We start from the raw sequence: 288,358 nt of genomic DNA, 5'->3' as shown, positions 1-288,358 counted from the left end.
ATGTATGCCACCCTCTCTGGCACCGGCATCTGAAGGAAGCGGGTACATCGAAGCACCGGGTGATTCTCCTTCATACAGAGATCACAGGATTTTGGTTTGGTGGCCACCTTGGCTTCAAGTGACTGGAAGTGGAACCGATATAACCATTGCAGTTGTGTTTTCAACCGCTTCAAACCGCTCGGTGAGGAAACCGTTCATCGTTTGCCACTCTGGAATGTCAGTCTTATCTCCAAGAGATTGTTCTCACAGTGAAAGGGTGTTCTTTGGCAATTTGATGGAATAGAAAAATACGAACACTTGGGGTAGTGTTTACTGGCAGGCCACCGTGCGAATGGATGCCTGCAGAGCATTCTGATGATCTTGTATGGAAAATTTGAGGTAGGCCAAGAAGTATCGGATTTGGCTGCTCACGATAAGTCGCTTATTTTCGAAACGCTGTTTGGGTGCATTCCATGACGTTTCAAAACGATCATTTGTAAACGGGAATTTTGCTACAATGAGGTTGGCTTCACCCCTCGTTTTCGCTAGGAGATGGTACAGCTTTTCAACGGGGGAAATTCGCGAATCGCTTATGTAGATGGCTGTGAACAAGTCACGGAACGTAGGTCATTTTAAGTAATCTCCCGTAAAGACTTCTGTATCAATGGGTGGCAATCGACAGCCTCGTTCTGGTGGTGCAGAGGTAGACCATGACGGTTCGGAGGAGTAAGAGCAGACGCTTCGTGGATAAGCTCGTTTAATCGAGCCGTGCATCGCTCGTAAACTTGATAGCATTTGTCATATTTAGCTTGGACGGCTAAATCTTCAGAGCTATCGTCTTTACCATCTGGGAGTGCCTCGCATTTCTCATATTCCTGCTCGACTTGGAGCGTAAACACGCTGACCTCAGACAATGAAGTGACGTGGGTGTCGCCTTCAAACTGAATTAGTTTATCGGTAATGGAGACAAACTTCTTTAAAGCCATGGTGGAAGCAACTAAAACCCTTTTGGTTTCGGACCGAGTGACTCTTGGGGCGGTTACCAAAATCTGTGGAAGTGGTACCAATGATTTGACCTCTTTTTGGCTTGCTCGTCGTGGCTTGCTGAAAGGTCGTGCTTGATGGTGCAGACGTGAGAGCTAATGGACTAGAGAGGGTCTGAAATGTTTGGGAAGAAGGACGGGTAGTAGGGCTGGTACTCCTCTGCCGCTGACTTGGAGCAGCAATTGAGGCTCGTGGCCGCAGTGTTCTCAACTTCTTTCTCGTCTTTTGACGGGCTCGTGCTCATAATCCCAGAGAATGTCGGTTATAGAGTAGTGAGCTGGTTTGGCACGGCTTGAAAATTAGCGAAATAGACAAACTGGAACGTTTGGGAAAACCTGAAACAGTACCAAACCACCCAAAAAACGGCTTTGAAACGCCTTGAAATTGATTAAAAACCCACAAAACGAGTTGGCAATTTTGGGTAATTTAGAACGCTGCCAAAAAACCCTAGGAACGTCTTGGAACGCCTTGGAAATGAAATATAAAGCCCAAAGATACGACTTGGGACACTTGGAACACCTTGGAATTCAAATATAAAGCCCAAAGATACGACTTGGGACACTTGGAACACCTTGGAATTCAAATATAAACCCAAATATAAGACTTGGAACGCGTGGAAACGCTTTCGATTTGAAATCTAATTCTAATAATCCGACTTGGAAAGCGTAGAACACTCTGGAACTGAATAAAACCCCAAAGATACGACATGGAACGCGTGGAACACTTTGGAGTACAAATATAACCCCAAAGATACGACTTGGAACGCGTGGAAACACTTTGGAATAGAAATATAAACCCAAAGATACGACTTGGAACGCGTGGAAACACTTTGGAATTGAAATATAACCCCAAAGATACGACTTGGTACGCGTGAAAACACTTTGGAATTGACATATAATCAAAGATACGACTTGGAACTTTTTGGAATCGGAAAAAAATAACCAGTCACGACTAGGAAACGATTGGAAAATTTGGGAATTCAATATGAAAAAAAAAACCAAGATACGACTTTGGAAACGATTGGAAAATTTGGAAATTTAATATTAAAAAAAACCCAAGATACGACTTTGGAAACGATTGGAGTCAGAATGGAAAAAACGCGGAACACAAATTTTTAATAATTAAATGTTATTCGATTTTTTTCCCTCAACGTGACCCTTCAGCATATATACCCCACAAAGTGCCTGCCAACCTAGGGTATACAGCACAGCTACTATTGGTCGTTTGCTTTGTGCCGGTCTTTGGCAATATAATTACAAATATCAGATACATATATCATAATTACAATTAACATATACATATATCAGGTTACACAAGGGAACAAACATACGAAGTCGGGTACAAAGAATACAAGGATTACGGTTACTGCGGGACGACTTGTCGGTATTGCATCGCAGACCGTGTACTTCTTTAATTCGCCGACCTTTCCCTCTCCAACTGCCTAAGCTTCTTCATCACGTGTGCGGCAAAGGCGGCGGCCGCCTGCCACACGTTGGAGTTTGCGACCATCATCCCGGCGAGGTTACACTACGTCACCGGCTCGCCCATGACCTTCTCCAACCGGTGTCTTTCCTCGTCAAATCTTGGGCAGTGTTGCAGCACATGACTCGCACTTCTATGATGCCAGCGCCGCACCATGTGCACTCGTCGGAGACATCGTGGTGAAACCTCTTCAGGTAACTCCTGAAGCACACGTGGCCGCTCATGAGCTGAGTAAGGTAATAGTCAACCTCACCATGCTTTCTCGACACCCATTGTGTGATGTTCGGGATTAGTGCATGAGTCAACCTTCCCTTGGGTGAGGAGTCCCACCTCTCCTGCCATCTGCGCATGGAGTGCTGCCATGCCATGAGCCGCGCCTGTCCTTTTGGTTGGGTTATGTTGCTGCCACTTTTTTTTTTTTTTTTATATAGACGTAGTCGTACAACGCTCAGTACGAACAAGTGGCCCATATGACACCAGGCCCGGGCCTGTTACGAATGACCCTAAGTAAAGTTAATGTTACAACCTCTACCCACTCCGACCTAAGGGCATAGGCGTATTACATATATAAACATAAATTAAAGTAAAGAAATAGAAAATATTAAATGTAATGAGATAATAGGTTACATATAAAAAGAAAACAGGATAGGTTAAAATAAAGATGATTACAACTAATTACGAGCGAGGAAGGACAAGATCGCAGTTTTTATACCCGGAAGCGATGTTTCGGAACCGATAACGTGCCAAAGTCTGTTGTAGTCACTACAAAGTATACGAAAAGGTTCATGCAGAGAAAAGTTAGTTGTGCAAGTGGGAAGTATAAGCGGTGTGAAATTGCGGGTCCTTCTAGATGGAACAGAAATGTTAATTTGGCTCAACAGCTCGGAAGAGTCAATCTCACCATTCAAAAGTTTGTAAAGAAAAGTTACACCAAGCATTGTTCTACAATCAGTTAAAGAAGGAAGGTTAATTAACTGAAGTCGACTAGAATAAGATGGAAGTTGTACAGTTGGATCCCAGCGCAAATTACGAATGGCAAAGAGTAGTAACTGTTTTTGTACAGATTCTAATTTGTTTTGATAAAACTCATATTGAGGAGACCAAACACAAGATCCATATTCTAATATGTGGCGGACTAAAGAAGTAAAAAGTATTTTGGTAGTATATGGATCCTTGAACTCCTTCGACAAGAGCTTAATAAAGCTAAGAACACTCTTAGTCCTACTAACAGTAGTCGATATATGCTGATTAAATTAAGTTTGTGGTCGCTTAAGATCCCTAAATCTTTTACAACCAAGGAAGTATTATTAATTTTTTCTAACGGGAAATGATTTAAAAAGTAACTCGTTAATTGGGGAGAACCTCTATAAAAAGACACAACTTTGCAATTACAACAGTTTAGAGATAAAAGCTTCTGCTCTCTGACGTGACGCTCGTGTTTTTGCGTAGCTCCTGAGTTTTTATTAATATTTATTGTTTTCTCTCAGTTTTTAATTGTGCTAGTTTGTTTACGCTTTCAATGGTGTTGTTTGCTTGACACCCTTGTGTTTTATTTCCATAATTCGCCAAATAGTGCATTTAATTTTTTTTCTTTTTATTTATTTTTTTTCTCTCTCGTCATTGCTTCTGCAGTTGCTCCCCTCATCGCCCCCATCATACCATCAGTGCTAGTGGCTTTGTTGTTCTCTCTGCTTTGTGCTTGTGCTTAGCTTCTCTCCCGCGTAATCACTTTTGTAAGGCCGCCTCTCAAAGCTCGGCTTATAACTGTTCTTGCACTCTCTCTTGTGCTGTGCACTCTAGCTGTTCTCTTTGTTTTATTTGTAATTATTGATTTCTTATCGATAATTGCCTTTGTGCTGTGTATCTAAATTTTTCTATTTATTCTTATATATATAAATTTTTTTTTTTTTTTGCCTTGTGTTTCTTTTGGCTTAATAATGGCTTGTTGTCTACCTACTTGCAAGCATTCTGACGGTTTTGATGATCAGTATAGAGCAATATCTTGTTGGCTTTGCGATAATCTTATTCACTTAAAATGTGCTGGCCTCAATGGCCGCGATTACGACAAATTTTCTGGTTTCTCTGTGTCTAAGCCTGAGCTTGGCTTAATGCGCTGGACTTGCCCATCTTGTGCCAGCCAGCAGCTTGATTTTAGACGTATGTATAGGGATCTTCGTTTAAAGTTTCTTTCTTTAAACAAACTGGCCAAACTGCTGTCTAACGAGTGTGACTCTAGCGTACATTTATTGTCGCAATTCAAGTTTGTTCCACCTTCTGAGAAGTCGCCCAAGAAATGTACCCTTGAGTTGCCTCGCAAGCAGTCGCCAGCACTCTCTATTACATCGTCTCCCATTTTACTTTCGCCTACACCATCTTCTTGTCCGTCTTTATGCTCTTCTTTTCAGATTGAAGTACCCATTACAAGCCCTGGTGTACCTCATTCTATCCCTCACGGGAACTCTGATCAATCACAGGATCATGCTAGCTCTCAATCACTTGCGGATCCCAATGCTCCTCCGCCTCCACTAACTGTAGTGCCTCATTGCAAACAATTATTTATCTCTAGGCTTGCTCCTGATACTTCTGAGTCGTCTGTGGCAGCTTACATTAGTAATATATGCCCTGCTAAAGTTTTAATTCAAAAGTTTAAGTTTTCTAGGCCTCGCGAAATCTCCTCTTTTAAAATTACAGCACCTAATGAGTATTTCTCAGCTATGGTTGACACTAATTTCTGGCCAGAGGGCCTAGTTGTACACGAGTTTGCGCCCAATAAGCGCTCCCGTCGTTGCCTGTCCACCTTCCTAATTTATCTTCTGCTTCAAAAAACTAATAACGTCTAGTCTTTGCATTCATTATCAAAATGTAAGAGGACTTCATACCAAGCTCTCGAACCTGTTCTGTGATAGCCAAACCTTTTCAGCTGACATATTAGCTTTCTCTGAAACTTGGCTTAACTCCTCTGTTTTGGATAATGAAATTCTTTCTAAAAACTTTATTTCTTATAGGCTTGATCGCGTTGGTCGTCGTGGCGGTGAAGTACTCATTACTGTTGACTCGAATCTGTGTTCAAGTGTTGTGCCGATTGATCTGCCCTTAGGTGTTGAGTTTATTTGCGTCGAAATTACATGTTCCAACTTTAGCTTATATATTTCTTGTTCATATATTCCTCCAGCTTCTGATATAACGACCTATATGCACCATGCTGATACTTTGCAATTTATTTTTAATCGTCTTTAAAGATTGAGATTTCCTTATAGTTTTAGGTGATTTCAACTTGCCTAATATTTCTTGGCCTATTGATGATAATCTATCTTTCTTAATTCCTTCATCTCAACATGTTTTTCTTGATAGCCTACTTGAATGTCCGCTATATCAGTTGAATTCTTTCCTTAACTCTTCTAAAAGAATCCTTCATCTTGTTTTTGTCTCTGATCCCACTGTTAGTGCTGTATCCCGAACACAGCCCGTAGTGAAACCTAAAGATCCTTATCACCCTACCATTGAACTTACTATTTCTTACAATTCCGTTACTAATTCATTTAATAACATCGCAAATTCTCGTCGTAGATGTTTTCGTAAAACAAATTTCAATCTTCTTAATAGACTTATTTTCTCTTTTGATTGGTCATTTCTATTTGAGTGCTGCGATATAGATGGTGCAGTGAAGTTTTTCTACTCTGCTCTTAATTCTCTAATTGATAAATGCGTTCCTTATGTGAATGTCTCTACCGTCTCCAGCGCTCCAGTCTGGTTCACACGTAGGCTCTCTAATCTCCGTAAAATTAAATCGAGATATTTTAAAGGATTGAAAAAACCTGGTTCTCTACTTGACTATGCAAATTACTGTATAGCCAAATCTCAATTTTGTCGTTTAAACACTCAATGCTGCAATAATTATATCGTTCGCTGTAAGGTTGAATTTTATAAGAACCCCAAAAGATTTTATAACTTTGTTAATTCCAAAAGACGCTCTAATGTACTACCCTCCACCTTCAGACTTAATGACCAGACTGCTAATAATGATTCAGATATTGCAGATCTGTTTGCTAAATTCTTTCAATCGACATATTCTACTCCTGTTTCGGAACCCACACCCTATCCCTTTTCAATCGCACATTTAAATTGCATGTTTTTTCCTAGTATTACTGAAGACTGTATTATCTCTAGCTTGTCATCTATGACGTCTTTTTTCGTTCCCGGTCCTGATAATATACCTAGTTGCATCCTTAAAATGTGTTCGAATTCCCTATCTAAGCCTTTATCTCGGTTATTCTTTATATCGAGTGAGACTTGTACCTTTCCCGATATTTGGAAGGAGTCTTTTATTATTCCGCTTTTTAAAAAGGGTAGCAAATCGGATGTTTCTAACTACCGTGGCATTGCCAAACTTTCGGCAATACCAAAGCTGTTTGAGAAAATTATTACGTCTTCCCTTCAACACCTATCCAGATCCACTATTTCTCCTTGTCAGCATGGATTCATGAAAGGTCGTTCGTCGCTTACTAACCTTTTAGAATTGACTACCCTTGTACACCATGGCTTCCGTAAAAAGTGTCAAACTGATGTTATTTATACTGACTTTAGTAAGGCTTTCGATACGGTTGATCATTCTATGCTTCTCGCCAAACTTAACATAACTTTTCGTTCCTCGATATCTAAAACTGTTCGAGTTACGTCAGGTGTACCCCAAGGCAGTCATCTGGGCCCACTGTTATTTACACTGCTTATGAATGATTTGCCTTTGGCCTTGGCTCATTCACGCGTGCTCATGTTTGCGGATGACGTCAAGATTTGTTATTCCTATAATGATCCTTCTTTTCAACAGTACTTTCAATCAGATCTCGATGCGTTCTGTGATTGGTGCCACGTTAATAAATTACACCTTAATGCCTCTAAGTGTTCTTTTATGACTTTCAGATGTTTGTCTCCGTTCCTAGCTCATTACTCTGTTAAGTCTGTTCTGTTAGATTGTGTACCATCGTTCAAAGACTTAGGCGTTAAGTTTGACCCAAAACTTTCATTTAATGTTCATATTTCTTCTATTGTCTATTGAGCATGCAGCCTTCTTGGCTTCATTAAACGTTGGGCCAAAGAATTTGATGATCCCTATGTAACAAAGGTTTTATACACTTCGTTAGTTCGCCCTACACTAGAATATTGCTCGCCAGTGTGGAATCCGCAATATGATGTTCACCAGCGTAGTATTGAATCGGTACAGAAGCAATTCCTTAAGTTTGCGTTACGCGGTCTTAATTGGGACCCGAGTCTTTGCCTAATTTCTTATTCTAGCAGACTTCTTATTAATCTTCCTTCACTTTACAACCGTAGGCTCGTTTTTGGCATTCTCTTTCTCCATAAACTAGTCAACGGCGAAGTCATTTCTACTAATTTACTAGATACGCTATATTTTTGGGTTCCCTCACGTCGGACCAGAAACTTTTTTCCTATTCAACTTAGTAGATGTCTGACTAACTACTCTCTTCACGAACCTCTTCGTGTTCTTTGCCAATCTTTTAACAGCCTTTCTCACCTAATTTCTCCTCATCTTTCTGTCACTTCTCTTCGTGCTTTACTTTTTAATCATCTACAGCGAAACCAATAATATTCTGGACTTGGATTGGCTGCAACTCATCCCTGACCATATTGGCTGTGACTCGGGGCATAGCTGGCACCTTATGCAAATAAAACACCTCCACCGGGTCGGGGATGTTTAGTTGTGTATATAGCTAAGCTATCTTTTTCAATTAATTACTATCTGTCTTTAGCTTAAGCTTTTTCGTCGACTGCTGTGTAAGTTGACGTAAATAAATAAATAAATAAATAACAAGTTAGTCCTACACCACCTGAAAAGCATTCAGGTCAGCTTGCAAGGTATGACGTGAGAGAGAGTCTACTATGCGATTAGCGATTTTTACATCATCGGCATACATAAGAACTCTGGATTTTAAAAGAACGGTGGGGAGATCAATAATAAAAATGGTAAATAATAATGTGCCAAGGTGACTGCCCTGTGGGACTCCCGATTCAACACAAATGATCTCAGAAAGAGAGGACCTAAAAAGAACCCTCTGCCTCCTATTGCTTAGATATTTTGAAATCCAAGCAAGCAGAGCATCTGGAAAGCCAACTAAATTCAGCTTATGTAATAGTAAGGCATGGTTTATCGTATCGAAAGCCTTACTGAAATCCGTATATATAACATAAGTTTGCTTTTGTTTCTTAAAACCTTGGATTACAAAAGATGTAAACTGCAAAAGGTTAGTTGTGGTAGACCTATTCTTGACAAACCCATGCTGGTATGGCGAAAAAATAGATTTACATAAATGCTGTATTTGAGACGTCATAATTTTCTCAAACAGTTTAGGTATCGCTGACACTTGATTGCCTTGATGCTATAAACGTGGTCGACGCAATTGCCGCACATTCAACGATGGGAATCATTCCAGCGATCACCAGAGCTGCGTCATCGAATATGGTGCGGAAAGCGCTACACACTCTAATCGCACTTAGACGATGAGTCGACTCGAGGCTCCTCCTGTAGCTCCTAACCTCCACACCTTTAATCCACGAAGGAACTGCGTACAGGGCAGTGGATTTTACGACGCTCGATAGTAGCAGGCGCCGTCCTTGCTTCGGGCCACGCGTATTCAGCAATATACGGGCTAGGGACCGGGCCGACGCAGCTGCCTTGCTACTGCAGAATTCTATGTGCTCCTTGAAGGTCAATCTAATGTCAAGCATGACACCTAGATATTTAATGGTACGCTTGGATACCACGAGGGAGTCACCTACTCTGATTCTTGCGGTTTCGTCGCGCTTCCGGCTGCTAATAAGCACCGCCTCGGTCTTTTGCGCTGCCAATTTAAGCCCTGCGGCCGATAGCCAGTGGCCAACTTTGGCTATCGCCACGCTTGGCCGAAACCACCAGTGCGACATCGTCAGCAAACCCGACAATGTGTGTGTGCGGCTCGAACTCAAGGCGCAGGACTCCGTCATACATGGTGTTCCACAACAAGGGGCCCAAGACGGATCCTTGTGGAACACTAGCCGATACCCCTTTTTCTTCCAGGCCATCAACCGTTGAGTATCGGATTCTCCTGTCACAAAAGTAGCTCCGCACGAAGTTAATCAAATAGCTTGGGATATTGAATGTTGCCAGCGCGTCCAGTATGCGATCCCACCTTGCTGAATTAAGCGCGTTCTTCACGTCGAGCGTCACCACGATACAGTATTCTTTACTGCCGCCTTTCCATCTAGAGCCGTCGATTGCCTCAGCTGCCAGGTGAACCACACGGTTTATTGTCGATTGTGGATCTGGCCTTTCTGAATCCGAACTAGTGCTCGGATAAGCCCCCGCCTGCTAATATCGCCGACTCCAGTCTCGAGCAAAGCATCGACTCCAGCACCTTGCCAGCTGTATCCAACAGGCAAATGGGCCTATATGAGGATGCCTCGTCTGGTGGTTTTCAGGGCTTGGGCAACCACACAAGGTTTTGCAACTTCCACCTGGTGGGAAAGACTCCTTCTCTTGTGCATTTTGTGTACAACTCCGTGAATACATGAGGGTGTATCGTTACTGCCAGTTTAAGTGCGGTGTTGGGGATAGAGTCGGGACCCGGGGCTTTATTTGGCTTTTGACGCCTCACCGTCTCGATGACCTCAGCGAGCGAGCAGTCTTCCACTTGTAGGTGTGTCCCCAAGGGAGACACATGCGATAACTCCGGGGCAACGGGAAATAGGCTGCTAACGATGGAGCGTACAGTGGTTGTGTCTGATGGGGGTAACTGCCTGTTTCCGTGTACTCGTTTGACCAACGTCTGGTAGGCTTTGCCCCAAGAGTCTTGTTCTGCCGAATCACATAGCTCGAGGAAACATTCTCGCTTGCTATCCCTGATCGCCACCTTAAGGGCTTTCCTCCGCCTTCTGTACTCGAGACCGAGTGCCTAGAAGTTGAGCGAATGTCTTGCCCGCTGATATAGCCGTCTCGCTCGAAGACAAGCCCTTCTGGCATCAGCGATGGCCTCGTTACACCAGCAGACTGGGGTGTGGTGGCGCGAAAATGACCCACGCTGGGCCATGCTGGCAACACACGCTACATCGAGTCTCGACATGATCAGGTTCGCAGCCTTTTCTGCATTTGTGTTGGGGCACACCATGAGTCCTTCCAGGCTTTCAGCGAACAAAAGCGGGTTAAGAGTATCCAGCTTGAAGGATTTCCGAAGCGGTAACGTTCGCGCTGGTGGGTGCCTGTTTCTGCCTATGGAGAATGTCACAATTTCATGGTCGCTGGCAGAGTATGCCACGCCTACGCTCCAAACAGCCGAAGCAGCAATACAGTCGCTGGCGTAGGAAAGATCAACCACCGATCCTGCGATGGCCCTTCGGAAGGTGTGTGGTGTGCCGACGTTAAGCAGAGATATGCTTAAGTTGGCAAAACCTTCAAGAAGAATACGGCCGCGGGCATCAGTGCGGGTGCTGCTCGATGGCTCAGGCATTGAAATCCCCACCGATGATGAGACCTTGGCGTCCTTTTGCGTCGTTCGAGATGCTGTCTACAATGCTTCCGAAACGCTCCAGTGACAGGCTGGGTGCAAGGTAGCAACTGTACACCCAGTTTCTCCTACTCTATAGGGCTCACTCAGTAGAGCTATATCCGCCGACAACTCCCGCACAGTCTGCTGAAGCAAGTCCTGAGCCTCTATGCAGTGATTCAGGTTCAACTGCAAGAACTTCAAATGGGGTTGAATCATTTGGCGTCCTTCTGCATCCTCTGGGCACCACTGGATGGGCACGCGCGGCTACCCGCTATGTGGTTTAAGGGACTCAGGCCCATATTGGCACATAAAAATCACTTGACGGCGGCCGAGCAGTCTGCAGACTTGTGTCCAGGATTGCCACACCTGAAGCAGCAATTTGACCTTTCTGTGTCACTTGGGCTCTTCCGGCGATGTGGCCAACACATAGGCAACGAAAACAGCGCGCAGGTTGCGCTTCTAGTTCCTTTATTCGGCAACTATCCCAACCAATTCGAACTCTGCCCACCTCTAGGAGTTTCAACACCACTCCCTCGGGAGCACAAACCACGGCTGACATCGTATTGCGAAAACTAGACCGGAAGCTTTTTACTCTAATCGACGTCTCCTCGACCTTGGTTTGGTCAGCCAGCTTAGCCACTAATTCCTGGGGCGTCGCTTTCTCGTCCATGTCGTGAATGGCTACAGCCTTATGGCGGGTTAGAGCTTTCACGCCTGCCTCCTCGCCAAGTTGTGTCCGCTGTGCATTTCCGGAGTTCCTTAAGAAGCCCATCTTTAGCGGTGCGTCGAACTCGCATTACGTGCTCACGGACGTGATCCAGATGCCCGTCAGTGCGCCTCGTCTTGGCTATAACTCAAGCCTTCGTTCGCCTGAATTAGTACGGCCTCCGGGCGGGATTTTGTAGTTTCCCACTGATTTTCGAGTTAGGCTTGCGGGAGGACCTCGAAGGACCCACCTTTACCCATTCTTGGCTGCTGTGGGCATTTTGCTGTGCCCTAGGCTGCTGCACATAAGTCGGATGTAGCTGCTGCTGCTTCATGGCTGGGATCTAAGTTGACTGGATTGGCTCTGCTGATGAAGCTGTTGCTGCCCATGCTGGTACTGTGCCGTCTGAAGCCGTGTAGACGACTTCTGTGGATGTTGGCGATTTTTCTGTTGCGCCTTCTGCTGGTGTGGCCTCGCTTGGTGACGACCTGAGTCATCGACTGTTGACGTTTGACAGGGCTTATCCCGCTTAGACGGTGAATTCCCCAGTTCGATTTGCTGTTGCCCAGTGTTTAAATTGCTGTAGTCGAATTAGCAAAAGTCATAAATTTTGTGCTATTCATTGCTGTGACTGTTTAGCAAATATGAAAACAAATACTTTGTGTTGCTTTTGCTTCCGAAAAAAAACCGAAATCGGAAAATCTGACAGCAAAAGCAGCAGCAAATAACCGAAATAGAAAATTTTGACAGCAGCAGCAAACAGCAAAAATCCGAAAGCACAAAACCCGACAGCAGCAGCAATAGCAAAAACCCGAAACAAATTGCTTTGATAGCAACAGCAAAGTTATACATTTTAATACTAGGAACTGTTCCGACTGTTGCTATTGGCCAAATTCGGAAGTCGACGAAAGCAGCAGTCGGAAAAATGGTCGCAGCAGACTACTTGATTCTTGATTTTTGGCCTACTTTGATTTTACCTATACATACAATTTACATATATTGAAAGAGTATTAAGTATGTGCACTTGTGCGGGACTTTTGTATGCACGTATGTATGTATACAGGCTGCAAGGGGTAGCGGGATTTTGTTCGCGGTGATGGAAAAATATATTTGTGTATATGTATATGGATATGAATATCAATATGTAAAATTTTATGTATGGACAAATATATATACATACATATACATATATGTATGTGTATGGATATGTAAAATGTTGTCCCCGGGGACAATCTAGCGACGCTCCCATTAAAATTACGGCGACATTTAACATTGCATGTCCTACCTTTTAATGATGAAACATCAAAATTTATTACAAATACAACAAATGTCTCATAGAAAAATCGAAACCCTTCAGTACCGGTCGCCGGAGAATCACCGGGATTCTCCGGAGACATATCGCTTGTCCCCGGGGACAAACTGGCGACACTCCCATTAAAAATGTGGCAACATTTTACATTGCATGTCCTAGCTTTCAAGACCGGAACGACAACCTAGCGACAGTTGTCGGTCCAGTCGCCAAGACAAATGTCCAAATGTCTTGCCGAACGCCGGGACAAACAAGCATTGTGTCGCCGCTTTGTCGCTTTTTTTCCCAAATGTCGCTCAATGGTCTTTTGCACAGGACCAGAGCGACTAATAGACAGCCTGGCGACAATTGAGCAACAGTTGTCCCTCTAGTCGCCGGTACTGTGAAATTTTTCGCTCTGGTCGCCGGCGACTGGAGGGACAATATCGCTAGTTTGTCAGAGGGACCAGAGGGACAATTTTCAAAGTTTGTTTTAGAGACTAGAGCGACAATATCGCTAGATTATCCTAGGGACGAGAGCGACAATATCGCTAGATTGTCCTAGGGACTAGAAGGACAATTTCCCTATTTTGTCCTAAGGACTAGAAGGATTCAAAATACATAAAAAAATATAAAATTGAATTTATTTTATTTTATTTATTTTTTATTAAGCTTATTTAACAGCTGCTGCTTCAATTTTTTGTTTTGTTGTCCGTATTTTTGGATCAGGTCATCGCATTCTGAGCCCCATCTTCCGGTTACTGCCCCGGGGAAGTGTTTTGAACTGTTTCTGTAATAAAAAATTTGAGATATTATTAGAAATGAAATGAATTATAATTTCAAAACTAACGTTTTTGCTATCAGTTATTAATATACTTACCGAGTAAAATGTTTAAAACCTTAAGATAGGTTCTAAGGCTCAACTTGTTGAGCTGTTTCCAGACACTTGAGGGGTCTGCAAATATAAAAAGAATTAAAATTTTGTGCTTTTCATATAACAGCTGTATACTTACATGGCTTTTTAGACTTTCCGACGTAAAGCTGTTCTTGAAGTCAATTATTTCTAAATCAGTTGCTAATGTCTTTTTTTTTAAGAAAAAAAATTAAGTTATTACCAAAAAGTAAAAAAAATTATTCTTTTGGCACAGCCCGGGGTCGAACTCGCATTTAATTTTGTTGGCAAAATATTTTGTTTTCCTTTCACTCTGTGTTCTTATCTTTTCTCACTCTTTTGATTTGCATTCAATTATAAATGATGCTATTAATTTTTGCTTATTTATTAAACAGTAATAACACATAGTGTTGGATTTCAAAGTAAAAAAAATACTTTGCCAACAAAATTACTATTCACTATTTGTGTATATTATAGATAATATTTAAATAGCACTTACCTTTATCTATATCAAAAAACCATTAGAAAACACTAATACAATACATTTTCACTGCGTGCTCAGAAAAACGAAAAGTACACAGCAACGCAAACAGAAATACAAAAGAAAGTAAAAAACAACAACACAGCCTCGAATGAGAAATATTCATTTTTTCCGGCAATTTAACGAAATTTGTTCGTTCGGGTGCCGCCAACATGAGAAGCGCTGGCAGAATTTTATTCTGCCGACGTCGGTTGCTCGGACAATGCGGCGACATTGTCGGCGGCGACAATTTGGTACTGAAGGGATGTGTATATATGTATATGTGTATTGATAGGTATATATGTTTTTAATTTGTTTTTATTTTTTTTTTTAATATGAAACTATGGAATGGAAATATGCAGAGGTGTGAATGGATATGATTTCTATATACAAATTAATAATTGTTTTTTGTAAATTTCTTTTTTTGTGTCAAGCTAATATGCCCCAACTTTATAGGATGTCGCGGGACACAAGAAATATGTAAGTGTGGCCTTCATAAGTGAGAGGGTGGTTCACTTTTTTTGTTTAAAAATCTTTATTAATTTGTATTGAAAATTTTTTCCTATCCGTTGGAACCACATTTCACTTCGCGCACACACTTTTCCAAGGAGTGGACTGTATTTGCACATAAAACCTTTTTTTAGGATTTAATTTAGCACTGGATAAATTTTTGTGATTTATGTTATATCACATTCACAAACTCTGCTTGCATTTACATATGTAGGAGATCACTTTGAATTTCGTAGGTTTGTTTCAATAGATACATACATATGTGTTAATATTTTGGAAATTGCGAAAAATATGTATTGGAAATAGGCAAATAAATATGGCGCCTTATATACTTGCCCTATATATATATGCTAAATTGCGAGAAAATATCTTGAAGTGGGCGAACAAATATGGCGCCTTATATACTGAACACATATATATGTTTAAAAAAAAAATTGGGGACCAAAATTTCTCTCCCTTGAGGAGAAAAAACGAATTAGAATGAGGGAATTTGCGCGAAAGTAATTTTAAATTGATTTGGAAAATCAAGGGAAACAATTATATGTATGTGAGTAAGGGTACGGATGCTGGAGGCATGTACATGTACTCATATACATATAATTTGAAGAATAAATGAATCTTCCTAAAAAACGCAACTGAATTCAAACAACGCATAAATAACACATACATTTGTGACGATGAACAATTAATTTCGTTTGACGTGGTATCATTATTTCCAAGCATACCAAGGGATTTAGCATTGGACACAATCAGGAACAACGGGACTAAAATACAGGAACACACAAAGATACCAAAAGCTTTATTTATGGAAATCGTAAAATTCTGCATCGAAGAGAATAGATATTTTACCTATAAGGACCAAACATTTATACAATTAAAAGGAATGCCGATGGGATCTCCGGCCTCACCTGTCATTGCGGACATCGTTATGGAAAATCTTTTGGACACTACAATGGATAAACTAACCAGATCACCAAGATTATTGACGAAATATGTAGATGATATTTTTTCAATTATACACCAAGATGACATCGATAAAACACTGGACACCCTTAATTCATTTGACTAAAATGGTACAGGAAGCCAACAGCATCAGGACGAATCATCAATTTCAACTCAAAACACCCTAAGACGATGATAATAAATACAGCAAGAGCTGTATCCAACGGATGCTGAACATTTCGGATAAAATATACCATGAAGAAACGAAGATGGAAATAATAAATATTTTAAAGTACAACGATTTCCCGGATAACGTAATCAGGACATTGTTCAAAAAACAAAAATCCCCCATTGACAAAACTAAGAATGAGAAAACCTACATCGGTCACTTATGTACCCAAAGTATCAGAAAGACTATCACATTCGGATTGTTATGACAAAGATAGAATAAAAATAGCACATAAACCTGACAATACCCTCATACATATATTCAACAAAACAAAATCCAAGATAGAGATGACAAATAGAAGCAATGTAATATACAAAATTCCATGCAATGGACAAGGAAACATACCGTGCAATAAGATATACATAGGGACGACCAAATCCCAACACAAATCTGACTATAAAATAAGACATTATTCAGATACACCAAAAACAGTACTAATGACACACTGTGCAACTAGTGGCCATGCACCGAATTTCGAAGAGACAACAATATTAGATGAACAGCGGCACTACAACAAAAGGTTTACCAGATGCTACATATCATCAATACCCCGAGCGCCACACGACTTAACTTTAAGACTGATACCGACAACTGCGCTCACATATACAGGCATTTACTTGACAAGAATTAGTTCTTAACTCCACGTCGAACGCTGCTGTCGTGTCAAATAATGTAAGTTAGCACACTCATCCTCATGCGAGGCCTCCTCCCATACAACCAGCGCCCCTGGAACGCCTTGTCCTTCAGTCACCAGACCATGCCCCACACCTCGGCATCTGCTATCACAACAGGACTCGACCGACACTTTCTACCAAAAACGTCTGAACGAGCATCGGGCAAAATACCCTCTATCGATTTAAGCCTTGACCTTACACTCACATTTCATGCACTCACATTTCACACATGTTAGGGACATTAACAGACCACACAACACGCGTGCATCGCGACCCACACTAGCAATCTAAGTGACACCAGCCCACTCACATTTCATACACTCACACTTCATACACTCACATTTCACACACTCACATGTCACACACCAACGGACCACACACAGCACGCGTGTATCTTTTAGCCGACTAAGCTACCTACGTCTTCTATTTCCTGTAAACACACTTAGCCAAGTAAGCGACTTATGTCCCCTAGTATTTATGCGACCCTAGCAAAACGCGACCCTTGTCGTTCACACTAGGCACTTCACTTCCCTTTCTAGTATAAGCACTTTGAATATTGCCGATAAGCAGAATTCGCCGGAAGAGGCGACCCACTTCTGACACGATCCCAACGCCGCTGCCAGCGACACAACGCCGCAGCCAGCGCCCCTTGGGCATCTTGGAGTATATTTAAAGGATCACGCTCGACAGGGCAGGCAGTCTTAGTTTAGACGTAGAACTAGTTATGTCAAGTACAACTAAATAAAATCTTATAACGTTGTAAATCAAGTGTTGTGTTGTGTCTCACTGTAAGAATCCCGAGTTTCCCAAGTCCAATCCTTGTATCTAAGGAAGGAAATGGTAAGAATTCCCCTATATGGGAAATGGAAACTCATAACTGGCGCCCGAGCAGGGACCCGTAATTTTTCTAGAAGCCACGATAGTGCTAACCGCCCTTCGGGGGGAATCTAGAAACATTACGGGTCTAGACAATAACAGGAAGAGCTCCACAGTTGAATGCAAGCCATGTCAGTAAAGCGCATATTAAAGAAAAATAATTAATTGCTCAGGCACAAACCTGACCTATCCCAAATATCAAAAAAAAAAACAAAACACGAAAATAATAATATTGGCCACTAGGCCAACGGGAAATGCTTCACCTGATTATGGTGATATTTGAAACCAACGCGTGCCTCGGCTTGCATAAAGCTGCTGACTCTTCAAGTAACCATCCCGAACGCGTTTTGCTAAGACCGCATTCTCACGCCAGCAGAGTCAGGCAAGGTGGAATTAGCAAAACGAAGGGAAATTTTTGCGCCTCTTGCATTTTTGGCGTTAACACGTAAATAAAAGAAACCGGAAGGGGAACGACACGCTCCCGTGTCTGGCAACGCGCCTTAAAAAAAAAAAAAAAAAAGAGAAAAAAAAATATATATTAAAAAGAAAGAAAGATAACCACATGCAGTGGCAAGGTTCAATGATCCCTATGTGTGGATATGTCATCTAACTCCCCCTTCCGGTGTCTTGCAAAAGTGAATGACTGGTTGAAAGACCAAGTCCTCCTTCAGAGAGGGCGGAAAGAATTCATTCTTGATTGCTGAATGACTGGTTGAAAGACCAAGTCCTCTTTCAATGAGGGCGGAAAGAGTTCATTCTTGATTGCTGAATGACTGGTTGAAAGGCCAAGTCCTCTTTCAATGAGGGCGGAAAGAGTTCATTCTTGATTGCTGAATGACTGGTTGAAAGGCCAAGTCCTCTTTCAATGAGGGCGGAAAGAGTTCATTCTTGGTTGCTGAATGACTGGTTGAAAAGCCAAGTCCTCCTTCAAGGAGCGGCGGAAAGAGTTCATTCTTCGAATGACTGGTTGAAAAACCAAGTCCTCATTCAAGGAGGGCGGAAAAAGTTCATTCTTGGTTGAAAGGCCAAACTTTCCTTCTGAGCAAGGAACTGCTGAAAGTAGAAGCATACGAATGGTTGAAAACCCAGGCCCTCATAAGGAGCTGCGAAAATACGAGCTAGTACCCCAACTAATAAAAATATCAACAAACTCTTGCTCTTTGATTCTGTCATTTAGTTTATTAATCAGGTTATCTTGGAATAGTGGAAAACGACTCCTCATATGGATAATCCAGATATTCCTGAATGATCAACTCAGGAACGTTAATCGGCTTCGGGAACGGAAAGGGGATTGTTTCCTCATCTTCATCCGGAACAGGCACAGTAATTCCTGAGCTGGCAAAATCATCCTCCCATAAATTGTAACTCTGATCAAAGCTGGGGGACCCTCCTCTGATGACCCGAGGGAACAATTCAGAACTCGAATACGCAACTATGATTTCCTCCTCCATGCTCTCGTCATCAGAAGGGGAATCGCAATAAATTATTCCCGTTTGCACAGTTGGGTTGAAATTTCCGTCCGATCGCTTCATATTCTTGGCTGATACTAAATTAAACCTTACACCAGCACTGACCACTATGGTCTTTGAAGACGAGAATATGCTTAGTCAGACGGTTGAGGTAAAAGAAACAAAAATTCCTAAAAAACAACAATGCAGGACAGAATCAACGCATAAAAGGGGTGAAAGGAGAAATATGAAACACATGCACAAGCGCATTTTCAATTATGCACGCTCAGCATAAATAACGCGAAAACCGAAAATTGTTACCCCTTCCAAGAGTTTGAGGAATGGTGACAGCATAAATGAGCTACTAGATTGATGGCTGTCTAGCATATGGTATCCTAATGTGTATTTTTCATTCTTACAGATAATATTGTGAGTATCACGAATTGTAAAATTTGCTACCCAACGGGTGAGATTCAAATCCAGGTATACACATACACACTTTAGGAGTCACCCACTCATAAAAAACAAGTATCGCGACCTACAATAGGGACTATTTAAAAATAGAAAACAGTTGCTGTAAAAAAAACTGAAATGAGTGACAACGAAAACTTGAGCAATTGGCAGCCGCAGGAGATGCCGCGTACGTCACATTGGACAGTGATACCATGGTGAATACGCCACCAGTAGTCACACCTGTGACCCATAGCGAACCTAGATCCCGAGTCGAGTCAACCGGTCAAGCCGGAATACTCAATTTAAAAACCTACGTTCCCAATTTGAATGCCAACGCAGCATTTTAGAGATGGAAGAAAAAGTAATATTTAAGTATCATGATGAAATGGGGCATGTAGGAGTAGACAAAGTAGCCGACTTGATAGGTAAAAATTATTGGTTTCCCAGCATGAGAAAGGAAATTGATAAGCTTGTAAAAAAATTGTCTCAAATGTATAACGTTTTCAAACAAACAGAAGGATTTCTTCACTCCATACCCAAAGGAGATAACCCGTTTCAATATTTACATATACATAGATCACTATGGACCGATACATAGTAAAGATAGCAAAATGAAACACATATTAGTCGTAATAGATGCATGTAAGTTATCATATAAAGCTTTGAGACTCCAAAGCTTGCGCAGATCGCAGGTGATATCCAGCTCTACAGTTATCACTCGAGGCTTTGGTCCCACAAAGCTTGTATATTGCAGCTGATAGCAGCTTGAGCTCGATAGGCTTGAAGCCCGCACCCACGTGTGCGGAAAGCAGTATCAAAAAGAACTCAAAAGGCACTACACGCAATGCTAAAGCGGTAGATGTCTAATACTTATAAATTAACCTAACTAAATAAATAACCTAAATAAATTGGAAAGCAACGAAATTATTAACTTGTACTAAATTTGTGCGGTTATTTGCTACAAAGAGTACGAAATCAAGTGAAGCAATCGAAGCACTGGAAGAATACTTCAAAGTATATAGTAGACCCAAGAATATAATATCAGATAGAGGCAGTTGCTTCACCTCCAAAGGTTTCGATGATTTTATTAAGGAATGTAATGTTAATCATATAAAAAAAGCGACAGCATCACCACAGGCTAATGGACAAGTTGAGAGAGTCAATAAAGACCTAGGACCCATGATTGCCAAGTTAGTTGACAGTGAAAACAATAAGCAATGGCATACAGTATTGGATAAGGTAGAGTTTACAATGAATAACACAAGAAACAGATGCACCAATGAATATCCAAGTATAATGCTATTTGGTATAAAACAAGAGGTAGCATGATAGACAGCTTAAAGGAAAATGTAATAGAAGTGAATCAAGTTTAAGAAAATCGAAACTTAACAGAAATAAGGGAAAATGCAGTCATTAAGTAACAAAAATCACAAAAGCTAACAAAAAGGAAAAGAATAAAAATAATTATGTTCCGAGTAATATTATAACACGGAAGAAGCTACACAAGTCACACATTAAGTAAAAACACACTTATACACATAGCACTTAAGCAACAAGAAGCTAAGTTAAAATTAATATCACACTAAAAAACACCCTTCTACTTCCGATACAATACAATACAAGCCCCCTCATTTTGTGTCTCTCATCGGTGGAGAGCTACAAGGTCTTTAAATATGAGTCCCCAATCGTGACGTTGCAACAAGGAAAGGGATGGAGAATTGAAGGACACTCAAATCTGGTACATGTAATCCCTCTCGATTCACTCGCGGGCTTTGCCGAAAACTTGTCATCAGCCCTGGATCAATACCCTTCTGGGGACTTGAAGACATTGGCCACCCTGAAAATTAAGGATCTAAACATAAAAATCGAGGAACTCACGGCCTCCCACAGGAGGACTAGACGAGCAATCAGATGGCTAGGCTCAGCTTGGAAATGGGTAGCAGGATCACCGGACGCTGCTGACTGGGACCAGATCTTACAATCCCAGGACTCTCTGATTAGAGAGAATAACCAACAATTCACCATCAATAAACAATTCCTGTCCGGCATTCAAGAAGCATTCGACAAAATAAACGAACTTGCAGGAACCCTGAACGCAATTAACAGGGATAACGACTCCGAACTATCCATCCTGTTGAACAAAATCTTGCTACTTGAACGGAAGCTGGATGAGATCGTGCGAGCATGCCAACTCGCAAAAGTTGGGGTGATCAACTCAAACCTATTGGATATAGACGAGTTGGAGGACATTATCAACACCACACCAAGCTTGCCTTATAACAACATCATTGAGGCCATCGAATTTGCCCAACCCACTATCTTCGTAAACGGGACCCTACTCCTTTACAACATAGCGATGCCACGGGTACTACAACAGGAGTACTCGGTGCAGATCATCAGGCCAACCATAACAAACAATCAACAAATCGACATTCCTTCAGGAAAGATACTGGTTGGACCACGAGACACCTACATGATATCCAAGAGCTGCCAGACCATGGGTAACATCACCATTTGTAAGGAGTCAGACCTCACTCACCTGGATGAAGAGTCTTGCCTGCCAAGACTAATAAAAGGCGGAACCGCAAAATGCCACTCGATAACCAACACGGCAAGCCCCATCGAGTTGTTAGAAGATGGTACCTTATTCACGACCAACTTTAGAGGGAAGTTGACAAACGGCGTTGTAGAATCGAAACTAAACGGGACCTTTGTTATTCAATTCTCCAACGAATCGGTGACCATCGGTAACAAAACTTTCAGAAGCCAGACGGTTACAAGGATGGTGGCTATACCATCCACTTTGTCCGAAATCGTAAACGAAGGACACCGACTAAACGTGGAATACATTCACGACTTGCACATAAACAATCTACGACGCCTCAACACTCTAACGAAAGGAACCACCATCACGGCCGGCTGCACCATCCTCGTATTTCTCGCCATCTTCATAGGTTGGATTCTGAAGAAGACGCTCCAGAAACCAGAAACAACACCCGAAATTAAGGGATCTCCGAGACGTCGATTTTTAAGGGGGGAGGAGTTAGCACACTCATCCTCATGCGAGGCCTCCTCCCATACAACCAGCGCCCCTGGAACGCCTTGTCCTTCAGTCACCAGACCATGCCCCACACCTCGGCATCTGCTATCACAACAGGACTCGACCGACACTTTCTACCAAAAACGTCTGAACGAGCATCGGGCAAAATACCCTCTATCGATTTAAGCCTTGACCTTACACTCACATTTCATGCACTCACATTTCACACATGTTAGGGACATTAACAGACCACACAACACGCGTGCATCGCGACCCACACTAGCAATCTAAGTGACACCAGCCCACTCACATTTCATACACTCACACTTCATACACTCACATTTCACACACTCACATGTCACACACCAACGGACCACACACAGCACGCGTGTATCTTTTAGCCGACTAAGCTACCTACGTCTTCTATTTCCTGTAAACACACTTAGCCAAGTAAGCGACTTATGTCCCCTAGTATTTATGCGACCCTAGCAAAACGCGACCCTTGTCGTTCACACTAGGCACTTCACTTCCCTTTCTAGTATAAGCACTTTGAATATTGCCGATAAGCAGAATTCGCCGGAAGAGGCGACCCACTTCTGACACGATCCCAACGCCGCTGCCAGCGACACAACGCCGCAGCCAGCGCCCCTTGGGCATCTTGGAGTATATTTAAAGGATCACGCTCGACAGGGCAGGCAGTCTTAGTTTAGACGTAGAACTAGTTATGTCAAGTACAACTAAATAAAATCTTATAACGTTGTAAATCAAGTGTTGTGTTGTGTCTCACTGTAAGAATCCCGAGTTTCCCAAGTCCAATCCTTGTATCTAAGGAAGGAAATGGTAAGAATTCCCCTATATGGGAAATGGAAACTCATAACTTGTATGTTAAAAGGTTGTTAAATATCACATAATTGTTAAATGTTCTTGTATTTTATTGTAATTGTCCTGAAGACGGTTGCCGCTGCGCAACCGAAATATATCGGAAAAGAAATAAATTAAAAACTACGTTTTATTTTATTTGAAACAAATGACCTGAAGCCTGATAGGATATTAAGATAATAAATAAATAAATAAAAAAATAAATGTACAGATACTTCAAACATATTTTAAATATCAGGAATCGGTGAAGGTTCACTTATTTCCAAAGGTCTAACCCTTATAGAACCCCAGCAAAATAAATTCATAATTCCACACAACTTCCACATAGTTAATGAAAATTTTCCGATACCATTCGATGGAATTTTAGGACTAGATTTCTTCGAAGCTTTTAATTGACATCTAGATTTCAGTGATCCAAACGATTCATTAATATTACGACCAAATAATTTAGATTTTGCAATAAACATCCCAATATTACACACCTGTGACAGAAAGTCAAGTCCGAATCAAACATTTGTCCAAAAGTGTCATAATTTTAAATTTGAAAAAAATCAAATATGAACCATTTCCATTATGAAATAGTACAGAAAACTGAAGACTAAAGAAGTCAATCAGTAATGCAAAATCTGAATCCAAACATCCCACCTACATATGTTCAAAAACTTATAAGAAGAGCTCTGTACCAACTATACAGATATATTTTCGGTATAGAAACCGAACCAATTACAACAAATAATTTTTACATAAATACATAAAAAATTACAGATCATAAGGAAGAAATAACAAGACAAGTCGATAAACTCATTTAAGACAAAATAGTTGAACCCTCAGTGTCCGAGTATAATAGTCCGTTACTACTGGTACCGAAAAAGGGTTTACCAGGATCAGAAAAGAAACGATGGCGATTGGTAATAGACTATCGTCAAATAAACAAAAAATTGTTGTCCGATAAATTCCCATTACCAAGAATAGACGATTTTCTCGATCAACTAGGCAGAGCCACATATTTTTCATGTCTAGATTTAATGTCCGGTTTCCGCCAAATAGAATTAGTAGAAAAATCGCAAAGCATATACTACAACGTCATTTTCCACTGGCAATGGATCTTATCAGTTTACTAGACTACCATATGGTCTGAAAATAGCACAAAATTCCATTCAAAGAATGATGGCAATTGCTTTCTCTATATTAAACCAGTCAAAAGCATTCCTTTACAAGGATGACTTAATAGTCATCGGTTGTTCTGAGAAACACATGCTCAAAAACCTAAGGGATATTTTGGAAATATGCAGAAAACACAACCTAAAACTGCATCCACAAAAGTGTTCATTCTTCATGCACGAAGTGACATTCTTCTCACAAGTGTACCGACAAAGGAATATTGCCAGACGACACCAAATATGACGTCATTGAAAAATACCCAGTACCAACAGATGCTGATAGCGCTACAAGCCTTTTGCAACTATTACAGACGTTTTATTAAAAACTTCGCAGAACATGCACGTGTAAAAAAAATGTAGAATTTGTTTGGTCTGAAGAATGCCAAAAAGGATTTGAATATCTGAAAAAAGCCTTAATAGAACCCACACTGGTGCAGTATCCAGATTTTAGCAAAGAATTTTGCATAATAACAGATGCTAGCAAATATGCATGTGGAACAGCACTAACTCAAACTTATGGCGATAAGCAGTTGCCAGTAGCATACGCATTCCGTTCGTTCAGTAAAGGTGAAAGTAATAAAAGTACTACTGAGCAGGAACTAGCTGCGATACACTGGGCTATGACACACTTCCGCACATATATATATGTCAAACCTTTCAGAGTCAAAATAGACCATAGACCCCTAACGTATTTATTTTCTATGATAAATCCGAGTTGAAAATTAACAAGAATGAGACTTGATCTAGAGGAATATGAATTTACAGTAGAATATCTGAAGGGAAAAGATAATTTTGTTGCGGATGCATTATCCCGCATTACAATACAAGAACTAAAAAACACAAAAGCACATGTCCTGAAAGTCACTACCAGGCAGCAAAGTAGACAAAATAATCTCTGGCCAGATGATAAAAGTGAAAATACAATTAGGCAAGTACCTAATGATGCTTCTAAGCCCAAAATACATGAAGTACTCTACAATGATGTTGTACGAAAAGTAGTGACCTTGCGCATAACACACGATTTATGTTTCCTCAAACAAGGGTGGCCATACAGGCATTACAAAAGCTTTGGCCAAAGTAAAAAAAACATTATTATTGGAAAAACATGACACGTCATGTAAAAGACTACATTAATAAATGTGAAAAATGCCTAAAGTCAAAAACGACAAAGCACATAAAAACACCCTTAGTTATTACAGAAACCACCATACATGCTTTTGATAGGGTAATAGTAGACACCATTGGTCCATTACCAAAATCCGAAAATGGTAACGAATATGCAGTCACTCTAATATGTGACTTGACGAAATACCTAGTAGCAATACCAGTTCCCAATAAAAGCGCTACAACAATTGCGAAAGCTATTTTTGAATCCTTCATTCTGAAGTACGGTCCAATGAAGACGTTCATTACGGACATGGGAACAGAATACAAAAATTCAATAATAAATGACTTGTGCAAATATTTAAAAATAGACAACATTACGTCTACTGCACACCACCACCAGACCTTGGGTACCGTTGAAAGAAGTCATAGGACATTCAATGAGTACATTCGATCATATGTATATATCAGTAGATAAAACTGATTGGGATATATGGTTACAATATTTTGTGTACTGTTTTAACACAACCCCATCAGTAACACACAAATTGTGTCCCTATGAACTTGTATTTGGTAAACAAAATAATTTACCAAACCATTTTAATAGCATAACCACCATTATATAACGTAGATCTGCTAAAGAAGTTAAGAGTTAGATTACAACTAGCATACAGTAGAGATAGAATAATGTTAGAGAAACGTAAGGAAAACCAGAAAAATTTGTATGACAATAAGTCAGCAGATTTTAAAATAGGAATAGTAGATAAGGTTTTCTTAAAAAACGAAGCTGGTCATAAACTTGACTCAGCCTATATAGGACCCTTCGAAGTGGTAGAAATATCTAAAAACAACAACATAAAAATTAGGAACAATAAAAATAAGATACAAACAGTACATAAGGATAGTTTAAAAATTTGCAAAAATAATTAAAAAAAAAAAAAAAACCAAAAGAAATATATAAAATTTTTTTATGGATTCAACTACTAAAACTACTTCATTCTATTACGAATATAAAAAAAAAAAAACGAAATTTTTTTGAGAAAGAAAATTTGTCTGCCAACAAACAAAACAATTTTTCTAACAAACATACATACATTACTATTAATCAATCATTAATTATCATTAGTAGTAATTAATAAAGAACTCCATAATATTATGTTATTTTCTAAAAAGGGGAGGTGTAGTATATCCATACCAAAAATCATTCAACACAAACTTGTAACACTTTGTTGCAAGTATAAACAATCAAATATATACGCAATAAAACATAAGTGTGCACTTGAATATGTTTATGTGTATACATTAATATATATATTCACATAAACATATTCACATAAATATACAGCTAAACATGTTCATATGTACATTTATATATGCACATACATATATTCATATGAGCAGCAATGCACAGGCGTAATATATGCTAGGGCCAAGCCAGCTTGTGAACGCTGACCATGCACTTTGATGCAAGCGCCCCAAATAATATGTATGTACTGCCACTCTCCCCCTCTTTTGTAGCTGTCGCCTAAGTCTCAGCATAAGAATATCTATGCAACAATAGGTTAAGCAAAAGAATATCATTGGAATAAAAATCAATCTGAATATTACCACCAACCAACACTGACGTGCTAGTTCTTCATTAATTAAATCGAAGTGGAACCCGGTCATTACAGTACTTCTCTTGATAATCATCGGCGAGTTGCTTTAATGCTCGTACAGCTAGAAATGGCAATGGGACTAATACATAAGTTACTGTTAACATACGATAATGTTAAAATGGTTCGTCTTCTTCCTTTCGCCATACAATTCTTTGATAATTAGTGTGCTCGGATGACACTAAAATCCTGCGAAACATCCTCTCTATATCAGCGCAAAATACATGGCGATGCTGTCGAAAACGTAGACATACTCCCAATAAACTCCGTTGTATAGATGGTCCTATTTGAAGCCGGTCATTTAGCGAGAAACTCTTCTCATCCTTTCCAGATCCGTCAAATACAACGCGACATTTTGTAGGCGAGCTGTCTGGTTTAAGTACAGAGTGATGAGCTAAATATACACAAGTATCGGGGTTTTCTTCTATTTGCATCTGTGATAGAAGTTCCATGTGTCCTTGTTTTTCGTAGTCGTTTATAAATTTTACATATTGCTGCTTAAGTTGAGGATCATTACGAAATTGTCGTTCCAATGAACTAAATCGTTGCTTAGCTTGAGACAATGTTGAACAGTAGCCGAAAGAGTAGGTAGAATTGCTTGCTTAGCTTCCGCAGGAATAGTTTCCAACAGTCGGACCAAAATGCGCCAATCCAGAGTTATGTGACTCTGCGTTACGATTTGCCCGCTGTGTTGACTCTCCTTGTACATTAGAGGCGTCTGAATGCTCTACATGTATAAATGTGATGATCTTTACTAAGGCAGTTGTAACATAATCTGGTTTTATAGGCAAACATGCGACGGGAATTCAAATCAGTACTTTAAATTTCATTAAATTTTAAATAAAATGAGAATGAGAGGAGTAATCTCAATGGTTCAATTGTGAGGTTTCCGTAGCGCGGTAGTAGCTTCTGTGAGTACATCATATGCCTTGTTGTACTTCTCTTCACACTCTTCAATCTCCTCATTGGGGTCGACGTAGTTTTCTCCCTCTTGAAATCGGTAATAATCCTCGCTAAAATCCATCAAATGATCGTAAGTGGTTTTGAGTCTCAGTAAGCGATGGTCCAATGCATCGACTGATTCCCCTGAATCAACTGCCTGATATGCGTTGTTGCACGCAGGTGTGAGTTGCGTAATAATAAACTCACGTTGATGAGAAATGCGATTCATCGTTTGACAGTGATGGTTTCACTACTATTTAATTACACTCTAATTAGGCTGATCGAACTATCAACTTCAGAAATAGTTATCCATTATCGTTAATCCCAATCCGATCCCTATCCTTATTCGGCTCGAAGGACCAGAAAATTTGTATGTTTCGAAATGAGTGGACCGTATTAATCTTTATTAGGTAAGTTAATAATGATGTATAATGTATGCATTCATTTGATGCTGAACATTGCGTTTTCTTCATGACTGGCTCTTTTCTGCTTTTGACTATGCTCTCGTGATATATATGTATATTCATTATGTGGATGCAGAAGTATGTATATATCCTAACTTATCACTTATTTTATGTTATCATTTACCTTATTATACCCTTGCAAAAAGAGTATATTAATTTTGGCCAGAAGTGTGCAACGCATAGAAGGAAGCATCTCCGACCATAGAAGGAAGCATCTCCGACCGAGGCGAGTTCAAATAGCCATGTCCGTCCGTCCGTCCGCCCGTCCGCCCGTCCGCCCGTCCGTACGTCCGTCTGGATCGACGCGAACTCCTCCTAGACCGTAAGAGCTAAAGAGCTGAAATTTCGCATATAGGTTTGTATATACTGCACAGTTTGTATATATCGGATTCAGCCGGATCGGATCATCATATAGCTCCCATACAAACGTCAAAGTCACCAACAGTGACTTTTCACAATAACTTCGTTTTTTTTTTTAGCTATTTATTACACTAACAAGCGACTGTGCCAAATTTGATCAAGATCGGGAGACTTTATCATATAGCTCCCATAGGACCGATCGGTTGAAAACAGTGGCTTTGGTCAATAACTTCGTTACTTTTAAAGCAATTGCCATAAAAATTTATATTTCTCAGTTTAGCATAACTATTTATGAGTGTGAAAAATTGGATTAAGATCGGGTGACTATATTATATAGCACCCATAGGAACAATCTGTGGTGAACAGTGACTTTGATCAATATCTTCGTTATATCCTAAGCCGTTTTTTCGCAAACATTGGACCTTTTACACAAAAAACTTGCAAGGGTATACAAACTTCGACGCGGTCAAAGTTAGCCCCGGCCCTCTGGTTTTTATATTCAAACACCTAAATCTATACTTCTTCATTCGAATCTTCTATATATATCGATACGTCTTTTCTTGAAGTGGATTTAGCAAGTAGTCTACTAAAAGCTACCATTATGGGTTTTTCCATAAGATCAACAAAATTTCTTTTAAAATTGTAGTTGTTGGATATTCAATACTTAATTTCCTTGTATTTGATATTAGTTTCTCAAGAGTGTATCAGGAGATCAAGGAAAGGTATGAATATTTTTAGGTTTTTGGTTTCTATCTTATCCATATCAAACACTAGCTAGTTAAGTCTATTAAATTGTGTAAATGTTTTTTTTTTTTTACTATTATTATTTTTCTTTTTGATGTGTTTCATCCATTAAGTAATTCTACTTACCGTATGTTACGGTACCTGTTGCATTCGTAAAACAGCATACATATGTAGGATCGCGGTATGGTAGAGGTGACTTCGAGTGGGAATCGGTATCGACGTAATATACAAAACAATAAGTCCGAAATACGTGACACATGAAAAAGAAACATAAGCAAGATGCAAGAAGAAAACCGTAAATCGTTTAATAAAGGTCGAAAATCTGCAAGTGAATATGAGGTTGACGAGCTGGTGGCTGTCAAGCGGACGCAGTTTGGTTCTGGCCTTAAGCTTAAAAGAAAACATTTAGGACCCTATCGGATTGTTCGGAAAATGAGGCAAGGTCGCTATGCGGTTGAGAAAGTAGGAAATGGAGAAGGTCCGAAATGTACTACCACCGTGGCAGAGTATATGAAAAAATGGTGTATATCATTCGGGGCGAATGTGGAGGTCGGATGGCTGAATGTAGGATCGCGGTATGGTAGAGGTGACTTCGAGTGAGAATCGGTATCGACGTAATATCGATAAAAACGATATACAATGGTGAGAAGTTGTCAGTCAGTTCGAAGGGAGAGTCAGTGGAATAGCGTGAGCCGGTAAAGTTGTGTCTCGAAGTGTGAGCAGTGCATTCGGAGTGAATTCGAAAAATAAAGAGAAATATTGTGAAGTAATTAATAATTTTATCAATAAGCTAATAAACTAACAAAATACAATAAAGCTGAAAAAATTAAAACCCAGTGTGTGCGAATCGAATCTCTTCAACTTGGGGACTCATCCAGGTAAAGGTTGAAGGTCCACAACTTGGAGGCTCGTCCGGGATAAAGCTGAATCTCCACAACTTGGGGGCTCGTCCGGGATACGTTTGACGGTAGGATTATCCATCAATCATTAAATTGTTGCAGTCTAAGATCCGTTATTGTACATCAGTCATCAAATTGTTGTACAAAAAACGTTAAATCCATGGGAAAAATTGTGAAATTCAGTCAATTCTTGGAATAAGTCGCACACAAGAGAGAGTGAGACAGCAGCAGAGATTCTTGGCAAACGAAAAAAAAAGCACACCGAACGTCCACTGAAAATTTATGGCGCCATGTCGTAATAAGAAAAGGGAAATCCACAAAAAAGACAGAGACGGCAACACGGCAACGAACCAGAGAGACAACGACATGATCGTGCGAAGCTGAACGAGGCAGCAACAAGACGAAGACCTAAGAGAGTAGGCAACGAGGCACTGAGTGTGCAAACAACGAGTCACAAAGAGTGTGCGAACGAGACGAGAGAGCAACATTCACACCGACGGCGGCATCATCCCCAGAAGTGTGTGTGACGTGATGAGAAGAGCAGGAAAACGAAGAAGCAACTAGAGAAAGACCTAAGAGAGGAGGCAGCGAGGCACAGAGAGTGTGAACTACGAGGTACAGACTGTGCGAACGACGAGGCATAAAGAGTGCAAAACCGAGACGAGATAGCAACGCTCACACCGACGGCGGCATCAACCCCTAGAGTGTGTGTGACGCGACGATCAAAAGCAGAGCAGTGACGAGGCAGCAAGACACAAAGAGTGTTCAAGAGAGCAACATTCACACAGACGACGGCATCAACCATCGCAAGTGGAAGTAGTAAAACGTAGAGTGCGTTATTGAGGCCGACAAGAGACAAAGAGTATCCAGAGAGCAGCATTCATACAAACGACGACAAAGAGTATCCAGAGAGCAGCATTCACACAAACGACGACAAAGAGTTTCCAGAGTGCAACGCTCACACCGACGGCGGCATCAACCCCAAAAGTGTGTGTGACGCGACGATCGAGGACAGAGGCGTACGCAGCGATTTTGCCTTACGAGAGGGACGGCAACAGAGCAAGAAAGGGCCATAACCGAAGAGTAAAACATTTGTATAACATTATAGATTGATATCAATTAACTTAACCTACTAACGTTAGCTTAAGATACATATTCAAAATTTGTTATATAATTTGTTTGAATTTAAATTATGCCACACGACGAAATCTTGCAACTTACGGTATCTGAGCTTAAAGAAAAGTTGAAAGAAAATAACTTGAGTATTAAGGGAAACAAGGCAGAGTTACAAGGAAGACTAATATCTTTTTTCGAGTCAGGAGTTGAAGAAGCATCCTTCTACGAGGACTGACTAGAGCGTAGCTTACAAGTAGTAAACGATCAACAAGAGGTACAGAGTAAAATGGCGTTTACACTAAGAGATATCCAAGATTCGTTAACTGTATTCGATGGCAGCCAGCAGCAAGATGTCGACAATTGGCTTGCAGATTTTGAGAACTGTGCAGACACAGTCAAATGGAACGATTTACAGTAATTCATTTATAGTAGACAATTGTTAAAAGGGGCTGCGAAATTGTTTGTCAGTAGCGAAGACGGTCTTACCGATTGAATTAGTCTAAAGTCAGCTTTAGAGAGAGAATTTACGGAGAAGTTGTCAGCAAAACTAGTACATAAGCTACTCGAGAATAGAAAGAAAAAACAGAGTGAAAGTTTTATCGAATATTTTTATGAAATGAAAAGTTTGGCGAAAAAGGACACATGTAATGAAGAAAGTGTTATAGAGTATATAATAGAGGGTATACCAGATTCGAAACCGAACAAGACTGTGTTGTATCAGACCAAGAATTTTAGAGAATCACGAGAAAACAAAATGTACGAGAAAATATCTACTGAGAAAGAGTCAGAATGGTCCAGAGCATCAAAATTTGAGAAGAAGCAGCAGGATATTGCTATAAATGAGCCAAGATGCTACAAGTGCGGAGGAAGAAATCACATAGCGAAAAACTGTAAAGAGAGCGAGTTTAAGTGTTTTAAATGTAACCAGCCAGGTCATAAGGCGAATCAGTGTAGCATGCAGGGAAAAATGTTCGAAAAAGATAGTCATAAAGTGCAGCAACTTACTCAGAAATTATATAATCGTGTCTTTAAAGATGTTCGTTTTGGCAATGAGGTTATATCAGCGTTTTTCGATTCAGGTAGTGATATCTCGACTATAAGTGAGAGCGCGTACAAACGAGTTTACCCAGTTCCCTAGAGTTCGGATTTGAAAGAGTTATTGGGAATAGGAAGTAAGAAAATCTACACTAAAGGTGTTCCTATTAAGATGTGTTTCTATGTAGTGAGAGATAGAGATACATTTTATGATGGTGTAATCGGAAATGACGTATTTGAGGTCGTAAATGCTACAATGGGAAAGCAAGGATTAGTGTTTTACGGGAATAATCAATCGATTGGGGGAAATCATTTCGGATTATAGTGCGGTCAAACCAGCTAACTGTCCAGTGGAAGTGAAGATTATACTTACTGATGAAATATCGATATATCAGAAACCAAGACGCTTATCGTACGAAGATCAGAAAAGAGTCGATCAACAGGTCAAAGAGTGGCTAGAAGAAGGAATAATTCGCCATAGTGTATCAGAGTATTCTTCTGCAATTGTATTAGTACAGAAGAAAGATGGAGAAAAGAGATTATGTTGCTATTATAGAAGGGTAAATCAGAAAATTATAAGAGCTAATTTTCCGACGGCAGTGATTGATGATGCATTACATAGGCTACAAGAAGGAAGAGTGTTTACAACTCTTGATTTGTGTAATGGCTATTTCCATGTGCCAGTTGAAGGAAACTCAAAGAAACTTACTTCGTTCGTTACTCAAAATGGGCAATTTGAATTCAATTTTGTACCGTTCGGCATTAATAATTCAGAAGCTGTGTTTACTAGATATATTTTTGCAATGTTGAGCCCAATGATTAATGAAGGCATATTGATGTTGTATATGGATGATATTATTATTCCAGCAAAAAATGAGTTTGAGGGTATCGAGAGATTGAAAAGAGTTATAAGTTTAGCAGAAGAGTCGGGATTAAAGATAAAATGGAAAAAATGTCAACTTCTTCAGCGCAAGGTAAATTTTTTGGGATACATCATAGAAAATGGCACCATCAAACCAGAATTTTCCAGTTCCTCGGGATGTGAAAGGAGTCCAACGTTATTTGGGTCTTACTTCATATTTTCGTAGGTTTATGAAGGACTTACGAAAGCTAGGCCGTTGACAAATTTGTTGAGAGCTGACGTACCTTTTAAAATGGGCGTAGAAGAGCTAGCTTCTTTTGAACAGTTAAAAGCGGGATTGAGTAATCCACCCGTTTTGCGTCTTTTTAATCCTAGAAGTGTGACAGAAGTTCATTGTGACGCGAGTATGTATGGGTACTGCGCGATTTTACTTCAAAAAGATTTGGAGGATCAACAATACCATCCGGTAGAGTAATTGAGCAGACGAACTACCCCGGCTGAGGAAAAATATCACTCGTACGAGTTAGAGGTACTGGCTATAATTCAAGCATTAAAGAAGTGGAGAATATACGTGATGGGCATAAAGATAAAGATAGTAACCGATTGTAATGCTTTTGCGATGACGATAAAGGAACGTGACGTTCCGCTGAGGGTGGCCCGATGGGCTGTATTCTTGCAAGATTTTGATTTCGAAATTGAGCATAGATCAGGGGTAAAGATGAAACATGTCGACGCATTAAGTAGTGTATATTGCTTACTGTCAGGAGATTCTTTGAAGAGTTAAATACAATTTGCACAGAGAAAAGACGAATGGATCAGCACGATTCTGAAAGTGTTAGAAAAGGGAGCTCACGCCGACTACTACGTGCAGTACGGAATATTGTATAAAGATCCCGTTAAGGAGCTTATTGTAATACCTACTAGCATGGAGCAAGAGATAATATTGGTTGCTCATCGACAAGGGCACTTTGGAGTTAAAAAAACGATTGATCTAGTGGAAAGAGAGTATTATATATCTGGTCTGTTGAGCAAAGTAGAGGTAGTAGGGAGGTCGTGCATGGAATGTATCGTGAGCGAGTCGAAACAGGGTCGAAAGGAAGGTTTCTTGAATGTTATTGATAAAGGAGATGAGCCTTTGGTAACTTTTCACGTAGACCATGTCGGGCCCATGGAGAAACTAAGAAACGATATAACCACATATTGGTAGTAGTCGATGCTTTTTCGAACTACGTATGGTTATATCCGACGAAAAGTACAGGTTCGGAAAAGGTTGTTGAGAGACTGCAGAAACAGTCTGAGTTGTTCGGAAATCCAAAGAGGATCGTTAGTGATCGAGGTTGCGCTTTTACGTCTCACATTTTTGAAGAGTACTGCGAGTCGCAAAAGATACAACATTTAGTGATTGCGACAGGAGTTCCGAGAGGAAACGGGCAAGTAGAGCGAGTTAGTCGGATTGTTATAGCATTGTTGACGAAACTGTGTGCCAATGATCCCGGAGAATGGTATAAGCACGTAGGTAGGGTGCAACAGTTTATAAACTCGTCACCACCTAGAAGCACGAAGATTTCACCCTTTAAGATATTAACTGGTACTGAGATGAGGACTAGCTACGATTTAGAACTAAAGGGTATGTTGGAAGAAGAGTTATTTATCGAGTTACAAAACAATAAGTCCGAAATACGTGACACATCGAAAAGAAACATAAGCAAGATGCAAGAAGAAAACCGTAAATCGTTTAATAAAGGTCGAAAATCTGCAAGTGAATATGAGGTTGACGAGCTGGTGGCTGTCAAGCGGACGCAGTTTGGTTCTGGCCTTAAGCTTAAAAGAAAACATTTAGGACCTTATCGGATTGTTCGGAAAATGAGGCAAGGTCGCTATGCGGTTGAGAAAGTAGGAAATGGAGAAGGTCCGAAATGTACTACCACCGTGGCAGAGTATATGAAAAAATGGTGTCCATCATTCGGGGCGAATGTGGAGGTCGGATGGCCGAATATAGGATCGCGGTATGGTAGAGATGACTTCGAGTGAGAATCGGTATCGACGTAATATCGATAAAAACGATATACAATGGTGAGAAGTAATCAATCAGTTCGAAGAGAGAGTCAGTGGAATAGCGTGAGCCGGTAAAGTTGTGTCTCGAAGTGTGAGCAGTGCATTCGGCTTAAATTAAAATATTTTCCGTAAGGACTTGAAATTTGGTACACGTGATTGTATTTGTATATAGAAAAATTGGAAATAGTTTGAAACGTATCAGGCCACGCCCACTCATACCGCTCATATAACTCACATAAAAAAATTTAGTTTTTTACTTAAAATATCGATTTTATTTAATATTCTTCTTCTTCGAGCTCATATGAATATGCATCTAAGTTTATAATCCAAATATGAATCTGATTCATATTCGATATCTACTAAGGCGAGATTCTCGTCGAAAGGTTTTCACACTAGGTTAAGCGAGAAGTTCGAGTACTTTTGACGGAAATTTTTTATAATTGTGGTTGTTGTATACATCCAAAAAATATTTACTTGAAAGTAGGGGATCTGATGAATCAATTGCTTGGTGAAACACATCTACTAAAGTATTGCCGCTTCCGTTTTGTTTTGGTCACTCTTCGTTTAGTCCCATTTGATTCCATAGCTTTTCTTGAATATTTTATGTTCGAGATGCCATAAAAGCTTTATCATTTAGATCTCTGATTTAAGACTTATTTATTCCTATTCGACACGAAATATGCAAAGAAAATTCAAGAAACCTTATCCATTCGCGTAATGGGCTTGCAGAGCAAAAGGCTTTGGCTTAAATACTTCAGCATTTGTATCCGTGGTCATCAAAATGGTTTTAGGAGTAGCACCACATATTGGATATGATTGGGTCGAGTTCGTTCCTGTTAAGGCATTTAAAATATTTCTATCGATAAGTGTCATATTTAGATCAAACGAAACAGAGACAGTTCTCCCAGACCAATTATTGAATAAGTACGGTTTCAAGCTTTCAATCTCGTCCTTCAATCTATTTCTGCTAAAATTCATCCATAAAACTTTCCCCAAAGAATCTAATAACTTTATAGGTATTATTGATGTTACAAATAGAGATCAGTCAAGCGTGTCCTGTACCTATTCTTAAAATTTTTGTTTGTATAAACTATGTCCAGTCGATCCATCAAAGCCATAGGTGTCGATTAACTTCACATTGGTTACGCTTTCAAATTGAGCGAAAACGTCTTTTTGAAAAATAATTATTCTTTTTGCAGTATGGTTCAGCATATTTTGTAACGAAACTTGTGCTGAAGCTTCTGTTGCTTTTATTCCGACGGGTCAACATTCAGATTTCGCTTTAAAAACGTTGTCGTAGCATGTGAATATGTCGCAACCATGCTTCTGGTTTATGGTTCGAATGGCGTTATACTGCTTGCTAATGCTTCATCTGCAGTCATCAGAACTGGTTTTTGATTGCAATCGCTTTTCCTCTTGACATTGATAACATTTTCTTTTAAAGAACAATCAATACAGTCAGTACATTCATTACATTTTGATTTTTTGGCGCATATGGTAGCTGCATGAAAAAGCATTGCTGTATTGTGCCCTTGACTAGTCGCGATATCTGAAGCTATCTTTCGTTTTAGATGACTACTGCCTTCATCATAAGTCAGCCGTAGACGACCAACGGAACACTCCTTCATAGCAGGCTCTTTCAATATGTATTGTCATTTTTGAATCAAGGAACTGTTGGTGGTTTTCTTTGAATCTTTCTTTTTTTCTTTGGCATTTTGGCATGTACTTGCATATTAAGCAACAAATTTCGAAATGTTTTTCTTTATTTTAAGTTTATTAGCTGCCTTAAGATTTTCAAACACCCACTTAGAAAGCGCTTCGCTTGTGCGCCCATTATCAATCCCAATTTGAAGCAACTCCGTGTGACTGAATTCTACCTTGTCTGCAATATCAGCAAATATTTTAAAAAGGCGCAAAAAAGCGCAAGCAAAATTATTGGCGTCATCTTAAGAAGATTTAATGGAAAATAATTGCATTCTTACTTGCAAGTAGCAGCGAAAAGCAGGTAACATTTAATCCACAAATCACAGAACGCTGAGGTTAGGTTTCTTCTATAAACGAAACGAAAGACAAAACACACAAGTACAAATTCTTTGACATTAACCATTAATGATCATTAATGATCAACATACCTTGAACTATGTTTTCCATATTTAGCAATACCTCTAGCTATTTTATTAAGCGAATTATAGAGCATTAAAAGTTAAACAAGCTTTTGAGCAAAATCAACACAAAAGCCACGTGCCACAAACAGCTGATTTTGCAGGGTTGCCAGAAATTCAGGGCTGCATGAATAAGGAAAATGTTTTTATTTTCAAATAGATAAAACACTTATACTATATATAATATTAATTTAATAGCAATGTTAAAATTTTTATGCCGCTATTTTCTTCAAATCTGCCACTGTGCATGGGTTCCAATGTAGACCTAGAATTGTTACAATTGTTAATGTTTCATTCGAAGGGTGATGTTCACAGATTTCCTTTGGGATTGTTTGCAGAAGTGCGTCACAATTTGAACTCTATTTGTGAAGTTGCAAATTCGTTTCTTTCAGTAACGAAATAGGTCATCTTTAAGTGCGATAAGCTCTTTCAATATACCGCATCCAGTGGTAATATCATCAACATATACGTCTCTTGCCAATACGATTGATGCTAAAGGGTACTGTAGTATATCCATACCAAAAAGCATTCAACACAAAGAGCTCAACTTGTAACACTTTGTTGCAAGTATAAACAATCAAATATGTACGCAATAAAACATAAGTGTGCACTTGAATATGTTTATGTGTATACATTAATATATTCACATAAACATACATAAATATACAGCTAAACATGTGTACATGTACATTTATATATGCACATACATATATTCATATGAGCAGAAATGCACAGGCGCAACATGAGCTAGGGCCAAGCCAGCGTGTGAACGCTGACCAAGCACTTTGATGCAAACGCCCTAAATAATATGTATGTATGTACTGACACTCTCCCTCTCTTTTGTAGCTGTCGCCTAAGTCGCAGCATAAGAATATCTATGCAACAATAGGTTAAGCAAAAGAATATTATTGGAATAAAATTCAATCTGAATATTACCACCAACCAACACTGACGTGTTAGTTCTTCATTAATTAAATCAAACCGGAACCCGATCATTACATGGCGACCGTGACAATAGGCCAAGACAAGGCCTAAGGACATCGAAGGACCAAGGAAAAAGGACATCGAGGACCAAAGAGAAAATTTTGTGTACGCATGTGTGTGTGTTAGAAACAAAGAAAAAAAAATATATAAGCACGAAAATGAGAAACGGTAACGATGGATAACTACTTTCAAAGAGTTACCAGACGGAACCCGAGTTTAAGAGAAAACATAATTGAGGTGTTTAGAAGTGAACACAGTCACTCCCCTCAAAGCTCGCTAACTCTAGTGCAAAGAAGAATTATCTACTCAGAACAAACTGAAGAAAGATTCCCAGTAAAAGGAGACACAAGAATGCAAATGCGCTTCTTACTGAGTGTACCAAATATATGCTGCTACACAAATGCAGCCGGTACTTTCCATTTCTACTTGATGGAATAAAAAAAAAAAAAAAAAACCCACACACATACACACAACAATGTAAATTAACAATTGAAGAAAAAAGCCAGCGCTGATGACTAGCACCGAACCTTCACATCCAGAGGACTTGGATTTCCTGACGGCTGTACCTACCGTACAAAGGGACGCACCCCTCCTCGAAGAGGTATTAGAGGTGTGTCCAAACGAGGGACCACTCCCACTCACGATAGCTGAGCACCGGGCTCGCCACGAGAAACAGAAGGAAGCCCCCAAAAAGAAGTCTAGAGGTGGAAAATACGCCAGGCTAAGGCGTGAAAGGAAGCTCCTCCAGGACCTCCTCCACACAGGACTGGATGACAAGGACCGACAGCACTACACAGAGTGCCTCATGAACAATACAGTTCAACTTCGCCAAAGAGCGAAGACACGCAATGAGTAAATAATTCTCTTGCCCCAATTTTAATTGAAATTTTATATAAATATTAAGAACAAACACGTACGAGTTTGCACTTGTTGCACAGTACACTTACTAACCAACCATTGATAGGCTATTACTAAAAACATGCGTAGGCATAGATTTAATCAAAACATTGTTCAAGCTGTAAGCCTACGCATGTATACTCTTCTATCTTTCCACGTCTCTGGCTCACTGTGCAAGACACAGTTGAAATAATTTTTCTTTTTCAAAAAAAAAATGTTTTTTCAAGTTACATATAAATAAAAGAAAAACAAATGAATCCATAAAGATTTTTTAAACATTTTTCTCAATAATCGAAAACAGGTCTAAACGATCAAGAAAAATAAATTTTTTTTGCTAGAAAGATGGGTTCTCAAGAATCCAAAATAGACCACCCAACGGCTGGTATCGGCTGATAACGTCAATAGCGTTACAATAGTAGATCACAGGGAAAATTTAGAATATATAGGGATATTGTTGTCAGCCATTCTAATATTAGTAGCTTTAGTAGCTAAATAATCAAGAAAAAATATCAGAGTAAAGCAGACGGCCTAAATACAGTATAAAAATGGGTCGAGTAGAACTTAAATATTTGAACAAATACGTTCCATTCTTAGACTTCCTCTTTAACAGAGGCGAAACCAATCCAAAATATAAGGAAATTAAATACTGGATTGTGAATAATAGGAAATTCAAATCAGGGATAGCCCACTTGATAGAAAGATCCATACTAGAAGCATATAACCGCCTAAAGCGAAAAAATAGAATTTTACCCACCTGGGTACATAAACTATTTGAAGAACCCATAGAGACAATCGATCTCTCAGGGAATTAATTAAAAAAAAAAGAGATTTTATTTTTAGAAAAGATAATTTTTTTTTTTAACAAAATATGATTAATTGGGATGATATAATAAGAGAAGCTAGAATACATGCACAAGAATTAAATAAATCTTGTAAGTGCCTCTCGCAGAATAGGGAAACATCCCAAAGTACAATAAAAAAACACTCGAAAATAATAATAGAGAGCCTGAAAAATATCAGAGCAGTGTTAAGAGAACACTATAATAAACTATCTGCGGGACGAAAAACAGCCGCAAATGCATTCTATAATGACTGCAAACAAAAGGCACAATCCGTATTGAAAAGATATAATATTGAATATAGGAATAAGAGATGGATGAAGAAGAACCATCAGTGAGTTTAGATAACACAAAAATAACTCTTAATAAGCCAGCCATTTCGCCAGGAAACGCAAAAATGACTCAAACAGTCACTGATTTTTTAAAGCTGGCCTCAAGCCTTATTCCACAGTTTGATGGTAGAAGAGAAAATCTTCAGAGCTTCATGAACGCATTGAATTTGATAAATACACTAAAAGGCGACCATGAGGAAGCAGCAGTGTGTCTGATAAAAACAAAACTAAAAGGTCACACAAGAAATTTGATAACCTCTGAACAAATAAAAGAGATTATCAACAGTATAGCATCAAACGTAAAAACGGAATCGGTAGCGTCAATAACAGCAAAAATTAAAAACCTACCCCAGAGAAACAAAACAGCAAGTCAATATGCTCAAGAAATTGAAAATCTTACTGAATCTCTGGAAGGTGCCTTTATACACGACGGCACAACTGTCGAACTAGCCAAAAAGTATACACTTTCAGTCGCTACAGAGGCAATAACAAAGAACTGCATAAACAACCAAGTACGTAATGTACTAAAAGCAGGTATTTTCCGTGACACGAACGAACTAACAACAAACTTCGTAGACAGTAGTACAGCGAACTCTGTCATGCACTACCGTCAATACAATAGAAATGGACAAAATAATTACCGAGGTAGAGGTAATTATAGGAATAATAATAATACCGGTGGATATCGTGGTAACTCACGGTACAACAAACGAGAAAGAAATAATTCCAACCGAAACAGCTCGACCCGAGGTAATTCCAACCGAGGTTGTTTTAACAACGCAAATGGTAATGTACGACTTACTCGAAGTAATTCGGAAAACCAATAGAGCCCTGCAGATATTCAGAAGAAACTGTAAATGTATACACTTTCAATCTTAGCCTAAGTATTTTCATCAAAGTTAAAAACGAAAATACAAACAACACATATACCTTCTTGTTAGATACAGGTGCAGACGTATCAATAATAAAAAAAAAAACAGATCCTTTTGAACATATAGATACTTCAAACACAATTGAAATATCAGGAATTGGTGAAGATTCAATTACTTCCAAAGGTCTAACCCTTATAGAACAAAGACAAAATGAATTCATAATACCACACAACTTCCATATAGTAGGCGAAAGTTTTCCAATTCCATTTGATGGAATTTTAGGACTAGATTTCTTCAAAACATTCAATTGTCAATTAGATTTCAGTGAACCAAACGATTCACTATTATTAAGACCAAATAATTTAAATTTTGCAATAAATATCCCAATATTACACACTTGTGACAGCAATGCCACAATCCTCCCATCGAGATCTGAAGTAATCCGGCAAATAAATATTCCAAATGAAAAATCAAATATCGTCATCTTAAATCAAGTGGTCGAAAATTGAATATTTATTCGAAATTCAATTTGCAGTCCGAACAAAACATTTGTCCGAATTTTAAACACAACAAAAACAGTAAAAATTTTAAATTTAAAAACCATAAAATATGAATCATTAAAGAATTATGAAATTGTACAGACAACTGATGACCCAAGAAGTCAATCAGTAATACAAAAACTAAAACCAAACTTCCCACCTATGTTCAAAAATGTACTAGAAGAACTCTGCACCAAGTATACAGATGTATTTGGTTTAGAAAACGAAACAATTATTACAAACAACTTTTATAAACTAAAAGAACTAAGATTGAATGACAATCAGCCAGTATACACAAAAAACTACAGAATACCACACATGCATAAAGAAGAAATAACTAGACAAGTCGATAGACTCATTAAAGAAAAAATAGTTGAACCATCAGTGTCCGAGTATAATAGTCCGTTATTACTGGTACCGAAAAAGGGTTTACCAGGATCAGAAAAGAAACGATGGCGATTGGTAATAGACTATCGTCAAATAAACAAAAAATTGTTGTCCGATAAATTCCAATTACCAATAATAGACGATATTCTTGATCAACTAGGCAGAGCCAAATATTTTTTATGCCTAGATTTAATTTCCGGTTTTCACCAAATAGAACTAAAAGATAAATCGCGGAGCATTACGTCATTTTCCACCAGCAATGGATCTTGTCAGTTTACTAGACTACCGTATGGTCTGAAAATAGCACCAAATTCCTTTCAAAGAATGATGACAATTGCTTTCTCTGGATTAAATCCGTCACAAGCATTCCTTTCCATGGATGACTTAATAGTCATCGGCTGTTCTGAGAAACACATGCTCAAAAACCTAAAGGATATTTTTGACATATGCAGAAAACACAACCTAAAACTGTATCCAGAGAAATGTTAATTCTTCATGCACGAAGTGACATTCTTAGGTCACAAGTGTACCGACAAAGGAATACTGCCAGATGACACCAAATATGACGTCATTAAAAAATACCCAGTACCAACAGATGCTGATAGTGAACTATTACAGACGTTTTATTAAAAACTTCGCAGAACATGCACGTCCGATAACACAACTATGTAAGAAAAACGTAGATTTTGTTTGGTCTGAAGAATGCCAAAAAGGATTTGAATATCTGAAAAAAGCCTTAATAGAACCCACACTGCTGCAGTATCCAAATTTTAGCAAAGACTTTTGCATAATAACAGATGCTAGCAAATATGCATGTGGAGCAGCACTAACTCAAACTTTTGGCGATAAGCAGTTGCCAGTAGCATACGCATCCCGTTCGTTCACTAAAGGTGAAAGTAATAAAAGTACTACTGAGCAGGAACTAGCTGCGATACACTGGGCTATGACACACTTCCGCACATATATATATGTCAAACCTTTCAGAGTCAAAGCAGACGATAGACTGCCAACATATTTATTCTCAATGGTAAATCCAAGTACAAAATTAGCTACAATGAGACTTCATCTAGAAGAAAATAAGTTCACAGTAGAATATCTGAAGGGAAAAGATAATTTTGTTGCGGATGCATTATCCCGCATTACGCTAGGAGTTACGGCAGGAATGCGTGGTAAAAATTGATGAATCTCAAGAATGCTTGTAATTGTTATCTTATCTTTTGGAACCAGAGCGCATTTGATAGCTTCGACCTTACTAGCACACGGTCTTGAACCCAGTGCATAGATTTAAAAACCTAAGAATTCTACTGATGGAACTCCAAATTGTCAGTTTGCCATTACACTCCAGTAGGCTTCTTTTAATCAATCTTTCTTCATTAATGTAATAATGGAATGATTGGTGGTCTTTACTCACAAACTTATAATAGGTGAAATAGACTCTCTTGAGCTATTAAACCAGTTAAACCTATTTGTACCCGGTAGACCTACTAAAAATTTTATTCCTCTATCCTTAAAACACAGTATTTGTATTTATTCTTTGCATGAACCTTTTCGAGTCTTATGCTCTGATTACAATTTTGTTTGAGTAATAGTGGACACCATTGGTCCAATGAAGACGTTCATTACGGACAAGGGAACAGAATACAAAAATTCAATAAGAAATGTCTTTTGCAAATATTAAAAAACAGACAACATTACGTCTACTGCACACCACCACCAGACCTTGGGTACCGTTGAAACAAGTCATAGGACATTCAATGAGTACATTCGATCATATATATCAGTAGATGAAACTGATTGCGACATATGGTTACAATATTTTGAGTACTGTTTTAACACAACCCCGTCAGTAACACACAAATACTGTCCCTATGAACTTGTATTTGGTAAACAAAATAATTTATCAATCCATTTTAATAGCATAAATAGAAAAGAACCTTTATAATGTAGATTATTATATTATATAATGTAGACTATAATGCTTATAATGTTACAAGAAAATAAGGAAAAATATAAAAAATTTTATAATAATAAATCAGTAGAATTTAATTTAGAAATAGGAGACAACGTTTTCTTAAAAAACGAAACTGGTCATAAGCTTGATAGAAATAGCTACAAATAACAATAAATTAGAAACGATAAAAAATAAGATGAAAACAGTACATGAGGATAGATTAAAAATCATTCATAATAAAAAAAAAATTAAAAAAAAAAAAAAAATATATATAAACATTTTTATGGATTCAACTACTATTATCATAACCATTAACCAATAACCACGCAGCGATCTATATTTGTATATCTCAACACACAATTCATTCATACTATCTATTTCAACAGCTTAAGTACCGTCTCTTTCAACGGTTTCCATACTGTCTATTTCAACCGCTTCCATACCGTCTCTTTCAACGGTTTCTCTAGACAGACTCATCGATCTCAAACTCGCTTGGTATCTGTCCATCTGGCAATCTTCTAATGCTTTCTTGTCTCTTGTTCTTTTTTATTAGATTTTTTGAACAAATACCATACTCTTATGCATCACACGCCATGATCAAAACATTTGTTTTGCACTTGTGCTTGCATTATGACAAGGCCATTCTGACAAACTACACGTCCTCATGTAGGTAAAGATATTGGCACCATATTAATCATCTTTTTACTGGTCTTAACTTTACTATCTAAATCAATCGTCTCTCATAGACGGATAACCATCGTCTCTCATAGACAGATAACCATGGTCTCTCATAGACGGATAACCATCGTCTCTCCTAGACGGATAACCATCGTCTATCCTAGACGGAAAACAAACCATCGTCTTTCCTAGACCATCGTGTTTTACCCTTTTTTTTTGTATTTTGCGAATCAACATCCCTTTTCTTAAATCATATGTTTTAACTATATCGTCTGGCAGCTCGTTGGATTTCAGCTTATTTACAACGTCAACAATATCTGGGTCCCGTTGCTGTTCGGCCAACAGCCAATTTTTTGATATTTCCGCTATACTAACTCGCTTTTCAGGTATTTTATCCAAAACCAACGATGGTGTTGGAGGCACTGGGTTTCTAGATAGAAAATCTACATTTGCCATACGTTTTCCTTCTCTATATTGTATTGTGAAACTAAATGATTGTAAATAGGACCACCAACGATGAACTCTAGGAGTTAGGTCTATTTTAGTGCGTGATGCCTTCAATGAGTTGCAATCAGTGTAAACCACAAATTCTCTACCAAGCAAATAGTGACGGAAATGTTTGACGGATGCAAACACGGCCAAAGTTTCGAGCTCATATGAGTGGTATCTAGACTAGGCGGCGGAAGTTGTTTTGCTGAAATATTCTACAACGTGAAGTTGATTGTTGATACGATGTAAAAGCATGGCACCAAATCCGATCGAGCTAGCATCAGTGTGTAATTCTATAGGGTGTTGTGTGTCAAATATTACTAGAACCGGCTCATTGGTAAGGATGGTGACTATTTTTTTTACGAATACCTTCGAGCTCAGGATCCCAAGTGAAGCTGTCTTTTCTCGACGTTAGAGTGTATAATGGTTTCATTATTTGTGAGAAGCCGGGTATAAACTTACGGAAATAGGATGCTAACCCGATGAACTGCCGTACACTAAAAACTGTCTGTGGCGGTGGCAATGAAATCAAAGCAGAAATTTTTAAGATGTTTGGTCGAATTTCTCCGGCCTTTATCTCATATCCCAGACACTGGACGACTGTTTTCAGAAAACTACATTTGCTAATATTAAAAATAAGTCCAGCTCCTGAGAGAACGTCTAGCACTGTTTTTAACCTTTCTAAGCCTATCTCAATCGTAGGTGACACAATCATTATGTCGTCCATATAAACAATCACGTACGAAAAGGCCAAGTCACCCAGAGCTCGCATAACCGCCCGTTGGAACACAGATGGCGCATTTTTCAGTCCGAACTGCATAGTTAAAAATTCATATTGGCCATCCGGAGTAACAAATGCAGTATATTCTATGGAATCGGGGTGGATTGGAATCTGGTAAAAGCCACTTGCCATATCAAGACAAGTAAAGTAATTCGCACCTCGCAACCTAGCAATCTGGTCATTAATTAACGGCAAAGGATATCTGTCTGCTACCGTATTAGAATTTAGCTTTCTGTAATCGACTCAAAGGCGATCTGTCCCATTTTTCTTTTTGACGAGCAATATGGGACTTGCGAAGGGAGAACAACTGGGTCGAATAATATTACATTTTTGCAGCTCACTCAACTTTTTCTAACAATATCTCTTTCTTCAGGGCTAATTCTATAGGGCCGGCGTTAGACAGTTTTAGTATGGTCAATCAACCGAATTTTCATTTCACCTTTCTTTCCTTTGAAATTGGGTAGATCTCACCTCGTTGAATCATAGTTCCTGTTGGTTCTGGCACGTAACACTGGTTCACGGTCTTCTGTTGAAACAATCCATGTTTGATGCATCTTTTGAACATTGATTTGCAAAGTGCCCAGGTTGGCCACACCTAAAACAGGTAACTAACGGCTTATCTCACTGCGGCTTCGCATCGGGTTTTTGTTGCATTTTTTTTTTCAGTCAACGATTTTGTGTCCTGGTTTCTCACAGAAATAACACACTACCGCTGACATTTGTCTTTTGAGGTCCAGAATCGTCGTCACGGTCAACACGATGTTTTTGAAACGTGAATGCATAGAGTTCAGATTGTAGATCGCTTCTAGTTTCTAACTTGGATGTAAAAACAATGCGTTGCAGGCGGTTATCCACACTTGCCAAATGTGCGAGCACAACTGAAACGGCTATTTCTTCTATGTTTTTGTTTTGCCAATTAGCGGTTAAAGTTGTCACCAAACGACTGGCATAGACCGCAAGGCATTCACCATGTGTTGGTCGCCTATTCAGCAAATTTAAAAACATCGCTGACGGCGTTTCGTTGTTTTTATAACGGTGAAGAAAGAGTTCCTTGAACTCGTGCCACTTACACCGAGATATGAAATTTGGGTTAGCCACTGGGGAAGCACTGCGTTCCATAGCCTCGCTTAACGCCATGATTAATTTGCTTCCTTCAAGGGGCTGCTCCGTTAATATTATATCTGCGGTGATGCACCATTTCGAAGCATCGGCGTCAGCATTATCAGGAAAAATGTTGGCAAAGTGACGCCACGTATCTGCTGCTGTTCACGTGTTGACGCTTGCATAGTTTTTACAAGCTCCACTAGGTCTTGGTTTTGCATCTGTAGGATTATGCGCGATTGTTCCTCTGAAAATGCAGGATGTGATGCCGATCCCACTTCTGATGTCGGGGCGCCAAGACTTTTGTTTATTTCACTCATGTTTTAATTTATAATGTTCACTTTAGACTTTTTAATTTCACTTGTACTATTTGCTGTATGGCTAGTTACCGGGGAGGTTGTTGACTGAGCTCTCTAGCCCGAAGCCGCCCTTTATATAGGACCTGACCTGAAGACAGCTCTCAACATTAGTTGCTAAGGTTGCTTAGATGCTCAACCAGGACTACAATTGACGCACCTGTCAATCTATTGAAACTAACTAGTAGGCTTTGACTTATTAGTCATTTAATCAACACTATCCGACAAATATAACAGTTATAAGGAACAGTTTAAACTTTGTGAGTAAAAAAAAACTCACAAGTAAAACAATAGGCACAACCCATAAAATCTAACTTTATTGAATTTAGATTAACACAACTTTTTTCTATCCTTAATCACCAAAATTTTAATTTTCTCCACCTTTTTCCAAGAACTTAGAAAAATTATATTTTTTGATTTGGTGATGACAAATATTCTATGAATATGCTGCCGGTAACTTTCCATCGGCCCATCGTTTTAATCCACGCTGTTGCCATGTGTGGTGAAAGTCCCGTAAAAGACCTTGGCGCAGCCACATCCACTTTCTGGACTGCTGTGCGCCCATTGACTTCTTGTCCTTGTTTCTCTGCTCTGCCCACATAGCGCCTCTGTTGCTATGCGGTCTTCCATCCTTCTGTGCATCTTCCCGCTTTGACGAAACATGTTGTGTCGTATCGTAATGTTGCGTGTTTTAATTGTAGCAACATGTTGCCAAAGATCACTTTTCGCAACATGTTGCCGGGCACCATGATTCCTTGGCTTTGCATATGTATTGCTTCTTGTTAATTACTTGTTTGTGGTGTGGGACATTATTGTCACAATTATGTTCCTCACAATATAACAAAATCGCAACAACTGCAATATTATCCAAATGTTAAAGGAAAAGCTGCGAGATTTTAAAACTGACAAACGACTGTGACACCGATATTTGCTTTTGGGTTGGTTTTAGGTTGATATATTGACACACCTGAATGTTTATCTTTAAGTACCGTTAAGGACCCTACCCATAAGACAAAATGTATTCGTCTCCCTATAAATACAGGGCTTGCGGCCCAAATAAATCACTGCAAGTCTAACTTTGCCTGTCGCCTAATATAACACATTAAACTATGTACAAAAGCAAATATCAAAGCAAATATCTTACGGTAGAAGCAAATAAGTGAAAGAGATTGACGATGTGTTGTATCGTATGTATCGTACAATTTATATTTTTTAACAAGTCTCTCAATATTTATTTAATTTATAAGTGATAAGCAAATTGAATAAAGGGTTAACAATAACGTGGGGTGTAAATAGGAACATATATGGAAGGGAAAGAAATAGAAAATACAATGATAGAAGATATTGGTTAGTTATGGGAAATTACAAAGTTTCAAAATTTCAAATTCATATCCAGGGTTCACCAGTCCAGGTCTTTCCTGAAGGGAAAGTCCAGGGAGACAGAGCAGAGGGCCTGAATGTTGCCATGCATCTTTAACTTAGAGCAGTGTCGAGTGCCATATCTCTTTATTTCGCTGCTGACTGATCGAACGTTCAGGTCTCTGTGAACGACGGAGTTGCGAATAAAAGCAGGCGCTCTAGTAGTCTTCGGAGCAGCTTTCTCTGATGATGATGATCTTTACGTTTGAGTCGGAAGCCGTGCCCCAGAGCTGAATGCCATAAGTCCACACCGGCTTGATAATGGCCTTGTAGAGCAGCACCTTGTTGCGAATGCTGAGATGTGACTTGCTGCCGATGAGCCACTGCATCCTAGCCAGCTTCAGCTTGAGTTGAGTACGCTTGGCTTTAATTCAGTCGCCTGTCCAGAGTTTGGCCCATATACCTGACCGAGTCCACGCTCGGGAGAAGCGTCCCATGAAGACTGACCGGAGGACAGTCGAGTCTTCGTGTTGCGAAGGTCTGTGTTAACAGCGATGTTCCACCTGTTTAGCCAGGGCTCAATTATGAGCAGTTGATCCTGGATGATCTCTGACGCCTCAGTAGGGTTCGGTGCACTGGCAATGAATGCAGTGTCGTCTGCTTATGAGGCAATTAGGAGCTGTGGGTGTTGCAGCAATGGTAGGTCTGCGGTGTAAAGAGTGTAGAAAACAGGGCCTAGTACACTGCCCTGTGGAACGCCCGCTTTGATGCGCTCAACTCTTGATAAAGAGCTCTCACACCTTACGTAGCCGTCTATCTGATATGTATGATTTCAGTACCATGTAGTACGGGGCGGCAAGGAGCAGCTTTATTTTGTGCAGGAGCCCATCATGCCAAACTCGATCGAATGCCTGCTTGACGTCCAGAAAGACAGCGGAGAAATACTGCTTGTCTTCAAAAGCGTGAAGCACATTCGGAGGTTTCGATGTGGGAACCGAAATAGCCATTGCAGTTGTGTTTTCAACCGCTTCAAACCGCTCGGTGAGGAAATCGTTCATCGTTTGCCACTCTGGAATGTCAGTCTTATCTCCAAGAGATTGTTCTCACAGTGAAAGGGTGTTCTTTGGCAATTTGATGGAACAGAAAAATACGAGCATGTTGCCCCAAGTGTTACTGGCAGGCCACCGTGCTCAAAAGCACGAATGGATGCCTGCAGAGCATTCTGATGATCTTGTATGGAAAATTTGAGGTAGGCCAAGAAGTATCGGAATTGGCTGCTCACGATAAGTCGCTTATTTTCGAAACGCTGTTTGGGTGCATTCCATGACGTTTCAAAACTATCATTTGTAAACGGGAATTTTGCCACAATGAGGTTGGCTTCACCCCTCGTTTTCGCTAAGAGATGGTGCAGCTTTTCAACGGGGGAAATTCGCGAATCGCTTATGTAGATGGCTGTGAACAAGTCACGGAACGTAGGCCATTTTAAGTAATCTCCCGTAAAGACTTCTGTGTCAATGGGTGGCAATCGACAGCCTCGTTCTGGTGGTGCAGAGGTAGACCATGACGGTTCGGAGGAGTAAGAGCAGACGCTTCGTGGATAAGCTCGTTTAATCGAGCCGTGCATCGCTCGTAAACTTGATAGCATTTGTCATATTTAGCTTGGACGGCTAAATCTTCAGAGCTATCGTCTTTACCATCTGGGAGTGCCTCGCATTTCTCATATTCCTGCTCGACTTGGAGCGTAAACACGCTGACCTCGGACAATGAAGTGACGTGGGTGTCGACTTCAAACTGAATTAGTTTATCGGTAATGGAGACAAACTTCTTCAAAGCCATGGTGGAAGCAACTAAAACCCTTTTGGTTTCGGACCGAGTGACTCTTGGGGCGGTTACCAAAATCTGTGGAAGTGGTACCAATGATTTGACCTCTTTTTGGCTTGCTCGTCGTGGCTTGCTGAAAGGTCGTGCTTGATGGTGCAGACGTGAGAGCTAATGGACTAGAGAGGGTCTGAAATGTTCGGGAAGAAGGACGGGTAGTAGGACTGGTACTCCTCTGGCGCTGACTTGGAGCAGCAATTGAGGCTCGTGGCCGCAGTGTTCTCAACTTCTTTCTCGTCTTTTGACGGGCTCGTGCTCATAATCCCAGAGAATGGCGGTTATAGAGTAGTGAGCTGGTTTGGCACGGCTTGAAAATTAGCGAAATAGACAAACTGGAACGTTTGGGAAAACCTGAAACAGTACCAAACCACCCAAAAAACGGCTTTGAAACGCCTTGAAATTGATTAAAAACCCACAAAACGAGTTGGCAATTTTGGGTAATTTAGAACGCTGCCAAAAAACCCTAGGAACGTCTTGGAACGCCTTGGAAATGAAATATAAAGCCCAAAGATACGACTTGGGACACTTGGAACACCTTGGAATTCAAATATAAAGCCCAAAGATACGACTTGGGACACTTGGAACACCTTGGAATTCAAATATAAACCCAAAGATAAGACTTGGAACGCGTGGAAACGCTTTCGATTTGAAATCTAATTCTAACAATCCGACTTGGAAAGCGTAGAACGCTTTGGAATTGAATAAAACCCCAAAGATACGACATGGAACGCGTGGAACACTTTGGAGTACATATATAACCCCAAAGATACGACTTGGAACGCGTGGAAACACTTTGGAATAGAAATATAAACCCAAAGATACGACTTGGAACGCGTGGAAACACTTTGGAATTGAAATATAACCCCAAAGATTCGACTTGGTACGCGTGAAAACACTTTGGAATTGACATATAATCAAAGATACGACTTGGAACTTTTTGGAATCGGAAAAAAAATAACCAGTCACGACTAGGAAACGATTGGAAAATTTGGGAATTCAATATGAAAAAAAAAAACCAAGATACGACTTTGGAAACGATTGGAAAATTTGGAAATTTAATATTAAAAAAAAACCCAAGATACGACTTTGGAAACGATTGGAGTCAGAATAGAAAAAACGCGGAACACAAATTTTTAATAATTAAATATTATTCGATTTTTTCCGTCAACGTGACCCTTCAGCATATATACCCCACAAAGTGCCTGCCAACCTAGGGTATACAGCACTGCTACTATTGGTCGTTTGCTTTGTGCCGGTTTTTAGCAACATAATTACAAATAACAGCTACATATATCATAATTACAATTAACAGATACATATAACAGGTTACACAAGGGAACAAACATACGAAGTCGGGTACAAAGAATACAAGGATTACGGTTACTGCGGGACGACTTGTCGGTATTGCATCGCAGACCGTGTACTTCTTTAATTCGCCGACCTTTCCCTCTCCAACTGCCTAAGCTTCTTCATCACGTGTGCGGAAAAGGCGGCGGCCGCCTGCCACACGTTGGAGTTTGCGACCATCATCCCGGCGAGGTTACACTACGTCACCGGCTCGCCCAAGACCCTCTCCAACCGGTGTCTTTCCTCGTCAAATATTGGGCAGTGTTGCAGCACATGACTCGCACTTCTATGATGCCAGCGCCGCACCATGTGCACTCGTCGGAGACATCGTGGTGAAACCTCTTCAGGTAACTCCTGAAGCACACGTGACCGCTCATGAGCTGAGTAAGGTAATAGTCAACTCCACCATGCTTTCTCGACACCCATTGTGTGATGTTCGGGATTAGTGCATGAGTCCACCTTCCCTTGGGTGAGGAGTCCCACCTCTCCTGCCATCTGCGCATGGAGTGCTGCCATGCCATGGACCGCGCCTGTCCTTTTGGTTGGGTTATGTTGCTGCCACTTTTTTTTTTTTTTTATATAGACGTAGTCGTACAACGCTCAGTACGAACAAGTGGCCCATATGACACCAGGCCCGGGCCTGTTACGAATGACCCTAAATAAAGTTAATGTTACAACCTCTACCCACTCCGACCTAAGGGCATAGGCGTATTACATATATAAACATGAATTAAACTAAAGAAATAGAAAATATTAAATGTAATGAGATAATAGGTTACATATAAAAAGAAAACAGGATAGGTTAAAATAAAGATGATTACAACTAATTACGAGCGAGGAAGGACAAGATCGCAGTTTTTATACCCGGAAGCGATGTTTCGGAACCGATAACGTGCCAAAGTCTGTTGTAGTCACTACAAAGTATACGAAAAGGTTCATGCAGAGAAAAGTTAGTTGTGCAAGTGGGAAGTATAAGCGGTGTGAAATTGCGGGTCCTTCTAGATGGAACAGAAATGTTAATTTGGCTCAACAGCTCGGAAGAGTCCATCTCACCATTCAAAAGTTTGTAAAGAAAAGTTACACCAAGCATTGTTCTACAATCAGTTAAAGAAGGCAGGTTAATTAACTGAAGTCGACTAGAATAAGATGGAAGTTGTACAGTTGGATCCCAGCGCAAATCACGAAAGGCAAAGAGTAAAAACTGTTTTTGTACAGATTCTAATTTGTTTTGATAAAACTCATATTGAGGAGACCAAACACAAGATCCATATTCTAATATGTGGCGGACTAAAGAAGTAAAAAGTATTTTGGTAGTATATGGATCCTTGAACTCCTTCGACCAGAGCTTAATAAAGCTAAGAACACTCTTAGCCCTACTAACAGTAGTCGATATATGCTGATTAAAACTAAGTTTGTGGTCGCTTAAGATCCCTAAATCTTTTACAACCAAGGAAGTATTATTAATTTTTTCTAACGGGAAATTATTTAAAAAGTAACTCGTTAATTGCGGAGAACCTCTATAAAAAGACATAACTTTGCAATTAGAACAGTTTAGATATAAAAGCTTCTGGTCTCTGACGTGACGGTCGTGTTTTTGCATAGCTCCTGAGTTTTTATTAATATTTATTGTTTTCTCTCAGTTTTTAATTGTGCTAGTTTGTTTACGCTTTCACTGGTGTTGTTTGCTTGACACCCTTGTGTTTTATTTCCATAATTCGCCAAATTAAATAGTTTAAACAGTTTTTCTGTTTCGTGATTAGTGTTTGGTGCATTTAATTTTTTTTCTTTTTATTTATTTTTTTTCTCTCTCGTCATTGCTTCTGCAGTTGCTCCCCTCATCGCCCCCATCATACCATCAGTGCTAGTGGCTTTGTTGTTCTCTCTGCTTTGTGCTTGTGCTTAGCTTCTCTCCCGCGTAATCACTTTTGTAAGGCCGCCTCTCAAAGCTCGGCTTATAACTGTTCTTGCACTCTCTCTTGTGCTGTGCACTCTAGCTGTTCTCTTTGTTTTATTTGTAATTATTGATTTCTTATCGATAATTGCCTTTGTGCTGTGTATCTAAATTTTTCTATTTATTCTTATATATATAAATTTTTTTTTTTTTTTGCCTTGTGTTTCTTTTGGCTTAATAATGGCTTGTTGTCTACCTACTTGCAAGCATTCTGACGGTTTTGATGATCAGTATAGAGCAATATCTTGTTGGCTTTGCGATAATCTTATTCACTTAAAATGTGCTGGCCTCAATGGCCGCGATTACGACAAATTTTCTGGTTTCTCTGTGTCTAAGCCTGAGCTTGGCTTAATGCGCTGGACTTGCCCATCTTGTGCCAGCCAGCAGCTTGATTTTAGACGTATGTATAGGGATCTTCGTTTAAAGTTTCTTTCTTTAAACAAACTGGCCAAACTGCTGTCTAACGAGTGTGACTCTAGCGTACATTTATGGTCGCAATTCAAGTTTGTTCCACCTTCTGAGAAGTCGCCCAAGAAATGTACCCTTGAGTTGCCTCGCAAGCAGTCGCCAGCACTCTCTATTACATCGTCTCCCATTTTACTTTCGCCTACACCATCTTCTTGTCCGTCTTTATGCTCTTCTTTTCAGATTGAAGTACCCATTACAAGCCCTGGTGTACCTCATTCTATCCCTCACGGGAACTCTGATCAATCACAGGATCATGCTAGCTCTCAATCACTTGCGGATCCCAATGCTCCTCCGCCTCCACTAACTGTAGTGCCTCATTGCAAACAATTATTTATCTCTAGGCTTGCTCCTGATACTTCTGAGTCGTCTGTGGCAGCTTACATTAGTAATATATGCCCTGCTAAAGTTTTAATTCAAAAGTTTAAGTTTTCTAGGCCTCGCGAAATCTCCTCTTTTAAAATTACAGCACCTAATGAGTATTTCTCAGCTATGGTTGACACTAATTTCTGGCCAGAGGGCCTAGTTGTACACGAGTTTGCGCCCAATAAGCGCTCCCGTCGTTGCCTGTCCACCTTCCTAATTTATCTTCTGCTTCAAAAAACTAATAACGTCTAGTCTTTGCATTCATTATCAAAATGTAAGAGGACTTCATACCAAGCTCTCGAACCTGTTCTGTGATAGCCAAACCTTTTCAGCTGACATATTAGCTTTCTCTGAAACTTGGCTTAACTCCTCTGTTTTGGATAATGAAATTCTTTCTAAAAACTTTATTTCTTATAGGCTTGATCGCGTTGGTCGTCGTGGCGGTGAAGTACTCATTACTGTTGACTCGAATCTGTGTTCAAGTGTTGTGCCGATTGATCTGCCCTTAGGTGTTGAGTTTATTTGCGTCGAAATTACATGTTCCAACTTTAGCTTATATATTTCTTGTTCATATATTCCTCCAGCTTCTGATATAACGACCTATATGCACCATGCTGATACTTTGCAATTTATTTTTAATCGTCTTTAAAGATTGAGATTTCCTTATAGTTTTAGGTGATTTCAACTTGCCTAATATTTCTTGGCCTATTGATGATAATCTATCTTTCTTAATTCCTTCATCTCAACATGTTTTTCTTGATAGCCTACTTGAATGTCCGCTATATCAGTTGAATTCTTTCCTTAACTCTTCTAAAAGAATCCTTCATCTTGTTTTTGTCTCTGATCCCACTGTTAGTGCTGTATCCCGAACACAGCCCGTAGTGAAACCTAAAGATCCTTATCACCCTACCATTGAACTTACTATTTCTTACAATTCCGTTACTAATTCATTTAATAACATCGCAAATTCTCGTCGTAGATGTTTTCGTAAAACAAATTTCAATCTTCTTAATAGACTTATTTTCTCTTTTGATTGGTCATTTCTATTTGAGTGCTGCGATATAGATGGTGCAGTGAAGTTTTTCTACTCTGCTCTTAATTCTCTAATTGATAAATGCGTTCCTTATGTGAATGTCTCTACCGTCTCCAGCGCTCCAGTCTGGTTCACACGTAGGCTCTCTAATCTCCGTAAAATTAAATCGAGATATTTTAAAGGATTGAAAAAACCTGGTTCTCTACTTGACTATGCAAATTACTGTATAGCCAAATCTCAATTTTGTCGTTTAAACACTCAATGCTGCAATAATTATATCGTTCGCTGTAAGGTTGAATTTTATAAGAACCCCAAAAGATTTTATAACTTTGTTAATTCCAAAAGACGCTCTAATGTACTACCCTCCACCTTCAGACTTAATGACCAGACTGCTAATAATGATTCAGATATTGCAGATCTGTTTGCTAAATTCTTTCAATCGACATATTCTACTCCTGTTTCGGAACCCACACCCTATCCCTTTTCAATCGCACATTTAAATTGCATGTTTTTTCCTAGTATTACTGAAGACTGTATTATCTCTAGCTTGTCATCTATGACGTCTTTTTTCGTTCCCGGTCCTGATAATATACCTAGTTGCATCCTTAAAATGTGTTCGAATTCCCTATCTAAGCCTTTATCTCGGTTATTCTTTATATCGAGTGAGACTTGTACCTTTCCCGATATTTGGAAGGAGTCTTTTATTATTCCGCTTTTTAAAAAGGGTAGCAAATCGGATGTTTCTAACTACCGTGGCATTGCCAAACTTTCGGCAATACCAAAGCTGTTTGAGAAAATTATTACGTCTTCCCTTCAACACCTATCCAGATCCACTATTTCTCCTTGTCAGCATGGATTCATGAAAGGTCGTTCGTCGCTTACTAACCTTTTAGAATTGACTACCCTTGTACACCATGGCTTCCGTAAAAAGTGTCAAACTGATGTTATTTATACTGACTTTAGTAAGGCTTTCGATACGGTTGATCATTCTATGCTTCTCGCCAAACTTAACATAACTTTTCGTTCCTCGATATCTAAAACTGTTCGAGTTACGTCAGGTGTACCCCAAGGCAGTCATCTGGGCCCACTGTTATTTACACTGCTTATGAATGATTTGCCTTTGGCCTTGGCTCATTCACGCGTGCTCATGTTTGCGGATGACGTCAAGATTTGTTATTCCTATAATGATCCTTCTTTTCAACAGTACTTTCAATCAGATCTCGATGCGTTCTGTGATTGGTGCCACGTTAATAAATTACACCTTAATGCCTCTAAGTGTTCTTTTATGACTTTCAGATGTTTGTCTCCGTTCCTAGCTCATTACTCTGTTAAGTCTGTTCTGTTAGATTGTGTACCATCGTTCAAAGACTTAGGCGTTAAGTTTGACCCAAAACTTTCATTTAATGTTCATATTTCTTCTATTGTCTATTGAGCATGCAGCCTTCTTGGCTTCATTAAACGTTGGGCCAAAGAATTTGATGATCCCTATGTAACAAAGGTTTTATACACTTCGTTAGTTCGCCCTACACTAGAATATTGCTCGCCAGTGTGGAATCCGCAATATGATGTTCACCAGCGTAGTATTGAATCGGTACAGAAGCAATTCCTTAAGTTTGCGTTACGCGGTCTTAATTGGGACCCGAGTCTTTGCCTAATTTCTTATTCTAGCAGACTTCTTATTAATCTTCCTTCACTTTACAACCGTAGGCTCGTTTTTGGCATTCTCTTTCTCCATAAACTAGTCAACGGCGAAGTCATTTCTACTAATTTACTAGATACGCTATATTTTTGGGTTCCCTCACGTCGGACCAGAAACTTTTTTCCTATTCAACTTAGTAGATGTCTGACTAACTACTCTCTTCACGAACCTCTTCGTGTTCTTTGCCAATCTTTTAACAGCCTTTCTCACCTAATTTCTCCTCATCTTTCTGTCACTTCTCTTCGTGCTTTACTTTTTAATCATCTACAGCGAAACCAATAATATTCTGGACTTGGATTGGCTGCAACTCATCCCTGACCATATTGGCTGTGACTCGGGGCATAGCTGGCACCTTATGCAAATAAAACACCTCCACCGGGTCGGGGATGTTTAGTTGTGTATATAGCTAAGCTATCTTTTTCAATTAATTACTATCTGTCTTTAGCTTAAGCTTTTTCGTCGACTGCTGTGTAAGTTGACGTAAATAAATAAATAAATAAATAACAAGTTAGTCCTACACCACCTGAAAAGCATTCAGGTCAGCTTGCAAGGTATGACGTGAGAGAGAGTCTACTATGCGATTAGCGATTTTTACATCATCGGCATACATAAGAACTCTGGATTTTAAAAGAACGGTGGGGAGATCAATAATAAAAATGGTAAATAATAATGTGCCAAGGTGACTGCCCTGTGGGACTCCCGATTCAACACAAATGATCTCAGAAAGAGAGGACCTAAAAAGAACCCTCTGCCTCCTATTGCTTAGATATTTTGAAATCCAAGCAAGCAGAGCATCTGGAAAGCCAACTAAATTCAGCTTATGTAATAGTAAGGCATGGTTTATCGTATCGAAAGCCTTACTGAAATCCGTATATATAACATAAGTTTGCTTTTGTTTCTTAAAACCTTGGATTACAAAAGATGTAAACTGCAAAAGGTTAGTTGTGGTAGACCTATTCTTGACAAACCCATGCTGGTATGGCGAAAAAATAGATTTACATAAATGCTGTATTTGAGACGTCATAATTTTCTCAAACAGTTTAGGTATCGCTGACACTTGATTGCCTTGATGCTATAAACGTGGTCGACGCAATTGCCGCACATTCAACGATGGGAATCATTCCAGCGATCACCAGAGCTGCGTCATCGAATATGGTGCGGAAAGCGCTACACACTCTAATCGCACTTAGACGATGAGTCGACTCGAGGCTCCTCCTGTAGCTCCTAACCTCCACACCTTTAATCCACGAAGGAACTGCGTACAGGGCAGTGGATTTTACGACGCTCGATAGTAGCAGGCGCCGTCCTTGCTTCGGGCCACGCGTATTCAGCAATATACGGGCTAGGGACCGGGCCGACGCAGCTGCCTTGCTACTGCAGAATTCTATGTGCTCCTTGAAGGTCAATCTAATGTCAAGCATGACACCTAGATATTTAATGGTACGCTTGGATACCACGAGGGAGTCACCTACTCTGATTCTTGCGGTTTCGTCGCGCTTCCGGCTGCTAATAAGCACCGCCTCGGTCTTTTGCGCTGCCAATTTAAGCCCTGCGGCCGATAGCCAGTGGCCAACTTTGGCTATCGCCACGCTTGGCCGAAACCACCAGTGCGACATCGTCAGCAAACCCGACAATGTGTGTGTGCGGCTCGAACTCAAGGCGCAGGACTCCGTCATACATGGTGTTCCACAACAAGGGGCCCAAGACGGATCCTTGTGGAACACTAGCCGATACCCCTTTTTCTTCCAGGCCATCAACCGTTGAGTATCGGATTCTCCTGTCACAAAAGTAGCTCCGCACGAAGTTAATCAAATAGCTTGGGATATTGAATGTTGCCAGCGCGTCCAGTATGCGATCCCACCTTGCTGAATTAAGCGCGTTCTTCACGTCGAGCGTCACCACGATACAGTATTCTTTACTGCCGCCTTTCCATCTAGAGCCGTCGATTGCCTCAGCTGCCAGGTGAACCACACGGTTTATTGTCGATTGTGGATCTGGCCTTTCTGAATCCGAACTAGTGCTCGGATAAGCCCCCGCCTGCTAATATCGCCGACTCCAGTCTCGAGCAAAGCATCGACTCCAGCACCTTGCCAGCTGTATCCAACAGGCAAATGGGCCTATATGAGGATGCCTCGTCTGGTGGTTTTCAGGGCTTGGGCAACCACACAAGGTTTTGCAACTTCCACCTGGTGGGAAAGACTCCTTCTCTTGTGCATTTTGTGTACAACTCCGTGAATACATGAGGGTGTATCGTTACTGCCAGTTTAAGTGCGGTGTTGGGGATAGAGTCGGGACCCGGGGCTTTATTTGGCTTTTGACGCCTCACCGTCTCGATGACCTCAGCGAGCGAGCAGTCTTCCACTTGTAGGTGTGTCCCCAAGGGAGACACATGCGATAACTCCGGGGCAACGGGAAATAGGCTGCTAACGATGGAGCGTACAGTGGTTGTGTCTGATGGGGGTAACTGCCTGTTTCCGTGTACTCGTTTGACCAACGTCTGGTAGGCTTTGCCCCAAGAGTCTTGTTCTGCCGAATCACATAGCTCGAGGAAACATTCTCGCTTGCTATCCCTGATCGCCACCTTAAGGGCTTTCCTCCGCCTTCTGTACTCGAGACCGAGTGCCTAGAAGTTGAGCGAATGTCTTGCCCGCTGATATAGCCGTCTCGCTCGAAGACAAGCCCTTCTGGCATCAGCGATGGCCTCGTTACACCAGCAGACTGGGGTGTGGTGGCGCGAAAATGACCCACGCTGGGCCATGCTGGCAACACACGCTACATCGAGTCTCGACATGATCAGGTTCGCAGCCTTTTCTGCATTTGTGTTGGGGCACACCATGAGTCCTTCCAGGCTTTCAGCGAACAAAAGCGGGTTAAGAGTATCCAGCTTGAAGGATTTCCGAAGCGGTAACGTTCGCGCTGGTGGGTGCCTGTTTCTGCCTATGGAGAATGTCACAATTTCATGGTCGCTGGCAGAGTATGCCACGCCTACGCTCCAAACAGCCGAAGCAGCAATACAGTCGCTGGCGTAGGAAAGATCAACCACCGATCCTGCGATGGCCCTTCGGAAGGTGTGTGGTGTGCCGACGTTAAGCAGAGATATGCTTAAGTTGGCAAAACCTTCAAGAAGAATACGGCCGCGGGCATCAGTGCGGGTGCTGCTCGATGGCTCAGGCATTGAAATCCCCACCGATGATGAGACCTTGGCGTCCTTTTGCGTCGTTCGAGATGCTGTCTACAATGCTTCCGAAACGCTCCAGTGACAGGCTGGGTGCAAGGTAGCAACTGTACACCCAGTTTCTCCTACTCTATAGGGCTCACTCAGTAGAGCTATATCCGCCGACAACTCCCGCACAGTCTGCTGAAGCAAGTCCTGAGCCTCTATGCAGTGATTCAGGTTCAACTGCAAGAACTTCAAATGGGGTTGAATCATTTGGCGTCCTTCTGCATCCTCTGGGCACCACTGGATGGGCACGCGCGGCTACCCGCTATGTGGTTTAAGGGACTCAGGCCCATATTGGCACATAAAAATCACTTGACGGCGGCCGAGCAGTCTGCAGACTTGTGTCCAGGATTGCCACACCTGAAGCAGCAATTTGACCTTTCTGTGTCACTTGGGCTCTTCCGGCGATGTGGCCAACACATAGGCAACGAAAACAGCGCGCAGGTTGCGCTTCTAGTTCCTTTATTCGGCAACTATCCCAACCAATTCGAACTCTGCCCACCTCTAGGAGTTTCAACACCACTCCCTCGGGAGCACAAACCACGGCTGACATCGTATTGCGAAAACTAGACCGGAAGCTTTTTACTCTAATCGACGTCTCCTCGACCTTGGTTTGGTCAGCCAGCTTAGCCACTAATTCCTGGGGCGTCGCTTTCTCGTCCATGTCGTGAATGGCTACAGCCTTATGGCGGGTTAGAGCTTTCACGCCTGCCTCCTCGCCAAGTTGTGTCCGCTGTGCATTTCCGGAGTTCCTTAAGAAGCCCATCTTTAGCGGTGCGTCGAACTCGCATTACGTGCTCACGGACGTGATCCAGATGCCCGTCAGTGCGCCTCGTCTTGGCTATAACTCAAGCCTTCGTTCGCCTGAATTAGTACGGCCTCCGGGCGGGATTTTGTAGTTTCCCACTGATTTTCGAGTTAGGCTTGCGGGAGGACCTCGAAGGACCCACCTTTACCCATTCTTGGCTGCTGTGGGCATTTTGCTGTGCCCTAGGCTGCTGCACATAAGTCGGATGTAGCTGCTGCTGCTTCATGGCTGGGATCTAAGTTGACTGGATTGGCTCTGCTGATGAAGCTGTTGCTGCCCATGCTGGTACTGTGCCGTCTGAAGCCGTGTAGACGACTTCTGTGGATGTTGGCGATTTTTCTGTTGCGCCTTCTGCTGGTGTGGCCTCGCTTGGTGACGACCTGAGTCATCGACTGTTGACGTTTGACAGGGCTTATCCCGCTTAGACGGTGAATTCCCCAGTTCGATTTGCTGTTGCCCAGTGTTTAAATTGCTGTAGTCGAATTAGCAAAAGTCATAAATTTTGTGCTATTCATTGCTGTGACTGTTTAGCAAATATGAAAACAAATACTTTGTGTTGCTTTTGCTTCCGAAAAAAAACCGAAATCGGAAAATCTGACAGCAAAAGCAGCAGCAAATAACCGAAATAGAAAATTTTGACAGCAGCAGCAAACAGCAAAAATCCGAAAGCACAAAACCCGACAGCAGCAGCAATAGCAAAAACCCGAAACAAATTGCTTTGATAGCAACAGCAAAGTTATACATTTTAATACTAGGAACTGTTCCGACTGTTGCTATTGGCCAAATTCGGAAGTCGACGAAAGCAGCAGTCGGAAAAATGGTCGCAGCAGACTACTTGATTCTTGATTTTTGGCCTACTTTGATTTTACCTATACATACAATTTACATATATTGAAAGAGTATTAAGTATGTGCACTTGTGCGGGACTTTTGTATGCACGTATGTATGTATACAGGCTGCAAGGGGTAGCGGGATTTTGTTCGCGGTGATGGAAAAATATATTTGTGTATATGTATATGGATATGAATATCAATATGTAAAATTTTATGTATGGACAAATATATATACATACATATACATATATGTATGTGTATGGATATGTAAAATGTTGTCCCCGGGGACAATCTAGCGACGCTCCCATTAAAATTACGGCGACATTTAACATTGCATGTCCTACCTTTTAATGATGAAACATCAAAATTTATTACAAATACAACAAATGTCTCATAGAAAAATCGAAACCCTTCAGTACCGGTCGCCGGAGAATCACCGGGATTCTCCGGAGACATATCGCTTGTCCCCGGGGACAAACTGGCGACACTCCCATTAAAAATGTGGCAACATTTTACATTGCATGTCCTAGCTTTCAAGACCGGAACGACAACCTAGCGACAGTTGTCGGTCCAGTCGCCAAGACAAATGTCCAAATGTCTTGCCGAACGCCGGGACAAACAAGCATTGTGTCGCCGCTTTGTCGCTTTTTTTCCCAAATGTCGCTCAATGGTCTTTTGCACAGGACCAGAGCGACTAATAGACAGCCTGGCGACAATTGAGCAACAGTTGTCCCTCTAGTCGCCGGTACTGTGAAATTTTTCGCTCTGGTCGCCGGCGACTGGAGGGACAATATCGCTAGTTTGTCAGAGGGACCAGAGGGACAATTTTCAAAGTTTGTTTTAGAGACTAGAGCGACAATATCGCTAGATTATCCTAGGGACGAGAGCGACAATATCGCTAGATTGTCCTAGGGACTAGAAGGACAATTTCCCTATTTTGTCCTAAGGACTAGAAGGATTCAAAATACATAAAAAAATATAAAATTGAATTTATTTTATTTTATTTATTTTTTATTAAGCTTATTTAACAGCTGCTGCTTCAATTTTTTGTTTTGTTGTCCGTATTTTTGGATCAGGTCATCGCATTCTGAGCCCCATCTTCCGGTTACTGCCCCGGGGAAGTGTTTTGAACTGTTTCTGTAATAAAAAATTTGAGATATTATTAGAAATGAAATGAATTATAATTTCAAAACTAACGTTTTTGCTATCAGTTATTAATATACTTACCGAGTAAAATGTTTAAAACCTTAAGATAGGTTCTAAGGCTCAACTTGTTGAGCTGTTTCCAGACACTTGAGGGGTCTGCAAATATAAAAAGAATTAAAATTTTGTGCTTTTCATATAACAGCTGTATACTTACATGGCTTTTTAGACTTTCCGACGTAAAGCTGTTCTTGAAGTCAATTATTTCTAAATCAGTTGCTAATGTCTTTTTTTTTAAGAAAAAAAATTAAGTTATTACCAAAAAGTAAAAAAAATTATTCTTTTGGCACAGCCCGGGGTCGAACTCGCATTTAATTTTGTTGGCAAAATATTTTGTTTTCCTTTCACTCTGTGTTCTTATCTTTTCTCACTCTTTTGATTTGCATTCAATTATAAATGATGCTATTAATTTTTGCTTATTTATTAAACAGTAATAACACATAGTGTTGGATTTCAAAGTAAAAAAAATACTTTGCCAACAAAATTACTATTCACTATTTGTGTATATTATAGATAATATTTAAATAGCACTTACCTTTATCTATATCAAAAAACCATTAGAAAACACTAATACAATACATTTTCACTGCGTGCTCAGAAAAACGAAAAGTACACAGCAACGCGAACAGAAATACAAAAGAAAGTAAAAAACAACAACACAGCCTCGAATGAGAAATATTCATTTTTTCCGGCAATTTAACGAAATTTGTTCGTTCGGGTGCCGCCAACATGAGAAGCGCTGGCAGAATTTTATTCTGCCGACGTCGGTTGCTCGGACAATGCGGCGACATTGTCGGCGGCGACAATTTGGTACTGAAGGGATGTGTATATATGTATATGTGTATTGATAGGTATATATGTTTTTAATTTGTTTTTATTTTTTTTTTTAAATATGAAACTATGGAATGGAAATATGCAGAGGTGTGAATGGATATGATTTCTATATACAAATTAATAATTGTTTTTTGTAAATTTCTTTTTTTTTTGTCAAGCTAATATGCCCCAACTTTATAGGATGTCGCGGGACACAAGAAATATGTAAGTGTGGCCTTCATAAGTGAGAGGGTGGTTCACTTTTTTTGTTTAAAATATGTGTTAATATTTTGGAAATTGCGAAAAATATATATTGGAAATAGGCAAATAAATATGGCGCCTTATATACTTGCCCTATATATATATGCTAAATTGCGAGAAAATATCTTGAAGTGGGCGAACAAATATGGCGCCTTATATACTGAACACATATATATGTTTAAAAAAAAATTGGGGACCTAAATTTCTCTCCCTTGAGGAGAAAAAACGAATTAGAATGAGGGAATTTGCGCGAAAGTAATTTTAAATTGATTTGGAAAATCAAGGGAAACAATTATATGTATGTGAGTAAGGGTACGGATGCTGGAGGCATGTACATGTACTCATATACATATAATTTGAAGAATAAATGAATCTTCCTAAAAAACGCAACTGAATTCAAACAACGCATAAATAACACATACATTTGTGACGATGAACAATTAATTTCGTTTGACGTGGTATCATTATTTCCAAGCATACCAAGGGATTTAGCATTGGACACAATCAGGAACAACGGGACTAAAATACAGGAACACACAAAGATACCAAAAGCTTTATTTATGGAAATAGTAAAATTCTGCATTCAAGAGAATAGATATTTTACCTATAAGGACCAAACATTTATACAATTAAAAGGAATGCCGATGGGATCTCCGGCCTCACCTGTCATTGCGGACATCGTTATGGAAAATCTTTTGGACACTACAATGGATAAACTAACCAGATCACCAAGATTATTGACGAAATATATAGATGATATTTTTTCAATTATACACCAAGATGACATCGATAAAACACTGGACACCCTTAATTCATTTGACTAAAATGGTACAGGAAGCCAACAGCATCAGGACGAATCATCAATTTCAACTCAAAACACCCTAAGACGATGATAATAAATACAGCAAGAGCTGTATCCAACGGATGCTGAACATTTCGGATAAAATATACCATGAAGAAACGAAGATGGAAATAATAAATATTTTAAAGGACAACGATTTCCCGGATAACGTAATCAGGACATTATTCAAAAAACAAAAATCCCCCATTGACAAAACTAAGAATGAGAAAACCTACATCGGTCACTTATGTACCCAAAGTATCAGAAAGACTATCACATTCGGATTGTTATGACAAAGATAGAATAAAAATAGCACATAAACCTGACAATACCCTCATACATATATTCAACAAAACAAAATCCAAGATAGAGATGACAAATAGAAGCAATGTAATATACAAAATTCCATGCAATGGACAAGGAAACATACCGTGCAATAAGATATACAAATCTGACTACAAAATAAGACATTATTCAGATACACCAAAAACAGCACTAATGACACAATGTGCAACTAGTGGCCATGCACCGAATTTCGAAGAGACAACAATATTAGATGAAGAGCGGCACTACAACAAAAGGTTTACCAGATGCTACATATCATCAATACCCCGAGCGCCACACGACTTAACTTTAAGACTGATACCGACAACTGCGCTCACATATACAGGCATTTACTTGACAAGAATTAGTTCTTAACTCCACGTCGAACGCTGCTGTCGTGTCAAATAATGTATGTTAAAAGGTTGTTAAATGTCACATAATTGTTAAATGTTCTTGTATTTTATTGTAGTTGCCCTGAAGACGCTTGCCGCTGCCGCTTGCCGCAACCGAAATATATCGGAAAAGAAATAAATTAAAAACTTCGTTTTATTTTATTTGAAACAAATGACCTGAAGCCTGATAGGATATTAAGATAATAAATAAATAAATAAAAAAATAAATGTACAGATACTTCAAACACAATTGAAATATCAAGAATTGGTGAAGGTTCAATTACTTCCAAAGGTCTAACCCTTATAGAACTAAGACAAAATGAATTCATAATACCACACAACTTCCATATAGTAGGCGAAAGTTTTCCAATTCCATTTGATGGAATTTTAGGACTAGATTTCTTCAAAACATTCAATTGTCAATTAGATTTCAGTGAACCAAACGATTCACTATTATTAAGACCAAATAATTTAAATTTTGCAATAAATATCCCAATATTACACACTTGTGACAGCAATGCCACAATCCTCCCATCGAGATCTGAAGTAATCCGGCAAATAAATATTCCAAATGAAAAATCAAATATCGTCATCTTAAATCAAGTGGTCGAAAATTGAATATTTATTCGAAATTCAATTTGCAGTCCGAACAAAACATTTGTCCGAATTTTAAACACAACAAAAACAGTAAAAATTTTAAATTTAAAAACCATAAAATATGAATCATTAAAGAATTATGAAATTGTACAGACAACTGATGACCCAAGAAGTCAATCAGTAATACAAAAACTAAAACCAAACTTCCCACCTATGTTCAAAAATGTACTAGAAGAACTCTGCACCAAGTATACAGATGTATTTGGTTTAGAAAACGAAACAATTATTACAAACAACTTTTATAAACAAGAACTAAGATTGAATGACAATCAGCCAGTATACACAAAAAACTACAGAATACCACACATGCATAAAGAAGAAATAACTAGACAAGTCGATAGACTCATTAAAGAAAAAATAGTTGAACCATCAGTGTCCGAGTATAATAGTCCGTTATTACTGGTACCGAAAAAGGGTTTACCAGGATCAGAAAAGAAACGATGGCGATTGGTAATAGACTATCGTCAAATAAACAAAAAATTGTTGTCCGATAAATTCCAATTACCAATAATAGACGATATTCTTGATCAACTAGGCAGAGCCAAATATTTTTTATGCCTAGATTTAATTTCCGGTTTTCACCAAATAGAACTAAAAGATAAATCGCGGAGCATTACGTCATTTTCCACCAGCAATGGATCTTGTCAGTTTACTAGACTACCGTATGGTCTGAAAATAGCACCAAATTCCTTTCAAAGAATGATGACAATTGCTTTCTCTGGATTAAATCCGTCACAAGCATTCCTTTCCATGGATGACTTAATAGTCATCGGCTGTTCTGAGAAACACATGCTCAAAAACCTAAAGGATATTTTTGACATATGCAGAAAACACAACCTAAAACTGTATCCAGAGAAATGTTAATTCTTCATGCACGAAGTGACATTCTTAGGTCACAAGTGTACCGACAAAGGAATACTGCCAGATGACACCAAATATGACGTCATTAAAAAATACCCAGTACCAACAGATGCTGATAGTGAACTATTACAGACGTTTTATTAAAAACTTCGCAGAACATGCACGTCCGATAACACAACTATGTAAGAAAAACGTAGATTTTGTTTGGTCTGAAGAATGCCAAAAAGGATTTGAATATCTGAAAAAAGCCTTAATAGAACCCACACTGCTGCAGTATCCAAATTTTAGCAAAGACTTTTGCATAATAACAGATGCTAGCAAATATGCATGTGGAGCAGCACTAACTCAAACTTTTGGCGATAAGCAGTTGCCAGTAGCATACGCATCCCGTTCGTTCACTAAAGGTGAAAGTAATAAAAGTACTACTGAGCAGGAACTAGCTGCGATACACTGGGCTATGACACACTTCCGCACATATATATATGTCAAACCTTTCAGAGTCAAAGCAGACGATAGACTGCCAACATATTTATTCTCAATGGTAAATCCAAGTACAAAATTAGCTACAATGAGACTTCATCTAGAAGAAAATAAGTTCACAGTAGAATATCTGAAGGGAAAAGATAATTTTGTTGCGGATGCATTATCCCGCATTACGCTAGGAGTTACGGCAGGAATGCGTGGTAAAAATTGATGAATCTCAAGAATGCTTGTAATTGTTATCTTATCTTTTGGAACCAGAGCGCATTTGATAGCTTCGACCTTACTAGCACACGGTCTTGAACCCAGTGCATAGATTTAAAAACCTAAGAATTCTACTGATGGAACTCCAAATTGTCAGTTTGCCATTACACTCCAGTAGGCTTCTTTTAATCAATCTTTCTTCATTAATGTAATAATGGAATGATTGGTGGTCTTTACTCACAAACTTATAATAGGTGAAATAGACTCTCTTGAGCTATTAAACCAGTTAAACCTATTTGTACCCGGTAGACCTACTAAAAATTTTATTCCTCTATCCTTAAAACACAGTATTTGTATTTATTCTTTGCATGAACCTTTTCGAGTCTTATGCTCTGATTACAATTTTGTTTGAGTAATAGTGGACACCATTGGTCCAATGAAGACGTTCATTACGGACAAGGGAACAGAATACAAAAATTCAATAAGAAATGTCTTTTGCAAATATTAAAAAACAGACAACATTACGTCTACTGCACACCACCACCAGACCTTGGGTACCGTTGAAACAAGTCATAGGACATTCAATGAGTACATTCGATCATATATATCAGTAGATGAAACTGATTGCGACATATGGTTACAATATTTTGAGTACTGTTTTAACACAACCCCGTCAGTAACACACAAATACTGTCCCTATGAACTTGTATTTGGTAAACAAAATAATTTATCAATCCATTTTAATAGCATAAATAGAAAAGAACCCTTATAATGTAGATTATTATATTATACTAGCAAACCCGGCGAACTTCGTAACGCCTAACAGTCAAAGGATTTCGTGTTACCTTTTAGCTGAACTAATTTATGCTTTGATGAACATAATATAATAATACAAAACAATAATAATATAGATAGAAATATAAAAGTATTTTATTATAATGATCATAAAAACATACAGAGAGTAAAAATTTAAAAAACAGAAATAATTAAGTTTTCCAAACACATGTCAAAAAAAATCATTGAAAACTATGCTGTTCAGGTTGGGATACACGTCATAAAATCTCAATTTAGCCAGGGCAGCAACCAATCACCTGGATAAAAGCGAAGACACGAAATTTGAACGGCAGGAAAATATAAAACTCCAGCGTAATATTCAACATCAGGCTCATACTGAAATGCTAGTCGGAGAAATGAAATCAAGTTGGAAAACTGATTGGTGTATAACGTGTATTATTTTCTTGATCAATAATTAGCGCAGCGAGTTCGGTCGCACTCGAGTTGTAACAGCGACTGAACTCGAGACGCACAATTCTTGTGCGCGCCTTCCACCGAACCACACTCGGCGACAGCGATAGAACGCTGGCGCCCCGCTAAAACGGTTCTTAAACCACAAATGCGCCGCCATAATGATGAATCTATATATATAAAATTCTCGAGTGTGGTGTTTGTTACCAAACTACTCCGAAACGGCTCGACCGATTCTCACGAAATTTTTTATGCAGATCGTGTAGGACTGAGAATCGGCCAACATATATCGGACAACGGCCTTCCTCTGGACACTGAACTTCCTCCTCACACTTGGCTTTCGGCTCCTTACGTTTGCGTCGTGGAATCGGTGGCCGCTTGCCTTTTTCAAAACAGCAGATCTTTTTCGGTTTAATTTGAATGGGCGGGCACTCTACCCAAGTGACCTGATACTTGCGGGCAGCTTTATCCGACTCCTTGTACAGGCACTCGTCAAAGGTGGGGAGTCTCTCTGGGCAGGGATCGGCACAACACTCTGCTGGTTGCTTCAGAAGGTGATGAAACTGGAATGGTTCTTCCTTTTCTTTCTTGGGCTTGGCTATACTTTTAGGGCTGCACTGAGTTTTGTTTTGACAGCCTCCATTATCCACTTTGGAACACTTAGGTGAATCCACGAAATCCTTAGATGCCATTCTGCGAGACAGTCCAAAATCTTTGCATCCTGTCAATGCTTGGGGCCGCACCCTTCCTAGAATATTTCGCCACATAGAAATGACAAATTTAGAAGAAAAATTTCCGAAAAAAAAACTGGAAAATTTAATTTTTGTATACGGAAATCCCCAAGCGAAGCCGTGTGAACTCAACAGTGTACATCACCTTACTGAAATCTAGAAATTCTCAACGTTGTATATGGTTTTTCACGGCCTGTTTCGATTGGAAGATTTAAATTATTTTTGTTGAATTTCATCTCTTATCAAGAAGGCCGTGTGTCTAATTTCACTCGTATAAAACACAGGTAGTTGAGATATCCAGCACAGTTAGTCAGTTTTAATCGTGAGCTCGTTATTATTTGGGTATAAAAAATAGATGTTGGCCGATTCTCAGTCCTACACGATCTGCATAAAAAATTTCGTGAGAATCGGTCGAGCCGTTTCGGAGTAGCTTGGTAACAAACACCACACTCGAGAATTTTATATATATAGATAATGTAGACTATAATGCTAATAATGTTACAAGAAAATAAGGAAAAACATAAAAAAATTTTATAATAATAAATCAGTAGAATTTAATTTAGAAATAGGAGACAACGTTTTCTTAAAAAACGAAACTGGTCATAAGCTTGATAGAAATAGCTACAAATAACAATCAATTAGAAACGATAAAAAATAGCGTTGAATTGGACACACTTTATCCAAGAGTTCAATGCTACGAGCAAACATTGCGGATTCTCCAAAGAGGAAGATGTTCAACGATTATCAAAAGCTCTAAAGGGAGTGGCTAAGGAAAAGGTTTCTTTGCTACTAATCTCTGCAAAAGATCCAGACAAAATCATATCGATCTTAGATAAAGCGTATGGTGGAGCCGAAAATATTGCACTAGAGTTGATGTCAAGAGCGTGCCAAGTAAAGCCAGTCAATAATATCGACAATTTCGAAGAATTCAATAACACTGTTCAAAACATAAGTTCTGCTTTGGAATACACTGATAACCGGTTAATCGACACACAACGATTACTAGCTATGATGATCGGAAAACTGTCCGAAAACTATCTACGAGAATGGGGCGCATATCTACGAGATGCAAACGTGCGCGCTTCATTCTGTACATTTGACAAGCTAGCTGAGTGGGCACAAAGACAAGCAGATCTAATCCAAGATGTCTCATTTTTCAAAAAGGTTACATCAATTAACCAGCAGTCGTCATTCGCAGAGCAATATAAAGTAACCCAATCCCAACCAAAGGAAATAGAGGCGGTAAACCAACCAAAGCCAAAATCAAAAGCAATTTGCTTTATTTGCAGCGAGGAAAAACACCCTCTAACCAAGTGCGACGTATTCTTAAAAGCAGATATTAAAAAGAGATGGGATTAAGCTAATCGTAACAAAGCGTGTTACAGCTGTCTAAAATTCCATGAAAGCCAATGCAGCGAAAGACAAGCCTGCAAAATTGACAATTGTGAAAAGTTTCATAACCCATTACTGCACAAGAGACCCATACAAGTAAATCTAGCAGCCACCACAAACGTCACAGGATGCGTATCTGATTCACCAAAATCTGCATTACTCAAAATGGTACCAATCACAGTACACGGGGAAAAAGGCTCGAAAGAAACTGTCGCATTTTTGGATGACGGTAGTACATCCACAATCATGGAAATGAGCTTGGCAAGAGAAGTTGGCATAACGGGTGACGCAAAACCATTTTGTTTTACTTGGACAGGTGGTGTCTACAGATATGAGGCAGATGCGGAATCGGCAACCATTAATATCAGTGGAAAAAACGGTCCGAAACATCAGCTAAATGGAGTTTGGTTAGTCAACGATCTAAAAATACCAACACAACAACTTGACTATAAGAAGCTAACAGAATTTGTACCAAAAAATATGATAGACTACACGAAGTTACAGGATAGGCAACCCATGGTATTGATAGGACAACGCCATGCTAAATTAATTACCGCACGAGCCGTTATAGATGGCAATGAGCATCGGCCAATGTTATCTAAAACCAAATTAGGCTGGGTAGTACATGGACCAGCACAAACCAATCTTCAAGCATCACATTTTACTTGCTGTCAAATAGAAGATGTATGTCTACAACAAATGATTAAGCAACAATTCAGTATTGAAAACTTCGGTGCCTCAGATCGACAAAACACGGTCTGTGGATGAGCGGTCAGCAATAGCAAAGGCCGAAAGCTCAATTAACCAAAAGGGTAATTTCTACGAAATTGGATTGCCATGGAAATCGGATGACATAAAACTACCGGAAAGCAAGTCAATGGCTTTTCAACGACTCAAATGTCTTGAGCGAAAGCTTTTGAGAGACATTGATACCGCAGAAGCATATAAGAACGAAATAACAAAACTTTTGGACAAAGGTTATGCCGTCCAATTAACAGACATTAAAGTTCTCAACTCTCCAAAACTGTGGTTTTTACCACATTTTGCTGTTATCAACCCAAATAAGCCCGGCAAGGTTCGACTTGTATTCGACGCTGCGGCTACTTGCAACGGTACGTCCCTCAATAGCAACCTGCTTACTGGCCCAGACTGGTCAACGTCTATAATAGGAATTTTGATACGATTTCGGCTACATGCAGTAGCAGTCGTAGCAGACATTCGCGAAACGTTCAATCAGGTGAGCATTACAGAATGTGATACTGCAGCACAATGTTTCTTATGGAGAGATCTTGACCAAAAAAGAGAGCCATCAATATTTCAAATGAAAGCAATGTTGTTTGGAACTACTTGCTCACCATTTCTGGCACAATTTGTTAAAAATTACAATGCTAGCAAATTTAGAGATGAACAACCCGACGCAGTAAAAGCTATATTGGAAAATCATTACGTAGATGATTATCTCGATTCCAAACCTAGTGCGTATGAAGTCATCAACATCATTAATGCAATCACGAAAATACACTCAAAGGCTGGATTTGAATTGTGTCGATTTATATCAAACATCGACGAAGTGATGCAATCCATTCCCAAAACTCTCAGGGCGAACAAGTCTACAGCAATGATAGGGGAAAAAATGGACGTACAGCAAAAGGTGCTAGGAGTATTGTGGGACGCAAAAGGCGACTTCTTCACGTACTCCACTACGGTAATGCATAAAGTTACAGATGATCTGCTTTCTGGCAAAGTTACACCAACAAAGAGGAATGTATTGTCAGTAGTTAATTCGCTATATGACCCATTGGGGCTCATGACACCAGTCACAATCAAAGGACGAATCCCTTTGCGAGATGTATGGGAGTCTGGAATAGGCTGGGATGACCAAATCAAGTGAGATCTAATAAACAAATGGCGAAATTGGATAAAGGCATTAATATCAATTGAGGGCACCGAAATTCCAAGGTGTTATAGCTCTAATCTGAACAATGCCGACCGCGTTGAAATGCACATATTTAATGACGCAAGTGCAAAAGCATATTCTTCAGTTGCCTATATCAGATGCAGCTATGTTAAGGAGGATAAATGTCAATTTGTTGTGTCACTAATTGCATCTAAGGCAAGGGTTTCTCCAATCAAACATATAACTATTCCTAAACTGGAAACGATGGCCGCCGTACTGGGATGCCGTTTGGCTGAAATGATAAGCCACGAATTACAAATCAATATAGATCAACGTTACTTTTGGACTGATTCACGTACGGTTCTTACCTGGATTAACAGCGATAAACGTATGGACGTTTTTGTCGCAAATCGAATAGGTGAGATTTGTGAAAAATCGGTAAGATCAGAGTGGCGCTGGCTATCAACAAATGAAAACATCGCTGACGTCATAACGCGTGACAACATATCAGAGCATAAACTTCATTGGTGGTTGACGGGACCCGAATTTCTTCAAAGACCCGAATCCACATGGGATCTTCAAAAACCCATTATAGAAGAATACGACCAAACAGGGGTCGTAATGGTACTTCAAGAGATGGAACATCCAATGGATATACTCATACAAAGAATTTCCGGATACAATAAATTGATTCGCAGTACTGCCTGGATTGGGAGATACATAAATAACTTAACGAAACGGTTAAAAGGTAATCGAAAATTGAATGAGTTAAGTGTCGGCGAAATTGAATGGGCGGAAACTGTCTGGTGGAAGGTTGTACAGCAACAGCTATTTCAGGACGATCTAATCAGCCTAAGGACTGGAAAGCCTTCTTCAAAATTGAGGTTGTCAAATTATTGTGTACCTGGATGACAATGGCATAATGCGAGTGGATAGCAGAATAGAACGTGCAAAAGAGGTATCGACATATACCAAAAGCCCAGTTGTTTTTGATGGCAAACATATCTTTACTCGGATGCTAATCAATAAAATTCATGTCGACGCACAACATGTCGGAACACAGGTAGTAGTACATTAGTTCAGGAAGGCATACTGGATGCCAAAATTAAATAGGATCATCAGGACGACGATCAATGCTTGTGTTTGGTGTAAACGCAAAAAGGCAAAACCACAAACACCAAAAATGGGATTTCTGCCCGAAGTTAAAAATTAAAAGTTTGAAAGGTTTTTCACCCACAAAAAACCATTTACAGCAACAGGCGTCGATTACTTCGGTCCATTTTACACCAAAGCAGAAAGAGGAACTCGAGCCTCAAAACACCTCCGCAAGCGGTACGGAGTAATATTCACATGCCTGACTACCACAGCAATCAACGTGGAGATAGCCCACTCCCTAGACACCGATTCCTGCATAATGGCAGTTCGTAGAATGATGGCTCGACGTGGACCTATACAAATCATCTGGTCAGATAATGGCACAAATTTTCGCGGAGCAGCACGAGAGTAACAAGAAGCCCTAGAGGACCTAAATGAGTGTGCCGTGAAAGAGTATATGGCAAGTATTAAAATAATTTGGAATTTCATTCCAGCAAATGCACCAAATTTCGGAGGCTGCTGGGAGCGACTAGTAGGCTGTTTTAAACGGGCAATTGAAGCAATTTTAACAATAAACGCAAATCCCAGCGATGAAAGGTTGTGGAGGCAGAATATCTGGTCAACAGCAGACCATATATACTGGAATCTGATGACCCCGACGACGAACTTGGTCTGTGTCCAAACGATATTTGTATCCCGCAAAGCTGCATACTCCTTGGCCCAGGCAACTTTACTCCCAATACGATGGAGAAACGAGCTTGGAGAATCTCGCAGTACCAGATAGACTCTTTCTGGAAACGTTTCATTAAAGAATATCTCCCCACACTTATACATCGGGAGAAATAGCATAAAGATGGCATAAAGATGTGCCAAACTTGGAGGTCGACGACATAGTTGTTATGAAAAACAACACCCCGCGCGGCGAATGGCCGCTCGGTCGAGTTATGAAAGTTTTTCCAGGTGAAGATGGAGTTGTACGCGTAGTCGAATTAAAGACGGCTAAAAACACGTATCGTCGCCCAGTCAACCGTCTATGCAAAATAGGAGTCAAGCGCTACGATGAGAAGGATCGTGCTCAAAAAAGGGATTCCGCACTAGGGGCCGCTATGTCGTAGCTTATTTGTATCGTAGTAAAAGGCCTCGATCAATATCGATACATCTAGTATTTAAGTTTCGATTATTTAAATGTATTCTCAGTTTAACAATATACGGCCACAGTCGAAAAAAGACCACGCCGCCAATAAGAACATTGTAAAAGCATACTATTAAGAAAAAATCAAAATAAAGTTTATAAGCGTCTAAAATATAATTAACAGCAGTTGTAACATAATCTGGATTTAAATGCAAACATGCGACTGGAATTCAAATCAAGTTCTTTAAATTTCATGCAATTTGAAATAAATTGTGACTCATTGTAGTATGAACAATATGGAGTAACTGTTCTTTGCACAGTGGTATGATGCACGATGGTTTGCCGTCGATTTTGAACACTGGGTGAAATGGTAGGCTTACACGTCTCCAACGCGTCGCACCGACTTGTAAGAAATTCGAAAAAATCATCGATGGTCACCTTGTCACGATTTGTGTTGCTATGTTCCGCCCAGACTTGACGTGTGTCGACATCTAACTTTATCAGCAAAATATGTATAAGCCATGGGTCACGACAATCACAACCAAGAGCGCTTATCCCCCGTACAACTTCATCAGCACCATCCACGAGGTTTCGCAAATTGTTTACAGCAAGTTCAGTAGTTCAGTTTCTTGTTGTACTTTTGCTCTAACTTCTCCCATGCTTTGTCATAGTTATTACCGTTATGTGTTTCACAAGTTTCAATGCATCACCTTCCAAGTATGATTTTAGGTAATGGAATTTTTGGCACTTACTGAGACTTTGTTTTCGATTTATTGAGCCTTTAAATAAATCACTGAATGCGGCCAATCCTCATAGTTTCTCGAAAACGTTGGAATCTTGATTCTTTCACACTGTAATTCCGAATTGATGCCAGTTTCGTTAGGTGTATGAAGAATTTGAGAAGTAAGCTCGTCAGTTGAATTGTCTGGTTTCCGTAGCACGCTGGTAGCTTCTGAGAGTACATCATATGCCTTGTAGTAGTTCTCTTCGCACTCTTCAAGCTCCTCATTAGGGTCGACGTAGTTTTCTCCCCCTTGAAATTGGCAATAATCCTCGCTAAGATCCATCAAATGATCGTAAATGTTTTTGAGTCTTAGTAAGCGATGGTACAATGCATCGACTGATTCCCCTGAATCAACTGCCTGATATGCGTTGTTGTACGCACGTGTGAGTTGCGTTATAGTAAACACACGTTGTTTAGAAATGCGATTCATCGTGTGACAGTGAAGGTTTCACAACTATCTAATTACACTCTAATTAGGGTGATCGAACTATTAAATTCAGAAATCCGTTATCTTTAATCCCGATCCCATCCCTATCCGGCTCGAAGGACCAAAAAATTTGTATGTTTCGAAATGAGTGGACTGTATTAATCTTTATTCGGTTATAGTGTAATTAAAGTTAGTTAACAATGAACCCGACTGGTCTGTGCAGTTGTCAAAATGTAAGTGTTTTTGGTACGCATGCATTTGAAGCTAAGCAGCGTGGTTTTGTGCAAATTTAGAATAACGGATGTATCAACGTTGCGTTCACAAACAAATGCATACGTAAAGAACAATAGAAAATATACAGTGGTTCGATTACATGTATTACATGTATTGTAATATTGACCTAAACTATTTAATGTCGTTTAATTCCCAAACATACCGCCCGCCCTGAACGATCGTTCAGAATAACGGTAGAGCGGCCACCTTTACAATTGGGCGCTTGATTATTCCACGAGCTTTTTGAACGCTGATGACTCTAACTTTCTCTTCTTGTCCAGGATGAACTTCGGTTATGCGGCCCAGCAACCATTTGAAGGGTGGCAAATTTGGCTCTTTAATGACTACTGGAGTTCCGGGTTGCAAATTTAGGTTTTCGCGTTGCCATTTATTTCTGGGTTGCAGGGTAGACAAATATTCGTTGATTGTGGTTTGGGTCCTTCGCTGCTTGCTCCAGTCCGTCTCTTGTTCCTTGTGTCTGCGCTGGTTCCTATTTCAGACTCGCAATGTAGATACTTTGACTGGTATCTCCCTCTTCAGAATATCTCTGGAACGTTGATTGGCGTTAGGATATATCCTATGGCCTTTCTTTCACGTTCCTGGCGTATTCTGATCTTCTAAGGATGTTGTTTCTACCTCAGTGCCTTGAGCCGTGTTCTTAAAATGGTCTTTGCGTGATCGTGGCTTCCAGGATAAATCCCGTGGCCGTTTGCTGTGCAGCAGGATTTTTCCTCAGCGATTGGTATTCGTCAGGATATATAGATCCTGGAATTTCGGCAGTAGGATATATCCTCGTGCCTTCCAATGTGCTATGGATCGTCCTTGAGCCGCTTGACTTCTCTCCTTTTATCGCTTGGGCACGGTGTTCTGGCCTTATTCCAAGGACTTGTTGGTTGTCTGATAACTTGAGAGGTTACTCGTAAGGCCTTCCAGTTATTCTACTTCTCCTCGATCTTTTTCACAGGATTTGTTTTCACTTGCTTGAGCTTTTAAGGTTACTCGTGAGGCCTTAAAACTCCCTTGGTTGATCACGACTTGTTGACTTCATGATTTCCTTGATGGTGTTGCCTTTATATAGGCAGCTCCCACGGCCTCAGGAATTGATTGGTGTAGTACCGGTATACAGCATCTACTTGTTGCTATGCGTGGTGAAAGTCCCGTAAATCCTTGGCGCATATGTGTCCACTTTCTTTGTGGCTGCGCGCCCATTTCTCTTCCTTGTCCTTGTCTTTCTCCCTTGCCTGCATAGCATCTCGGTCGCTATGTTGGCTTCTATCACTTTCTATTGGCGTCGCTTTCCTATTGGCCGCCCGTCTCTTCCCGTTGACTTTCGCTGCTTTCTTTTCTCTGTCGGCGCTGCTGTCGCCCGTCGCTTCCGTTGATCCACCCGTCATACCAAACTTCGCCCAAATCCACCCACACTAAAACTAGAACATACATTTATTCGCTATATTTAACTTAATCTATTATTTTACAATAGTTGGCCTGTTTATTATAATAAGTATTTGTGGTTGATTTTATATGTATCGCAATCTAATGCGCATATCTTATCCATTGGATAGAGGGCTTCCCCATTGCTCATCCCTCCCTCTTCGGCTTGCATATTCCCCTTACAAGTCCACAAGCCGTTATCATTTCTTGCATTTATTCTTTCCCCCTACTCCCCGATTCACAGGTATAGCCCTCACTTGATTTCGTTTCGGCACCATGCAACCCCGCACCCGTCTCACGGGCTTGCTTGGCCCTCACTTTTACTCTCTTTTGTTCGTTTGGTTTCGGCTGTTCGCGATCTAATTGCTTTCGGTCTCGCATGCGTGACGCAGGCAGAGAGTACCTGCATTGGCCACCGGTACTCTCTCTCGCGGTCATACACGCATAGTATACGTGTAGTATACGCATGCTATGCTAGTGCATGTACTTCTCTCATTGCCTCTCTGCGCTCTTGGATTTTATTACTAGGCCAATGCCCTCTTTTGATTTGTGATTATGCCCTCAAGCTTCGTTTCATTCGCTCTTATACAGCCGATTTCTTATGTTCCTCCTCCCACGCATCTTCCCGCTTGTACAAAATCGCCAGCGGTTGCGTGTGGTTCGATCGATTGGTCAGTGCTAGGCTTGGTCATAATCCGTATCTCCAACGGTTTGTGTCCCGACTGTATCTTGTATCTGGCATATCATTGCAGCGTTTGGATTGTGTTGCTGCTTGCTTGTTATGTGTTATCTATAATGTTCCTCACAGTAGTAACTCTCGTATCTCTTCAAGTTCTTTTTGTGCACCTGTGGTGCCGTTGTCAGAATACATATCTGTGATTGGTCCTCTATGCCTTTCCAAATTTTCGTGTGCGGCCTGTATAAATCTTGATAGCGATAGGCCCGGCATAATCTACTCCTGTATGAAGAAAGCATCTTAGCGGTTGGACCCTAGGTACCGGTAGATTAGCCATAATCTGCGAACTGGTAGCTCGTCTTTGCATGAAACAAATCTTGCACCGAAAAACCACTTTACGAACTAACATAGTTCCGTGCCCCAATAATCCAATACTGTTGTCGAACACTGTTGAAGGTACCATCTATTCCAGCATGATGACATTTCTTGTGATGATGTCGAACAAGTAAAACAGCTATAGGCGTAGATTTTGGTATTAAGATGGGATGTTTAGCGTTGTAGCTCAATGAAGAATAACCGATGCGGCCTCCAACTCTCATAACTCCATCTTCATCCAAGAATAGTGTTAATCGAATAAGCTTTGATTTAAGCGAAAGTTGACATCCTTTGCTAAGAGCTCAATATTCCTTGTCAAAGAATGTATGTTGAACATATTGAACTAGTTGATTATGGGCATGTTGAGTTTCTATTGCTGTGATGTGGCTAGAGTTTGAATAATCTTGAAGTATGGCATCTGGAGTAAGACGTAAATGATTAACAAATCGATAGCAATAGCAGATAATTCTTAAAATTCGACTCCAATCCGAAATTTTGCTAGCAAGCTTTTGAAACCATTCGTCTTCCTCTAACGAATGTGCGTTTAGTGTGTTTCTCCAGTGTAACGTTGTGTTTCTCCAGTGTAACGTTGTTGTCCATTGATTGCCAACATTGTGGGTTGACTCCTGACCATGTTGATTTGGGATTGGACAGCCAACTCGGTTCTGTCCACCACAACTGATGCGCCACAGCTTTGATGGTAGCATTCCTATAGAGATGCAATCAGCAGGATTTTGTTCTGACCGTACATGTTGCCAACAGCTGCGTCGATACTCTTCTAAAATTTCAACTGTTCTATTGCAAACAAATGTGTTCCAGGTGCGAGGTGAGGCAGATAGCCAATGCAGAACTATCTCCGAATCTGTCCAACAAGAACTGCTAGAAATAGAAATTGTTAGCGATTGTTTTATGATTGTCATCATTTTACTCAGCAGATGCGCAGCGTTTAGTTCTAGTCGTGGGATCGATATTGGTTTCAGTGGTGCTACTCTTATTCTGGAGGCAATGAGCGCAACCTGGTAACTGTCTCCGAATTTCACTCGACTGTACACCACAGCTCCATAAGCTTGTGCCGAAGCATCTGCAAACCCATGCAATTCGATGTCCGTATTTGGTATTGCAAAATAACGAGAAATCCGACAGGTCTGAAGTCTGAAGGCAAAGCTTACTCGTACTACGTGCCAGCGCGCACATAGTTTCTCTGGTAGAGGTTCATCCCACGGCAACGAAGTTATCCAACTTTCTTGAAATAGGATTTTGAGCATAACTGTAATGGGTCCATAAATGCCAAGTGGCTCATAAAGCTGCGCGATGTCAGATAACAAAGTCCGTTTGCTTGGAACTTGCGCCTCCCTTTGGTTACTGAAATTGGCTGATAAATCATCTTTGCAGGGGTTCCAGTGTAGACCTAGAATTTTTACAATTGTTAATGTTTCGTTTACAGAAGTGCGTCACAATTTGAACTCCATTTGTGAAGTTTCGTTCAGTAACGAAATAAGATCATCTTTAAGTGCGATCAGATCGTTCACTGAATCGTATCCAGTGGGAATATCATCAACATATGCGTCTCTTGCCAACGCGATTGATGCTAAAGAGTACTTCTCTTGAAGTTCATCGGCGAGTTGCTTTAATACTCGTACAGCTAGAAATGGCGATGGGCCTAATCCATAAGTAACTGTTAACAAACGATAATGTTGAAATAGTTCGTCTTCTTCCTTGCGCCATAAAATTCTTTGATAATTAGTGTGCTTGGATGACACTAAAATCCTGCGAAAAATCTTCTCTATATCAGCGCAAAATACATAGCGATGCTGTCGAAAACATAGACATACTCCCAATACTCTCGTTGTATAGATGGTCCTATGTGAAGCCGGTCATTTAGCGAGAAATCCTTCTCATCCTCTCCAGATCCGTCAAATACAACGCGAAATTTTGTAGTCGAGCTGCCTGGTTTAAGTACAGCGTGATGAGCTAAATATACACAAGTATCGGGGTTTTCTTCTATTTGCATCTGTGATAGAAGTTCCATGTGTCCTTGTTTTTCGTAGTCGTTTATAAATTTTACATATTGCTGCTTAAGTTGAGCAGCCTTACGAAATTGTCGTTCCAATGAACTAAATCGTTGCTTAACCTGAGACAATGTTGGGTAAATGGGTGGGGCTTAATCTTTAAATGGGTAGTTGACAATGTACCTTCCATCTTGTGTGCAGGTATGTGTACTTCGAAAGTGTTGCTCTACTGGATCGGTGGCTTCAATTGTGGCTTTTGATGCTTGAACGTTATCTATCTCCAAAAAAGTCCGAACCAGTGTGTCGAGGTCTTCATGAGCATGGTAGGAAAATACTGGCATTACGGTGTCACCTGCAGCGCTATATGAACCTGCAATGACCCAACCGAAGTTTGTATTGAAAGCAATTGGATTGTTCTTACCAAATGTTTTGATTTCTCCTAAGTAGAGATTCCATAGTTGATCCGAACCCAGGATCACGTCGATAGCATTAGTTATGTGGAATGAGGGATCAGCCAGCTTCAACTGACGAATCTGTCTCCAGTGGGATGAGCTCGTATTAATCGCATGCGCTGGTATTGATGACGTTAGTACACTCATGATTCGCGTAGTGACTTCAATAGAGTTTTAATTGGTCCGCGTTGAATTGTTGAGCGCCCTCTAGTGACCCCAGCGAAGAGACTTGAAACTGATATCCGGGCATGTGTTCGTGTAACACAAATACGTTGAACAATTGCTTCAGTCGCCAACGTGATTGACGACCCCGTATCGAGTAGGATCCTACAAATAGTTTTGTTACCCCATGCGTCGAAGTGTGATGAGCAACAGCCAGACCGGAATGCGCCAATCCAGAGTTATGTGACTCTGCGTTATGATTTGCCCGCTGTGTTGACACTCCTTATACATTAGAGGCGTCTGAGTGCTCTACATGTATCAATGTATGGTGCCTCAATTTACATAGGCGACAATTAAAGGTTACATTTCTTGACTTGATGATCTTTACTAAGGCAGTTGTCGTAGCTTATTTGTATCGTAGTAAAAGGCCTCGATCAATATCGATACATCTAGTATTTAAGTTTCGATTATTTAAATGTATTCTCAGTTTAACAATATACGGCCGCCAATAAGAACATTGTAAAAGCATACTATTAAGAAAAAATCAAAATAAAGTTTATAAGCGTCTAAAATATAATGAACATAGTGGTCCTTCGAGCCGGTTAGCTTAAATAGCAATCAGCGATAGAAATACAGTCCATAAACAAAAACAAACCATTTAATCAAAAATGTGGCAGTGGAGCAAACAGCAGCTTGGCCGCATTGATTGGTGGAAATCGCAAACACTACGAGATGTACATTTTGCAATCTACCTGAAATTTGCTGCAGAAACATTGATAAAACGACATCTTCGTACGTTCAAAGGTTTAAATTATAACAATGCTGAAAAGGCAGAACATGAGCAGGCAATCTCAAAGGAACTAGGCGCAAACGCTTTATTGCGCGTCTGTGAGTTTCTTGACATCGGCGTCGGTGAGAAAGAGACAAAAAATGATTTGGCGGCAAAAATTGTTGACGCCATATCATTTGTCAGCACCGGAGACTCTGATGGGTCAAATGCAATAGTTCTGGAGCAGCGACTAGTTATACTGGAACAAATTGAGAATGTGGATACAGCATACGTAGACGTCAAGCGTAAAATGTGCGAAAAGGAGACAAAGCTTATAAACAACAAACGGATACTGTCAGAGGCAGATAACAACCCAACTGCATACTCAGAGATAGACTTAACTAGTATGCACAATGAAATACTTATAGTTCAAAGGGAACTAGAACTTCTTCAAGCGGAAGAAGAAGCACTGGTAAGTTAGAAAAATGTTCTGAAAACCAAGGTCGCACTAACAGATTGTTCTTCCCGCATGTCCGAACGATTTGAAACATCTGTGCGAAATGAGCGAACTTCAATGTGGGTTCGTTCGCAATCTGAAGAGTGTCAGAATAATTTGGATGAAACCAATAATCCGAGCATGGCAACAAGAGCCATGAACCAGATGCTGGCGCGGCAGAGCTTAAACAGTAAACACCTGGAGTTTGATGGTTCATCAGCGTTGAATTGGACACACTTTATCCAAGAGTTCAATGCTACGAGCAAACATTGCGGATTCTCCAAAGAGGAAGATGTTCAACGATTATCAAAAGCTCTAAAGGGAGTGGCTAAGGAAAAGGTTTCTTTGCTACTAATCTCTGCAAAAGATCCAGACAAAATCATATCGATCTTAGATAAAGCGTATGGTGGAGCCGAAAATATTGCACTAGAGTTGATGTCAAGAGCGTGCCAAGTAAAGCCAGTCAATAATATCGACAATTTCGAAGAATTCAATAACACTGTTCAAAACATAAGTTCTGCTTTGGAATACACTGATAACCGGTTAATCGACACACAACGATTACTAGCTATGATGATCGGAAAACTGTCCGAAAACTATCTACGAGAATGGGGCGCATATCTACGAGATGCAAACGTGCGCGCTTCATTCTGTACATTTGACAAGCTAGCTGAGTGGGCACAAAGACAAGCAGATCTAATCCAAGATGTCTACTTTTTCAAAAAGGTTACATCAATTAACCAGCAGTCGTCATTCGCAGAGCAATATAAAGTAACCCAAACCCAACCACAGGAAATAGAGGCGGTAAACCAACCAAAGCCAAAATCAAAAGCAATTTGCTTTATTTGCAGCGAGGAAAAACACCCTCTAACCAAGTGCGACGTATTCTTAAAAGCAGATATTAAAAAGAGATGGGATTTAGCTAATCGTAACAAAGCGTGTTACAGCTGTCTAAAATTCCATGAAAGCCAATGCAGCGAAAGACAAGCCTGCAAAATTGACAATTGTGAAAAGTTTCATAACCCATTACTGCACAAGAGACCCATACAAGTAAATCTAGCAGCCACCACAAACGTCACGTGATGCGTATCTGATTCACCAAAATCTTCATTACTCAAAATGGTACCAATCACAGTACACGGGGAAAAAGGCTCGAAAGAAACTGTCGCATTTTTGGATGACGGTAGTACATCCACAATCATGGAAATGAGCTTGGCAAGAGAAGTTGGCATAACGGGTGACGCAAAACCATTTTGTTTTACTTGGACAGGTGGTGTCTACAGATATGAGGCAGATGCGGAATCGGCAACCATTAATATCAGTGGAAAAAACGGTCCGAAACATCAGCTAAATGGAGTTTGGTTAGTCAACGATCTAAAAATACCAACACAACAACTTGACTATAAGAAGCTAACAGAATTTGTACCAAAAAATATGATAGACTACACGAAGTTACAGGATAGGCAACCCATGGTATTGATAGGACAACGCCATGCTAAATTAATTACCGCACGAGCCGTTATAGATGGCAATGAGCATCGGCCAATGTTATCTAAAACCAAATTAGGCTGGGTAGTACATGGACCAGCACAAACCAATCTTCAAGCATCACATTTTACTTGCTGTCAAATAGAAGATGTATGTCTACAACAAATGATTAAGCAACAATTCAGTATTGAAAACTTCGGTGCCTGTACAATAAAGATCGACAAAACACGGTCTGTGGATGAGCGGTCAGCAATAGCAAAGGCCGAAAGCTCAATTAACCAAAAGGGTAATTTCTACGAAATTGGATTGCCATGGAAATCGGATGACATAAAACTACCGGAAAGCAAGTCAATGGCTTTTCAACGACTCAAATGTCTTGAGCGAAAGCTTTTGAGAGACATTGATACCGCAGAAGCATATAAGAACGAAATAACAAAACTTTTGGGCAAAGGTTATGCCGTCCAATTAACAGACATTAAAGTTCTCAACTCTCCAAAACTGTGGTTTTTACCACATTTTGCTGTTATCAACCCAAATAAGCCCGGCAAGGTTCGACTTGTATTCGACGCTGCGGCTACTTGCAACGGTACGTCCCTCAATAGCAACCTGCTTACTGGCCCAGACTGGTCAACGTCTATAATAGGAATTTTGATACGATTTCGGCTACATGCAGTAGCAGTCGTAGCAGACATTCGCGAAACGTTCAATCAGGTGAGCATTACAGAATGTGATACTGCAGCACAATGTTTCTTATGGAGAGATCTTGACCAAAAAAGAGAGCCATCAATATTTCAAATGAAAGCAATGTTGTTTGGAACTACTTGCTCACCATTTCTGGCACAATTTGTTAAAAATTACAATGCTAGCAAATTTAGAGATGAACAACCCGACGCAGTAAAAGCTATATTGGAAAATCATTACGTAGATGATTATCTCGATTCCAAACCTAGTGCGTATGAAGTCATCAACATCATTAATGCAATCACGAAAATACACTCAAAGGCTGGATTTGAATTGTGTCGATTTATATCAAACATCGACGAAGTGATGCAATCCATTCCCAAAACTCTCAGGGCGAACAAGTCTACAGCAATGATAGGGGAAAAAATGGACGTACAGCAAAAGGTACTAGGAGTATTGTGGGACGCAAAAGGCGACTTCTTCACGTACTCCACTACGGTAATGCATAAAGTTACAGATGATCTGCTTTCTGGCAAAGTTACACCAACAAAGAGGAATGTATTGTCAGTAGTTAATTCGCTATATGACCCATTGGGGCTCATGACACCAGTCACAATCAAAGGACGAATCCCTTTGCGAGATGTATGGGAGTCTGGAATAGGCTGGGATGACCAAATCAAGTGAGATCTAATAAACAAATGGCGAAATTGGATAAAGGCATTAATATCAATTGAGGGCACCGAAATTCCAAGGTGTTATAGCTCTAATCTGAACAATGCCGACCGCGTTGAAATGCACATATTTAATGACGCAAGTGCAAAAGCATATTCTTCAGTTGCCTATATCAGATGCAGCTATGTTAAGGAGGATAAATGTCAATTTGTTGTGTCACTAATTGCATCTAAGGCAAGGGTTTCTCCAATCAAACATATAACTATTCCGAAACTGGAAACGATGGCCGCCGTACTGGGATGCCGTTTGGCTGAAATGATAAGCCACGAATTACAAATCAATATAGATCAACGTTACTTTTGGACTGATTCACGTACGGTTCTTACCTGGATTAACAGCGATAAACGTATGGACGTTTTTGTCGCAAATCGAATAGGTGAGATTTGTGAAAAATCGGTAAGATCAGAGTGGCGCTGGCTATCAACAAATGAAAACATCGCTGACGTCATAACGCGTGACAACATATCAGAGCATAAACTTCATTGGTGGTTGACGGGACCCGAATTTCTTCAAAGACCCGAATCCACATGGGATCTTCAAAAACCCATTATAGAAGAATACGACCAAACAGGGGTCGTAATGGTACTTCAAGAGATGGAACATCCAATGGATATACTCATACAAAGAATTTCCGGATACAATAAATTGATTCGCAGTACTGCCTGGATTGGGAGATACATAAATAACTTAACGAAACGGTTAAAAGGTAATCGAAAATTGAATGAGTTAAGTGTCGGCGAAATTGAATGGGCGGAAACTGTCTGGTGGAAGGTTGTACAGCAACAGCTATTTCAGGACGATCTAATCAGCCTAAGGACTGGAAAGCCTTCTTCAAAATTGAGGTTGTCAAAATATTGTGTATACCTGGATGACAATGGCATAATGCGAGTGGATAGCAGAATAGAACGTGCAAAAGAGGTATCGACATATACCAAAAGCCCAGTTGTTCTCGATGGCAAACATATCTTTACTCGGATGCTAATCAATAAAATTCATGTCGACGCACAACATGTCGGAACACAGGTAGTAGTACATTAGTTCAGGAAGGCATACTGGATGCCAAAATTAAATAGGATCATCAGGACGACGATCAATGCTTGTGTTTGGTGTAAACGCAAAAAGGCAAAACCACAAACACCAAAAATGGGATTTCTGCCCGAAGAAAGGTTTTTCACCCACAAAAAACCATTTACAGCAACAGGCGTCGATTACTTCGGTCCATTTTACACCAAAGCAGAAAGAGGAACTCGAGCCTCAAAACACCTCCGCAAGCGGTACGGAGTAATATTCACATGCCTGACTACCACAGCAATCAACGTGGAGATAGCCCACTCCCTAGACACCGATTCCTGCATAATGGCAGTTCGTAGAATGATGGCTCGACGTGGACCTATACAAATCATCTGGTCAGATAATGGCACAAATTTTCGCGGAGCAGCACGAGAGTAACAAGAAGCCCTAGAGGACCTAAATGAGTGTGCCGTGAAAGAGTATATGGCAAGTATTAAAATAATTTGGAATTTCATTCCAGCAAATGCACCAAATTTCGGAGGCTGCTGGGAGCGACTAGTAGGCTGTTTTAAACGGGCAATTGAAGCAATTTTAACAATAAACGCAAATCCCAGCGATGAAAGGTTGTGGAGGCAGAATATCTGGTCAACAGCAGACCATATATACTGGAATCTGATGACCCCGACGACGAACTTGGTCTGTGTCCAAACGATATTTGTATCCCGCAAAGCTGCATACTCCTTGGCCCAGGCAACTTTACTCCCAATACGATGGAGAAACGAGCTTGGAGAATCTCGCAGTACCAGATAGACTCTTTCTGGAAACGTTTCATTAAAGAATATCTCCCCACACTTATACATCGGGAGAAATAGCATAAAGATGGCATAAAGATGTGCCAAACTTGAAGGTCGACGACATAGTTGTTATGAAAAACAACACCCCGCGCGGCGAATGGCCGCTCGGTCGAGTTATGAAAGTTTTTCCAGGTGAAGATGGAGTTGTACGCGTAGTCGAATTAAAGACGGCTAAAAACACGTATCGTCGCCCAGTCAACCGTCTATGCAAAATAGGAGTCAAGCGCTACGATGAGAAGGATCGTGCTCAAAAAAGGGATTCCGCACTAGGGGCCGCTATGTCGTAGCTTATTTGTATCGTAGTAAAAGGCCTCGATCAATATCGATACATCTAGTATTTAAGTTTCGATTATTTAAATGTATTCTCAGTTTAACAATATACGGCCACACTCGAAAAAAGACCACGCCGCCAATAAGAACATTGTAAAAGCATACTATTAAGAAAAAATCAAAATAAAGTTTATAAGCGTCTAAAATATAATTAACAGCAGTTGTAACATAATCTGGATTTAAATGCAAACATGCGACTGGAATTCAAATCAAGTTCTTTAAATTTCATGCAATTTGAAATAAATTGTGACTCATTGTAGTATGAACAATATGGAGTAACTGTTCTTTGCACAGTGGTATGATGCACGATGGTTTGCCGTCGATTTTGAACACTGGGTGAAATGGTAGGCTTACACGTCTCCAACGCGTCGCACCGACTTGTAAGAAATTCGAAAAAATCATCGATGGTCACCTTGTCACGATTTGTGTTGCTATGTTCCGCCCAGACTTGACGTGTGTCGACATCTAACTTTATCAGCAAAATATGTATAAGCCATGGGTCACGACAATCACAACCAAGAGCGCTTATCCCCCGTACAACTTCATCAGCACCATCCACGAGGTTTCGCAAATTGTTTACAGCAAGTTCAGTAGTTCAGTTTCTTGTTGTACTTTTGCTCTAACTTCTCCCATGCTTTGTCATAGTTATTACCGTTATGTGTTTCACAAGTTTCAATGCATCACCTTCCAAGTATGATTTTAGGTAATGGAATTTTTGGCACTTACTGAGACTTTGTTTTCGATTTATTGAGCCTTTAAATAAATCACTGAATGCGGCCAATCCTCATAGTTTCTCGAAAACGTTGGAATCTTGATTCTTTCACACTGTAATTCCGAATTGATGCCAGTTTCGTTAGGTGTATGAAGAATTTGAGAAGTAAGCTCGTCAGTTGAATTGTCTGGTTTCCGTAGCACGCTGGTAGCTTCTGAGAGTACATCATATGCCTTGTAGTAGTTCTCTTCGCACTCTTCAAGCTCCTCATTAGGGTCGACGTAGTTTTCTCCCCCTTGAAATTGGCAATAATCCTCGCTAAGATCCATCAAATGATCGTAAATGTTTTTGAGTCTTAGTAAGCGATGGTACAATGCATCGACTGATTCCCCTGAATCAACTGCCTGATATGCGTTGTTGTACGCACGTGTGAGTTGCGTTATAGTAAACGCACGTTGTTTAGAAATGCGATTCATCGTTTGACAGTGAAGGTTTCACAACTATCTAATTACACTCTAATTAGGGTGATCGAACTATTAAATTCAGAAATCCGTTATCTTTAATCCCGATCCCATCCCTATCCGGCTCGAAGGACCAAAAAATTTGTATGTTTCGAAATGAGTGGACTGTATTAATCTTTATTCGGTTATAGTGTAATTAAAGTTAGTTAACAATGAACCCGACTGGTCTGTGCAGTTGTCAAAATGTAAGTGTTTTTGGTACGCATGCATTTGAAGCTAAGCAGCGTGGTTTTGTGCAAATTTAGAATAACGGATGTATCAACGTTGCGTTCACAAACAAATGCATACGTAAAGAACAATAGAAAATATACAGTGGTTCGATTACATGAATATTGACTTAAACTATTTAATGTCGTTTAATTCCCAGTCACTTTTAACCAATATGACAAAGTCTCCCTACAATCAAATTTTGTCACAATCATTTGTAGATACATATATTAAACACACCAATATCAATTATCTTGATAACAGCTAAGAATACCGAAGTTATGGAGAAAAGTCACTATTCGTGACTTTGCCATTTGTATGGGAGCTAAATATGTTCTGTATCTGTAACGGTCTAGAAGGAGTTTACGTCGATCCAGACTGGCGAAAAGTCATAGCTATATTAACTACTATCGTCGTACTGATCAAGAATGTATTTATATGGTCGTCTATGCATTGCAACCTTCTGACCAAAATTAACATACCCTTTGCAAGCACATAATACTTTTGCATATACTGAAGGGTTGTACCAATATCTCCAGACCGCACCATTATACCATTACAGCTCCCATAGAAACTGCTAAGTCACTAACAGTGACTTTAATTAAAACCTACAGTATTTTCAAAACTTTATTCCAAAAATTTAATATTTGATAACTATATCATTTAGCTCTTATTGCAACGATCGTCAGAAAAACTTTCTTGACTCTAATGCGATTATCACCAAACTGGATAGTGGTATTACTTTTACCTGATATTTACAACCGGTCAGTTGCAGTCGTATTCATTATCGGTTACCTAAACAGCAACATTTCGCATGCAAAAGAAAGATATGAAAATATATGTATGTGCTGTTTTCGAGAATGAAACCTAGAATCTTATTTTGTATGTATTGACCCGATAATGATCAACATAGTCAGAATTACCAATTAGTACAATATATGAGGATACCTTAGATGAGATGTATCAAGAAGGAATCGATATATGTGTATGTAATATTTAGGTTTTTCTTTTCAATAGGTGTACTTTCACGTTCCAACTTATCACAAAATATATTAATATTTATACATAGAAGTACAATGAATGTTCTGTAACACAAAGTGTTGTGTGGGAATAGCCTATACTGAATTCGATGATTGGGTCTTAACCCAATACTTATTCTCATCACTAGAATTTGTAAAGGATAAAAGACATACATGTTTATAACCACAACAATACTATTGCATTTCAAATTATCATAAGGAATATAGATGTAATCTTTCAATTTTTTGCAAATGTAAGTTATTGGTTGATCTGATTGTTTTCATTAAACTTGCTGACATATTAAATGCTTTAATAAAATGTTAACGAAATCTGAAATATAATATTAAACATGGGTTTCTTGAGAATGAAACAAAATACATACATGTTTACATTGTACAAAACAAAAAAACACTTAATTTGTATAAAAGGTATTATATCCATATGTATGCGCCTACATATTTATTTATAGTTGGCAAAACTATAGCTAACCAGGAAATACATATTCATGATTAAAGAGCATTTAACTAAATTTTTCCAGAAATTAAATTCAAAAGATAGCATTTATGTGTTAAAATAAATTTAATCTTAAACAATATGTGAATCAGTCGTCATTTAATGAATAAACAAACCTAGTGATCTACAAAAGTATACCTGTTTTTTTCTAAGCCGCAATCACGAAGTTAAATGTGAAGGCCCCACCCGGTCCAACACAGTCGATTTTCCATAATAACCGGCCGGCGCAAATTTAAACGGACATATCCCTTGCAAATGTTTAATAATTAATCGCGCAAATAAATACAAAAATAGCATTTAACAATTTTAGTGGACTTTTACGAACTTATCCGAGAGTTAGAGAGTAGGTTTCATGAATAGCAATTTGAACTTGCTGTTCTCAACCCCGTATGAAAGGTCATTTATTTTAATTTTTAAAGTTCGAAACATGTTCGCTTAGCCTATCAGCTTACAGGTTTCCAAAGCACGTAAAACACGTTTCATTTGTAGGATTTTTTAATTAATTCTATTGTGATTTATAATCCATCCGATTTCATTTGACTTTTAAAATGTATGTCTATCCATTTATGTACCTCTAAACCCAATAAGAAGAGACTACTATACATTAATACTTATTATAGATTTTAATCTACTGTACATAAAGGGAGTTAGTCAGTTTGAACTTGTTGGACTAATCTGCTGACACTTTTCTGGTATATAAACAAAAAAAGTCAACTTCGAGTTGCACCATATCCTTTATTTTTATACCCTTGTAGAGGGTATTATAAAATTGGTCAGATGTTTGTAACGCACAGAAGGACCCGACCCCATAAAGTTTATTTGCTTCAAAGTTACATGTTCAAACATTAGCTTATATATTTCTTGTTTTTATATTCATCCGGTTTCTGATATTATGACCACACTCACCATGGTGATGCTCTGCAACCATTTTTAGTCATCTTAAAGATCATAATTTCCTTATGGTCTTATGTGATTTTAACTTACTTAATATTTCTTGGCTTGTTGATAATAATCTTCTTAACTCTTCTAAAAAAATCCTTGAACTTACAGGCCCCTGTAAAGCTCGAAGATCCTTATCACCCTACCATTGAAGTTATCATATCGCACAATTCTTTTACTAATTCATTGAATAACATCTCAGTTTCTCGTCGTAGATGTTTTCCTTAAACGAATTTCTAACTTGATTGGTCATTTCTGTTTGAGTCCTGTGATATAGATTGTGCAGTGAATTTTTTCTATTCTGCTTTTAAATTTCTAATCGACAAATGCGTTCTTTATGTAAATGTCTCTATTGTCTCCAGTTCTCCGATCTGGTTCACCCGTAGGCTGTTTTAAACTCTTTGTGTGTTTCCAAGCCTTCAAGGTCTTACTCTATCTTTTTCTTTTGCTTTACCCGCCAGTTCCCATCTCCTTTGCATGCTCATTGTATGTGTACACACATACACATGCAGTTAAGTAACTTTGATCCTGTATGTGTGTCTGTTCTGTTGGTTTCGAACAATGAGGTAGTAGGCTGCTGGCAGCGCTGTCGGCAGCGTTTGACTAGAGCCGATTTGTATTGACTATCCGATCTTCATATTTGACCTAACCCAGGTTATACATAGCTTAAATACCAAGTTTCATCTTAATATCTGTTAAATTGGCTGAGTAAAACGCATACTCACCAACGGAGGGACGGGCAGACGGACAAGGCTATATAGACTCAGCTTCTCTGATGATTAAGAATATGGGGTCGGAAACGTCTCCTTCTGACCAATTTTATAATACCCTATGCAAACATAAATAATCGGAAATCCAAAAACCTTTATGAAAAATATGCAAAAACCGTATAACACGCCTTCGGCTTTAGAAAGAACCTAGTTCCGAAATAATTTTGATTGTACATATAGAAAGGATTTCTAGGATCTTGTTGTTAGTGACCAGATTTTCTAATCCTAATCTTACAAGAAGCCTTAAACTTTTTTATACCCTTGCAAAAGTGTATATTAATGTTGGTCAAAAGTGTGCAACGCATAGAACAAAGCATTTCGGTATATATCCTCTTGATCAGCAGCACAAGACGAGTTTATATATCCATGTCCGGCTGTCCGTCCGCCTAGATCGATGCCATCACCTCCTTGACAGAGCTAATATTTTACACGTGGGCTTCTATATTTGTATATTTTGGGTTCAGCCAGATCGGTTGAGTAACAGTAAGCCCTTGCAAGGTTAAACTTCGGCCGCTCCGAATCATCGATTTTCTGGATGTCATATCATGAAAACAAGTTTCATCTGGCGAGCCAGGTGTTGATGTTTTCCGAATGCCCCTGTAGTATTAGCAGCCAAATGGTGATTATACCGTAGATTATACAGTCCAAGTTGACTGTTATGTCGGCGGTAAAGATGATGTTGTGGATAACTGGGCCCAAAACGCTTTTATCAATTCTCACTTCTCCATATCTGCCAAAGGTATGACTTTAAAAGTGCATAAAAGGGAGTCCGAAAGACCAATCTCAGCTTGTAAAGCTAGAAAGTATGCCACACTCTATCAAAGGCCAGAAAAACTGCTGCAAAAACTTCTTTTCTTTGAACGTTCCAGTGCGTTGTCGCTAATCTTGTGCCGTTGTACTGGAATACATTAATACTCTCTGAAGTCAAGCTGGTGTTCGGGAATCAAACCGGGATTTTTTATCATTGGACGGTATCTAGGCAAAAGTTGTTTGTCAACTCTTTAGAGAATATGTTAAACAGGCTTATTGGACAATATTCGGCAAGATTGGCTAAAGTTTTCTTAGTTTTGCGGATTACGATGATTTCGGCATATTTCCACTGTTTGGAGAAATGTAACAGAACCAAGAAGTGCACTGCTCCTCTGTCTGCATTTTTCTGGTGGGCATTTTAACTTCACTTATTAACTTCCATAGATTGTGTAGTCAGGTTCGACATACTTAAGAAAGCTCCCCAAGATCTGCTTTGGATTTTTGATTGTAAAACTTTGACCGCTCTGTTCAATTCTTTTGTCAGCCAACATCGCCGTCACTTCTGGAGACCATTGGTATTCGTTTCGGCAGAATATATTTCTTCGTGTGGGGTAAATAGGTGGTTTTGTCTTTTAAAGACAAATCCGAAAAAATATTTATCATTATTGGACATAATACTTGGATACATTAGTGGCCAAGATTGGTACTGAAGCACGATTGGAATTTTCAGCAGGACAATTTGTTCAATAACGCGACGAAACCCACCGAAACTTGTTTAAAGACTCGCTATTCCTATTTTAAACTCCGATAGCAAATCTTTTTGGGTATTTTGACTCATAACTTTATGCCAACGGAAAGCAATTTAATTAATCAATGCCAACTCATATCTTTAAAGTTTTAAACAACAAAATGAGGGACTATTCAACACAGTCTTATACTTTAAAGTTGTTTTAGTTGATTTTATAGAATGTAGTGTTTTTATAGTGTAGAAAAATGGCCTCCGGAGTTTCCTTATGTTTCAGAGAATCTACGGAAGATTTGCATAGACTACTCGACTGTGATGTTTTCTACCTTTTTTCCAGATTCACGAAAAAAGACCTGTTAATGTAAATAGTTTTAGATATAAAGATATCTTTAAAGAAAAAACAAACTCCAATGAAAAAACCAAATTTGTGGTTAACACAATTTTTTTTTTTTTTTTTGTATCGAACTAAGTTTAAATTCGGAAACAAATCTATCAAATATTATCTATTCAACAAATAGACATAAAACTCTTTTAAAATAATATCGCACTAGTCTTTTTGTCAATAAAAATTTAAACCAGAGGGCCCCGGGGCTAACTTCGACCACTCCGAAGTTTCTATACCCTTGCAAGATTTTTTGGTGTTAACCTTTATTTACCTATAAACAAATAGGTCAATCAATGTGAAAAAATGTTTTATTTAAAAAGTGTAATGTTCACCAACGAGCATCCTGCAATCTTAGACGGGAGAAATCGGAGGATGTAACATGCTATTTTAAAGTATATTTTTATGATAGCTATATAATATTGGCTTACGATTTTAATTAAATTCGGCAAAATTGACAAATAATAATTTTTATGAGAATTGCGTAAAAAGTAACGAAGTTATTGATAAAATGCACTGTTTTCGGCCGATCGTTCCTATGGGAGCTACAAACCATATATTACATATTACTACCCGATGATCAAATTTGGTACAGTCATTAATATATGTATCTTCGAAAACAACGAAGTTCTTGAGAAAAAACGTTATAGTGGTCCGATCCGGCTGAATCCAAAATAGACAACCTGTGCAGTTCATACAAGCCAACAGGCCAAATTTCAAATTGATCCAAACGGACGGACAGACTTGGCTATATGAACTCGCCTTGTCGTGCTGATCAAGAATAAATTTACTTTATGATCGGAGATGCTTCTCTCTGATGATGCTTATATCATCCGCATAGGCAGTAATCCTGAAAAGGAAGTCCTTTCATACTTGTTGAGCAGCTCATTTCCGACGATGTTCTATAGTAAAGGAGATAAAACTCTCCATTGGATGTTCCACCATGCGCCAGTTTTAGAATGGACATTGGTCCCCATTCAGCGAGCACCTTCCTGCATTTTATAAATGTATGGATCCAAAACAGAAGAGTTTGGTGGAGTCCAGTGGTTCGCAGCACTCTGTGAATCGCATCTGTATTGTATCTGTACTTTTCCCTCAGTAAATAGATTTGGAGGAATTGATAAGCTCTCCTCCGACGCCTGTAGTGGGTATCTGTTTTCTCGATTTCTGTTTTGCTGAGCGTATCTCTCTGTTAAATAGACGAACAATAAGCTTATATTCTCCCCAGACAATGTCATGAACGGCTTATTTAGCTAACTTGAACATTTCTTGGAGTTGTTTATGGGTTCTCTGAAGTTCCGGATTCCACCATTCTGGCTTGCTCGCCTTCTGAGTTTCGCCGGCCTACATGCCTTATGTCAGGGTTGAAACTGCTGTTTCCACCTCTTTTTCGGTTTCACTTCTACTGGGGGGCGTGAGCTTCATCAGTACAACAGTTTAAGTTGCTGCGGATGTTAGTTATCGCTATTCTGTTGAAGTTGGCCCCGAAGCGAATATACCTATAACCGGAGAAGGATGGCATGCTTAGAGCCCATATTCTCTTATATAAATAAAATCGATTAACTTACCCCCTTGTGTTGTCTACTCCGCAGCCCCAGAAGCTATGGTGGGAGTTGACATTTGTACCGATGATCAAGGGCTGCTTTGCGTACCATGACGGCCGTTTTGGCTCTGCTTACTGTGGTGTGGTATAAGTGATAAAAGTTCGTCGATCTCAGCCTGGAAACCATATTGCGCGACGCTATCCACCTACCGGTCCGACACGCGGAAGAAGGACCTTGGCATTCGGTACAGACAGTTTATTAGTTCTGTCCACTACCTCCAGGTATCCCATATTTCCATACATCCTCCAGGCTAGGTATTGTTCGGGATATCCACTCTAGGTTAAGATCATTTACATTTTAGGATTTTGACTCCATTAGACCCCCCTCAAAGATGGGCGGTGACGTTCCCGGGGTCGCCATCCTTTTTTGAATGGCGTCCAGCAGCTTCGACTCCACCTACACGTGGATGTTTTTTCCAGTTTTGGGTATAACAGGTTTCCGGCTAGGCGAGCCTGAATTTTTAGGACTGGAGGTTGAGGTTGCCATTTCCTTTTGAAAACCCGGGTCTCTAAGGGATTCGGCATTGCTACAAAAAGTTTGGCAGTGTTTCTACAACTGACACGACCTTTTCCAACCGCAACAGAGATGTGATCGTCCGAGTTGGATACTCCATTACGTTTTAGGACTACTGTTCGGTACCCTATAGTATGGTTCCGCAGGTGGGCCCTGTAATTCCCTAGGATTATGTGCATACTACTACTTCATCAGAACTAGTGTAAAGGCCTTTCACCCTAAACAACTAACCGTCAAGTACATTGTGCGACATCAGGATAGCACACATTTATAAGCGCAATATTAGTGCTTCTAACTTTGTTGTAGTTAACATTCATTTATTTTGTTTTTTATTCTTCTCTTTCTTCTGTGCACTGTCACTGGCGAAAAAATCATGCAAACACAATGTACCATTATATGGTTTTTATACCATTGCAAAAAGGGTATATTAATTTTAGTCAAAAGTGTGCAACGCAGAAGGAAGCATCTCCGACCATATAAAGTATATATATTCTTGATCAGCACGACGAGACGAGTTCAAATCGCCATGTCCGTCCGTCCGTCTGGATCAACGCAAACTCCTCCTAGACCGAAAGAGCTACAGAGCTGAGATTTTGCATGTAGGCTTGTATATACTACAGGCGTTGTATATCTCGGATTCAGCCGGATCGGATCACTATATCATATAGCTCTCATACAAATGGCAAAGTCACGAACAGTGACTTTTCTTAATAACTTCGTTATTTTCTGAGCTATTATCATGAAATTTAATATTGTTAAGTTAATTACACATATAAACGACTATTCCAAATTTAATCAAGATCGGGTGACTATATCATATAGCTCCCATAGCAACGATCTTTCGAAAACAGTGACTTTTGTCAATAACTTCGTTACTTTTGACGCGATTGCTTTTAAATTAAACATTTGTTAGTTTAATATATCTGTTAATGACTGTGCCAAATTTGATAAGGATCGGGTAGCTATATCATATAGCTCCCATAGGAACGATCGGTGGAAAACAGTGACTTTGATCAATATCTTCGTTATTTCCTATGCTAAGATTATAGGCCGTTCTTTCGGACACATTAGCCCTTTTAGCTTAAACGTTTTTCCACTTTGATGGCGTTAGGTAAGAAAAAAGTTACCAAATAAGTTGCAAGGGTATACAAACTTTGACGCGGTCGAAGTTATCCCCGGCCCTCTGGTTTCTTATTTCTTTTGTTTTCAATGAAAAAGGGCAGCTCATTTTTGCGTCTTCAGGTTATCACACTATATTTGGATTTCACTTATCTTTGAAACTTAAAGTGGTATCAATACAAAATTTTTTTATTTTTTATGCTGCTGAAGTGATCAATTTTTTTTTTAATATTGGTCAAGGAAAATCCCTATGCGAGTTTATCTACTGTCCAAATGGTGATAAAGAATGCTCCACATTTAGAGAGATTAAAATTTAAAAAAAAAACACCACTTAATAATGCTCGAAAAGAAATGCGATTGAAATTCACACACAGTCTTTTCTGATGAAAAGAAGTTGGAGAGGCCCGATAGATATAATTATTATTTTCATGATCTTCGGAGTAGCATCAATGTGGGGAGCTATTTCCTATTATGGCACGTGCGAGCTGCAGTTTTTGACCACCAATATGAATGTTAACTCGTATAAAAGCGTACTGGAAACTGCTTTTCCGTACTTTAAAAATCTGTTTTCAAATCGGCATTGGCATTTTCAACATGATAATGCTCCAATTCACACAGCCTGAATGATTAAATCGTGGACTGAATCCCAAAATGTTGATTTGTTGCAGTGGCCACATTACTCGCCGGACCTAAATATAATTGAAAACGTGTGGCGATGGCTGTCCCGTAAAGTTAACGAATCTGGAAGACGATATTTTAACGAAGAGGATTTGATTCAAGGAATTAAAAGCGCTTAGTCAGCCATTTCATTAAATTATATCGGAAAGTTCTATGATTCGCTGCTCAATCAGATCTATGAGGTCATCTACAATAAAGGAGGGTCAACTCATTATTTAAATTTAAAAATATTACTTAAATTTATTAATACTTTACTTAGAAAATTCAATTTTTGTTAGGAAAAGTGAGAAAAATGTAAATATCGCAAAGTGTGCTAACCTGATGATCTAATTTTGGTAGTTAATTTTTCAATTGATTTGGAAAAAAAATTATTTAAAAAAATTTGAATATACAAAAACATTAATTCTTGTATAATTTGGTTGTCAATTAAAATGATTGAAAAGTATTAAATACAGAAGTGTGCTATCCTGATAACGCGCATTGTATATTTTACTATATTCAGGAAAAAATGTTACAACACGTACATGTCTAGATTTTATGGGTGAATTGTCTGTATAGCTATTTCAAGAACCACCAAGTTTTATCATCAGCAGATTTTGCTAAAGAATCCAGAGTTGCAATGGCTATCCATTCATATACGTAATGGCTATACTATATATATTCCATCAGAATTAGTAAAAACGTTGCCTCGTAGTAGTAGCAGTAGTAGTTCGCTCGCAGTAATAGTTGTATCAGCATGGAAGTAAGCCGATGTTGTGCCGAAGTAATTAGTAGAACGACTGAGAAGTACAGCTGTTAACAGACCTTTTAACAGTGCAACGATAACAGCTTCTTAGTGAGGACTCACATACATAACAGATAAATAACATCAGATCCCAAAATTTGAATGAAATCGGATAAATAGAACCAAAGTTACAATCAATATAAATCACCTCTGCTCAAACGCTGCCAACAGCGCTGCCGCCAGCCTACTACGTCATTCCTCGATATGAGGTGAGCAGGTGAGCACACGCATACACATACAGACGCAGCGCTACATATGTGAAAGAAGAAAAAAATGGTAAAAGAAAAAGAAACGGTTTTGATGTATTGATAAATTGAGTTACAGGAAAAGAATTTTGAACATGTAAAAAAATTATTGCCAAGGACTGCAACGGTATTTAAACTTCAGCATAGCTGAAGTTAGCGTCTTTGGTATTTACTATTGATTTCAAGACTAACTTTTATTTTTGATTTTTATGTTTCCTCTCAAAGCCTCAAGTTTTACAAATTTAGAATTCCAAACAGATTTTTTTGCGATTTTGCTTGATAAAAAACCAACAGGGTGAACATCAGCTTCACAGCTATAAAAACCTTACTTATTTAAACATTTTCATTCTCTTTATTTTAGGTCAATGCAACATTAGGACAGACCCACCCATATGCCTTTAACAACATAATTTATTAAAATTGGTTGCAATGAATGCATCGTTTCAATCGTATACAGATATACTTGCGTCACATCATCAAGATTCCTCCAGTCCTGAGAACTTTCCTGTACTTATTGGTTATAGAAGTTCCACCTATACTAAAGATTTAACAGAGACCACTTCCAATATTACATCGTCCCAGTTGTTCATGGATGACTCTTCAAACGATTTCACGAATCATCAGTTAATTCATCCTAACACGTTAACAAAAGTGTGTGGAGGTTGTGGAGGTAAGAATAACAAAAAAATCTAAATTTTCTTCTTCAAGATAAACATTTCTGATATGTATGCGGTTTAATTATAAAGTTCAACAGTGGTAATTTTAAAGCATTCTATTATTTTACTATCTTTGTAAAGCAAACCAAAACCATGTTTTGAAGTCATTTTTGAAGTGGTTTTCACTTTCTTTGGACTTGAAACTTGTGATTTGGAACATGATGTAACGAGTGATAGGCAGCATGAAAAAGTGTAATGGAAGAGAGATTGATTTAGATTAAGGGTACAGGGCTCGGCAAAAAGAGAGTCACAAAAAATTAACGTGGAAGAAAAAAAAAATAGTTGCATAGTAAGAGAAAGACAGGAGCCCTTTTGATCGATAAGTGCTCGTGTTGATTGACGTGTGAATGAGGAAATTATGTTTTTATACCATACACTCATAGAGAGAAATGGTATATTGAAGTCGCCAAAATGTATGTAACAGGCTGAAGGAAGCTTTTCCGACCCCATAAAGTATATACAGTAGGGAACAAAAGTGCTTCCATAGTTGAATCTTTCAACTTTGCGAGTACATAAAATACAAACCAATGAACGAAATCCAAAAAACTTTTTTTCCAATAAGAAATATTAAATTCCTGACAAATTGACCTATAAAATAAAAACAAAAATAAAAAGCCAAAACAACAAGCATGTTTCCAGTTTTGCACTTTTGCTGAATATGTAAAGTATAATTTAAGGGGTTACATCTAGTTATAAGCTCTCAAAAATGAGTTTTTTCAAAATTTTTTCCTGAGAAAATTTCTAAATTTATTATTTTAAGCATTTGTACATATATTATGGTAACTATGAAGAGTATTTAAAAATTTTTTATTTGTCAAAATAACAGTTTTTTTTTCTCCTGGAACCCCTTTTAGAGAAGGCATTTTACGGTGACCACTATATCTCTGAAGTGGACTATCTGAAATGAAAAAACCAAACGGATTTCGTTAAAGTAATGTATAATCTTGTAATTAATCGAAGGAATAAGCACAAAAAAATTTTTTGACAAAATGGCGGATTCTAAAAAAAAAAAAAAGACAATTTTTATCGGTAATAAAAAAGCTTCGATTAAGTACTAGAAAATATAGTTTAGAAGCCTGTGTAAAAATTTAAGATGAATCGGTTCAGCCGTTTCTGAGAAATCTTGGTCACCGACTTTCAAAACAAAGTTTTGAGAAAGACAAGGTTAAAGTTTTAAAAGCACTGACGCGTCGTTACATTTATGCGTGTAACTTCAAAAATAATCGGATTGACTTGAAATTTTTAGAGTGTATACTTAAATACATGTACATTACAAAAAAGGAAAAAAAAAATTCGATTTTTTGAAAATTCTAACTAGATGTAACCCCTTAATATTAATATTTTGTCCACAGACCCTTATTAGCTACAACACTTTTTATACGGTTTGGTATACTCTCGACCAACATCTCTATGGTTTCATTTGGAACTCGGTTCTATTCGTTTGTATTTTATTTACTCCCACAGTTGAAAGATTCAAATATGGAAGCACTTTTGCTCCCTACTGTATAGTCTTGATCAGCATCAATAGCCGAGTCGATTTAGCCATATCCGCCTGTCCGTGCGTGTGAACACGCAGATATCGGAGACTGAAAGCTACGGGCACCAAATTTGGTATATAGACTCGTGTAGTATGTTTTTAGGTTTATTTCAAATTTTTGCCACGCCCCTTTCCGCCCTTCAATTTAAACTAAGTGTTTTTCTTAAAGACTATTCTAGCTACAGACACCATATTTGGTATGTACAGTTGTGTTCAAAAATATAGTAGCGCGGCACCTTAAAACAATAATATTAATTTTTTGACACGTTAAACCTTAAAAATTAAACTTTTATTTCATATTTTGCAAAGAATAAGATATAGAGGATTACATTCCGTTTGTTTTGCAATGGTTTCTTTATTTCTTGCATTTTTGCAAAATACACCGATTTTTTGAGATCTTACTGAATAATGTCTAAAACTTTGTTGTATAGCCTTTTTTTTAAATACCGGCATCGCATCGGCGGAGCATAGAATTGATGAGGTCCTGACAACGCTTCAAAAGGATTTGCGACCATTCTTCCTGAACTACTTGCCAAAGCTCAACCTTTTCTTGGGTTTGATGTTGCCACAACCCGCTTAACATGTCCCAATAAGTCGTCGATCGGATTAAGATTTTGGGACTGAGGTGGCCATAGCATAAAAGCATTCTGCTCTCTGACGTGACGGTCGTGTTTTTTCATAGCTCCTGAGTTTTTATCAATATTTATTGTTTCTCTCAATTTTTAATTGTGCTTAGTTTGTTTACGCTTTCGCCGGTGTAGTTTGCTTGTCACCCTTGTGTTTTATTTGCATAATTTGCCAAATTGATTAGTTTTTTTTTCGTGATTAGTGTTTGGTGCATTTTAAATATTTTTTTTTTAACTTTCTCTGCTTCTGTTTTGTTTTCTTTTTCTCTCTCGTCATTGCAGTTGCTCCCCTCATCCCCCGATCACACCATCAGTGCTAGTGTGTTTATTTTTGTTGTTCTCTCTTCTTTGTGCTTGTGCTCAAGTACTCTCCCGCGTAATTACTTTTGTAACGCCGCCACTCAAATCTTGGCTTATAACTGTTCTTGCACTCTTTCTTGTGCTGTGTACTCCAGCTGTCTCTTTGTTTTATTTGTATTTATTGATTTTTTATCGATAATTATCTTAGTGCTGTGTTTTTTAATTTTCTATATATTTTTATATATTTTTGCCTTTTGTTTCTTTCGGCGTTTCAATGTCTACATACTTGCAAGCATTCTGATTTTTTTAATGATCAGTATAGAGCAATATCTTGTTGGCTGTGCGATAATCTAATTCACTGCGCTGGACTTGCCCATCTTGCGCCAGCCAACAGCTTGATTTTAGTCGTATTTACAGGGATCTTCGTTTAAAGTTTCATTATTTAAACAAACTGGCCAAATAGCTGTCAAACGAGTGTGACTCTAGCGTACATTTATTGTCACAATTCAAGTTCGTTCCACCTTCTGAGAAGTTGCCCAAGAAATGTACCCTTGAGTTGCCTCATAAGCAATCGCCAGCACTCTCTATAGCATCTTCTCCCTTCTTACATTCGCCTACACCATCTTCTTGTCCCTCTTTATGCTCTTCTTTTCAGATTGAAGTACCTAGCACAAGCCCTAGTGTACCTCAATCTATCCCTCACGGGAACTCCGATCACTTGTGGATTCCAATGCTCCTCCGTTTTCACTAACTGTAGTGCCTCGTCGCAAACAATTATTTATCTCTAGACTTGCTCCAGATACTTCTGAGTCGTCTGTGGCAGCATACATTGGTAATATATGCCCTGCTAAGGTTTTAATTCAAAAGTTTAAGTTTTCTAGGCCTCGCGAAATCTCCTCTTTTTGTGCCCAATAAGCGCTCCCGTCCGTTGCCTGTCCACCTTCCTAATTTATCTTCTGCTTCAAAAAACTAATAACGTCTAGTCTTTGCACTCATTATCAAAATGTAAGAGGACTTCTTACCAAGTTCTCGAACCTGTTCTGCGATAGCCAAACCTTTTCGGCTGACATATTAGCTTTCTCTGAAACTTGGCTTAACTCCTCTACTAACTTTATTTCTTATAGGCTTGATCGTGTTGGTCGTCGTGGCGGTGGAGTACTCATTGCTGTTAACTCGAATCTGTGTTCAAGTGTTGTGCCGATTGATCTGCCCTTAGGTGTTGAGTTTATTTGCGTTGAAGTTACATGTCCCAACTTTAGCTTATATATTTCTTGTTCATATATTCCTCCAGCTTCTGATATAACGACCTATATGCACCATGCTGATGCTTTGCAAACTATTTTTAATCGTCTTAAAGATCGCGATTTCCTTATAGTTTTAGGTGATGATAATCTATCTTTCTTAATTCCTTCATCTCAACATGTTTTTCTTGATAGCATAACTGAATGTCCGCTATTTCAGTTGAATTCTTTCCATAACTCTTCTAAAAGAATCCTTGATCTTGTTTTTGTCTCTGATCCCACTGTTAGTGCTGTATCCCGAACACAGCCCCTAGTGAAACCTAAAGATCCTTATCACCCTACCATTGAAGTTACTATTTCTTACAATTCCGGTATTTATTCATTTAATAACATCGCAAATTCTCGTCGTAGATGTTTTCGTAAAACAAATTTCAATCAGAAGATATTAAGAATAATAGCCTTATTTTCTCTTTTGATTGATCATTTCTATTTGAGTGCTGCGATATAGATTATGCAGTGAAGTTTTTCTACTCTGCTCTTAATTCTCTAATTGATAAATGCGTTCCTTATGTGAATGTTTCTACCGTCTCCACCGCGCCAGTCTGGTTCACACGTAGGCTCTCTAATCTCCGTAACATTAAATCGACATATTTTAAAAGATTTAAAAAAAACTGGTTCGCGACTTGATTATGCAAATTACTGTATAGCCAAATCTCAATTCGTCAATGTCTTTTAAACACTCAATGCTACAATAATTATATCGTTCGCTGTAAGGTTAAATTTTATAAGAACCCCAAAAGATTTGACATCTTTGTTGATTCCAAAAGACGCTCTAATGCAATACCTTCCACCTTCAGACTTAATGACCAGACTGCTAATAATGATTCAGATATTGCAGATCTGTTTGCTAAATTCTTTCTGTCGACTTATTCTACTACTGTTTCGGATCGCACACCCTATCCCTTTTCAATCCCACATTTAAATTGTATGTTTTTTCCTAGTATTACTAAAGACTGTATAATCTCTAGCTTGTCATCTATGACGTCTTCCTTCGTTCCCGGTCCTGATAATATACCTAGTTGCATCCTTAAAATGTGTTCGATTTCCCTATCTAAGCCTTTATCTCGGTTATTCTTTATAGGAGACTTGTGCTTTCCTGATGTTTGGAAGGAGTCTTTTATTACTCCGCTTTTAAATAGGGCAACAAATCGGATATTTCTAACTGCCGAGGCATTGCCAAACTTTCGGCAATACCTAAGCTGTTTGAGAAAAGTATTACATCTTTTCTTCAACACCTATCCAGATCCACTATTACTCCTTGTCAGCATGGCTTCATGAAAGGTCGTTCGTCGCTTACTAACCTTTTAGAATTCACTAGCGTTGTACACCATTGCTTTCGTAAAAAGCGTCAAACTGATGTTATTTATACCGACTTTAGTAAGGTTTTCGACACGGTTGATCATTCTATGCTTCTTACGAAACTTAACATTATGGGCTTTTCCCCGAAACTGTTGGCTTGTTAAAATCCTATCTTATTGTTCCTATCTTACAAAATGTTCGTTAGTTCGCCCTACTCTAGAATATTGCGCGCCAGTGTGGAACCCTCAATATGATGTTTACCAGCGTAGTATTGAATCGGTTCAGAAGCAATTCTTTAAGTTCGCGTTACGCGATTTTAATTGGGACCCGAGTCTTCGCCTGCCTTCTTATTCTGACAGACTTCTTCTTATTAATCTTTCCTCGCCTTACAACCGTAGGCTTGTATTTGGCATTCTCTTTCTCCATAAACTGGTTAACGGTGAAGTCATTTCTTCTAATTTACTAGATACGCTATATTTTTGTGTTCCCTCACGTCGGACTAGAAAGTTTTTTCCTATTCACCTTAGTAGATGTCTGACTAACTACTCTCTTCACGAATCTTTTCGTGGTCTTTGCCAATCTTTTAACAACCTTTCTCACCTTATCTCTCCTCATCTTTCTGCCACTGCTCTTCGCGCTGTACTTTTCAATGATCTACAACGAAACCTGCTGCAACTCATCCCTGACCACATGGGCTGTGAATCGGGGCATAACTGGCACCTTGTGTAAATAAAACACCTCCACCGGGTCGGGGATATTGGTTGTGTATAAAGCTAAGCTACCTTCTTCAATTAATTTGTTATCTGTATTTTAGCATAAGCTTTTTCGTCGACTGATGGTTAGTTGATGTAAAAAATAAATAAATAAAAAATGACATCGACCTTTTCAGATGCAAACCAAAGGTAGGCATCGTGGCATAAGCATAAATCATAAGGCACATATCAATGTGCATGCTTTTTTACAACTCCGTTGGCTCTACCAATGTGATAAACGGAAATATGGATAGATATTTTTATGCAGATGTATTGGGGAATACAATGGTACTAAATGCCAGTTGGGGAAATGCCTATAAAATGGACATTTCAACAGGATAACGGTCCAAAATATACCACGACGCTCGCGAAAGATTGGTTTGCATCCGAAAAGATTGATGTTATTCTATGGCCTCCACAGTCCCAAAATCTTAATCCGATCGACGACTTATGTGGAGATGTTAAGGGGGTTGTGGCAACATCAAATCCATCAAAAAAAGCTGAACTTTGGCAAGTAGTTCAGGAAGCATGGTCGCAAATCCTCTTGGTGCGTTGTCAGGATCTTATCAATTCGATGCTCCGCCGATGCGATGCCGCCGGTATTTAAAAAAAAGCTATACAACAAAGTTATTATGCTATTATGTAAGAATTCAAAAAACCGCTTTTGAATTAAATTAATCTGTTATTTTCTTGCTTCTTATGTAAGCACTACTATTATAATGAACAGGCACTTTTCAATGTATTTCGCAAAAGTCGTTCAAAAATTATAGAGACCAATGTAAGACAAACGGAATCTAATCGTTATTCTCATCTCTTTATTTTATTCTTTAAAAAATATGTAAAAAAAATTTTATTTTTAATGTTTAGCATGTCGAAAAATTTATAAAGGTGATGCGGTCCTATATTTTTGAACACAACTGTATATTTGATAGTAAATGCGCACATTTTGTATGTTGAAAGATATGGCACGCCCCTTTCCGCCCCCGTAATTTGAAAAAACTCGATGATATCCCGTAATTTTCTAGCTTGTGCAATCAAATTTGGCACACTTAAATTTCATGTTAATATCCAGCAAAATACCAAATTTGATCAAAATAGGACATATAGACGTTTTTTTCCATAAGGCCGGAGATGGCCGATGGCTGGTGGCAGGGGGCGGCGATGGGGTGCTCATATGCTATGAGATATGCTTGTAAAAAGCATGTGAACAAATTTTTTTTGAAATACATAAATGCATTTGTTGTTATAAATTTGAAATATTTGTTATACCGGTGTATGGTAAACCTAAGTCGGCGAGACGACTTACTTCATTTTTTCATCGGCTTGTAAAAAATTTCAGTTATACCGGATTAATAAAACATATGTTATACTCAACATATGGGTGTAAGATTTAGTGATTAATATACAGAGTAAATGTAATAGTTTTAAATCGACTTTTTAACCACAACTCCGCACTTCGGCTGACAACCAACGAGAGCTTCCGAAATAAAACTGATTACCCAGCGAACCGTTGCTCCCGTACCAGACCACCCAGCAAACAGTTTAGAAAGGTGCGTTGCCAGCTATCTGGTATCTCTGTCCCTTACGTGTATATATGTAAATCGGCTTTTCAAAAACGCTGCAGACATCGGTGCCATCAGACAACTACGTCATTGCTCCGAATGAGCGTTGCTCAGTAAGCAAACGTTAGACTTACATATAGCATCATATAGGGGCATTATAAAATAGGTCAGATGTTTGAAACGCATACCCGGATATGACAAAGTATGAAAATCGTAAGGATCGGACCACTATATCATTAAGTGCTATATGAAAAATCGGTGAAGGAGTGGGAGTATCTTTACCAAGTTTACTAATGAGATAGTTTTGCATGTGAAACATTATATCGGCATGCATATAAAGGGAATGGGGAAGAAAAAAAAAAAAAAGAAAAAAATTAAATAAATAAAAATATTATGGCCAAGAAAAACAAAGCCACACAATTTGGTGTGTCGGTTTGAATAGTGTTATATAGAAAAATATCAAAGAACGGCTACCTTCTGTTATATAGAAGAATATCGTTGAAAAAAACTGTCTAAAGCTAACACATAACAAATAAAAAAAAATTAAAAAAAATAAAAAAAAAAAAAAAAAACAAATAAAATACTAGCTTGAAGAATAAATAACATAATAATAAATTTACCTCCAAATATTAATTTCTATTCTCATATTGCCGGAGTTTCATCTCAATATAACGGAAACTCACAATTGCGCGAACCAAATAACCATTACGAACGAGGATGTGCACAAACAACACAAAAATTGAATGCAACGTTGTGATGTACAGAGAAGTTTCAAGTTTGAGTGAAATTGGTTGGCAAGTTGAGTGTAGTTGGCGAGTTGAGTGTAGTTGGCGAGTTGAGTGTAGTTGGCAAGTTGAGTGTAGTTGGCAGTTGTGTGTAATTGAAAATAATCGAGTATATTTGGCAAGTCGAGCATTCAGTGAAACTCAAAGAAACAATGGAAAAAGGAAAGAGAAATATTAGACCATTTAATGAGAAGAAATATTCAATATGTAAATTCCGAATTAAATCGCTATTGAAGAAACATGATTTATTGAGTATTATTGATAACGAACCCAAAGAAGTGACAGAAGCTTATAAGAATGGAAAATATGTTGATCAATGAGCTCATTTCTTTTGGAGCAAAACTGGATGAAATTGAATGAAATTACGATGGGGTAATTACGGCTATTGAAACTTTAGCTGAAAGTAACTTTAACTTAGCATTTGTTCAAACTCGTCTACTAGATCACGAAATAAAAATAAAATGCATTAGTAAAGATACAAGTGTTAAAGCTTTGCAAGCAGTAAATTTCAAAGATAAAATGGAAAATAAAACTAAAATAAATAAAATAAAAGCAAAAAAAAAAAATGCTATCACTGTGCGAGGCCTGGTCGCCTGGTCGCTTGAAGAAAGATTATTTAATTTTTAAAAGAATAAACTTAATTCAGAGCACAAATAATAATGAAAAAAAAGCAAGCTCAAACAGCAACAACCCAAGACGATTGTGGATTTGCTTTTATGATTTTGGTGAGGCAGGGTGCTAAAAGTTTAAATGAAAGCGAGATTGTGTTTATCCTTGACTCAGGAGGTTTGGATCATTTAATTAAAGATAAATGTTGATGTTTGCCGATTATGTCAATTTTTCGATTCCTGTTGAAATTTCGATTGCCAAGCAAGGTGTAACTATTCACGCTACAGCCAAAGGAATTGTTCAATTAAAAACTCAAGGAATTCAAGTAACTGTGGAGGATGTTCTATATTGTAAAGATGTCCTGCATAATCTGCTGCCCTTGCGAAAAATGCAAAATGCTAAAATGACTGTTGAATTTAATTCTGAAGTTGTAAATGTCACCAAGAATAGTAAACTTGGTTTCTCTGGAGCAAGTAAGTACAATGTTCCATTCGTTAAACTGGAATTAAATAACAAAGCATATGCATTTTTTTTCAAATTTAAAAGAAGTGGCATGAAAGGTTGTGCTACATAACTAAGTGTAGAAAAATTTATGGAAATAAAACGCAATAGTATGTTTGGTTTATTAAATAAACAAACGAGTTATGTGAAGCTTGAATAAATGGAAAGTTAACGAGACTTCAATTTGAAAAATTCAAATAATTTCATTAATAGGCCCTTATTTGTTATGCATTTCGATATCTATGGTCCGATAACACCAAGTACAATCGATAATAAAAATTACTATGTTGTTTTTATTGCATTAAAAACGAAACGACGAAAAGAAGAAAAGACAACTAATTGCTAACTAAATTTAAATAAAATATCAAAATAAATAGTTTTACATTAAATAAACCAAAATATATATAAATATAAATAAATTCTTACAAATGACTCAACCTACAAAAAAGACATGATTTAATATACAAAGTAACATCAGCGAGAGGGGAATAAAACTTCGAAAAATCGTCGCAAAAACGAAAAAGAGTTAGCATCAAACGACGACAAATTGGCGGCAAACGACGAAATAGCGGAAAAGAAACGACGAACAAGTTTTCGACGAACGACGAGAAAGTGGTATGACACGACGATAACAGTCGTGACGTGGCCAACGTATATATACATATACCGTGTAATATCTGTGTGTGTGTGTGTGCTGCGAAAAATCGAATATTACATTGTTTCACTAGTTTATATACGAAGAAGAAGGCGATCGTGCAAATCGCAAAAGACTAAGAAAGCTTCAAGGGTTTAATTTTGAACGAAAATATGTGAAACAAAACAAATAGGACAAACTCTACAGTCGTAGCCAACAATACTAATATGCAAAGTTCAGTAAATGTCAACATGCCACCACCGAGGTTCGTTTTGAATTTTCGGTACGTTGAGGACTCTGTACGACCTTTCCATGGCGATGAAACTTTATCAGTTGAAGTATGGATTGAAGATTTTGAAGACATGGCTGACTTGGTGCCGTTTACAAAAAATTTATTTATGCAAAAAGAGCTATTAAGGGACTTGCTAAAATTCGAACGAACGCGGTATTAAAAATTGGTCGATATTGAAAGAATCACTTTTAAATGAGTTTAAAACAGTAATAAATAGCGCTGAGTTACATAGGCAAAGGTCAAAGTGTTCAAGAATATGAAAGAAAATGAAAGAGATGGCATCACGGAGTAACATAGAGAACAGTGCTCATATGCAGTATGTGATTGACGGAATTAATGACTTGAGTATAAACAAAACAATATTGTACAATGCTAATAACCTAAAAGAGTTTAAAGAGAAAATAAAATGTTATGAAGAAATGCGGGAACAGTCGAGTAATCAAAAAAGTGAGTCCTAAGAACGTTCAAATCAAAAAAGAAAGTGTAATGAAATACGAAAATAAAGAAAGTGATATAAAATTGCCCACAGTTAGCAAAAAGGACATATATCTGTAAAATGTGAAAATAAGAATAAGGGAGGAAAGTGTTTTGGTTGCAATAATTTTGGTCACAGACCAAAAGACTGTCCAAATAAAAAGCCTGAAAATAGCACAGATGTTCGTAATACTAATAAAAAGAGGGCGTCTAACGGTTAGACACGATAAAAGTGAAACCTTCCGTAAAACAAACTGAGAGAGAATGAGACGAAAGCAGCATTAGGAGTGGGATAATTATAGGTTCATTATAATATTGCTATAAAGGTCATGTGTTATTTTCTTCATTTTATTATTATTCATCCTCAATGTTTTCAATTTCAACAAATGACACGAGTGGCTTATGATAGTTAAAATATGATACAAATGCTTTGGTTTCGATGTTGTCAACATATCTTTGAAATACCGCGTCAATTGTTGTTTTTGATCGTGTTGTTGATTCAGTGCGATTGTTACACATTTTTAAACTGAATGTTGTATTGAGAAAGTCAATTAAAGGAACCGCTGTGTCCAATGCGAAATTTACGTTAAAATCGCCACTTAAAATCATTGGAACTTTATCGTAATCTTTTCTAAGTATCCGCGATACTTCTGGTGTATACTTTATTAAATTTTCATGAATGAATTCCGTGATGCTATTTATTGATTGATTGGGTGAAATATAAATTGCCACAATTAAAACTGTTTTTCCATTGCTCAATCTGGTTCCGCATGCAGATATTTCTCCCACTTTAGAGAGCTGAACAGACAGTGATTCTAGTTGCTGTGCGTTCATTCATTATATATTTTGTGATACATTTTTATTTACTTTTTATACCCTTGCAGAGGGTATTGTTAAATTGGTCAGATGTTCGTAACGCACAGAAGGAGGCGTTTACGACCTGAGAAGCTGAGTTGATATAGCCATGTCCATCTGTCCGTCCGTCTGTGCGTATGCGTTTTACTCAGCCGTCTTAAGAGCTAACGGGATGAAATCTTTTTTTGGAGTTTTTTATTACCCGGGTAAGATAAAGTATGAAAATCCTTAGGATCGGACCACTATATCATATCGGTCCAGAAGAAAACATTTTGCGGACATGGCTATATCAACTCAGCTTCTCATGCTGATCAAGAATTTATATACTTTATGGGGTCGTAAACGCCTCCTTCTGTGCGTTACGAACATCTGACCAATTTTACAATACCCTCTGCAAGGGTATAAAAAGTAAATAAAAAGTAAATAAAAATGTATCACAAAAAAATATATAAATATATAAAAAGCATTACGAACAGAGCCACGTCGACACTTTGTAAATTGCCGTCGAGTTCTGTAGTTAGTGTGCTCGCTTGGCGATCGGGCGGCCGGGGTTCGACTCCCAGCTTGGTCGAAGTTTTTCGTAATGCTTTTTATATATTTGCATCTCATTCTCTCGCAAGCTAAATACTATAAGAAATATATGTGTCTCTTTTTAGTGTCGCTTTTTCGTTTCATCGAGTCTCAAATCACTCCCAACGATTCTAAAGAAGTTTTCACTTCAATAAAATACCAGCTGATCATAGGTTTATGTGTAAAGAAGTATTAATCAACAATTAAATGTGTATAGTCTTGCTTGATACTGGTACAAATATAATATCGTAAGCGATACAATTTATAATCGTTTGACAACCTAAGCTCGCTAAAGTTGATAAAGTTCTATTCGGTTTCGGAAATAATGAATTGAGTAAGTCGTCTCGCCGACTTAGGTATACCATACACCAGTAAAGCAAATATTTTAGTGCGTTTGTTCAAAACAGCACTTGGTACGATGCCCTCGGTAAATTGTCATCCACGCAGACAAACACCCACTGGAGAACGGACGAAGTGGCGATTGCCATAGTCGGGGATCAGTTTCCAATTATCTGGTAATATGGTGCCGATAGATTGAATATCACTTCAATGTGAGATGGTAGATCCAGTGAATGGTAAAGAAACCAATAAAAAGTGTGGTGCCATACGCATACCATTTAATGGTTCGGAATATCGAAGACAACCATATATTGAAATGTCGTCCGTTGTTTCATCAGTAAATTGTGCATTGAAATTAAAACAGAACGTTTGCCATTTCTCAGATTGAATCAGACGAAACTTCGCTCCAAAGAATATAGTAATTTGCGAGATGCCGTTGTGAATGACCGTAATACAACCAATGTTGGAAAGCTCACGATTTTACCATCTTCAAATATAGGTAGCACACGACACCTATAGGAATATGCTCAAGATGCTATGGCATATGTTCGGTATTATGGCCATCCAGATTTATTTTTTTACGTTCATATGCAATCCAGCTTGGGACGAGATAGTGCAGCTGTTATTTTCTGGGCAATCGTCCGCGGATAGAATGGCAGAAGAGAGGATTGCCACATGCGCACATACTAATCTGGCTCTTTGTAGTGATTACTACAGACGAAATCGACGATGTGATATGCGCTGAAATTTCACGGACCGACGTTTATAAAGATTTGCATAAAGTCGTCATCAAGAACATGATCTATTGACTTGAATTGTTGCAAGCGATATCCTCGAGCATTTGCAGCCAATACGGTAACAGGAGACGATGGATACCCTTTGTATAGACGACGTTCAACTGAAGATGGCGGGACTTCTGCAACTTTACACAACCGAAATGGTCATATTGACGTAGACAATCGTTGAGTGGTTCCATATTCGCCTTTGTTGTCGAAAACATACAAAGCGCACATAAACGTAGAGTATTGCAATTCAGTGAAATCGATTAAATACATCAAGTACGTGAATAAAGGCAGCTTTATTGCAGGTTTTGGTGTTCAAGCAAGAAATGGCGACAGAAATGCTCTACAGGTTGTCGATGAAATTTTCCAATACCAGGCTGGAAGATACATTAGTCGAATTTTACATGCATGAACGGACTCCAGCTGTGGTTCACTTAGCAGTTCATTTGGAGAATGGTCAACGTATCTATTTCACCGACGCAAATGTGAGAGAGCCCTAAATCCACCTGCTACAACTCTAACTGCTGGCATATTTAAAGAAAATACAATTGGTAGACTCTATACAGTTCATCGTAATCAAATCGAATGTTTATTCCTTCGCATGCTGTTGGTAAATGTGGCTAGCCCCAAGTCTTTCCAGTATTTAAAGAATGTCAACGGCGCAACGCATGCCAATTTCCGCAGTGCCCGCCAAGCTCCTAATTCTGCATATCTGCATGAATGTTGCATGCAACACTGCACATCCAAACCAAGTTCGTGCATTGTTTGCAATTATATTGACTGCTTGCCGCCCTTCATCTCAAACTGAGTTATGGAAAAGATATCGTTGGCATTTGGCAGAGGATATTTTGCACATTGTACGCCAAGAAAATTCCGACATGACCGTGGAATTGACAAAAGACATTTACAATGAAACGTTAATAGACATTGAAGACCAGTGCTTCGCTATGGCAAATAAAGGGCTAAGTCAATTGGGAATGCCAGCACCATTGCAGATTTGCGACTGCTTCGTTTGCTATGGATTCGCGCCGTAAGCAAACTTACAACAGCGATGATCTTCAGTCATATGTCCGAACAAACATTACCAAATTAGCCCGTGAACAGAAGGACGTTTATTATCATGTTGTGCAAATAATAAATAGTGGAGGTGGGGCATCTTTTTCTTAGATGATCCAGGGGGAACTGGGAAAACATTCCTCATCAGATTGATTTCTGTCAGGGTTCGAGCAAAAAAAAGACATAGCTTTAGCTCTTGCTATTATTACCTAGTGGAAGGATTGCCCATTCAGCGCTGAAGTTGCCATTGAACATGCAAATCATCGAGACCCCCATGTGCAACATTTTGCAACAATGTAAGCTCATTGTTTGGGATGAGTGCACGATGGCACATAGAAAGGCGCCATCTAGTATATAAATATAAATAAGATTCTACATATTGATAATGGAAGGGAATATTTGTCTAACAAAATGCGTGAGTTCTGTTCTGAAAAAGGCATCAGCTATCATTTAACTGTTCCTCACACTTTACAGCTTAATGGTGTTTCTGAACGAATGTGCAGAACCATTGCAGAAAAGGCTCGTTCCATGGTTAATGGAGCTTAACTAAGGAAACAATTTTGGGGCGAAGCAGTTTTAACTGCAACCTATTTAATGAATAGATGCCCAACTAGAGCCTTAAAAGATATTAAGAAAGCTCCATTCGAAATGTGGCATAATAAAAACCCAGTTTTAAAATATCTTAAAATATTTTGTTCAACGGTATACGTTCTAAATAAAGTGAGAAAACGAAAGTTTGATGAAAAATTAGTTAAATGTATACTTGTTGGGTATGAACCAAATGGTTTAAGGCTGTAAAATGTAGAATTAAGGAAGTTTATGACAGCTAGACATATTGTGGTGAATGAAACAAATATGTTGAATTTAAAGTCGGTAGAAGAATGTTTTTCACAGTCAAAAGACTCGGTGCTCAGTGCTGATCAATTGGAGCTTGTATATAATCCTTGTTTGGAAAATAAAAGCCAATCAGCATGCAATCACTAGAAATGTCGAGTTCTGGTTTCCATTGAAAAATATTGAAACTGTTAATGACAGTTCAATTATAGAGCCTTGTGGTTACTGGTGAGAATGAAGAGATTAGACGCAGTGAGAAATTGAAAAGCAAACCTTTAAAATTTTTAGAAAAGTGTCTAATGAACTCAAAGACTTGTTTTAACGATATTCCAAATTGTTTTGAGGAAATCAAGATTCGGAATGATAAGTCTAATTGGAAATAGTCAATTGAAGACGAATTAGATTCCCAGATTAAATAAAATGAACTAGGCAACTTAATCCGATATAAAGTAAGACTTGTAGCGCGAGTCTTAAAGCAAGAATATGTGACGGGTTATGAAGAAACATTTTTACCAGTTGCACGTATTTCTGGTTTTCGATTTATTCTGGCGTACGGTTTGAAAATTTATCACATTGATGTAGAGAAAATTTTATAAAAGTTCCTGAAGGATTGGCACATGATGAACATAAAGTTTGTAAGTTAAATAGAGCTATTTATGACCTAAGACAAGCAGCCAGGTGCTGGTTTGAAGCATTTGAAAATATTCTAAAAGAAATCGGGTTTGTCAATCTGGGAGTTGATCGATATATTTATATTATAGACAAAGGAAATATTTCATTGAACATATATGTTAAGAACATATACATATATGTGGGATGAGCATTTGCGATGTGCATCAATCCCACTGTACACGAAGACGAGAGACGAGACTACGATCAAAGAAAGAATGTGAGCGTGTGAGAAAAGACGATCAAAGAGGGATTACGAACGAATGAGAGATGACGACGAGAGAGTTGGTTTTTGCGCTTCGATCAAGACTGACGAGTTTTGAGGTCTTGCGTCAGAGTCGGATGCAAGGTGAAGCTGAGTACCATAGACGGGTGCTAAAAGTCGAGTGTCAAAGTCGAGCGCTAAAGTCGGGCACGAAAAGTCTAAGCGTCATAGACGGACGCCAAAGTCGAACCAAGCCAAACGTCGATTGCCATTTTACATCTTGTAATCTGTATTTAGTAGTATTTTCATATAAACCCCCTAGACTATAATTATCGCGTAAAGAAAGAAAGAGTTCGGGATACAAGAGAGTACCCCACACACATAGTTTCTGCGTTCGTACGGGATAAGAGTAAAAAAAATAAGTGATTTCGTGTCGTATTAAGTCGGTCCTGCTCTGCTAGTGGTGAAATTAAAACACTAACTATGTCGTGTGTGAATGATTTAATAATTTAAGTGGTATTCTGAAAACAGGTAAAGCAGACAATATCAGAAAGCGAGAGAGATGGAAATAACCGTAAAAAATTCAGGAACTTTCTGTTTTCGATTACGGCGAAACGAACGCAAAGTACGAACCAAAAGAGAAATTTGACGAACGGTGGTCTTTTTTCGATATGCAATGTATTGGGTATCAAGTGCAGTGTCGATGACCTTGCATTTAGAAGCAGAAGACGAAAGAGATGATGAAATAGACGACGAGACAGATCATGAATAATTTGAGGAATATACCACAAGAGAAAGAGCAAGCGAGAACAACAACAACAACGAATACAGACGAATAAACGAAGACATAAATAGAATAATGGCGCCGTGCGCTTGCTTGTGTGCGTAAGCTGCTTTACACTGCGCGAATCGTATGTGAAGAAACGAATAAAAAAATTAAACTGCAAGTGAAAAAGAATAATTCCGACCTAATTGTTGTTCAGAAACTTAACGATTTCCTTTACTTCTATATTGTTTCGATAACTTTTTATACGAAGGAGATCTTCTAAATGGCTATCAGTAAGACTATTCGCGAATTAAATCTTTAATTAATTTCATTGTCGAAAATGTGGATTCGCAAATGTATGTTGTGGTAAACATGGAAGATAATTTTAACATTGCCCTTTTGGAATTACGAAATCTATCCATAGGAATTTCTATAGGGACAAATTATAAATAATGGAAAAATATTTTTAAAGTTGCCATGTAAAAAAGTGAAGCATTAATTTTTCTGCGTGTAGCTGCGAAACAAAGCGACATAGTACTGCTTTCGCCAAAAGTCTGTGCGACACTAGCTGTTTTTTTACGCTCTCAACTTGTACTTCGAGCAATTGCCGAGCAAAAGTGCCCGCACGGGCTATGGACGCCTACCTCTGCACTAATACTATTGCAGTGGAAGTTTGCATTAACGAATTCAATTAGCAAGCAACTTTGAGGTGTTGGAACGACTTCCAAAGGTTTCTGTTCGCGAGGAAGGCGTTAAAAGGTATCGCGAAACTGTTTGCCTTAAGTCAGAGAGAAATAAATTCGTTTTTATTTTTGTTTTTTGTTCGCAGCGAGAGTGAGTAGTAAAGATGTGCATGAGCAACTGATGAAAATGAAGCGTAAAAACAATGAGTGTGTTTTTGAGTATTTTTACAGAATGAAAAAGGAAGTGAATACAAAAACGATGAGAACAGTGCAAAAGTGGAAAAAAAATGATGAAAAATAATAATAAAAACGATGTTGTGTGTGACAATTGTGAAGATAAAGGACATTACTCAAAAGATTGTGATGATAAAGAGAAACGTAGAAAGTGCTACAAATGTAATCGATAACTGGCGTGAAGATGAGGACCAACGATGATCAGAGTCCGATAGGGCAACATGCAATAACAAAGAGTCTCTGACCTACACTAATTATGTATCCGTATATGTATTGAAGAAGCAGAGTTCCCCTCGGTAACGACAAAAATTGCAGCTAACTGCAAGGTCTGCTCTGTGGCAAAATTTGACAGGCATCCAAAAAAACATCAAGAGCCATTGTTGACGTAAAGCCTGCCATTCTACAGTTGGTTAATACAATATATAATGATAATGAAAGGCCGATAAATTCTGAAACAATAAGGTCCCTACTATTAAATGAGTTTGAAATACAAAAAAGGAACGGATGAAAAAGGAAATCACTGGTCCCCTCACAGATATTTTAAAGGGCGAAAATGGAAAAGTTAGAAAAAACGTGTCTTGAAAAATAAAAATCGATATTTCTTCAGAACACCTCAGGACGTTCTCCAAACTAAAAGATTTTTTAGGATCTGAGGAAGTTTTTTTAGCTTACCCAAATTATTGATAACCGTTCGATCTTACCACAGACGCATCTGATGGGCTAATCGCTGTCCTTTCACAAAAAGGCAGACCTACTACCATGATTTCCCGTAAATTGCGTAATGACGAAAAAAAATTTGCAACCAAAGAAAGAGATCTTCTTACCATAGTGTGGTCACTAAAAAATTTGAGTGACTACCTTTATGGGGTAAGAGATGTAAACATATTTACCGGCCATCAGCCGTTAACCTTCGCTGTATCAGACAAAAGTTCGGATGCGAAATTAATACGCTGGAAGGCATATATTGACGGATATGGCGCAAAGATGATTTACAAACCAGGAAAGGAGAATTTTGTAGCAGACGGCCTTTCGCGTCAGCACATTAACGCTCTTGAAACACCTGATTCAAATCAGAGTCCGAGAGGGCAACCCGCCATAGCGAAGAGTCTCTGACCTTCAGTATTGATGTATCCGATATGCCCTTAAATTGTTTTCCAAATCAAATCGTGATTGAAGAAGCAGATTTCCCCTCGGTTACGACATTCGTACTCTTTCAGAGTAAGTCCAGAGGCACATAATACGATTATCAAGCTCTGATTCACTTTTACAAACGCTATAAGAGGTAATAAATGCTGAAGTGGTTGCTCTTATTTAGCACAAATTGGTTGAACTATATCTGGCAAATTGTCAATGATCCACCCCTTCACAGCACATCTAATGGTCAAGTGAAAAGATTCCACAGTACGTTACTAGAGATCGCACGGTGTAAGAAAATCACAGCCCAAGCTAGCGACACTGTCGATGTTATAGGGGAAAGTGGGGCTAATCGGCGCATGGGGCAACCCGGCGCAGTCGAATTATCTTGAAATATAATAGCACGATTCAAAAAGTGATAAGTGTCCTAAGATCGCATTTTGGTAGGCTATATTTGAATAATAATATTAGACGTATCCAATTCGTAGTATCCGAACTTTTTGGAATTATGTAATTTTAAACCTAAAAAAAAAAATTTTTTTTTCGCAGAAACCATTTTCAAAAACATTGACATTTGGTCAATGGTTTGGTCAACATTTGGTTTAATTTTGATAGATGTTAACTAAAACAGATTCCGACATGTATTAACTTATGGTGTGCACTTCGTTTTTTTTTTTTTAAATTCACACCGTTTTAAAATATTTAGCTTAAAATGCTAAAACTAAGGGTGGGGCAAAGTGGCGCACTAGCAGACATTCAAATATGTCGTTTTAAAATCGTAACTATATTTGAATAAAAGTCCGATATATAAACTAGTTATTGATAAAAACATTACATTTGCCAGAATCAGATGGATCAGAATACTATATCATATAGCTGCCATACAAACGATGAAATTAACAATCATAATTGAAACTCTAAACCAATCAACATTGTTGGTGGAAAAAAAGGGTTTTTATAAAAAAAGATTTTTAATATTAAACTATATTTTTTTTTTTTGAAAAATCGTTTTTTTTATATATAAAAAACTTGTAAAACGCCGATGCGCCACATTGCGCCGCTATTTTTAACAACGCCAATTTGGGGTATGTTCAAAAAAACCGCTATAGCTTTGTAACGGTAAATTATATCGAAAAGTATCTTTGATCAATAGTTGGACAATGAATGAACCTTTCATTTAAGTGCTCATATGAGAGGATACGAGCTCCCGATCAGGATATATGAAGGCTTAAAAAAAATGCGCCGAATAGCCCCACTCTCGCCTACTACTAGCAAGGATAAAGTAAATCAGGTCAATCCATTCAGTCTTAAACAAAAAACCAATCGAAGCAGTTCATAAATCTACGGTAGAAGAGGGATTGGAAACAGTCAAAAGAATAAAAGACGCTCAAAGCAAACAAATAGAGCAGGAAAATAGAACACGAATAGACAAAAAATACCAGTCGGGTGACAAAGTTTTGGTAAAGTCAAACAAACGCCTTGGTAACACACTTACATGACAGTTTGGAAAGAGTACGGCTACCTCGGACATACAACAAACATTACATTGCGTTATGACATACGCCGACGAGACCAGGAAAACTACTGAATTTTTTAAAGAATAACATATTAAAACGTTTATACTGACAGAAATTAGAAAAATCGACATGCTAATAGAAACGATGACGGCACTGCTCTGAAAGTAGGGGGTGGAACTACTGATTTTGACGACTGGGAACAGATAAAGTTTAAACCAAATCAAATAATAAAGTCAGAAAATCAACAAGTCGAAATTAACAACCATAAACCAAATAAGTAAAACAAAAAATGTCAACCACGAGCACTTCTATGAAACCGAACCCAGAATCTGTATGTAAAAAATCAGCCTTTACCCAGTAGAATTGGATAAGATAATTTTAGATTTAAAATATCAAAGAAGCTAACATCGGCTATGCCGCAGTTTATATACCCTTGCAGTCCTAGGTAATAATAATTTTACATGTTTGTTTTCTGCAACTCAATTCATCAATATACAAACAAAACAATTTTACTTTCTATTTTACAATTTGTTCTTCTTCTTCCCTCATTCCCAAAGCAAAGCAACGCACGCATACACATACACTTTATGTAGCGTTGGGTCTCTGTTGATGACGAAAGACGTAGTAGACAGCAAGCAGCGCTGCCGGCAGAGCTGGGAGCAGAGCCGATTATTATATTGACTGTAACTTGTGTTATATTTATCCGATCACATTTTGGGATCTGGGGTTTTATATCACATATGTAAATTTCATAGCGTACTCCAATTTTTATAAAAATGTTTCTTCTAGTTCTTCTAGAGCTATATGACATAGTGGTTCCCGGGTAATAAAAAACCCCGAAAACAAATTTCAGCCCGATAGCTCCTAAGACGGCTGAGTAAAACGCATACGCACAGACGGACGGACAGACGGACATGGCTATATCAACTCAGCTTCTCATGCTGATCAAGAATATATATACTTTAGGGGGTCGGAAACGTCTCCTTCTGTGCGTTACAAACATCTGACCAATTTTATAATACCCTCTGCAAGGGTATAATAACAGAAACGTAGTTGATTGTGATGCCACGCTGTTACTTGGTATCGTTGGGTTTGGTGGGCTGGTGAGGTGTCGATTAGCTTTCTTTTCCTTTTCCGGTCTCTGCCCTATAGAAGACGCAAAGCACGTAAAAAATATAAAATCTAATCTTAAAAATAAGCCGAAATCTGTTTATAGAAACCAAAATACGTACAAACTGTGCTTTGCAACAAATAAATAAAACGAATATTAAAACACTTATACAACATTTAACATATTAAATTAAATTTAAATTTATATTCTCCGAGATATATACGAAATATATATACTTCAATACATACTTTATGGAATCGGAGTAGGAAGCTTTTGTTTGTTAATATAGCTTTTCACCTTATAGATGTATGGTATAATTAAAGAAATATACAATAGCAACGTGTAAAACTCTACCTACGGGCCACGTCGACTCTCCGAACAACACATTGACATCGTAGTGGCAAGCCACTTACCAACCAACAAGAATATAGCATATCAATATTGATAACTGGGTCATTTATTGCACCGACCAGCACCGTCAGCACGTTGACAACTACATAAACGACGATGGTAACAAAAATAATGCAACTACCACAACGTCTGTAGAAGTATTGATTAATAAATTCAACGTCTTCTGTCCAAACTAGATTGGGTAGATATATTAATAGAACGCAAATCCTTTCTCTGCCAATGCGTTCTATATTTCATGCGTTAGAACCGATGAATCAATCCCTTTTAAAACAACCTGAAGCCCTTCACTGCTTTTTAGTTTGTACGTATAAAAATTGATTGTACCGTTTAAGTTTGGCACTTAATTTCTTTGGTTGGTGCAATTGGTGACCCAGTTATTAATTTTACTGAAGAAGTCAATTGCCCTCTCCACTGTAACTTGTTGTTGGTTGGTGAGTGGCTTCCGATTTTGATCTCAGTATCTGAATAGGGATTCCCGGAGAGAAGGAAAATAACCCAATCTTCATTCGTTGAATTCAAAATATGAACTGATTTTATTTACAAAAGTACGGAGTTTATATAGGAAATCTTAGGCTCTAGTAGGTAACAATTGTTCTTAAGGCGATTTTATTCTAATACGAGTCACACCCACGTATTCGGGGGTTGAAAAATTATTATTATTTTGGGCACGGCGTCGGCCACTTCACATCCTGCCGTTGTGATCGTTTTGGGTTAGTTTACAATTACAAGTGTTTGTTCCCACAACATGTGTGGCTGATTGTAATTCTAGTCATATGCTAGGTTAGTTGTTTGTGACAAAAGTACACTTGTATTATATTTTCTTTAGTGCATCTGATTTGGTGAAGCCGCTTCAGATGAACACGGTGTTTATTCCTAAACAGTATCTACGGTCGCTGTTGCTGGCGAGAGTCGAGAGAGTTTGGGGAAAATTATACTCATTGTTTAGCAATGTGATTGTGAGAGCCCTCCACGATTTGTGAGTCTAGGACGCGCTGACTATCAAAGCTCGGCGAACGTTCGACCATCTTTATAATCTTGACTAAGATCATAGTTTTTAATGTGAAACATCATGTCCGCAAATTTCAATAAGATTGGATAAGTAGATTTCAAATTTTAGTCAATATAAATCGACTCTGCTTAAAAGCTGCCGTCAGGCTGCCAGCAGCCTAGTACGTAATTTCTCGAAATCATTAAGAATCGTGATACATATATGACAGCTTTAGCGGACATCGACAATACAATGCATAGTAGGACAAGTGGCCCTTATAACACCAGGACAAAGCCAGATAAGTGCGATCCCAAAGAGAAAGCTGCCCACCTCGCACCCGACCAAACGAAGTAGTAGTAGAACAGAAAATAAGGGTTAAAGATATAAGGGATGGTTGCTTCTACATGGTACGGAGAGATTAACCTGAGTCAATAACTCAGGCGAGTCTATTTCACCATTTAGAAGCTTGTACATACAATTAAAACCAACCGTAATTCTACGGTTAATTAAAAAGAGAGGTTAATCATAAGAAGTCTACTAAAATACAAAGGCGAATTGTGATCCCAGCATAAGCACAGCAGGGCACGTATGCCTTAGAGATTACACCTTCGCAAATTTAAGCATGACTACAGACTGGCATGCGACGAAAAAGTCGCCGAAGATACATGCCATGCAATATTCGTGTGTGGCCGCTTCGTCCTTAAGCGGGCCGGACTCGAGTCCAATGTTTAGCACGAAAATGAGCCCGAGAAATCTGGTCTCCTCGATCACGTTCACTGAACTGTACGACTTGCACCAACTTTCCAACATATTGGAGAACATTGACCGCATCTTCCTTTCGACGCAAAAGCTCACTGACCAGTACCAAAAGGCGCCTTTCTGTACACACCAATTTGTAAATACCCATTTGTACATCCCATCTGTAGTATATTTCTTTACTGTTAAAGAAAAAAAATGAAGAAAACGGAGAAAGAAATAAGGGACATTTTCTCGTATTGCCATATGTGAGCGAATATGTTGCTTGTTGCAATTCGACATTTGTTTTCCTTTGTTTTGTTTTTTTTTTTTCGCTTTCATCTGAAATACCAAAATTCTGAATGTGGTCAGGATCAGAATTATATCTATGCTGAATCTAATTCCGGCTTAAACTTTAATTTCAGACGATCCAGCATCGAGTAATCCTTGCCGCATGCCTTTTTTTTCGGGTGAACTTTCTCCAAAGGCCGAGATCTTTTTGAAGAACTTTTGAACTTTTGTGCCCCTTTACGGAGGCACAAAAGTTTTTTTTTCATTTGTTATTATTAAAAAAAAAAATACATAAATCTAATAACGATTTCTGTTTTCAATTGATTAATTGAAAATATTTTTTAAAAGGGTTCTAACAACAGAAACAAGAATACTTCGAATAAAGCAGAGCCAAGCAAACGTTTTATTTACACACACATACAGATGCAACGCTACATAAAATCTATGTGTATGCTTGGCGATCAATAATTCATGAGTGTGTACATACAGAGGGTTTGCTAAAGACGGGAAAGGACGAAGGAAAAGGTATAGTAAGTATAGCAAAATAGAAATGGACGAAGTAAGAGTTTGGTTATTTATATCTAGGCATTGAGACACAGAAAAATAGTTTGGAACATTTAAAAATGTAATGGCCTAAGACCGTAATTGTATGCAAACTTTGTCATAGCCGAAGTTATCTTATTGGATAATTTAATAAAGGGTGTCATTTTTAGGTGTGTCCTTTTTTGTTGATTAAATTCTTTTACTATTATGCATTAGATCTATAGCCAATTTGTTGTTGTGGTATACAATCGCACGCAGTGTGTTTCTGAAACGCAAAAGCCAAATGACATACGTCGAAATTTGCTTTATTATTGCTTTATACGGAAGAAGTTTATTATTGCGTTCGATTCGTAGTTCTACATTTTTAGCGAGAATATAACAAAAATTAGCTGATAACGGTTAAAAACTAGCTTTGAAATTTTGAGATAGATTTGGTAATGACGTAAATATGCGCTGCCGCATACAGTATTGAAAATTGTGTAAATATGCGCTGCCAGATGCCAAGTTTTGGGTACAACTTATTAAGAAGTACGCGTTTGATGTACAAGATTTTTGACAGACCAGCCGAATATTTCTTGATTTCATAATATAAAATACAAAATATATTTTTTTTAACTAAATTGTCTACAAACATAAACTGTCCTACTAATGCCCAACCAGATTAAACCCACATTATCCCAATTTCTGCTGTTTAACACTTTCCAACACTAAATTGTCGAGAAAATTAAGTAAATATTTCTAGGATATTTCTTTCATGAATGCGTTTGAAAAAATTAAATTAAAATTACTTTACAGGTTATGAATCTATACATTTTTTAAAGTCAGTTATTAATTATGGGTAATTATGAATTAATGATTGTTTTTACAAAAATTCGCAATTTCAAAACAATAGTTTAAAAAACTTTTTGTTTTATCAATTATTATGCATTTTGCATTAATTTAAAACATCAATGAATATTTTATAAACTAGAAACGTTAAACAAGCACACTAAACTTTGGCTCTTTTTGAACTTTTTTGGAATGGGGCTCCGAAGTTTGAACACGGGAAACAATAGACTAAATAGAACAATATATTAAATAGTTAACTACATATAATAAGCCAACTAACAATCTACTGTATTTCAAACGAATAATGGAAAAACGTTCACGATCAAATAAGTATACTTCCTGACAATGACTGATGGAAAAGTTTTAGATGATATTATAAAAACCTCCAAAACTTAAGAGGGGTTTCTACCTTGTTGGGCCGAAAAGGCGCTTTTTTGTAAGAATTTTTTTTTGAGAAAAGTATAATAGATCAAGGAATGAAATTTTTCACAGTTGTTGGGAAAACTTTATTCTATGTATAATAATTTTTTTTTTAATTCTACTACCAGCGCTGAACAATATCCTAAAGAACATGTGTAAAAAATTTCATAGCGATTGGTTTATTTTTGCGCCTTGTAGGACTTCCATGAGCTCCAAAAATGTAGTTTTGAGAAAAACGCGTTTGAAAATTGACACGCTTGACACCGCTCCACTTAACGGCCGACAACTTTTGTAATTTTACAGATTTCAACTTGAAATTTGTACACAATATTCTTGAAACATATATCTATCCGAAAATGCCAATTTTTTTATAACACAGGGTTAAAGTTGTCCGGTTTGTAAAAAACTCAAAATTGCTTTTACAATGTAGACGATTTAACGGATGGAGGAAACTGTTACGAATGGAATATGTTTGAAACCAATAATACACCTTGTGCGGATATGCAGAATAGAAACGGCACAAAGAAGGTGCAAACTTAATTCTCTCCAAAGTTGGGATTAAAAGTTGACTTTCCAAAGCACGGATACCGAAATACAAATGAAAATGAAGTAAGTAAGTCGTCTCGCCGACTTGGGTATACCATACACCAGGTGAAACAAATATTTAAAATTTCGAAAACCAAATGTATGTCTACTAAATTGTTTTAACATGCCTCATACCATTTGCTATCTCGCTCACTCTACAAACACACAACCACTCTAGCGCCGCCACTAGCCAACGGCCAATTCTGCCCTTATGGATCGCGTAGCAAAATACGTTCATACGTATATTTTTTATGTTTCTAGTCCGATTTCAATCAAATTTGGTAGTTTGATAGAAATAGATAAGATTTATTAGTCTGCCAAATTTGATCGCGATGGTCAAAAAATTGCAAGAGCTAATTTATGTTTTTTTCTAAATTATGGAGGCGGAGGTGGGCGTGGCAACATTTTAAAATATATGTATTCTGCGCGCATACTAAGCCAATATACATACTAAATTTGGTGACTTTAGCTTTGTTAGTTTTCGAGAAAATCAGTTTTGTTTAATTTGCGGGGCCGGAAATGGGCGTGGCAAAATTTTTAAATAGTCAATATCTGCGCGTCTATTAAGCTAACTTACATACCAAATTTAATGTCGGTAGCTTTCATAGTTTTTAAGAAAATCAGAGTTATGTGAATTCCGGGGGCGGAAGGGGGCGTGGCAAAAAGTTGGAACAATTATTTTCTGCGCGCTAACTAAACGAGTATATAAACCTAATTTGATGTTTCTATCTGCTATACTTTTTAAGAAAAACAGCTTTATGTAAATTCTGGGGGCGGAAGGGGGCGTGGCAAAAATTTGAAACAAACTCGATAAGCGTACATACTACACGAGACTGCATACCAAATTTGGTGGCTCCAGCTCTTATAGTCTCCGAGATCTAGGTGTTCATACGGACGGACGGACGGACGGACAGACGGACATGGCTAGATCGACTCGGTTTTTGATCCTGATCAAGAATATATATACTTTGTGGGGTCGGAGATGCTTCCTTCTGCCTGTTACATACATTTTGGCGACTTTAATATACCATTTCACCCTATGGGTGTATGGTATAAAAAATTCATCTTTAATTTGTTAATTATCAGATATTCAAATGGTTGGCTGTAATAATTCTAAAGGCTATAAATTGCAAAGAAATGATAAATTAATTAAAGAGAGATTTAAAAAAAGATTTTTGAACTACAGTTGCAAAATTTGAACTTTGTTATATATGTCGAAAAGTCCTCCATAATGTTTTCGTTCTGCTCACTCATCGTTTTGTTTTTATTGTCACTACTTTACTTTTAATCTCCGCTTTAGTTTTACTGGCACTTATTGTTGTAATACACCTTTGATTGGAAAAACTGTTTGGATATAGGACCTTACCTGTTGACAGTTCTCAACATTTGTCCCTAAACATGTTATTTAGGCGAAGATGATAATATCCTGCAAACTCAATATTCCAATTGTCGTTCAAAAGGTAAATGCCAGGGCTACAACTGACACACCTGACAATCAATTGAAACTACCCAGTAGGTTTCGACTTATAAGTCACTTAATCAACACTATCTGATATATACATATCAGGTGTGCTACAAAAATCACTGGTAGGGTAGGTTAAAAAATTCCATTAATATATTATTTAAGACATGGAAAATGACTTAAAAATTGTCTTTTCATTAAATTACAATGAGTTTAATTCAAGAAACTATAAATAGACGTTAGCACATAAACCAGTTACTGTTAGTTGTCGCAACCAAGACATAAATTTGGTGGACTTCGGAGTGAGAATACAATGGTAGAGACGGGGCCAAAGATGGTGTCTGATCTTACTAAGAATTTTGCATTTATTTTATAAAAAAAAACTTACGAGAGCTCTACATAGTGTTAGGTCAGCGAAATAAGTTTTTATCGTTTTTGTTTTATAGCTAACCATAGCAGGTCAGTTAACTAGGTCTTTATTGCTAACTGCTGACCAAATCAGGTCTATATATGACTGATAAGCCATCGTTATCTATAATCGGGCTACATAATATGGTCTACTTAATTTCGTCGTAGCTTAGCTGTAACTCTGTTGGGCCAATGCTAAAGTTTCCGAACTGCATATATGACTATGTAATTGTGTCTGTGGTAGCGATACTGTGACCTGTTTTTCGGATACCAGAACTCTTGGACGTACACGTCGTCTACTTATTGTATCTTGCCCTTACAACCAAGCTTACTCCTGCATTACTTGTTTGTGGGTGACCAATCACTCCATTTATGGGCACAAGAATCTCGTTAATTTTTAACGATAAGTTCTTTACCACTCGTTTATTATTTACCTTCACTGACCAGGCACCTCTGCTTCTCAAGAAAGATTTTATTTAAGTACCACATTTATCTATTGCCGGTACATATGACTTATGAAATATATTTTTATGGATGTTGTTCAATGAAAGACGTTAGTATTTCTTGAATTTATTAAATGTTTATTTATTTATAGTAATGTAAATAGGCACTAGCACATAAACCAGTGACTAAAAGTTGTCGCAACCAACACATAAATTGGGTGGACCTCGAAGTGAGATTAGAAAGGTAGAGATTGCGGCCAAAGACACATCGATGCACACCCGATGTAGCTACAATTGGTATCTGATCTTACTAAGAATAATGCATTTCTTTTATAGTACAAATAGCGAGCTCACCAGTGCATAGTTCGACATAGTGTTAGGTCAGCAAAATACGTCTTTATTGATAATAGCTAACCATAGCATAGCGTTATCCAACGTTGACCACAAAATTGCTGGGGGCTGGGCTTACTGCAGCAGGAGTCGGTATGGAATTGACGATCCTCACGGTTGTCTGCTCTGGACCATTGTGTCTTGGGGGTTGTGAGCATCATCTAATTCCATATACCATCACAAGAACCAATGGTATTGTTAGCGCTACGTAGGAGACGATAACACGGTGAGCCGGCTGGATGGGTTCTTCTGGTAATTTCCAGTTTTGCTTAGTTTCTAGTTTTCCTTGAATGTTGCTTAGTTCGTCGTAGCTTAGCTGCATCTTCGTGAATTGTGTTGTTGTTGGCGCTACTTTTGTTGGCCCAATGCTGAAGTTGCCAAATCGGACATATGACAATTTCATTGTGTCTGTCGTAGCTATACGGTGACCTGCTATTCGGATAGCAGAACTCCTTGCTGTACACGACGGGTCTAGAGTTAGCAATCCAGTCTTCTTGATAGTGACACTTTGTATATTATCGACACAGGTCACTGCGAGTTCAATTGGTCTAGTGTGGCAAAAATCCATTGATTTTTGTGATACATGTCGTACCACACGAATGACCTGTTTGTGTGTTGTATTTGACAAGTTGATGATTGTGTGTTTTTTAATAGCTGGAACTCACAGTTGCTTTTAGCCGTAAACGTCGTTTGTTTATCAAAACAAATATATTGCTCGTTGTTGAGCTGATGGCATTGTTTCGAATCGGCTCTTGAGAGCCCAATGTATTGATTCTGTTCCTTGTTGACAGCAATGATGGGAATTTTAATGTTTATGATTACAATCCCATGAGTTCCAATTGCTAGAATGGGTACCAGATTATACAGTTGCACTGCCTGCGTTGCCACTAGTGGAAACGTGACCTTAAATATCACATGATTGTTTGCGATTGTGCCTTGTGCCTTCATTAACCATATAATTGCAAGACGTCGTTATCTGGAACTGGCAAATCCAAATCAAACGGAAGATGTCTCTGCAGTTGGTTCAGATGTTCCCGAAACTGGCCTGGTGATAGTAGTAACGGGCTTATTTTGCTATGATGGGCATCTGTAAATACTCGGGAAATTTCGGTTTGAATTCGTTGCAAATTCCCTGCAATAACTGTCATCTGAGTAGTTAGCGTGATATACCATTGCAATGCTTTTACCGCATTGTCCTGGACCTTGGTCATAACGTTCATTTGTTGTTCCATTAGTTTCATTTGATTCTCAATTGTGGCTTCATCTTGCTTAATGATATTTATCGTTAAGTCAATTACAGATGTCTGGTCTTGTAGCAAGTTCAATAAGTAGTCTTCATTTGATTTAACCTTTCGTATGGTGCCTGACATCTCTGTTGCGTACTTTGGTCCAGCACACCAAATAAGCCGTTCGCAATGTTCCCAATTATATCTAAAGGCGATCGTCGTTGGCGTTCTATGTGAAGGAAATCATTTCCTGTCCGTAGCTCTGAGTTGAAATGCTCGAAGTGCCTCTGCATTGCGGTGCATGCCTCTGGAACCTTCATTAACACGCATATTTATCCAACCTTTACTACTGAGTCTGAAAATGTCTTCAGGTCGGCCCAATATGGTTCGAGATCGTAAAATGCCACAATAGTCCAGTCAGACGTTGCCATCCTTCCTGTGCCAATACTTTCATAGTATATGCCTGGTTTGGGGTTGAATCGAGTTATATTAGTTCGTTGAGCAAATGCTATAGGAAATAACAAAAGCATTAGGCAGATCGTCATTGCCAACGGTGGCAGACCGATCGACAAGCGTCTTTTTGTCTCTGGTTCTGCGGTGTTCTCGATACAAGGGTCTTCTTGGGAGTTCGATTCTGTGTCATCTGCCTCGAATTTACGTTTTGGCGCCGTCTCTCTAAGCAAGGGAGCCAATTTATGGATAGCCCGCTTGTAGGTGCCTCTGGCTGTTTTAACGTCTACCACGCGGACGTATCCATCCAGGCCTGGATATAATTTAACAATTCGTCCAATTGGCCACTGCAAAATTGGCACATTATCCTCCATCATGCCTTCTTTGACATTGTTATATGGTTTTTTCCACTTGGATGCACCCTGCAATTCTTGTACGTACTCTTGAGACCATTGTGTCCAGAATGTATGCTTAAGCCGTTGCACTAATTCCCATTGCTCTGGAATCGATCGCTGTGTTATTGGCTCTGCATCTGGTTGGGCTAGTAATGGTTCTCCGATCAATAGGTGGCCTTGGGTTAGAGCTGTTAAGTCGTTGGGATCGTCTGAGTTTGGCGTTAACGGACGAGAGTTTAACACTGCTTCAACATTGACAATGATGGTAGACAGTTGTTTGAACGTTAAGTTTGCTGTCGATACGTTTTTCAACAGTAAATGCTTAGCGGACTTTAAAGCAGCTTCCCATAATCCTCCGAAATGTGGAGACCGTGGTGGTATGAACTTAAATTGCACTCCTTTTTGATTGCAAAATTCCTTGATACTACCTGCTGCCGTTTCTGAGTGTATTGTATCGGTCAGTTGGTTAAGTTGGTTGTTTGCTCCAACAAAGTTTGTTGCATTATCGCAGTATAATGTCTGGCATCTTCCTCTGCGCCCAATAAAGCGCTGAAGCGCGCCCACAGTTCGTTTCTTTAAGTGCCGTAATTCATATGCAAATCCTGTTTCTTGAATTTGCTTAATGATCACTCTCCGTGCTTGGTCGAACTCTTCCAACTCTAACTGAGCCGTTGGTTTCCTGTTCTGCTTGTGACAAAACCGTAGCACATACGCCACTATTCGCTGTAGCCGGTAAAACGAATTTCTGTGATTTACCGTATATATCCATTCACTCTTGTTCTTTGCCGTGGCAATCACCATGTTGAATACCTTGGTTTTCTTCTCAGCGGTATCCATCGTGTGCTCTGTAGGCTTAAATGGTGTTGGCCAGCCACGTTGTGATCCATGCAAAAATAGTGGTCTATACAACCATAATGTATGTGTGCTTAGCTGAACTGCTGATATACCTCGAGACAGAACATCAGCTGCGTTGAGCGCTGATGACACATGACGCCATTGCCTTGGATGTGATACTGCGTGTATTTTTGTCAACCGATTAGCCACAAACGTGTGGAAATGTGATGCCCGTGAATTAATCCACGAGAGTACTACTTGGTAGTCTGACCAGAGAAATGATTCCACACTTTCTGATCCGAATTGGAGATCCTGTCGAGCTCTATACGTGAGTTAGGCTCCAAGTACAGCTGCACATAGTTTCAGCCGGGGCAGTGTCTGTTTTTCCAGGGGAGCCACTCTCGACTTGGCGCACAACAATCTGACCGAAATTTGGCCATTTTTATAGGTTGATCGGACATAAACTGCCGCACCATACGCCTTTTCTGATGCATCAACAAATGTATGCAGTTCCTTTGTAGTGGGGACCTTGCCATCAAAAATATGCCTTGGAATTTCATGTGGTTTAGTTCCTGTACATCCTTTCATTAGGCTTCCCATTGCTTCCCCAAATACGGCGGTAGGTCACCATCCATCTCAATTCGTTCGGTGGCAACATGTTGAAGAAACATTTTCGCTCTTACCATTACCGGTGCGAACAGTCCTAGAGGATCGAAGATTTGACCGACTTCAGATAGCACCACTCGTCTGGTTATTCCTTTTGTATGTCTTTGAGCCTTTCCACATAATTGGTCTTCTTTGGGTGCCCATATGATTCCCAATGTTTTGACACTTGTTTGTTCTAGTGTGTCACCGAGATTGATGTCAGCAATCGTATCTTCCTTTGGAATTTCCTTTAGAAGTTGACTGCTATTTGAACACCATTTTCGTAAGTTAAAACCCTTAGGTCTCAAGATTTCTAGAAGCTCTTGTCTTATTTGCAGGGCTTCTGGTAAACTGTCTGCTCCTGTGAGACAATCATCAACATAAAAGTAATTTTTTAATGCTAATGCTCCAGACGACAATTTTTCCATGTTTTTCAGTGCCAAATATTCCAGACACTTCGTCGAAAATATTGGGCTGATGTGGTTCCATAAGTTACCGTTTTTAAACGATAAAACTTTAGTTCGTGACTTGAATCCTCTCTCCACACAATCATCTGATTGAATTGATCGGCAGGGTTTATCCAAACTTCATGATACATTTTTTCAATATCTGCCGTGAACACATATTTGTGTGTCCTGAACCGCAGAAGAATTGAGAAGAGCTGACTCTGTACAACTGGTCCAGGATATAAAATGTCGTTCAGTGATTTTCCTGATGACGGTTTGCATGATGCATCAAATACCACTCTTAGCTTGGTGGTGGTACTTTCTGGTTTTAGTACACAATGATGCGGTATAAAGTAATGGTTCTTGGGAATTTGTTCTACCATTACTTGCTTCATATGTCCAAGCTGTTCATATTCTGACATAAATTTTACATACTCCTTTTTTGTGTCAGGGTTCATTCGCCTCTCTAACGACATGAATCTTTTTATGGCTACTTCCCGAGATTTTCCAAGAGATGACGCCTCTTCAGCAAATGGAAGCTTTACAATTAGTCGATTGTCCGCCGCCGTGTGTAGGTTATCGAGGAAGAATTTTTCACAATACTGTTCCTCCGGACTCCTGTACCTTTTTAAAGCATCCCCTCCAAAAGCAATTTTTTGCCATATGGTCCGGCTTGAAGCAATTGACACACAATTTGTGTCTCTGCACCCAGTTAAGACGCTCTGCTGCGGATTTGACCTTGAACTTTTCACATTGGAAGAGTTTGTGCTTTGGTCTTTCGCAGAAAGCACACAGGGTACTGTTTGTCCCAGATGCTGTTGCGCATGTCTTCCTTGGACTTGGTTTTTCAATGCTGCGATTTTCATTTTTTGGTTTCCCAATCGCCTCTAATGTTAGGAAGCGCTGTTCCAAGAAGGAGAGGAAGTCATTTACTTCCTGCAGATCCCTTGTGTTGGAAAGAGATTGCTCATATAGTGCGTTGTTGAATCTATCCAATTTTCTTGTCATAGGAAACATTATGACAGCATCTGACCATTCCATATTGACGCCTACATTTTTTAAGGCTTGCAATAATTCAAAAATGTTATCATGCAAATTCTTTATAGAAGCTGCGTCATTTCGCACATTTGGGTGATCAAACAGGTTTTGCCAGTATGGCTGTTACTAGAACTCGTTTGTTATTAAAACGTTCCTGCAACACTGACCAAGCAGTGTTGTAATTGGCTTCTGCTTCTCCAGAAAGGTTTGATTTTAAGTACCACATTTTCTCTATCGTGGATACATTTGACTCATGAACCACCTTTTTATAGATGTCATGAAATTGTTGCCATTTCAGATAATCCCCATCAAATTTTGGAATTGGAAATTTGGAAAGTTGCAATGATTGTATCGATTGCAATACAGGTGGTAATTGTATCACTACATTTTCTGCTGGTGCCTCACAGAATTTCAGCATTGTATTTTCTGCGGCCACAAACGTAGCTATATTATATCCGGCTTCGGCTGGATTTTCAGCTAGCCGATGAATCTCATAATGGTCATAATGGATTTCTTCAATTTGCATCCATAATTTGTCGACTACCGATTTGTAATTCATTTTTTCTTCAGGCACAATTTGTCTTAATGTCCTGGACAACGAATCCAGCAGAGCACTTTGCTTATCAACCAGTGGTTTGATTACGACTCGCTCTTCCTCTTGTTGGCGAGCTTGTCTCTCTAGTTTTATCTTTGCCAAATGGTCCTTCCAATCTTCCACTATATTAGTTACAACCGCCTTCACTTTGCTGAAATAGTCCGTTACAAAGTAGTCATCTTCAGTTGGCACGTTATTTAATTTGTCCATCAACTCCTGATGACTTTTTTCGAAGTTCTCCCACATGTATTCCATTAGCTCAAGTTTCACCTCGAAATAATATCTTTTTTGGTATTCCGAATGAAGACCTGGATTGCCTCTCCTCGTTCTGTCTGCTGTTTATAAAACTCCTCCATGTTCGTTTATATTCTTATTTCTGTACTAGTACTTGACCCGATGGGAGTTTATTTATTTTGTCAAAGACAGGGAACGCTCCGACTCGTTCCTAAAATTGGTCAAGTGTAGCACAAATAAGAATAAGAAATAAATCGAAGTCGCCTTTTGATTAGTGTTTTAAAAATAGTTTATTTTTATTTCCAATATACCTATTCTTTTACACTGATAAATGCCACGACGATGGAACAAATTTTTTTGAGTTTCTTTTCTTTGTTTCAAAAATTGCTGCTGACCAATGCCAAACTATATACTCGTGCGTACTACCTGGGTTACTGACCGAGTTAACTAGGTCAGATATTGCTGGCGCCAGGGAATGCAACAGAGTTTATGAGTTGATCAAACTTTATTTTATATAAAAATAACTTTTTATGATTTGGTCGCCTCGTTGACACAAATCGTTGTTAAATGTTTTTGACAAAGTGATCGCCTAGTTGATCAACTTTTATTCAATGGGTATGCACTGCTACCCCGTTGCGGAAAACCAACTCCTAGTTTTCCAATATATTGTTTTTATTCGCCAAGGTGGCTACGCAATTATTGCCAAGTTAATCAATTGCGATGTTTTTAGTCGGGACCCCAGATTGATGTGAAATGTTCATCAATTTGTGCCCTCGCTTAAGATTTTTCTGTGTTCAAAGCGTGCAAAGAAAGTAGTCGCCTAGTTGACCAGTTTCCTTGTTGTTGAGATATTGGTCGCCTGAGTTGACCAAATATTCTCGCTTGATGACGGTTTCACCAAGTCTGTTACTCTTTTAACTTGGAGCCGCCAATGTCGGGGTCACCAAAATGTTCAATGAAAGACGTTAGTATATCTTGAATTTATTAAATGTTTATTTATTTATATGTAAATAGGCGCTAGAACATAAACCAGTGACTAAAAGTTGTCGCAACCAACACATAAATTGGGTGGACATGTTGCCTGTATTTTCATTTTTAATTATAATAAAAATACTAAAGGTAAGGTTGAATGTGTATACATTCACAGTTTCACCTAAATATCTGTAGGGACTTATTGGTTTTCCGATAATTGGGGGAATTACCCGATAATTGGGTAATTCGTATATTACCATTACTGGAATTACCTTGGTTGGAATTGTGCCTTCCTGGGTTATTATATCGTGCGTTTTCACGATATCCACTTGTATTATTGTTATTTCTATATCCGTTATTTTAGTAATTACCTCTGCCACGGTAATTATTTTCTCCATTTCTGTTGTATTGTTTGCGACGGTAGTGCAGTATGTTACGTTCCTGATTGTTTATACAATTCTTTGTTAGAGCCTCTGTAGCGATTGAAAGCGTATACTTCTTAGCTACTTCGACGGTTGTACCATCGTGTATAAAGGCTTGCTGTTTTGTTTCTTTGTGGTAGGTTTTTTAGTTTAGCAGTTAGTGACGCTGCCGATTAGGTTTTGACATTATTAGATTTCTAGTGCTTGGGCTCCAACTGAAGTCAGACTCTCTTTGCTAAAAAGAGAAAACGAACGAAGAGAGAGAGAGAAAGAGAGAGAGAGACCAAGAACAGCGCAAGTTACTTTGAAGTGACAAACTTGGAGATCCGTTACTTTAATTCTTTTCTTTCTTATTTCTTCTATGGAAATTTCCAGAACTTTAAATTTTGTAAAAGACAGCGTGGTTTGCTGTACTTGAATATACTCTTGAAATTAATCTCGGTCGATGCGGTTGCACCTTCTGTGCCCGCCGATAATTGTACAATAGTTTTAGGTTAAGAAAATAAAGCAACTGGATTGAAGTCAACCTGGTCATCTCATTCCTTCCAAATCGCAAGTGCCTCAAAGCCGCCTCGGTGGAAATCATCCGAAGGCCGCATCATATAAAGCGAGCAGTTTGGGGCTCCGCAAGGGCGCAGCCGTTAGCATCTTACTAAAAATATTAACTTTGGTCGCTTAGACCTTTTTTGAATAATAAAAAAAAACAATTTTTTCTACTGCTGTGTTTCATTCATTTGGTAGAAACAAAGTGTACCTGCTGCGTTTGCGTAACAGCATACATATGGTACTGTGAGGATGAAATTCATTTGTACTCTAGTGCTTCCTTGAACTAGGAAATCTTCTCGCTGTATATCAAAGTACGCTAACTTTATTTACACCAAGTTAATTGCGGTGAGTGAGGCTCGCTCTTAAAACTGTCTTTGACATTGTACTCCGTATTTGAGGTGGCCAGTAAGTCTACTTGCAGTCTCTTCTGCTGGAGCTTCTTCAGCTTACGTACCTGGCCGCTTCGTTTTGTTGTCTTCTTGATTGGTGTGGGTTTTTCCTGGCGAGCCCGGTACTCAGCTATTGTGAGTGGGCGCAGCCCATCGTTGGGATACAACTTTAACGCTTCTTCTAGCGTTGGTGTAACGTTGTTGTAATTATTGTTCAATTTTTTTTTTCGATCTTTTTCTTCTCTCTTCTTCTACTTTTTGTGTTTGCTTTTCTTTTTAAAACTTCTTTAATTAATAAGTTTTGCTTGATGCTGTCTGTCTCTTGCTGGGTGTTGTAGCACTTTTTTCAACAAAGCTTCGAGAACTCCAAGCATTTTATTTTGGTACTCATCACAGTTGGCTTTGATCCTTTTTTCTCTGCAGGTTCTTTAGGACCATGTCACGGTCGCCATGTAATGACCGATTTTCAGTTTTATTAAAAATGTGTAGACAGACACGTCAGTGTCTTTTGGTTGCAGTTTTAAGATTGATTTTCATTAAAAAATTATTTTTAACCTATGTTTGAATTTAATGGATATATTTTTATATCAGGTCCATCCATCTCTACAATTAGAAAACACCTATAAATATTCAAAAACAATTCTAGGATGAAGCCAAGAGCTTAGAATTAATGTAAATAGCACTATTATATTTTATTTATTATTTTTTTCCTTAAGTTTTAAGTAAAGGTATTAAGTATTTTCATTATAAGAATTTAATTTGGAGTGAAGTCTGGCAAAATATTATGATGTTGTTATGCAAACATGTTTGTTTGTATGACAATATATAATTGTTTTTTTTTTTAAGTATTATAAACATAAAATAATACACCAAGTGTCCTTTTTGAGACGGGACGCACGGTTCTTTCCCACTGTGCGCCGGTCTGGTTCACCCGTACACTATCTTATCCATAACATTAAATAGAGATATTTTAAAAGCTAAATTATTGTGTAGCGAAATCTCAAATTTGTCTTTTAAATACTGAATGCAATGATAATTATATCGTGCGCTGTAGGTTTGAATTCAAAAAACCCGAAAAGATTTTACAATTTTTTTAACCATTGACGGTCAAACCTACTGCCTTCCACTTTTAGACTTAATAAACACACGTTATCATCTATGACGTCTTCCTTCGTACCCGGGCCTGATAATATTCCTAGTTGCATCCTCAAAATGTGTTCGATTTCCCTATCTAAGCCTTTATGTCGGTTATTCTTTATATCGAGTGAGACTTGTAGCTTTCTTGATGTTTCGAAGGAAACTTTTATTATTCCGCTTCATAAAAAGGGCAACAAATCAGATATTCCTAACTACCGTGGCATCGCCAAACATTCCACAATACCTAAACTATTTGAGAAAATTATTACGTCTTCCCTTCAACAGTAAATCCACCAGATCCCGGCAGCATGGCTACCGGTCGTTCGCCGCTTACCAACCTTTTAGAATTGACTACCCCTGTGCACCATGGCTTCCGTTAAAATTTGTAAACTGATGTTATTTAAACTGCCTTTAGTAAGGCTTTCGATACTGTGCTAATCATTATCTCCTTCTTACGAAACTTAACATTATGGGCTTTTCCCCGAAACTATTGGCTTTTTTAAAATCGTATCTTATCGGCACACACCGCAAGGTGCCTTTTCGTTCCTCATTATTTAGAACTGTTCGAAAAATATTTGGCTTTACTCAACAAATGGGGATGTGATGGATCATCTGGACAAAGCGCCTATAAGCAGATTATACACACAGAAGACGAAGCTATTTCTGATAAAAATATGTTCATGGCTTCTTTTATTATTCTGCTTTTTAAAAAAGGCAACAAATCGGATATATCTAACTACCGTAGCATTGCTAAGCTTTCCGCAATACCTAAGCTGTTAAAAAATGATTACTTCTTTCCTTCAACACCTTATCCAGATCCACCATTTCTACTTGTCAGCATGGCTTCATGAAAGATCGTTCGTCGCTTACCAACCTTTTAGAATTAACTACCCTTGTACACCATGGCTTCCGTAAAAAGTGTCATTTATACCGACTTTAGTAAGGCTTTCGATACGGTTGATCATTCTATGCTTCTTACGAAACTTAACATTATGGGCTTTTCCTGTTGGCTTGGCTTGGTTAAAATCGTATCTTATTGTTCCTCAATATTTAAAACTGTTCGAGTTACCTCAGGTACCCCCAATGCATTCATCTGGGGCAACTGTTATTTACACTGTTTTTATAAATGATTTGCCCTTGGCTTTGGTTCATTCACGCGTGCTCATGTTTGCGGATGCGGTGAAGATTCCTATAATAATCCTTTTTTTCAACCGTACTTGCAGTCAGACATCGATACATTCTGTTATTGGTGTCACGTTAATAAACTACACCTAAATGTCTCAAAGTGTTTTTCATGACATTCAGCTGTTTGTCTCCGTTCCTAGCTCAGTACTCTATTAAGTCTGATTTGTTGGATCGTTCGTCATCATTTCGGATTAAGGCGTAATATTTGACCCAAAACATTCGTTTTATATATATTCATATATCTTCAATTGTTAATAGAGCATCTTCTCACCGTCAAGTCAATTTTTTTAATTTACTAGATACTCTATATTTTTGTGTTCCCTCAGGTCGGACCAGAACATTTTTTCCTATTCATTTTAGAATATGTCTCACTAATTACTCTCTACACGAACCTTTTCACGTTTTTGGCCAATCTTTTAACAAGCTTTATAACCTTATCTATCCTCATCTTTCGGTCACTTCACTTCGCTTTTCGTTATATGCTATGCTAAGAATGTAGGCCATTTTAAATTAAGCTTTCTTCGTTGACTTCTGTCTTAGTTGACGTAAATAAATTAATAAATATATACTTACTAAGGTGAAGTTATAACAATAACAATTTTTTGGGGAAAAAAGAGTATGAAGGGAGAATAAATATTTGGCTTTAAATTGTAAACTAAATTTAAAAATATATGTATTAACTAAGAGATGCGAGAAACGGGATGCGAGGAAACCACCAACATTTGCTGGAGGTACCAGCTATAGCCATAGGGTTTAAAAGTATATTGAAGTCGCCAAAGTGTATGTAGCAGGCAAAAGCAAGCTTTTCCTCCGACCCCATCAAGTATATCTAATTTTCATCAGGATTAACGGCCGAGTAGCTCTTGCCATGTCTGCCCGTCCGTCCATCTGTCCGTCTGTATGAACACCTAGATCTCAGAGACTACAAGAGTTATAGTCACCAATGGTATGTAGAATCGTGGAGTATGTACAGTTATCGACCCCTGCAAATTAGATAAAACCGATTTTCTCAAAGACACGCGTGCGGATATTAGTTGTATAAAAATTATGCACCGCCCACTTCCGCCCAAAGCCAAAGTCAGAAAATTTGGTATGTTAATCTTTTAGTATCCGCGCAGACTGTGATTATTTTAAAGTTTAGCCACGCCGACTTCTGCCACCATAATTTAAAAAGAACCGCATGCCTCCCGCAACTATTTAGTATCGTAATCAAGGGGTGGGAATTTTTTTTTTGACAAAAAAAACACCTTACGTAAGTATACTTTTAACAATATTTTAAAAACTTTGAATGATAAAAATTTTGAAAAACGACCTAACTACAGAGCTTTTTCCAGATCATGGCTGAAAAAAAGCAACTTGCGGTGTTCACTGTATCTCGGTCGGAAATTATCTGAAGTCAAAAAACATTAAATTTTAGTTAAGTAAAGAGTAAAAAACACACTTAATGAAAAAAAAAAATGTAAACTAAACGTTGGGAGGAGGTATTTTATATATAGAATGTGTCTACCAAGTTTGAAATGAATCGGTCAAGTAGTTTTTAAATGACAGTGAACACGGACTTTGGAAAAGTCGTTTTAAGCAAAACGCGTTTAAAAGTTTTGTATACTTAAACAGCTTCACTGAAGGCAAATCAGTTGAAGAGCTATATCTTTGCCTGATTTACTCCGATTTACTTAAAATTTTCACAAAACATTCTTGAAACTCTAAAGATTAAAAAAACAAACAAAAATTGCACAACCCTACCCACCCCTCAATTTTTCTCCTATTTTTTTTGGTCCCATCACAAATACTCGAATTTTGAACTTGAACTGAAATAAATTTTGTATGTCAATCATGAACTGCAACAAATATGAATTATTGTCCCACGGCAAGGGTGCCAATTTGTGAATCGCTCGCTTATAGGCAGACCCTTCCAATGATCTAACGTCGACGATCCTGATTGCGACGATCCTGTTCGTCCCGGCGCTTGTGTCCACCACTCGAGACGTCATCCACTGCTACGGCGGTAGATTGTCTTCCGCGACGAAGACGCAGTCTCCCATGGCGGTCTCTGCTCGTGTCACTTGGCTCGTTTTTGGAGCCCTAGCACATACTATTGGGACCATCGCTGCCAGAACGCCCGCTTGAGACAGCTCGCCGAAAGCAGACGCTAGTACTCTCCTGGTCCAGAGTTTCGTGGTGTAATTGTAAACTAACCCGAACGATCACAACGACAGGATGTCAAGTGGCCGACACCGTGCCCAAAATAATAATAATTTATACGTGGGTGTGAGTAGAATAAGATCTCCTAAGAACAATTGTTATCTCCTAGAGCCTAAGATAGTACTATAAACTCCGTACTTTTGTAAATAAAATCAGTTCATATTTTGAATTTAATGAATGAAGATTTGGTTATTTTCCTTCTCCCTGGCATCCCTATTTAGTAATAAAATAACAATGAAAATGAAGACGAAAAAAATTATACCAGCTAAGTTTCTCAGTGCCTTATTCTGCGGAGTTAGTTATACTTAGGTACTTATATTTTAATAGAGGAGATTTAAATATATCGATATTATTAGTTTGTTTTCTTTTATATATGTATATATACACTGGCGGTCAAGAAAACCGCACCACTTAAAAATTTCATGTTTATTTGGAATCGTTCAGATAAAAATAAGAGAATAAGGTTTCTTTATATTCGAGTAGAGGTTTATTAGAGACTAAACTTATGCATAAGAATATTCGCTGCAGCGCAGGCAGCGAGAAAAAGAATGTAAAGCCAAAATGAAAGAATGTCCGTTACAATTCACAGATCGGATCATTCGAGAACAACAAGAAAGAGATAGACATACTGCGGTGCTTATATACATATTTTAACACTCCTTCTCAACGCGAAGTCTATCTTATACAAAAATTATTTTAATCCTTACATAAGTTCTTTGTTAATATATCTGAGGTCATACTATCTGTGGGAATGTATTTGATATCTATTACATTTTCTTTATACTTGCTACGTGAATGAAATTTAGCATCTTTAGCAAGACATTGTGCGCTCTGGTTGTCACTATAAATTAGCAGCTTCCCCATCGGCCCGAATCCCATCTCGTTGATCAGCTTTCTGATGTATATCGCTTCTTTGGCTGCTGTAGAAAGTGCTACGTACTCGGCCTCCGTGCTACTGAGGGCAACTAGATTTTGCTTCTTTGATTCCCATGACACCGCCGCTCCAGCAATAAGGAATGACCAACCGGTGAACGATTTCCGATCGTTGCAATCGCCAGCCAAGTCCGCATCAACAAAACAGTGGATAGGAACACCAGTTTTGCTATAATGAAGTCTCACATCTGAGGTACCTCTTAGATATCTCAATACCCTCTTGGCTGCAACTTCATGTTCCTTATGCGGATCTGCATTTCTCTGCGCCAATTTAGCCACAGAGTGTATTATATCTGGCCGTGTAGTCAACGCCAAATACAATAACGAACCAATGAGTGATTGATAGCGTGTCTTGTCCACCTGACCGCAATCATCGCTATCGCACTTCGTCTGGAACCCAACTTCTAGAGGAGTCACGTTCGGCTTGCAGTCCTGCATACCATATTTATGCAGCAAGCCTTCGATGTACTGCTTGTGGCGTATGGAGACATTGCCAGTCTTGCCATCTCGCTCGATTTCCATCCCCAAAAAATGATGGAGTTCACCGCCGTCGACCACATCAAATTCGTTTGATATGAGCTGCTTTATGTAGGCCACATCGTCTTTTCTGGTACATGCAAGTATAAAATCGTCAACATATACAACAATAATACATAAATACCCATTGACTTTACTCGTGTATATACACGGTTCGCTTGCACACGGAACGAAACCAATCTTCAAAAGAATGCTATCCATCTTTTGGTTCCACTCACGCCCACTCTGTTTCAAGCCGTACAACGATTTATGTAGCTTGAGTACACGCTTGGGATGATCAGCATCGACAAAACCTTCAGGTTGTCGCATATAAACGTCATCTTGTAGCTCACTATTGAGGTATGCTGCAGAGACATCCATCTGGTGCAAGTGCATCTCGTGCTCCACCGCCAACGCAATCACCAGTCTGATTGAGGAATAACGTGCAGCTGAGGAAAAGGTTTCCTTGTAGTTAATTCCATTTTGTTGACCACACCCTTTTGCGACCAATCTTGCCTTGAAACGCTGAACTTTTCCGCTCTCATCTCGTTTGGTTGTAAAAACCCATTTACAACCGATAACCTTTTTGTTTGCAGGAAGATCAACCAAACTCCATGTCTTAATATTTTCTAGGTTGTCATACTCTTTCTGCATTGCTGATTTCCAGTTTTCCGACTGCTCTGACTTAAATGCCTCATTTATACAGGTAGGAACCATACCACGACCAGCACGCCCAGTGCGAACAATCTTTGGTCTCCCTGGTCCTCTTCGGGTATATGGTTGCTCCTCCTCAGCATTTTCTTCGTCACCACTTTGCTCATCAACAATTGGAACTTGCGAGAAAAAGAATGTAAAGCAGAAATAAAAGAATGTCCGTTACAATTCACAGATCGGATCATTCGAGAACAACAAGAAAGAGATAGACATACTGCGGTGCTTATATACATATTTCAACACTTTATTAACAATAAGATAATTTACTTGGAAAAAGACGTTATGGAGCAAAATATTTATTTCTATACTATTGATATCCTTGATTTTTGCCGCACACAAAAAAACAGCAAAATTGGCAAAAATTCAATGGTTAACGGAAAAAATGTTTTGTGGGCTTATCTCCGATGGAAGTTTTATAACTCATTTCATTTTTTTAGAAATAAATATTTTACTCCATAACGTCTGTTTCCTAGTAAATTATGTTATTGTTAATAAAGAAACCTTATTCTCTTATTTTTATCTGAACGATTCCAAAAAACATGAAATTTTCAAGTGGTGCGGTTTTTATGACCGTTAGTGTATGTTTAATTAAAAAAAAAACACTCAATATTTTTGGGTGGTACAGTTATTTATCTCATTATTTTATATTGGCAAGTCACAAATCATATTCTAGGTCATTGACCTAGATTTGTGAAAACAGCTGATCGCTATTTGAACAATTTAAGCGCATGTATGAGGGAATGAAATATGTAGGTCAGAGAGCATGGAAGTTATATTCGTGGGTAAAAAAAAATTTCTTTTTAAACACGTGGAGGGCCTGAATTTGAAACAGTAAAACCTGGCTGACATTTTTAGAGTTCTTATAGATTTAAACCTCTTTTTTGGGGTGATCTCACAAATTTTTCTTTTCTGGGGGTTTTCTTTTTTCCACTGTCGAGGGGGGATATATTGTGGCGGCAAAAAATTTGAGTACATTTTTTTTTACCTTAAATTCGGATTTCATTTGATTGTTAATGTTAATGAAAAGTTTTGATATGTTAATTTATAACGTTCAATTGGTTATTCTATTGAGATGATGTTCTGTAAATTTCGTGGGCATATCTCTAATGGCGTTTTTTATACCCTTGCAGAGGGTATTATAAAATTGGTCAGATGTTTGTAACGCACAGAAGGAAACGTTTCCGACCCCATAAAGTATGTATATTCTTGATCAGAATGAGAAGCTGAGTCGATATAGCCATATCTGTCTGTCCGTCCGTCCGTCCGTCTGTGCAAATCAACTTCACGTCGCCATCTTAAGAGCTATCGGGGTGTAACTTCATATTTGAGCTACTTATAGCCCGGAGCAGATCAAGTATGAAAATTATCAAGATCGGACTACTATATCATATAGCTCTAGAAGAAACATTTTCATAAAAATTGGAGTATCGCCAAGAAATTTACTAATATGATAGTTTTGGATATAAAACATCAGATCCCTAAATTTCAATCAGATCGGATAAATATTACACAAGTTACAGTCAATAGAAATCGGCTCTACTACGTCATTGCTTGAAATCCACAGAGCAGCTAACCACACGCATACACACACAGACGCAACGCTACGTAAACTGTATGTGTATGCGTGCCAATCGCAGCTTGCAGCATGGGGAAGAAGAAGGAAAAGAAATGGAAATGATATTTGGGAGGTTTTGTCTGTGTCTGCAAGAGTATATAAACTTCGACACAGCCGAAGTTAGCTTCTTTGATATTTCAAAAAATATTTTTTTGTATTAATATTAAATTATTATTTGTTAACTTTTTGTTCCCTATTTTAGGAAAGAATAGGAATTCTTTATAATTACATTATTATTTTTCTCTATACTAATGACCTCAAATGGTCCTATAAAAAAGATTCTAATTTATGACCTGTTTCATTGTTTAAATAAACTTGGTCTCCTATTTCTATTTTAAGATCTAATACTTTCCTATCATTTATTTTTTCTTGCTTAATATTAATTTTATCTAAAAGTATACGAGCTCCCTTATACGCGTTTTCTAATCTAAACTTAACTTCTTTTGAATAATATTCTATATTATAGATAGGTTCTATAGTATATAGGAGCGTAAATACGCTATTGAATTGTATTGGTAAGTTATTTTGCCTACCAAATACTAGTTCATATGGACAATAATTATGAGTTACTGATGGTGTTGTGTTAAAACAATACACGAAATACTGTAACCATATGTCCCAATCAGTTTTATCCACTGAAATATATGAACGAATGTACTCATTGAACGTCCTATGACTTCTTTCAACGGTACCCATTGTTATCTATTTTTAAATAATTGCACAAGTCAGTTATTATGGAATTTTGATATTCTGTTCCCATGTCCGTAATAAACGTCTTCATTGGACCGTACTTCAGAATAAAAGATTCGAATATGGCTTTTGCTACAGTTCTTGCGATTTTGTTTGCAACAGGAATTGCTACTTAATACTTTGTCAGGTCACATATTAAAATGATTGCGTATTCATTCCATTTTCCAACAATGTTGGCCACAACTGTAATACAAGTAAAAAATATAAGTGGGGGATATAAGACTCTGAGAGCCCTAATTGATAATGGGTCACAGAGCACAATTTTGTCTGAAGAGGTGGCTCAAATATTAGAATTACCAAGAATTAAACAATATACAGAAATAAGTGGCGTGTCCTCAATAAAAGCCAAAAAATCAAAATATAAGGTAAAAATAGATGTAAAGACGCGAAATCCCTGGAAAAGACATCTTAAGGTGGAGGCAATTGTGTTGCCAGTACAAAAAAAGAATATTCAGATGGCAATGGTTAAAATAAATAAGAGCAAAAGCCACATTGGCTTAAGCCGAAATGCAAAATGAGTTTCAACCATATAAAAAGTCTGGAAGTCAACATAGTAATACACATTAGGAGGGGGTAGATATCCCGAAATAGAAATTATAAAGCATTGGGCGATATTAGTAATTTGCCAAATACACTTGGCCCTCGCTTAACACGGACTCTTTTAGCACGAACTCGGTCTTACACGATTACAAATTTGCTCCCATCCCCCTTTTAACACGCTAAAAACCTCGTTTTTACACGAATGCAAAATATCAATATATACTTTTTTTTTGAAACAAACTGGCTTAATCTATAAATGCCACCTAACCTTTTTAAATTTCTATAAAGTTTAACATGTTAATTAATTATATGAAGCACCTTTCTTTATTTAATACCAACTTTTAATTTGGAAAATATGAATGTTATGCATTTATTAAAGGCATATACATAATAACTTTTGGTTAATTTTGAACAAATGTATAAAACTTTAATAAAAAACAGACCAAACTTGAATAAAAACAATTTTATTTTCTGCTAACACCCTCATTAACTTTGCATGTTACGAATAGGACTCGATAATCGCAACTAAAGGACTTTCGTCAACCCTAAGAGTCAGCATCACATCCTTGTACATAAATACTATGTGAGCTGGGTTTTGTTTTGTTGACGACATACTTCATTCCCTGACCACTCTTGAATTTCAGCCACCCTGTTCGAAGCGAACGTAGCCAGCGTCAATGGCTGAGACTGTATCCAATGTAGAGTTATTTCCGAATGCCACCAAAGGAATGCACGCTTAATTGGTACCTTTATGATACTACTGATTCGGTGACAGAGATCTGCGAAAAGGTGAGCGGCACACAGCTCATATCTGGACGGGGCCTTTTTTAGCTTTCGACGTTAGCAATGAAGTGCTAAAACCTTCCGAATTTGTACCGAACGTAGACACAACAGCCATATGCTCTCATTGAGGCATCAGCAAATCCATGAATCTCTATCGGTGATTGACGTTCTGTATGGACAAAACGTGGAATTATTATTTTCTTGACATTCACGAGATGTCACCGAGAGAATGTTCTGTTTTGTCGCTCGGAGGATTCCAAAGCCATCGATTTGGAATTAGAATACGTCTTCCCCAGGTTACCAAAAAACGCCAAGTGCCTTGGTTGAATTAGATTCTGAAATTGTTATCGGCGTTGCTGTGCTAAGGGAAGCGGAGACTTCAGAACTAGCTTTGAACAATGCCTTTCATTCAAGAATGCTTGAGACGAACAATGTATTGAGGTCCTAAAACGACCTGATGTGGAATGACATATGTTCCAATGAAAGATATTCTTCCCTAAATTCTAAGTACATGTTTCTAAATTTCACATCTTGCGACAATTTTCTTTCGAGTGACAAATATGGCCATTTAGCAACTTCAAATGCAAGCCCAAGTGCATTGGGGCTCGATTTAAACGGCAGCTTCACCTGAAAACGACTCGACGGTAAAATTTTCAAATTATCACCGAAATGTTTTTCGCACAGCAGATGCGCTGGCAAATCTCAATTGAGCATAAGACTTCGTTTTGATAGCTCAAATTGACTGTCCTCTTCTGAACTGATCCCACTTCAAAAGAGTACCGCACGGATACAACCCATCCGAAGATAGTCTTCTGAAAGGTTGGAAGTCCTGGACCTTGTGTTACTTGACCTATTAATAAAAGGTAGTAAAAGGAATCTGCTCCAATGAGCATATCTATTTTTTTTTTTTTTGCTTATAAAGCTGTGGGTTAGCTAATTGCAGATTATTAGATATTTTGAGATGGACTTCAGAATTCGCAAATCCAAGGTTACCTCACTGCGATTCACTCAAGACTTCACCACAGTGCGTAACAATTTCTTGACTTGCCTAGCACGAAATGGCCAGTCTCTTCGTCGAATGAAACAAAGGGTATGGACTAACTCCAAAAACTTAATTTCACGGCAGACATGGGGAACACATTTCTTTTACTTTTCATTGCAGTCCGACGCGACGCACTGAAATAAATAAATTGGCAATAAATTTATTACCAAATTTAACCAACAAATGTGACCGTTATTATTTGATGTATGTATCAATGTATATATATAAATTACAATACTCCAGTCCTGTTAAGGGTGAAGATTAGGTTGAGAGGCAAACTGAGCCTCTTATTGCTGGCCTTGGGCTCAGACAATAAAACAAATTATTTTATATTTAATATTTATTTAAGCGACTTACTGGAAGAGCGCTGTATTCAAACTGATTTTTTAATACATAGAATATTTCACTTAAGCTAAGCCAAAATTCGCATCACGCCACAATGTCATGGTCGGCAAGCCGACTCAGCAAATCTTCGGCGATAACGGAAACTCTTGCAACAAAACAAAAGTGTCCGGTTACCGTCGCTGACCATTGCAGCTATAGCGCGCTGATACAATTTATGCAATGTCGCAATTGCGAGGGCTGCTACTTAACTTATGGAGCACGCGATAGCGAGGGTAGATTATGAACTTATAAAATATCCTATGTTAAGTGTTACTTGTTAACTACTCCCCCTTCAAGTGTAAGGCCGTCCTCGGCCGACCCAATACCGGCGACGACTTCTCGTAACTGCATTGCAGACTTCTTTGCACCGATGAGTCGACAAAGAGTGAGGCCAATGCAGATCAAAGCACAGCATATGGCTCCGATGATGAATGCCACACGATAGGCCTGATCAGTTCCGGCGTTTTTTTGGAATTGCTGTATCACCTCCAGATTACGTTCATTCAAACGATGAAGGTAAGGGAGGCTGAGGACATCTTGGGTGGCAGTGATGTTCAGCAAGGGATAATTGGCAATACCCGGGACTCTATTGCGCACGTTGTTGTGATTGTAAAACAGAGTCCCGTTAATTGCGACTCGGATTCCGAACGTGATGAGATGCGTGCCTTGTACCTGGATCTCAGTGCCGTTGTCCACCTGAATCCTTGCGGACCCGTCGTTGAGGATTATGATTCCGTCATCTACATGGGTGATTATTTCCAGGTTGCTCGGCTGGATCTCGCAGTGTGCCGTGACACCTGCATGGAGCTCTTTGGTACATGAACTTTCCAAAGCCAGACGACAAAATGTGGCTCCAGGTGAAGCGGCGCAACTCTGCAGTGTGTGGGTTTCTCCATCGCATTCGGCTATGACGTTGTCAAACAATCGCACTATGAAGTTCTTGTGGATAACAGGATAAATCGTGATCTTTCTGCAAGCTCTTTTAATCTTGGGGAATTTAATTATAAAGTGTATCGTGTTAATGGATTGAAGAACTTTTACGGACGCAACGGACATAAGATCTCCTATGGGAGTGTTGGTGGGTTCCTCTAGCCAAATTGATTTCAAATCTGAGTGGTCCAAAATGTTTGGGCTAACAATGTTGGCCGTTGCCAGAGTAATAGCAAGCATTAAATTTTGCAACTCCATCATTAGCATTCTGTTTCTAGACAGTAGTGTTTCATATAAATGGCCAGTGTCAACCTGTGAGTCTTTGGCTATCTTGAGAATTTTGTTGACAGTAATTGTTAACTGATTAAGCTGGTCCTGAACTCTAGTGTTTATTTCTATCTGTCTATTATTGGCGTTTATCAATTGCATTTCAGTGAACCTAGTCTGCTCTAAATCCTCGGCATCGGGTGTACCCGCCACAACCTTTAGTATGGATCCTAGGAACTCTAAGCTCCTGGCGACTCTATGGTGCGTGCCTAACGCCTCCAATAGGTCTTGTAGATGTGCCGTGTCCACAATTATAAGTTTTTTCATGTGGGATTGCGGGAACATGTCAATTAATTTGACCGTTTCTTCCACCATTCGCGCGTACTCGGAGAGGTTTGCCGAGTGCATGGCATAGGCGTATTCCTCCCATACCAAGATTTCGCCGTCGACGATGGGAATGTACTTGGCACGCGAGTAGTCGATGACATGTGCCGAAGCCAGGGATAAGGAGAGGAATAGTATGGATCCAAACCTGTGAAATGAGGTTGTTTTCTTATTTTTTCGCAATTTTTCTGTTTTTCTTTTTACGGCCCACCACCAAGAAAGTTTGTAAAAATTATGCCAAGTGGCTAAAAGTACGTTGAACAACTATATCTAACTTATACGAGTTTGCCTAGTGGCTTAAAAAAGGTGTACAAAAAAGACAAGGGAGTCACCTTAGGTTGTCCTTGTGGACCACCCTCCCTTTAATGAGGACCTCGGTCCCCAGGTCTGCTTCCACTGCCTTCTCATCACATAAAGGTGTGAGTTTGTTTCCGAGCCGTCGGTTGGACTTAACCAAAACTCTGTCACCAACGTCGAAGACCGTATTCTGCCGATTTGCGTTCTCCCTAGCTCTGAGCATCGTCTGAGCCTTTCTGATCTTTTCTTGTATTTTTCCTTGTGGCTCATCTGGGTGAGCCTGAACCACATCGACTGGTCTCTGGTCGGTGACCGAATGGATCGACTTATTGTACTCAGTTGTAGCCAGTAAAATGACTTCTACAGTGTCATTTATGCCTCTGTCAATCTTTAGGCATCTGGCTAGCTCTAACAGGGTGCTGTGAAAGCGCTTAACCTGTCCATTTGAGATGCTATGCAATGGTGGTGCATTTGAAATGCTGACCCCATAGTTGTTTGCGAGCATAGTTACTATGGTAATTCAATGACAGTTCATTGTCACAGTAAATGGATCTGGCTTTAGGAAAAAAATTCATGATTTGCATTAGAGCTGGCTTCAGATCCACAATGGTTCTTGAGGGGATCGGTTGGACAATAGCAAAATTAGAGAACTTGTCGATGCAAGTTAGAAAGTATTTCTTGTCAGTGGAGAAAATGTCTATGTGTAACATCTCTCCTACATGTGAGGGGATCGGTGTCTCTCCAAGCTCTTGTTTTTTGGGGTGTCTATCATATTTAGCCCTAGCACATGTTTTGCAATTTTGTACTATTTCATTGGCAATTCTTGCCATCTTTGGAAAATAGTACTCCGAGAGTACCTGCTTAATATTTTCCTGTGCAGACCAATGGGCCCTATTATGCTCGGCTGTGAGGATTTCCCTTCTATCTCCCACCGCAATTACATCCACTACGCGATTGATATTGATATCCTTGATTTTTGCCGCACACAAAAAAACAGCAAAATTGGCAAAAATTCAATGGTTAACGGAAAAAATGTTTTGTGGGCTTATCTCCGATGGAAGTTTTATAACTCATTTCATTTTTTTAGAAATAAATATTTTACTCCATAACGTCTGTTTCCTAGTAAATTATGTTATTGTTAATAAAGAAACCTTATTCTCTTATTTTTATCTGAACGATTCCAAAAAACATGAAATTTTCAAGTGGTGCGGTTTTTATGACCGTTAGTGTATGTTTAATTAAAAAAAAAACACTCAATATTTTTGGGTGGTACAGTTATTTATCTCATTATTTTATATTGGCAAGTCACAAATCATATTCTAGGTCATTGACCTAGATTTGTGAAAACAGCTGATCGCTATTTGAACAATTTAAGCGCATGTATGAGGGAATGAAATATGTAGGTCAGAGAGCATGGAAGTTATATTCGTGGGTAAAAAAAAATTTCTTTTTAAACACGTGGAGGGCCTGAATTTGAAACAGTAAAACCTGGCTGACATTTTTAGAGTTCTTATAGATTTAAACCTCTTTTTTGGGGTGATCTCACAAATTTTTCTTTTCTGGGGGTTTTCTTTTTTCCACTGTCGAGGGGGGATATATTGTGGCGGCAAAAAATTTGAGTACATTTTTTTTTACCTTAAATTCGGATTTCATTTGATTGTTAATGTTAATGAAAAGTTTTGATATGTTAATTTATAACGTTCAATTGGTTATTCTATTGAGATGATGTTCTGTAAATTTCGTGGGCATATCTCTAATGGCGTTTTTTATACCCTTGCAGAGGGTATTATAAAATTGGTCAGATGTTTGTAACGCACAGAAGGAAACGTTTCCGACCCCATAAAGTATGTATATTCTTGATCAGAATGAGAAGCTGAGTCGATATAGCCATATCTGTCTGTCCGTCCGTCCGTCCGTCTGTGCAAATCAACTTCACGTCGCCATCTTAAGAGCTATCGGGGTGTAACTTCATATTTGAGCTACTTATAGCCCGGAGCAGATCAAGTATGAAAATTATCAAGATCGGACTACTATATCATATAGCTCTAGAAGAAACATTTTCATAAAAATTGGAGTATCGCCAAGAAATTTACTAATATGATAGTTTTGGATATAAAACATCAGATCCCTAAATTTCAATCAGATCGGATAAATATTACACAAGTTACAGTCAATAGAAATCGGCTCTACTACGTCATTGCTTGAAATCCACAGAGCAGCTAACCACACGCATACACACACAGACGCAACGCTACGTAAACTGTATGTGTATGCGTGCCAATCGCAGCTTGCAGCATGGGGAAGAAGAAGGAAAAGAAATGGAAATGATATTTGGGAGGTTTTGTCTGTGTCTGCAAGAGTATATAAACTTCGACACAGCCGAAGTTAGCTTCTTTGATATTTCAAAAAATATTTTTTTGTATTAATATTAAATTATTATTTGTTAACTTTTTGTTCCCTATTTTAGGAAAGAATAGGAATTCTTTATAATTACATTATTATTTTTCTCTATACTAATGACCTCAAATGGTCCTATAAAAAAGATTCTAATTTATGACCTGTTTCATTGTTTAAATAAACTTGGTCTCCTATTTCTATTTTAAGATCTAATACTTTCCTATCATTTATTTTTTCTTGCTTAATATTAATTTTATCTAAAAGTATACGAGCTCCCTTATACGCGTTTTCTAATCTAAACTTAACTTCTTTTGAATAATATTCTATATTATAGATAGGTTCTATAGTATATAGGAGCGTAAATACGCTATTGAATTGTATTGGTAAGTTATTTTGCCTACCAAATACTAGTTCATATGGACAATAATTATGAGTTACTGATGGTGTTGTGTTAAAACAATACACGAAATACTGTAACCATATGTCCCAATCAGTTTTATCCACTGAAATATATGAACGAATGTACTCATTGAACGTCCTATGACTTCTTTCAACGGTACCCATTGTTATCTATTTTTAAATAATTGCACAAGTCAGTTATTATGGAATTTTGATATTCTGTTCCCATGTCCGTAATAAACGTCTTCATTGGACCGTACTTCAGAATAAAAGATTCGAATATGGCTTTTGCTACAGTTCTTGCGATTTTGTTTGCAACAGGAATTGCTACTTAATACTTTGTCAGGTCACATATTAAAATGATTGCGTATTCATTCCATTTTCCAACAATGTTGGCCACAACTGTAATACAAGTAAAAAATATAAGTGGGGGATATAAGACTCTGAGAGCCCTAATTGATAATGGGTCACAGAGCACAATTTTGTCTGAAGAGGTGGCTCAAATATTAGAATTACCAAGAATTAAACAATATACAGAAATAAGTGGCGTGTCCTCAATAAAAGCCAAAAAATCAAAATATAAGGTAAAAATAGATGTAAAGACGCGAAATCCCTGGAAAAGACATCTTAAGGTGGAGGCAATTGTGTTGCCAGTACAAAAAAAGAATATTCAGATGGCAATGGTTAAAATAAATAAGAGCAAAAGCCACATTGGCTTAAGCCGAAATGCAAAATGAGTTTCAACCATATAAAAAGTCTGGAAGTCAACATAGTAATACACATTAGGAGGGGGTAGATATCCCGAAATAGAAATTATAAAGCATTGGGCGATATTAGTAATTTGCCAAATACACTTGGCCCTCGCTTAACACGGACTCTTTTAGCACGAACTCGGTCTTACACGATTACAAATTTGCTCCCATCCCCCTTTTAACACGCTAAAAACCTCGTTTTTACACGAATGCAAAATATCAATATATACTTTTTTTTTGAAACAAACTGGCTTAATCTATAAATGCCACCTAACCTTTTTAAATTTCTATAAAGTTTAACATGTTAATTAATTATATGAAGCACCTTTCTTTATTTAATACCAACTTTTAATTTGGAAAATATGAATGTTATGCATTTATTAAAGGCATATACATAATAACTTTTGGTTAATTTTGAACAAATGTATAAAACTTTAATAAAAAACAGACCAAACTTGAATAAAAACAATTTTATTTTCTGCTAACACCCTCATTAACTTTGCATGTTACGAATAGGACTCGATAATCGCAACTAAAGGACTTTCGTCAACCCTAAGAGTCAGCATCACATCCTTGTACATAAATACTATGTGAGCTGGGTTTTGTTTTGTTGACGACATACTTCATTCCCTGACCACTCTTGAATTTCAGCCACCCTGTTCGAAGCGAACGTAGCCAGCGTCAATGGCTGAGACTGTATCCAATGTAGAGTTATTTCCGAATGCCACCAAAGGAATGCACGCTTAATTGGTACCTTTATGATACTACTGATTCGGTGACAGAGATCTGCGAAAAGGTGAGCGGCACACAGCTCATATCTGGACGGGGCCTTTTTTAGCTTTCGACGTTAGCAATGAAGTGCTAAAACCTTCCGAATTTGTACCGAACGTAGACACAACAGCCATATGCTCTCATTGAGGCATCAGCAAATCCATGAATCTCTATCGGTGATTGACGTTCTGTATGGACAAAACGTGGAATTATTATTTTCTTGACATTCACGAGATGTCACCGAGAGAATGTTCTGTTTTGTCGCTCGGAGGATTCCAAAGCCATCGATTTGGAATTAGAATACGTCTTCCCCAGGTTACCAAAAAACGCCAAGTGCCTTGGTTGAATTAGATTCTGAAATTGTTATCGGCGTTGCTGTGCTAAGGGAAGCGGAGACTTCAGAACTAGCTTTGAACAATGCCTTTCATTCAAGAATGCTTGAGACGAACAATGTATTGAGGTCCTAAAACGACCTGATGTGGAATGACATATGTTCCAATGAAAGATATTCTTCCCTAAATTCTAAGTACATGTTTCTAAATTTCACATCTTGCGACAATTTTCTTTCGAGTGACAAATATGGCCATTTAGCAACTTCAAATGCAAGCCCAAGTGCATTGGGGCTCGATTTAAACGGCAGCTTCACCTGAAAACGACTCGACGGTAAAATTTTCAAATTATCACCGAAATGTTTTTCGCACAGCAGATGCGCTGGCAAATCTCAATTGAGCATAAGACTTCGTTTTGATAGCTCAAATTGACTGTCCTCTTCTGAACTGATCCCACTTCAAAAGAGTACCGCACGGATACAACCCATCCGAAGATAGTCTTCTGAAAGGTTGGAAGTCCTGGACCTTGTGTTACTTGACCTATTAATAAAAGGTAGTAAAAGGAATCTGCTCCAATGAGCATATCTATTTTTTTTTTTTTGCTTATAAAGCTGTGGGTTAGCTAATTGCAGATTATTAGATATTTTGAGATGGACTTCAGAATTCGCAAATCCAAGGTTACCTCACTGCGATTCACTCAAGACTTCACCACAGTGCGTAACAATTTCTTGACTTGCCTAGCACGAAATGGCCAGTCTCTTCGTCGAATGAAACAAAGGGTATGGACTAACTCCAAAAACTTAATTTCACGGCAGACATGGGGAACACATTTCTTTTACTTTTCATTGCAGTCCGACGCGACGCACTGAAATAAATAAATTGGCAATAAATTTATTACCAAATTTAACCAACAAATGTGACCGTTATTATTTGGTGTATGTATCAATGTATATATATAAATTACAATACTCCAGTCCTGTTAAGGGTGAAGATTAGGTTGAGAGGCAAACTGAGCCTCTTATTGCTGGCCTTGGGCTCAGACAATAAAACAAATTATTTTATATTTAATATTTATTTAAGCGACTTACTGGAAGAGCGCTGTATTCAAACTGATTTTTTAATACATAGAATATTTCACTTAAGCTAAGCCAAAATTCGCATCACGCCACAATGTCATGGTCGGCAAGCCGACTCAGCAAATCTTCGGCGATAACGGAAACTCTTGCAACAAAACAAAAGTGTCCGGTTACCGTCGCTGACCATTGCAGCTATAGCGCGCTGATACAATTTATGCAATGTCGCAATTGCGAGGGCTGCTACTTAACTTATGGAGCACGCGATAGCGAGGGTAGATTATGAACTTATAAAATATCCTATGTTAAGTGTTACTTGTTAACTACTCCCCCTTCAAGTGTAAGGCCGTCCTCGGCCGACCCAATACCGGCGACGACTTCTCGTAACTGCATTGCAGACTTCTTTGCACCGATGAGTCGACAAAGAGTGAGGCCAATGCAGATCAAAGCACAGCATATGGCTCCGATGATGAATGCCACACGATAGGCCTGATCAGTTCCGGCGTTTTTTTGGAATTGCTGTATCACCTCCAGATTACGTTCATTCAAACGATGAAGGTAAGGGAGGCTGAGGACATCTTGGGTGGCAGTGATGTTCAGCAAGGGATAATTGGCAATACCCGGGACTCTATTGCGCACGTTGTTGTGATTGTAAAACAGAGTCCCGTTAATTGCGACTCGGATTCCGAACGTGATGAGATGCGTGCCTTGTACCTGGATCTCAGTGCCGTTGTCCACCTGAATCCTTGCGGACCCGTCGTTGAGGATTATGATTCCGTCATCTACATGGGTGATTATTTCCAGGTTGCTCGGCTGGATCTCGCAGTGTGCCGTGACACCTGCATGGAGCTCTTTGGTACATGAACTTTCCAAAGCCAGACGACAAAATGTGGCTCCAGGTGAAGCGGCGCAACTCTGCAGTGTGTGGGTTTCTCCATCGCATTCGGCTATGACGTTGTCAAACAATCGCACTATGAAGTTCTTGTGGATAACAGGATAAATCGTGATCTTTCTGCAAGCTCTTTTAATCTTGGGGAATTTAATTATAAAGTGTATCGTGTTAATGGATTGAAGAACTTTTACGGACGCAACGGACATAAGATCTCCTATGGGAGTGTTGGTGGGTTCCTCTAGCCAAATTGATTTCAAATCTGAGTGGTCCAAAATGTTTGGGCTAACAATGTTGGCCGTTGCCAGAGTAATAGCAAGCATTAAATTTTGCAACTCCATCATTAGCATTCTGTTTCTAGACAGTAGTGTTTCATATAAATGGCCAGTGTCAACCTGTGAGTCTTTGGCTATCTTGAGAATTTTGTTGACAGTAATTGTTAACTGATTAAGCTGGTCCTGAACTCTAGTGTTTATTTCTATCTGTCTATTATTGGCGTTTATCAATTGCATTTCAGTGAACCTAGTCTGCTCTAAATCCTCGGCATCGGGTGTACCCGCCACAACCTTTAGTATGGATCCTAGGAACTCTAAGCTCCTGGCGACTCTATGGTGCGTGCCTAACGCCTCCAATAGGTCTTGTAGATGTGCCGTGTCCACAATTATAAGTTTTTTCATGTGGGATTGCGGGAACATGTCAATTAATTTGACCGTTTCTTCCACCATTCGCGCGTACTCGGAGAGGTTTGCCGAGTGCATGGCATAGGCGTATTCCTCCCATACCAAGATTTCGCCGTCGACGATGGGAATGTACTTGGCACGCGAGTAGTCGATGACATGTGCCGAAGCCAGGGATAAGGAGAGGAATAGTATGGATCCAAACCTGTGAAATGAGGTTGTTTTCTTATTTTTTCGCAATTTTTCTGTTTTTCTTTTTACGGCCCACCACCAAGAAAGTTTGTAAAAATTATGCCAAGTGGCTAAAAGTACGTTGAACAACTATATCTAACTTATACGAGTTTGCCTAGTGGCTTAAAAAAGGTGTACAAAAAAGACAAGGGAGTCACCTTAGGTTGTCCTTGTGGACCACCCTCCCTTTAATGAGGACCTCGGTCCCCAGGTCTGCTTCCACTGCCTTCTCATCACATAAAGGTGTGAGTTTGTTTCCGAGCCGTCGGTTGGACTTAACCAAAACTCTGTCACCAACGTCGAAGACCGTATTCTGCCGATTTGCGTTCTCCCTAGCTCTGAGCATCGTCTGAGCCTTTCTGATCTTTTCTTGTATTTTTCCTTGTGGCTCATCTGGGTGAGCCTGAACCACATCGACTGGTCTCTGGTCGGTGACCGAATGGATCGACTTATTGTACTCAGTTGTAGCCAGTAAAATGACTTCTACAGTGTCATTTATGCCTCTGTCAATCTTTAGGCATCTGGCTAGCTCTAACAGGGTGCTGTGAAAGCGCTTAACCTGTCCATTTGAGATGCTATGCAATGGTGGTGCATTTGAAATGCTGACCCCATAGTTGTTTGCGAGCATAGTTACTATGGTAATTCAATGACAGTTCATTGTCACAGTAAATGGATCTGGCTTTAGGAAAAAAATTCATGATTTGCATTAGAGCTGGCTTCAGATCCACAATGGTTCTTGAGGGGATCGGTTGGACAATAGCAAAATTAGAGAACTTGTCGATGCAAGTTAGAAAGTATTTCTTGTCAGTGGAGAAAATGTCTATGTGTAACATCTCTCCTACATGTGAGGGGATCGGTGTCTCTCCAAGCTCTTGTTTTTTGGGGTGTCTATCATATTTAGCCCTAGCACATGTTTTGCAATTTTGTACTATTTCATTGGCAATTCTTGCCATCTTTGGAAAATAGTACTCCGAGAGTACCTGCTTAATATTTTCCTGTGCAGACCAATGGGCCCTATTATGCTCGGCTGTGAGGATTTCCCTTCTATCTCCCACCGCAATTACATCCACTACGCGATTTTTGCAATGCCAGAACTTTGTGGCCGGGTATCTACGAACCAATGAATCTTGTATCATTGCAAGCGTGTGTAAGTTACAGTGGAGAGCATTTACGCATTTGGGTGAAATTACATCTTCGAGCTCGTCTAGCAGCGATTCGATACAAGTATAGCTGATCAACTAGCGTTTCTTATTTCCAAAAAGAATAAAACTTTGTTTTAAGGGTAAACGCGCCTCTTCTAGCACTATTTGGTTTTAAAAACAATTCAAGGGTTTGTCTGTTGTCTCAATGGTGTTGGTGAGAGATACCTCACTGTGAATCGTTGCTGCGCAGGACTCAATTTCTTGTTCATTCACAGCGTTGAGCTGCTGTCTTGACAAGGCATCCGCAACCAGATTGTCCTTGCCGGGTTTATAGAAGATACGTGCATTAGACTCATCAATGCGCGCTTTCCATCTTTTGATCTTCGCATTTGGATTGGATTCCGAAACTGCGAAGGTCAAGGGTTGATGGTCAGTTATTAATGATATTAATGTCTTTTACCCCATACAAATAGTGCCTTAACTTGGCAATTAACTCTCTCATCTGTCTCCTCTTGAGACAGGACTGCACCTATGCCGTGAGCGGAAGCATCAATCGTTAGATCGAATGGCTTCTTAAAATCGAGGGTACCTGAGCACTACATTCTCAGATGACAAAATGTCGCGCAACTTCTGAAACGCCCTTTGCTGCACTTCAGAGAATTGAACCTTTATATTTCTGGACCTATGCTTACTGACTGCTCCATTTTTACCCTTCAAAATATTGGAGATGGGTCTTGCTATTGCGGCGAAGTCCCCAATGAAACATCTGTAATAACTTGCGAGGCCTAGAAATGATCTGACCTCGAACATTGTTTTAGGTTCTGGATACTCCTGTATTGCCTTAACCTTTTCAGGCTCCGTCGTGGCGCCAGTGCTGGTGACTATGAAACCAAGAAAGTTCACGCTTTTCTTAAAAAATCGTGACTTTTCAACGGAGACCCTCATGTTTGCTTCGTGTAAGCTTTTTAGGACCCAATCCACGTGTTTAATGTGGGAGTCCTCATCTTCTGAAAAGATGATTACGTGATCGACATAAACATAGCAAAATTTGCCAATCTGCTCTCGCAGTATGTCGTCGATGGTTCTTTGGAAGATGCTTGCTGCATTCTTTAATCCAAAGGGGAGCCTTTTGAACTCGTATTTCCCCCCGTTTACAGAGAAAGAGGTTTTTTCGCGGTCGCGTTCAGCGAGTATGATCTGGTGATAACCAGACTTGAGGTCTAATGTTGAAAAGAATTTGGCTCTTCCCAAATTCCCCAATATCATTGATATATTTGGCATAGGGTATTTGTCAGACACGGTTCTTTCGTTAAGTTTACGAAAGTCCATTACCAACCTCATTTTCCTATTGCCCGCTTCATCAGTGCCCTTCTTGTCTACTACCCATATTGGGTTATTGTAGGGAGAAACTGACTTTTGAATTATATCATTTTTTAGCAGATCTTTGATTTCTTTATTAACGAAATCAGCTGCTCCCATTGGATATGGGTAAAGCTTGGCATAGATCGGTTGCTCATCTGTGGTTCTAATGGTAGCCACGACTGATGTGTTATATGGCAACGCCTCGTCTGAGTGTGGAAAGGCCTTTTGTCTGGTCTTTAGCATTTTCAAAAAGGAACTTCTAGCTAATGGGAATGCCTCTGCACAGTCTATTAAGTCCATTTAAGCTGTCCTGAAGCTAGACAAAGCGAAGCAGGTGCCTGCTTTAGCAGGTCAAGGCCTACAATCCCATCAAAAGTTGACAAGTCCGGCAGAATAAAAAAGGTTGCCTTTAACCCAAACATTGTAACAAAGCATTTTTGTGTAATTTGTGTCTCGCCGTGAATGGAATGAATTTTGAAGGGGGACTCTACAGAGTGGACCCCTTTTAACCCTTCATGTGGCCGAATGAAATTCTTGGCCGCGCCCGTGTCTATGAGGAATCGCATGTGAGTCCCTGCTATTCGTCGTCTGATGACGGGTAGCAGGGATTTACTCCTAAAAAATTGAGGCCATCAGAGTCATAACTAGCATCGTCATTGATTTGTGCCGCTGCGCTAGAGGCCGCATCAGTGTACGCCTCTGCTTCCTGTCCCGCGTCTTGCGTGACGTGATTCAATCTTTGCTGATTTCTCTGACCGCCTGTGCGGTCGGATGCGGGGTTCTTCCTATTCGCGTATACCGGGGCCTGAGTGGGCTGCAAAACACTTGAGAAGGAAGGATCGACCTCCATGGGCACCGGTGCACCATTATTATTATGCTGCCTACTGCTTCGTTGATCCATCTGCACTGGGGCCTTATTTTGCTTGCTAAAGTGTGGATTCTTGGTACTGCTAGCTTGTGTTTCGGCTTGCCGCGATAGCCTCTCCTGTTGGTGACCCTGCGCTTTTGCATGCGGCTTGCGCTCTTTGTCCTCTAGACTTTTTGCGAAATTAGCCGCAAATGTGTACCTATCATGATTTGACTCAACTTCTTGCGCGAGAGCTAGCGCTGAAGGCAAATCTCTGGGCTTTGCTGCAAAAAGCACATCTGTAAGACTGCGCTTGAGACCCGATATGAACACACGCAACGCATCGTCACGGAATTTTTCGCATAGGCCCTTTGCTAAAGTTGGCTCATATGACATGTTAACTTTGTTAGTGAGAAGAGTGAGTTTCTTCTCTACCTCGTCGTAGTACTGGAGCAGGGACAGGCCACCTTGCCTCAAGGTACCTAATTCCTGTTCAATGACGTGAATGGGTCTCTTGTCACTGTATGTGAAATCTAGGCGATTTATTATCGCATCAAAATTCAATACTGTACCAAATGAGGCCAGCACCGCGTCTGCGGGGCCCGTGATCTTGCTTCTTATAATGATAACAGCCTGGTAATGACGAGAACTGCCATTATGTGGTCTAAAGATCTCGTAAGCGGCTAATGCTGCCTGCCTCCAAGATACATAAGCTTCCTGTACTCCTGCAAACTCAGGTAAACATTTGACGGCATCTAGTGGCTCGTCACAGCGAATGTCGTCTAATTCCTATAGCAGCATATGCTACTACTCGTGGGGCGGCAACGTTTGCTGCTGCTATTTGTTGAGCCAACTCATTAATTCTTTGGGTCAACGCTCGCTCCCTCTGCTCGTTTGCAGCGGCCTGTTCAGCTAAAGCACTGCTGACAGCCGACCTTATTACTTCCCTAAGCTGATCTGGATCCATTTTACCTAATGGGGGGAAACTGCAGGGAGAGGTCTTGTAGCCGAGGCTTCGATGCGAATGTCACAGTCGGAATCTGAGTCGCTAAAGTGCTTGCGAGGTGTTCTGTATTGGCTGAACATGCGCAGGCCAGTGGCCGCGAAAAGCAAAACAGGTCGAATTACGTCGTAGCTCTGAACCACGAGAACTGTATGTATTGATATAGCACAATTTTAGACACAGAAAGTAACACAAAGTAATTTTAATAACGAACTGGATGATAAATTGTTTTAACTAGAATTCTCAAGGCAGTCACTCTCACAAGTTTTAGAAACCTAGTTCAGATTACTGTTATTAATTATGATCTGTTGCAATATTAAACACTCACAAGTACTAAACTAATTTTTACAAAAAATTAAGACTTTTGTATAAGAAAAAATTTTGGCTAGAGTATCCACTTACATGATTCAACTAACACAAAAAAAAATATTTCTTTATTATGTTGGTCACTCGCAGCTCCCTCGCTGCTGTCTTAATTTTTTGTTGGTCACTCGCAGCTCCCTCGCTGCTGTCTTATTTGTTGTTGCTTGTTGCAGATCCTGTGCTGCTGTTTGGTTATTAGTGGATGTGGAGTCCGACCACTAGTTGGGCGCCAATTACAATACTCCAGTCCTGTTAAGGGTGAAGATTAGGTTGAGAGGCAAACTGAGCCTCTTATTGCTGGCCTTGGGCTCAGACAATAAAACAAATTATTTTATATTTAATATTTATTTAAGCGACTTACTGGAAGAGCGCTGTATTCAAACTGATTTTTTAATACATAGAATATTTCACTTAAGCTAAGCCAAAATTCGCATCACGCCCACAATGTCATGGTCGGCAATCCGACTCAGCAAATCTTCGGCGATAACGGAAACTCTTGCAGCAAAACAAAAGTGTCCGGTTACCGTCGCTGACCATTGCAGCTATAGCGCGCTGATACAATTTATGCAATGTCGCAATTGCGAGGGCTGCTACTTAACTTATGGAGCACGCGATAGCGAGGGTACATTATGAACTTATAAAATATCCTATGTTAAGTGTTACTTGTTAACTTATATACATATTTTTTCTTCTTATACATGTACATTGGGGGTGTTCTTATTTTCAAAAATTCGAAATTCACCAATTGCCGGACATTTTTTTGTTCCTTTTCGCCTAAAAAAAACCTCAAACAAATTTGGGGCCGATCGGATAATGTTTAATGGGCGCGGAACTCACCTAAAGTTTTCAGTGTGATGCTCCCATATAAGCATACGTAGCAATGTCATAAGAGTGAGCGAGATGGCATGCTAAGAAATAAAATGTCAGTACATTGTGAACACTATTGATGTTATATTACAAAAAGATAAAAAGAATAGAATCAAATGTTTCTTAATTAATGGTTTTAACTTAAATTTTTATTATTATCACTGACTAGATCACTTTTTTTTACAGTGGGGTATTTTTTTTATAAGCTTCAACAACTTGAAGCAATAATTGTTTTTCTTCCTCGTTGTTTGTGAGAACTCTGTTGTATTTCTGCATAAATTTGACTCCCCTTCTGCCATATCATTTACCACAAGATCACGGCAGTATGACAAACCTTGCTCAAATTCAAATGTTTGCTTCCAGTTCGATGGAACCAGTTCAAGTATCAGTTTGTGGTAGCTTAGCTTTCTCAAAAAAATCCTTTGTTTTTAATCACACAAAGTCAGATAAGGAGTGTTTTTGGAAGTCTACCAAATTAGAGTAATGTCTACTATTTTTCATTTGAACATTTGGTTCCTTTGAGTTAAGATTGCTAACCATACGAATTTTTTCTTCGGAGGGGACATTCGAATCAAAAAACGACAGAGCTATTAAGTCTTCGGCAAGGTACCATAAATGATTGCTCATTTTTTTGAAAGGAGCTTCAATAGCGTTTGTGCACTGAAGCCATGCTTTAATGTACATTTTGTATTCAAAAATGCAAAAAACACACAAACCATTTCTTTCCATTTTTACATATGGAGGCGGTACGGTAGGATTATTGGACTGCATCCAGATTTTTTTTTCCAATAGAACTGCTGCTCCTGACTAATTGCCTGTATTTGCAGTCATACGAAAAGCCATTGACTTGATCAACTATATTCCATTTAAGTAGCCTGTCAAAAACTGCCTCAGCAATATTTTTGCCAGTTGAAGATTACACTTTTAGTGCATCACTGCTATCCATGAATTGAGGAATGTCTGAAGAATATTAAGCAATGAATCTGTTGAAACCTGGATTTTATTACTTAATTATTTTACCTTTTTGGGCTGATGTTCAATCTTCGTGTTTTCTTTTCCGGGTAGCTTGTTTTTCTTGTCGCTCTTGAGATCTTTTTTCCCGTGCATATAATGTCATATCAACACCAACCATACAACCAGTACGTCCTTTCTGTCGTTGCATTTGTAGAAACTGCTTATCTTCCTCAATCTTACTTTGTTCTAGTGAATCTACACTTGCAATGTTGAATAAGTCGTCCACACATTCCACAAATGTGTGGACATTTTTTTTCTGAGATTCAGATCTTTTCTTGGGAATTGTTTTTTTTAATATGATTCCAATCTTCATATAATTTCATTAATTTGGCTGCAGCTTTATTAAAATCCCTGTGCGGTATACGGGCTTGTTGCCAAAATACTATCACTGCACTGATTGTTAGTCTAGAACTTTCCTTTGCCAAGAGCTTCACAAAGCATTTGAAGCCTAGTAAATCCAATCAAATCCACTTTGATGCACTTGACACTATTTCCATTTCCAATAATTGTTTTCTCACACGATACCACTTTAAATGCAAAATTTACACTCAGTAACAAATGTCGTGTACTCTACTTGTTTTGAGTATTTGTACGATTAAAACTTTCCAGAAGAACCGAACTTCTGAGCAGCTGTTATTTTTAAAGATTGTAAATTGTAATTGTAAATGGCGCGAAACACATGCCATCTCGCTCACTCTTATGATATTTGTATAGTGCTATGTATGCTTATATGGGAGCATCACACTGTAAACTTTAGGTGAGTTCCGCACCCATCAAACATTATCCGATCGGCCCCAAATTTTTTTGAGTTATTTTAAAGGAAAAAAAAATGCCCGGCACTTAAAAAATAGTAATATATTTTTTCCCCCATACAACTAAGAACACCCCTAATGTACATACAGTGTTGGAAGAAATAGGAGAAACGGCAACCTACTTTGATTTTAAAATCTTCTTTTGTTAACGTTGGACAAATTGTTCGACCTGCAAATCAGTGTTCACGAATGTGGGATAGTAGTTCTATTTCATAAATTCTGCGATTTCTGCCATTGAACGACCAGAGTTTTTTAGTTTTTTCATGATTTCCTTTTCTTCCTCTGAGAAGTGCGTGCAACGACCCAAAACTTGCTGATGGACTGCATATAATGTTAGTAAATTAAAACAGAAATCACAACCAATTTTAATGGATATTAAATACCTTGATGTAGAATATTAAAATAAAACCAAAAATTAACTTTGATGAGATCTAAAATCTTTTTGACGTGAAAAATACTGAACGTTTCTATTATTTTTTAAAACCGAAAGGGTATAGAAGAAAAAAATTTGCGAAAATAGGTGTCGAAATTAATAAAATGATTGCTCAAAAAAAAGTGCTTTCAGCTATTCATTATAAATATAAACAAGAAAATCGGGGTCGAAAACATGCCACAACATCAAAACTTGACCAGGTCAGCTTGGGAGAAGCGAAAAAAAACCCATTCCTTTAATCGGAAAAGCTAAAAAACAAGCTAGATGCATCAATAACGAGTAGAACTATCCGGACAAGATTGGTATCATTTGGGTTAAAGGCATATAGTGCTAGCAAATTACCGTGTTGAGCAAGCAAAATATAAAACGGAGAATAGATTTTGCTACTCAACATGTTCTTCGGGCCAATTGGAAAAACGTGCTATGTTCGGATGAAACAAAGGTCAATTTGTTTGGATCTGATGCCAAGGTGTCTGTAAGACGACAAAAAAGTACTGCTTACCGTTAGAAACTAAGGTGGAAACATTATGTTTTGGGGATGCTTTTCTTCTTCAATTGTCGGTCTGTAATTTTGGATAAAGGATAAAATGTGCGGAATCAACAAAGTAAATATCCTTAGCAATACTATGTTTTTTTTCTTCCGAAGAAGAATTGGCATTAAAGTGATAATATCAGCCGGAAAACGATCCCAAACACTCGTCCGAGCTGGCAAACACATCGCTCAAGGAAAAAAAAATTAAAGTTAATGTTTTAGAGCCGCCGTCTCAGTCCCCAGACTTAAACCCAATAGAACAATTTTGGGGAATATTAAAGAAGAGGATTGCTGGTTATAAACCAAAAAAAAGCAAGATTTATTGGAAAAGGTCCATGATGAATGGTATTCTATAGAGCTAGAAATCTGTGCTAAGTTAGTTGATTCCATGGGACGTTGTTGCCGCGAAGTAATGGAAAATAAAGGTGGAACGGCTAAATATTAATTTAACTATTTGTTTAAAACTAAAATTAATGTGTGCCTTGAACAACATTATATTTTGTACTTTTAAAAAAAGTAGGGGGAAAAAAATGCCTTTGTTTTTGTATTCAATTTATTCCAAAAAACATACAACATAATTTTTTTTATTGCTTGCAACAGTGTCTTTAAAAAAACCATTCAGCTTAAAAAAAAGTTGTGTTTTGCCAAAGATAGACTCAAAAAAAAAGGAAATTGTATGCCGTTTTTATAATTTCTTCCAACACTGTATATGTACACATGTATGTATTAACACAACAATAAATACAAAAAAAAAAAACGGTTCACTTCAGTATTAGATTAGCACTGTTTATTAAACTTCACTGTCACTTAACTTTGTACCTACTCGGGTGCCATTAAAAATCATAAGAATTTTTATTATCAGTAAATTTCTTTTATATAAGGTATGTACGTTTCACAATTATAACGCCACCCATACCTATATTTCAAATATTGGTCTAACAGTACAATTCTCGATGTTACAATGTTCTACCAAAATACTTGTTGGGGCACAACAACAACATATATGAACTTTGGGATTAATAGGAATAACGGTACTTTTCTATTTACGTAAATTTGATTTTGAGCTTGTTTCATAATTACAACGCCACTTTCAATAAATGCGTTTTTTTTTCTACAACAGTTAACAGTTAGACATATTTTTTTATGAACAATTAAAATTTGCTTTTTTTTTAGAAATGACATTGAATATCCTTTGTAGGTATCCTTAAGCTTTTGAGAAGCTTTTCCCTCGATTGGATGTTAGAAGCTACAGTTTGAATCTAGGTGTTGGAAAACAGTGTATGGTGCATGGTATACCGAAGTCGGCGAGACGACTTATTTCCTTCATTGAAATTTTGTAAAGTAGCCCTGAATACGGTTGCCGATGTGCAAACAGTAATAAATGGGAATAACACAGTAAAATTGAAAAAAAAATAGGTTTATTTTAAAACAAAGTTCCTTATTATACCCTTGCAGAGAGTATTTTAAAATTGGTCAGATGTTTGTAACGGGGAGAAGGAGACGTTCCCGAACCCATAAAATATATATGTATATTCTTGATCAGCATGAGAAGCTGAGTCTATCTAGCCATATCAGTCCGTCCGCCAGTCTGGTGCAAACTAACCTCACGAGTCCATTTGGAAAGCTATTGGAATGAAACTTACCACTTATAACCTGGGTAAAAAAAGTATGAAAATCATCCGGATCGAACCATGGACGGATTGGATGGAACATCCCTAAGAAATTTACTACTGTGATATAAAACACAAAATCCCAAAGTTTTAATCAGATCGTATAAATAGAACAAAAATTGCAGTCAATATGTAATATATATGTGTATGCGTGCCGATCGCTGATGTATGTATATGCATGTACACATACAATTTTGCAATGGCATGGGGAAAGCAGAAAAATAAATTGCGTATATAGCGAAGAAAAGGAAATAAGATTTTGTTAATGTATTGATAAATTGAGTAACGGAACATGTCAAAATATTATTGCCAAAAACTGTAAGGGTATATAAACTTCGGAAGTAAGCTTCATTTTTATCAATTTTTTAAGGCTTTAAGCCTAAGAGAACGCAACAATCATTGGATAATTTTCAAAAACAGTAAATTAATCAAAATAATATATGGAAAGATTAATTAATGTATTGCTTTTCTGTTTATTTATAGATAAAATAAGTGATAGATATCTTTTGTATGCTCTAGACAGATATTGGCATAATGGTTGTCTAAAATGTCATTGTTGTGGAGCAATGCTAGCAGAGGTTGGCTCAAGTTGTTTTACAAGGCGAGGCCTAATACTTTGTAAAAAAGACTACTCCAGGTAAGACATTTAAAACGATTCCAAGAACTTTTCAAAAACAAGAGTAAGCTTGATTTTAATGCATACATACCAGAGAACTGCATTGAGTCGTAAATTTTGCGGTGCACTCAATCATTGAGTTTGATTTTCCCTTACTCGTGCTAACTATAAGTTACGTGCTCGAGATAGCGACCCTTTTTCCCTTCCCCCTAAACAATGAAAATGTCCGTCCCTCTGGCAACAAACCGCACAATGATTCCGAAATTCATATCGACCGTGTCTCGTAAACTCATATTCAACTCATGTGCAAGAAACCCTAAGTTAGATTGGATTCGGTCATTCAAGGTGATTCGTACTTACAAACGATCTTTACGGGTTAGCGTTCTTTCGACAACAATCAAGATTGCTACTCGTTCGCGAAGTTAGTACCACCGCAATTGATTGCAACCAATTGGTTGCGGTATTCTAAATGATTTTTTAGTTTTGAGTAGGAGAACAGAGTAAATATGTTATAGGAAAGCTATTGAGTGGAATGGTCGGAGCTTGATTGATTTTTTTATAGTATAGGGAATAATTAAATTGGTCAGATGTTTGAAACGCGGTAAAGGAGACATTTCCCATTAAGCATACATATTTTGTCCTTCTGTCCGTCCGTTGGTGCAAATCAACTTCACGTGGGTAAGATAAAGTATAACAATCAACCGTTTTGGACCACAATATTATGGAGAATACGGTGGATGAGGCTGCAGTAGCCCAATTCGACCAATTTGGCCATGGTTTCAGGGTTGCGCATGTTGAGTCACCGTACACAGCATCCAACCGCTCTTTAATATTACTTCGCGATTTCCTTTGCAAAAACAAAACTAAAATTACCGACAGATATTGCTATTTTTCCATTTATCCTGGTCAGGACGATAAGAAGAGTTCAAAAAGCCATGTCCGTCTGTCCGTCCGTCTGAAACTCCTACTAGACCGTAAGGACTACAGAGTTGAGTAGTCTTGTATATACTGCACAGTTTGTATATGTCGGATTCAGACGGATCGGATCACTATATCATATAGCTCCCATAAAAAACGGCCAAGTCACGAACTGTGACTTTATTCAATAACTTGTTATTTTCCAAGCTATTATAAAATTTAATATTTAATTACTTTAAAATTAAACATTTGTCAGTTATATATATCTGTTAACTTGGGTGTACAAACTTAAACGCGGTCGAAGTTAGTCTGGTATTATATATGTCGGGGCGCCAAGACTTTTGTTTATTGCACTCATGTTTTAATTTATAATATTCATTTTAGACTTTTTAATTTCACTTGTACTATTTGCTGTATGGCTAGTTCCCGGGGAGGTTGTTGACTGAGCTCTCTAGCCCGAGGCCCCCCTTATATAGCACCTGACCTAAAGACAGCTCTCAACATTAGTTGCTAAGGTTGCTTAGATGCTCAACCAGGGCTACAACTGACACACCTGTCAATCTATTGGAACTAACTAGTAAGCTTTGACTTATTAGTCACTTAATCAACACTATCCGACACGGCCATCCTGACCTTTACACGTCCTCGTGTAACCCAGACCGTCAATAAACTTAACGAAGTGTTACCTCAATCTTCAATCTTTAACATCAATTCATTCTTAATTTACACAATATTTAAATCGTTATGAATCAACCCTTTCCAAATTTAGTACCATTTCTGTACTAATAATAGTCATAATCGTACTAATAATAATTCATTTACATTATTTATCGAATAATATTATCAGTTTTTACATCTTAAATTTTTACATCATCAATGATCAATTTGTACATCAATCGCAACAACAACAACTTCTCTTGGACCAGATACCACCACGCAGCGATCGATAATTGTATATCTCAATACACAATTCATTCATACGGTCTATTTCAACAGCTTAAGTACCGTCTCTTTCAACGGTTTCCATACTGTCTATTTTACATTAGCGGACGTTGACGATACTATGCGCAGTACGTTCAAGTGGCCCCTACGACACCAGGATAAAGCCTGTTACGCGCGAGCCCAAGCAGATAACTGCCCACCTCCCACCCGACCGACCGAGGGGTGCAGCCGTATAACGCACGGCACGAATTGCGTGGACAAAATACACAATAGAAAAGACAGACAAACACATAATACTATAGCTATCTATTAACTAAATGGGATAGGATAGATGTTTTAAGCATATTTATAGAAAACTCTGAGCCGATTACAGGGGATAGAAGATTGTAATCAGAGCAGAGGACCCTAAAAGGTTCATGCATAGCATAGTTAGAAGAACAACGACTAAGGGATAAAGGTATTAAAGTATGTCTACTCCGTCTACATGGTACCGACAGATTCACCTGAGCTAATAACTCAGGTGAGTCGATATCACCAATTAGGAGCTTGTGCATAAAAATGACACCAAGCATAATTCTACGGTTAGTTAGGGACGGAAGGTTAATCAAGAGAAGTCTACTAGAATACGAAGGCAAATTGACATTGCGATCCCAGCTTAAGCCACGAAGAGCAAATAGCAAGAACTGCTTTTGAACGGATTCTAGTCTAATCTGGTGCGACTCATATTGAGGTGACCAAATGCAAGATCCATACTCTAAAATAGGACGGACAAGCGAAGTAAAAAAAACTTTAGTTGTATAGGGGTCATCAAATTCTTTTGACCATCTTTTAATGAAACCCAGGAACCGTGGTGGAAATATGGGTGTTAAAATTTAACTTATGGTCCATAAGTACGCCCAAATCATTCATATTATTTAGACGTTCTAAAGGGCTGTTGTTTAGAAAATAAGTGACCAGTTGAGGAGAGTTACGAAAAAAAGTCATTACCTTACATTTGGTAGTGTTAAGATTTAGTAGATTAAACTGGCACCAGGATTGAAAGTTTTTAAGATCAGCTTGTAGCCGACTAAATGAATCTGTATCTTTATAAGTAAGACAAAGCTTGACATCGTCAGCATACATAAGCACACGCGAATGAACAATGACTGATGGAAGATCGTTAATAAATAGTGTGAAGAGCAGAGGGCCAAGATGACTACCTTGAGGTACACCAGAAGTCACAGAAATGGAAACGGAGAAAGAAGACTTAAAAAGTACCTTCTGTTTTCTATTTGTTAAATATTCTCGAACCCAAGAAAGGAAAAGGGGTGGAAACCCAATGTCGCTCAGCTTAGAAAGTAATAGGGTATGATTAACGGAATCAAAGGCTTTGCTGAAGTCAGTGTATATGACATCAGTTTGTTTACCATTTTTGAACCCCTTGATAATTATTGATGTAAATTCTAAAAGGTTAGTGGTTGTAGATCTACGTTTCACAAACCCATGTTGAAATAACGAAATAATAGAGCTGCAAAAATGTTGCAATTGAGAAGTTATAATTTTCTCAAAAGCTTTCGGAATAGCGGACAATTTTGAGATACCCCTATAGTTAGAGGCTTCGGACTTTTTGCCATTTTTATGCAGAGGAATAATATACGACTCCTTCCAAATAGATGGAAAAGAGGCAGATTCTACAGACAATAGAAACAATTTTAAAATGGGTTTACATAATGCGTTTGCACAGAACCTGAGTACACATCCAGGAATACCGTCTGGCCCCAGAGAATAAACAGGTTTAACTAATTTAAGTTCGCTAAGAATAGAACTTTCATCAATCACTGGATTGAAAATGCAATTAGCCTTTTTTAAATGATAAGGATACGGACTTGCTCGATATTCCGTTGAGGAATAAGTTGTTTTGAAAAAACTCGCAAACATGTCGGCAATTGCCTGATCAGTGCTCGCTTTTTTATTTTTAAAAGACAAAAAAGATGGGTGCACAGAGGTCTTACGTTTAGAATTAACAAAATTATGAAATTGTTTAGGGTCAGAAGAAAACTGAAGCTTACACCGCTGAAGATAATTCTTATAGCATTGTGTATTAAGCATCATGAATTTTGAACGAGCGACTGTATACAGAGCATAATCTGATGAACGACGTGTTTTTTGAAACTTCTTATAATATCGTGTCTTCACATTTTTCAAATTGGATAGCTCACGAGAGAACCAGGGAGGTTTGTTAAGCCGCTCCAGCCTACCAAGAGGCACACAAATATCAAAGAGTGAATTCAGTGTATCATAGAAAAAACGAACAGCCGAGTTCATATCACTACAATTGTACAGATAAGACCAATCGGTAGTAGCAATGTTTTCATTAAGGCTGGCAAAGTCAGTCTTACGAAAGCACCTAGTTAGAGTTAACTCATTTAAACCAAGTAATGGTGAAAGCAAGGGCAAATCAATTTTTAAATTTAATGTAGGATGAAATTTGTCTTCTGGAAGAACAAATGGTTCGATCCTAGAAACCTCACAATAAGAAGATTCCAATACAAAAATAAGATCTTACGATTTTCCATTAGAATTTAAGACAGGATTGACTTGGGATAAAGATAAGCCTAGAAGGCCATCAATAAAGTCATGTGACAAAGAGGGCAGCAACGTGGTAGATTCATCTGTTAGTGACCATGCTAAAGCGGGTAAATTAAAATCACCTACAACTATGAGCATGTCTTGACTCGAAACTAAAGAGGAGACAAACTGAATTGCCTCTAAATGATTTAAATATACCACCATGTCTGACAATGGTGGAATATAGGAACAAGTAATGAAAGCATTAAAAGATTTTAAATTTACTTTAACACCGACAAACTCAATCTCCTGGGTACTAGAAAATTGAATCATTTCGATGATAAAGCAGCATCAACAGCTATCAGAACGCCACCACCTATGCGAGAAATCCGGTCACGTCTGAATATAGAAAAGTTTGTGGAAAAAACCGATGCATCAGCAATATCAGGTTTTAGCCACGTCTCTGTGAAAGCTAGAATGTTATGCTCAAAAGAAAGACTATCTACATAGAGATTAGGAAGTTTAGATTTCAGTCCTCTAACGTTCTGGTAACCCAGGTTAAGGGACGAAGCTAGTGTTTTGACACACCAGCAGATGCTGATGTGGCAGGAATAGTATTAGTTGTTGTTGTAGGCAAGCGAATCGGTTGCCGATTTTTCTTTTTTACAGTATATTCCTTAACTATTATATGTTTAGGCCAAAAATCTTCTCGACATATAGTGTCGAAGATATTGGCAGAAACACTAATTTTAAAGGACGAAATGTCCCGAGAATAAAAAAATTTAAACTTCTCCACCGCAATATTCGAGACGTTAACTTTCTTCCGAATATAGGCTATTACATCATCAGATGTGACAACAGGGTCTAGCCTAGAAACAAATATATGTTTCTTTGGTGGTATGCCAACGAGAGGCCGCGGTCCCGAAGCGTCAGCCGCAGCAGTAACGTTGGACAAGTCACCCACTGCAGCAGTCAACTTGTTTACGGGGCCCTCGATACTATTAGAACTATCGGCAATTTCCATTGGAATGGGTAATTGCCCAGACACATCGGACACTACAATAGGCATCGTTTTTAAGAGATCATTCCCAGGTGATACCGGTAATTCATTACTAATAGCATTCACAACCGGGCTCTTAAACTATATCAATTGCTGTACATTAGGAGTGGACGGTGCATGAGACCGGTCGGGGACGATAAGAGACGCTGGCGGATCTACAGATACAGAAACACCCCAAGGACTGGTCCTTTTACGTTTCGGAGACTCATTCATAAGCGATAAACTTCTGAACTGAGTCTCCACCGCAGTAAACTCCGCTTGGAGTTTATTGAAACCTGCCCTTAAAGTGTCAAAACTATCTCTAGTCCGCCTCATGAAAGAGCGCATCTCATTCTCGACCTCCCGGCAAGCATCACATCCATATTTTAAGCCACCACCTTTAGCAATAGACTCCTTGATTCTGCCTGTGTAACCTGCACACTTAACGTGAACCGCATTGTCACACAACCAACAAAGAATATAATCAGGGGAGTCAACCGCATTAGTGGCAACTATGCAATTATTTTTTGAGCAGACAACCATTTTATCAAAAGTTTAATTTAATTACAAAAGGAAATACAAAAAAATAAAAAATAAAAATTCTAAAGGTAAAAAATCTGTGTATATGAATATACTGACCAGTTCTGACACAAGGGTTAATGTGCAGAGTAAGCCTTCACAACTAAAGAATAAAAAGAAATGAAAACACAAAAACAAAAACACGTATCAGAGACTCGCGGGTAGGCAAAAGACGAGAGCGCAAATCAATCAAGAATAGGAAAGAGCGGGAGAGCGCGTCAAATTGAACACATGCAACAACAATTTGTACGCAAGAGCGCGAGAGTTAGTTAAAACGGTAAAGACACAAAAGCAAAAGAAATTTTTAGTTTTGACACTTTAAGGGCAGGTTTTAATAAACTCCAAGCGGAGTTTACTGCGGTGGAGACTCAGTTCAGAAGTTTATCGCTTATGAATGAGTCTCCGAAACGTAAAAGGACCAGTCCTTGGGGTGTTGCTGTATCAGTAGATCCGCCAGCGTCTCTTATCGTCCCCGACAGGTCTCATGCACCGTCCACTCCTAATGTACAGCAATTGATATAGTTTAAGAGCCCGGTTGTGAATGCTATTAGTAAGGAATTACCGGTATCACCTGGGAATGATCTCTTAAAAACGATGCCTATTGTAGTGTCCGATGTGTCCGGGCAATAACCCATTCCAATGGAAATTGCCGATTGTTCTAAAAGTATCGAGGGCCCCGTAAACAAGTTGACTGCTGCAGTGGGTGACTTGTCCAACGTTACTGCTGCGGCTGACGCTTCGGGACCGCGGCCTCTCGTTGGCATACCACCAAAGAAACATATATTTGTTTTTAAGATAGACCCTGTTGTCACATCTGATGATGTAATAGCCTATATTCGGAAGAAAGTTAACGTCTCGAATATTGCGGTGGAGAAGTTTAAATTTTCTTATTCTCGGGACATTTCGTCCTTTAAAATTAGTGTTTCTGCAAATATCTTCGACACTATATGTCGAGAAGATTTTTGGCAGAAACACAGTATATTATACTGTAAAAAAGAAAAATCGGCAACCAAATCGCTTGCCAAGAACAACAACTAATACTATTCCTGCCACATCAGCATCTGCTGGTGTGTCAAAACACTAGCTTCGTCCCTTAACCTGGGTTACCAGAACGTTAGAGGACTGAAATCTAAACTTCCTAATCTCTATGTAGATAGTCTTTCTTTTGAGCATAACATTCTAGCTTTCACAGAGACGTGGCTAAAACCTGATATTGCTGATGCATCGGTTTTTTCCACAAACTTTTCTATATTCAGACGTGACCGGATTTCTCGCATAGGTGGTGGCGTTCTGATAGCTGTTGATGCTGCTTTATCATCGAAATGATTCAATTTTCTAGTACCCAGGAGATTGAGTTTGTCGGTGTTAAAGTAAATTTAAAATCTTTTAATGCTTTCATTACTTGTTCCTATATTCCACCATTGTCAGACATGGTGGTATATTTAAATCATTTAGAGGCAATTCAGTTTGTCTCCTCTTTAGTTTCGAGTCAAGACTTGCTCATAGTTGTAGGTGATTTTAATTTACCCGCTTTAGCATGGTCACTAACAGATGAATCTACCACGTTGCTGCCCTCTTTGTCACATGACTTTATTGATGGCCTTCTAGGCTTATCTTTATCCCAAGTCAATCCTGTCTTAAATTCTAATGGAAAATCGTAAGATCTTATTTTTGTATTGGAATCTTCTTATTGTGAGGTTTCTAGGATCGAACCATTTGTTCTTCCAGAAGACAAATTTCATCCTACATTAAATTTAAAAATTGATTTGCCCTTGCTTTCACCATTACTTGGTTCAAATGAGTTACCTCTAACTAGGTGCTTTCGTAAGACTGACTTTGCCAGCCTTAATGAAAACATCCAATTTGAAAAATTTGATGACACGATATTATAAGAAGTTTCAAAAAACACGTCGTTCATCAGATTATGCTCTGTATACAGTCGCTCGTTCAAAATTCATGATGCTTAATATTCAATGCTATAAGAATTATCTTCAGCGGTGTAAGCTTCAGTTTTCTTCTGACCCTAAACAATTTTATAATTTTGTTAATTCTAAACGTAAGACCTCTGTGCACCCATCTTTTTTGTCTTTTCAAAATAATAAAGCGAGCACTGATCAGGCAACTTATTCCTCAACGGAATATCGAGCAAGTCCGTATCCTTATCATTTAAAAAAGGCTAATTGCATTTTCAATCCATTGGTTGATGAAAGTTATATTCTTAGCGAACTTAAATTAGTTAAACCTGTTTATTCTCCGTGGCTAGATGGTCTTCCTGGATGTGTACTCAGGTTCTGTGCAAACGCATTATGTAAACCCATTTTAAAATTGTTTCTATTGCCTGTCGAATCTTCTTCTTTTTGCGTTGAACCATCTATTTGGAAGGAGTCGTATATCATTCCTCTTAAAAATGGCAAAAAGTCCGAAGCCTCTAACTATAGGGGTATCTCAAAATTGTCCGCTATTCCGAAAGCTTTTGAGAAAATTATAACTTCTCAATTGCAACATTTTTGCAGCTCTATTATTTCGTTATCCCAACATGGGTTTGTGAAACGTAGATCTACAACCACTAACCTTTTAGAATATACATCAATAATTATCAAGGGGTTCAAAAATGGTAAACAAACTGATGTCATATACACTGACTTCAGCAAAGCCTTTGATTCCGTTAATCATACCCTATTACTTTCTAAGCTGAGCGACATTGGGTTTCCACCCCTTTTCTATTCTTGGGTTCGAGAATATTTAACAAATAGAAAACAGAAGGTACTTTTTAAGTCTTCTTTTTCCGTTTCCATTTCTGTGACTTCTGGTGTACCTCAAGGTAGTCATCTTGGCCCTCTGCTCTTCACACTATTTATTAACGATCTTCCATCAGTCATTGTTCATTCGCGTGTGCTTATGTATGCTGACTATGTCAAGCTTTGTCTTACTTATAAAGATACAGATTCATTTAGTCGGCTACAAGCTGATCTTAAAAACTTTCAATCCTGGTGCCAGTTTAATCTACTAAATCTTAACACTACCAAATGTAAGGTAATAACTTTTTTTCGTAACTCTTCTCAACTGGTCACTTATTTTCTAAACAACAGCCCTTTAGAACGTCTAAATAATATGAATGATTTGGGCGTACTTATGGACCATAAGTTAAATTTTAACACCCATATTTCCACCACGGTTCCTGGGTTTCATTAAAAGATGGTCAAAAGAATTTGATGACCCCTATACAACTAAAGTTTTTTTTACTTCGCTTGTCCGTCCTATTTTAGAGTATGGATCTTGCATTTGGTCACCTCAATATGAGTCGCACCAGATTAGACTAGAATCCGTTCAAAAGCAGTTCTTGCTATTTGCTCTTCGTGGCTTAAGCTGGGATCGCAATGTCAATTTGCCTTCGTATTCTAGTAGACTTCTCTTGATTAACCTTCCGTCCCTAACTGACTGTAGAATTAAGCTTGGTGTCATTTTTATGCACAAGCTCCTAATTGGTGATATCGACTCGCCTGAGTTATTAGCTCAGGTGAATCTGTCGGTACCATGTAGACGGAGTAGACATCCTTTGATACCTTTATCCCTTAGTCGTTGTTCTTCTAACTATGCTATGCATGAACCTTTTAGGGTCCTCTGCTCTGATTACAACCTTCTATTCCCTGTAATCGGCTCAGAGTTTTCTATTAATATGTTTAAAACATCTATCCTATCCCATTTAGTTAATAGATAGCTATAGTATTATTTGTTTGTCTGTCTTTTCTATGGTGTATTTTGTCCACTCGATTCGTGCCGTGCGTTATACGGCTGCACCCCTCGGTCGGTCGGGTGGGAGGTGGGCAGTTATCTGCTTGGGCTCGCGCGTAACAGGCTTTGTCCTGGTGTCGTAGGGGCCACTTGAACGTACTGCGCATAGTATCGTCAACGTCCGCTAAGATAATTGTTGTTAGAGAAGCATAAAAGCTACATGTTGGACTGACTTCCTATTCTTTCCTATTCTGCCGTATGGTTAACTAAATTGGCTTCTACTGGATTTTATATAATATTTGGCAAATTACTAATATCGCCCAATGGTTTATAATTTCTGTTTCCGCATATCTACCCACTCCTGATGTGTATTACTGTGTTGACTTCTAGCCTTTTTACATGGTGTAAACTTTAAAGACCTACTACTTCTACCTTTCGGTTTAAACCAATGTGGCTTTTGCTCCACAGTTATGATATACCTGAAATTTGAGCGGTTATTCTGTTCAAATGTTGTCCCTTTAGTTTGAAATACCTGCCCTTTTTCTAATACAGACTCGGACACTTTTTTAACTGAATCTATTTTGACATTATTATTTAAATTATCATTATTTAATTCAACCATTGCCATCTGAAAATTCTTATTTTGTACTGGCTCTGGGATATATAATTTTTCTTCCCCAGTTTTTACTTTACCTCCAATGTGAGGTCCTGCCGGGGGCCACAAATTTATTTTCTGAATTTTTTTGTTGAGTTTGTTTGGCATTGTATTTTTTTATTTTGACATTTACCTTTCTTGTTCTCCCAACGTTGTTTAAAACCTGTGACATCTACTGTTGTTGCCACTACAAATTTATACTTTTTCGATTCGGTGCATTCCGAGACGATCGAACCAAATTGTGTATTTTGGCCTAGTAGCCCATCAATTTTTGTAACTCCCCCTTTTAAGATTTGGGTATAAACGTTTACCCCCATTATTATATCAACCTTACCAGGTTTATTAAAAGAAGGATCAGCTAGCACGTAAGTTTGCCATTTTGACATATCCACGTTTGCTATTTTTAATGGAAGAGCTTCCATTAACTTTGGCAACACAATTGCCTCCACCTTAAGATGTCTTTTCCAGGGATTTCGCATCTTTACATCTATTTTTACCTTATATATTGATTTTTTGGCTTTTATTGAGCACACGCCACTTATTTCTTAACTGAATCTATTGTTATTGTTATATGTTTAATTTTAGGTAATGTTTAATTAGGTTAATATTTGAGCGGCCTCTTCGGACAAAATGGTGCTCTGTGAACCACAATCAATAAGGGCTCTTAGAGTCTTATATCCCACATTTACATTTTTTAACTTTTACCTGTTGCCAACAATGTTGATTGTGCCGTTACACAAGTATTAATACTCTCCTGTTTTTCTTAAAAATGGAGTAAGGTATGGTGTCCCTTACTGCACAATGAACAGACCATTTCATTAATGCACACTTTATTGCTTGAATGGTTCAAGCATCTTGTGCACATGTGTACTTTTTTGGCTGTTTCATACCTTTCCGTAGGTGTCAATCCTTTAAACTTATAGCACTTATACGCTTTATGCCCGGCAATTTTGCAAATCGGACATTTATCTTCGAATTCCGCATAATTTAAAACAGTTTGTAGCGGCTTCTTCTCTTCTTTGCTCATGGCACTTAACGAGCAATATCTTTGCTCCAAGTATTCCATGACATCAGATAGCTTTTGAATTTCCCTTGTTTTTCTAATTTGGCTCTCATACAATCTATCAAATTTTCGAAGTATGTGTTGAGCGAATATTACGTCAACTTCATCGGACAAATTGGCTTTAATTTTGATCAGGTGCACTGACTCATTAATTATGTCAATCACATCCCTAACATTTTTCGCGGATTCATTGTTGATCATCGGTAAATCAACGATCCGACTTAGTTGTTCGGAAAATACCCTCCGATTATTCTCGTACCGCTTGGTTAACAGTTCCCAAGCGGCACTATAATTGTCAGCTGAACCTGACAATAGATGAGCTACCATGCTCCTTGCTTCGCCCTTTAACGCGGATTTTAAATAATTGAACTTAAGAGCCAGAATTAAATCCTCTTTTTTCAATTAATTCCGTGAATAATTCCACAAACAGATCCCATTCTCTAGGTTCTCCAGAAAATGTGGGTACCTGTATTTTTGGCAACACCGGTAGTGAGAGAGGATCTCACGGTAACATTCTCAACTTTCAAACTTTTCTGATCGTTTATTTTCTCTTCTAATGCTACCAAGGTATTCTGAAGGTCGAACTCCAATTCTTCTATGACCTCTTTAAATCACATCCCTAACATATAGTATAGTTCATGTGTATAAGCTTGGCACACCTGTACCTTTCTGAACAAGAATTTTATTTTCTTAATATACATTTCGCCTGTTCTATTGTCTATCGTACGTAAATCTTTGCTCACCATCTCCAAATATTGCTAGAGATGACGAACCTTTTCTTCAAATTTTTCCTGGTTCTCAATACTGGAGGTCGCGTTTCCCCGCGACTCTCCGTTGCTGACCTCAACATTTTCTGACATTGTTGCATCTGCTTCAATGGTTTCCGAAACAACAGTGCTCTGCCTGCTAGACTCTCCTTTGGCTAGTAATTTGGCTGCCATATCTAAACCTTCCTCATACTTTCCATCTGTGAAATAGTAGTGTTGAGTTACTCCACTCTCTAGCATTTGGCTATGGTAACTAATCCATAGCTTCTGTATCTCACTTACTTCGTTAATAATCTTGCTAGTAAACTTACTAGCATCTAACTCTTCTAGCTTCTTTAACCTTTTATGCAACTCGTGTTGCTTCGCTAACATTTTTTCAGTTTTTGTGGGGAACATTTTTGTCTTATTCATATATTAGGATACCGGTATAAGTATATAAGTATATAATAAAAAAAATATTTATAACTATTTTAATTTATATCTTATCTGATGATCCTGTTGTAGACACCGTTCGCCACTGTTGTCCGCCAAGTAGAGTTGTCTGCCGCTTCTTGTCTGCCAATGGGTAGCGATAGTTTGCTCGCCTTCTTGTTTTATATTACGTCTCGACCAGCTGCTATTGTCCAAGGCCTATGGGCTCAGGCGGTACCGGTGCCGGTCATCGCACCAGACTTTCTTCTATTGGCAATGTATGTTCTCCAGCGGCCTCTCCTTTGCAACTATCTTGTTGCTCTGCTGCTGTTGGTAGTTGCCAATTTGCAACTACATATAGTGTATATATACACTAGTTCACTTTTTTCGATATTAGGGCTTCGAATACGTCACACACCAACTCCGTAATTAATATTTTTACCGCCGCCGAAATTATTGCAGTTGCTCGACTAGCCAAACTGCCTTTATTAAACTCGGTCGCACGCACTTTTTATTTATTAAGCAATATTTTGCTTTTATATTATACTCTGTCTCTTACCACTGGTGGGGGAAAACAAGAGTTTTTTTTTTTTATTTTGTTACCTTTAGCTGATCTTAGCTTTACACTTGCATAAGAATCCATAGGTCGCTGGTTCATATCCGGCTCGAAGGACCAAAATGAATAGGGATTCCGGGAGAAGGAAAATAACCCAATCTTCATTCGTTGAATTCAAAATATGAACTGATTTTATTTACAAAAGTATTGTGTATATAAATGAACTCTTAGACTCTAGGCGACAATTGTTCTTAAAAATACTTATTCTAATGACCCACGTTTTCGGGGGTTGACAATTGTTTATATTTCATGCTCAGCGTTGGCTACTTGATACCGCGCCGCTTTTATAATCTTAAGTGTTTTCCACAGAGTGTGGATGCATGTTTTGTTTGGTTTTAAGCAATAATTGTCATATGAATCTTTTTGACTTATTTTTGTGTTATTTTTGTTTCGTTTTGTATATTTCTTGGTACATCTGATTTGGTGAAACCATAGTTGTCTTAAACAAATTATTATTATTAATATTATCATTAGTAAAAATATGGATGTGATGCTTGCCGGGAGGTCGAGAATGAGATGCGCTATTTCATGAGGCGGACTAGAGATAGTTTTGACACTTTAAGGGCAGGTTTTAATAAACTCCAAGCGGAGTTTACTGCGGTGGAGACTCAGTTCAGAAGTTTATCGCTTATGAATGAGTCTCCGAAACGTAAAAAGACCAGTCCTTGGGGTGTTGCTGTATCAGTAGATCCGCCAGCGTCTCTTATCGTCCCCGACAGGTCTCATGCACCGTCCACTCCTAATGTACAGCAATTGATATAGTTTAAGAGCCCGGTTGTGAATGCTATTAGTAAGGAATTACCGGTATCACCTGGGAATGATCTCTTAAAAACGATGCCTATTGTAGTGTCCGATTTGTCCGGGCAATAACCCATTCCAATGGAAATTGCCGATTGTTCTAAAAGTATCGAGGGCCCCGTAAACAAGTTGACTGCTGCAGTGGGTGACTTGTCCAACGTTACTGCTGCGGCTGACGCTTCGGGACCGCGGCCTCTCGTTGGCATACCACCAAAGAAACATATATTTGTTTTTAAGATAGACCCTGTTGTCACATCTGATGATGTAATAGCCTATATTCGGAAGAAAGTTAACGTCTCGAATATTGCGGTGGAGAAGTTTAAATTTTCTTATTCTCGGGACATTTCGTCCTTTAAAATTAGTGTTTCTGCAAATATCTTCGACACTATATGTCGAGAAGATTTTTGGCAGAAACACAGTATATTATACTGTAAAAAAGAAAAATCGGCAACCAAATCGCTTGCCAAGAACAACAACTAATACTATTCCTGCCACATCAGCATCTGCTGGTGTGTCAAAACACTAGCTTCGTCCCTTAACCTGGGTTACCAGAACGTTAGAGGACTGAAATCTAAACTTCCTAATCTCTATGTAGATAGTCTTTCTTTTGAGCATAACATTCTAGCTTTCACAGAGACGTGGCTAAAACCTGATATTGCTGATGCATCGGTTTTTTCCACAAACTTTTCTATATTCAGACGTGACCGGATTTCTCGCATAGGTGGTGGCGTTCTGATAGCTGTTGATGCTGCTTTATCATCGAAATGATTCAATTTTCTAGTACCCAGGAGATTGAGTTTGTCGGTGTTAAAGTAAATTTAAAATCTTTTAATGCTTTCATTACTTGTTCCTATATTCCACCATTGTCAGACATGGTGGTATATTTAAATCATTTAGAGGCAATTCAGTTTGTCTCCTCTTTAGTTTCGAGTCAAGACATGCTCATAGTTGTAGGTGATTTTAATTTACCCGCTTTAGCATGGTCACTAACAGATGAATCTACCACGTTGCTGCCCTCTTTGTCACATGACTTTATTGATGGCCTTCTAGGCTTATCTTTATCCCAAGTCAATCCTGTCTTAAATTCTAATGGAAAATCGTAAGATCTTATTTTTGTATTGGAATCTTCTTATTGTGAGGTTTCTAGGATCGAACCATTTGTTCTTCCAGAAGACAAATTTCATCCTACATTAAATTTAAAAATTGATTTGCCCTTGCTTTCACCATTACTTGGTTTAAATGAGTTAACTCTAACTAGGTGCTTTCGTAAGACTGACTTTGCCAGCCTTAATGAAAACATCCAATTTGAAAAATTTGATGACACGATATTATAAGAAGTTTCAAAAAACACGTCGTTCATCAGATTATGCTCTGTATACAGTCGCTCGTTCAAAATTCATGATGCTTAATATTCAATGCTATAAGAATTATCTTCAGCGGTGTAAGCTTCAGTTTTCTTCTGACCCTAAACAATTTTATAATTTTGTTAATTCTAAACGTAAGACCTCTGTGCACCCATCTTTTTTGTCTTTTCAAAATAATAAAGCGAGCACTGATCAGGCAACTTATTCCTCAACGGAATATCGAGCAAGTCCGTATCCTTATCATTTAAAAAAGGCTAATTGCATTTTCAATCCATTGGTTGATGAAAGCTCTATTCTTAGCGAACTTAAAGTAGTTAAACCTGTTTATTCTCCATGGCCAGATGGTCTTCCTGGATGTGTACTCAGGTTCTGTGCAAACGCATTATGTAAACCCATTTTAAAATTGTTTCTATTGCCTGTCGAATCTTCTTCTTTTTGCGTTGAACCATCTATTTGGAAGGAGTCGTATATCATTCCTCTTAAAAATGGCAAAAAGTCCGAAGCCTCTAACTATAGGGGTATCTCAAAATTGTCCGCTATTCCGAAAGCTTTTGAGAAAATTATAACTTCTCAATTGCAACATTTTTGCAGCTCTATTATTTCGTTATCCCAACATGGGTTTGTGAAACGTAGATCTACAACCACTAACCTTTTAGAATATACATCAATAATTATCAAGGGGTTCAAAAATGGTAAACAAACTGATGTCATATACACTGACTTCAGCAAAGCCTTTGATTCCGTTAATCATACCCTATTACTTTCTAAGCTGAGCGACATTGGGTTTCCACCCCTTTTCTATTCTTGGGTTCGAGAATATTTAACAAATAGAAAACAGAAGGTACTTTTTAAGTCTTCTTTTTCCGTTTCCATTTCTGTGTCTTCTGGTGTACCTCAAGGTAGTCATCTTGGCCCTCTGCTCTTCACACTATTTATTAACGATCTTCCATCAGTCATTGTTCATTCGCGTGTGCTTATGTATGCTGACTATGTCAAGCTTTGTCTTACTTATAAAGATACAGATTCATTTAGTCGGCTACAAGCTGATCTTAAAAACTTTCAATCCTGGTGCCAGTTTAATCTACTAAATCTTAACACTACCAAATGTAAGGTAATAACTTTTTTTCGTAACTCTTCTCAACTGGTCACTTATTTTCTAAACAACAGCCCTTTAGAACGTCTAAATAATATGAATGATTTGGGCGTACTTATGGACCATAAGTTAAATTTTAACACCCATATTTCCACCACGGTTCCTGGGTTTCATTAAAAGATGGTCAAAAGAATTTGATGACCCCTATACAACTAAAGTTCTTTTTACTTCGCTTGTCCGTCCTATTTTAGAGTATGGATCTTGCATTTGGTCACCTCAATATGAGTCGCACCAGATTAGACTAGAATCCGTTCAAAAGCAGTTCTTGCTATTTGCTCTTCGTGGCTTAAGCTGGGATCGCAATGTCAATTTGCCTTCGTATTCTAGTAGACTTCTCTTGATTAACCTTCCGTCCCTAACTGACTGTAGAATTAAGCTTGGTGTCATTTTTATGCACAAGCTCCTAATTGGTGATATCGACTCGCCTGAGTTATTAGCTCAGGTGAATCTGTCGGTACCATGTAGACGGAGTAGACATCCTTTGATACCTTTATCCCTTAGTCGTTGTTCTTCTAACTATGCTATGCATGAACCTTTTAGGGTCCTCTGCTCTGATTACAACCTTCTATTCCCTGTAATCGGCTCAGAGTTTTCTATTAATATGTTTAAAACATCTATCCTATCCCATTTAGTTAATAGATAGCTATAGTATTATTTGTTTGTCTGTCTTTTCTATGGTGTATTTTGTCCACTCGATTCGTGCCGTGCGTTATACGGCTGCACCCCTCGGTCGGTCGGGTGGGAGGTGGGCAGTTATCTGCTTGGGCTCGCGCGTAACAGGCTTTGTCCTGGTGTCGTAGGGGCCACTTGAACGTACTGCGCATAGTATCGTCAACGTCCGCTAAGATAATTGTTGTTAGAGAAGCATAAAAGCTACATGTTGGACTGACTTCCTATTCTTTCCTATTCTGCCGTATGGTTAACTAAATTGGCTTCTACTGGATTTTATATAATATTTGGCAAATTACTAATATCGCCCAATGGTTTATAATTTCTGTTTCCGCATATCTACCCACTCCTGATGTGTATTACTGTGTTGACTTCTAGCCTTTTTACATGGTGTAAACTTTAAAGACCTACTACTTCTACCTTTCGGTTTAAACCAATGTGGCTTTTGCTCCACAGTTATGATATACCTGAAATTTGAGCGGTTATTCTGTTCAAATGTTGTCCCTTTAGTTTGAAATACCTGCCCTTTTTCTAATACAGACTCGGACACTTTTTTAACTGAATCTATTTTGACATTATTATTTAAATTATCATTATTTAATTCAACCATTGCCATCTGAAAATTCTTATTTTGTACTGGCTCTGGGATATATAATTTTTCTTCCCCAGTTTTTACTTTACCTCCAATGTGAGGTCCTGCCGGGGGCCACAAATTTATTTTCTGAATTTTTTTGTTGAGTTTGTTTGGCATTGTATTTTTTTATTTTGACATTTACCTTTCTTGTTCTCCCAACGTTGTTTAAAACCTGTGACATCTACTGTTGTTGCCACTACAAATTTATACTTTTTCGATTCGGTGCATTCCGAGACGATCGAACCAAATTGTGTATTTTGGCCTAGTAGCCCATCAATTTTTGTAACTCCCCCTTTTAAGATTTGGGTATAAACGTTTACCCCCATTATTATATCAACCTTACCAGGTTTATTAAAAGAAGGATCAGCTAGCACGTAAGTTTGCCATTTTGACATATCCACGTTTGCTATTTTTAATGGAAGAGCTTCCATTAACTTTGGCAACACAATTGCCTCCACCTTAAGATGTCTTTTCCAGGGATTTCGCATCGTTACATCTATTTTTACCTTATATATTGATTTTTTGGCTTTTATTGAGCACACGCCACTTATTTCTTAACTGAATCTATTGTTATTGTTATATGTTTAATTTTAGGTAATGTTTAATTAGGTTAATATTTGAGCGGCCTCTTCGGACAAAATGGTGCTCTGTGAACCACAATCAATAAGGGCTCTTAGAGTCTTATATCCCACATTTACATTTTTTAACTTTTACCTGTGGCCAACAATGTTGATTGTGCCGTTACACAAGTATTAATACTCTCCTGTTTTTCTTAAAAATGGAGTAAGGTATGGTGTCCCTTACTGCACAATGAACAGACCATTTCATTAGTGCACACTTTATTGCTTGAATGGTTCAAGCATCTTGTGCACATGTGTACTTTTTTGGCTGTTTCATACCATTCCGTAGGTGTCAATCCTTTAAACTTATAGCACTTATACGCTTTATGCCCGGCAATTTTGCAAATCGGACATTTATCTTCGAATTCCGCATAATTTAAAACAGTTTGTAGCGGCTTCTTCTCTTCTTTGCTCATGGCACTTAACGAGCAATATCTTTGCTCCAAGTATTCCATGACATCAGATAGCTTTTGAATTTCCCTTGTTTTTCTAATTTGGCTCTCATACAATCTATCAAATTTTCGAAGTATGTGTTGAGCGAATATTACGTCAACTTCATCGGACAAATTGGCTTTAATTTTGATCAGGTGCACTGACTCATTAATTATGTCAATCACATCCCTAACATTTTTCGCGGATTCATTGTTGATCATCGGTAAATCAACGATCCGACTTAGTTGTTCGGAAAATACCCTCCGATTATTCTCGTACCGCTTGGTTAACAGTTCCCAAGCGGCACTATAATTGTCAGCTGAACCTGACAATAGATGAGCTACCATGCTCCTTGCTTCGCCCTTTAACGCGGATTTTAAATAATTGAACTTAAGAGCCAGAATTAAATCCTCTTTTTTCAATTAATTCCGTGAATAATTCCACAAACAGATCCCATTCTCTAGGTTCTCCAGAAAATGTGGGTACCTGTATTTTTGGCAACACCGGTAGTGAGAGAGGATCTCACGGTAACATTCTCAACTTTCAAACTTTTCTGATCGTTTATTTTCTCTTCTAATGCTACCAAGGTATTCTGAAGGTCGAACTCCAATTCTTCTATGACCTCTTTAAATCACATCCCTAACATATAGTATAGTTCATGTGTATAAGCTTGGCACACCTGTACCTTTCTGAACAAGAATTTTATTTTCTTAATATACATTTCGCCTGTTCTATTGTCTATCGTACGTAAATCTTTGCTCACCATCTCCAAATATTGCTAGAGATGACGAACCTTTTCTTCAAATTTTTCCTGGTTCTCAATACTGGAGGTCGCGTTTCCCCGCGACTCTCCGTTGCTGACCTCAACATTTTCTGACATTGTTGCATCTGCTTCAATGGTTTCCGAAACAACAGTGCTCTGCCTGCTAGACTCTCCTTTGGCTAGTAATTTGGCTGCCATATCTAAACCTTCCTCATACTTTCCATCTGTGAAATAGTAGTGTTGAGTTACTCCACTCTCTAGCATTTGGCTATGGTAACTAATCCATAGCTTCTGTATCTCACTTACTTCGTTAATAATCTTGCTAGTAAACTTACTAGCATCTAACTCTTCTAGCTTCTTTAACCTTTTATGCAACTCGTGTTGCTTCGCTAACAATTTTTCAGTTTTTGTGGGGAACATTTTTGTCTTATTCATATATTAGGATACCGGTATAAGTATATAAGTATATAATAAAAAAAATATTTATAACTATTTTAATTTATATCTTATCTGATGATCCTGTTGTAGACACCGTTCGCCACTGTTGTCCGCCAAGTAGAGTTGTCTGCCGCTTCTTGTCTGCCGCTTCTTGTCTGCCAATGGGTAGCGATAGTTTGCTCGCCTTCTTGTTTTATATTACTTCTCGACCAGCTGCTGTTGTCCAAGGCCTATGGGCTCAGGCGGTACCGGTGCCGGTCATCGCACCAGACTTTCTTCTAGTGGCAATGTATGTTCTCCAGCGGCCTCTCCTTTGCAACTATCTTGTTGCTCTGCTGCTGTTGGTAGTTGCCAATTTGCAACTACATATAGTGTATATATACACTAGTTCACTTTTTTCGATATTAGGTCTTCGAATACGTCACACACCAACTCCGTAATTAATATTTTTACCGCCGCCGAAATTATTGCAGTTGCTCGACTAGCCAAACTGCCTTTATTAAACTCGGTCGCACGCACTTTTTATTTATTAAGCAATATTTTGCTTTTATATTATACTCTGTCTCTTACCACTGGTGGGGGAAAACAAGAGTTTTTTTTTTTATTTTGTTACCTTTAGCTGATCTTAGCTTTACACTTGCATAAGAATCCATAGGTCGCTGGTTCATATCCGGCTCGAAGGACCAAAATGAATAGGGATTCCGGGAGAAGGAAAATAACCCAATCTTCATTCGTTGAATTCAAAATATGAACTGATTTTATTTACAAAAGTATTGTGTATATAAATGAACTCTTAGACTCTAGGCGACAATTGTTCTTAAAAATACTTATTCTAATGACCCACGTTTTCGGGGGTTGACAATTGTTTATATTTCATGCTCAGCGTTGGCTACTTGATACCGCGCCGCTGTTATAATCTTAAGTGTTTTCCACAGAGTGTGGATGCATGTTTTGTTTGGTTTTAAGCAATAATTGTCATATGAATCTTTATCTTTATCTCCTAGACGGATAACCAACCATCGTCTTTCTTAGACGGATAACCAACCATCGTCTTTTCTAGACGGATAACCATCGTCTCTCCTAGACGGATAATCAAACATCGGTTTTCTTAGACGGATAACCATTCTTCTTTCATACAACTTTTTTCCATTTATTCTTACAAAACGTAACCAGTTCTTAAATAATAATTTTTTTTGTTTTTTCGTCTCACTTATCCAATCCAATTGACCCCTTGACAAGCTTGAACCTTCGCTGTCAATATCAAACTCTTGGGGAACAATACCATCTGGAAGTTTTCTTATGTCTTCATGTCAATACTTATATAGTCGCTTGTTGGATAACGACTTTAACATATATCTATTACCATCTAGAACTTCAGCTACCAAAAATGGTCCTTTAAATTTTGGGTCTAGTTTAGTTGGGTGTCTTTCTTCGTTTTTAAGAAGGACACAATCACCAACATAGTGTCTAATAACGGTAGCCTTTGACTTGTCAAAACGATTTTAATCGTAGGAAGCTAAATATTTCATGGTGCTACTATCTTCAGCTCGTGTTTTACCCTTTTTTATACCCTTGCAGAGGGTATTATAAAATTGGTCAGATGTTTGTAACGCACAGAAGGAGACGTTTCCGACCCCATAAAGTATATACATTCTTGATCAGCATGAGAAGCTAAGTCGATATAGCCATGTCCGTCTGTCCGTCTGTCCGCCTGTCCGTCTGACCGTCTGTCCGTTTGTCCGTCGGTGCGTACGCGTTTTACTCAGCCATCTTAAGAGCTATCGGGATGAAATTTTTTTTGGGAGCTTTTTTTTACCCGGGTGAGATAAAGTATGAAAATCTTTGGGATCGGACCACTATATCATATAGCTCTAGAAGAAACATTTTTGCAAAAATTGGAGTATCCCCATGAAATTTACCAATATGATAGTAATAGATATAAAATCTCAGATCCCAAAATTTGAATCTGATCCGATAAATAGAACACAAGTTACAGTCAATATAAATCGGTTCAAACGCTGCCGGCAGCGCTGCTTGCTGCCTACTACTGCCATCATCAAATCAACAGAGCACACGCATACACACACAGACGCAACGCTACATGAACTGTATGTGTATGCGTGCCGTGCTTTGCTTAGAAAATGATGGAAGAAGAAAAACTTGTGGTAAAAAGAGAAATAATATTTTGTTTGTGTATTGATGAATTGAGTTGCAGGGAAAGAAATTTCAAAAAGGAAAAATATTATTGCCAAGGGTATATAAACTTCGGCATAGCCGAAGTTAGCTTCTTTGATATTTTTTTTGTATTTTGCGAATCAACATCCCTTTTCTTAAATCATATGTTTTAACTATATCGTCTGGCAGCTCGTTGGATTTCAGCTTATTTACAACGTCAACAATATCTGGGTCCCGTTGCTGTTCGGCCAACAGCCAATTGTTTGATATTTCCGCTATACTAGCTCGCTTTTCAGGTATTTTATCCAAAACCAACGATGGTGTTGGAGGCACTGGGTTTCTACCACCTTCTCTATATTGTATTGTGAAACTAAATGATTGTAAATAGGACCACCAACGATGAACTCTAGGAGTTAGGTCTATTTTAGTGCGTGATGCCTTCAATGAGTTGCAATCAGTGTAAACCACAAATTCTCTACCAAGCAAATAGTGACGGAAATGTTTGACGGATGCAAACACGGCCAAAGTTTCGAGCTCATATGAGTGGTATCTAGACTCGGCGGCGGAAGTTGTTTTGCTGAAATATTCTACAACGTGAAGTTGATTGTTGATACGATATAAAAGCATGGCACCAAATCCGATCGAGCTAGCATCAGTGTGTAATTCTATAGGGTGTTGTGGGACAAATATTACTAGAACCGGCTCATTGGTAAGGATGGTGACTATTTTTTTTACGAATACCTTCGAGCTCAGGATCCCAAGTGAAGCTGTCTTTTCTCGACGTTAGAGTGTATAATGGTTTCATTATTTGTGAGAAGCCGGGTATAAACTTACGGAAATAGGATGCTAACCCGATGAACTGCCGTACACTAAAAACTGTCTGTGGCGGTGGCAATGAAATCAAAGCAGAAATTTTTCAAGATGTTTGGTCGAATTTCTCCGGCCTTTATCTCGTATCCCAGATACTGGACGACTGTTTTCAGGAAAATACATTTGCTAATATTAAAAATAAATCCAGCTCCTGAGAGAACTTCTAGCACTGTTTTTAACCTTTCTAAGCCTATCTCAATCGTAGGTGACACAATCATTATGTCGTCCATATAAACAATCACGTACGAAAAGGCCAAGTCACCCAGAGCTCGCATAACCGCCCGTTGGAACACAGATGGCGCATTTTTCAGTCCGAACTGCATAGTTAAAAATTCATATTGGCCATCCGGAGTAACAAATGCAGTATATTCTATGGAATCGGGGTGGATTGGAATCTGGTAAAAGCCACTTGCCATATCAAGACAAGTAAAGTAATTCGCACCTTGCAACCTAGCAATCTGGTCATTAATTAACGGCAAAGGATATCTGTCTGCTACCGTATTAGAATTTAGCTCTCTGTAATCGACTCAAAGGCGATCTGTCCCATTTTTCTTTTTGACGAGCAATATAGGACTTGCGAAGGGAGAACAACATTTTTGCAGCTCACTCAACTTTTTCTAACAATATCTCTTTCTTCAGGGCTAATTCTATAGGGCCGGCGTTGGACAGTTTTAGTATGGTCAATCAACCGAATTTTCATTTCACCTGTTCTAACACATGTAGATGGTGTCCCCTTAATAAAAGCAGTGGAATAACTTTCAAGTAATTTTATTAACTTTTTTTTATCGGACTGACGCAAGTCGGTGTCAAGATTGGAAAGGTCAACTGGATCCACATCTACTGAACAAATATTTACAGTTTTGGCTGTTACAATTTTAAACTTGGGGATATTATGAATCACTGATTAAGGATTTCACAAGCAATTACAATGTAGCTATTTAAATAATTATCTTGTACTATGTGGAACAATATTTGAAGTGAGTTTTCGTTTATAGTAACCTGGCTTTAAATCTGTAATGTGCTGTATATACCAGCGTCACCAATTCTTTTTAACATAATAATCTTGTTAAAACGCTTTCCAGATAATGTACAGCTAATATTTTCTTTTATAAGTGAGCATTCTGCACCGGAGTCAAATGAAATTGGGTAGATCTCACCTCGTTGAACCATAGTTCCTGTTGGTTCTGGCACGTAACACTGGTTCACATTCTTCTGTTGAAACAATCCATGTTTGATGCATCTTTTGAACATTGATTTGAGTTTTAGGCCACACCTAAAACAGGTAACTAACGGCTTATCTCACTGCGGCGTCGCATCGGGTTTTTGTTGCATTTTTTTTCAGTCAACGATTTTGTGTCCTGGTTTCTCACAAAAATAACACACAACCGCTGACATTTGTCTTTTCAGGTCCAGAATCGTCGTCACGGTCAACACGATATTTTTGAAACGTGTATGCATAGAGTTCAGATTGTAGATCGCTTCTAGTTTCTAACTTGGATGTAAAAACAATGCGTTGCAGGCGGTTATCCACACTTGCCAAATGTGCGAGCAAAACTGAAACGGCTATTTCTTCTATGTTTTTGTTTTGCCAATTAGCGGTTAAAGTTGTCACCAAGCGACTGAAATAAACCGCAAGGCATTCACCATTGGTTGGTCGGCTATTCAGCAAATTTAAAAACATCGCTGACGGCGTCTCGTTGTTTTTACAACGGTGAAGAAATAGTTCCTTGAACTTGTGCCACTTACACCGAGATATGAAATTTGGGTTAGCCACTGGGGAAGCACTGCCTTCCATAGCCTCGCTTAACGCCATGATTAATTTGCTTCTTTCAAGGGGCTGCTCCGTTAATATTATATCTGCGGTGATGCACCATTTCGAAGCATCGGCGTCTGCATTATCAGGAAAAATGTTGGCAAAGTGACGCCACGTATCTGCTGCTGTTCACGTGTTGACGCGTGCATAGTTTTTACAAGCTCCACTCGGTTTTGGTTTTGCATCTGTAGGATTATGCGCGATTGTTCCTCTGAAAATGCAGGATGTGATGCCGATCCCACTTCTGATGTCGGGGCGCCAAGACTTTTGTTTATTGCACTCATGTTTTAATCTATAATATTCACTTTAGACTTTTTATTTTCACTTGTACTATTTGCTGTATGGCTAGTTCCCGGGGAGGTTGTTGACTGACCTGACCTGAAGACAGCTCTCAACATTAGTTGCTAAGGTTGATTAGATGCTCAACCAGGGCTACAACTGACACACCTGTCAATCTATTGGAACTAACTAGTAAGCTTTGACTTATTATCCGACATATACCAATACCAATGGATTGTATAACAGTTAGTCTTGGATACCTAAACATTTCATAGTTCAAAACATTGGGGACTTGAGAAGCAACAGGTCATATTAATTACATTGTATTAACTATAATATAGAAGGTAAAATAAATTTATCTATTTTAAATTTTAGGTTCATCATAAAACGCTGAAATAGAAATTACATCAACGAATCAGAGTATCAATTGACCACCGCCAACTCACAGTACGCAAAAACTTCGTTTGCGAGCTGAAAGGCCTTCCATCGATGTTGTATAGCATCTGTAGGATTATGGATATAGAGTGTTTTCTGTGATGATCTCTCCTTTGCGCTTTATGACAGTTTAACTCAGTTTCTCTTACTTTGTTTTTATGTTTTTACAGTTAGTCTATTTACCGTTGTACTTGACTTGAATTATTTTAACTGAACTTAACGTGACTTTACTTGCCTTCATATTTAAATTAATTTCGTTTTTTACAGAGGGTATTATAAAATTGGTCAGATGTTTGTAACGCACGGAAGGAGACGCTTCCGACCCCATAAAGTATATAAATTCTTGATCGGCATGAGAAGCTGAGTTGATATAGCCATGTCCGTCTGTCCATCTGTCCGTCCGTCCGTCCGTCTGTGCGAATGCGTTTTACTCAGCCGTCTTAAGAGCTATCGGGCTGAAATTTTCTGTCGGGGTTTTTTATTACCCGGGAAAAATAAAGTATGAAATTCATAAGGATCGGACCACTATATCATATAGCTCTAGAAGAACTAGAAGAAACATTTTCATAAAAATCGGAGTATGCTATGAAATTTAAATATGTGATAATATTGGATATAAAACCCCAGATCCCAAAATTTGAATGTGATCGGATAAATATAACACACACAGACGCAACGCTACATGAACTGTATGTGTATGCGTTGCTTTGCTTTGGGAATAAGGGAAGAAGAAGAACAAATTGTAAAACAGAGAGTAAAATTGTTTTGTTTGTATATTGATGAATTGAGTTGCAGAAAACAAATTTTGAACATGTAAAATTATTATTACCAAGGACTGCAAGGGTATATAAACTTCGGCATAGCCGATGTTAGCTTCTTTGATATTTTTTTTTCAAATTGATTTGTTTCTTCTTTTACCTTAACTAAATTAGGCACCAAAACTATATGTTTCTTGAAAAATATTCTGAATCTCATATGCAGCAACCAGCATCCATTGTTTATAAAACACAGAACTTAGCTCACAGCCAAGCGTTGTCTAAGTCAGCAGCAGGCATGATGTTAGTTAAGGCCACTCGCCTTGAAACCCTTGCCGTACGGGAAAATTCGGTTCACCGTGGGTTAGGACCAATCTTCTTGAACAATGTGACACTTTTAGCCGCCCGGTAAGCTTCAGCACTGCAACCTTGTTGCGCTGCCGGTGTTTGGTTGGTTGTGTCATATGTAGGGGTGCAAAAAATTTCGAAATGGTGAACCTTTCGACTAGTCGACTCCAAATAGTCGTAGGAAAATGGTCGACTAAAAGTCGAAAGAAATAAATAAAGAAGAAGGTCCAAAAATGTATTTTTTTCTTTTTATTTTATTCTTTTATTTCATTGGAATTTTAATCAACATATGCAATTTCATTTTAATCTGCACAAATAAATATTTATTGTTAAAACTATTTTTTCTTATTAAAAGCTTTAACTTAGAAGTTATTTTTTTGCAAAACGGAATTTAGAAATAAAAGCTTTGACAGGTTCTTTGTCGTTAGCCTATTCCGTTGGGTCCGCTAGGATTTGCAGTAACTTCTGCTTTTGAAAACATCGTTCGGTAAAAACTGACGTCCCGGATCAGTTGACAGTATTTTAAAGATAACGAATACAGTTTCGAAAGAACTGTCTTCATATCCTTCCAAGATGTTAAATCTTCATTATACCCTTGCAAAAAGGGTATATTCATTTTGGGCAGAAATGTGCAACGCATAGAAGGAAGCATCTCCGACCATATAAAGTATATTTATTCTTGATCAGCACGACGAGACGAATTCAAACAGCCATGTCCGTCTGTCCGTCCGTCCATCTGGATCATCGCAAACTCCTCCTAGACGGTTGGAGCTACAGAGCTGAATTTTTCCATGTAGGCTTGTTTATAGTACACAGGTTTGATATGTCGGATTCAGCCGGATCGGACTACTATATCATATAGCTCCCATACAAACGGCAAAGTCACGAACACGAAGTCTGAGCTATTGTTGTGAAATTTAATGTTGGTGAGTTTATTACACCTATAAACGACTGTGCCAAATTTGATCAAAATCGGGTGACTACATAATATAGCTCCCATAGGAACGATCGTTCGAAAACAGTGACTATCTTCTTTGGCTAAAACGTTTTTCCACTTTGTTGACTTCTGTTTTTTTTTTTTTTTACATATAGACGTAGTTGTACAACGCTCAGTACGAACAAGTGGCCCATATGACACCAGGCCCGGGCCTGTTACGAATGACCCTAAGTAAAGTTAATGTTAAGTTAATGTTCGGTCGAAGTTAGCCCCGACCCTCTGGTTATTATGAAAAGTCACTGTTCGTGACTTTGGCGTTTGTATGGGAGCTATATGATAAGTGGTCCGATCTGGCTATTTCTACATTCAAAATTTCAGCTCTGTAGCTCTAACTGTCTAGGAGGAGTTTGCGCTGATCCAGACGGACGGTCGATCCTCAACGTGCATTAAAGAAATATAAAAATATGCCTTATATCTGCAGTCGACCAGCATACAACCACAAATAATGCTTTTTCATTTGTGTATGTAGCAACAGACATAAGGTGCGAAATTTTTCTTGCTTTACACCAAGGATGACGACGTAGTGGCTCTTCACCGGCAGAGACTGGGCAGAGAAAAAGGTCACTTTTACAAGTCGACGCACACAAAAATTTGTGTGTCTCGAGTTATATGACGGTTCATAAACGACCTATATTGGGTCGAGCAAGTGATCGTCATCCCAAAAAATAGGGGTAAAAAGAGTAGAGATATTCAGTACTCAAACGCACGATAGACGAAGACTGTAATAGAAATTTTGTTCCAAGACATGATTGGCGTAATGTATACGCCAGCTGATTTTGGATTCAAATTTTCTCATAGCTGCAGACTTAACAAATTGCCAATTATGGTGGAAAGGTCCGTTATGGCTACACGACACGGATTAATAAAGTTAAACAACTGACAATTTAGTTTTATTCTTTTAGAAAAGGACATACAAAGGGAAGTCACAATCAATTTGCATTAGTCGACGCTATTCCTGATCATTTGCTTGATCAACTTGTTCGACGAGTTTCTAAATAGTTAATGCTCGTTCAAAAGGTTGACTTGGCTATGTTCTACGCTTTCTATGGTGCAAAAAGAGTCAATTTAGGGACAAGGGCTCAAAGTAACCTTTTCATCTACATTAAAAACACAGCTTACAAACGAATTTAATCGGGGTGACTCCGAAAAAGCTTCTGAAAACAATGGCACCAGGAGTTTCATTCCACATTACAATCCAGAGCCGGACTACTTCATCACCAAACATATCAGTCGGAGATGTGATGTAATGGTTGTTTATTGAAACTTACCCAATGAGGGATCAGTTTGTTCGAGCTGTCAGACACATGAATCTAAGCGCTGCTAAGCTTTTTTTTTTGCTCAGTAATAAATCGGCTAAAGAAATAATTATATAGTCCACAGCTACACGTTTGTTTCTCTTAAATATATAATGCATTTTTATTTTCTTTGTTTTGCAGTATGTTTGGTTGCTCTGGTGTTTGTTCTGGATGTGGAGAATCTATTCCGCCAAGTGAAATGGTAGCCAAAGCTCTTAGTGGAATAAATAATATCGATATACAAAGTCAACAAAAGCAAATTGTGAATTGTGTATTTCATTTAAGATGTTTTAGCTGCGCAAAATGTGGCTCGAATTTGCGGCCAGGTGATAGGTAAGTTATATTGAAAGTTATATAATTAATTTTAAAAGTTATTATTTACCTTGGCTTTATGTAATAATTATCCGCATTTTTATACCATAGGGTAAAATGGTATATTAAAGTTGCAGAAATGTATGTATCAGACAGAAGAAAGCTTTTCCGACCCTATAAAGTATATACGTACTTGATCTGTCCGTATGAACTCCTAGATGTCGGAGACTATAAGAGCTAGAACCACCAAATTTGGTATGTAGACTTGTATAGTATGTAAAGTAATCAAGTTTGGTTCATGAATAGGGTGAAAAGGTAAGCTACATTAAACTCGCCAAAATGTATGTAACAGGCAGAAGGAAGCATTTCCGTCTCCATAAAGTATATATATTATTGATCAGGATCAACAGGCAAGTCGATCTAGCCATGTCCGCCCGGCTGTCCGTCAGTCCGCATCTCGGAGACTAAAGGAGCTAGAGTCACGGTGTTCAAGTTTATTTTCAATTTTTGCCACGCCCCCTTACGCATCGCAAATTAAACGATTTTCTCAAAGGCTATAGACACCAAATTTGAAATGTGTACTGGCTTAGTACACGCGCAGATTTATCTTTTTTAAAATTTTGCCACGCCCACTTTCGCTCCCGAAAAATTAATAAAACTGATTTTATCGAAAACTAACAAAGCTAGGACCACCAAATTTGGTATGTAGATTTGTTCAGTACGTGCAAATTATTGATGTTTAACATTTTTGCCACACCTACTATCGCCTTCAGAATCTAGAAAACAACCGATTGCCTCCTGCAACTTTTTGATTGAACCCGAAGCACACTAAGAAGCCATAATATCTACCAACCTACCAAATTTTGTTAAAATCGAATTAGAAAGATGGCGCTTATAAACGAATTCTACTAGGCGGTCCATAAGGGCGGAGTTGGCTAGAGTCGGCGCTAGAGTGCTCGTGTGTTTTTGTGAGGGTGAGCAATATAGCGACATGCTCTAAAGCAGCAAAAAACAACAAACAGCACCAAAAGCAGCAACAAAAGCAATAAAGAAAAGGGTGCTCAAAAGTGAAACGCCAAACATACATTTCCCTTTTGAAGAAGCGTTAGAGTTGTATCCCAACGATGGACCCCGCTTACACTATCTGAGTATAGGGCAAAAGCTACGCATTAAGACAAAAGGCGGTGGCAAAATATAGCGACTACTCCAACAGAGGCAACTGGAACAGGACTTTCTAAAAACATAAATTAAGAAGGAACGAGCCACTCCTGTGGATAAAAGACATCAAAAATCAACTTCGTTCAAAAAGAGCGAAGTAACGCAAACGGGGTAGTAATATAAATTTCTACCTCAAGTTTATGCACTTCATCGTGCAACTTAAAAAATACTAACCAGTGTTCGGCTATTACTAAAAGACATGATTGGACAAATAATTACATAAATAAAAATCTCTGTCAATCTTGTGCACTAATTAAAAAAAAAATTTTTTTGTCCCAAATAATTAAAAACAAAACAAAACCGATAGTCCTTGATTATAATATTTTTAAATGTTCAAAATTTCTTCTCTGCAACTCACAATTCATCAATACAGCAACAACACATTTAAATTATTACTCTTTTTACTACAATTTTTTCTTCTTCTTCCCTCAACAAACTACAGAACGCATACACAAAGAGATTATGTAGCGGTACGTCTGTGTGTGTGAGGTCTGCTGCTCTGTTCAGTTCAATTTTGAATACATTGCCATATGAATTGGTGAAAATAATAGAAGAAAACCATCCAATACTTAATACAGAAACAATAATTTTGGTGCGTTACAAAGACAAATTCGAAAAATCGTTCAAATGCATAAATTCCGATAAAACTATAAGACCAGTTACGTTAATACACTATGCGCAATTATTAACAATTCAATATAACAATATAGTAACAACAATAAATCAGGTTAATGAAAAATTAACACCAGACCATAAATATCAATGTAAAAAAATTATAAAATCTTTGAAACCAATACAGATATAGACAGTGACATTGAAACCCTCCAGGAAAATACATATAACAAAATGCCTGACCAAGTAGCCTTAGATAGGGAATATGTGAAGCAGGATTCCTCTTCAATCCCCAAATTTGATGGTAAAAAAAACTATCACATAATAGGTTCTTAACTGCTTTACTCATAATAGAAAGAACCAAGAGGATATATAGTGGCGGCAAAAAATTTGAGTACATTTTTTTTTACCTTAAATTCGGATTTCATTTGATTGTTACTTAATTTTAGTGAAAAGTTTTGATATGTTAATTTATAACGTTCAATTTTGGTTATTCTATTGGGATGATGTTCTGTAAATTTCGTGGGCATATCTCTAATGGGGTTTTTTATACCCTTGCAGAGGGTATTATAAAATTGGTCAGATGTTTGTAACGCACAGAAGGAGAAGCTGAGTCGATATAGCCATGTCTGTCTGTCCGTCCGTCCGTCCGTCTGTGCAAATCAACTTCACGCCGCCATCTTAAGAGCTATCGGGGTGAAACTTCATATTTGAGCTACTTATAGCCCGGAGCAGATCAAGTATGAAAATTATCAAGATCGGACTACTATATCATATAGCTCTAGAAGAAACATTTTCATAAAAATTGGAGTATCGCCAAGAAATTTACTAATATGATAGTTTTGGATATAAAACATCAGATCCCGAAATTTCAATCAGATCGCATAAATATAACACAAGTTACAGTCAATACAAATCGGATTTACTAGGTCACTGCTTGAAACTCACAGAGCAGCTGAGCACACGCATACACACACAGACGCAACGCTACGTAAACTGTATGTGTATGCGTGCCAATCGCGGCATGCAGCATGGGAAAGAAGAAGAACAAGAAATGGAAATAATATTTGGCCCCAGGGTCCAATTTCGAGCCAATTGAAAAATTCAATTTTGTATGTATTTTTTTTGGTCTCTCTGCTTGGCGTTTTGTTTACGCCACTAACTCACACTAAAGTATAACTACACTTGAACTATGAAAGATAGTGAATAATTTTCCGTCGAATGAGGTATTGTTCCTCAAAATCGGATTAAAAACAGATAGACTTCGTTGGCCTGCGAAAAAGGTGTTTTTTTTTTAAGAGGTGTTTTTAACAGCCCAACTATTTCCCTCTCCTTCTTTTGGTAAAAGGGTTTTTTTCCAATAAAAACTATTTCAAGATTTAAACATTTTTTACCTACTGCGTCTTCTGATTGCTTGCCTGTTGGCGAATTTTTGTCCCTTTTACCTACTTAGCGGCGTTTTGCATCCGGGAGGCACTGTTGGAGTCGCCCAGTCGGAGTATTCAATGGCTACTAGGATGCCTTGGGAACAAAGACGGTCTAGTTCTTCTTCATATAACTCTTGAATTGCAAATGGAATGCGTCTCGCTGGTAGTCGGACTGGTGTTACATCAGTATTGATATGTAATGATACGGGTGGACCCAAAAAACGGCTTAATTCAGACGAAAACATATGCTTATATATCGCCAGAGTTGCCTCGATGCCAAGTTCATCGTTAATGGCATGTATTCCTTCTATGCTGATGCCTAAAGGCATAAACCAGCTGCGACCAAGTAAATTCGATCCGCCGCTTGAAGTAACAACCAGTGGAAGATTCGAAATGTTTTTATTATTTACTGGATAGACGTATCCACGATGCCAATAACTGATATTCGGTTCTTGTGGTAATCTGTAAACTGTAGTGAAGTGGCTGGATCTTCGGTCTGTCCGTTGGCCAGTTCTACCGACCCGGATCTCTTACAGCCCGGCAAACTCGTTGACGATGACAGGCATGGCACACAGTGGTGCGATGTGGACATAGTAGCACACCCTCAACCCTCGCATGGCTGGTGGTGCTGATTGGGGCGGCTTGGACGGATGGCGCTGGTCTGGACCTCGGGTATCGACTCATTCGCATGGCCTCACTAGATATGGCGCGTTGAACTGTTAAATCTGCCTCTGCTAGCAGACTCTTCTAAAGACCACATACGAAGCAATCGCGCAACATACGATCTAACGCAGCTCCAAAACTTGCAGTCGACAGCGAAAGTCCCAAGTGCAGCCATGTAGTTCGCAACCGATTCATTTATTAATTGCTCTTGTGAAGTTGGTAGTAGGCCGCAATTTCCGATTGACATGAAGACAAATGTTTGTTGAGTAATTCATATATTTCCGATAAACTCACCTAAGTAGGGGATGCCAATGACGTTTCGTGCTTCCTCCGTAACGTCATTGGCCAGAATATACAGCTCAAAACTCAGCTTGGAAGTTGTCCATTTGTTTGGGTGATTTAAGTCAAATAGTTCTAACTGACCCACATTAACACTGATTTAATTGTTGTTTTGCTTTCTGCAGCTATATCCACTTTGGATTGCCGTTTTCCTCACCTGATCCCAAATCAGACATTAGTAGTTGAATTCAATCGTATGTAATCATCAATTCATGAATTGCAGTAGTGTCTGTCTACGACTGCGTGTGTTGGAAAAATACCGTTTCTGTATTCCAATAAAACTTTGCGGTAGCACGCATGGTGGTAACCGGTAACCATAACTCCAATAACAACAAAAATAACAATTACAACAGAAATTACTATAGAGGTGGACAAGGTAACAACCGAGGTTGAAATTATTCCAAACCATAACCAATAACCAAAGTCAAAACCATTACAAAAACAACAATAATGTCCGCTTGGTCCAGAGTAATTCGGGAAACGGGGCTTTTTATTACCCGGGTAAGATAAAGTATGAAATTTGTCAGGATCAGGATTGAAGTATCACCATGAAATTTACTAATATAATAGTATTGGATATAAAACTTCAGATCTCAAAATTTGAAACTGTCGGATAAATAGAACACAAGTTACAGTCGATATAAATCGGTTCAAGCGCTGCCTACTACGTCATCATCAAATCAACAGAGCACATGCATACACACACAGACGGAACGCTTCATAAACTGTATGTGTATGCGTGCCGTGCTTTGCTTAGGGAATGATGGAAGAAGAAAAAATTGTAGTAAAAAGTGTAAAAATGTTTTGTTTGTGTATTAATGAATTAAGTTGCAGGGAAAGAAATTTCAAAAAGTAAAATTATTATGGCCAAGGGCTGCAAGGGTATATAAACTTCGGCATAGCCAAAGTTAGCTTTTTTGCTATTTTTATTTACACTCTGTCCTTGGACAATAAGTAAATTTGGAGAGACATTAAACATAACAGGAATAGTCGGCTCCACTGAGTGAACTACTATTATATATAAATAAAAACAACGATATTTCTCCAATATATTTTTTGATATAGATGCAAATGAAATAGTCAGTTTAATAAAAGATGGCCTCAAAATCTCACTGTTCAAAACCAAAAAATTTTAAAATAAACTTAGTTTTTCTCTTTAATCTAGCTCAGTTCTATACCTATACACCTAAGTGCCTTAAAACAAAATCTTTCCTATTAAAGGGATTGTGGCAATACAGACCCACAAATAATTATTAACGGAATAAAATTATTTGAAAGACACATTAAAAATACCAAAAGTAACCGCATTTAAAGCCATAAAATCCATTGAAGAAAACTCATTGCTACCAATATTTATGGTATTGGTACCAAAGTAAAGTAACGGAGAGTAATGTCAAGGAAATGAAAGCCATAGATAATATACTTTACCGTCATGCCAAATGGGAAACCCGTCGAAGACCGCAGATCCCCCAATGCAGGAACTGCCAAGGCTTTTATCAAAAGCGCTGCTAATTGTTACCTCTTATCCACACGCGTGAAATGTGTCAAAAATCGTGAAGGTGCCTGCTCGAGAACATCGAATAATCCAGACAATAATAATAATAATCAATACATATATTGTCACTCATCGAAGTCGGTAGTGATCTTGCGCTCTCGTTCAGCGTTCTCGTCAGAAAATGTCCAGTCTTCCAATCAGGAGATTGAATTTGTTTCTGTTAAAATTTCTTTAAGTTCTTTGTTTATAAAGTACTTGTTCGTATATTCCACCACAGTCCAACTTGGCACTTTACATTCACCATTTGGAAGCCATTCAACTTGTTTCCTCAACTTGTTTCCTGTCTCTGACAAAAACTTGCTCTTTGTTCTGGGAGAATTTAATTTAAATGAGATTAAATCATATGACTCTTTATTAGTGTTGCCCTCCTGGTCATATTGTTTCATAGATGGAGGAAACAACTCAAGGAGTTGAGTTGTCCCTAACTTAAGTGAATCCTGTCCGGAATAGTCGTGACGGATCACTAGATCTGCAATATTTCCAGAACTGATCCCTTAGGTATCCCTGAAGACAATTTTTATCCAACTCTGGATGCAACCATTGACCTTTCTTTTGGTGTTGTGTCTCGTTAAAATAAATCGATGCCTATAACCCCATGTTTTCGCAAGACAAACTTTACTAATCTTAAAAAACTTTTCTTAACTAGTGCACGGATATAGACTCTGTCATTTCTGTTTTCTATAAAATTCTTGAGTCATTTTTCGATGTACATATATGTCCCGCGTGTGACTGACCGAGTGTCTGATAGACCTCTTTGGTTCTCACGATAAAGATGCTATAAAAGATTTTAAAAAATCCGGTGATGCATGGGATTTATTCCCTTTAAGTAGTTGCTCGGTCAAATTTGATGGTGCTAAATTTACAATGCTATAAGGATTATCTTCAGCGATGTAAACGTAGGTTTTCTTGCGATCCTAAGCAATTTTATAACTGTGTCAATGTAAAACGTTAGAGATCAGTGCACCCGACTTACTAGTCTTTCGAAAACAATAAAGCTGACAATGATCAGGCAATTGCCGACATGTTCGGTGATTTTTTTAAAACATCTTATTCCTCTGCGATTTATCAAGCAAATCCTCCTTATCATCATCACTTGCAATCGTCTAATTGCATTTTAGACCCTGTGTTTGATGAAAGTTCGGTTCTTAGCGCGCTCAGTTCCGTCAAACCAATATATGCACCTGGCCCTGATGGAATACCAGGCTGCGCATTAAGGTTTTACGCGGAGGCCCTATGTAAGCCAATACATAAGTTGTTTACACTGTCCGTCACATCTTCCGCCTTCCCGCCTATCTGGAAGGAATCATATATTATTCCTCTTCATAAAAAGGGGAAGAAGTCCGAAGCCTCCAATTATAGGGGTATTTCTAAATTGTCTGCAATACCCAAAGCATTTGAGAAAGTAATAACATCTCAATTGCAGCATTTTTGTAGCTCAATCATTTCGTCATCCCAACATGGGTTTAAAAAACGTAGATCGATAACTACTAACCTATTAGAATTTACATCTCACTCAATCAAAGGATTTAAGACTGCTGTGCAAACTGACATCATTTATACTGACTTTGACTTTGTTAATCATACTCTGCTTTTGGATAAGTTAAACGCACTTGGCATCCCCAGCCTTTTGCTTGATTGGACTCTCCAATATCTTTCTAAGCGTACACAAAAGGTCCTCTTTAAGTCTTAATTTTCTAAGACTCTGGACTCTGGACTCAGGACCTCTGGAATACCTCAGTGTAGTCATTTGGGTCCATTGCTATTCACTATTTTTAAAAATGATATTCCATTGGTAGTACACATTCTCGTGTGCTTATGTACGCGGATGATGTTAAGTTTTACCTCAGTTTTAAAGACATATCGTCTTCCTGCCTGCTTCAATCCGATCTTAATGATCTTCCGAGTTGGTGTGAAACCAACCTATTAAACCTCAACTGCTTTAAATGTAAAGTTATGTCTTTATATACATGCACTCCATACTTAGCAACTTATTATCTTAACAACACTGCCTTAGAGCGGTTAAATATTTTTAATGACTTAGGTGTTCTTATCGACCATAAATTAACTTTAAATCCTCATATTTCTGCTACAGTCAGTAAAGCTATAACTGTTCTTTGGTTTGGGAAACGATGGTCAAAAGAGTTTGACGATCTGTACACAACCAAAATTCTGTATACTTCATTAATCCGTCCTATCTTAGAGTACGGATCTTGCGTAGGGTCACCTCAATATGAGACCCACCAAAGTAAAATTGAATCTGTTCAAAAGCAATTTCAGTTTTTGCTCTTCGCGGTCTAAATTGGGATCGCAATGTCAATTTGCTCATCATACTCCAGTATGCTTCTTTTAATCAATTTTCCTTCTTGAATTAATCGTAGAGTAATGCTTGGTGCTATCTTTATTCACAAACTTTTAATACGTGAAATAGACTCTCCTGAGCTGTTGAACCAGTTAAACCTATCTGTACCCCGTAGACCTACTATAAATTTTATTCCTCTATCCTTAAAACACTGTAGTTCTAACTATTCTTTGCATGAACCTTTTCGACTCCTATGTTCTGATTACAATCTTCTGTACCCCGTAATCAGATCAGAAGCCTCCCTTTCTCTTGTGAAAACCTCTATTTTAGCACATTTAGCTCGTAATTAGCCGTAGTTAATCATATTTTTAATTGTTTGTCCGTTTTATATGAATTTGTCCACGCGATCGTGCCGTCCGATATACGGCTGCGCCCCACGGTCGGTCGGGCGGGAAGTGGACAGTTCTCTGCTTGGACTCGCGCGAAACAGTCAATAGCCACTTGAACGTACTTCGAACTGTACGCGTCAACGTCCAGAAAAAAAAAAAGAGGGCGTCTAACGGTTAGACACGATAGAAGTGAAACCTTCCGTAAAACAAACTGAGAGAGAATGAGACGAAAGCAGCATTAGGAGCGGGATAATTATAGGTTCATTATAATATTGCTATAAAGGTCATGTTTTATTTTCTTCATTTTATTATTATTCATCCTCAATGTTTTCAATTTCAACAAATGATACGAGTGGCTTATGATAGCTAAAATATGATACAAATGTGTTGTTGATTCAGTGCGATTGTTACACATTTTTAAACTGAATGTTGTATTGAGAAAGTCAATTAAAGGAACCGCTGTGTCCAATGCAAAATTTACGTTAAAATCGCCACTTAAAATCATTGGAACTTTATCGTAATCTTTTCTAAGTATCCGCGATACTTCTGGTGTATACTTTATTAAATTTTCATGAATGAATTCCGTGATGCTATTTATTGATTGATTGGGTGAAATATAAATTGCCACAATTAAAACTGTTTTTCCATTGCTCAATCTGGTTTCGCATGCACATATTTCTCCCACTTTAGAGAGCTGAACAGACAGTGATTCTAGTTGCTGTGCATTCATTCATTATATATTTTGTGATACATTTTTATTTACTTTTTATAAACGCCTCACTTCTGTGCGTTACGAACATCTGACCAATTTTACAATACCCTCTGCAAGGGTATAAAAAGTAAATAAAAAGTAAATAAAAATGTATCACAAAAAAATATATAAATATATAAAAAGCATTATGAATAAAAAGCATTATGAAAAACTTCGACCAAGCTGGGAGTCGAACCCCGGCCGCCCGATCGCCAAGCGAGCACACTAACAACAGAGCCACGTCGACACTTTGTAAATTGCCGTCGAGTCGCTTTTTCGTTTTCACTTCAAAAATTTTGCGGACATGGCTATATCAACTCAGCTTCTCATGCTGATCAAGAATTTATATACTTTATGGGGTCGTAAACGCCTCCTTCTGTGCGTTACAAACATCTGACCAATTTTACAATACCCTCTGCAAGGGTATAAAAAGTAAATAAAAAAAGAGGGCGTCTAACGGTTAGACACGATAGAAGTGAAACCTTCCGTAAAACAAACTGAGACAGAATGAGACGAAAGCAGCATTAGGAGCGGGATAATTATAGGTTCATTATAATATTGCTATAAAGGTCATGTTTTATTTTCTTCATTTTATTATTATTCATCCTCAATGTTTTCAATTTCAACAAATGATACGAGTGGCTTATGATAGCTAAAATATGATACAAATGTGTTGTTGATTCAGTGCGATTGTTACACATTTTTAAACTGAATGTTGTATTGAGAAAGTCAATTAAAGGAACCGCTGTGTCCAATGCAAAATTTACGTTAAAATCGCCACTTAAAATCATTGGAACTTTATCGTAATCTTTTCTAAGTATCCGCGATACTTCTGGTGTATACTTTATTAAATTTTCATGAATGAATTCCGTGATGCTATTTATTGATTGATTGGGTGAAATATAAATTGCCACAATTAAAACTGTTTTTCCATTGCTCAATCTGGTTTCGCATGCACATATTTCTCCCACTTTAGAGAGCTGAACAGACAGTGATTCTAGTTGCTGTGCATTCATTCATTATATATTTTGTGATACATTTTTATTTACTTTTTATAAACGCCTCCTTCTGTGCGTTACGAACATCTGACCAATTTTACAATACCCTCTGCAAGGGTATAAAAAGTAAATAAAAAGTAAATAAAAATGTATCACAAAAAAATATATAAATATATAAAAAGCATTATGAATAAAAAGCATTATGAAAAACTTCGACCAAGCTGGGAGTCGAACCCCGGCCGCCCGATCGCCAAGCGAGCACACTAACAACAGAGCCACGTCGACACTTTGTAAATTGCCGTCGAGTCGCTTTTTCGTTTTCACTTCAAAAATTTTGCGGACATGGCTATATCAACTCACATTCTCATGCTGATCAAGAATTTATATACTTTATGGGGTCGTAAACGCCTCCTTCTTTGCGTTACAAACATCTGACCAATTTTACAATACACTCTGCAAGGGTATAAAAAGTAAATAAAAAGTAAATAAAAATGTATCACAAAAAAATATATAAATATATAAAAAGCATTATGAATAAAAAGCATTATGAAAAACTTCGACCAAGCTGGGAGTCGAACCCCGGCCGCCCGATCGCCAAGCGAGCACACTAACTACAGAACTCGACGACAATTTACAAAGTGTCGACGTGGCATCTCATTCTCTCGCAGCGAGCACACTAACTACAGAACTCGACGACAATTTACAAAGTGTCGACGTGGCTCTGTTGTTAGTGTGCTCGCTTGGCGATCGGGCGGCCGGGGTTCGACTCCCAGCTTGGTCGAAGTTTTTCGTAATGCTTTTTTTATTCATAATGCTTTTTATATATTTGCATCTCATTCTCTCGCAGCGAGCACACTAACTACAGAACTCGACGGCAATTTACAAAGTGTCGACGTGGCTCTGTTGTTAGTGTGCTCGCTTGGCGATCGGGCGGCCGGGGTTCGACTCCCAGCTTGGTCGAAGTTTTTCATAATGCTTTTTATTTATAATGCTCTTTATATATTTGCATCTCATTCTCTGGCAGGCTAAATACTATAAGATCTATATGTGTCTCTGTTTAGTGTCGCTTTTTCGTTTCATCGAGTCTGAAATCACTCCCAACGATTCTAAAGAAGTTTTCACTTCAAAAAAATGAAATTATTGGGGTTGGAAACGTTGCCTTCTGTGCGTTACAAACATCTGACCAATATAATACCCTCTTCAAGGGTGTAAAAACAACGAAATTATTTAGAAAAATCGTTTATGACTTTGCCGTTTGTATAGGATCTATATGATATGGTTGTAACGATCCTTTTTCGTCCTTCGGGATATTTCCAATCTTTTAGGGCGAGGTTCGGCGCAACAAATTTAATTTTGTGCCCCGGTGAAATTATGACTCAAAGATTTATATGTATAAACGTATGTTGATATTTATTTCGTATATTGGGTTTGCTGGAATATATATATGTATTTTCTTTGCTGGTTGGGTTGCTGATTAGACTGGATGCGTGATGATTTGTTTTATGTTCAGATTTGTTGCTACTTGTGGAGTTCATAAGGTTACTCGTAAGGCCTTATAACTCGATGACTTGCTCGTACTCGTAATTTGCTAGGCGCCAAATATTCTTAAGTTTACCCGTAAGGGCAAAAGAGATTTGTTGCCTCGCTTCTTGTTGATCAGGACTCGATGACTTGGTAGCTTGATCTTGACTCGACGACTTGATGATGTGCTTACTTGCTGCTCGCCTTATATAGGCATCCTGGGCCTCTAGAATCAGTTGGTGTGATACCGCTATACAGCCGGTATCTTTCCATCGGCCCATCGCTTTCATCCATGCTGTTGCCATGTGTGGTGAAAGTCCCGTAAAAGTCCTTGGCGCAGCCACATCCACTTTCTGGACTGCTGTGCGCCTCCGTTGCTACGGGCTTCCATCCTTCTCTCTCCAGTTCTTGATTTCTCTTTGTTGGTCGCATGTCCTCTCTGGTTGCTAGGCGACGTTGCTTTTTCCCATGTCCTTCTCCATTTCGCTCGTTCTCTCAACTTTTGGGCAATTGTTGCTCTTCTCCCTATGCATGGATATTTAAATTAGTTAAATTCGTTCTTCTACATCATCAATATATATTTGCCTCGTAGACAGGGCTTCCCCAAGACTCAATGCCCCTCTTCTTTGGCTTGCACATACCCCCCCCCCCCCCCCCCCCCCCATAGAGTGCGTTCGCATCATCCATGTGCCTGTAATGCTGGATTCCATATACTCATGCATAATTTACTCTTAATTCCTCGTATGGGCCCATGCCATACTGTGATTGGAGCATAGCAGCCCTCTCTCTTGTGTGTACGCTCTCCAGCCGTTCAGTTCTTTCGCTCTCTGCCTCCCACGCATGTTCCCGCTGTTACGAAATTCGCTGTGTCGTATCGTAATGTTGCGTGTTTTAATGGTAGCAACACTTTGCCAAACATCACTCTTCGCAACATTTTGCCGGGCACCATGAATCCTTGGCTTTTTTTCTTTTTTTTTTCGTTTTATATTTCAGTTTTATTGTTCTTCAGCGATGACCAAAAAATTGTGAAAAAGTATCTCAGGGTTTTCCAGTTATTTTAAGTTTTAGAAGCAAACGTTGAGTATTGCGAACGAAATAAGTAAATGGGGATTGCTTTGCTGTCATTTGTGGTTAGAAAATGAAATTGGTACTTTGAATAACATATTTAAAAAAAAAAATATCAAAGAAGCTAAAATCGCCTATGCCGAAGTTTATATACCCTTGCAGTCCTTGGTAATAATAATTTTACATGTTTGTTTTCTGCAACTCAATTCATCAATATACAAACAAAACAATTTTACTCTCTATTTTACAATTTGTTCTTCTTCTTCCCTTATTCTCAAAGCAAAGCAACGCACGCATACACTTACAGCTTATGTAGCGTTGCGTCTCTGTTGATGACGAAAGACGTAGTAGACAGTAAGCAGCGCTGCCGGCAGAGCTGGGAGCAGAGCCGATCATTATATTGACTGTAACTTGTGTTATATTTATCCGATCACATTTTGGGATCTGGGGTTTTATATCCAATATTATCACATATGTAAATTTCATAGCATACTCCAATTTTTATGAAAATGTTTCTTCTAGTTCTTCTAGAGCTATATGATATAGTGGTCCGATCCTGATGGTTTTCATACTTTATTTTTCCCGGGTAATAAAAAACCCCGAAAAAAAAATTCAGCGCGATAGATCTTAAGACGGATGAGTAAAACGCATACGCACAGACGGACGGACAGACGGACATGGCTATATCAACTCAGCTTCTCATGCTGATCAAGAATATATATACTTTATGGGGTCGGAAACATTTCCTTCTGTGCTTTACAAACATCTGACCAATTTTATAGTACCCTCTGCAAGGGTATAAAAAAATTATTTATTAAAAAGGAAAAATTATAAAAGAATCCCCCGTTCTGATTCCCCAATATTGAGTGCAACATAATATGACATCTAGCGATCAAATGAAATATCAGCGCATCCCAAATAGGGAGTAATTCTCTCTATCGATATCTACGAGACGTGTGCATAAATCCTGCAGTGATCATATAATTCTTTATATTGAAAGAAACTCAACTACTGCCTAGGCATAAAGCTTTTACAGTTGCCCAACAAATACAAAGTTTGTACTCTCAGTTTGAACTGAATAAATTTAGTTTTTAGTAACCAAAAATGTTTAATTTAGATAAACCCGAGGGGTAGCGCTGTTAAATTCGCGAATTGTGCGCCTTAAAACAAGTCGACTTGTCTAGAAATTTGTATAAGAATATATAGACGGAATTCCCGTTTATTGAAAGCACTGTATAGTGTTTAATAACGCATAAAATAAATGCACAAAACTATGTTCAGCTGTCCAAGATCGTTTTTGTGCCATTTGGACAAGATACATACATATTCTAACGTGATAATGCATCCAACCATACAACAAAACTAACAAAAGCCTATTTAAAAATCTCTCGAATTCTTATTTTAGACTCGTCAACAAGCAGACTACACCCAATTCCGATAAAAAATCTTTTGGGCATCTTGATTTAACTGCTTTATGCCCACGGAAAGCAATTTGCAAATTTAAAGGTCTTATAAGAAGTTATTTTTCAAGAATCGGACTAATGGGACATCCAAATGCTCCAAAACAAACACGCTTAATTAAATTGCAGCTCGTATAATAATCTGTCACAGTTACTTATTTCCTTTTATTTTGCCCCTAAACTTTTTTCTATTTCAATGGGCTGAAATATATTTATAAATTTAAGAAGTTTGAATATACATTTATTTTATTTTAATATCTTAATCGGATTAGTTGGTATAGATAGCAATGTAGTGTCCTACTTACCTATTTGATGCGGAACTTCAACTTATATGTACTTCATATGGTCTGGGATGGTTTCTTCTATGCGTTGCACACTTCTGACCACTTCTGACGTTTTTGCAAGGGTATAAAAAAACTCAAGTCTTTTCGGTTTTGCCTTGCTAGTTGTAATGGTATTTGTCAAGATTGAATATTAAATTTGTCAGAAACGAAGCACCGGAAAAATAAGAAGATTAACGAAAATGTTAAGTAAAAGAAATGGTTTCTGGAAATATATGTACATATGTATGTGTATATTATATGATCATGGTTAAATTTTTTTTTCTTTTCAAATTTTTTACTTTTATGCAGCTATGCTTATGTGCGTAGATATATTAGCAAAAAAATTTTGCTAGAGTATTTGGTTGGCTCACAATTCTTGTTCCTTCTTCTGTCTTCTTCCTCGGTGTTGGTTTTTCCTGGCGAGCCCGGTACTCAGCTATTGTGAGTGGGCGCGGTCCATGGGTGAGATACAATTCCAGCGCTTCTTTTATCATTGGTGCGTCCTTTTGCTCGATAGGAGCCAATCCGCAAAGGGAATATCTTCAACGTTGTTCTGCTTGTTGTTGCTTTGCTGCTGCATCACAGGAGACGATTGACTTTTAGGGGTTCATAAGCCATCAACTTGGTATTTAATATTTGCTACGATTTGCGCTTATTTGTTGCTCGTTGGCTTAACTTCGTTTGAACTAACACTGGTATGAGGTTTCTCTTCTATGTCATGGTCGCCATGTAGTATTTAGGAAAGATGTTAATGTTTTAATAATAATTAGACTAGACATTCAGCTTCTGCACATTTGTAAGGTTGGTTATCGAATGAATCTTTATTGAAAATTATAAAGTATGCTTAGCTTAATTACATTATGTACCTCGCTCAGAGCAGCGACAGAATGGGAGAGCGTAGTATGCATGTATGTATATGCAAAAGGCACATATGTATGTATAAGACAAGCGCATAAGGCTTAGAAAAATGCAGACGCGTCAAATCCCACGCTGCTGGTCAGGTTATACGTATGTGGCCGACAGTATTTTAATTGTGTTTGTATGTTTGTGCATAGAAACAAAGTGTCACTATGTGATATATAGTACATAGTATTATTCAAATGTTATTGAGCATACTACACTATCTATACTCCCCTGATTTATTGAACCAGTTAAACCTATTTGTATCCCAACCTACAAGAAATTTTATTCCTCTGCCTTTAAAAAACTTTTTTTCTAACTATGCTTTGCATGAACCATTTCGAGTCATATGCTCTGATTACAAACTTCTTTATCCCGTAAAATCTCCATTTTGTCTTTTAAATACTCAATGCTTTATTAATTATATATATATATATATATACATAATTACAAAAAATAAAAAATAACAATTTTTGGAATTTTTTAGGTTAATTTTGAAAATTTGCTATTGATGGCTGATTTTGTTCAAACTAATTTTCAATATTTACATCAATATCTAATAAACTCAACATTTCGGGACTATAGTTGCTATTTTCCAAATCTTTTTGTGATCGCACGTGTCTCAGCGATGCAATATGTGGCTCCGAAGAGGCTGTTAGCATGTTAAAAAGGTCTTCATTTTGTCTAACATGAGAAGTTTTTAATGTATTAGCACTAACCATAGAACACATAGATGGGACAAACTCATGATTTTTTGATTGCAAACGCTAGCCTAGTCATGGAACCCCAGAGAACTTCTGGAAAACCCGAACGCTCTCACTCTCAATGAGAGCGTAAAATGGGGAGAGGGCAAAGCAGCTACGAAAAAATTTCAGTCTAGCACAGACTACCGAACGACGAAGGCAGGCCTACGTCGCTTGTGATTTCGTTCTGTCTATGTATGTGTACACTCGTCGGTACATGCTCAGGCTTCGTAGTGTGTGTGTGACGTGAAGTTGTACAACATCGCATTTCAATAGCTCGCTCGACCAAAATTTTTCATTTTCGACAAAACAGCGGCAATGGGAATAGGATATGCCCCTGTCGAAAGAATATCAAGAAATATTGGCATCAGCTACGTATGTATCCCGGTGGCTGTGCCGATAGAGTGTTTGCTTGGCAATAGGAGTGTCGCTGGTTCGAATCCCAACTCGATTATCGTTAACGAAGTTTTTTTTTGTCTATTTTGTTTATTTATATAAAAATAAAAAAATAAAAATAAACAAAAGGAAAAAAAAACAAAATGAAAATAAATAAAAAAAAAATCAAAAAGGAACAAAATAAAAAAAAAAACAAAAAAAAAACGACAAAACCAACAAAAAAAAAAAACAAAACAAAGAAACATTATTTATATTATTATTAGGATAACCCCCTAAGACTTCAAAATTTCTATTTTCCGAACGCTCTTTTCAGATGCACCGCATAATTTTTCCAAAAGCCATATTCAACCGACCAATATGGTTTTTTTTTCTATTTTTTAATAAATAAATAAAAAATAAATAAATAATAAATGAATAAAAAAGAAAAATAAACAAAAAATAAAGAAACAAAAAATCCACAAAAAAAAAACAAAATTATAAAATAGAACAAAACCTTATATAAGCCGACGATTTCGAGTTGGGGAATCGAACCAGGGACATTCCGATCACCAAGCGAACACTCTATCGGTACAGCCACCGGGATACATTCGAAGCAAATGGCAATATTACTTATTATTCTTTCCACAGGGGCATATCCTATTCGCATTGCCGCTGTTTTGTCGAAAATTAAAAATTTTGGTCGAGCGAGCTATTAAAATGCGATGTTGTACAACTTCACGTCACACACACACTACGAAGCCGGAGCATGTACCGACAAGTGTACCCATACATAGACAGAACGAAATCACAAGCGACGTAGACCTGCCTTCGTCGCTCTGTAGTCTGTGCTAGACTGAAATTTTTTCGTAGCTGCTTCGCCCTCTCCCCACTTTACGCTCTCATTGAGAGTAAGAGCGTTCGGGTTTTCCCGAAGTTCTCTGGGGTTCCATGACTAGGCTAGCGTTTGCAATCAAAAAATCATGAGTTTGTCCCATCTATGTGTTGTATGGTTAGTGGTATTAGTGTATCTGAACCTTTTGTAGTCCTTGTTTTTACATTCCTGTGCTTCTTCGGATAGCTCTACAATTGGTAAAAACTGATATTCTATTACGTGAGCCAAAATCCTATGTACCGTTGGGGTAAGTTTTTTTGCGGATACAATTCACTCAAAAGTTGACGAGTTTTTGAAGTATATTCGGCACATTTTCAATATTTACCATTTCCTTGCAATTCAAAACATTCAAGATAACAGCCAAGCTTTTAATGATCACTTGACTAACACCTGTTATTAAAGATGGCATTTTATCATTTTTTTTTTTTGTTTTATCGGAGGACTTCCATATTCGAAGCTGTTCTCCTCCTAGGTGTTTGTAATTTCGTTTCATACTTTTCCATCAATCATTGTCAGGATTCCTATTTATATATGGTTTCTATTTTTTCATCAACTCAAATATCACTTACCTGACTTTTCAATTTTTTCCAATGCAGATAAATAGCATTCAAACATTGTAGAAAGGCTTATCTACCTAACCATTTACCAACAATTTCAATAATTATTATCAATAATTTCACTCATTGCAGAGGACGGACGTGTTTTTTTGCGCTCATGAAATTTTCTTCTTTCTTACGATTAATAAACTTTTATATAACTTATAAACTCACTATCGGTTTAATAAAAAATGTTTGAGTACACTCGTTTTTGTGCATTTGCAAAATAAAATCTTGAACAATTTCAACATAAATTAAAAATTACAACAAAACTTACGTTAGCGGTGTTGTTGTTTTGCTTGTCTCCTTTGCTTTTGTCTTAAATTTTACTGTTGTAGCTAACTATCGCGCTCTTGTGTACAAATTGTTGGTGCATGTGTTCAATTTGACGCGCTCTCTCGCTCTATCCTATTTTATGTTTAATTGCGCTCTCGTTATTTGCCTACCCGCGGCTCAGTGATACGTGTTTTTGTTTTTGTGTTTTAGTAAAAAGTTCAAATTTTTACTCTTTAGTTGTGAAGGCTTACTCTGCACATTAACCCGTGTGTCAGAACTGGTCAGTATATTCTTATACACATAGTTGCTACCTTTAAAATTTTTCCTTTTTAAAATTAAATTCAATTTATTTTAAAATGGTTGTCTGCTCTAAAAATAATTGCATAGTTGCCACTAATGCGGTTGACTCCCATGATTATATTCTTTGCAGAATCAAGGAGTCTATTGCTAAAGGTGGTGGCTTAAAATATGGATGTGATGCTTGCCGGGAGGTCGAGAATGAGATGCGCTAATTTATGATGCGGACTAGAGATAGTCTTGACACTTTGAGGGCAGGTTTTAACAAACTCGGAGTTTACTGCGGTGGAGACTCAGTTTAGAAGCTTATCGCTTATGATTGAGTCTCCAAAAGGTAAAAGAACCAGTCCTTGGAGTGTTTCTTCATCTGTAGATCCCCCAGCGTCACTTATAGACCCAGACTGGTCTCATGCACCGTCCACTTCCAATGTACAGCAATTGATATCGTTTAAGAGCCCGGTTGTGAATGCTATTAGTAATGAATTACCGGTATCACCTGGGAATGATCTCTTAAAAACGATGCCTATTGTAGTGTCCGATGTGTCTGGGCAATTACCCATTCCAATGGAAATTGCCGATAGTTCTAAAAGTATCGAGGGCCCCGTAAATAAGTTGACTGCTGCAGTGGGTGACTTGCCCAACGTTACTGCTGCGGCTGACGCTTCGGGACCGCGGCCTCTCGTTGGCATACCACCAAAGAAACATATATTTGTTTCTAGGCTAGACCCTGTTGTCACATCTGATGATGTAATAGCCTATATTCGGAAGAAAGTTAACGTCTCGAATATTGCGGTGGAGAAGTTTAAATTTTCTTATTCTCGGGACATTTCGTCCTTTAAAATTAGTGTTTCTGCCAATATCTTCGACACTATATGTCGAGAAGATTTTTGGCCTAAACATATAATAGTTAAGGAATATACTGTAAAAAAGAAAAATCGGCAACCGATTCGCTTGCCTACAACAACAACTAATACTATTCCTGCCACATCAGCATCTGCCTGTGTGTCAAAAAACTAGCTTCGTCCCTTAACCTGGGTTACCAGAACGTTAGAGGACTGAAATCTAAACTTCCTAATCTATATGTAGATAGTCTTTCTTTTGAGCATAACATTCTAGCTTTCACAGAGACGTGGCTAAAACCTGATATTGCTGATGCATCGGTTTTTTCCACAAACTTTTCTATTTTCAGACGTGACCGGATTTCTTGCATAGGTGGTGGCGTTCTGATAGCTGTTGATGCTGCTTTATCATCTGAAATGATTCAATTTTTTAGTACCCAGGAGATTGAGTTTGTCGGTGTTAAAGTAAATTTTAAATCTTTTAATGCTTTCATTACTTGTTCCTATATTCCACCATTGTCAGACATGGTGGTATATTTAAATCATTTAGAGGCAATTCAGTTTGTCTCCTCTTTAGTTTCGAGTCAAGACATGCTCATAGTTGTAGGTGATTTTAATTTACCCGCTTTAGCATGGTCACTAACAGATGAATCTACCACGTTGCTGCCCTCTTTGTCACATGACTTTATTGATGGCCTTCTAGGCTTATCTTTATCCCAAGTCAATCCTGTCTTAAATTCTAATGGAAAATCGTTAGATCTTATTTTTGTATTGGATTCTTCTTATTGTGAGGTTTCTAGGACCATTTGTTCTTCCAGAAGACAAATTTCATCCTACATTAAATTTAAAAATTGATTTGCCCTTGCTTTCACCATTTCTTGGTTCAAATGAGTTACCTCTAACTAGGTGCTTTCGTAAGACTGACTTTGCCAGCCTTAATGAAAACATCTAATTTGAAAAATTTGAAGACACGATATTATAAAAAGTTTCGAAAAACACGCGTCGTTCATCAGATTATGCTCTGTATACAGTCGCTCGTTCAAAATTCATGATGCTTAATATTCAATGCTATAAGAATTATCTTCAGCGGTGTAAGCTTCAGTTTTCTTCTGACCCTAAACAATTTTATAATTTTGTTAATTCTAAACGTAAGTCTTCTGTGCACCCATCTTTTTTGTCTTTTTAAAATAATAAAGCGAGCACTGATCAGGCAATTGCCGATATGTTTGCGAGTTTTTTCAAAACAACTTATTCCTCAACGGAATATCGAGCAAGACGGTATCCTTATCATTTAAAAAAGGCTAATTGCATTTTCAATCCAGTGGTTGATGAATGTTCTATTGTTAGCGAACTTAAATTAGTTAAACCTGTTTATTCTCCGGGGCCAGACGGTATTCCTGGATGTGTACTCAGGTTCTGTGCAAACGCATTATGTAAACCCATTTTAAAATTGTTTCTATTGTCTGTAGAATCTTCCTCTTTTCCATCTATTTGGAAGGAGTCGTATATTATTCCTCTGCATAAAAATGGCAAAAAGTCCGAAGCCTCTAACTATAGGGGTATCTCAAAATTGTCCGCTATTCCGAAAGCTTTTGAGAAAATTATAACTTCTCAATTGCAACATTTTTGCAGCTCTATTATTTCGCCATCCCAACATGGGTTTGTGAAACGTAGATCTACAACCACTAACCTTTTAGAATTTACATCAATAATTATCAAGGGGTTCAAAAATGGTAAACAAACTGATGTCATATACACTGACTTCAGCAAAGCCTTTGATTCCGTTAATCATACCCTATTACTTTCTAAGCTGAGCGACATTGGGTTTCCACCCCTTTTCCTTTCTTGGGTTCGAGAATATTTAACAAATAGAAAACAGAAGGTACTTTTTAAGTCTTCTTTTTCCGTTTCCATTTCTGTGACTTCTGGTGTACCTCAAGGTAGTCATCTTGGCCCTCTGCTCTTCACACTATTTATTAACGATCTTCCATCAGTCATTGTTCATTCGCGTGTGCTTATGTATGCTGACTATGTCAAGCTTTGTCTTACTTATAAAGATACAGATTCATTTAGTCGGCTACAAGCTGATCTTAAAAACTTTCAATCCTGGTGCCAGTTTAATCTACTAAATCTTAACACTACCAAATGTAAGGTAATAACTTTTTTTCGTAACTCTTCTCAACTGGTCACTTATTTTCTAAACAACAGCCCTTTAGAACGTCTAAATAATATGAATGATTTGGGCGTACTTATGGACCATAAGTTAAATTTTAACACCCATATTTCCACCACGGTTCCTGGGTTTCATTAAAAGATGGTCAAATGAATTTGATGACCGCTATACAACTAAAGTTCTTTTTACTTCGCTTGTCCGTCCTATTTTAGAGTATGGATCTTGCATTTGGTCACCTCAATATGAGTCGCACCAGATTAGACTAGAATCCGTTCAAAAGCAGTTCTTGCTATTTGCTCTTCGTGGCTTAAGCTGGGATCACAATGTCAATTTGCCTTCGTATTCTAGTAGACTTCTCTTGATTAACCTTCCGTCCCTAACTAACCGTAGAATTATGCTTGGTGTCATTTTTATGCACATGCTCCTAATTGGTGATATCGACTCACCTGAGTTATTAGCTCAGGTGAATCTGTCGGTACCATGTAGACGGAGTAGACATACTTTAATACCTTTATCCCTTAGTCGTTGTTCTTCTAACTATGCTATGCATGAACCTTTTATGGTCCTCTGCTCTGATTACAATCTTCTATCCCCTGTAATCGGCTCAGAGTTTTCTATAAATATGCTTAAAACATCTATCCTATCCCATTTAGTTAATAGATAGCTATAGTATTATGTGTTTGTCTGTCTTTTCTATTGTGTATTTTGTCCACGCGATTCGTGCCGTGCGTTATACGGCTGCACCCCTCGGTCGGTCGGGTGGGAGGTGGGCAGTTATCTGCTTGGGCTCGCGCGTAACAGGCTTTGTCCTGGTGTCGTAGGGGCCACTTGAACGTACTGCGCATAGTATCGTCAACGTCCGCTAATGTAAAATAGACAGTATGGAAACCGTTGAAAGAGACGGTACTTAAGCTGTTGAAATAGACCGTATGAATGAATTGTGTATTGAGATATACAATTATCGATCGCTGCGTGGTGGTATCTGCTCCAAGAGAAGTTGTTGTTGTTGCGATTGATGTACAAATTGATCATTGATGATGTAAAAATTTAAGATGTAAAAACTGATAATATTATTCGATAAATAATGTAAATGAATTATTATTAGTACGATTATGACTATTATTAGTACAGAAATGGTACTAAATTTGGAAAGGGTTGATTCATAACGATTTAAATATTGTGTAAATTAAGAATGAATTGATGTTAAAGATTGAAGATTGAGGTAACACTTCGTTAAGTTTATTGACGGTCTGGGTGACGTGTAAAGGTCAGGATGGCCGTGTCGGATAGTGTTGATTAAGTGACTAATAAGTCAAAGCTTACTAGTTAGTTCCAATAGATTGACAGGTGTGTCAGTTGTAGCCCTGGTTGAGCATTTAAGCAACCTTAGCAACTAATGTTGAGAGCTGTCTTCAGGTCAGGTGCTATATAAGGGGGGCCTCGGGCTAGAGAGCTCAGTCAACAACCTCCCCGGGAACTAGCCATACAGCAAATAGTACAAGTGAAATTAAAAAGTCTAAAATGAATATTATAAATTAAAACATGAGTGCAATAAACAAAAGTCTTGGCGCCCCGACATATATAATACCAGACTAACTTCGACCGCGTTTAAGTTTGTACACCCAAGTTAACAGATATATATAACTGACAAATGTTTAATTTTAAAGTAATTAAATATTAAATTTTATAATAGCTTGGAAAATAACAAGTTATTGAATAAAGTCACAGTTCGTGACTTGGCCGTTTTTTATGGGAGCTATATGATATAGTGATCCGATCCGTCTGAATCCGACATATGCAAACTGTGCAGTATATACAAGACTACTCAACTCTGTAGTCCTTACGGTCTAGTAGGAGTTTCAGACGGACGGACAGACGGACATGGCTTTTTGAACTCTTCTTATCGTCCTGACCAGGATAAATGGAAAAATAGCAATATCTGTCGGTAATTTTAGTTTTGTTTTTGCAAAGGAAATCGCGAAGTAATATTAAAGAGCGGTTGGATGCTGTGTACGGTGACTCAACATGCGCAACCCTGAAACCATGGCCAAATTGGTCGAATTGGGCTACTGCAGCCTCATCCACCGTATTCTCCATAATATTGTGGTCCAAAACGGTTGATTGTTATACTTTATCTTACCCACGTGAAGTTGATTTGCACCAACGGACGGACAGAAGGACAAAATATGTATGCTTAATGGGAAATGTCTCCTTTACCGCGTTTCAAACATCTGACCAATTTAATTATTCCCTATACTATAAAAAAATCAATCAAGCTCCGACCATTCCACTCAATAGCTTTCCTATAACATATTTACTCTGTTCTCCTACTCAAAACTAAAAAATCATTTAGAATACCGCAACCAATTGGTTGCAATCAATTGCGGTGGTACTAACTTCGCGAACGAGTAGCAATCTTGATTGTTGTCGAAAGAACGCTAACCCGTAAAGATCGTTTGTAAGTACGAATCACCTTGAATGACCGAATCCAATCTAACTTAGGGTTTCTTGCACATGAGTTGAATATGAGTTTACGAGACACGATCGATATGAATTTCGGAATCATTGTGCGGTTTGTTGCCAGAGGGACGGACATTTTCATTGTTTAGGGGGAAGGGAAAAAGGGTCGCTATCTCGAGCACGTAACTTATAGTTAGCACGAGTAAGGGAAAATCAAACTCAATGATTGAGTGCACCGCAAAATTTACGACTCAATGCAGTTCTCTGGTATGTATGCATTAAAATCAAGCTTACTCTTGTTTTTGAAAAGTTCTTGGAATCGTTTTAAATGTCTTACCTGGAGTAGTCTTTTTTACAAAGTATTAGGCCTCGCCTTGTAAAACAACTTGAGCCAACCTCTGCTAGCATTGCTCCACAACAATGACATTTTAGACAACCATTATGCCAATATCTGTCTAGAGCATACAAAAGATATCTATCACTTATTTTATCTATAAATAAACAGAAAAGCAATACATTAATTAATCTTTCCATATATTATTTTGATTAATTTACTGTTTTTGAAAATTATCCAATGATTGTTGCGTTCTCTTAGGCTTAAAGCCTTAAAAAATTGATAAAAATGAAGCTTACTTCCGAAGTTTATATACCCTTACAGTTTTTGGCAATAATATTTTGACATGTTCCGTTACTCAATTTATCAATACATTAACAAAATCTTATTTCCTTTTCTTCGCTATATACGCAATTTATTTTTCTGCTTTCCCCATGCCATTTGCAAAATTGTATGTGTACATGCATATACATACATCAGCGATCGGCACGCATACACATATATATTACATATTGACTGCAATTTTTGTTCTATTTATACGATCTGATTAAAACTTTGGGATTTTGTGTTTTATATCACAGTAGTAAATTTCTTAGGGATTTTCCATCCAATCCGTCCATGGTTCGATCCGGATGATTTTCATACTTTTTTTACCCAGGTTATAAGTGGTAAGTTTCATTCCAATAGCTTTCCAAATGGACTCGTGAGGTTAGTTTGCACCGGACTGGCGGACGGACTGATATGGCTATATAGACTCAGCTTCTCATGCTAATCAAGAATATACATATATATTTTATGGGTTCGGGAACGTCTCCTTCTCCCCGTTACAAACATCTGACCAATTTTAAAATACTCTCTGCAAGGGTATAATAAGGAACTTTGTTTTAAAATAAACCTATTTTTTTTCAATTTTACTGTGTTATTCCCATTTATTACTGTTTGCACATCGGCAACCGTATTCAGGGCTACTTTACAAAATTTCAATGAAGGAAATAAGTCGTCTCGCCGACTTCGGTATACCATGCACCATACACTGTTTTCCAACACCTAGATTCAAACTGTAGCTTCTAACATCCAATCGAGGGAAAAGCTTCTCAAAAGCTTAAGGATACCTACAAAGGATATTCAATGTCATTTCTAAAAAAAAAGCAAATTTTAATTGTTCATAAAAAAAATGTCTAACTGTTAACTGTTGTAGAAAAAAAAACGCATTTATTGAAAGTGGCGTTGTAATTATGAAACAAGCTCAAAATCAAATTTACGTAAATAGAAAAGTACCGTTATTCCTATTAATCCCAAAGTTCATATATGTTGTTGTTGTGCCCCACCAAGTATTTTGGTAGAACATTGTAACATCGAGAATTGTACTGTTAGACCAATATTTGAAATATAGGTATGGGTGGCGTTATAATTGTGAAACGTATGTACCTTATATAAAAGAAATTTACTGATAATAAAAATTCTTATGATTTTAATGGCACCCGAGTAGGTACAAAGTTAAGTGACAGTGAAGTTTAATAAACAGTGCTAATCTAATACTGAAGTGAACCGTTTTTTTTTTGTATTTATTGTTGTGTTAATACATACATGTGTACATATACAGTGTTGGAATAAATTATAAAAACGGCATACAATTTCCTTTTTTTTTGAGTCTATCTTTGGCAAAACACAACTTTTTTTTAAGCTGAATGGTTTTTTAAAAGACACTGTTGCAAGCAATAAAAAAAATTATGTTTTATGTTTTTTGGAATAAATTGAATACAAAAACAAAGGCATTTTTTTCCCCCTACTTTTTTTAAAAGTACAAAATATAATGTTGTTCAAGGCACACATTAATTTTAGTTTTAAACAAATAGTTAAATTAATATTTAGCCGTTCCACCCTTATTTTTCAACACTTCGCGGCAACAACGTCCCATGGAATCAACTAACTTAGCACAGATTTCTAGGTCTATAGAATACCATTGATCATGGACCTTTTCCAATAAATCTTGCTTTTTTTTGGTTTATAACCAGCAATCCTCTTCTTTAATATTCCCCAAAATTGTTATATTGGGTTTAAGTCTGGGGACTGAGACGGCGGCTCTAAAACATTAACTTTAATTTTTTTTTCCTTGAGCGATGTGTTTGCCAGCTCGGACGAGTGTTTGGGATCGTTTTCCGGCTGATATTATCACTTTAATGCCAATTCTTCTTCGGAAGAAAAAAAACATAGTATTGCTAAGGATATTTACTTTGTTGATTCCGCACATTTTATCCTTTATCCAAAATTACAGACCGACAATTGAAGAAGAAAAGCATCCCCAAAACATAATGTTTCCACCTTAGTTTCTAACGGTAAGCAGTACTTTTTTGTCGTCTTACAGACACCTTGGCATCAGATCCAAACAAATTGACCTCTGTTTCATCCGAACATAGCACGTTTTTCCAATTGGCCCGAAGAACATGTTGAGTAGCAAAATCTATTCTCCGTTTTATATTTTGCTTGCTCAACACGGTAATTTGCTAGCACTATATGCCTTTAACCCAAATGATACCAATCTTGTCCGGATAGTTCTACTCGTTATTGATGCATCTAGCTTGTTTTTTAGCTTTTCCGATTAAAGGAATGGGTTTTTTTTCGCTTCTCCCAAGCTGACCTGGTCAAGTTTTGATGTTGTGGCATGTTTTCGACCCCGATTATAATTTATATTTATAATGAATAGCTGAAAGCACTTTTTTTTGAGCAATAATTTTATTAATTTCGACACCTATTTTCGCAAATTTTTTTCTTCTATACCCTTTCGGTTTTAAAAAATAATAGAAACGTTCAGTATTTTTCACGTCAAAAAGATTTTAGATCTCATCAAAGTTAATTTTTGGTTTTATTTTAATATTCTACATCAAGGAATTTAATATCCATTTAAATTGGTTGTGATTTCTGTTTTAATTTACTAACATTATATGCAGTCCATCAGCAAGTTTTGGGTCGTTGCACGCACTTCTCAGAGGAAGAAAAGGAAATCATGAAAAAACTAAAAAACTCTGGTCGTTCAATGGCAGAAATCGCAGAATTTATGAAATAGAACTACTATCCCACATTCGTGAACACTGATTTGCAGGTCGAACAATTTGTCCAACGTTAACAAAAGAAGATTTTAAAATCAAAGTAGGTTGCCGTTTCTCCTATTTCTTCCAACACTGTATGTACATTAGGGGTGTTCTTAGTTGTATGGGGGAAAAAATATATTACTATTTTTTTAAGTGCCGGGCATTTTTTTTTCCTTTAAAATAACTCAAAAAAATTTGGGGCCGATCGGATAATGTTTGATGGGTGCGGAACTCACCTAAAGTTTACAGTGTGATGCTCCCATATAAGCATACATAGCACTATACAAATATCATAAGAGTGAGCGAGATGGCATGTGTTTCGCGCCATTTACAATTACAATTTACAATCTTTAAAAATAACAGCTGCTCAGAAGTTCGGTTCTTCTGGAAAGTTTTAATCGTACAAATACTCAAAACAAGTAGAGTACACGACATTTGTTACTGAGTATAAATTTTGCATTTAAAGTGGTATCGTGTGAGAAAACAATTATTGGAAATGGAAATAGTGTCAAGTGCATCAAAGTGGATTTGATTGGATTTACTAGGCTTCAAATGCTTTGTGAAGCTCTTGGCAAAGGAAAGTTCTAGACTAACAATCAGTGCAGTGATAGTATTTTGGCAACAAGCCCGTATACCGCACAGGGATTTTTATAAAGCTGCAGCCAAATTAATGAAATTATATGAAGATTGGAATCATATTAAAAAAAACAATTCCCAAGAAAAGATCTGAATCTCAGAAAAAAAATGTCCACACATTTGTGGAATGTGTGGACGACTTATTCAACATTGCAAGTGTAGATTCACTAGAACAAAGTAAGATTGAGGAAGATAAGCAGTTTCTACAAATGCAACGACAGAAAGGACGTACTGGTTGTATGGTTGGTGTTGATATGACATTATATGCACGGGAAAAAAGATCTCAAGAGCGACAAGAAAAACAAGCTACCCGGAAAAGAAAACACGAAGATTGAACATCAGCCCAAAAAGGTAAAATAATTAAGTAATAAAATCCAGGTTTCAACAGATTCATTGCTTAATATTCTTCAGACATTCCTAAATTCATGGATAGCAGTGATGCACTAAAAGTGTAATCTTCAACTGGCAAAAATATTGCTGAGGCAGTTTTTGACAGGCTACTTAAATGGAATATAGTTGATCAAGTCAATGGCTTTTCGTATGACTGCAAATACAGGCAATTAGTCAGGAGCAGCAGTTCTATTGGAAAAAAAATTCTGGATGCAGTCCAATAATCCTACCGTACCGCCTCCATATGTAAAAATGGAAAGAAATGGTTTGTGTGTTTTTTGCATTTTTGAATACAAAATGTACATTAAAGCATGGCTTCAGTGTACAAACGCTATTGAAGCTCCTTTCAAAAAAATGAGCAATCATTTATGGTACCTTGCCGAAGACTTAATAGCTCTGTCGTTTTTTGATTCAAATGTCCCCTCCGAAGAAAAAATTCGTATGGTTAGCAATCTTAACTCAAAGGAACCAAATGTTCAAATGAAAAATAGTAGACATTACTCTAATTTGGTAGACTTCCAAAAACACTCCTTATCTGACTTTGTGTGATTAAAAACAAAGGATTTTTTTGAGAAAGCTAAGCTACCACAAACTGATACTTGAACTGGTTCCATCGAACTGGAAGCAAACATTTGAATTTGAGCAAGGTTTGTCATACTGCCGTGATCTTCTTGTGGTAAATGATATGGCCGAAGGGGAGTCAAATTTATGCAGAAATACAACAGAGTTCTCACAAACAACGAGGAAGAAAAACAATTATTGCTTCAAGTTGTTGAAGCTTATAAAAAAAATACCCCACTGTAAAAAAAAGTGAACTAGTCAGTGATAATAATAAAAATTTAAGTTAAAACCATTAATTAAGAAACATTTGATTCTATTCTTTATTTCTTTTTGTAATATAACATCAATAGTGTTCACAATGTACTGACATTTTATTTCATAGCATGCCATCTCTCTCACTCTTATGACATTGCTACGTATGCTTATATGGGAGCATCACACTGAAAACTTTAGGTGAGTTCCGCGCCCATTAAACATAATCCGATCGGCCCCAAATTTTGTTGAGATTTTTTTTAATATTAATATTTTTTTTCCCCCTTACAACTAAGAACACCCATTGTGGGCAACTTGAAATTACTAGATTGTTGTTAAATTGAACTGTAGGATGCCACGTGGAACACAAGCGCTGAGGAGCGTGGCTTGATTCTAGGCATGAAAGAAAGTGGAAAATCAATTGCAGAAATTGCTTCCCAAGTGAATCGTCATAAAAACACCATAGCAAACTTTTGCAAAAATGTTACCAATTATGGTAAAATCAAGTGTACCGGCCGACCGACGAACATGCCAAAAAAGAGATGTCCTGCTGAGAAATTTGCAGTCATCTGAATCTCAACGTGTCCAGGGGACGGGTCAGCCAAATAATTTCTGAAAACAAAAACATATCATATGCTTTTCGAGAGCCTGCCCCGAAGCTACTAACACGCCACCTTAAGGCCCGTTTGGCGTTTGCCGAAAATGCAAATATTGGACTCACGAGTTCCGAAACGTAATTTTTTCAGACGAGAAAAAACTTTGGAGGAGGGTCTTTAAAGGGTTACGCCACCCCTGAAAAAAAACAAAATTTTTTTTTTTTCTGCTCTAAAAATCCTTTATAGTTTTAAGAATCTTTTACACTTTACATCATATCGGTATTCGAATTAGTTCCGAAGTTACGGCATTTTAATGTCCAAGGCTTACAAAAATGGACGTCATTTGACTTAATAGTGCATCTCAAGGAGGCTGTGGTCGCTGAGTGGCAAAATATTAGCAAATCCACTCTGGAGAAATTGGTAGACTCAACGCACAGTCGCCTAAACAAGGTTATTCAAGCAAAAGGCCATCATATTAATTACTAAACAAACAAAAATATATTAGTTGAAACCATTGAAATCGGCTAGAATTTCGCCAAAAATTAAATATGCACATATAATATTTTCCTATAAAAATTTTTTTTTTTTCAATATTTTGATGAGTTTAAAAAACAAATGAATTTTTGTTATTGTTTTTTGTTTCTTTTAATTAGATGTATAAGCTACAAAAAAGTTATAATTTTGGAACCTTCTCCGCCCAATAGAAGTTTGACCCGTTAAGCCATACGACCAATAGACAGGAGATCACTGCGTTGAAAAAATTAGGAGATTAAAATTAAAAAAAAAATAAATATGAGTAAATACATATGTATTAAGAAAAATCATTTTATTGTGTATAAATCAATATATATCACATATCAATCATACATACATACACCATATAAAATGTTCCGTACCAAAACTGTAAAATTGTTAGCGAAGCAACACGATATGCTAGTAAGTTAACCCTCTAAGCTGTAAGAGTGCCTCTAGGCACTTTTTATATTTTTAATTTTAAAAAAATAACCAAGAGCATTTATTATCATTTAAAATTTGTTGATTGCTAAGAATAATCGGCAAAATGTAAAATGATTGTAAAATGAAGTAAGTAAGTCGTCTCGCTGAGTTAGGTATACCATACACCAGTAAAGCAAATATTTTAAATTTATTAAACAAATGCATTTTCACATGCTTTTTACAAGCATATTTTAAAACCTCGTTCACTCAAGCATACGAGCACCCTAGCGCCCCCACCAGCCAACGGCCAACTCCGGCCTTATGGAAAAACGTTTATATGCATAAATCGGCTATTTTTGGTTCGATTTTGATTAAATTGTATTGTAAATTGTAATTGGTATTTTGCTGGAAATTGGTTTCAAATTTAAGTGCTCCAAATTTGATTGCACAAGGTAGAAAATTACGGGAGATAATCGAGTTTTTCAAATTACGGGGGCGGAAATGGGCGTGGCAAAGTCTTTATACATACAAAATTTGTGCATTTACGAAGCAAATATACATACCAAATATGGTGTCTCTAGCTAGAATAGTTTTTGAGATAAACTCTTTTTTTAAATTGCGGGGGCGGACTGGGGCGTGGCAAAAATTTGAAATAAACTTGATCACTTTGCATACTACACGAGTCTACATACCAAGTTTGGTGGCTCTACCTTTTACAGTCTCCGAGATCTAGGTGTTCATACGGACAGACGGACGGACGGACAGACGGGCATGGCTAGATCGACTCGGCTGTTGATGCTAATCAAGAATATATAGCAAGATATCGGGTCGGAAAAGCTTCCTTCTGCCTGTTACATACATTTTCGCGACTTTAATATACCATTTCACCCTATGGGTGTATGGTATAAAATTTTAAAACTCTGAAGCTTTTAACGGTAGTTTTTATTAACATTTCGAGACATGTGTTACTTCGCGCGTAAAATTTCATCTGCCGCATATTGTCTTTGTGCTAATAAAACTAAATATATAAAACCAATTAAACCCATAATTTTTTTCGTGAAAGGTTAGTTAATTTACTATTAACTTCAATTTCAATTTTTATTTCACACCTTGTTAGAAGTACAGATTATTTGTTTCTGAATGGTATCTTACAATATTTTAAGAGTTTAGACTAAGAACTAACTAGGCCTTTTCTACTTAGATATTTATTTACACATTTACATGAAATATGGCGTGTGCGATGACATAACTATTAATGGGGAAAACCACAAAGAAGTAGAAAAACTCCAAGGATTTTTAATTATCGCTTTTTTTTAAATAGAGGTTTAAAATGGCTTTGAGAGTTCGCTATAAATGATCTGATTTGACAGATAAAAAACTCATTCATTTAGTGGTTTCAATCAGTCTCGTCGGATGAGGACATGTCAATTATGTCGAGTGACGACTAGGACGACGAAGTGGTGGAAGCACTAAATACTGCTTTAGAGGGAGCTGATACACTATCCTTTATTTGCGGTAATTCAGAAAATATTGAATATAGTGTGCAGAAATTTAGCCTACCCAAAAAACGCTAGAAAGATCTGGATCGCCGTTGCCAGTTTTCATAGATACAACATGCGTATCATTATCATCTACTGGTGGTTTTAATGGGCTCCCGGACCTCGCGAGTCTATTGCTGTGGGTCTAGTGGCGTATCAATCTACAAACAAGCCAGGACGTTCTTAATAGTTGCAATTTATCTTCAATATCTTTATCTTTGTCTGCGCGAATAACGCGATCGTCATCATCATCCATGCAATTTCCCAGCGACCTTTGCAAACCCAGCTAAAGTTAGGCCCAAAAACCGAGCCATCCAATTACTGACTTGAGGTTTGACTTATTAAATCATTTTCCTGACTGGTTGTGTCGCCACATTGGAAAAAGATGGTGCAAGCATTGTAAGACTTCGCACAAAATGCAAACTGCATTTATTCTGTTCTAGCTGAATAAAATGGAATAAAAATTAAAATTATCAATTTATTTGGAAACTACTTTTTACACTCAGAGCCCCAAGAGTACCTTAAGGAACCTATTTACATTTTCTCACCTTACAAGTAAACGAAAGCTTGTACAATTTTTTTGAGTTCAGGAGCCTCATTTTTCTAAAGAAAAAATTATTTGATTAATTTTCTTTTATTATTTTAGAAAGTAGTCTTAAAGGGTTAACTAGCAAGATTCTCAACGAAGTAAGTGAGATACAAAAGCAATGGATTAATTACCATAGATAAGTGCTACAGTGTGGAGTAACCAAACACAACTATTTCACAGATAAAAAATATGAAGAAGGTTCAAATATGGGCGCCAGATTACTAGCCAAAGGAGAGTCAAGCAGGCTGGGCACTAATAATTCGGAAGAGATTGAAGCAGATGCAACGATGTTAGAAAGTTTTGAGGACAGCAACGGAGAGTTGCGGGGAAATGCGACCTCCAGTAATTAGAACTCAAATCAAAAGATATTTAAGGATAGAGTCCGACAACTCAGGGAATATTTAGAGGTAGTTGAGGTACAACGTACAAGCAATGGGATAATATATATTAATAAAATAATTTATTTATGCAAGAAAGTTCAGGCGTGCCAGCTATTGACAAAAAATTTAAGAATGCTATGGATGATCTAGAATTCGATGTGCGGAATTCATTATCAGTGTTAGAAATGAAAATAAACAATAAGAAAAGTAAGATTGAGAATTTTACCGTGAAAGGCGAAATACCTGTCCACATTTTCTGTAGAACCTAGAGAAGGGAACCTGTTTGTAGATTTGTTTGCGGAATTGATTGAAAAAAGAGAGGATCTAAGTCTTACTCTTTAATTCAATTATATAAAATCCGCTAAAGGGCGAAGCAAGGAGCAAGGGAGCTCATCTTTTGTCAGGTTCAGCTGACAATTATAGTACCGCTTGGGAACTTGTGAAATGGTCTGTTCATTGTGCAGTAAAGGACACCATACTCTACTCCATTTTCAAGAAAAACAGGAGAGAGTAATAAATACTCAATTTGGTTGGATCGTCTCGGGATGCACCGAATCGAAAAAATATAAATCTGTAGTATCAACAACAATAGATGCCACAGCGTTGGGAGAAGAAGAAAGGTAAATGTGAAAATAAATACATCACAATTTCAAACAAACTCAACCACAAGACCCAAGAAATAAATTTATGTCCCCCGGCAGGACCTCACTCTGGTGGTGAAGTAAAACCTGGGTAGGAAAAAGTATATATCCCAGAGCCAGTACAAAAAGGAATATTCAAATGGCAATGGTAGAAATAGATAAAGATAATTTAAAAAATAACGTCAAAATAGATTTGGTCTTTAAAGTTTTCACCATAAAAAAAGGCTCGAAGTCATCACAGTAATTCACATCAGGAGTGGGTAGATATCCCGAAACAGAAACTGTTAAGCATTGGGCGATATTAGTAATTTACCAAATATAATATACAATTCAGTAGAAGCCAATCGCACTGTGGACGGAAAGCCCGATTTTTTGGCATAAAGTCTAAAAAATCTTGGAACGATATGGTGCCTTTTGTTATTTATTTAGAAACTAGACACTCTAAGCACAATATATCGATGAACTATTGTTGCAGCCCTGCAAGAGAACCAGGGCCCCAAAGACAAGCATATGCTCAGATCTTTGTTTATATTTGCAAGCTGTACAAATTTGCTCAAGTTTGAGGTGACTTATTTTAGAGAAAGTAAACATTAATAACATAATTACCTATGGAAAATATAAATTCCAGCTTAGAATTGTGTAGTATGTGTTCAATGTTGTACATGTGTCTTATGTTGTAGTATATGTTTTTCTTGAAAACTAGAACTTCAAAAAAAAACATTCCGAATGGCTATTAATAACATATTCAGTCAATACGAATCCCTACAAACCACCTACATTCAAAAAAAAAAAGGGGCCGACCAAATGTGGACTATGAGAAAGCTGGACCAAGACTGAAAAGAAAATTGGCTGGCAACATGGCAGCATATAATTCTACAAGCCTTTTAGTGCACGCCGCAGCACTTTCAGCAAAGAAGTCCAATGAAAAGGACACTTCATATGTGTTAAAAGAGTGTGTGAACGACAGCAACGCCAGCATTATAAAGAAGAAGATCAGATCCAATTCCTTTTACACCACAGGAGGCTCTTGCATTTTTACTAGAAAATGCTCGCCAGAATAGTCGAAAAAACAATTTGGATGTTTTTAACAGAGCAATCGATTTTAAAAAAATTAAATGAGTTATAAAACTTACATCGGAGATAGGCCCACAAAACATTTTTTCCGCTAACCATTGAATTTTTGTCTATTTTGCTGTTTTTTTGTGTGGGGCAAAAATCAAGGATATCAATAGTATAGAAATAAATATTTTACTCCATAACGTCTTTTTCCTAGTAAATTATCTTATTGTTAATAAGGAAACCTTATTCTCTTATTTTTATCTGAACGATTCCAAAAAACATGAAATTTTCAAGTGGTGCGGTTTTTATGACCGCCAGTGTATGTTTAATTAAAAAAAAAAACACTCAATATTTTTGGGTGGTACAGTTATTTATCTCATTATTTTATATTGGCAAGTGACAAATCATATTCAAGGTCATTGACCTAGATTTGTGAAAACAGCTGATCGCTATTTGAACAATTTAAGCGCATGTATGAGGGAATGAAATATGTACATAGGTCAGAGAGCAGCATGGAAGTTATATTCGTGGGTAAAAAAAAATTGGCTGTCATTTTTAGAGTTCTTATAGATTTAAGCCTCTTTTTTGGGGTGATCTCACAAATTTTTCTTTTCTGGGGGTTTTCTTTTTTCCACTCTCGATTTTCTTTCGTTTTTTTTTCTTAAAAAAAATATTTATATTCGCGGCTATTACCGTCTGATAGCACGTTTAAACGCTGACTATTTGCACCTCCAAAACGGTAGAATTTTTCCATGGCTGAGAAATGTGGAACGAGGTTTTCCAGCCTTTATCGATGCTCAAACTCTCTTTAATGAATTGGAAGGGACAACTGCCCCCAGGGAATACCATTAACTTTGGACTTCCTTGCAAATATGCCTTTAATATATGTAAGTAATTGCCATAAATTAATTTTTATGCAAAATAACATGCCACAGTGATGGCTGCAATCTCGTTCCTTTTTTTTCTTTTTTTTGATATTCGGATATTAAAGTTGAACAGAATTCACAGCTTCGGTCTTGTTAGAGAATTTTCTATTTAACTTTTCTTATTTTCGTGTTCTCGTTTTTATTTATTTTTTTTTTTTGGCAGACGAGAAAAAATTCCGCGTATACTAGGTAAAGGTTGTGCATCCTTTTTGGTAACATCATTAAGACGACGCGCATCTAGGCACAATCGAATTTTATTTGGTTTAATAACCAATCTCATGGGCGAACTCCAAGGACTAGAAGAGGCTCAATTACCCCTAATCACAACATTCTGTCAATCACGGCAAAAAAAAAGGTTCTCAACAGTAGGACTAACAGGATAGAACCGTTGTTTGACCGGTTTCGCTGATGAAACATCAATATGATGCTGAACTAAGCTAGTCCGACGAAGTCTTTCGGCACAATTGGGAAATAATTGCTTAACAACTTCTAGTTGTTGTCGCTGAGTTTGAGTCAAGGGATATTGATTGCTCTCAGAATTATGTTCTGAGTCATCATCTAGTTCAAACCACTGATTTCGGGAGCCAAGCGAAATTTTTTCAAAATCCGTACCGAGAATAACTTCTTTTTTTTATGGCCGGAATGATATACAAACACATTAAGTGTGTTGTGTCTCTATAGGTCATTTCCACATATAATTTACCAATAATTTGCTTGCCATTTTCATCTGCTAATTGTACATTCGAGTTAATTGGTTCAAAGTTGGTTAAATGATGATACGATTCTAGGGCTAATGATGACCTAATACAGACACTAGCGCCTGAATCTAAAAGTCCGAGCTCCGTAAAGTTCAAAAAAGATACTTCAGCGTAACTACGCCGCTCTCCTTTGTTTGCAATTTTTAAAATACTTTTTAATTCTTAAATTACGTTATTTTCTAAATTCTTTACTTATCCTAGGTACTTTCGCAAAAATGTTCTTCCTAATTGCTAAGTATCTTTGCAATTGTTTTATTTTATTAATACTGTTGGATGGGTTTCGGGGGCATCCAGTTGATCTTGAATGCACCCTTTGCTAGGTTTTCCGACTTTCGTCGCAAGCATTTGGGGCATTGTGGGTTCCGCAACCATAGCAGAAAATTCTACGAGTCTATAAACAATATTCCCCTACATGATCGGGGCCCTCGCAATTCCAACATGATCTCTTTTCCAGACCTTTCAGTTTTCGAACAGCAGCAATTTCAGTAGACGGTGCCAAATCTTCATCACTGATGAACTGTTAATGGTTGACGTCGTTAGGGTAGAGGCTTTGGTTTTTAACACTTCCTCACGAGTTTTGATTTTTTGGTCGCAAATGACCTACTGAGTGTGTGAGCTGGTATAATAACCTATGTCGGATTTCGGGCAATAAATTATTTTGCAATATTTCGACAAGTTCCTCTTCTTCTAACTTAGCCGATGCTTTATCTATCAGTCTGGCTACAGAGTCATGGAAACGTCTCTCCCTGCTTTGGCTTACGCGAGCGTATTTGCTCCTTGCTCATGAAATCCGCTCTATAATCTTTATAATGCAGGCGAAGTGAAGTGTACATTTTTGAGCACATATTATTGCTATTAGTGGCTTGCTTGACTTGTTTGTGGTACCAAAAAGAGCTTTACAGGGCCGACAATCAATAACTGATGTAAGCTCTAGCGCATTGAACATGAAATACTAGTCAAGTGTAAACCAAACCAATCGGTTTGGTCTCCCTCAAGGTATGATCGCACAGTCGCTAATAGTGATCTGTTTACGCGCTCTGCTGCATAACTCTGAGGCGAGTATAGAGCAGTATACATGTGAGTGATACCCAATTCGGTAAGAAATGCGTTAAAATCGTTGGCTTTAAATTGGACTTCATTATCACTGACAATTGTCTCTAGAACTCCAAAACAATGAAAAATATTCGTCAACAAAAGTGTTGAGTGGTCAATAAAAAGTCTTTAGTGGACATAGCCAATGATATTTGGTAAAGTGGTCTAATACAATCAACACACCTTGCCTCTTTTGCTTCTCGGGTACGGGCCAAGTAAATCAATATAATGAAATGGACGTCATGTAAATGATGGTTTGCCCATGGGTGGAAGGAGAATATTATTTGGATCTTTAGTTTCCTTGCAAACTGAACAGCCGTGAATATAAGTTCGGACACCGTTGGCCAATCCGGGCCAGAAAAGGTTTCTTGTAAGACGTTCTATGGTCTTGTGCATACCTCCATGTGCGGACATCACATTATCGTGAGCTTGTTTAAGTACATCTGGTCTTAATCGGTCTGGTACACACAACTTCCCACTAAGCTTTTCCCGTGATATATCACCAGACGCATGTTGAGTTTTCATATAAATAAATTCTCAAGAAATTTTTCTCTCAGTGTTATATAAGATTCGTCTTGAAATGCGTCAGACTCTAAATCCACAATCGGACTAATTTCTAATTCGGCTAAACGTGACAGTGCATCCGATCTCGATGCATTCTGTAATTGGTGCCACGTTAATAAATTACACCTTAATGCCTCAAAGTGCTCTTTTATGACTTTCAGTCGTTTGTCTCCGTTCCTAGCTCATTACTCTATTAAGTCTGTTCTGTTAGATTGTGTACGATCATTCAAAGACTTACGCGTTGTTTTTGACCCAAAACTTTTAATTTTCATATATCTTCAATTGTTAATAGAGCATGCAATTTTCTTGGCTTCATAAAACGTTGGGCCAAAAAATTTTAACAATAAAGGTTTTATACACTTCTTTAGTTCCCCTTTCTCTAGAATATTGCTCGCCAGTGTGGTATCCTCGTGATCTTAATGGGGACGCGAGTCTTCGCCTACCTTCTCATTCTGGCAGACTTTTTCTTATTAATCTTCCTTCACTTTACAACCGTAGGCTCGTATTTGGCATTCTCTTTCTCCATAAACAAATCAACGGTGTAGTCATTTCTAGTTGCTTGCTTGTATTTTTCCAGATTACTTTTTAATTTCAGGTCACCATGTCCGATCCTCATACTTATTAGATGCATGTTCCCGGCATCTCAGAGGTTTCTCATGCGTGCCACAAAATATATGAAATAAAAGATTTTATTACATCTCAATTGTCGCCATTTTTTTAAGACTCTTTTGCAATTGGACATTGCTTCGATCGAGTGTTCGTGAATATACATACATATTAAAACGTAAAAATGTCTTATCGTAAATAATCCTAATACTGCCTGAGTGGTTCCAGGTATTGGCGGAAGAAGCAGCTTTCAATTGCCAGCCATGCTCCGTACTGGTCTAGCCAAAGCTTGGGTCTGGCACTAATGGGTTATTCCAAATCCTCTTTTTCTAATCAACGGACAACTTGTTAGCTCTTCCAACATATAGACCTTCCAACATATAGACCATCCTTTTCATTTGTACAAATCGATCAAAGCACTTTAGACTTTTGTTGCAATTTGTCGCTTTTTTAGATTTACTTATTTGGAAAAACTTCCTAATGTCCATGACTGAAACTTTGTTAAAATTTGCGCACGTGGACAGTGGCAAATCTCGAGTAAATTAGTGATGTGACAAAGTCGATAAATCGATTTGTACATTGGTTTCGTGATTTCTATACAACAAATCGATTTCCAATTGGAATACACATCACTTGTAACCAAATGTTGCCAGATGCATGTACTAGAAATAATTTTGTGAGGGTTCCGCTCCTGCTGAAATAGTTATGGCGATTAGGAGTCCAACATGACACATAACAGTGGGCCTTAGTGACGAAAAGCGGTCATCTGTATTTACCACTTATCCTAAAATGGTTTTGCAAACAAATCAAGCATTGGTACTTCCCCCTTCGAGTTCTCAAATGAGTAGTGAGTACTTGGAACTCCAATCGGATAAGATCTTTGCAGTAATTAGTTAATAAGAATAAGCTACTACCCCATAGCTTGGAAAAGAAAAAGGGTTATAGATAAAAATAGAGATAGAGTTTTGGGTGGGACGGTTTGATAGTCAAAATCAGGAAAAAGCTTCCACAGTACATCCACAAATTTAGGGAATCATACCTCTGTAGTAATCAAGTCACTTTTCTTTTGTATGTTTCTGGTAATAATTTTCACTAAGACAAAAGCATGTCATTGGGTTTTGAGTTTTCTTTAGTTAATAATCATTACGCTATACATATTTGTCTTGTAAAGCCAAAACCGCTTAAGTGCGCTGCCATGTCTTCATGTCTTCAATAAATATTAATTTTGAATGTATTATTTATTTCTTTACTTTCAGATATACAATGTTGGGAGCCAGTTTAGTGTGCGAGCAGGATTGGCATAAATTGCTTAAAAGTCCTGCAAACTCTAATGGAACGCTAGGACAACGAAAAGGAAAAGTGGGACGACCAAGAAGGTCGAAGGACTAATCCCATTTATTTCATACTTTGAATAAATACTTATTTAAAATCACTCAGTGAAGTTTTTTTATGGTTAAAAGGAGATCGAAATTTTGCAATTCATTTTGCAAATATTTAATAGAAGTGCGATAATTATAGGTAGGAATGGAATATGTATTTTGTTCACATATTCCAAAATCCGCTCAGAAATATTAACAACGGCCACTACATTTTTAAAGAAGTAGGTGCAAAGAAATGTCAAAAGTAATTCTTTTAAAGTGACAACTTCCTTCTTCGATGCAACGATTCGCACGTTTAAAAAAAAGAATGAACTCGCCCATAAAGGGAGAGAGTGAAAGAAAGTAAGGGTAAAGAGCCAGGCAAAAACAGAGCTGAAACAAATTAATGTGGAGGAACAGAAATAGGAAGTATTTATCAGTTTGCATAGTGAGAAACAGAGGGAGTGGTACTTTCGTTTTGAATTTGCTTAAACTCTGCATAATTCTCCAAATGAGCAGATCATGGAACACGTTTCGCTGACACACATATAAAGGCGAAACGCTACATTAACTGCTTGTGTATGCGTTTAGATCACTGATCGATTTTTGTATGTAGATGTACCACATTGTCGCCGCCCACAATGTCGCCGCATTATCGGAGCCACCGACGTCGGCAGAAAAAAAAACACATCGATACCTATCGCCAAGCAACTGTTAATGTAGGCGCTAAATCCAAGAACCATAAGGATTGGCCGGCTCATCTTAATTTTCGGGGGCGGTAGGGGTCGTGAAACAAGCTCGATAGCTGTACATACTACACGAGACTACATACCAAATTTGGTGGCTCTAGCTCTTATAGTCTCCGAGATCTGCGTGTTCATACGGACAGACATGGCTAGATAGTCTCGGCTATTGGTGCTGATCAAGAATATATATACTTTATGTGGTCGGAAAAGCTTCCTTCTGCCTGTTACATATAATTTGGCGACTTTAATATACCAATTCACCCTATGGGTGTATGGTACAAAAATATTTTCTTTTTTTGTCTGTGTACGCCTCTGATAACATGTATAATTCTCTTTTTATTTACATATTGATTTAGAAATTAGTTTTTGATAAATCAATTATATTAATAATGTTTGTCTGTTGCAAATATAATTGGAATAACACCAGCAAGACCAGTGAAGACTTTGTTTACTGTTGGCTGTGTGACAATGTAATGCACTTTGAATGTGTATTTATATTTTCAACGTATATGCACAGATTGCTCTATGTGTTGGTGTGAAGGCAGTTCGTTGGATTGTTTGTTAACTTCTCCCCTCTTAAGTTCATTGCCGTCTTCGGTGATTCATGACTCTTGGACGAATCTTTGCAATTTAGCAGCTGTCTTCCTCTGGTACCGGCAATGACCAGCTACGATGAGGCTACCGATCAAGAAGCTTACAAATACTCCGACTACGAACCAAACCTTGGGAGATCCGTTGGACGTCATATCATCAATCAGCTCCCGGATGGCATTTAGGTTGCGGTTATTCATTCGCTGTGGCAGAGGTAGACTTAAGACATAATCGTGTCCCATTATATGCAGCAAAGCGGAAGCCGGAATGCCGGGAAACTTGTAATAGGTGCCAGGTGACTGTGCTGCGTACAGCACATTGCTGATTGCCATGAAAATAGTCCGTGAGCGCATGTGTCATGCTTAGCCAGCAAAATGTTACGTGATTGTTTGTAACGCATTCGGCGACTGCCTTCACTCCGTAGTCGCATTCCGCTACTACGTTATCGTGTATCTGTAGTGTGGTGTGGTCATGTGCCACGTGCTAGGGAAATCTATAAGTATGTGGACTAAAATATTTTAATCTTGGACACTCCCATTAAACTATGGAGACTGTTCCGAACTGTTCAGTAAATATAGATTTTAAATCTTGATCGACAATAGCTGGGTTTATTATATTAGATATTGCTAGTAAAGTTTCGTACAAGTGTGGGATATTGAAAATTAGACCACTTCTGGACTGTATTATTTTATTAACTGTATCTGTAGGTAAATTAATTTGCCTTTGAGTTTCTGTGTTAATTATTATTTGTCTAGTGTTAGATTGAATTAGCTGTGCTTCTGTTATTTTGGTTCTTTTCAAATCCGCCGCATCAGGCTCTCCTGCCACAACCTTCACTGCTGTGCCCAAAAAATCTAGACTTCTTGCTATCCTGTGGTGTATCATTAACGCGGACAAAAGATGTTGAACATGTTTTATGTCTACTTCTATAAGTTTTCGCTAGTGATGGGGAGTAATTCTGACATTTTTACAGTATCGTCTATGATTTTCGTGAATTGGGTCAGATTAGTCGAGTGTCTTGTGAGTGTCTGCATTGCATTGGAGTAGTCGGTAATAATAGATGCCATCCGCTTTTTAATTCTCGCATTCGTGTTCTTTTGTGATGCAGAAAATATGAGCGGTTGGTGGTCTGTGAAAATGTGCAACTCTCTGGTTCCATACAGGTAGTTCTGTAATTGTCCAAGAGCCCACATAATTGCCAACAACTCCCTTTCATTTAGTTGCTTTAATATTCGGGATATCATTGTTATTGGCCTCCCGCCCTGAGACAACACTGCTGCAATCTCGTCGGCAGAAGCGTCGGTTGTTGGGTCGAAAGGTTTTTGAAAGATTGGGTACATGAGTATGACATCCTCTGATGCCAGAATATTTCTTAAGCGGTCAAAGGCGTGACGTTGCGATTCATCAAAGTCAATTTGAACCTTTTTGGACATGTGCTTGATTACTTTTCCTTTTTAGCCTTTCAGTATGTCGGTTAAGGGTCTCCAGATTGATGCAAATTCCTTAATAAACGTCCTGTAAATCCTAGCAAGGCCCAAAATTGATCTTAGTGCATAGAGGCTCTTTGGCTCGGAATACTCCTTGACCTTTTCGGGATCAGTTTTTGTTCCGTCACTGGAGACGATGAAACCCAAATATTCGACGCTTCCTTTAAAAAATTGGGTCTTTTCTTTCGACACTCTCATGTTGTAGCTGTAAAGCTGTTGGAGCACGGTGCCAATGTGTTTGACATGCTCGGCTTCATTTTCAGAAAATATTAGCAACGTCATCTACGTAGACATAGCATATTTTCCCGATTTGTTCCCTTAGAACATCATTGATTGCTCTCTGAAATATGCTTATGCATTTCTCAAACCAAAGGGTATGCGACAGAATTCGTATTTCCCGCTGTTTATTACCCGTATTTCCAATGTCGTGAAAAATTTTGTCTTTCCAAGATTCGCTAGAATCTTTGCAATGCTTGGCATTGGATATCGGTCGGCAATGGTCCGCTCGTTTAACTTTCGAAAGTCAATGACGAGTCGTTTTTGTTACCATTGTGAAGTGTTATGTATATTTTAAGTATTAATTTTCAAGAGAATATGATACTTATACCCTTGGAGAGGGTATTATAAAATTGGTCAGATGTTTGTAACGCACAGAAGCAGACGTTTACCATAAAGTATGTATACATATTCTTGATCAGCATGAGATGCTGAGTCGATATAGCCATGTCCATCCTTCCGTCGGTGCGAATGCGTTTTACTCAGCCATTTTAAGAGCTATCGGGCTGAAATTTTTTTTCGGGGTTTTTTATTACCCGGGAAAGTATGAAAACCATCAGGATCGGACCACTTTATCATATAGCTCTAGAAGAACTAGAAGAAACATTTTCATAAAAATTAGAGTATGCTATGAAATTTACATATGTGATAATATTGGATATAAAACCCCTGATCCCAAAATTTGAATGTGATAGAATAAATAGAACACAAGTTACAGTCAATATAAATCTGCTCGAGCGCTGCCAGCAGCGCTGTTTGCTGCCTACCACGTCATCATTAAATCAACAGAGCACATGCATTTACACATAGACAAAACGCTACATGAACCGTATGTGTATGCGTGCCGTACTTTGCTTAGGGAATAATGGAAGAAGAAAAATTGTAGTAAAAAGAGAGATAATGTTTTGTTTGTGTATTGATGAATTGAGTTGCAAGGAAAGAAATTAAAAAAAAAATATTGCTAAGAACTGCAAGTGTATATAAACTTCGGCATAGCCGGAGTTAGCTTCTTTGATATTATTTATTTATTATTATACCATACACCCATAGGGTGAAATGGTATATTAAAGTCGCCAAAATGTATGTAACAGGCAGAAGCATTTCACCCATAAAGCAGCATCAACAGCTAACAATCTAGCTATGTCCGTCCGTCCGTATAAACACCCAGATCTCGGAGACTATTAGAGTTAGAGCCACTAAATTTGGTATGTAATCTTGTGCAGTATGTACAGTTATCGAGTTCAAATTGAAATATCGAGTATTTCGCATTTTTGCAACGCCCCCTACCGCCTCCGCAAATAAAATTTTTTTTTTTTTTTTTAACGTTTAATATATATTTGTTGAATCTACTCTTAAATTAGAGCCTAACAACAAGTTTGAGATATTTTTCTTAGTCTAGTACTTAAGATATATCCTGGGGATATTGCAGGCGGCACTAATCCCTTGTTATTGGGTTGGTCTGTCAAGCCTTTAAGACGAGTTCTATTATTAGTTCGCGTAAGGGAATTGGCAGGAACATTTGGGTGTGCATCCAGTTTCGCAGAATACTTTAGTTGTTGAATACCTATTTCAGATTTTACGCTAGGTATATTTAGATCATTTTGAATGGTGTCGTTCCGTATATACCACGGGGCCCCCGTGATTGATCTTAAAATCTTCGACTGCGCTCTTTGTATAATATCGACATTGCTGCTACTTGCATTTCCCCATAGTTCGGCTCCGTAAGTCCAGATGGGTTTCAGTACGGAGTTGTATGGGAGGACTTTATACTCCAGACGTAGAGGGGACCGAGCATTTATGATCCAATGTACGCTACTCGCTTTCAGTTTAAGCTGTGACTTTTTTGCTTCGATGTGCTTGCGCCAAGTTAGTCTTCTGTCTAGGTGGATGCCAAGGTAAGTGACATCCACCGCTTGAGGAACTGATACGTTGTTTAGCATTAGAGCTGGACAGTTTCTTCTGTTAAGCGTAAATGTAACATGTTTGCATTTTTGCTCGTTGACAGCCATTCCTCTACCACCTTGAGGTGTTCCTCTAATTTTGCAGAGGCTTGTATTGGGCATTTGGATCTGCTGAGGATTGCCGTGTCATTGGCAAAAGTGGACGTTGTAAGTCCTAAACTCGTGGGTAAGTCTGCAGTGTACAGTAGGTAGAGTAATGGGCCGAGTACACTGCCTTGCGGTACACCAGCTTTGATTTCAAAATCAGCCGAGACGGAGCCATTACATCTTACAGCGAATTTCCTATTGTAAGATTCCATGATTTGTGAGTGTACTGTGAAAGTTTTTGCCGGATTTTGAACATCAGACGCTCCAGCCAAACTCTATCGAAAGCCTGGGCAACGTCGAGAAAGACAGCCGCACAGTATTGTTTTAGTTCGAATGCTGTTCGTATTTCGGATGTTATGCGATTGACTTGTTCGATTGTACCATGTTTTTCGCGGAAGCCGAACTGGTGTGAAGGGATTGTGTTCTCCGATGCCAGAAATGAGTTTAGTCGGATCTGCAGGACCTTTTCAAAAAGCTTCGAAAGACATGGCAGCAAACTAATTGGCCTATAGGATGATGGCTGGGTTTTGTCCTTTCCCACTTTAGGAATCATGATGATAGTGGACCTTTTCCACGTTCTTGGGAAGTAGCCAATTCTTATTATAGCGTTGAACAGTTTGCAGATGTATTGAAAGGCAATGATAGGGAGTTCTAGGATCATTTTCGGTGTGATTAGGTCATGGCCAGGGGCTTTTTTCGGCTTTATGCGGGTTTTAATAACTGCAGTGCTCGAAGGGGGAAGTACAGATGAGTTTGATGTTGGATTTGGCTGGAAAACCATTTTAAGATGTGTGGCAAATACGGATGCCCTCTCTACGTCACTGCGGGCTTATCAACCTGTTGGACTCCTTATCGGTGAAATTGTCTCTGTAGGAGCGCTTAAAGTTGGGTGGGCTTTCCACAGAGGATGTTTAGTGCTGGTTGGGCTGAGCTTTTCTATGTACAATAGACGCAAATTAAATAAAACCGATTTTCTCAAACACTATACTAACAAGAGACACCAAATTTGGTATGTATATTTGCTTAGTAAGTGCGCACATTTTGCATGTGTAAAGATCACGCCCCTTTTCGCCCCCGTTATTTAAAAAAACTCGGTAATCTCCCGCAATTTTCTACCTTGTGCAATCAAATTTACCAAATTTGATCAAAATCGGACTAAAAATAACCAAGTTATGCATAAATGTTAGTTCCGGAGTTGGCCGTTGGCTGGTGGGGGCGCTACGGTGAATGCTTGAGTGACCGAGTTACTAAGATATGCTTGTAAAAAGCATGTGAACAGGATTTTTTAAAACTAAGTAATTGAATTTGTTATTATAAATTTGAAAACAAATGTTTTACTGGTGTATGGTAAGTATACCTAAGTCGGTGAGACGACTTACTTACTTCATTTTATATATGTTTTGGTCTCCATTTTTTTTGAACAGTCACTTACATGTTTGCAGGGTGTGAATTCTTAGAAGTTAATCCAGTACCGGTTGGGCGCCATTAAATATGTTGGGTCCGTCCACTGGTTCACGTTGGGTTAGCCATTGATAGGATCCAACTCAAGAGATGAATTAGGTAGATTAGGGCGGATACTGTTAAGTATCTACATACATAGATCACATACAAGTTAACTCATATTACTTTGATATGCTTACGATATGCTGAAATATGAGCACAAGTCATTTAATACGTTGCTATGTGGGAACGTGCCAAATGCATGTTTGGGCAGTTGGCAATATTGATAGTATATTGTATGCCGCTACCACTTGTTTGGGCGCTTGCTGACTATTTCTAACTGGCTCGTATTATTCTTATTTGGAGGGAGGAACATGGAACACAATCATATTGCAACACAACATTGACTCGTATTAATTAATTTTATAAATGATTAATAAATTTAATTCATCGAACCTGAACTTATTAACTGGCGCCCAACTAAATCAACCCAATACTTTAACCAGGGTAAGCAATTAATGCACAATTTGTTGTTGTTTTTTTTTTGAGAAAACGTTAAATTTGTTTTTTCTGATTCTCTTTTGCGCTATGTTTTCTGCTGTGTTTTGTTCACTTTCGAACGTGCCGGTGTCTTAAATAAGAATCGAAATTTAAAATACAAATCAAAATTTAAGTGATTTTGATTGACTGTGTGTTAATGAATATCATTGGACATATAGAGTGCTGTAGTGAAGACCTTAAGTTGCAGGATTTGATTAAAGATATTGAAGGCTTAAAAGTAACCCAGAAACAAAATAAGAGGGGCGGCAAACCACACCTTTGCTTCATTTGATACAGTCTTTAATTTCAGAGCAATAATAGCGAGACTTGACTTTACTTACGCTGACCAGACCCAAGGGGAGTCATTCAGCATAAGCTTGCCACTGTCCGGCAAGGCGATCGTACCTTGCTAGAATATTACGATGAGGTAGAAAGAACGTTGTCTCTTTTAACAAATAAGAATGTAATGAGCAATGAGGAAGCCGCAGCGGCGATCCTAAATCAAAGGACTAGGGAAGAAGCATTAGAAGCTTTTATATCGGGCCTAAAAAAATCTTTAAGATTAGCCGCGTTTCCTTCTCGGCCAAAGGACTTACCAACAGCTTTAGCCTTAGCGCAGGCCGCCGAGACTAGAGAAGATAGAAGCGTGCTCGCTGCCAATTACGCGAAAACCATGGGAGATAAGAACCAAAAATTTTCAACTTAAAAATCCCAAGACAACCGTCAGTCCGGTTTTTGGTCTAGTAAGTCCCAAAGTGCCCATCAGGGGAATAGTCCCCACTATCAGAATAGGAAGCCCTAACAAAATAGTTCCGCCAAACAAAGGTTGTATAATAAAGAAACCACACACCAGGCCCCAGAACCAATGGATATCGATCCATCTTCGTCCAGGCTAAGGCAACTGACAGCCTATCGGAGTCGGGCGGACTCCTTCAGATCTGGATATCAAAGCGGAAAGCTGAAAAACTCGTCCGAACGCATTTCGGGTCAAGGGGCGCAAAGGATCAATTTGATAAAATAATTTGATTCAAAAAAGTGGCACGAGTGAAAACTACGATTGCATCGCAAATGGCAGCGCTGCTGCCACCGACTGTCAAGGCGACATCGAGTATGCAACCGAAAACGATTCCGAATTCGAAGTAGACACAGACAATGTCAATGTTTTGAAGGGAAGATCACTTCTCCCGTTCGTGCAAAAAAAGGTAGCAGGCGGCATCTTAAGGTTTTTAATAGACACGGGGGCTGCTAAGAACTATGTTAAGCCTCTATCTTGGCTAAAAGGTGTTAGCCCGGTTGAGAAACCCTTTTCCGTTACGTCCATTCACGGCTCAACCGTAATAGACCAAAAGTGCAAAATTTACATATATGGAATAAATTCAACCTTTTTTGTTTTACCGGATCTGTCAAACTTCGACGGAATCATTGGCCTCGATCTGTTGAAACAGGCAAATGCCACATTAGACCTTAAGTCGAATAGAATTACAGTCGGCTCAGAATCGGAACTGCTTCTTTATGCTAAATGTCCGAATGTCAATTTTACTAACGTAGTTGGCGAGCAAATATCACCCAAATATAAAAACGAATTTATTAAAATGTTGCAGCATTCGCGAGCCCAAACGAAAAACTCCCCTACAACACCGCTGTCGTTGCCACCATTAGAACCACGACAGATAATCATATTTTCTCAAAACTCTATCCGTATCCCATGGTTGTTTCAGACTTTGTAGCCGCAGAGGTAAACGACCTTTTAAAGAATGACATCATAAGAAAGTCTAGATCCCCGTATAACAACCCGATTTGGGTAGGACAAAAAATGCACTGACGAAAAGGGAAACAGGAAAAAGCGACTAGTTATAGATTTTAGAAAGCTTAATGAGAAAACTATTTCGGATACCTATCCCATGCCCAGCATTCATATGATATTAGCAAATTTGTGGAAGTCTAAATTTTTTACAACTCTCGATTTAAAGTCGGGGTATCACCAAGTAACTTTGGCTGAGAGAGACCGCGAAAAGACAGCATTCTCTGTAAATGGGGGCAAATTTGAGTTCTGTCGGCTTCCATTCGGGCTGAAAAATGCAGGCAGTATTTTTCAGCGAACTATTGACGACGTCTTAAGAGAACAAATTGGCAAAACTTGTTATGTTTATGTTGATGATGTCATTATTTTTTCAGAATCCGAGACGGCTCACATTAAACATGTAGATTGGGCTTTAAACCAGCTATTTGAAGCGAACATGCGTGTGGCCCAAGAAAAATCTCAGTTTTTTAGGACAAGCGTCGAGTACCTTGGGTTTATTGTCACTATCGAGGGCGCGAGAACAGACCCCGAAAAAATCAGAACCATAACAGAATACCCCGAGCCGAAACTCTATTCGGTGTCAGATCATTCTTAGGCCTCGCAAGTTATTACAGATGTTTTATAAAAGACTTCGCCTCAATAGCAAGACCGATCTCAAACATCCTGAAGGGAAAAAACGGGTCAATTAGTAAATACAAATCAAAAAGCATCCCTATACAGTTCAATGAACTACAATCTCACTCTTTTCATAAACTAAAGAACATTCTGGCGTCCGAAGACGTTACCTTGATGTATCCAGAATACAAGAAACCCTTCGACTTGACAACTGACGCATCTGCCGATGGCATAGGCACAGTCTTGTCTCAGAACGGTCGTCCCGTTACAATGATTTCCAGAACGCTCAAGCCGTGCGAAATAAACTATGCAACAAACGAGCGGGAGCTTCTAGCCATTGTTTGGTCCTTGAACAAATTGCGACAGTACCTTTACGGGGTAAAAGACATCAACGTGTTTACCGACCACCAGCCGCTAACCTTTGCGGTATCTGATAGCAATCCTAATGCAAAAATCAAGCGCTGGAAGGCCCGTATCGATGAAACGGGAGCAAAAATTTTATATAAGCCAGGTAGGGAAAATTTCGTTGCAGACGCGCTGTCGCGACAAAATATTAATGCACTAAACGACGATGACTGTGAGTCTGACGTGGCCACAATTCATAGCGAGGCGTCGCTGTCTTACACAATTACTTCATCAGACAAGCCTGTAAATTGCTATAGAAACCAATTAATTTTAGAGCAAGCGCGCTTCCCGCTAAAAAGGCAATTTATTCTATTCGGTCAACAAATCAGACACCTTATCAATTTTTCGAACAACGAAACCCTCCTCGGAGAGGCAAAAGACGCTATTAATCCTAACTTAGTAAACGCAATCCATTGTGATTTGCCTACCTTGGCTCGCGTCCAGCACGAGTTGGTTAAAACTTTTCCTGCCACAAAATTGTATTATTGTAAACAGATCGTTGCTGACATTTTTGATAGCAACGAGAGCAGGGAAATCTTCATAACAGAGCATAACCGCGCTCACAGGGCCGCACAAGAAAATGTAAAACAGATCATGTCCGATTATTATTTTCTTAAAATGACGCAAATCGCTAACGAAGTTGTCACCAATTGTAAAATTTGCTCAATTGCTAAGTATAAAAGACACCCAAAGAGACAGGAACTCGGCAGTACACCTATTCCAGGCTATGTTGGCGAAATGTTGCACGTTGACATTTTTTCCACTAATAAGAAATACTTTTTAACCTGTGTCGACAAATTTTCCAAGTTTGCTGTCGTACAGCCCATTGTCTCGCGCACTATTGAGGATTTGAAAGCCCCCCTGTTTCAGTTGATGAGTCTCTTCCCTAAAGCAAAAACTATCTATTGCGACAATGAACTTTCATTAAATTCTATGACCATAAAAACCCTTCTACAAAACAATTTCGGCGTAGAGATAGCTAACACGCCGCCGATGCACAGCTCATCCAACGGCCAAGTGGAGCGATTCCACAGCACGATCGCTGAAATCGCTAGATGCATTAAGCTTCAAAGGGGAAATGTCGACACTGTCGATTTGGTTTTGTTAGCCACAGTAGAGTATAACCATACAATTTATTCGGTAACACAAAAAACACCGTCCCAGATTTTTTGTCCTTTATCGGAAGCTAGTAAATGTGTTAGGGATATGATAAACAAGGCACAGGTGACACAGCGCGAAAGGGTCAACAGAAATAGGCAAAGCAGGGTTTGGAATGTCGGAGACAAGGTTTTCGTAAAGGTCAACAGGAGATTAGGTAACAAATTATCACCCTTGTATGTTGAAGAAACCGTTGAGGCAGACATGGGGACATGCCTTCTTATTAAGGGGAGGATGGTGCACAAAGACAACCTCAGATAGAATCCCAAATGGAAAGCAGTACATTTCTTTTTCATGGCTTAAATATTTAAGCTTACATTTTCATTAGTTATAGTCGACACTCTATCTTAATCCAACAATACGAAAATTATTATTAACACATGAGTTCAATAAATAAATTAACAACACTCGATCTTTATGAATTGTAACAAAACAAACAAATTGCCGAAGTGAATTGAAAAACAGCATGAAAGCAACACAAGATCCGAGATTTTCTTGTCAATGAATGAATATAAAACCTATATAGAATTACAAGAATTATTAATTTCTATCCCTCACGTAAAAAGCGAATTGTAATTGCCACAGTTTTGGGCTATTTAGATAAAAATAACTTCCAAGTATCCAACTCACAGGGAGATAGATCAAAATATGTCAATAGTATTAAGATTCCAAACGCAATTATTGTTCCATTACTAATAATGTCCTCGAGTCAAAATGTGTTCCAGGTTGAGCAAGTCCAATTCACAGAGTAGTCGACACCGACGAGTAACCCTGTCTCTCACGGCTCGCCGGAACTACCATCACCAAATCATGCGAGCTGATGTCCAAGTACTCATCTATCCAGTTAGGACCAGGCGATGCAGCTCATACCAAGGCCAAATCCAACCAACTGGTGGCTGTCAAGGTGACCTCCAGCCAGTCCAGTTATATCAAGAACTAACTCGACCAACTGGTGGGACGTCCTGGGATCAGCGACAAGATATGTTCGGCATCTGCATCGTAACAACCCGAAATTTATAAGCACGAACCACGGTAAAGAAACACCGTTCGTCATACTTCCAACTGCTGTCAACGAGGAATCTTAGGCACGTCTTCAACTTCAAGACGAATTGTCGACAAGATGTAACTTGAGGCAAGGCGGTCCGGATTGACTTTAATCGGCATCGTCGGCGGTCTCGCCTCCCTTGGATCATGTAAGGACCCAACCAGACTGTCAGACCTGATGTCAGCAAATCGTAAGGCGACCGAGGACTGTCGAATTTTAGAGGGGGAATAGTTAACTCGTATTACTTTGATATGCTTACGATATGCTGAAATGTGAGCACAAGTCATTTAATACGTTGCTATGTGGGAACATGCCAAATGCATGTTTGGGCAGTTGGCATTATTGATAGTATATTGTATGCCGCTACCACTTGTTTGGGCGCTTGCTGACTATTTCTAACTGGCTCATATTATTCTTATTCGGAGGGAGGAACATGGAACACAATCATATCGCAACACAACATTGACTCGTATTAATAAATTTTATAAATGATTAATAAATTGAATTCATCGAACCTGAACTTATTAACTTACATACATACATGAAATCAATTCGCTCAAAGACAAATCAGTAGTGGACAAGTAATCTCCTTAATTGCTTTAAATGTTTACCTGGACTCAGAAGACATCATCCGCGTCAAGCGCAGGTCAGACAGCATAACTTCTGACGATAACACCAACGTAATCCCAAGACGCAGCAGAAATGCGTTTTTAATCGCAAATGATTATCACCATATATTTCAGGAGTGTACTATTAACCTTATTAGAAGCTTATATTATATAACACGCCTAAGAGACCTATATAAAATCGTCCGAAATGCATGCCAACACTGCAAAATTTCCACTGCGAAGCCTCAAGTATACCGAGGCTAGGCCAGGCTAGCTTGTTTTGAACGACCATTCACTATTTCGGCCATTAGTCAACGTTGGAAAACACAAAGAAAAGCGCTGGGGAGTCCTCTTTACGTGCCTAACACTAAGGGCAGTTCATCTAGAGGTCGCCTACAAACTCGATGTGAGATCATGTATAATGTGCCTAAAAAAACTTTTCTTCTCCGACAACGGAATTAATTTCAAAGGAAAAACTAGTAAAGGAGGAACCTACGAAGATTGACTTCGATCAAATCGCAGTTCACTATGAAGCTATAAAATGGCGTTTTAACCCGCCAGCCGCACCCCACATGGGAGGAGTGTTGGAGCGTTTGGTCCAAAATGTGAAAACCGTCATAAGCCATTTGCCCCTTTAGCAACTTTAATGATAAAAATCTTCGAAGTGCCCTAATTGGTAGCCGGGGGAGTGTTACCGCCGTCAATTTAAATCCCTGAATACTGGGGTTGGCAGCCCTGGAAAAAACGAGCGGGAAGCAACGAAAAGTTATCTTTTATATTCAAAATTTCGAAAGTTCGCGGTTTTCGACAAATCAGAAAATACATAAAAGCACACAAAACGTGATTATTGCGAATGCATGTGGTTTAGCTTTTGCTGCACGCACATCTGGACCCACTGGAAAGGGAAATCTGATTTAAGCTATGGAACATTCGAAAATAAGTTTCCATAGAGAATATAAAAATCTGTGTCATCATAGGTCTGAGTTTGGGCAGAATCTAACCTATAACTCTGTCGTACTCTGTTGACTCTGGACTCTGGTGACAACTATCCGACTTCAACTTTTTCTCTTCACCACACGTCGCGTGCGATACCGCCTCGATCGCTGATTAGTGTGACCCTCTTTATATATGTATATTCGTAAACGAGAAATCAAAACTTTTTGAGCCGTAGATTTTTCATTGTTGAAAGCAAAAAAGCATTGAATAGTTATTTCTAATATCTAAGTTAGAGTGTGTTAACTTAAAATGGACAAGTGGTTAATAAAGCGGCTGAGACTTTCCGATTCCATTAATGAAACAAGTGTGGAAAATGAGAGCCAAAAAACTTCCACAAGTTGCATGACAGATGTAGACAAAAATGAATGTATTACATCAACACGTGACTCCCACAATGAGAGTAAGATTCTTTTCTCATATGTAAAAATATTACAGTACATATATTATTGTCAAGCTTTCAACTCTAATCGGGAAATCAGATGTATAAAAAATATCACGACTCTCGTTTTACTAATTGGAACTAAAATTGGAAGCACAAATGAGTATCACGATACTACCACCGACTACCACCACGAAATTCACAATTCTTCTGCAGAATCTGATGAAGGCTCCAATATGAACATAGATCTTCGTTCAAGGGATATCAGTATTCATTTTGAAAAAAGTTGACGGATGAAGAGAAATACTTTTTCATGAAAAATCGTTGGAAGCCGGAAAATTTACATGCATTTCCAGCCAGAGGTCCGAGAAATCTAAAGTTTCAAGCAAAATGGCTTGCCGAGTTCTATTGGCTAGCATATTCTGAAAAAATGGATGGTGCGTTCTGCAATTATTGCATTTTCTTCAGTTCGAAAGAAGTTGGGAAAGGAAGTCACACGCGCGTTCTATCTCTAGTAACACTCCCTTTTCATCGGTGGAAAGATGCTAAAGAAAACTTCCGCATGCACCAAGATCTAGAGTATCATAAAGCTGCAATCGTTTCAGCAGAAAATTTCATTGCTATCAGAGAAAAAAGGATGGTTGAGGTAAGTTTGCAGTTGAATACTGTAAAAAGTGCTGAAATTCAACGTAATCGAGAGATTTTAGGTTCCATCGTCGAAACAATCATTTTCGTCGGTAGGCAAGAAATTGCTTTAAGAGGACATCGTGATTCTGGTTCAATATCTCTCCAGACTCCTGTCCAAACTCTAGATCGCTATTGAGATTTCGGATGAATTCTGGCGACCAAATATTAAAGCAACATTTACTTCAAACAGCAACATTGAATAATCGTGTTTCAACTTACACTAGTGCACAGATCCAAAATGAACTCATCGAGATTTTTCGGGAACATAATGTTTGAAAAAATTGTTGCAAAAATCAACGCAAGCAAGTGCTGCTTTACTTGCTACTTTACTTGCAGATGGAACGACAGATATAAGCGGCGTAGAGCAATACTCGTTATGTTTTCGTTCTACCGAAAAAACTAGCGACCAGATTGTTTTGAAAGAAGATTTTTTAATGTTCATCCCGATCGAAGATTGCACTGGTGGAGGACTTGCTTCGTCATTGATAGAAATTTGTGAAAAATTAAACGTTCGTCTGGAGTTTTTGGTTTCGTAAGGCTACGATGGCGCAGCTGCAATGAGTGGAGAATGGAATGGTTGTGTCACTGCAGTGATGGAAAAGTATACGTCTGCACTTTACGTCCACTGCTCTAGTCATTCTTTAAATTTGGCTCTTGGTGAAGCGTGCTCTGTTCCTCTCATCAGAATTGTCTTGGATCGATAAAACAGGTCATTTCTTTCGTCAGACCTTGTGCAAAACGCGAAGCTATTCTCAAGGATGCCGTTCAGACTTTGGATTGTTCAACAAAAAAAGAACGATTGAAGAAATTGTGTGAAACAAGATGGACTGAAAGACTTGATGCTGTAATCTGCTTCAAAGAAATGTTTGTTCCCATTTGTTCGAGTTTGGAAAAAATTAATGAATGTGGAAACGCTGAAAGTTCCAAAAATGCTTTTAGCTATCTACATACATTGAAAAGTGGAGCATTCATTGTGTCGATGACAATAAGACATTCATCGACGCATTAAATCTTTGCAACGAAGGACTTCTTCCCAACGTTTCAAAATTTTTGAAGATAGGAGCAACGTTAGCTGTGACCATTGCTAGGAGCGAACGGAGCTTTTCAACTTTGAGGCGTTTAAAAAATTGGATAAGAAATTCAACTGGAGAAGATAGGCTGAACGGACGTGCTGTAATGAGTATTAACAGAGATATTGATATCACGGTGGAAGAAGTTATCGACAGATTCGCTCAAAAACAGAGGAAAATCGATTTGTCATTTCGTACATTTATGTTTTTCAACAGTTTTTTATGCTCCAGAATTATCAATAAATTGATCAATACTTAATCAATACAATATGATTTCAACTGTTTTTTCCACAAACAATTATTTCCATGTAAATATTGTTTAGTTACTTATTAAAAATGTTTTATCCATAATTAAACTTAGTATAAACTACAATGGAAAATCGTACGTCAAATTTTATCTTGTGATGCTCATATATACACTCTATAAAATTAAATTTTTATATTCTATACAGCATTTCAATATACAACACCCTATATATTACACATTATCTAAGTGATATCTCATATTTAGAATTTTGGTCAATATCTTTGATCCTAAAAAATGTTAATTTGGTTTGGGGAGACGTGGAGGAGGGTCGAGAGCGTGTTGATGACTTGGAGCGCTCCGGACGAGCAAATCAAAGTCGTGATGACTGTTTTTTCGCTTCGCCGCTCTACAGTAACCAGCAAGGGCCCGAAGTAATCAATGCCCACGTAAGTGAAGGGACGTTGGTGGGCAGCCAGCCTGGCGATGGCCAAGGGAGCCATTTGCGGAGGGACAGGCATGACGATCTCATTTTTACAGCGTTACAAGACTCGTAGGCGTGGTAAAACATGCTTCGAATCCTATTAATACACGTCTCATGGGATATGTGGTGCATTTCCTGATGATACCAGTTCACTATGAGCCTAGTAATATGGTGCCCATATGGGAGCAGTATTTGGTTTTGGCCGTTTATGTTTTCTGCTCGCCCTCGGGTACGTATGTATGAGCTGGTTTTCGTCTAGGAAGATATTCAAACATATGAGTTTAGAATTTGTTTTTAAAGGTTTACCTCTTGTTAAGTTGCGAATTTCTGGATTAAATTCAGACGACTGCGCATGACGCAGCAGGAGTTTGCGTGCCTGCTGAATCATCTCGTAAGAAACCTTTTTATTTGGCGTTGCCTTCTTTTGTTTCGCCTTCAGTTTCTCAATATAGAGATTAAAGCGCGCTAAAGCTCGATATAGTCTGCGCCAGTCGGAAGAATATTCCGCGTTAAGTTTTAGCTCCATCAGCTCCAGATCATCGCATTTTGACCACTCGTGTTGATCCTGCAGCAAATAACCTGGACCGTGTAGCCATGTTTTAAATTGCTTGTAGTTGTTTGTTTTAGTAGCAAGATCTGCAGGCTTAAGGTTGAAACCCAGTTTCATTCGTTTGTGAATTCCAGTATTTCGCCCACGCGGTGCATGACGAATTGCTGAAACTTTTGTGGATCCATACAAAGCCATTTGAGAACAATCTTTGAGTCGGACCAATAACTTCTCAAATTAATTAACATACTTGGATTGCGTTGGATTCGGTTACTCAGCTTTGCTCCGATAACTGTGGCCTGCAGTTCCATCCTTGGTATAGGCACTCAACGGTACCACTTTCACTTTTTGGAGGCCCGGTTCTTTCCCTCTGGCGTATGCGGAGGTAGCAGACTGCTGCGTATGCCAATTCGCTGGCGTCAACGAGCGTGTGTAAGTGGACATCATGGATTTGATCGCTGCTGTTGAAGTAACATCTCGGGATGGTCAAGCCGGCAATTGTTGTAAGGATCCGTTTCTATCGTATCCATTTGGGTAACAATGCAATGGTAGTCTTTCACGGCTTGTGCTGCTTAAGCGTACAGTTAACAGAATCGATCTGCATTTTTGTCACGAATAAAATGTGCAATGCAGGTTGCGCAATTGATTTCGAAAGTAAGCGCTTCCATAACATAGACGTTAGGCTCTTGCTTCTTGTACTTGCTGTCAAACCAAACAAATTTTTGTGCATGGGTGTCTGCTGGTCTCACTCGGATCTGGTAGAACATCTCGGCGATATCGCCGCAGATCGCCACTTGACCCACTCGGAATGAGAGTAAGAGGTCAGAGAGCAGAGAGTTTAAGAGATCTGGACCACTCAAGATCTGGTCATTCAGGGCCTTGCTGTCGGATTGGGCGGCTGCGTCCCGTACAAGCCGGACCTTCTCTGGTTTATATGGATTTGAAGGTTGGTAGATACCATGTCCGTTTGTTTGGTGCTGCTATTTCCTCCGGCGTCAGCATCAACTACTTTGGTGATTTGCTCCTTCAAATGTGGTTGTCGGGAAAATTGCTTTTGTAGGCATTTAAGCCGTTTTAGTGCGTTCTTGTAGCTAACAGGCATCACAACTTCAGGGTCTTTCCACATTAGACCGACCTTGTACCTGACATTCTTCAGGGCGGTAGTAGATTCAAGTCTGGCTAGAGCTTGAGTTTCTTCTGGTGATGATAGCGCTTTCGCTGTGGTAGCGTCTAATGAGAACGCTTCTTTGATGATCTCATGTAACTTGGCATCTCCGTCTCTGCAGCCGCACATGTGGACGCTCACATTTGCTTTCTTGGTTCTTGATGGCGTGGAGCTTTGGAGTGTCCATTCTAGTCGCGTCTTTGACGCTGTTAGTTGGTGCTATGCCCCTTCTTTGGTCTTAAAGGGTACGGCGAGGTTCCAGTTATTTGTGCCAATCCCGACGCTAGGGCGTGCGTTGGTGTATGATGCTATCGGTAGTCCCGCTAGGTGGGAGAATCCCTTGGCGAGAGCCCTTATGTCGATAGATTGTACAGGTTGATCCAGGGTATCTACGCTGTGAACCTCTTCCAAATAGAATTGATTGCAATTATGTGGATTGACAACCGTAAGCGTAACACGTTCCGATGCACTTTCTTCCCGTGTTGTATCGTTGGTCCATTTTAGCCAGAGTGGATCTGGAACACCTTTTAAACCGAACTGCTTAAAGATCTTGTTGTCGATGAGCGTAAGTGCCGATCCCTCATCTAGAAATTCAAAAGTGTTAGTAACTTTCGTTTTATTAATGATTTGTATTGGAATGACACAGAAATAGGTATGCTCGTAGACCATATCTGGCCTATTTTGCCTGCTAAAATTTAGCAGCCTCTCGTATTGGCTTCATCTCGTGTAAAAATGGCAAACCTTTTCACGTTGGACGAACGATGGGCAGCTGAGCACTTTGTATTCCGGTTCGTTACGTACTACGCACCTAATTGCCTTGACCTGCTCTTTAGGTGCTTCTGTGTAATTTAGGCTTCCGCTCTTCTTATGGTAAAGTGACGATGTACCTGGCTTGCTGTTTCAGCTATGTCGTAGATCCTTTTGCTGATAGATTCCATTGATGGTGTCTTAGTGTCCTTGGGGAACATTGGTCACTGCAGCTTCAGTTGTGTAGGGAGTTTCTCGACTAGGACTTGTACGAGCATTGGATTCTGTATGTGAGCTGTGAGTCCACATGCTTTCATCGTTGAGTAAATGTTTCGTACTCACAGTGCGTATTCGATAAGTGGTTCAAGCTTATCTTTTATTGCGGGTAGTTACCCGTTTTTTCTAGTAAGTTGTTCTAAATATGTTCTGGCCGACCGAATCACATACGTAATATTTGTCAGGGACTATTATTAGCAAAAGGTGTATGAATTAAACTAACTCACGTGCTTTCCCTTTTAGGCTAGCTTGCAGCCACATAAGATTTTCTACATTCGTATACCCAGCGATTTTCGTACTTGTCTGAAAACTACTGTAGAATAAAGGCCAGTTCTGAGGATTGCCATCAAATGTTGGAAGCTCTTTCGGTATCGCTTGACGGGCTGCAGGTTGTGCCGCGCTTGGTATTGCTGTATTCAAGTCTACGTGCATTCGCAGTTTACTTTCTGGATATTACGATGCAGCCCTGTCTTAGTTTTGGGTATTTCTAAAATTACAGGGCGCCATGGCCTTAGCACTTAGTTGTTGTTCGCGTGTCGTAGCACGCGTGTTGTTTGAGGTTAGGAACGGCAGCTGCGGTGCCTCGTGATCGTAATGCCACGTGTCACGCACAGCTGAGTATGCAGCAGAAGTAAAATTAGGAACAGCTGTCCTGGCTGTGTCCGGAAATATTTTGGGCGGGCATAGTCTAAAGTCCCGATCCGGTTCTGGTAGATAGAAAACCAACGGGCCGGTTTTGCTCAATACGGTTGTAATGACTTCCGTTGACACGTTAACGCAGTCGCAGTTCCAGCTGTTCTCAGATTTCTCGTCTATTGTTCCAACGCAGTCGAAATGATACCAGGAACAGCATCGATTGCATTGCACCATGCGGCCAATGTGTTCCTGCATGCATTTTTTGCAGTGATATATTCCACTTGATAGGTCTTTTGTTGCCATGGTTAACCAATGAGTTTATACTCTTTTTAACGATGTTGATAAGTTACTAGTCCTACATATGTAGGTCGTAAACGGTTGACCGTTGAAGTTATGTATCACAATTTAGTGGTTAACCACAATATGATTGTTGTGTAGCGTTGCGTGCGTTGACCCGTCGCGACGCGTCGTGTTGATTTAATGAATTAACCTGCTCGGTTCGTTTAGTGGTTTACCACTGTTAAATTAATTTATAAAATTGTTGAGTTTGGCGCTAAGTTTGATGTTTTAGTAGGCCCACAAGAAAACAGTGCCAATTTGCCGGGATACTTCATTTATTGCATCCACGTGTATTTCTTATGTTAATGGTGGGCTGAGCTATAAACTAACCGCCTTTACTCACGGTTGTGACCAAAACTGTCCGCCGCTTAGTAACAAGCATAGAAAATGAAAGAGAATGAGTGGTATGGATTAACCCATTGGCGCTGCGTCGGGTCTGCTGGGCAGTTAGCAGATTTCGGCGGCAACACAAGCCTACATGCAAAATTTCAACTCTGTAGCTCTTACGGTCAAGGAGGAGTTCGCCTCGATGTAAACGGATGGACGGACATGGGTATAAGATCACGCCTCGTCGACCTGATCAAGAATATATATACTTTATATGGTCGGCGATGCTTCCTTTTATGCGTTGCATACTTCTGACCAAAATTAATATACCCTTTTTGCAAGGATATGAAAAGAATACAAAGCGCAAGTAAGAAACATCAAGTAATTGGAAAGACTTAACTAGATGGATTCAATATGGGCTATCGATGTTAAGTGTTGATAATTTATTAAATGTTATCGTATCCAGGTACATACCTGTAGTCTGGCCACACTAATAAAAACAAGGGTAAGGGATCTTTTAGCGATTTTTATTTAAAAACAAAAGTTTCTTTACGACACAAGATTTCAAAGAGCAACGTCTATTCGATATTATTTGGTCTGCTGTGCTAGATAGTAGTTTCGACTCGCAGGACGATGCAGGCGCACATAGAAATTTGTTGGTCATTTTTTAAAAACTTTTGTAAAGAAGACATTATTAACTGTACAGAAGTAAAATCTACTTTCCAAATTAAATTGCAAAATACAAAACAGAAAACTCTTCCTTAATTGCTTTTCCCTCGAAGAATTGTAAAAGAAAGAAAACATCGATAGTGCTGGCCAAACATCGATGTTTTATAAAAATACAAAACCATCGATGCATCGATAGTACCATCGATGTTTTTTCCAGCTCTACTATTAACTTAAGTAAACAATTACTTATGTAACGTCTCGTCGACTTCGGTATACCATGCACAAATTAAAGCAATTGTTTTAAATTTATTATATGAAATGTATGTACATATATCTCGCTCACTCTTATGCTTGTGCACAGGGGCACTCTAGCTCCGCACAGTTGCCGTTGCCGTTGCTAATTTTATATTGTAAAAATCATAGCTTTTAAAACGGTAAAGCGATTTAAAAAGCATTTGTTAAAGGATTCCTCAAGCTTCAAAATGAATGTTTGTCAAGAGTGCTGGGTGTCCGTGGTGCTGTAAAATAAAAGTCAGAAAAGCATGTTTTTTTTTTAAATTGAATGAGAACCGTTTATTTTCAATCACAAACGGAATTTTTATTGTTTTATACGACTATGTAACATTTTTTAATGCTTTAATTCGATTTTCTAACATAATATAAAAAAAAGAAAAAATATGTAATTTGGAGAATTTCCTATTGATGGCTCATTTACATCTAATAACCACTGATATTCTATTAAATCCTTTCCCTAAGGGTATTTATTTTTAATACATTATTTAAAAATTAACAACACAATTTACAGCAAAATGTGCATACGCTCTTCTTCCTTACACATGCGAAGTGTTTTTCAGGCAAGGCGCCCCCAGTTTTATGGCTTAGGTCCTTATTCATCTGATAGGTAAGTATTTCATCTACCCAGTGTATGTAGTCCGGCGTTGAACTAGTAGATTCTTGTTAGTTCTATTCCACCAAAGTTCAAAAACGTCAATATTTGGTGTATTTTTTAAACGTAGATCCAGCCGAGCTCTACACAAAATAGTGTAAGTCGCACGGCAAATTTTTATTTAGACAAATCGTGTACGCCTCAACAGACTATAAATAAGCCGTTTTGATGATCCCTATGTAACAAAGGTTTTACACACTTCGCTAGTTCGCCCTACTCTAGGATATTGCTCGCCAGTGTGGAATCCGCAATATGATGTTCACCAGAGTAGTATTGAATCGGTACAGAAGCAATTTCTTAAGTTTGCGTTACGCGGTCTTAACAACTTTTAAGGATAGCATTAGGCCACATAATTTTATGGATAGATTATAAGTAATTAGAACTTAAGCATAATGTTTAGCTGTAAGTACCGTTAAGGACACTAGCCATAAAACTCCATGTAATTGCGCCCCTATAAATACCGGACTTGCGGCCCCAATAAATCACTTCAACCTTGCCTTCGCCTATTTTATGGCGATCCTGCCTGCTATTGGCAATATTTAAAAAAGCAAAAGCAAAAAAAAAAACAAAAATAATCCTTGCTATAAAAAAGGCAGAATTTAAAAAATACCGATGCCAAGGACCATTCCCCAAATAAAGCGTCGAGATGGCCATCTCGCTCGATTAAGGAAGCAGCGGGCGAACCACCACCACCATGGGCAGCGGCGTGCCAAATTTGTGTAAGAATCTGTCGACTAGAAGAACAGGAGCAACACCAAAAAGAGACAAAGCAGCAACAGCAGCAGAACCAACAGCAGCAGAGCCAATAGCAGCAAACCGAGAGCAGCAGATGCAGCTTTAGAATAAATAATTACAAAAAAAAATAATAAAAAAGAGTGCTAATATAAGCACCATTGTGGCAAGAGGCGATTTTAGCACTGCCTCTATAAACTAATCTTAATACAAAAAAAATTTGAAAAGAAAAAAAAATGAAAATAAAAAAAATTTATATACATTGTCTACAAATTTTTTTAATAAGTCTATCATAGTCAGAATACCCTCCAAACAAAAAATAAGAAAAAACACAAATTCATATTTTATGAAAATGAAATATACAATAAAATGAAAAATACACACAAAAAAAAAATATATATATACATATATAATTAAATAATAAATTCCACCCGACCTAATATACCCCAACATACCATCACGAAGAGCACATGTCAAACATGTGCACTCAAAAGTGCACAAACAACATAAGCACACTTGTAAAGCGTGCAGCGATCAAAGCAAGCTTTTGAAAAAAGTTTAAGGAGTTTCAAAATAAAGTTTTAAATAAAGTTTACAAAGCTTGCAAGCATACATAAAGCTTTCTGATCTTAGCAAGCTTCACAAGAATAAAGTAGCCCTATAACAAAATTTAAATACTCTATAAGCAAAAATAACATTTTTTTTGAAAACAGTTAAATATTAAAAAATTGAATCTGAAACAAATTGAAAAAAACAACAAAAAAAATTTATATTATAGCGGACAAGTGCATAAATAAGACAATTTATATACACCCTCAGACCATTAATAAGCACCTTGAAACTATCTTTGAGAGTTACAATAAAATAAAGAATAGCAATATAGACATAAGCAATGAATCAAGTAGTAAAACCTTCATCGAACTAATGTACAGTTTAAACAACTAATAAGTGTAGCAACTAAACATAATATAAAATTCACAATACCGGTAGATTCGAATCTAGAAGCAACTTTTGAACCTCTAGTAGCAAAAGACACCGAAGAGCCAGGTGTAGAAGATATCTCAGAAACATTCAAGATACATATGCAAAACCAAAGATGGTGCAAACAGAGATTGAATTTCTTAATACAGCTTCCAATTTGATTCAAGAGTATGATGGTGGAGTAGAAACACTTCAAAGTTTCATAGATTCATTGGAATTAATTAATGAAATAAAAGCAGGTCACGAAGAAACAGCTATTAAAGTCATAATAAACAAAACTAAAAGGGGACGTTAGACTACTAGTAACAAAAGAAAACACAATAATAAGTATAATCCAAACATTAAAAAAGCAAAATAAGGGTGAAACAGTTCAGGTAGCAGAGGCAAGATTAATGCATTTAAAACAAAATAACAAGAACGCAAGTCTATTTATGTTAGAAATAGAAAATCTCACTAAATCAATAAAACGCGCGTTCATAACAGACAAGGTAAATCCTGAAACAGCAAAAAAAATATGCAACTCAGACAACAGTGACATCAATTATAAAGAACTGCGACATTGAAAAGGTCAGAACAAAAAAAGCTTTCTGCTCTCTGACGTGACGGTCGTGTTTTTGCATAGCTCCTGAGTTTTTATTAATATTTATTGTTTTTTCTCAATTTTTAATTGTGCTTAATTTGTTTACACTTCCGCTGGTGTTGTTCGCTTGACTCCCTTGTGTTTTATTTCCATAATTCGCCAAATTAATCAGTTTAAACAGTTTTTTCTTTTTCGTGATTAGTGTTTGGTGCAATTACATATTTTTTTTTTCTTTTTTTTTTCTCTTTCGTCATTGCTTCTGCAGTTGCTCCCCTCATCGCCCCCATCATACCATCAGTGCTAGTGGCTTTGTTGTTCTCTCTGCTTTGTGCTTGTGCTTAGCTTCTCTCCCGCGTAATCACTTTTGTAAGGCCGCCTCTCAAAGCTCGGCTTATAACTGTTCTTGCACTCTCTGTTGTGCTGTGCACTCTAGCTGTCTCTTTGTTTTATTTGTAATTGTTGATTATTTATCAATAATTATCTTTGTGCTGTGAATTTAATTTTTCTATATATTCTTATATATATATAATTTTTTTGCCTTTCTTTCGGCTTTTCAATGGCTTGTTGTCTACCTAATTGCAAACATTCTGATCGTTTTGATGATCAGTATAGAGCAATATCTTGTTGGCTCTGCGATAATCTTATTCACTTAAAATGTGCTGGCCTCAATGGCCGCGACTATGACAAATTTTCTGGTTTGTCTGTGTCTAAGCCTGAGCTTGGCTTAATGCGATGGACTTGCCCATCTTGTGCCAGCCAGCAGCTTGATTTTAGCCGTATGTATAGGGATCTTCGTTTAAGGTTTCTTTCTTTAAACAAACTGGCCAAACAGCTGTCAAACGAGTGTGACTCTAGCGTTCAATTATTGTCGCAATTCAAATTTGTTCCACCTTCTGAGAAATTGCACAAGATATGTACCCTTGAGTTGCCTCGTAAGCAGTCGCCAGCTCTCTCTATTACTTCTTCTCCGATTTTACTTTCGCCTACACCATCTTCTTGTCCCTCTTTATGCTCTTCTTTTCAGATTGAAGTACCCATTACAAGCCCTGGTGTACCTCAATCTATCCCTCACGGGAACTCTGATCAATCACAGGATCATGCCGGCTCTCAATCACTTGCGGATCCCAATGCTCCTCCTCCTCCACTAACTGTAGTGCCCCATCGCAAACAATTATTTATTTCTAGGCTTGCTCCAGATACTTCTGAGTCGTCTGTGGCAGCTTACATTGGTAATATTTGCCCTGCTAAGGTTTTAATTCAAAAGTTTAAGTTTTCTAGGCCTCGCGAAATCTCCTCTTTTAAAATTACAGTACCAAATGAGTACTTCTCAGCTATGGTTGACCCTAATTTTTGGCCAGAGGGCCTAGTTGTACACGAGTTTGCGCCCAATAAGCGCTCTCGTCCGTTGCCTGTCCACCTTCCTACTTTATCTTCTGCTTCAAAAAACTAATAACATCTAGTCTTTGCATTCATTATCAAAATGTAAGAGGACTTCTTACCAAGCTGTCGAACCTTTTCTGTGATAGCCAAACCTTTTCAGCTGACATATTAGCTTTCTCTGAAACTTGGCTTAACTCCTCTGTTCTAGATAATGAAATTCTTTCTAATAATTTTATTTCTTATAGGCTTGATCGTGTTGGTCGTCGTGGCGGTGGAGTACTCATTGCTGTAAACTCGAATCTGTCTTCAAGTGTGGTGCCGATTGATCTCCCCTTAGGTGTTGAGTTTATTTGCGTCGAAGTTACATGTTCTAACTTTAGCCTATATATCTCTTGTTCTTATATTCCTCCAGCTTCTGATACCATGATCTACGTGCACCATGCTGATGCTTTACGAACTATTTTTGGTCGTCTTAAAGATCGGGATGTTCTTATAGTTTTAGGTGATTTTAACTTGCCTAATATTTCTTGGCTTGTTGATGATAATCTATCTTTCTTAATTCCTTCATCTCAACATGTTTTTCTTGATAGCCTACTTGATTGTCCACTATATCAGTTGAATTCTTTCCTTAACTGTTCTAAAAGAATCCTTGATCTTGTTTTTGTCTCTGATCCCACTGTTAGTGCTGTATCGCAAACACAGCCACTAGTGAAACCTGAAGATCCTTATCATCCTACCATTGAAGTTACTATTTCTTACAATTCCGTTACTAATTTATTTAAAAACATCTCAAATTCTCGTCGTAGATGTTTTCGTAAAACAAATTTCAATCTTCTTAACAGCCTTATTTTCTCTTTTGATTGGTCGTTTCTATTTGAGTGCTGCGATATAGATTGTGCAGTGAAGTTTTTCTATTCTGCTCTTAATTCTCTAATTGATAAATGCGTTCCTTATGTGAATGTCTCTACCGTCTCCAGCTCGCCAGTCTGGTTCACACGTAGGCTCTCTAATCTTCGTAACATTAAATCGAGATATTTTAAAAGATTTAAAAAAACTGGTTCGCGACTTGACTATGCAAATTATTGTATAGCCAAATCTCAATTTTGTCTCTTAAATACTCAATGCTACAACAATTATCTCGTTCGCTGTAAGGCTGAATTTTATAATAACCCCAAAAGATTTTACAACTTTGTCAATTCCAAAAGACGCTCTAATGTCCTACCTTCCACCTTCAGACTTAACGACCAGTCTGCTAATAATGATTTAGATATTGCAGATCTGTTTGCTAAATTTTTTCAGTCGACATATTCTACTACTGTTTCGGATCCCACACCCTATCCCTTTTCAATCCCACATTTAAATTGTATGTTTTTTCCCAGTATTACTGAAGACTGTATTCTCTCTAGCTTGTCATCTATGAAGTCTTCCTTCGTTCCCGGGCCTGATGATATACCTAGTTGCATCCTTAAAATGTGTTCTATTTCCCTATCTAAGCCTTTAGCTCGGTTATTCTTTATATCGAGTGAGACTTGTAGATTTCCTGATATTTGGAAGGAGTCATTTATTATTCCGCTTTTTAAAAAGGGTAGCAAATCGGATGTTTCCAACTACCGTGGCATTGCCAAACTTTCGGCAATACCTAAACTGTTTGAGAAAATTATTACGTCTTCTCTTCAACATCTATCCAGATCCACTATTTCTCCTTGTCAGCATGGTTTCATGAAAGGTCGTTCGTCGCTTACCAACCTTTTAGAATTGACTACCCTTGTACACCATGGCTTCCGTAAAAAGTGTCAAACTGATGTTATTTATACTGACTTCAGTAAGGCTTTTGATACGGTTGATCATTCTTTGCTTCTCGCGAAACTTAACATCATGGGTTTTTCACCAAAATTATTGGGTTGGTTAAAGTCGTATCTTATTGGCAGAACCCAAAAGGTGTCTTTTCGTTCCTCGATATCTAAAACTGTTCGAGTTACGTCAGGTGTACCCCAAGGCAGTCATCTGGGCCCACTATTATTTACATTGTTTATAAATGATTTGCCTTTGGCCTTGGCGCATTCACGCGTGCTCATGTTTGCGGATGACGTCAAGATTTGTTATTCCTATAATGATCCTTCTTTCCAACAGTACTTGCAATCAGATCTCGATGCGTTCTGTGATTGGTGCCACGTTAATAAATTACACCTTAATGCCTCTAAGTGTTCTTTTATGACTTTCAGTCGTTTGTCTCCGCTCCTAGCTCATTACTCTATTAAGTCTGTTCTGTTAGATTGTGTTCCATCATTCAAAGACTTAGGCGTTATGTTTGACCCTAAACTTTCATTTAATGTTCATATTTCTTCAATTGTCAACAGAGCAAGCTGCCTTCTCGGCTTCATTAAACGTTGGGCCAAAGAATTTGATGATCCCTATGTAACAAAGGTTTTATACACTTCGTTAGTTCGCCCTACTCTAGAATATTGCTCGCCAGTGTGGAACCCGCAATATGATGTTCACCAGCGTAGTATTGAATCGGTACAGAAGCAATTCCTAAAGTTTGCGCTACGCGGTCTAAATTGGGACCCGGGTCTTCGCCTACCTTCTTATTCTGATAGACTTCTTCTTATTAATCTTCCTTCACTTTATAACCGTAGGCTTGTTTTTGGCATTCTCTTTCTCCATAAACTAGTCAACGGCGAAGTCATTTCTACCAATTTACTAGATACGCTGTATTTTTGTGTTCCCTCACGTCGGACCAGAAACTTTTTTCCTATTCACCTTAGTAGATGTCTGACTAACTACTCTCTTCACGAACCTCTTCGTGTTCTTTGCCAATCTTTTAACAACCTTTCTCACCTTATCTCTCCTCATCTTTCTGTCACTTCTCTTCGCGCTATACTTTTTAATCATCTACAGCGAAACCAATGAAAATATTCTGGACTTGGATTGGCTGCAACTCATCCCTGGCCACATTGGCTGTGAATCGGGGCATAGCTGGCACCTTGTGCAAATAAAACACCTCCACCGGGCCGGGGATGTTTAGTTGTGTATAAAGCTAAGCTACCTTCTTTATTTAATTACTATCTGTCTTTAGCTTAAGCTTTTTCGTCGACTGCTGTGTTAGTTGACGTAAATAAATAAATAAATAAATAAAATAATAAAAGCAGGCAACTTTACTGAAATGAATGATGTTGTAGCTAAATTTGCAAATACATCTACAAATATGGAACAGGATCACAGTGTGTTTTATACTAAAAGAAACAACTACACGAATAGAAACTCGTATAATAATAATAGAAACTATAATAATAATAATTACCAAAATAGAAACACAAACTATAACAATACTAGGAATTACAATAACTATAATAATAATTATAATCGAAGAAATTATAGCAATAGTAATACAAGAACTAATTACCCTTCTAAAACACAACAAAATAATAATGTTAGACCTACAAACGTAGAAGAAAATTCGGAAAGCTCCGAAAGTCCTCTGATGTAAAGAATCGAACTACATAACTCTAAACTTTGACGATGTAGGGACAATAAAATTACTATTAGAAACAGGAGCTGATGTATCACTAATACTAAAAAATAGAATATTAAAAAAAGACAATACAGTTGACATACACAGACAGATAAAACTTAGTGCTTTTACTTAGTCCTATTACAATAGGTGAAACCAAACTCAAGATTAGCAACCTCTCAACGAAACACACCTTCCAAGTAATAGAAAATGATTTTCCCATCCCATGTGACGGAATCCTGGGGCTTGACTTTATAAAAAAATTCAATTGCACACTCAATTATTCCACCAACAAATTGATAATAGATCCGTATAAAACAAACAACATACCGTCAAAACATACATGTGTTTCATATTCCATCTAGAACAGAAAAAATAGTTTGCATCCTCAACCAATAATAACACATTTATCTCTAATCAAGAATTGCACCCAGGGGTATTCGTTAAATAATGCTCATAATTTGATCATGTAACAAATATCATCCAACAATTTCTATAAACAAAAATTAAGACTCAAAGACACAACACCAGTCTACACCAAATACTACAGAATAGCGCACAGCCAAAAAAACGAAATCAATAAACAAGTAGACAAATTGATCAATGATGATTTTATTGAACCATCAATGTCTGAGTTCAATAGTCCAATCTTATTGGTTAATAAAAAGGCGCTACCTGGCAGCAATGAAAAACGGTGGAGATTGGTAGTTGATTATAGAAAAATTAACAAACAATTAGTAGCGGATACATTCCCACTACCCAGAATGGACGATATCCTCCACCAACTAGGACGCGCGAAATACTTCTCTTGTTTAGACTTAATGGCAGGATTTCATCAAGTAGAATTAGAAGAAAACTCTCGGGACATAACATAATTTTCCACAGATAAGGGCTCATTCAGATTCAAGCGATTACCATATGGATTAAAAATTGCTCCAAACTCGTTTCAAAGAATGATGTCCCTTGCATTCATGGGTCTAACACCATTGCAAACATTCCTTTATATGGATGATCTAATTGTAATTGGGTGCTCTGAAAGTCACATGATTAGAAACTTAAGGAATGTATATGAAACCTGTCGAAAGTATAACTTAAAGTTGCACCCTGACAAATGCTCTTTTTTGAGACATGAAGTTACTTTTCTAGGACACAAATGCACAAATAAAGGAATTTTACCAGACGAAAGCAAGTTCAAAACGATTCTTGATTACCCGACTCCCAAGAATGGCGACGAAGCCAAAAGATTTGTAGCATTTTGTAATTACTATCGCAAATTCATTCCAAATTTTGCATGTCAGGCACAATTTATCAATAAATTATCAAGGAAAAAATGTAGAATTCAACTGGGATGCAAACTGTCAATCAGCTTTCGAATACTTAAAAAACAAATTATTAATCCAATATCCGGACTTCAATAAAAAATTCTGTATTACAACTGATGCAAGCAAGATCGCATGTGGAGCCGTCCTCAGCCAAGAATATGATGGACTCCAATTACCCATATCATACGCATATAATGCATTTACAAAAGGCGAAATCAATAAGTCAACACTCGAGCAAGAATTAACAGCAATACATTGGGCAAGTCAATTTTTCAAACTATACATATACGGAAAAAAATTCCTAATTAGAACTGACCGTCAGCCATTAGCATATCTATTTTCTCTAAAAAACCCATCGTCAAAGCTTACTAGAATAAGGTTAAATTTAGAAGAGTTCATTTTACTATAGAATACATCAGAGGACAACAAAATTTCGCAGCAGATGCTTTCTCCAGAATTGAATTCGAAAATATAAAAAACATAGAAACTAATAAAATACTTAAAGTAGCAACAAGATCAGAAACAAAAAAAATTAACACATAAGACAAACAACATTAACAATAACAGAATAGAAATACTAAGAATATATGAAATAATAAATCCTAACGAAGCCAAAAAATATGCCCAACTTAGAGTCAAAAAATACAAATGTTTTATTACCAAAAATAAAGAAAAGTTACTCTCCTTCAACATTGGCGATTTGATCATTAATGGAAGAATAGATCTAGATCTATTTCTTCCAAGGCTTGAAAAAGAAGTCGGTGCTCAAAGAATCTATAAACTGAAGTTGTACATGTCAGAAAAACTATTTAGGTCACTTACACTCAATGAATTAAAACAAAAAGGAAAAGACACATTAAAACATTTAGAAATAGCAGTTCTACCACCAGTAAAGTAATAACAAATAAAGAAGAAATAAGAGATACATTAAATAAATATTATAATGATCCACTAGAAGGAGGTCACTGCGGGGTAAACAGAACGCTAGGAAAAATAAAAAGATATTTTTTTTTGGAAAAACATGTCTAGAGACGTTGCAACATACATCAAGAATTGCGAAAAGTGCAAACTAGACAAAACAACCAGACACAACCACTCTCCATTGATCATAACACCAACCCTTGCAACTACTTTTGACACAATAATAATAGATACAATTGGACCATTACCAAAAACAATGAATGGTAATGAATACGCAGTTACTATTATCTGCGATCTGTCCAAATATCTCATATCAATACCAATACCAAACAAAAGTGCAAAAGCGGTTGCAAAGCCATTATTTGAAAAATTTATTTTAATTTACGGCTCAGTTAAAACAGTTCTAACAGTTCTAACAGACATGGGAACAGAATACATGAATTCAATATTAATAGAACTCTGCAAAAATTTTAACATAACTAAAATTAACTCCACGGCTCACCATCATCAAACTCTTGGAACAGTAGAAAGGAGCCATAGAACTTTTAATGAGTACATCAGGTCATATATATCCTTTAAAAAGGATGATTGGGATGAATATCTAGCATACTTCACATATTGCTTTAACACCACTCCATCCACCGTACATGGTTATTCACCTTTTGAACTAGTCCTTGCGAAACATCCTAAAACTGTCCCTTTCTGATCTGAGACTGTAGAACCCATCTACAACATTGATGACTTTTATAAAGAAATAAAATTTAAACTGCAAATAGCACAAAATAGAGCAAATCTGCTTTTCGAAAAATTTAAAGCATTACAAAAAGAAACATATGATAAAAACACAAAAAAAATGTATCACTAACTGAAGGACAAGAAATACTTTTAAAAAATGAGACAGGACATAAATTAGAAAACAAATACACAGGAAAATATAAAGTACAGAGCATAGGTCCTAACAATAACCTAGTAATAACTGATGATAAAAACAAAAAGCAAACAGTACATTTAGATAGAATAAAATATTTTCAAAATATTTTTACATTTTGGTTAGTTGAAATTTTTCATATATTTGCCAATAACTTAGCAAAACCGTCCATTGTGCGACGGAGCATAGCTTTAACACGCGTCGAGAATACATTGGGCCTACGCCTCTAAGCTAAGCAACTGTACTATTTATTGCGCAGCTTTACAGCGATACCCCTTTAGTAGCGTATAATAAAATTGGGTATCTTCAATCTGTCCATCTGTATTGCTCTGTTGTACTTTCTGTCTCGGCTTTCCACCGAATTTCATAAAAATCATACAGAAAATAGCAGAGTGTAGCGCATTCGAAGACACTACTTTATTAGAAATGTCTGAAGCCGCGAGTGTTACTGAATGAAACATATTTTTCTTATTTCTAATTATGATCGTTCTTTATCGTGTTCCGAGATGGGTCGCAAGCGCAACTTTATTTTGCGAAATTTGTTTGCATTTGACGTGGAAAAAAATGTTTCGGAGTGTAAACTTTGCAAAATGGGTTTCAGTGGCAACAATGTTTGCAATTTAAAAAGACACCTAGAAGTAAAGCACAATAAATAGTATAATGAATTGGCCGAACCAACTGAAGCGCCTGAAAAAAAAAATATTTTCTGTTGTTTTGGGACAAGAGGAAGTTGAGAATGCCTGTATCGACATTGTCACCACCGCGAAAGTACCGCTGGCTGTATTGGACTCGGACGGTTTTAACTCTAACAGCACAAATATAACAAATATTTCAAGGGGCCATCTGTTAATTCAAGGAATGTTATGAGATTAGTTGAAGAGAAATATAGCCAAATTGAGAGCAAAATTGTCGAAGCCTTAAATACAGAATCCTCTGCCTCAAAGTGGATACGGCCACACGGTGCAACCGCGGAGTGCTCGGTGTAAATGTTCAGTACATAGATGAAGGCTTAATGTGTATTAAGACATTGGGATTGATCGAGTTGAAAGCATCGCATACATCCCAAAATATATGTGCTGAGATAAAGTCTATATTGACTGATTTTAGCATATCCAGAAAGCAAGTGTATACCATCACAACCGACAATGGTCGACACATGATAAAGGCAGTGGAATTACTCAACAATGATTCCGAAGATGAAGAAGAAGTTGCTAAGGACTTGGATGATGATGGACTGCTAAAAGATCTTAAAATTTATTCAATACGTTTGATCAAATGTGCAGCACATACGCTTCAACTGGCGGTGAAAGATTTTTTTTAATGGCACGAATCTGCTAGCTTCATTGAATATTGTACAGCTTTTAAGGACACCAGCATATAGGTAAGATTGATTTCAATTATAGTTATAATTAAATATTTATGACGTTTTTTTTTATTTTGAAAGTAGGTATTTAATAACGGAGGAGTCATTGCCACAACCAATTTTAGATGTCGCGACTCGGTGGAATTCCATGTATAGTATGTTGAGTCAGTTTGAAAACTTTGAGAACTTTTGTGAAAGGCGCCTCAAATGTTCAATGAAGCTAACAACGACTGTGTGGGATGACTCAAAAAGACTCGTTACTACCCTGTAACCGGCATACACAGCTACTATCAAGCTACAAAGCGCCGAACTATTTATGGGTGACTTTTACAAACTGTGGTTGGAGCTCAAGCTTACTGTGCAGCAGTAAACACGGCTGAAAGCAAAGCTTTGAGCAAGTGCATCGCTGAAAGGGAAGTTGGCCTTTTCGAGACTGACTCCGTGATTTGCAGCATATACTTGGACCAACGGATAAGACGGGTATTGCTGCAAAACCCTATAAATGTTATGCTAGCTAAAAGCAAGCTTAAGCAGCCTTTTCTGCACATATTTTTTGAACGATTTTTTGGAAGCCATTGCGGTAGCTTCGGAAGACGAAACTGACGATGGTGAGCGATCGGATCTGCTAAAGAAGGGGTGTGTGGAAATTGAAGCCAATAGCCCGAAGCCAAATTCCTTGTCCTCCAATATAATGGAGTATTGGGAGGAAAAGCGCTACGTATACCCAACTCTTTATCAGCTGGCCAAAGTGGTGCACTCGGTTCCCGCAATAAAAGTGAGTGTCGAAAGAGCGTTTTCAGCTCTTAAAATGATGTTGACGGAGCGACGATGTAGACTCGCCGATAAGTCCTGGAACAACTGCTTTTTGTCAAATTAACCAGCAAATAATAAAAAAATATCAAAGAAGCTAACATCGGCTATGCCGAAGTTTATATACCCTTGCAGTCCTTGGTAATAATAATTTTACATGCTCAAAATTTGTTTTCTGCAACTCAATTCATCAATATACAAACAAAACAATTTTACTCTCTATTTTACAATTTGTTCTTCTTCTTCCCTTATTCCCAAAGCAAAGCAACGCACGCTACACATACAGTTCATGTAGCGTTGCGTCTGTGTGTGTTATATTTATCCGATCACATTCAAATTTTGGGATCTGGGGTTTTATATCCAATATTATCACATATGTAAATTTCATAGCATACTCCGATTTTTATGAAAATGTTTCTTCTAGTTCTTCTAGAGCTATATGATATAGTGGTCCGATCCTGATGGTTTTCATACTTTATTTTTCCCGGGTAATAAAAAACCCAGATTTCAGCCCGATAGCTCTTAAGACGGCTAAGTAAAACGCATACGCACAGACGGACGGACGGACGGACGGACGGACAGACGGACATGGCTATATCGACTCAGCTTCTCATGCTGATCATGATGATAATATATATACTTTATGGGGTCGGAAACGTCTCCTTCTGTGCGTTACAAACATCTGACCAAGTTTATAATACCCTCTGCAAGGGTATAAAATCTTTCTTACTGAATACCTTATTAAAAAAAAAAAAATTTATGGAGGGGTCGTCCTTGAACTCCTTTTTAAGGATGTGTAAAAATATTTTGAAAATATTTAACACAGAAGACGTTTTTCAAAAGTAAGTTTTATTTTGAGCGAAAAAAATAAAAATCATTTGTAATCATTATTTTTGATTTTTATTTTTTTTATCAAAAAAGATTGTTCTTATTAAATTACTCAAAATTTATGGTCTTTTTAAAAAATATTTTAAAAAACCGAAATGTTATCAAATAAGTTTTATAATATAACTTATAACGATTACGGTCCCTGTAAATTATAACTAACTTCGACCGCGTCAAAGTTTGTATACCCTTGCAACTTTTATGGTAACTCTTTCCTTACCTATAGCCATCAAAGTGAAAAAACATTCAAGCTAAAAAGGCTAATGTTTGCGAAAGAACGGCCTACAATCTTAGCATAGATTTAGATAAAAACTAAGATATTGATCAAAGTCACTGTTTTCCACCGATCGTTTCTATGGGAGCTATATGATATAGTAACCCGATCCTTATCAAATTTGGCACAGTCATTAACAGATATATTAAACCAATAAATGTTGTATTTAAAAGCAATCGCGTCAAAAGTAACGAAGCTATTGACAAAAGTCACTGTTTTCGAAAGATTGTTCCTATGGGAGCTATATGATATAGTCACCCGATGAATAGGGATTCCCGGAGAGAAGGAAAATAACCCGATCTTCATTCGTTGAATACAAAATATGAACTGATTTTATTTACAAAAGTACGGAGTTTATGTAGGAAATCTTAGGCTCTAGGAGGTAACAATTGTTCTTAAGGCGATCTTATTCTAATACGAGTCACACCCACGCATTCGGGGGTTGAAAAATTATTATTATTTTAGGCACGGCGTCGGCCACTTGACATCCTGCCGTTGTGATCGTTTGGATTAGTTTACAATTACAAGTGTTTGTTCCCACAACATGTGTGGCTGATTGTAATTCTAGTCATATGCTAGGTTAGTTGTTTGTGCCAAAGTACAGTTGTATTATATTTTCTTTAGTGCATCTGATTTGGTGAAGCCGCTTCAGATGGACACGGTGTTTATTCTTAAACATTCTGCGCGGGGCCACCAAATGGGGCGAGTGGAATTTATTTGTATAGTATGTAATTAGTTTTTAATTTAAGCGACCTTTAAATTGTTAGAAAACCATGCTTTGCCTCCGCTCGCCTCTCCTTAAACTCGTTCGGACTCCGCTTGCCTCTCCGATCTGCTCCTGCGGCCACCTGGCACCATCCTTTTCGTCTCTGCAACTATGTTGTTGCTCTGCTGCTAACGTGTTGCCTCTTTGCAAATATTTCATTGCTCTGCTGCTGATCTTTGTTGCCTACTTGCAACTACATACAGCGTTTGCAACGATATTAGTGTACATACACACTGCCGAAATTACTACAGTTGCTCCACTAGCCAAACTGCCTTTAAGATCGGTTAAAACTCTCCCGCCGCTGAAGATACTACAGTTGCTCCACTAGCCAAACTGTCTTTAAATTCAGACGCACGCATTTTTTTTATTTATTAAGCAATAATATTTTGCTTTAATTTTATACTCTGTCTCTTACCACTGGTGGGGGAAAACAAGAGTTTTTTTTTATTTTGCTACCTTTAGCTGATCTTATCATAAGAATTCAGACTTTAAGGAGCTGATTGAACCTCTGAGTCTCTTACCACTGGTGGGGGAAAACTACAGAGTTCTTTCTTATCGAAGGACCAAACATGACCTATCCGGCTCGAAGGACCAAAATGAATAGGGCATCCCGGAGAGAAGGAAAATAACCCAATCTTCATTCGTTGAATTCAAAATATGAACTGATTTTATTTACTAAAGTGTTGTGTGTACAAGAACTCTTAAACACTAGGAGGCGACAATTGTTCTTAAAAATACTTATTCTAATGACCCATGTTTTCGGGGGTTGAAAATTGTTTATATTTCATGCTCAGCGTTGGCCACTCGATACCGCGCCGCTGTTACAATCTTAAGTGTTTTCCACAGAGTGTGGATGCATGTTTTGTTTGGTTTTTAAGCAATAATTGTCATATGAATCTTTATGACTTATTTTTGTGTTATGATTTTATTTCGTTTTGTATATTTCTTGGTGCATCTGATTTGGTGAAGCCGCTTCAGATGGACACGATGTTTAATCTTAAACATTCTGCAAAGGGCCGCCAAGTGCGACGATTTGGATACTTTTATTTTTATTAAGTTGTCTTAAACAAATTATTATTATTAATATTATCATTAGTAAGATAATTATTGTTAGAGAAGAATAAAAGCTACATGTTGAACTGACTTCCTATTCTTTCATATTCTGCCGTATGGTTTACTAAATTGGCTTCGACTGTATTTTATATTATATTTGGCAAATTATTAATATCGCCCAATGCTTTATAATTGTTTCGGGATATCTACCCACTCTTGAAGTGTATTACTGTGTTGACTTCTAGCCTTTTTATATGGTGAAAACTTTAAAGACCAACTACACCTGCTTTTCGGTTTAAGCCCATGTGGCTTTTGCTCCACTGTTATGATATTTCGGTAATACCTGAAATTTGAGCGGTTATTCTGTTCAAATGTTGTCCCTTTAGTTTGCAATACCTGCCCTTTTTCTAATACAGACTCGGACAATTTTTTAACTGACTCTATTTTGACATTATTATTTAAATTATCATTATTTAATTCAACCATTGCCATCTGAAAATTCTAATTTTGTACTGGCTCAGGGATATATAATTTTTCTTCCCCAGTTTTTACTTTACCTCCAATGTGAGGTCCTGCCGGGGGCCATGAATTTATTTTTTTAATTTTGTTGAGTTTGATTGGCATTGTATTTTTTTTATTTTGACATATACCTTTTTTGTTCTCCCAACGTTTTTTAAAATCTGTGACATCTATTGTCGTTGCCACTACAGATTTATTCTGATTTGATTTGGTGCATCCCGAGACGATCCAACCAAATTGAGTATTTTGACCTAGCCGGCCATCAATTTTTGTAATTCCTCCTTTTAAGATTTGCGTATATACGCTTACCCCCATTATTAAATCAACCTTACCCGGTTTATTAAAGGTAGGGTCAGCTAGCACGTAAGTTTGCCATTTTGACATATCTACGTTTGCTATTTTTAATGGAAGAGCTTCCATTAACTTTGGTAACACAATTGCCTCTACCTTAAGATGTCTTTTCCAGGGATTTCGCGTCTTTACATCTATTTTTACCTTATATTTTGATTTCTTGGCTTTTATTGAGGTCACGCCACTTATTTCTGTATTTTGTTTAATTTTAGGTAATTTTAATATTTGAGCGGCCTCTTCGGACAAAATGGTGCTCTGTGAACCACAATCAATAAGGGCTCTTAGAGTCTTATATCCTCCATTTGCATTTTTTACTTGTATTACAACTGTGGCCAACAGTGTTGATTGTGCCGTTACACAAGTATTAATACTCTCCTGTTTTTGAACAGACCATTTCATTAGTGCACACTTTATTGCTTGAATGATTCAAGCATCTTGTGCAGAGCTGTACTTTTTTGGCTGTTTCATACCTTTCCGTAGGTGTCAATCCTTTAAACTTATAGCACTTATACGCTTTATGCCCGGCAATTTTGCAAATCGGACATTTAGCTTCGACCTCCGCATAATTTAAAACAGTTTGTAGCGGTTTTTTTTCTTCTTTGCTCATGGCACTTAACGAGCAATACTTTGCACTTTGCTCCAAGTATTCCATGACATCAGATAGCTTTTGAATTTCCCTTGTTTTTCTAATTTGGCTCTCATACAATTGAAGAGCCTCTCTATCAAATTTTCGAAGTATGTGTTGAGCGAATATTACGCCAACTTCATCGGATAAATTTGCTTTTATTTTAATTAAGTGTATTGACTCATTAACTATGTCAATCACTCCTTTTACACTTTTTGCGGATCCATTGTTGATCATCGGTAAATCAACGATCCGACTTAATTGTTCGGAAAATACCCTCCGATTATTTTCATACCGCTTGGTTAACAGTTCCCAAGCGGCACTATAGTTGTCAGCTGAACCTGACAACAGATGAGCTACCATGCTCCTTGCTTCCCCTTTTAACGCGGATTTTAAATAATTAAACTTGACAGCAAAACTTAAATCTTCCCTTTTTTCAATTAATTCTGTAAATAACTCCACAAACAGGTCCTCTCCAGCAAATGTGGGTACCTAAATCTTTGGCAACACCGGTAGTTCGCCTCTCACGGTAACATTCTCACTCTTACAATTTTCCCTATTGTTTATTTTCATTTCTAGCATTGACAATGAATTTCGGACATCAAATTGTAAATTATCCGTAATATTCTTAAATTTTGTATCATTTGTTAATACTTGACATGCCTGTACTTTCCCCCATAAATAGTTAATTTTATTAATATATAATATCCATGTCCCATTGCCTGTTGACTTCAACTTTATTACCTCCAAATATTCCTGGAGCGGTCGGACTCTATCCATAAATATCTCCTGGTTAACCTTAGGGTTTTCATTACTGGAGGTCGCATTCCCGCGCGACTCTCCTATGCTATCATCAACTATCTCTGACATGTTTGCCTCCGCTTCAACGCACACCGACTTACTAGTGCGTGGTTTTTCTGCCTCTCCTATGGCTATAATTTTGGCAACTATCGTTAATGCTTCTTCATGTATTTTATTTCTGAAATAATCATGATCGAAATTTGGAGCAGTTTGGATCAATTTTTTGTTATTAGGTATCCATTGATTCCTTATCTCTTTTACTTCCTCTACAACTTTGCTAGTTATGTTTGTAGGATCTAGTGCTTCTAACTGCCTCAACCTGGTATGTAACTCTGCCTGCTTCTCCAACACTTTTGCAGCCTTATTAGTGAACATTTTTATCTTATAGGATATCGATATAATTATAAATTGAAATTAATAAAATACGTATGTAAATATGCAAATACTTATAACTATTTTAATTAATTTCTTATCTGATGATCCTGTTCGCTGCTGCTCAGGCGGTACCGGTGCCGGACATCGCACCAGAATTTCTTATACTGCCACTGCACGTTCTTCAGTTTCTTTTTTGCAGCTTTCTTGTTGCTCTGCTGCTGTTGGTAGTTGCCGACTTGCAACTACATATAGTTCACTTTTTTCGATATATGGGCTTCGAATTAGCCACACACCAACTTTATTTCGTTTTTTTTTTTACCGCCGCCGAAATTATTGCAGTTGCTCGACTAGCCAAACTGCCTTTATATATTCGATCGCACGCACTTTTTATTTATTAAGCAATATTTTGCTTTTATATTATACTCTGTCTCTTACCACTGGTGGGGGAAAACAAGAGTTTTTTTTTATTTTGCTACCTTTATCTGATCTTATCATAAGAATTCAGACCTTAAGGAGCTGATTGAACCTCTGAGTCTCTTACCACTGGTGGGGGAAAACTACAGAGTTCTTTCTTATCGAAGGACCAAACATGACCTATCCGGCTCGAAGGATCAAAATGATTAGGGCATCCCGGAGAGAAGGAAAATAACCCAATCTTCATTCGTTGAATTCAAAATATGAACTGATTTTATTTACTAAAGTGTTGTGTGTACAAGAACTCTTAACACTAGGAGGCGACAATTGTTCTTAAAAATACTTATTCTAATGACCCATGTTTTCGGGGGTTGAAAATTGTTTATATTTCATGCTAAGCGTTGGCCACTCGATACCGCGCCGCTGTTACAATCTTAAGTGTTGTCCACAGAGTGTGGATGCATGTTTTGTTTGGTTTTTAAGCAATAATTGTCATATGAATCTTTATGACTTATTTTTGTGTTATGATTTTATTTCGTTTTGTATATTTCTTGGTGCATCTGATTTGGTGAAGCCGCTTCAGATGGACACGATGTTTAATTTTAAACACCCGATCTTGACCAAATTTGGCACAATCGTTTATATGTATAATTAATTCACCAATATTAAATTTCATTAATTAATTATTAAGAAAAGTCACGTCGTGACTTTGCCATTTGTATGGGAGCTATATGATGTAGTAATCCGATCCGGCTGAATCCGAGATATACAACGCCTGCAGTATATACAAGACTACATGCAAAATTTCAGCTCTGTAGCTCAAACGGTCTAGGAGGAGTTTGCGTTGATCCCGACGGACGGACAGACGGACGGACGGACGGACGGACGGACATGGCTATTTCAACTCGTCTCGTCGTGCTGATCAAGAATATATATACTTTACATGGTCGGAAATGCTTCCTTCTATGCGTTGCACACTTCTGACCAAAATTAATATACCCTTTTCGCAAGGGTATAAAAAGGCACATTCGAATTAACAACGCTCGAAATGAGTTGAGTTAAATTGAATGTGAAACGTCATAAATTTGAGTGAATGAATTCGCTCGCAAAAGATTTGTGTCGTTATGGTGTGGCTCAACGAAGTCAGCAAACTCATCACTAGGCGAATCAATTTCTGTTGGGTTTGGGTTATATTTATCAAAACTTTGCATAACTTTTATGCACTCGCCAAAAATAGATTCTTTCTCAGTGTGTGAAAATTGAATAAATTTTTTTGTGGGTGAAGAAAAAGGGCAATGTTTTGATACTTACAATTAGATATATGTATTAGGCATAACTGTATTCAGAATTTGGCTGTGTAGAGCGGACTTAAAAGACTGTATTATTTCAATGTCATCATTATCAGACTGACATGCGTTTTTTAGTTCATTTATTTTCGGCAAAACTAAATGTATTGTTGGTCGTTTACTGGCCTCGAGCTTTTTTGACACACTCTCAAACTTCAAACTTCTAAAAGGGTTGCAATAGATCTTAAATGATTAATGTTAATTTCTTCAATCTTGGCTGTTTGATTTTTATCTATTAGCGTTGTTGTAGGGGCTATCCAATTCACTTCAATAGATTTCAGCAATTAATAAACAGTGTTCCATCGAGTGGGGTAAAAGCTTTTTAAAGATAAACCTAATGCTGAATTCATGACACTATATAAAAATTACCATATATATCACAAATAGAATTACACATTAATAATATTATAAACATTTGTATCAAGGAATTGTTCTCTTCATTTTGGTGGAAAATAACTTACTGGAGCCAAAAGGGCCCAGATTGGAAAACACCTACCAAAGGGCTCATAGTCGGTGATCGTCCAACTCTACATCGCAGACTAAAAAGATTGCACCCTCTGGATTTGCCGTTCCCGCCTGATCCTGACGGGTAGGGCTAGTGTCCCGTGTCTCAGCAGATGCTTGCTTTGCTTTTTGAGCGTATGTTTTATATGTTTCTCATCGAATTAAATCATTGTCCAAGTTTGGATAGATTTTAAATATACTTAACAACAAATAAGTGTATATTAAAAGCGATAAATTACAATACACAATATTTAATATTTCGATGTTTAGTACAACAGTACTAATCAACGAATTGCGATTGTCGGTTTGATTGATGTAATACAGATGTCATCCACTGCATTTTTGTACTTTTAATCAGGAGAGAAAGTATTCATTTAGTCATAAGGTACTTTTGAAAACCTGAAAGCCTGAAAACTGATATAGCGTGCATTTCAAGAACACGCCTACATACATATGTCGGTTTGAAAATTGCTACACATAGAAAAACGATGCTCTGGTTGGATAACAAACTTTTAAAAAGTTTTTGCTGTTCCGGAATATTTTTATTTTACCTTTTACATGAATGCCGCGATTGGCACGCATACACATACAGTTTATGTAGCGTTGCGTCTGTGTGTGTATTAGGAAATAACATTTTTTTCTGAAATAAGACAAATTAATTGATTTTTCAGTAAGTTGGCCCTCTTAAGGAAAAAAATTTGAAGTAAAATAACAATCAATTTTCAACAAAAACAAAATTTTTTCATATTATTTAAACTATTTGCTGTTAATAGTCCAAAATATTTCATTTTGAATTTTAAAATTAAATTATAAAGTTATCGATATTTGGTAGTGCCACCTTTGGTGTTTACAACACGCTTGACCCTATTGGCCATGGACTCGTGCAAAGTCTCCAGATATCCTCGAACCATACTTTTTCTATCGAGTAGGGCAAAAGCTTTTCAGAGATAAACCTAATGCTAAATTCATTCCTGATTTTTTAAAGTTTTTGACCAACTGGCTGCAAATTGTAATAATATTCCCCATCTCAGGCACAGCATCAATGGCTTTTTCAATCGCGTTGTTATTTAGGTGATCAACGCAATGCATTTTGTCTAAATCTTGGAAGGCCTTCGCCCTTCAATTGGGGCGGCTTCATTAAATTTACTCACGTTAACCAAGTAGCATTTATGTTTCACAAGGTTTGATGTGCTTCCTGTAAACTTAAATACAGTAAAGCACATCTTACAAGCTAAAAAATTCTGCAATTCGTCTGCCATATTATTTTTTATTTTAGAAAAAAATTGCCATATCTCGCTTTGGCCTCTTTTTTCAATCAAAGAATACAGGACACTCTGAAGATTCTCCTTATCATCACTTGGGTTATCAATAACCTGTGTATATATTTCAAAATAATTAAATTAAATTGTTAATTAATTTAAGTTATTAAATAAGGGGGGAGCCTGCTTTAGGAGGCTCAAAAAATCAATTTTTTTTTATTGCTTAAATCTGTTCCTAATATATCTAAGAATATGTCTGTCAATTTTGGAAAGACAATTCGAATTATTTTCGAAGATACAGCACTAAAAGCACTCGGGCGGGCCGAGCAGGTATACGAGTAAACCGTAAACTTTAAAGCGCGTTCTCTCGAGTTTTCATTTTTGGGATTTTCCACAATTGACGGGCAAAATTACAAAAAAAGTATTCAACCAATCGTAAAAAAACAAAGTTTAATAGATTCAGTATCTTATTACCTCCTTTGTGAATTTAAAAAGTTCTTGGAAAAAAAAATTCTAAACTATTTTTTTAGTAAATTAAAGTTAGGTTTTTTGGTGAAAAATTCAACTTTTTTTTCAAATCTAAAAAAAACTTTGATTTTCGAGTTTTTTTCGGGTTTTTCCATGTTTACATAGAAGAAGGACTAATAAAAATTAATTATCCATTTGATTTTTTTGTTTCCGACAAGAACATTCATGCACATTCAAGTCATTGCGTGTCACTTACTCAATTCAATTCAATTCGAATGAATTCATTTAAACCAGGGGTAGGCACCAATAGCCGGTGCGGGCACTTTTCTTCGGGATTTGATCGTTTTGCATTTTGTGTGCATCCCGAAGTCAACACGAAGTGCACTTGAGAACGTAAAAACAGTATTAGTCTGTTGCAGCATTTCGACGCGAGCGTGTCTATGTCGCTTTGCTGGAAAGATGCACATGAAAAAATGAATGTATCGGCGAGTTGAGGATTTCAGGGATTCCTGAATCGTTGATTCCATTGTTGGCTTCCATTTTTGTCACTAGGTTTGTGCAGAGAGTCTCGACGTGCGTTCAGGTTCAATTCCAAAGGAAAAGAGACTGAATTCTTTTAACCGCACACTGACCCACACTCGATAACAGCCTATACTGCATTGCACATATCTCGTGTTAAACAGTTCTACATCAGTCAACACAATTCGCCTTAAAAGTAGACACACAATTCAAATTATTAAATCTCCGACACAGTCATCCTGACAAATTACACGTCCTCGTGTAGCAGGAATATAAACCACTTTTGCAAACATCATTTTCATATCTTTGTTTTAACTAACTGAACCAAAAACATTCTGTTTTATGCAGCTTGACAAATCCAATTAAATGTTAATTCAAAATCTCTTATTTGCTATTACATATTTCGTAACTTCAAATTCTTCTTACTAGTCAACCTATTTTAACATTCGTTTATTTATATTTCTTTTACAATTCATGAAACATTACAATGTTTTTAATATTTTTTTATTTTATAACCTCCACATTTTCATTCCTATCAAACAACCTTTTTCGCTTTTAGTTTACAAACATTCTCTTTTCTTTAAGTTCTCATTTACGTATCAAGAATCCACGGCAAGGTACCACCACGTAGCATCGACAACAACACTCTTTCTAAAAACATCATTCCCCTAGTGTCTTATTCACTAGTCCATACGGTCTGTTTCACCCGTCTCTTCATCACAGTCCTTTCCAACTGTTTCCATACGGTCTGTTTCACCACAGTATCTTCTAACTGTGCCATTACGGTCTGTTTCACTCGTTTCATCACAGACTCTTCTAACTGTGCCATTACGGTCTGTTTCACCCGTTTCACCAGATAAATGAAACTTATCTTCGTCGATATCCAGCTCGCTTAGTACCTTCCCCTCTGGCATTCTCCGTAAACTATCATGTGGGTACTCATACTGTCTTTTACTTGACATGGACTTGGAGCTCTGTAGCTCAAACGGTCTAGGAGGAGTTTGCGTTGATCCCGACGGACGGACAGACGGACGGACGGACGGACATGGCTATTTCAACTCGTCTCGTCGTGCTGATCAAGAATATATATACTTTACATGGTCGGAAATGCTTCCTTCTATGCGTTGCACACTTCTGACCAACATTAATATACCCTTTTCGCAAGGGTATAAAAAGGCACATTCGAATTAACAACGCTCGAAATGAGTTGAGTTAAATTGAATGTGAAACGTCATAAATTTGAGTGAATGAATTCGCTCGCAAAAGACTTGTGTCGTTATGGTGTGGCTCAACGAAGTCAGCAAACTCATCACTAGGCGAATCAATTTCTGTTGGGTTTGGGTTATATTTATCAAAACTTTGCATAACTTTTATGCACTCGCCAAAAATAGATTCTTTCTCAGTGTGTGAAAATTGAATAAATTTTTTTGTGGGTGAAGAAAAAGGGCAATGTTTTGATACTTACAATTAGATATATGTATTAGGCATAACTGTATTCAGAATTTGGCTGTGTAGAGCGGACTTAAAAGACTGTATTATTTCAATGTCATCATTATCAGACTGACATGCGTTTTTTAGTTCATTTATTTTCGGCAAAACTAAATGTATTGTTGGTCGTTTACTGGCCTCGAGCTTTTTTGACACACTCTCAAACTTCAAACTTCTAAAAGGGTTGCAATAGATCTTAAATGATTAATGTTAATTTCTTCAATCTTGGCTGTTTGATTTTTATCTATTAGCGTTGTTGTAGGGGCTATCCAATTCACTTCAATAGATTTCAGCAATTAATAAACAGTGTTCCATCGAGTGGGGTAAAAGCTTTTTAAAGATAAACCTAATGCTGAATTCATGACACTATATAAAAATTACCATATATATCACAAATAGAATTACACATTAATAATATTATAAACATTTGTATCAAGGAATTGTTCTCTTCATTTTGGTGGAAAATAACTTACTGGAGCCAAAAGGGCCCAGATTGGAAAACACCTACCAAAGGGCTCATAGTCGGTGATCGTCCAACTCTACATCGCAGACTAAAAAGATTGCACCCTCTGGATTTGCCGTTCCCGCCTGATCCTGACGGGTAGGGCTAGTCTCCCGTGTCTCAGCAGATGCTTGCTTTGCTTTTTGAGCGTATGTTTTATATGTTTCTCATCGAATTAAATCATTGTCCAAGTTTGGATAGATTTTAAATATACTTAACAACAAATAAGTGTATATTAAAAGCGATAAATTACAATACACAATATTTAATATTTCGATGTTTAGTACAACAGTACTAATCAACGAATTGCGATTGTCGGTTTGATTGATGTAATACAGATGTCATCCACTGCATTTTTGTACTTTTAATCAGGAGAGAAAGTATTCATTTAGTCATAAGGTACTTTTGAAAACCTGAAAGCCTGAAAACTGATATAGCGTGCATTTCAAGAACACGCCTACATACATATGTCGGTTTGAAAATTGCTACACATAGAAAAACGATGCTCTGGTTGGATAACAAACTTTTAAAAAGTTTTTGCTGTTCCGGAATATTTTTATTTTACCTTTTACATGAATGCCGCGATTGGCACGCATACACATACAGTTTATGTAGCGT

General features: G+C 38.2%; 1 protein-coding gene across 4 annotated transcripts; it reads left to right on the top strand.

The window, feature by feature from the left end:
• The first annotated feature begins 92,303 nt into the window (after positions 1–92,303).
• Positions 92,304–240,865, top strand: LOC6652115 (LIM domain transcription factor LMO4.2). 4 transcript variants are annotated; one of them, XM_047009905.1, is made up of 5 exons: positions 92,305–92,410; positions 101,561–101,869; positions 170,764–170,917; positions 200,145–200,336; positions 200,427–200,571. In XM_047009905.1, the coding sequence occupies exons 2-5, from the start codon at positions 101,629–101,631 to the stop codon at positions 200,554–200,556; spliced, it is 717 nt and encodes a 238-aa protein (XP_046865861.1). In that variant the 5' UTR covers positions 92,305–92,410; positions 101,561–101,628; the 3' UTR covers positions 200,557–200,571. The 4 variants fall into 4 exon arrangements, with proteins under 4 accessions (XP_023036989.1, XP_046865861.1, XP_046865862.1 ...); XM_047009904.1 differs by lacking the exon at positions 200,427–200,571 and adding an exon at positions 240,690–240,865 and having other exon boundaries at positions 92,307–92,410; XM_023181221.2 differs by lacking the exons at positions 170,764–170,917; positions 200,145–200,336; positions 200,427–200,571 and adding an exon at positions 125,902–126,024 and having other exon boundaries at positions 92,304–92,410.
• The last annotated feature ends 47,493 nt before the right edge of the window (positions 240,866–288,358 follow it).

This window comes from Drosophila willistoni (genome assembly GCF_018902025.1).
Source record: "Drosophila willistoni isolate 14030-0811.24 chromosome 2L unlocalized genomic scaffold, UCI_dwil_1.1 Seg168, whole genome shotgun sequence".
NCBI lineage: Eukaryota > Metazoa > Arthropoda > Insecta > Diptera > Drosophilidae > Drosophila > Drosophila willistoni.
The sequence above is the reverse complement of the archived record's forward strand: the minus strand, read 5'-3'. Positions and strand labels throughout refer to the sequence as shown.

What these genes read in the sequence shown, in the direction of transcription:
- LOC6652115 (XM_047009904.1), top strand. Translation starts at nt 101,629, where the DNA reads ATGAATGCATCGTTTCAATCGTATACAGATATACTTGCGTCACATCAT. An exon ending in AGTGTGTGGAGGTTGTGGAG is followed by an intron (nt 101,870 to 170,763) that starts GTAAGAATAACA and finishes GTTTATTTATAG; the next exon opens with ATAAAATAAGTGATAGATAT. An exon ending in TGTAAAAAAGACTACTCCAG is followed by an intron (nt 170,918 to 200,144) that starts GTAAGACATTTA and finishes TTTGTTTTGCAG; the next exon opens with TATGTTTGGTTGCTCTGGTG.